The following is a 288,358-nucleotide window of genomic DNA, read 5'->3' on the forward strand; positions in this document are numbered from 1 at the left end:
GTAGGGACTTTTATAAAGAAAAAAAATCATATTTATATAGTTTCAAGCAAATTTTCATACGGAAAATTCACACAGACAAAAATATTTCTTAGAATTCTACTAAGTGAAAATAAGTAATTCGCTAAGTTTCTTTGATTGGACCGGTCCAATAATGGCTTCACCATAGTGATCCATTGATGGCAACTAGGTATATCAACAAAACGAAAGCGTGTATTTAAAAATATGTAAAATAAGGTAAAAAACTTCATCATCTCTGTAAGAGCAGATAAATTTGCTATCCTGATCTATTACAATCATCAAACATTAATAAATACTATGCTATTTACATAAGTTTGTTGATGGCTCGGTTTTTATATCACGGTCACCGCTGATACAGGTGTAAGCATTACTACGTGCCACACGTCGTAAGCGCACTGAGCTTTGGCGGATGGGCAACTGGTGCGGTACTGTTGCCTAGCATCGTATTGATCATAACACGTATAGTTTTTGAAAGAATTAGGTGGTCCAATGAAAGAGCCGGTCCAATGATAGCAACCTTCCTCTACAGTTACAAATAATTTATTGATTAAAGAAAAATCGTTTTCAATCTGTTTACACTATCAAACATTTTAGAGAATGCAGTGCAGTGCAGTGCAATGTGAATAAGATCTGTTACAATGTAATTAATAACAAAGTTTTTGCTTGCTATTGTAGGCATCGACCAAATATTGCGTCCAACAGTGATCAGCACATCGTAGTAAAATAAATGTTTAAGCTCATACGGGTCTGTTCGGGAATATGTACAAAATCTTGTTCACTAGAACTTGTCTCCCAACAACAACAGCAATAACAACAGCCTGTAAATTTCCCACTACTAGACTTCTGCCTCTGAGGAGAAGGTAAATTGCGGATTGGTGGATGCACATGTGGCAGAATTTCGCTGAAATTAGACACATCCAAGTTTCTCTACGATGTTTTCCCTCACCGCCAAGCAATAGATCAAAAAGCAAATTAAGCTCATAAAAGATCAGTGGTGCTTGCCTGGGATAGAACCCACAATTATCGGTTAAGGTGATTCGTTCTAACCGCTGGGCCATCTCGTTGTCTCCCAGTGCCATCGATATTGCAACATTTTTCGAATATTTGGTTGTGTAATACAGTACCTTTCAGCGATTCTTTTTTAAAGGTTATTTTATGTCATGCATGCTTTTTATCGTTCTTTTACAATGCTATACAGAAAGATCGGACGCACCTGGCAGCTTCCAGATGCGACAGCGGCTTTCTAACTGGTGATGGTTTTCAAAATAAATATTAATCATCGTTTTGATCATGATCATGATCAGGATTAGTCTGTAAAAATTGGATATTTGGTATCTGTAGGAACATCGATTGAAATAAAACTCGAAAAGAAACTCATGTTAATTTTAAAATGTATTTATTTTGAGCACTTCACGCTTACAATTATTTACAAAGAAATACTTATTCAAATAAAACGACATATTGGTAAGTCTTTAAGCATAAACAATAATATTAAAAATAGAAACCCATATAGTATGTGCTGTTTTAAAAAAGAACAAAATTTACAAACCTTTTAATTTTTTTTTCATATAAAACCTTTTTCACATTAAAAGTATTATATGTATAGTTTAAACATTCATCGTTATATATAACACCGAATTAAAAAAAAAATAAAGAAATAAATTAATATTTTTTTTACAAAAATCAAAAATATATATTCAACAAACGATTCTTTCGATGTTTTGCGTACGTATGTTCCAATTGTATATTTATTCAAAAGAGTCATATAAAAACCTTTTGTTAGTTCCGAAGTTGTAGTGCAGTGAAGCAACATCGATACACAATAGCGATCAGTTATATACACTAATCGGGCATAATTTCAAAATCAAAACAAAATGCAAGTACAAAAATATTTTTAACATAAAAAAAACCTAAGAAATAATGATCGTCCCATTTTTTTTGTCTGTTCATCGTAGTTAAATACCAAAATTCGTTTTTTAAAAAATTGAATTTCAATATTAATTTAATAAAATACAATACAAATTTAAGGATACAGACTTACCTACATTTTGATAGTTAAACGTGATAGCTTATAGTCTTTTGAAAATCAACGTGAAAGCAAATTTATTAAAAAAATATTAATAAATACGACCCGTTACAGTTCCTAATCCTATAAAAATAACTATAATTAAAACTCGATAATCACACGTAATTATTTAATAATTATATTACAAATACACTAATATCACCATTTAATATAAATACGTCACTACTACGTCAAATAAATAAACTAATAATCTTCGAAAATAGCGGACTTATTTTTTTAAATCTTTGACTAATAACAAATTATTATTATTAAAAAAAAACAATTCTGTCATAAAATATTTTAAATGTGACGTATGGATTCAATTTAAGAACTTTACACCGTTTCAGTAATCAAGATGGCGTAACTGAGTTGTGACGTCATTTACTGCTATCGATACAATAATGTCTTTCATTTATTTATATCTCAGAAAGTAACTACTAAAATGTTTTTTCTATGAAAATTAAAAAGTTGATTTATCCAAAGTATTGCGGTCCATGCTGGTAAGCATCCGCTCGTCTGTCAATGATGACCAGGTTGGCGGTCTTGGTAGGGTAACCGTGGTGGTAGACCCATTTCTTACCACGATCGCGACCTTCGGCCTTGAAGTGACTGTTAGCGTGCTTGTGGTGGGCGTCATGACCGCCAGAGGATTTGTGACCCTGGAATAATATTAATGTTTTTTATTACGCTATTATATTTATTATAAAATCTAAAATGTTTGTATGACAAATGTCATATAGCATGGAAGTGATTTTTTTATGTTAAATACTGTCTCTGTTTATTTTAGCCATAAGTAGCCATTCCTAATGGATTCCAAACAACTACTCAGGATATACTTCATTTCACATGTGTGTGTGCAAACACACATATGAAATAAACGTCATAAATCCAATTATCGGCGCCTACTAACGACTCTTTGTGCTGAGCTGTATATATAATAATAAAATTAAAAAAAAAGAAATATTTATATACATTATTAACTACTACAGCAATATTTAGTAAGATTCAGGTTTGTTAAGTGAGCCAGTGTAACAATACAAGGGACATCTTAGTTTCCAAAGTGGATGTCGTATTTTAGATGCAAGGAATGGTCAAAAATTTCTTACTGCTCCATATTTGTTGGACAGTTCAGCCCATTTGTCCGTCCTAATAATCTATGCTATAGAAGAATTACCTTGTGGAAATGCACATGTCCTCCTTTGTTGAAATGACCCGTTTCGCCCTTATCGTGTCCTTCGTGGGCAGCTTGCAGTTTAGCCTTCTTGAAGTGTCCTCCCTGAATAAAATGAAATCGAAATTGTACCCAAAAGTTGTTGGAAGAGAACGCTGCATTGGACCAAGAGCCGCGTGTTGCATCTCATGCAACTTTTGTTCATATAATTGACGAAAGATTCATATACTTTGCTGTTGTTTCGTTGGTCACCACCGCTAATAAATTTAAACACAGACACAAGATCTACCACCAAGCAAAAACTATAGCGAGAACTGTAATACGTTGAATATTTATCAATATTAAGTGGAAATTAATTTTAGAATATTAGATTCGTTACTAAAATTTATTAAGATGTAGGTAAGTTTATTGTCAAAATCTTTAAGGTTATTTATGACTAGATAATATATAGTAATAGTATAATACATTGCAAAAGGTGTTTGAACTGGTGTAGACATCGCTTGGCGCAATATTGATTATATCAGATTATTCAAACTAACTGCGCGTCTCGACTTGTTTTGTATAATTCTTATAATGTCCTAACTGATTTGAAGCATGCCGTCAAAAAAGTCAGCCTAGAATATTGAAAATTGGAATTCTTGGACCAGAAAATATTTTTGGAAACTTAACTTTAAATATTTAGTTTGTACGATTATTACGCATACGAATTCAGAACAGACAAAAAAGGCAAAGTATTGGACACAGTTTTTCATTTATCATTATTATTACAAATACATTACATTACAGTCGATTGACTCGTTGGTCCAGTGGTTACGTATAGGGCAACACATCTCGAGTTACAGGTTCAAGCCTCAGATTTTTCCGTTGAAAAAGTGGAAGTATATGTACTCTTGGTGCTTTGGAAAGTATGTGAATCTGTTGTTCTTGTACTTGATTTTTTTCCAGTTGTGACATATTTGCCATCCTACCAGATTATGAGAGTGCAAAAACTTGAATACAATAATATGTCCTACTACGTATTTCTTAGCTTTATCATCTCAATTAATCACCGTGACCAAACCAGTAACGGTAATATTAGTAATACCATTTCCATGAATATTCCTGCTTCTGTATCAACAACAACAGCCTCTCAATTCCCTACAGCTGGGTTAAGGCCTCCTCTCCCTTTCGAGGAGAAGGACTGGAGCATATGCCACCACGCTGCTCCAATGCGGGTTGGGATTCACATGTGGCAGAATTTAGCTAAAATTAGACACAGGCAGGTCTCTTCACGATGTTTTCATCGCCGCTGAGTTCGAGATGAATTATAAACAGAAATTAAGCACACGAAAATCCAACGGTGCTTGACTGGGTTTGAATCCGCAATCATCGTTTAAGATGTACGCGTTCTAACCACTGGGCTATCTCGGCTTCTGTATCATCAACAGCAGAATTTAATTACATCGGAAAGTCCATACAAGGTGAAATTATGAATATTCAATTCGAGTATAATATTACTATAAATTAAAATATTCAAAGGATGCAATGGAAAAGAAAGAAGTCGAGAAATTAATTAAACTTTAGTTGGAGATGAGATCGGAAAATAATTTATGACAGTTGGGAACTTGCAGTCATAAATATTTAGGTGTTTTATAAGAAAAAATATTACACTGTGTGCCAAGAAAAAGTATTTTATGAAAAATAGTGCGTTCAAAAGTTATTTAGATTCCTGGTATGTAGATAGATATTCAGTAACACTAAGGAGAGGCTACGAAAAGTAAATCTTAATCAGAAATTTTGAGCTATTGAGTTTTCCATCACTTTTGATTTAATCTGTGTCGTGATCGTCATCTAAGTAAGGCATCTTTAGGAAAACTGCATATTATGACGTAGAAAACTTAACTAAGACATAACGACGAAAACGCATACCGTATGGTATGTTAAGGTATCTTGCAAAAGATTAACCAAACCGCACTGAGGCAGTGTTGTAAGATACACAAGCCGTACCACTTATAAACTATATTGAAAACATAAATAAGATAAAATATTAGATATAATTAAGCAAAACTTAATTATAGACGCTTAGATTTGTTAATACAATTTATTTAGATATACCAAAAAAATTTAAATCAGCACTGTGGTTATAGGACATCATTTTCTCCTCAAGATTTATGGCCTTTTTCCAGCACTTTACTTGGCCCTTATCAAGGTTTTCGTAATATTACTTCATCGTATCCACAACCAGCAAAAGATACCTATGCAGTTTTCCAATCGAAGTATAAATATACTTCACGGTTACACATTCCAATATATGTACGATTTGCTTTCATAGACAAAAGTTTCTTGATTAATATAATATGATATTGTAAGGAGTGTCATCCCTACCACACCAGCCTACTTACTACAGGCTTATTCTAAGAGCCATTATCATCTCGCGCTGGACGGTCGTCATGCTGTCGGCACGTGAGATAATTAGTATTTTGCTAATTGTTATTATTGTCAGCTAGTTTAATAAAAGTTACTGTTAATCATAATATTATTATTTTGATGAAACATAAAATAAGATTGTTTTTTTTAATAAATTACCACTTCTGATTCTTATAACATATATATATTTATTTTCAAAAATCAACAATATGCATACTTCCACAGAAATTTATTTCAATTAAAAATGTCAACAATATTCAACATGCAAACTATTATGAAATATTTTAAATATTGGGAAACTCATATTAATAAATTAAAGTATGTTATAATTTTTGGAATGTATTCACTGAAATATGTATATTTATATTTGTTTGTAATAAAACGGTATTCATTTGCTTACCTACCGTACATTCATTTTAATTTTACTTATGAATTTCCGTTACCATACCAAAAATTCATCGAAATTCTGCCACATGTGCATTCCACCAACACGCATTGGAACAGCGTTGTGGAATATCTTCCAAACCCTCTCCTTAATGGAAGAGGAGGCCTTATCTCAGCAGTGGGAAATGTACAGGCTGTTACTTTAATTTACTTTTCTGATACCAATATTGTCATTCAAAACGTTGTTTTCCGTTACCAGGTTTAATGCAGAACGAAGTCTATGAAAAACAGATATTTTTGTCTTGCAGAGGCATATCACACAGAGTAACATCTATTTGATATATATATGGAAAGTGATATTTATATGATGCCTATTGAAAACAAAATGCTATGGTGCACCTATGAGGTCTCTGTGACCACCTACCGCACTGAACAAAAATAATTCGATCAGATTACATCATCACGCTATTTTAGTTTCTTAATTGATACTTAAACGCCCCGTACTGCAGGACTAGAAAAAATAAAGAAATGATTCCGCTACTAACGTGTTAATCCATAATGAATATCATTTAAAAGATCTCTCGACCAATGCGTCCATTTAATGGCATTTTTTGTATTCTTAGTCTTCTTATATTTGGAATGGAATATTAAATACCATTATATTTTATGATGTCGGCAATGGAAAGTCAACTGCGCAAGATGATTATTGTGCACAAGTAGGTGAGCAAGCACAGGTATAAATTATCTCTGCCATTGTCCGATGGGATAGGAAATCGCCACTACTGGAAAGAGTTCAGGGCCAGAGGTATTACGTGTTTTCTGAGGTACGGGACACACACAAATTACAAACTCCGAATTATTATTGAGAATTTTTTAAAACAAATTCCCACTAAATTTATATAGGCCTGACCAAGGAGTTTGAATCCATCCTCGGGTTTTTTGCTTTTGTACCTAGTTGCTAGACCAACGAGCTAGTCAGGTCAATTATTTTTAAATGGTGAACGTATTATCTTTAACGTCTTAGGTTTAGTCTTACGTTTTGTGTCATATTAACATTAACGCCTGTCATAATCATATAGATTATAGCGTCGTGTTCATATAACGTTCGCATCTTATGCCAACGTAATTGTGTTTGACGTCACAATTATTTCATATTTGGTGTTGGGTCTCTTTCATTCAAATTTACACAATTAATTCCTTTATTTTATATATTAATAGTGTAAAACGATCTTTGTTCCAGTGATTATGGGACTATACCTGCATATTATAAAGGATACGTTACGGTAGATGGGCAGACAATTAAAAATAAATCTTGATTGCAATTGAATTAATTGTTACGCTTTTACAAATAATTAATTTTTGAGAGAGGAAAAATGTTACTGGTCGGGTAGAAAGCAGTAACGCACTGTATATATAAAAAAAAAAAAAAAAAAACAAATAAAAAAAACGTGCGAACAGAGGTCGTCACTTTAAAATTTGTAGAATTAACATTAAGTTTCGCGGACGACCCACTTAACCTTCTTAGTGATTTAAAAGGCTGATGACTGGCTAGCTGACAATAATCTTTCTTCTTCGTTCTAAGATCTTAATCACTCATTTGTAACGCATATACTACTGATACAAAACTCTAAAATGATCTTATTACCACTGTTACCTATTTACTTAATGCCGGACTTTTGTACAATCTATTTTTAGTCTAAGGTATGTATTATACCATACAGCAGTACTTTGTATTGTTGTGTTTATTTTAAGGGTAAGTGAGCTGTGTTGTAACTTGTAAAACTGACAACCGAATAATTTTTTAGGTGTCAATTTTGATGATATCAAGTTTAATATCTCCTGCGCGATAGGATGGGTCCATTTACAAACAGGCGGATGTCTACCTGCCTCTTTTATCTCTCTGGAAAAGTTATGTTTATCCCCAGATTATGTGATGAGGCTGATGAGTCACTGGTGCTAATTGGACCGGAATACCTACTATAACAGGTGTTACCCAGTCTGTCTCATCGGGGGGTAGCACGGGATCACTTGTGCATGACGCCCCAACAAGTCTGTCTAAGTTAAATAATTTAAAACAAAACTACAGAGGTTTTACAACAAAATGCCAAATAAAATAAAAGACACAAATAACTGTGCTACATAAGCATTTTCATTCATAGATAACTAGCGCCCCGCTCTGGCTTCGCACGGGTGCAATGGTGGTCCTATATATACTACAGTTTTTTTTTTCTTTATTATATTGTCCTGTATATTTATTGTTGATTTACCTATTATATAAAAAAACTTCCTTTTATCAGTCTATCTATTAAATCGCATCAAAATTCGTTGCGTAATTTTAAAGATTGAAGCATACATAGGGATATATGGACACAGATAAAATATAATAATAGGGGATAAGAATTCAGATGATGATACTAAAATATTTTGGTAACGAAACGATCGACTCTAGACTATTACAAATGACAATATGAATGTAATCGTTGATTTAAAATAAAAGAACGAGAATCCCGCTGAGCGAATTTCGATTCTTTTCAGTTCTTAGGATTTTTTCGAACTGGTATAAATTCTTTCGATATCGAATACTGATTTCCTTGTACACGATAAATGTTATTAAAGTTATATAAAAAATAACATAAGAGTCCAAGTCATTCAAAAAGTCAAAGAGTATAAACTCATTCCTTTGTCAGAAAACAAAATAATATCTGTTTTAATATTTTTTTCATCGTGGTTGTATTACACAATGCTTTGTCTCCTTTTTTCGAATGTAAAATTACTGATGAAAGAAAAAGAAGTCGTTTTTTTAAATAGTTACTGCTACGTAACAACGGTAATTCAGGTCGTTAGATACAAAATTTAATATAAAAAAAAATTCAACTGAAAACAGTAAATAATCAAAATATTAATCAAATCTATACTGACATTATAGATTTGAAAGTAACTCTATCTGTCTGTCTGTCGCTCTTTAATTACTAAACCGTTGAACCAAATTTGATGAAATTTGGTTAAAGCAAATTTGAACTACAATGAAGGACATAGGCTACTTTTTTGCCTAACACATTCCAAGCCACCTCTAAAACGAGAGCGCAGTCTCAGGCGACAACTAGTGTTATGATAAAAGTTATTAGTTAGTACCTTCCTACCCGTACCTTGATAATACAATCAGGTTTATTAGGCTTGACTATTAGAGACTACGTTACGAGATGTGATGGTCCAGTGGTTAGAACGCTCGCATCTTAACCGATGGTTTCCGGTTCATAATATATGTGCTTAATTGTGTGTTTATAATATCATCTCGTGCTCGGCGGTGAAGAAAAACATCGTGAGGAAATCTGCATGTGCATTTCATCGAAATTCTGCCACATGTGCATTTTACCAACCTGCATTGGAACAGCGTGGTGGAATATGTTCCATACCCTTTCCTTATTTGGAGAGGAGCCCTTAGCCCAGCAGTGGGAAATTTACGGGCTGTTACTTTACATTAAGTTCTATATTTGAACTCTTATGATAAGTCGAGTAAAATTTATAAATGTATCCACAGACCATCGTTGGTGACGGATGAAACCAACTCCAAGCCATATTATCCATTGTATTTATCCAGTATTAAAATATTAATTTCTAACATGAAATATAACTAAATTAAAATATACAAAAATAATTATTATTTGTGAGGAACAAATACAAACATTGCACTTCGTTTCATCAACAGCATTGAGTCTTGACCGTATTTTTTCGTATTGATTGTTACTAAAGCAAATAAGATTTCGTCTTAAGCACTTCGACCTTGAATAAATTGGTAGTCGAATCGTGATGAGCGTTTCGCAATGCCAATTTAAAAATCAGCAGGATTAATTTCAAACAACACGAATTATATCTAGACCGGAAATTGTCACGACTTATTTCATGCGTTTAGCAACTATGATCAAAATAGAGAAATATAACAATAAATTTATTATTCTACTAATATTATAAATGCAAAATTTGTGAAGACGGATATGTGTATATTTATTACTGTTTCACGGAAAAACTACTGAATGAATTTGGATGAAATTTACACAGTAATACAGGTTGTATATCAGAATAGCACATCGGCTACAACTTATGACGTTATGTAATTCGGTCATAATGTAACGATGACACTCAGAGAGCGATTTGGCCCTTCACAGCAAGTAATTTAAATGAACATCTTCGAGCATATTACAGATTTAAAATGCAGGGACATAGCGGTTTGGTCCAATGACAAAAGAGCTGTGAACGTTGTAAGACATTCTGTAGTATATTTAGTATCAGCATGACATTCGTGCTAAGCTGGGGCGGGTCGCTAATAATCTATGTATAAATATATAAATATAAATAAGAGACAACGTCACATACATTACTCTGATCCCAATGTAAGTAGCTAAAGCACTTGTGTTATGAAAAATAAAGAAGTAGACAGAAGTAGCAGAAGTAACAACGGTATCACAAACACCCTGACCCAAGACAACGTAGAAAACTAATAATAATCTACATCGACTCGGCCGGGAATCGAACCCGCTACCTCGGAGTGGCGTACCCATGAAAACCGGTATACATACCACTCGACCACGGAGGTCGTATAAAAGTGTAATAACACTTACAGATTAATCATGAAATTGCAGAAACAATGATACCTACAAACTTGAAATTTGGTAGATTCTTTAGAGTGTAGACATCTGCTAGATTTTTACGAAACTCTACCCTAAGGGGGTAAATGGGGTTGGAAGCTTGTGAATAATAATAATAATTTCATCAACATGTTACCTGTCATCTTGACCGAATTTTTTAAATTAATTGATGCTAAAGTAAATAAGATTTCACCATAAAACATTCAACTTTGACAAGATTGACAAGAGCTGAGATGGCCCAGTGGTTAGAACGCGGCACAATTTTACCTAATAGTTGCATCCCGTTTCAACATTATTCAGAATATTCGACATTTATCTATACAGAGTAAAAAAAAATTGTCCAAAATGTATAATGTCCTAACCGATTTTGATAACGGCCTCTCTCAGAATTATCCACGGACAGATTACGCAAGAGTGTGCATACAGTGCAAACATAATTGCACTCTCATAATCCGATGAGACGGTACCAAACACAGCTGGTAGAGATAGGTGCAGGGCATATTTACATACTTTCCGAGGCTCAAGAGACATTTCACACATCCAGACCCTGAAACTATTTCTAACGAAATACAAAATAACTTTTTAACAGTTCGTTTGAACCAAAGACTTCCGGTTCTTCCTTAATGGTATAATATTAATACCATTAATATGGAATCATCTCGATGCTTTGCTGAATTCAACACAAAAATAATCATTAATTTCGCTTACTCTAGAATACATAAATAATATACAGTACGAGAATAACCGGACGAATGATTCTTTTTTTTTTTAATTTGGTGAAAATCTATAACCAAATTTTAGATAAAATAATTGAGGCAGTATAACGACAGCTCAAAGGACTTAACATCTTAGTTCTCAAATTTGGTGATGTATTCGTTATTTAAGTAATAGTAAAAAATACGGCACCAATATTTAAGGCCCAGATAACATCAGAAGATCCTTTTGTGTGTCCAATATCAATTAAAAAGTTCTTTAAATTGAAGAATGCTAGAGATTTCTTGGAACAAGTATTGTAAGAGGAAGTATTCTATGAGAACTCACCGACGAATGTTCTTTGTCCTTGTGGTAGCCTCCATCGTGTTCTTCTTCGTCCTCATCACCTTCTTCTTCAAAGAATTCTACCTTCTTCTCATACTCATCTTTTTTGTGAATATCATGGCTGCCTTTCGTGCTGTGCCCTTTTGAATGTTTGCCAGATTCTTCATACTTTAATTATAAAACAAAAATTAACATTTGTTAACAGTTTACCTATTCACCTCTCTTTTCTTTTCCATTTTGTAAAAGATCAAGTGTTTGCTGTTATTTTTCTAAAACGTCCAATGAATTATTTAAAACCTACAACAGTGTCACAATATCTATGTACATCACAAAACTTAGATACCTCTCTCTCTTCTACATTCACCACCTTGTATAAACGAAAAACAAATTAATGTTGAAAAACTTCATCAGAGGTACTATCCATTAATATTTCTAGTACATTTTTTTCCAAAGCCTTTTTGCACATAACTGTTTATCAAGCCCAATCATTAGTTCGAAGTAACCACTTAGGCCAAAAAGCTAGCTATACTATAATTAATAATCGTTGCATATAAAGGATATATTAAAAATGGCAATTTTTTTAAATATTATAGGATACGAAAGTCGTTTATTGGATTAAGGTGGTATTTTGTAACATATTGAAATTTCTATTTTTGAATATAATACCACAAACCCATATATATTATATTTCTAGTTTATCACTAGTTATTATAAATGCTATCAGAGATCTGGATTGGCTGATCAATGCTTTTAAACAAACAGAAAAATAATATCTTCAGCTCTAAGTAAAGGTAATTTCACATGTTTAAACGGCTCATAGTAAGACATTTGGTAGCGTAAGAGATACAATTTATTATACTTTGTATTATAATGATTGTACTTTTAGTATAGCAAGCTGCTTCATTCCCGTTTGAAAAGTAGTAGACGGAAATACTTCATCACAGTCTACCGTCAGTCCAAATGCTATTTCTTCTTAACTTTGTTTTTGGTAGATGTAGATATGAACAAATAATCTAGTATTATATAATAAATTAATATTTCTAAAGTCATACCTTGGCGTGCTTCTTGCCATGTTCCTCGTGGTGATGGGAGCCATAGTGATCATCTTCTTTGTGGTGATGTTTGTCGATACCGCCGTGGTCGTCATATTTGTCTAAGTGATCTTCCTTGTCGTGGTGACCTTTCTTGGTCTTGGTGTCTTTATGAACGCCCTGAAAATTCAAAAAAAAATAAAATATCATTACAAGTTTAAATTCAGATTTTGTTTTGTATATAATTTCGATAATACTTATCACGATTTTGGAACCGATTTTTTATCTCGATAGACGTAATCTTTTCTATATATTACAGGTATAAAATTTGTGTGTAGGTACTACTCACTCATTATATATTCTACCGCCATGCAGTAATATGTAGTTTTATTGTGTTCCGATTTCAAGTGTGAGCGGAGCAGTTCAACTACAGACACAAGGAACATTTTATCAAAGTTGGTGGCGCGTTAGTCATGTAGGGATTGTTCAATATTTCTTATATGCTATAAAAAAATCTATGGGCGTTTTGTAACTCTTTTGCCTGACCACTTTTTTATGCTATACTGATGGTAAGTGGTCACCACCACCCATACACAGTGGCTCTTTAAGAAACATAGACAATTTCTTACATCGGCTATTAGCTACCGATCTTGAGAACTAAGATGTTACGTCCCTTTTAACTGTAGTTAAACGGTTCACTCTCCTTTGAAATCGGAACACAACAATGCTAAGTACCATTGTTTGGCGGTAGAATAATATCTGATGAGTGGGTTGTACCTATACAGACGAGCACAAAGCTATATCAAAAATAAAATAAAAATAAGCCGATCCATTAACGGTACAGTTGATGACATAAATCATAAATTTTAAGGGTTAACAAGAACTAGTCATACGTATAATATCAAAGGTACAGTTAGCGGTTGAGGTGAGACCGATATTTGAATGAAATTCAGATCTCGCATCACGCATTGTTGGGCTGCCTTAATTAATTCCACGCTGTATTACAGTGGAATATAATTGACTTGTGAACTCAGCTGTCTCACTACTACTACATGTTTTTTTTTGGCAAAAACTATCTCACTCATTACTCGCTTTAACGTGATAATATTAATATTTAAATTTCGAGTAAGGAACTGGTTTGTTATCTATGTTCTGATTCAAAAAAAATCAAAAAATCAAAATAAACTTTATTCAAGTAGGCTTTTATAAGCACTTTTGAATCGTCATTTTACAATTAAGTGAAGCTACCACCGGTTCGGAAAGTAGATTCTACCGAGAAGAACCGGCAAGAAACTCAGTAGTTACTCTTTTTTAACATTTAAAAAATACAACGTCATGTTAATTAAATACAATTATTTCAATTAATGTATCCTGCTTGGAAGTCAACAGGTATTAACTCCACGCTTTTTTATCACACATGTAAACACAATCATTTACGCACACTTAAAACATGAAGACATTCGTGTCGCTAGCCGCACACTAATAATATTTTAAATTTTACGGCATTTATGCTTACAAATTTTCGTTCAACAAATTCAACTACTTAAGTGTTTTTTTAATAGTTTAGGAACAAACATGGGTCACCTGATGATAAGTAGTTACCGCCAGTTGAAGCGAAAATATAATGTTACGTAAAATAATAATAATTTCCTGTAGTGGGTCATATGTTCAGCTCGTCTGGACAGATACTCCAGCCACACAGTTATTCTACCGCTTTATATTGACGATATCAATGTGTTTTTGTTTGAAATGACGAAACCGGTGTATAAAGTGCAAGAAAGGAGCGATTTATTCAATTTAATCGTTTTTATTTAAATACATATTATTTTATTACTTCGTGAAAAGCTGTTTTCACTCGCGTTAATTAAATGCAATTAAACAAATATAAATATACTAACTACCGTATTCCTGCACGAAATGATTATTTCGAACACACTTTCTGAACGCATCCGTAAACGTCAAACATGGGCGCCCGTTGAACTGTCACGTCATTGAATTTCGTGGATTTAATATTGAAATATCTTGATTATACGAATTTTGCGAACATATCTTGCTGACTAAAATTAATTATTTTTTAACGAATACACGATATTATGAATATAGAATATTACTATAACTAAAAAGTGACGAGTAAATTATTAATTAAAATTAAAACTCATTTACTTGGTGGTTGGTTTGGCTTTGTGCAAGCCGTCTGTTTAGGTACCACTCACTCATCAGTTATTCTACCGCCAAATAACAGTAGTCAATATTGTTGTGTTCCGGTTTGAAGGGTGAGTGAGCCAGTGTAACTACAGGCGCAAGGGACATAACATATTAGTTCCCAAGGTTAGTGGCACATTGACGATGTAAGGATTAGTTAATATTTCTTACAGCGTCACTGTCTATGGGTGATGATGACTACTTACCTTCAGGTAGCCCATATGCTCGTCTACAAATCTATACCATAAAAAATATCTACGTTGGAAATTGAATTCGAAATCATATCGAAAATCGAGTGAGAACACTTAGTAACAAACCAACTTCGAGCAAGTTATAAAATTGATTTATACAAATTAAAATGAGTCCTGACTTGTGAGGGATCGATGATAGAGTTAAGTTAACCCACTTATCTTTGACTTAGAAATTCATCGCAGGAATTGAAAATAACTTTATTAAATTTAAATCTTTATTAATTTAGACTCGATAGTTATGATATAAATAAATATAATAGTATTATTTTAAAGTATAATCTGTAAGTGTGTCAATTGGACTGAGTCTTCCCTTGTGGGCTTGAAGTTTCCACCTCTCTGGTGCACTACGATTTGGTGGATTCATTTAAATAATCATTAAAATTATGCCATAATCATTATCGAAAATTTCTATGTCAACGTTTCAATATTCTTTTGTGTTCTTTATTTAATTGCAAAAACTATTTGGTATTAGGAGGTTTTAAATCTGGGTTGGTAAAAACTTAGACCCCTCATTCCTAGTGGGCACTTTGGACAAACAATTCATATAAAAAAAATCTGCATATTTTCAAAATAAAAATTATGAATTTTCCGATACACCTAGAATCTACAGAGCTGGTAATAAATCAGTAACTGAGTATTATTAAAGCATTATTTATTCCCAACTTTAAGAACAATGAAAGTTTCTTTGACTATTTTCAAAATCTTCAAAATAGTGATGTGTTAACGTCATAGGGGCCCCAAAATCTTGATGTGATAATGCCCATCACTTATTACACCGAAACGGTAAGTGGGTCAGTGTAATTACAACAACAACAACAATGTAAGTTTCCCACAGCTGGGTTAAGGTCTCTTTTGTCTTTGAGGAGGTTTGAAACATATTCCACCACGCCGTTCCAATGCGGGTTCGTGGGATACACATGAGGCAAAATTTCTATGAAATTCGACACATGCCGGTTTCCTTGAACACCGAGCACGAAATGAATGAACTCAAATTAAGCACATGAATATTCAGCAGTGCTTGGGCTTGAACCCGCAATCATCGGTTAAGATGCACGCGTTCTAACCTAACATATAATAGGTATTAGGTGTAAGTTTGTAAAGAATGGTTAATATTTATTACATAATATATGTGATGATTACATAACACCAGGTACTTCTAGTTCTAACTATATAATTAAAAAAACATATCTATTGTTTGATTAAACGAAACAATGAGCTTAATTACGCTTGATTGTCGATTGTTTTAAAAAATATTATAACATAAACAAATTTTTGCGAACAAAGAATAGCTTAGACTATTGTCGACACAATGCGTCTGTTGAAAAACATATCCAATGATGAATTAGATTTGTTGTTTTATAACTATAACAACGCATTAGTCATAACATATATTGAAAAAACAATGACACGAATTCTTAGTAAATCTGTCGATCGTAATTTAGTTTTTTTGTATCTGACAGTCACCAAAAAGTTTGTATCAAAATGAAAATAAACTTTATTCAAATAGGCTTTTACAAGCACTTTTGAATCGTCATTTAACTATTAAGTGAAGCTACCACCGGTTCGGAAAGCAGATTCTACCGAGAAGAACTGGAAAAAGAAACTCAATAGTTACTCTTTTTCAACATTTAAAAAATACAATCATATTAGTTGAATACAATTTTATATGTATGTAATGTGTCTTGCCTGGAAGTCAATACAACAACTAGGTGTTATATAGGAAATCCATTTCGATATTAAATTCCGCAGACATTTTTAACTTTGCCGTTTCATAAATTCAAATCATTTTTAAAAAATACTTTGGTAAAGATTATTCAATACAAGATTATACAGATGATAAAAAATCGTTGAGTTATTTTTTCTGAAGTTTGGTGGACGAGCATATGGGCCACCTGATGGTAAGTGGTCACCATCACCCATAGACAATGAAGCTTTAAGAAATATTAACTATTCCTAACATTGTCAATGAGCCACCAACGCTGATCCGTTTTTTTTTATACATAGAGTGATTTGAGAGCATGGTTTTTGTATGTTTTGTATATAGCATTGACAATATAGTAGAGAAACAAGAAAAAATCTGTGGTATATTTAGTATGAGCATTGCTCCCGTGCAAAGCCAGGTTGGGTAGCTAGTTACATATATAATAAGAGCCATTTGTTGTATAAAATTATGATACTATTATTAAGATGCTAGGTTCCACGTGTGAGAGGGTAAAGGGGTTTGTGTAAGGTGTTGCGTTTATGTATCGCTTACAACTAGTATGCAATGGAGCTGAGTACATGACAGCATGTAATGCACAAAAGGTTAATCTTATATATAAATACCGTAACTCCATTCTTTCCCAGTGATTATGGGATGATCGCTGCGCATAGAATTGGTTATGGTCTTATTTTGAAGAGCTCTTGCCATATATATGCCGCCAAATATAGAGGATTATTAATGCAGTTTTCTAAATTATTATGATTTAATATTAGAGAGCGGAAAAAATATATTTGCTGGCTAGAGAGCACTGAGACAGTATAAGAAAAAAAGTTAACAAAAATGTAATTGGTATTGACAAATTCATATAGAATCATGTAAAAATATTATTTTTATTATATTGGGAGTCTTACCCATGTCATGGTATAAACTGGTCTTTGACTAATGTGATATTGTACTTGGTATTGCGAAATTCTGGAGTGGTTATATTGCTTAATTTATCTGTTCCCTGATATGTGTTGTTTGCTCATCCAATACCCCCCGCATTATTCTGAACCTTATGTATACGTATTACGGTTTATTTTGGCTTTTCAAATCCCTCCTCAAATAATCCCGCAACGCACCTCAATGATATATTAATTACAAGCGACCGAGCTTCGCACGGGTACTTGATATCAAAATTTAAATCAAAATATCCTTTATTCAAGTAGGCTTTTACAAGCACTTTTGATTCGTCATTTTACAATTAAGTGAAGCTACCACCGGTTCGGAAAGTAGATTCTACCGAGAACAACCGGCAAGAAACTCAGTAGTTACTCTTTTTTAACATTTAAAAAATACAAAGTCATGTTAATTAAATACAATTATTTAAATTAATATGTCCTGCTTGGAAGTCAACAGGTATTAACTCCACGCATTTTTATCATCTATAAAATCTTGTATCGAATAATTTGCTTTTTCTACCAATGTATTTTTTACAAACGATTTAAATGTAATAAACGGCAAAGTTAAAAATGTTTGCGGAATTTTATTATAGAAACGGATGCCTTGCCCCAAGAAGGATTTATTGACTTTGCGACTTTATGTATCGTTATATTATAATCAAATTACTAAAAATCATTATAAATTGTAGCCTATGTGTTATTCTGATGTATAAACTATATTATTGTAAAATTTCATTCAAATCAGTTCAGTAGTTTTTTCGTAAAGTAACAAACATATATACATCCATCACAAACATCCGCATTTATATAATATTAGTAGGATTAAGTACTATTTTACGTCTCGACGTATTGTTATATCTTATGACTGTTATTTTGCATAAGAAAGTATCCTATGCACTTCTTTGGGATTCGACTTCCGGTCTGATTGTATTTTATTCTTTAAAGTCAAATCGCTGATGCGACTTTCTTGAAATCTGTCATGAAGCTAGCTTGAACACCAAGGAAATATACTACTTTTAAATAATCAAAATCAAAATATACTTTATTCGAGTAGGCTTTTACAAGCACTTTTGAATCGTCATTTAACAACTATATTAAGTGAAGCTAGCACCTTTTCAGAAAGTAGATTCTACCGAGAAAAACCGGCAAGAAACTCAGTAGTTACTCTTTTTCAACATTTAAAAATTCAGCCAGTTTAGTTTATTACAATTATATATATGCATGTAATATATTCTGCCTGGAAGTCTACAAGTATTAATTCCACGATTTTTTATCGGCTGCATAATCTTGTACTGATTAATATACCTTCTTTATCAATGTATTTTTACAAATGATTTAAGTTTATGAAACGGCAAAGTTAAAAATGTTCGTGAAATTTTAGTTTAGAAATGGATAAATACTCGAGCGAATCTGCGGTCTACACGTCATTAATTCATTAATAACAAGACGAATCATAGATGCAAAAAAATACTCTATTTTGAATTTTTCAACAACAACAACAACAGCCCGTAAATTTCCACTGCTGGGCTAAAAGTGTCCTCTCCCTTTGAGGAGAAGGTTTGGAACATATTCCACAACGCTGTTCCAATGCGGGTTGTTGAAATACACATGTGGCAGAACTTCTATGAAATTTGTCACACGAGATGAATTATGAACATAATTTAAGCACATATATATAGTGATGATTGCCTGGGTTTGAACCCGCAATCATCGGTTAAGATGCACTCGTTCTAACCACTGGGCCATCTCGACTCTTATTTGAGTATTTCATTGTTAATTAATAATGTGAAACGTGCAAGCGTTGCTATAAATAAACGGCTTTATAATTGCAGTGTCTGCTACGGAGTCAGTGGTGCCGTGGGGAATGGAGGCGCGGCGAACTTACACAGAGCAATAACCCGGTCACTTGCGTTGTTTACATGAATACTGAATCATATCACTTGAGTTTTATCAAAATTAATACAGTAATTATTACGTAATGCTTTCATAGAGACATTTGAAAAAGTTGATTATAAATTAAGTTAAAAACGACAGTTTCAATGGCTAAGGTCTTTTAAAAGTTTAGAGCTTATTCCATGCTGCTTTAATGCGTGTTGGTGGATACGCAATTGAATTTCAGTGAATTAAGACACGTGTATCCTCGCGATGGTTTCTTTCACCGCTGATTTAGGCCAATGTATTTTTCTATGGGACTGGCTGAACCTATGGATTTACCCGCATTTAATTCAAAAAAATTACTTATATAATTACCCATTTACTCCTTGAATTAAAAACTCTTCTATATTCCGGTACTCAAACTATCTCTATACCAAATTTAATAGAAATCGGTTCAGCGATTTTAGCTTTAAGAGGTAACATATAGAGTCACTTAGTGTCGTGTTTATAATATTATTATAGAGATAAAACTTTGCTATTTCGATAGGTGTACAAATGTATTTATATAACTGTTATATATTAGGCACAATTAATTTTATTAGATTGAACATGACCCGAACATAATCAACAATAACTAGTTATAAAAAACGACTTAGGCTTCACACAGCGGTCTGTTTGATTGTACGCTCAGAGTAAGAAAACCTTTGTCAGTTTTCAAATTCATTCCTCTATCAAGTCTTAAACTCTTACTACCTTTTGAATCTAAACATCGAATCATTGCGACGCAATATGTCACTCTCGATCGGTAAACCAGATTATCGCTCATACTGAGCACACGAAAATAAATCTTAAGTTGACGAAGCTTTTCTTACCCCGACTGTACGTTTTTTTTGTCAGCGATGCGTTAGTTTTACTAACGATCACATACGATCGAGTCGAGATGGTCCAGTGGTTAGAACGCGTGCATCTTAACCGATGATTACGGGTTCAAACCCAGGCAAGCACCGCTGATTCATGTGCTTAATTTGTCTTTATAATTCATCTCGTGCTCAGCGGTGAAGGAAAACATCGTGGGAATTTACAGGCTGTAGTTGTTGTTGTTACATACGATCTTTTTTAGGGATTTGTGTTCAATTAGAGATTATAGAAATCGCATTATTACGTAATAATAAATCTTATTTTATATTATTAATAAATTAATATTAATAACAGTCCGAGATTTCACGCCTCGTCTAACAATATTAATAACAATTTACTTGATTACGCGTCTCATCTTCCGATTCCGAACCCACCTACGAAACCGACGTGACGTCACACGGGCGCGTTATTCTTTTTAATAACATTTTAAAATGACCGTCTGACAGACAGCTTAAGCTGGTATGCTAACAGGATGAAATTTTGCACAAGGCTTTCTTTAGAAACGTGTAAGAACTTGACGAAAAATTTTTGGGGTCGATACGGCATGTATTTTTCTTCTATTTTCCTCTAGTTTTCATCGTCTAATTGCATATTAAAGGTTCGTATCTATTACTGAAAATTCTCTCTTCTAAGCAGTTTGGAAATTCCTTAGGTCTTATGTTAAAACATACGATAGGCTATTTGACTGGTTTTTAAAATTTATTTTATATTATTTAGTAGAGTTTAAGGAACCCAGTAAAAGTGGTTTTTTATTTTTAGTAAATATTTGCCGAAAAATTCCATATTTAAATAGCGCGTGAAAACGCTACTTTTACAATACGGCGCTGCAAAAGGATCGGTGACGTCACTTTTCTGTATTTTAATCTGTGGTACATATAGTAAGAAAGTAAGGTTAACAAGAAAGTGACTTCATTATAAGCCCGGCCAATCAGGAGCGTTTTGTGTCACGTGACAAACGTTTGAAAAAATGCATTTTTATTTATGGATTTTTGAATAAATTAAATATTATTTTCAACTTTCGTTGATAAATAACCATTTTAAAACTCATAATATTCACTGATTACAATAATTGACACTTTATTTTTTGCATTGTCAAATAGCCTATTGTAACTGACTTATATATACTAATTATAGTATGTTATGTAATATTCGTAAAGTTATAAGATTTTAAATTAACATGGTTATTTTTATTATTACAGTTATTAAAAACGGCATATTTACCATCATTTTTTTATTATTTGATGTAGCTCATAAATTCATAGATAATGTCGAAATATCAAGCTCCATCAAATAAAATAAAAAGCATGATAAATATTCCGTTTTATATAAGTGCAATAATTTATAAAGTTTTTTGAGAAACATTACCTAATATAATGAAATTGAGGGCGATACCTATATATAGGGGTTAAGATGCTGCCACGTGTATCCACAAATCACATTGAGTACCATTGTAACCTTCTCTCCAAAATTCGAGGAGATTTTGACAACAACATACTGTTATGCGGTAGTTCTTTTTTTAAATGTAGAAACAGAACTATTTTATTTACGTAAACAAAATAAAATATATTCATTCAATTTACGATTGATTGTCATGGAATATTTACCGTTCTATATTTAATTTTAACATTGAATGGTTCATTCATTCGAATCGTTCACATCATGTGTGCAATCAGATGAGCTATTCAGAACATATTTGTTTGTCGATAGTCTGGATATTAAACCTCGATGCATTTCTATTCATTCTTTTTGCAATGTTATTGCAATTGAAAATTGTAATAATATTTTTATTGAAACGTGCAATTATTATGAATATTACTTGGTATATTCTACCGCCAAACAGCGATACTAGTAATTATTATTTGTTGTATGGACCACATTTAAAGTATGAGGGAGTTAGTTGCAGTGCAAACCAAATGGTAGGGGTATGTCTACTGTCAAATAGCAACATTAATTATTTTTCCAGATTTAAATTTTCAGTAAGCCAGTGGAAAAGATACAAGAGGCATATATGATACCGTATAATAATATTAATAATAATAATTTTTGGTTGGACAAAATCCCGCAAAAACGGAATATAAAACCTCGTTCAAACGAGAGCATCGAAAAAGTTAAAAAAATAAATAATAATAATAAATATTATTGGTCAATTTCACATACATTCTGATCCCCATGTAAGTAGCTAAAGCTTGTGTTATGGAACAACAGACGTAACGACGGTACCACAAAAACCTAGATCCAAGACAACATAGAAAACTAATGAATTTTTTCTACATTGACTCGGCCGGATACGAACTCGGGAAACCCATTCATACTACCCATTAAAAATAGTGTACACACTTCTCGACCATGGAGGTCGTCGTCCATTTGTCAAAGATAGATAACCCATAGACAACGCAAGGGTTTAATAATCTTACAGGGGTAATACTATGGGCATTACCATACGTTGCCCCATTTTTAAGTGGAGTACCTAGTTTATATTAAGAAATGTAAACGAACCTCGTAGGCTTTCTTCCCGTGTTCTTCATGCTCTTCATCCTGCTCCGAGTAATGTTCCTTCCCGCCTCCTGATCAATAAATAATAATTATTAATAAATTGTATGTAGAGGAATCGAACTTTAAATTAAAATTTAATTAACTTTTATTTTACTTCATAATAAATAAGAGAAAAGTCGGAAATTGTTATGGTTTGTTTTTATGTTATAGATTGGCGGACGAGCATATGGGCCACCTGATGGTAAGTGGTCACCATCACCCATAGACAATGACACTGTAAGAAATATTAACTATTCCTTACATCGTCAATGTGCCACCAACCTTGAGAACTAAGATGTTATGTCCCTTGTGCCTGTAGTTACACTGGCTCACTCACCCTTCAAACCGGAACACAACAATACTGAGTACTGTTATTTGGCGGTAGAATAACTATTGAGTGGGTGGTACCTACCCAGACGGGCTTGCACAAAGCCCTACCACCAAGAAAATTTCCGACTATAACATAATAACATAACAATTACCTAATTAGGTACAGTTATAATTTGCGTTCCGGCAAAGAATATAGCTTACTTTAATTATTTCACCCCTCGAGGGGTTTAATTAGAATATGACTTTCTATATGACCTAGGAGGGGGTGACTGATACTTTTTAGTTTTCTTAGTACCTCTTCTAATGTATGTATGTATGTATGCAAAATTTAATGATGCTCGATGCATAACATATGTATATGATAATGTAAAAAGGCATTAAAGCATAACATGCAGCTCTAAAGCCTCTTCTCCCTTTTGTAGAGAAGATTTGGAAAATATTCCAGCACTCTACCCTAATGTGGGTTGGTGAATACAGATGTGTCCAAATTTCGTCGAAATTAGTGAAATGTACGTTTCCTTTCAATGTTTCACCTCCGAGCACGAGATGAATTATAAACACAAATTAATCATTTGAAAATTTAGTGGTGCTTGTCTGGGTTTGAACCCGCAATCATCAGTTAAGATAGACGCGTTCTAACCAATGGACCATCAAGCGTAACATTCAAAATTTATAATATTAGTTAGAATTAGTCATTATTTCATAACAGTGAAAAGTTAACCACTGGATACGAGTCACTAGTTTCCAAATTATAGGTAAATGAAAAAAAAACTTGCTTACGTTAATTCCATTTTATAATACCGACCAAAGAGGTTTTTTGTAGAAAAAATTCGAATGCGAATTTATAACACAGTGTAATTGACGGCTTGAGGAAAAAAAATAGAGTTGCGTCCGGTCACTAATGCAATTTAAAAGTAGGTTAGACACTATGTTATGTATACATTACGATTCGTGTCTTCGTTCTAAATAAAAAAAAAAAAAACGATCAGAAACATTGTGGTCGTTTGTTTCGTACCAATTTTTTTTTCTATTTCAATTATGCAGACAGAGGTATTAATATATACAGATTAAATATTTCTTATGTTGATTTTGTTATGTCAAAAAATTGACTCATCGCAGTTACCCGGACTTGCACTATTGTCCGGTTTTATTATTTGTATATTTAAAAAGAAATGTGTAAGAGAATCTCTATGATTGGCTTAAATTAGAAATAACGCAATAAGGTTTCTTGGTTAAGATTAATCATTAAAAACAACACCTCTAAACAAATTCCTCTATACAATGTAATAAAACTAGTTTTAACGGATTTAAATCGCGTATATTATTGTTCGTGGTCACGGCTAGACCACAGTCTACGCTGTAAAGTGCTAGAAACGTCGGGATGATAAAAATAATTAATATACGCGATTTAAATTCATTAAAACTGGGTTTATTTCAATGTGTAATAATCGCGAAAATCCTCTATACAAGTTTGTACGTATATTACGACGGACAAATTAATCTTATACATATAGATAACAAATCCATCAGGAAAATTAAACTAGGAAATATAACTCTGCATTAATGTCTGTTTTTATGACCGAGCGATAAGACATTGGTCGTTTAATTTATTCTATCAGATTAACTGAGATTCAAACTATAATGTACTCTGAATATTTATGAAGATACGCGCAATTCAAATTGCAACTGTATTAGTACTTAGTAGACGACCTCCGTGGTGGAGTAGTGACAACGGTTTTTATCTGTACGCCACTCCAGGGTCCCGGGTTCGATTCCCGGCCGAGTCGATGTAAAAAGTTTATTAGTTTTCTATGTCGGCAACGAAGTTTGGTAACGATGGTACCACAAACACCCAGACCCAAGTCTGGGTGTTTGTGATACCTTCGTTACTTCTGACTTTACGTAACACAAGTGCTTTAGCTACTTACATTGGGATCAGAGTAATGTACATGATGTTTCCAATATTTATTATTTATTATTATTTATTAGTTTTCTATGATGTCTTGGGTCTGGGTGTTTGTGGTACCGTCGTTACTTCTGATGTTTCCATAACACAAGTGCTTTAGCTACTTACATTGGGATCAGAGTAATGTATGTGATGTTGTCTCATTATTATTTATTTACTTAAATATGAGTTAGGTTGTATATGAGCAGGTGACTTATGCTTATTAGATTAGCAAGTGGTTTAATCTGCATTTAATTTGTTTAAAGAAACACTTTAATAACGTGTTAAATTTGTATAAAAAAATCCCAATACGTAATGTAACTTTTCGCGGTAGAATTTCGAAAAATATAGATAGAATATACATACGTACAAATATATTGGTTCTGTATTAATCATTTCCTGAGGAAACCTGCATGTGTCTAATTTCATCGAAATTCTGCCACATGTGTATTCCACCAACCTGCTTTGGACCAGTGTGGTGGAATAAACAGATAACATTTCCAAAACTTCTCCTTAAAGGGATAGAAGGCCTCCCCTTGGGAAATTTACATGCTGTTAGTGTAATGTGTTATTAGAGAGAAATTTTTCATAGATATTTATTAAGGAGACGCCACCTCTTTCTTGCGATGTGAATTGGTGCATAAAATTATTAAAGAATTTCATTCCATGTGCCCAGTTCTACTCACCATGGTTCATCACTCAGTATCAAAATGGGCTTTCTAAGTAAATGTACGAGAACGATCTGATGAAGGTGGTCCCAATAGGATGAAGTTGAAGGAAATGATGATTAGCTATTTATTAGATTTTGAAGACAAAATTGGTTAATACCTTCAAAGGATTTCCTTACCGTATATAGAAGTATAAAAAGTTTAAAACTGATTCAATTTGTAAAAATTAACATGTAAAGTTATGAATTGCCAGGCAGGATACATAACATACATACATATATTTAACTAATATGATTGTATTTTTTAACTGTTGAAAAAGAGTAACTACTGAAATTCTTGCCGATTCTTCTCGGTAGAATCTTTCCGAACCGATGGTAGCTTCACTTAATTGTTAAATGACGATTCAAAAGTGCTTCTAAAAGCCTACTTGAATGAAGTTTATTTTCAGGTTAAAGAACTTCCCATAAAGAACCTTACAGTTCACTTTACAGTGAGCAATACATATATCGGCAGTACATATCCACATTGACCCAAAAAAGATATGAAAAAACATTTTAATTTTGATTGTACAGCAACATCGCTTCGAGTTAATGCAAATTGTTTTCACTTTCTATTCTCATACTTTCGTCTTCGATTATTTACAGCGAAGACGAACCGTAACGCGGAATACCAAACTTACGTAAGGCCGTGAAACTAATTTAATTTCAAATTTCACTTATCTCTGGTTTAGTGAAACAATTAGCACGACACAACTTTGATGTAGCATCGGCATTTTTAAAACCGATCACATCCGAACTAAGTACGCCATCCCAAATTATCAATACTTATTTCTTATGTGAATATGATCTTTACACAAACGTAATAATTTGTAATATCATATGACCTAATATATTCGTCAATTTGACACGTCGATTTACATGCACTTGCTTCCTCGGTTTGAACTGACGCGAGATTTTATGGCGTCGAATGGTGCGATAGGGAGCTGTTTCTATTGGTTGCATAAATCGGCAGTAATCGGTTTTGAATTTGCCGATGCTACATCTAAGTTGTGCCGAAATACACCTTAATTATTTATGTAATTGAAACATGTTTTTTTTCATATTCAAAATTGTAAAAAATATTTAAATGAAAATAAACACAGAACACACACACAATGATTCTGAAACCACTTTTGAATCTTTTAAATTCAAATCAAAAACATTATTGACAGGATTAATGGTTCGATTGCCACCGTTCCACGCGGTCAAGATTTATACAGTAACTATTTTTAGTTCATATATGTATATATTTAAGCACTTAATTAATTATTTTGTTAATAAACATTTACTATAAAGCATACTTATTTATATTTGTAATTTATCATTTAACCTTGTTTTTTATTATTTATATGTTTAGATAGATTGTCAAAGAACGCCGTCGTCGTCGGAAGAAAGCAGTTTGTTATCACGCACACTACTAAAGTAGTATGACGTTTGGCGTGTATTAAGCGTAGCTGTCACGCACACCAATATAATATTTCATTTGTTTTAATTCTTTTATAGTGCAACACTGTGATATATAAATAGTCTAAGATTTCAATAATAGAATTGATAAAAAATATTTAGTACATCTACATACATATGAAAATTGTGAATATACACGAAGGATATAATTAACATAATAGTATCCAAGGTTGGTGGCGCTTAGGTCATATGTGGAATTATTAATATTTAACAGTACTAATGTCTATAGGCAGTTGTGATCTTTTAGCATTGAGTGACCTATTTGTCAGTTCAATATGACGTTAAAAATAAATTTGAATTTCGAATCTGATTTTATAAAAAGAAAAAATGATGTGCTTTATCTATGCGGTATAAAGCGTTGCCATTATTAATTTTAGTTTATTTATAATAAATATCGTGTTATTGTGTTTTAAATTTATATATTTAGCATACAGACTTACATAAAACCAAATTTTTGAAACTTTAAAACGGTCGCCTCTATTTTCCCATTAGATAACTATTATGTAAAGTTTAAATTAACACTGCGGTCGGCGTCAATCAATATGAGTTATACGGATGGACAATACAAGCCGGAGTGGCGTTCACGTACCGTGAAAACTTCCGTAATGAATACCAATAAAAAAAGGTTAACGAACTCTTGACAGATCTTTTTTTTTTCTCAATACTTTTGAAACATTCGCTTGGACAATATTTCGCATCTATTTCACAGATTAAAAATAAAAACTTTATTCAAATTGAATTTCATTCAATTCCATGAATTTTTCGAATGTAATTATTTTGTAAATACGACAAAAGATCAAAGATGAAATATATTACTTTATTATTATCGAAATCAAATTATACCTACGTATTTTGAAATTGAAATTTGCAAATTCTATAAATAATAAAATCAATAATTTTCCTCGTTGTAGCTTTGAATTATTATCGAAATGTATAATTAAAACAAGAGGTTAAAAATTTCCTAAGCACCAATTTATAGTAAACGCGATAAATCTCCTGACATATTTCTTACGCATTTGGTTTAGATATTTACTAAAAACCACCCATTTATTGAAACGATGTCGCCCTGACCGATCTCAAGGGTGGCCAGCCAAATATATATGACATATTATATGTACAAATATGTGGGCAAACAGAGGTCTAATAATCCCTTACTTTCATAAGACGATGGGACGGTAACTGCATCACTGAATAGACCTCCGTTACAGGTCCAAAGGGCACTTTTCGAGGCACATGATTGTAGCGTTGACTGGTTGATTCGTTTTAATTGACGTGTGTGCGTATTACATCTATGTGTGTGTGCTTATAAAGTGTGACGTCATTAAGAACCCACTAAGAGACTAGAGACTAACTTGAGATATTCAGAACACAAGTACGCACTATAAGATACACAGCGCGTGATCCTGTTCCATAGTAGGGTTAAGTCCTTTCCCTTTTAGGGAGTAGGTTAAAGGCTAGAGGTTTTCATCCTCTACTTACAGTTTCATAACTATGGAAGAAATAAATAGGAACCTTCACCGTCGAGCACGAAGTGGTAGGACTTTGAGCAATCCCGTTTGGGTAGGTACCACCCACTCATCAGTTATTCTACCGCCAAATAACAGTACTCAGTATTGTTGTGTTCCAGTTTGAAGAGTGAGTGAGCCAATGTAACTACAGGCAAGAGGGACATAACATCTTAGTTCCCAAGGTTGGTGGCACATTGACGATGTAAGGAATAGTTAATATTTCTTACATCGTCATTGTCTATAGGTGATGGTGACCACTTACCCTCAGGTGGCCCATGTGCTCGTCCGCCAACCTATACCATAAAAATAAAAAATAAATAACATAAAAACAAAATGCACAAAGTTTAGTGAAGACCTCGGAAACATTGGTTAAGATGCAGGGCTTCCAACCACTGTGCTGACACTTCCAACTTCTAAAATCTGGACCATTTTTTAATAAACAACTACAGAAAATACCAATATATTTTTACTATCCAACTTGGAAACTTCCAGAACCTTCTAGAAGTTTTGGATTCACTACAACGAGGTCGGCATAATTATGAAATTAACTAATCAAATAACGTTAATAAAATTAATTATTTCAATTTCCTCGTAGTTTCGAACTTGAGTAATAAATAAATAAGAAATCTTTCAGTAACATTCGCAATGTATTTGACGCTCCAGTTTATACGAAATTGATTTCTGAAGCATCAATAGAACTATGTTAAAAGTCTAGCCATACCTTGAGGTCGTGTGCAATCGATTCGACTCAGACCTCAATTACTAAGTAATAAATCGTCAATGCTTGCAGTAAAAAAGATGGTTAATTAAACTGACGACCTTACTTGGTAACGCAATAGATATGTTTTCTAAATCAGCACAAAGTGCACTCGGTGACAGGGATTTGCGCAAGCCGTTTGGGTACCCAAGATAACAACAACAGCCTGTAAATTCCCACTGCTGGGCTAAAGGCCTCCTCTCCCTCTGAGGAGAAGGTTTGGAACATATTCAACCACGCTGTTCCAATGCGGGTTGACGGAATACACATGTCGCAGAATTTCTATGAAATTTGTCACATGCAGGTTTCCCCACGATGTTTTCCTTCACCGCTGAGCACGAGATGAATTAGAAAGACAAATTAAGCACATGAATCAGCGGTGCCTGCCTGGGTTTGAACCCGCAATCATCGGTTAAAATGCACGCGTTCTAACCACTGGGCCATCTCGACTCAATGGGTATCTTGGTTCACTAATAATGTTTATTATTAAACTTTTTGATGAGAGTACAATTTGCTAATTCGATTTGATAGTTTTGCGTGTGTATGTCAACTATCAACTACACAGTCTACAAACACATCAGAACATCGTAGTGTTTTAAACATTTTGTCCTTTTATTCTCTTTTCCCAATTCTGTGACATTTAGAGGTTACTCTAAAATTTTTTCTTGTAATATTTTTTACTGATGATACATATATTTTTTGTATTGATTGGCCGGTTTAGTAGCTATACAAACGTAACTATAAGTTAATATAACTAAAAATTATGTTCTGGGTTCGAATGGGTTGGATGATTCTTTGGAAAAATTCACAGACGTAGCATTGAGTCTGAAAGTTGCTCCTGTGTTTGTTGTATTTTCTGTCATATCGAATTTTCCTTAGCATCTGATTATGAAAGGGAAGGAGATATGTTATATCTTGAAACAAATTTCAATCTCACCATAGTAAGCAATGAGGATAAATATTTTTGTGATGCTGAAACAAAACTGAAAAGTCTACTAAACAATTATCACTTCACACACAATTTTAGGACATAACATATTAATAATATAAGTAACTGCACTTAGCTGTTTTGGACAAGTTATTATTCGCGTAAAATTGATTGTTTTATGATGTAGGTAGGGAGATAGGCCGTCTGATAATGTGGTCACCGCCCAAAGCTAATAAGCCACAAACTTTAAGATGTTTTATCCCTTGTCTGTATATTTGTTAAGAAGCATCTGTCATCATTATTTGATTTCGAATGATTGCTCCGTTATCATTGTGAAATAATTGCGTTATGTTTTATTGTATTCAAATTAACAAGTCACTTAGGTCTTTGGTAATGCATTATCTAACTAGAAATGTTGGTATTACTATCGAAACCTGTAACCGCAGATTTTACTTTTTCGTTTTTTGAATAGTAATGATTTGACAATGCCTATAGTTCTGATATCAAGAACGTATTTTGATACTGTACTAAAGAAATTGTCACCTAAAAAAGGTAAATCCCCTCGTGCGAATTTTCCCTCCTTTTCCTTTTGTCTTTTTAATTTTGTATGGTTTTAATTAATATTATTTAATTATTATTTTCATTCGTGGTGAGATTTTTATCATTTATATATACGCTGTAAATTTATTTAATTATGACTGTGATCCGATAAATATACCAAAATTGGATTTTCTGTTTGTAATATTAAAAGAATCGTTTTTAACTAAATGCATATATATACATGTATGTATACTCATATTTCGGATTATGTGTCTATCTGTTCCGGCTAATGTCTGGAACGATTGGACCTATTTTGACGGGACTTATACCGATGTTATATAGTGTAACTTAAGCTACTTTTATTTTAGAGTTATACATAAAATTTCAGTTTAATTTAAGCGCAAACGAAGTCGAGGGCACAACTAGTTGAATATCGCGACTCAAGGTTTGATTAAATAAATACCTTATAAATTTATTTGAAATAAAAATAAATTCCATATTGAATTAAAAACTATCAAAAAAAAAACCTAAAATCATTAATGTAGAATAATCATTGTTCTTTTCCTGAATAAAATGCCATATAAAACATATGCAAAAGTTATAGAAGCAATTCGTACAATTCTCTTTGAATTAACTCTTATTAATAAACTTACTCTTAAATTTTAAAAGCTTAAAAGAAACGTAACACTGACAGCTAATATACGTTCCTTTAATGTGAAAGGACCTCGTTTCCAGTCAAGAATAATTTTTCGAGTAAGTTTGTTACGCACTTATGCGATGTTGTTTAGTCGTGAAAAAAAAAACCATAAAAAAAACTAAATGATGACTTTCAGATATAATTATGTAATACGTTAAAATAAATATGAAATAAATATTGAATAACGTTACATACATTACTCTGATCCCAATGTAAGTAGCTAATGCACTTGTGTTATGGAATATCAGAAGTAACGAAGGTACCAGAAACACCCGGACCCAAGACAATATAGAAAACTTTTTCTGCATCGAGTCGGCAAGCAAACGAACCCGGGACATGCACGGCGTATCCATGAAAACCGGTGTACACACTACTCGACCACGGAGGTCGTCGTTAAAGCAACTCATTCTACACATTAAGCCTTGAGGATGGATAGGTAACGTAGGCGGAGGCATCAGTTTTAGTAAAAACTCTTGCAAATTCCTATTACCTATAAATCTATACATATAATAAAATTGGAGTGTCTGTTTGTAATATTAAAATAGCCCTTATTTACATAATGCATATGTACGTTTACACGGTACATATACCAAAATAAGATTTTTTACAAGTTTTGTTTGTTTTTCTGTTCCGCATAATCTCTGGAACGGCTGGACCTATTTTGACGGGACAGTCACTGACAGGTAACTGATATAATAAGGAGTAACTATAGAATAGAAGATGAAGAGTACAATAATATATTTTTTTTTGTTAAATTCAAACGCGTACAAGGGCACAGCTAGTATAATTATACATAAAAGAATCAAGCAGGAATTCGGAACTAACATATTTAATTGATTTTATTATTACAAAATATACATATAAAACACCACGGCTGTGTAGATTTTTTTTTCGGTAAGAACTTTAATATTATATTTCGAAACCTTAATACACTTTACGCAAAGTGCTCGTCGTTGAAGGAAACCATCGAGAGGAAACCAGCATGTGTCTAATTTAAAGTGAGCAGTGTCTAATCCCAACCCGCATTTGAGCAGGTGGAAGCAGTAAGGTGGAATATGCTCCTAACCTTATCGAAGGGTGAGGAAGCCTTAGCCCAGCTATGGGACAGGCCGTTGCTATATATGTGTAAAGATAGCTTTTGAAAAATTAAGGACTCACTCACGTAGCAATAACCTGAGTAAAAAAATAAACAAAACACAAAACGTGTGTGTAAAAATAACCACATCGCCCATTCACATACACTGCGGTGGTTCGTTAATTGCTTACAACTTTACGTACTTTCAACACATCGGTATGAACGAGCGAATGATACGCGAATGAACAATAAATTCCATAAATTTTAAAATTAATATTTTGTACTATCATTATCCTCCTGCCCTTATCCCAATTTACTCGGTGGAGCATGTCTTCTTCTTCCATGCTATATCATGCTTTCCATGCATATCTGACGTCATCTCACAAGTAACATTCTTTCCAGCCATATCATCTTTCACACAATCCATCCATCGTTTCATTGGTCATCTCCTACCTTTATATCCAACCACGTTGACAAGACCCTCACAATATGTTCCTCATTCCTCCGCATAACATGCCCATACCATGATAGCCGGCTACCATATAATTTGCAATGAAAAATTATATTTCGAAATGAAAACTTTATGATTAATATAATTCTGTTCATTATCAGATCAGTCATTGAAAGAAAAAGAGTTCTTCAAATGCATTTCAAATAAAATGATAACTTAGTAATTTGAACTATAAAATGAATTTCCTTTTAAGGTCTTTATCGTGAAAAATTTTTTGAAATACGCACATTTAAACCTTTTGAAATACTGGTATGAATGCACAAGATAGCAGATTATTTTTTAATATCAAACATCACTTTTCATTTTAAATGCAAAATATACGTTAAAAAGGTGATATTGGTAAATTTTATAATAATTCATTTTTCATTAAGTGTATCTTCATTCATCAAGGACCTAGCTATTAAACTAAGGTGGACCTGTAACTTGTCCAATCAGCTTTCATACCGGACAAGTATACTAAGCTATTTTGAGGTAGATTAAATTTGTTGACTTCCAGGCAGGATTTATTACATACATATATAATTATATTTAACTAACATGACTTTGTATTTTTGAACATCGAACAAGAGTACTTGCTGGTTCTACTCGGTAGAATCTGCATTCCAAATCGGTAGTAGCTTCACTGAATATATTTAAATGACGATTCAAAAATGGTTTTAAAAGTCTACTTACATACAGTATTTTTTTTTATTTATGGAATAGGTTGGCGGACGAGTGTGTCGAGTGTGTGAGTGTGTAAGTGGTCACCATCACCCATAGATATTGACGCTCTAAGAAATATTAATTAGACCCTTACATCGTCAATGCGCCATCAACCTTGGGAACTAAGATGCTATGTCCCTTGTGCCAGTAGTTACACTGGCTCATTCGACCCTTCAAATCGGAACACAACAATACTGATGAGTGGGTGGTCAACCTACAAAGCCGGCTTGCACAAAGTACTACCACCAAGTAAAAGTATATTTCAACTTTGATCAGTGGTACTACCCAATATAAAATGTGTCCTAGTTTTGACTGTGATAGTATCTATCTCAGTGTATTGCATCTATATCACCATTTAATAAATATTTTATAACATGAGAGAATGGCACACGAGTTAGGCAAATAAAATGTCGAAGGAAATAAATAAATGTTAATTTACAATAAATCACTAATTGGACTGTAAAACGCGGTAATAAATAAATCCAGCAAATGATTTAATAGCCACTAATCCACTAAGTTACTAAGCTCTTTGGATCAGACAGATTATTCTCTTGGAGAGAGAATTCCCGTTTGGAAACTAAAAAATACAACTATTGTTTTTAGTATACAGTGATGTCCAAAATATTGTATATATTTTTTTATTTATATGAAATATCATTAGATATTGAGATCAATATATCATCCATTTGTCAATGACCGGGTTTTAGTACCAGACCCTTATTAAAGAAATTCGAGGTATACAACAGTCTATATACCGGTTCTATTCTATTATTAAGGGCATAAGGTTGAAAATTCTACGATTTTTGTCGTCTGACATGTAACCGGCGTTTTTTCTAAATGTAAGTGACGTCAAGAACCCAAATATTTCATAAGGTAAGTAGATCGTGAAAGGTTCATGCAAATTGAAAAAATAATCTTATCAGATGGATCCAAGTTAATAAAAAGTAGAACAATCTAGAATATTATATAAGAGCTATCAACATGACATTCATAGCTTCAGCAAAACATTTTAATTTACAATAATAACAAGTTTAAACTAACCTGTTTCACGGTGATAGTCTTCGTCTTTCTTTTTTTCTTTTTTCTCTGTTGCAGCGTGAGCGGCATCCTCGGCATCTGATGCTGAAGGAGCGGTATCCTCAGGTCCGGTTTCAGCAGATAGCGCAGTGTTTGATGCGGATGAAAATGCATCAGATGAAGGTGGACTGCTTTCTGTATATGGATGTGTTCTCGTCGCGATTTTACTGTTCAAATCACTTGCAACTTCGTCGCTTGAATCAGCTGTGGCGTCAGGGACAGGCGTAGTTGTCTTTATTTTAAATTTACGCTTGTTTTTTCTCATCTTGGGGAAAAATAGCGTTGGTTCACCCTCTTTTGATTCCGCGTCTACGGGAACTAGTGATATTCTGATATTATCATCATCTGCATTAGCTTGAGCTGAATATCTGGAAGAGAATCTTTCAGGTTTACGTATCTTCGATTTTTTCGGTTTCGCCGTCGTTATATAATCTTCGTCGTCTTTCACTGTGTACAAATTTGGATTTCTAAATACGGAAAATTTACTAGCTTCTTCTATATGTTTTGGTTTTTGTCTTTGTTTTATTGTGTATCGTGTCGTCGTTGTTGGAGTAGTAGGAGGAGTTGTTGTTGTGGTTGTAGTCGTTTTAACAATTATTTTGTATTTATCTTTAAACGATGGTTCTCGTTCTTCGAAGTCGTCGTAGTCTTTTGTAATCTTTTTCCAGTTTGAACCGGGGTGGGCATATTTATCATCACTATTCCTTTTTGTTCCAGTTCTTTCCAATTCTCTCTCTAACTCTTCTTCAAACATTTCTTCTTCTTTTATTTTTTCTGATATTGTACGCTGTTCTTCTGCATGCCTCTGTTTTAATTCATCAACACTATTAAGTATCTTCGCTTTCTTAGCATCGTTTTCACGTTGTTTTTCTAGTTTTTCGGCTTCAATTTTTTCCCGTTGGATTCTTTCGTTTTCCGTAGTGGTTTCATCATAATCGGCATTATCACTGTCCTCATTTTTCTTTGAAGTTTCTTTATTTTCTTTAGTTACCTCTTCATTTTCATTTTCGTTATCACTATCATTTTTATTTTTGTCTTCAGTTTCGACTTTATCATCATCTTCATCTTTATCATCGACATCTTCGTCATTTTTTTCTATATTTTTTTCTTGCACTGTGTCATCGTTTTTTGAGCGGGGATCTGGATCGATATCGTCATTTTCGTTTTTTAAATCTATAATAGCATCTTTATTATCATCAATTTCTCTTACATTGTCCTCGGAGTCCTTTTTGACTACATATTCTTCTTCGTTTTCACGTTTCGGTTTATCGTTGCGCCTTGAATGTTTTTTGCCCTGTTTTAACGCTTTCAGAACAGGACTTTCACTTGGTTTAGTAATTATATGTACAATTCCTTCTATGTCTGATAAATCAGTATTATTTTCTAATTTAACAGGGGCAACTTTTTGACCAGGCCTATGTTGATCAGACCACTCCTTTTTCTCGTAATAATCATCACTGTCACCACCACCCAGACCTTTGTCATAATAATCATCGGTTTCTGAATCGGAAACAGCTCTCATCCTAAAATTCATAGGGGGCGCTAATCTCTTCTTTGGCTTGGGCTTCGTAACGTCAACAAATTCTCCTAATTCATCACCGTGCTTGTTCTTAAACGGTACCCAATCGGGAAAAAAGTCCGTTTGACGTTTCGTCACATTCTGTTTAACTCCTATACTCAAAGAGTCGCAAGTCGCCACGATTAATATTAAAATCAAGATAAACGCTGACATTTTGATACGATAGAATGTTCATAACATCATAACTCGAATGATATTAGTAAACACTGCCGGACGGTAACGGTTGGAGGTGTCAACGGCGCGGTACGAACTGTTCCCATTGCTTAAACTACAACTATTTATACTGTTTGCAAAACAATTCGCTTCGGTCACTCGATAGAATAAAGTGGATCGGTCTATGTAATCGCTGAAATAAATATTGATAGACCAATTGTCCAGCTAACTGCTTTTGGATACAGCATAGAAAAGTAATTTAAACTATAGAATGAGTTCATTTATGGCTTCGGTGGTTAGATTAACATATAAAAATAAAATGAAAGTTCTTTAAAGATTCAAAGAGCTTACAATGTTTAGTTGAATTTATTTCTAGTTAATTTGATAAGAAAATTCAAACAACATATTATTATAGATTATGCATCATCCATTATATTAAATTTATTTTTTGATATTACTTTTTTAAATACATCTTTTAGGGATGAAAAGGGAGATGTAAGTTTAGATGGTAGTTCGTCACTTTCTAAAACAGAAACTTGAATTTTTTAGTAAAAGTTAAAACTTTCAATAGCTTGCCACGTGGGGGAAATTTTGGGATGAAAGTTTGCACTGAAGTTTTTCATTCATCTTATATTTTAATAAATATAAATTTCGGTACTTCATACATACGTATAATACAATTGAAGTGTCTGTTTGTAAAATTAAAATAACCGTTTTTTATTTAATGTTTATATACTACGCGGAACATGTAACAAAATAACATTTTTTCCATTTTTGTTTGTTTGTCTGTTTGTTTGTTCCGACTAATATCTGGAATGGCTGGAGCGATTTTGACTAGACTTTCAATGGCAGATAACTGATATAATAAGGAATATAGGCTACAATGATATTTTTTGTTAAGTTAAGTTAAGTTTTAAAATTGTCGTTCTATTTTAATTTATTTACACAATAACTTTAATAATTACTTAAAACTTCCTTATAACCTCTGTCTTTTAATGAAAATCGCATGAAAATCTGTACAGTAGTTTTGGTGTTTATCGAGAACATACAACCAGACAGACGCAGCCAGGAGACTATGTTTTATAATATAGTGATAAAAAAAATGTCTACGGACAACGCAAGTCAGGTATTATAAATAACTATTATTGTTACCTATTTCTATACTTCTATACCATTCTATTATATGGCTAGTACAAACATACTTCTAAGTCACTATTATAATTATATAGAAGTAAATATGTTAATTAATAATATATAGGTACTTGTCATATATTACCATTAGACAGGTTTGAACAATTTTGTTAAAATAAAGACTGAACGACAACTAAATTATCTATATTTATATTATTTTAATTTATAAATGTGAAAGTAATTCTGTTAGTCTGACACTCTTTGACGACAAAACTGCTCAACCAGGAAAGGAAAGGACATAGGCAACTTTTTTTCCTACACATGAAACCCAACACACTGAAAAGCGAGCGAATCCGCGGGAAACTATTAATTATTTATAATTATTATCGTCAATATCGCACATCTCAAGTGTTCTCTAGTGAGTTTCGAGTTTCTTGTTACAGAATAAACAGTTCTCTAAAATAACAGCTCGTTAATGACCCAAAAAGGTAAAGCCCTATTAAGATATTATAGAAAGGAGAAAGTATGGTGAGTTATCCCACATGCAGTTTTCCTAACAATATTTTCATCATCGTACACATTAAGATGTTTTATAAATACAGACTAATCTGAACATATTACTGCCTGTCCGAATTTGAACGAGTGATCTTCGTTTCTTCCAGCTGATTATTCCAAATATTTCTCGTACACTATGTAACAAATTTCTTCTTAACTTCCCCAAAAATACACTAAAGACATAATTTAGGAGTTAATGGCTAAGGTATGGATGAACAAATCGTACCACAAAGACCAGCATTGCATCTGCAGCTACCCGATTCGGTATATATACGAAGCAAAACCAAAATATGCTTTATTAAAGTAAGCTTTTACAAGCACTTTTTAATCGTCATTTAACTATCTTAAGCGGTGCTACTACTGGTTCGTAAAGTAGATTCTACCGAGAAGAACCGGCAAGAAACTTCGTAGTTATCACTGGCCTCAATGACTTAAGGTGACCCGATCGTCTTGCACGAACGTTAAATACAAGAATTTATTAAAAAATCTTTATACAAATAAAGGCAGTTGCGCAATACTATAACAAATTATAAATATAAACGTCGAAAGTTCCACTATAGCTAATCAAAATCCGTTCAGTCAACAACAGAACGATTTGTTGCTATTGATAATATAATTAGTTAAAAGAAAATTGTTATATCAAATAATTTTGGGAAATTAATATGGAATTAATTTATCAATATTCAGTTTCTTTCACAAGTGTTTTCATACTAAAGATTTTAGAACCGAGATGACGCATATGTATATCGTATAGTACGACACAAATTAGATGTAGCATCGGAAAATGCAATGAAATGAAAATAAAACCGATTACTGCCGATTTACACACCCAAAAGAAATAGCTCCCTATCGCGCCATTCGACGCTATTCGTCGCTATAGATTCACGCGCCAGAGAAAGCAAGTGCATGTAAATCGACGCGTCAAATTAACGAATATATTAGGTCATGTGATATTACAAGTTATTACGTTTGTGCAAAGATCATATTCGCATGAGAAATAAATATTGATAATTTGGCATAGCTTACTCAATTCGGATGTGATCGGTTTTACGAATTTTGCCGACATCTAAGTTGTTTCGTACTATATGTATCTTAACAGACTGCCAGTTCAAACCCAGGCAAGTATCACCTATTTTCGTGTGCTTAATTTGTGCTTATAATTAATCTCTTGTTCGGTTAAGAAAAACATCGTAAGGAAACCTGCATGTGTCTAATTTCACAAAAATCTTTGCACATGTGTATTCAATGTTCCGTATTGGAGCAGCGTGGTGGAATGAACTCTAAATCTTCTCCTCAAATGGATAGCAGCATCAATGAGAGAATTACAGGGGACTTACTAAAGAGTTCCCATAAGTTGTCGATTGATATATTACGATATGGAAAAGTGCTTTGATAGCTTAAAGAATTACAGTGTTTTTTTATGAGTAAGCATTATTTTAATCAGACGGATAGACAACTAGGTCAGCTGATGGTAAGTGATTACCACATTTCATTACACCAACCTTGAGAAGGTATTATGTTGTGCCTTTAGTTATACTGGCTTACGACAGTACAAATTATTGCTGTCTAACGGTATGTACGAAAAGTGTGTCTAAGTATAATTATTTATTGTTTAAATGTTATAAATCTCTTCTGAAATAAAAAAGATAAATAAAAAATGCATCTGCTTTGTTTTCAAACATTCAAGATTCAAGGCTAAACGATCTCAAATTATATTAAAATCGATCACTAAGCAATCATCCTTCTTACTAAAATAATTGAAAAAATAACGCCAAGTGAGAACTGAATCGGCGTTGAGAGTGTTCCGTACTATTAAATGTTCAGTAGTTGAAAGTTAAGGGGCGGGGGGCGGTAGGGGACTTGTTCCGTTCTGGTTTATTTTATTTTATTGTATTATTCAAAATAAAAATAAAGAAAACAAAATCAAAATAAACTTTGAAATAAAACTAGTTATAACGGATTTGAATCGCGTATATTAATTATTTTTGACATCCCGACGTTTCGAGCACTTTACAGCGTTCGTGGTCACGGGTAAGGTGGCATTTGTATATTTGAAGAACAAAGGAAATATTATTTACAACTACCTCAAACGATTTCTTAATATACGCGATTCAAATCCGTTATAACTAGTTTTATTTCAATGTGTAATAATCGCGAAAATTTAAGACAAGATTATAAGATAAACTTTATTCAAGTGGGCTTTTACAAGCACTTTTGAATCATCATTTAACAATTAAGTAAAGCTACCACCGGTTCGAAAAGTAGATTCTACCGAGAAGAACCGGTAAGAAACTCAGTAGTTACTCTTTTCAACATTTAAAAAATACAATCATATTAGTTTAATACAGTTATATATGTATGTAATGTATCCTGCCTGGAAGTCAGCAGGTATTAATTCCAAGCTTTTTTATCATCTACAAAATCATGTATTGAATAATATGCCTTTTTTTACCAATGTATTTTTAAAAACGATTTGAATTTACGAAACGGTAAAGTTAAAAATGTCTGCGGAATTTTATTATAGAAACGGATACCTTGCCCCAAGAAAGATTTATTGACATTGCGGAGTCGGAAATTTGGCGTTATAAGCTTATCCTTACTTCTAGTGTATATGCAATGATTATCACTGATTTTATCAAAGTGATCAATGTTAAATTAATTATAATACAAGAAATAAGAATGAAATTGTAACCCCAAATTTCCGTTTGCATACGGTACAGACAGCGTTTCTGGGTAATGGTATACGCATATATATTAAGATATCGAGAAATATAAACAATTTACCATTTACAAATTTGAAAAAGTTAATTACGTCTAGATTAATAAATTAGTCTTAGTAATTATTAAAGGAAGTTTTTTTAAATAAAAACGTTTTTTAACGCCTGGATCTAAGTTTGGGTTCCATCATAGGACACTAATTATTGTAAAAAACAACATTGTAAATCTGTTTATTTGAAAAAAGCAACTACGCGAGTTTCTTACCATTTCTTCTCTCTGGAGGTTGCTTCAAAAATGCTTCATTGTGAAGTTAACTTGAATAAAATTGATTTGAATTGATATAAAACCGATCTTTATTGGGTGGAAGACTGGAAGGTGGAAACTTTAAAGTCGTTAACTCCATCACTTGCAACCCTAACACAATAATTATTTTTTAAACGAGCTTATCTTTTGCTACTATGTACAAAGTTAAGTTATTTTTTCAAATATAATAAATGATTAATATTTTGTACGATCATAACTTTTGTTACGGAACCCTAAAATAAAGTTCAACGACCGATGAAACTATTTGGAAGTATTCTCGTTTCGCTCTATTTGAGCGATCCGTGAAACTAACTCTAAACATACTATTAACAACATTAATATTAAGGTTTTTTATTTTACAGGTAAGTAGGGCTTTGCAAATAGACCATCTGATGGTATATAATATTAAGTGGTCAATGCCCATAATAGCCATTCCTTACGTTGTCAATTCAATTATATGTTCTTCTATTTTATTATAACTTATTTTTATTAAAATTTTATTATTATTTTTTAATAAATAAACTATAATTTATTTTGTTTTACCGGCATTTTTAATAGTAATTATACATCGTAACGTTATTATGAATTGGAGCTGAGTTGGCCCAGTGGTTAGAACGCGTGCATCGTGCATCGACTCGACCGAGAATCAAACCCGGGACCTCGGAGTTGGGTATCCCTGAAAAACGGTGTACACACTCCTCGACCACGGAGGTCGTCGTGCAAATGTGAATTGTTTGTAAATTAGTTAAAATTTTCAATGGAAAGCTGTATTGGTTTTGCAGTGCGGTCATGTTTGGGCTAATAGTATTTAGGTAATTAATAAAGTCAAACTTTGCACGTTTACCTTAGTTTAATAACACTATATTTAATATCAAAGAAACGTCATAAACTGTTAAACTGTTGACTTGGTGTTAGGGCTCTGGGCAAGCCCGTTTGGGTAGGTACCACCCACTCATCAGTTATTCTACTGCCAAATAACAGTACTCAGTATTGTTGTGTCCCGGTTTGAAGGGTGAGTGAGCCAGTGTAACGACAGGCACAAGGGACATAACATCTTACTTCCCAAGGTTGGTGGCGTATTGACGATGTAAAATAGCAATAGTTAATATTGTATATGGGTGATGGTGACCTAAAAAAAAGAAAGTGGATTAGTTTCAATTTTCCTCTATATTTTATTTTTCAGTAGCCTTTGGACATGGTGGTATGACGTGGGTGGGCGAGTCATGGAAGACTGTGTCGGATGTTTTGCTATATATGTATATCAAGGGCAGTCCCTTCATCGTTCCTATAAGATTGAATGACGAATAAGGTAAGTTTATTTTTAAATATTATAAGGTAGGGCAATGAACCTGACGTTAACTGCTCATGGCCCTTAATCAAGTTGTAAGATGTTTTAATCATCCCTTAAATCACCAATATACCTTCGACCTTGGAAACTAAGATACTACCTTTCAAAACGGAATAATTAATACTAAGCATTGCTGCCTAGTATCATCATTATCATTACATAGTATAAAATAATGTCGCTTACCACTGTCTGACTCTATGTATGCTTAGATCTTTAAAATGACGCAACAGATTTTGATACGGTTTTTTTTATAGATAGAGTGATTCAAGAGGAAGGTTTTTGTACATAATACATAGACAGTATAATAAAACAACACTGATAATTTTTGATGTTTCTAATATGATGTCGTTCATAAACAAATTATGTAGAGTATTTAGTATCAGTATTATACCCGTGCGAAGCTAGGACAGGCCTGTATATGTTTCATATAAGTCTTCTCATATATAATGAGTGGGTGGTACCTTCCCAGGCTGGCACTTAGCTACATGATAGTAAAACAGATCAAATAAAATTTAAAGTTGCCATAAAAAAAAACAAAAAGAAAAAAAAAAGTTACTCTTTTTGTTCAATAATAATTAAATTTAATTGTGCTTGTAAAATCTATCGATTATTAAATAGATGAATAAAAAACAAATTAATCTAAATTGCCCTTGGACGGTGAGTCGAACATCTTTGGTTGAACGGTTGACAAATCACCGTTGATAATCGTGAGTCAATGTTTACTTTCTAATTAAATCAGTTACAGTATTCTGTTAAAATAAGGTAGCCGATTCGAACCCTGATAAAACAACTTAATTACCATGTATTTAACTACAGTCTATTCCAATGGAAGTGGGAAACAACAACAACAGCCTGTAAATTCCCACTGCTGGGCTAAAGGTCTCCTCTCCCTTTGAGGAGAAGGTTTGGATATGTTCCACCACGCTGTTCCAATGCGGGTTGGTGGAATACATATGAGGCAGAATTTCCATGAAATTTGTCACATGCAGGTTTCCTCACAATGTTTTCCTTCACCGCTGAGCACGAGATGAATTATAAAGACAAATTAAGCACATGAATCAACAGTGCTTGCCTGGGTTTGAACCCGCAATCATCGGTTAAGATGCACGCGTTCTAACCACTGAATCTCCATCTCGAATTAACATATATTTACTTATAATACAACACTATTACACTTAACACTTATTTCAACAATAAACTAATATAACAAAACGCCATTTCATCGCAAATCCGTTGTGTAATATCAAGCAATGATATCGCATCTGTTTGTTGTCAAATGTTTATTTCGCTTTTTTCCTGTTACGGTTGGAATAGATTATAGTAATCATAATTTAAATCAGTGTTTAATTTTATTAGGGATACTAATTACCTATATCACAATAAACATTTTATTAATCCGCATATTTTTCCGGCCAATATTTCTATGTATGTTTTTATTTTATAACATTTATGAGTGAGCAATGCTCCTGATGTTAAGTGGTCGACACCGCCCTCTATTATCCATAAAAGTGTTAAGAAATATTAACCATTCCTTACATCACTAATACGCCACCAACCTTGCGAACTAAGATGTTATTATCCTTGTGTCTGTAGTTACACTGGATCATTCACCCTTGAAACCAGAACACGACAACACTGAGTACTATTGTTTGGCGGTAGTAATATCTGATGAGTGAGTGGTACTTACCCAGGGGCTTGCACAAAGTCCTGCTATCATGTAAGTAATGTAACTCCAAGAATATATCATATTTCAACCAATTGAAAAAATATAATAAAAAAATCATAGTTAATTATACTCTGAAATAATTCATTATCAATCACGGCGTTTATAAGCAAAAGCCGAATAGAAATCAGTTATTAGCATAGCATATTTTTTTTATATTAAGTTCAACAGAATATGCAACATTTAATTGGGCTAAGATGGTCCAGTGGTTAGAGCGCGTACATCTTAACCTATGATTGTGGGTTCAAACCCAGGCAAGCACCACTATCACATATATAGTTGCTTAATTTGAGTTTATAATTCATCACCACAAAGGTAAATTATATAACAATCCACTTGACAAAATTGAATTTGCACACCTGCGGAAAGACTGTGACAAACTTATTAAAAAATGTTACTATGATTACATTTTACATATTGAAGAAGCTATTGGGCAACATCCGAAATATTTTTGGACACATCTGAAAAATATGCGACGTAAGGGTTCGAATTACCCCAATAAAATGACTTTGAATAATCATGAGACATGCAATAGGCAAGAAATATGCGACTTATTTGCTAATCATTTTTCATCGGTATTTAATAATAATAATTCAAACAATAACTTTGATTTACCGTCAGTGAACATATCCAAAACTTATATAGGCAACATTCAATTATCCAAAGGAGACATTGAGAAACGACTAAAAAGACTTGACATATCGAAGGCTGCTGGTCCAGACAATATTCCGCCTTTATTTATACGTAAGTGCGCAACCTCATTGTCTGTTCCGTTATCCTTAATATACAATAATTCCCTGAATTCAGGTATTTTCCCCGAAAAGTGGAAAGAGGCGTGTATAGTGCCAATTTACAAAAGTGAAAGTCGTCAGAATATTGTAAATTATAGACCTATCTCCATTTTATGTACTATGTCAAAGGTCTTTGAGAGTTTAGTGTATGAACTACTAGGAAGACGTATCAACGGGCAACAGCATGGCTTCTTGTCAGGTAGATCTACTGCCACAAACCTCTTTTCATATGTCACAGAATTAATTGGCAATGTCGATAATCGACTGCAAGTCGATGCTATATACACAGACTTCTCTAAGGCCTTTGACAAAGTAAACCACACATTACTTGTTAGCAAACTAAGGGAATTTGGACTAAATGAGACAATTTTAAAATGGTGCTCATCCTACCAGTAGATCCTCTACTGTGGTGATAGATGGATATTCTTCTCAGCCATACATTGCCAAGTCTGGTGTTCCACAGGGCTCAGTCTTAGGACCAGCTCTTTTCAACATCTTTATAAACGATATTGTTTCAATATTTCAGCACTCAAAAGTCTACCTATTCGCAGATGATCTTAAAATTATTAAAACAATTACAAACAATTTTGACGTCGCACTTTTACAGGAAGATCTGAACAGGTTGATACAATGGTGTAACCATAACCAGATGACACTGAATCCCAAGAAATGCTTTTCAATCAGATTTACAAGAAAACAAAATTACGTTCAGAGCCAATATTACATCGAGACAGAAAAACTGACGGTAGTTCGAGCGATGCGTGATTTAGGCGTCGTACTGGACAGCGAGTTAAGATTTACCAGCCACATTGATAATATTATTACCACAGCAACAAAGACGTTAGGTTTTGTATTGAGGAATTCAAAAGAGTTCAGGCAGCCCTCTACTAACATTAAACTTTACAGTAGTCTAGTGAGAAGTAAACTGGAATATTGCAGCCAAATTTGGAATCCTCACTACAAAATTCATAGTGATAGAATCGAAAGGATACAAAAACAACTATTGCGTCATCTTGCGTATCGCTCGAACTGCAATCTAACCGATAATTCTTATGAAGGAAGACTTGAACGATTCAACATTACTTCATTACAGTCGCGCAGAATAATGTCAGATCTATTATTCCTACACAAAATATTGAACAACAATATTGATTGTCCAGCTATATTGCAATTACTTAATTTCAATGTTCCCTTAAGATTACCCAGAAAACCGAGTGCCTTATTTCATGTACCGCTATACAAATCTAACTTAGGAAAATATTCTCCACCAGCTAGACTAGCACGCACATATAACGATCTCTCCTCGAAGATCTCTAACCTAGATATTACTTGTAATAATTTGGCTATTTTTAAATCAAATTAGTTGAGTTTCTTAAAAAACAATATAAATTATTGAAACTAAAATTATTAATTATTGTTATTGACTCAAAATTAACTTAAAAAATGTTTATTTAATTTATTTTGCATTTAATATGTTCATTTAAATGATTACAATTGATATTGTTATAAAACTGTTAAATAATTCAATTTCATATTTTTTATCAATTAAATAATTTAATTATATAATTGATCAAAGAAACAATTTTGTGATAATTACTAATGTTCAATATATTTAGTGCACGCTGTGATTACCTATAAAAAGAAATACAATTATCAAATGTGTTCAATTGTTAACTATATAAAATTTGTAATACTATTGTCATTTCTGTTGGTGATCCTATAAAATAAATAAATAAATAAATAAATCTCGAGCTCGGCGGTGAAGGAAAATATCGTGAGGAAACCTGCATGCTTCTAATTTCATCGAAATTCTGCCACAAGTGCCTTCCACCAACCCGCATTGGAACAGGGTGGTGGAATATGTTCCAAACCCTCTCCTTAATGGAAGAGAAGGCCTTATCCCAGCAGTGGGAAATTTACAGGCTGTTACTTTACTTTTTATTTAATATTTTGCATAGTAAAAATAAACATATATAACTATAAACTAAAGAAAAAAAATTGAAGTTTCATAACAGAAAACCGGAAGAGGCAGAAGAAACGTAGACTAATATCGTTTTATTATTCCTATAATTAACTATTTACTTATTATTTAAGAATCATTGCAACTAATTTGACAACCTCCGTGGTCGAGTAGTGTGTACACTGTACACCGATTTTCATGAGTACACTGCTCCGACTTACACTGGTCCCGGATTCGATTCCCGGCCGGGTCGATGTAGAAAAAGTCAATTAGTTTTCTATGTCGTCTTGGGTCTGGGTGTTTGTGGTACCGTCGTTACTTCTCATTTTCCATAACACAAGCTTTAGCTACTTACTTTGGGATCAGAGTAATGTATGTGATGTTGTCCAATATTTATTTATTATTTAGTCTCTACTTACGTACATCGTTTTCAGTTCCAAATGAAAAATGTTGAAATATATATTTTATAAAATCTTATTCCATAATATTTTCATGAATAACTCATTACTTTTCAGCTTATTTGTGTTATATTTTGTATTGTTGTAAGTTTTAGATTTCTTTCAGATAGTATGACTAAACAACTAACATATAACAAAGAAAATAAAATTAAAATCATTTCGAAATGTACGAGAATAAGAAATTAGTGTAATCATTAACATAATGCAGTTCGCTTGTCCGAGTTTGCATAACTCATCGTTAATACGTTTTTTTATAAATGACAACGACATCCCTTTTAAATCGTTTGCAAAACATTCCACTTCTCAGAAAGCTGTGTGATTGACGGATGTTTTTTTTTTTTTATTATTTTATTTAACGATTCTATTCTTATTGATGTAGTTTGCAATATAATTGTTTGGTTCCATTATATAAAGACAATAATAGTACAGTATTTAAGCCGAGATTTAGCTCGAGGTTTATGTAATAATCTGAAAACCCAATCAAGTAAACAAGGTGAGACAACCTGCCTGGTTCTACCTGTTTAATTTCATTGAAATTCTACCACATATGTATCCAGTCCAAGTCGCTTTGTTGTGGAGGGTGGTGGAATAAGTTTCGAGACTTATCCTCAAAGACATATTCTTAGCTCAGCAGAGGCTGTTGCTTTTAAATTAACTAGGTTCCGCTCGAAAACATCAATCCTCATAGAAATAAGATAGAGAGCTCTATTTCACAGCCATATCTGTCATGTATCAGAATCGTTTTCATAAAGGCGTCTACCGCGTTGCTGTGCTGATACCAACTTACCTTAGGGAGCCTCAGAACCACCTCTAGGATTTGGAGGTCCACATAGGCGAACCTACCGTCAGGGCGTTACAGTAGCATGCGAAAGCGCTCCCGTGGCACCCAACGAAGAGACGAAGAGGGTACCGCTTGTTCTTAGTGGGTTTTCGGTGTACCAAGGCGCACTCGTGGTCTTAGGCACTGATGAGACCCACATACCCCTGCCTTCACTTCCAAATGGGGAAAGGCGTAACGCGTTTTCCAACGAAAAAAAAGTTGTAAGAGCCTCAAGGAAGTAAAAAATCAGTTGTTTATTTGGGTGAAATAGTAAATATAGTTAATTAAATTACACTGGTAAGTAGCTCAGGGTAGTAGGCGTAATGCGAGTGACGTCCCCCGAAAAGAGGTAATGGGTACTCGTATTGATTTAGTGTGGCTCGCACACTCACATCATATGGGGGAAACGCAAAAGGCAAAACAAATCTGGAAAACGGCTTGTAATTGTACCATTCCCTATTGCTTAATCATTTACAACAATAACACTATATGCAGTGGTCTGTTGATTGCTGTAACAGTTCTGAATTTGCCGCGTCTCGGCAAACGTAGTGTAGGACGTCCTCGGACACGGTAGTGTGACGACTTACGCAAGACGGCTGGCAGGAGCTGGATGCGAGTAGCCCAAAAACGATCTCAGTGGCGTGCAATGGAAGAGGCCTATGTCCAGCAGTGGACGGAAATGGGCTGATGGATGGATGGATGGATGGATGAAAGTGTATCATTAATAGAAACTTTTGAGTTCACCTAAAGTTAATTCTGGGGGCAGACATCATATATTCTATACCCAAGCAATTAAACTATGTTTATTCCGGCTTAAAAGCTGAGTGAACCAAAGTAATTAGATCCAGAAATAACTTATTTCCTAAGGTCGGTGGTGCGTTGGATTTGCATTTGCAAAATTTCTTAGAGCGCCGAGCTGGCGTAAATCCTTAAAAAACCACGAAATATCAATATTAATGATCAATTAAACCAACAACACAGTTTATTACAGCATTCTTTCACAAAAGCTACATAGCGGAATAAAAAATAATAAATAAAATAATAATCTGATTACCGGCTCGGAGTCGCTATGGTTTCATCAATTGTAACAAATAATTATATTGCGTTTGATCTGGAATAATTACAAAATTGTCCATTTGACAGATTTAATACCGTGACAGAATGGATCACTGGCGGAGAGGTTAAGTCCGCAATACACGAACTGCTCGATTAAGAGATTACGATCAATTGATTTTAATAATGAGCCGAGATGGCATAGTGGTTAGAACGCGTGCATCTTAACCGATGATTACGGGTTCAAAGCGGCAAGCTCTGAATATTCATGTGCGTAATTTGTGTTTATAATTCATCTCGTGCTCGTGAAAGGAAACTTGCATGAATCTAATTTCATAAAAATTCTGCAACATGTATATTTCACCAACCCGCATTGGAACAGCGTGGTGGAATATGTTCCAAAAGTTCTCCTCAAAAGGGAGAGGAGGCCTCAGCCCAGCAGTGGGAACTTACAGGCTGTTGTTGTTGTTAATTTAAATAATTGCACCTAATTACTTTATAACAGATTGGTTATTGTGTGGTCCAATATTTCCTGCCGCAAACGCAACTCGATTTCAGCCAATCAAAAATCATTGCAGCAGCCCTAGGTTTTAAGCGTTACGTTCCTATGCTACCAAAAATTACCGAATATATGTGTTGTAGTGTTTTTTTACAGACGATAACGTAACTTGGTGACGACATTTTGGAAGGCCGTTTAGGTACGTAATACACATATCACAAATTCTACCGCTATACAGCAATATTCAGTATTGTTGTGTCCGGTTTGAAGGGTAAGTTACCCAAATTTTGACGCATTAGTGATGTAAGGAATGATTAATATATTTTAAAGTACTAAATTTGCTTGCTCTAAGAAAATAGTAGATCTTTAAATTCTTACAGCGCTAATGTCTTTGTGTGAACCTGTATTATTCATTTATAAATACACAGCTTACCATTAAATGTGAATTTCTTATCGTCACTGTCAAACTGTCAGATGAGGAAAAGTTTGAAACATTCAATTTGAATATTTGTAATTTCAAAAATAAAAATTAGATTATGCTTTTTTTTAAATATTATTCGTCTTGGTCAGATACATTTACATACATATACATGAGATAATTTTATCCAACACAATGTTTGTTCACTTCTTTTAAACTTCTCAGTTCTACATGCCCAGCCTTCACTCCCCTCGCCGTAATCGTCACTGAGAGTAAGGTTCTCTATACCACGGGAACCTCTCTAAATTATAGCCTCTCTAACTCTTGGTCCATATAAGTTGATGAATTAGTCCATAAATCAAAGTGGGAAGAGCTGCTTCATGTGGGGAAATTGCGAGATCAAAGAAAAGCTCACAAACTTAATTCAAGGTATGTTATAATTATAAAACCACGGCTAAATATTTAATTGTTATCGAGAAATTCATGTTGTCTTTTTCGGTCAAATTTTAGTGGGGAGATGAAAGAAAGGGATGGGTAAATATTGGAACTTCTCTGTTGACTTCCAGGCAGGATATATTAATTTAAATAATTGTATTTAACTAACTTGACTTTGTATTTTTTAAATGTTGAAAAAGAGTAACTTCTGATTTTAATGCCGGTTCTTCTCGGTAGAATCTACTTTCCGAACCGGTGGTAGCTTCACTTAATTGTAAAATGACGATTCAAAAGTGTTTGTAAAAGCCTACTTGAATGAAGTTTAAATTGATTTGATTTAAAACATTTATAAGGAAGGTTAAAATATATGTTTCATCGTATCTCATATACAACAACATGAAATTTACACTTTCACGATCATTTGAAATATTGTAAGATTCATAGCGATTTAACAAATTATATTCCGCCTAAATTTATTGATTTTTAATTTACTAAAACCACACTTTTTATAGAAAATATTACAAATAATTGTATATGTCGTGTCTTCAATATAAGCAATGAAATATTAGGATGTTATTTTTCAAATAGGGTTGCATATTTGGTATACTACACCACGTGACAGCATAATATTATGGATGGAATATATTTCACGGTGACACGCGATTCTGATTCGTGTGTCCTAAATATTTCATAATTATTATGATCAATGTCGTACGTTACTTTGTAGCTCGTAATGTAGAATAAGTGTGCATTTCCTTAGAGGTTTCGGGTTTACCCAAAATTCTCTATATCTTTTTATCTTTCTATTTTTTTTATCTTTTCAGATAAAAATAATATTTTGTTGTTATATTGATAATATTTGTTAATGCACACTGATAATTTTGCCTACCTCTGTGGTCGAGTAGTGTGTACACCAGTCTCCATGGGTACGCCACTCCGAGGTCCTGGGTTCGATTTCCGGGCAATCGATGTGGAAAAAGTTACAGTTTACTTCTAATGTTCCATAATACATGTGCGTTAGCTACTTACATTGAAATCAGGGTAAAGTATGTGATGTTGTCCAATATTTATTTATTTGTTTAATTTAACACACAGGGTGCGCCTTCACGTGTTAACAGTTCTATAAATGTTAGCTATAGGGTTGTCGGCACCTGACTGTATATTGTTCCCGTTTTACTGCATTCTGGTGTCCGTTGGAAATCAAATTCTATGCCAGCGTGCAACATTGAATACTAAGCGGAATCCCAATTTTAGTTCCCCGTGCACGAAATTAAATAACTACATTTAGTGTAACAAACACTTGCTATATACCCTGGCTTCGCATGGCTATAATAGGGGGCGATACAACTTTTATGATGAATATATCACCCATAGACAATGACGCTGTAAGAAATATTAACTATTCCTTACATTGTCAATGTGCCACCAACCATGGGAACTAAGATTTTATGTCCCTTGTGCCTGTAGTTACACTGGCTACGTTAGAGGAAAATTCTTGTTTTTTCCGACGAGTAAAGTTCTCGGATTTTCTTTACATGCAAACTCTGTGATAGTTTAAAAATCATACAGAAGACGGTAACCGACTATGTTTTATACTAGTAGATATGTATTATATTAGTACTTACGTATTTACAAATCACTATCCTTTTTGGTACAGAATTGTAGTTCCCCTGATTCACGAAATACTATGTTAATACTATGTTAAGTATTAATATGTTATTAAAAATATATATCGCACGATCGTCTGTTATATAGAGGTTTGGGTTTATGGCGCCTTTTTGTAGGTCCGACATACTATTTCTGAGTCAATTGTTTCCATTTTCTTACTAATTTTAAAGTAATTATTGTTGTTGTTATTATAAAGTCGATAATTATTTGTTTAAAAAATAATTTTCACTATTGTCGTTAAGAATATTATATACTTTTTTAAGTATATCCGTTTGTTTCTCTGCTGCCTATCAGTTACAGTTAATATATACATTTCAATATTCGACTTTCCTACATTTGAGTACAAAGGGGAATACCCCTCATGTATATTCAGAAAAATTAATGCTTATCAATCGAAGACCGATGTGTCTTTTGGGAAATACCTTTGCGTAACAATCGTATTTGTGTTTCGGTCGAATTGAACGAGGTCTCGTGGAAATATATTGAATATCTGTGGCGTGGACTTCGATGAGGACTTTAGACATGGAAGTAGATTATTTAAACGCCCGGACATTCGTAGAACTTTAAATAAATAATGTTGGAATAAACAAGCAACAACAAACAACAACAACTACGACAGCCTGTAAATTCCCACTGCTGGGATAAAGGCCTCCTCTCCCTTTGAGGGGAAGGGTTTTTTGGATCATATTCCACCACGCTGAATTTTGACGAAATTACATACCTGCTACATGTTGCAGGTTTCCTCACGATGTTTTCCTTCACCACCGAGCACGAGATGAATTATAAAATTAAGCATATATATATATGTGCTTATGCTGCCACCACTATATATATATATATATATATATATATATATATATATATATATATATATATATATATATATATAGTGGTATATATATATATATATATATATATATATATATATATATATATATACATCCTACAACCTTTTTGGCGTCATGCACGTGGTGCATCATTACGACGTCCCCAAGTTCCCCTTACTTTACTTAACATGTCTTAATGAATACTGCTTAATTTTTTGATTTCCAGGTCCTTGGGATACGTTGTTTTCCGATATAAAAAAATTCCACGATATTCGTCTTTCAGTCATGCCCAAACACTTTTGAACCCCTAACCATGATGATACATTTAAGGTATCCTAGATATATTGATCATAATTTACCTATGGCATCGATTATTTAGCGTCCTCAAAGGATGGACTGTATTTGGAAGTGCGACGTTGCCAGCTTTAGGTTTGTTGTCTCTTTCTTTTCCTATCGCTGTTCTGTTCAAACAGTTCAACGTTTATTTTGTTCCAATATTCGTAAGGCTTATACATATACGGATGTCCGATGTGTTATAATGTGTAAATACGAATCTTTTGCTTCCTACCCATGATTACGCCGACGACTGTTATCCAGATCTCACGGAGGATCAGCGAAAAACTTGAGCGATTTCAATTTTTTTATATTAGATTTATATTTGGTTTGCGCAAATATGATCGTGTCTCTCATTTTCACTCTTAGCACAAGTGGCTCTGCCCATAAAACTTCAGCGGAATAATTATGACTTCTCTATCATATTACTTTGTTGTTGCATTTGTTATCGCCTGTGTTTTATTTTTCCTGTATGTCATAAAAATCTACCTACCAAATTTCATATTTACGATAATAAAATGATAGTATTTATAATAAAATTAAATTACTGGGAACAGTGCTTTCATTTTATAGTTGGTAGACAGCCACATAGTACCACCTAAAATAGTACTGTATGCTTCAAGATCACTATCTATCGGCTATTGTACAAGGTTCAATTTTGGGTCCCTTTCTATTTCTGGTATATATAAATGATCCGTTTTATGGTATTTAAAGGTATTTGTGATATAGTGTTGTTTGCTGACGATACTTCACTGATTTTTAGGGTTGACAAAAAAAACTGACTATGACGATGCGAACGGTGCATTATCACAGATACACAATTGGTTTACAGTAAATAATTTAGTTTTGATGTAGCCGATACTAGGGTGTTCTCAGGAATAGAATTGGATTCCAAACTTCAGTGGAGTTGTCATTTATCATCCCTAACAAGAAGACTCAGCTCTGCAACATACGCGTTTAGAAAAGTTAGACAACTAACTGATGTTGATACCGCTCGTCTAGTATATTTTGGTTATTTTCACAGTATCTGTCATATGGCATATTACTTTGAGGTAACGCTGTAGGTATTGAATCTGTCTTTATTTTACAAAAGAGAGCAATCCGGTTTTTTTATAATCTTGGAGCTAGATACTCTCTTCGGGATGTTTTTAAAAAAGTAGGAATACTCACTGTTGCGTCTCAGTATATTTACAACGATATTATGTATATTCACAGTAACATTGATCACTTTGATAAAATCAGTGATCATCATTGTTTGTGCACTAAAAGTAAGGATAAGCTTATAACACCAAGTTTCCGACTCCGCAAAGTCAATAAATCCTTCTTGGGGCAAGGTATCCTATTCTATAATAAAATTCGGCAGAAATTTTTAACTTTGCCATTTCGTAAATTCAAATCGTTTGTAAAAAATACATTGGTAAAAAAGACATATTATTCGAAACAAGATTTAATAGATGATAAAAAAGCGTGGAGGTATCTGTTGACTTCCAAGCTGAATATATTAATTTAAATAATTGTATTTAATTAACATGACTTTGTATCTACTTTCCGAACCGGTGGTAGCTTCACTTAATTATTATTGTAAAATGACGATTCAAAAGTGCTTGTTAAAGTCTATTTGAATAAATTTTATTTTGATTTCTGTTTTTTTTTTTTTGATTGAGCGTCCGTATGCAGCTATTAGACGTCCGTATAAAGCTATTGGGCGTCCGTATACAGCTATTGGGCGTCCGTATACAGCTATTGGGCGTCCGTATACAGCTATTGGGCGTCCGTATACAGCTATTAGGCGTCCGTATACAGCTATTGGGCGTCCGTATACAGCTATTGGGCGTCCGTATATGGCTATTTGGTGCCTGTACAAAGTTACTAAGCTTTACGCCGGTTTGTTTAATAATTTTGGAGACAAAATTATCCTATGTTCTTTTCTACAAAGTCCCCATACTAAATTTCATCTAAATCGGTTCAGCAGCTTAAGCGTGTAAAGATAACAGACAGACAGATATACTTTATATTATTATTATAAATAATTAATATAAATATTAATTATTGTAATATATTTAAAAAAAACTTCCACGACGTCCTCGGGGATTCATATATTCATTATTAATATATTTTATAAACATTAAATGACTGATGTAAAACAAACAATAATCAAGCACCGAATAGGTATTATGTAACGCGTAAGTAATGAGCGAGAATCCGGTATACGGACGCCAAAAGCAGGTGGACGCCAGTTTAAATGCATTTTCGCCTTCAGTGGACGGCCAATTGTTTGCGGGATAAATATATATATATATTGGTGGAAAAAGAGAAAGAAAAAGCATATTATTCATATCATCATCATCAAAAAGCATATACAAGATTTTTATAGATGATAAAAAAGCGTGGAGTTAAATACCGGATATATTAATTTAAATAATTATATTTAACTAACATGACTTTGTATTTTTTAAATGTTAAAAAAAAGTAACTACTGAGTTTGTTGGTTCTTCTCGGTAGAATCTACTTTCCGAACCGTCACTTAATTGTAAAATGACGATTCAAAAGTGCGTGTGAAAGCCCACTTGAATAAAGGTTATTTTGATTTAATTTGGTTTGATTGGTGCTTGCCTGAATTTGAACCCCAAATCATCAGTTAAGATGCACGAGTTCTAACCACTGGGCCATCTCAGCTTTCATTGATTCACACAGCCGAACTATTGACAAAACACTGATTTTTTTATTAGTTTCACCCAATAATTGCAGGTGTTCTTAAAGAGCCTTTGTGTATTGACGGATATTACAAAACTAATGACTTTCTAATATGCACTTTGGTACTGAAATGATAGATCCAGACTATTTCAAATAACTAAATTTTTTATTACTATTGTATAAAATCTTTAATGACGGAAAAAGCTACATTTTCGCCTCTTTTTCGGAATAAAGATTTTTGATTTTGACTTTGGCTTTTTAAAATATACAGCTATTTGGACGTTTCGTCAATATACTCGTAACAGAAACGCTCTGATAATACAGAGTAAAAATGTATACCCCTATACTGAATATTTTTAGGTCCTCGTGAAAAATTTGTTCCAAGTTAAAGTAGTCGGTATAAATTAAAGTTCCACGGACATTCCACGATTCTAATTTTAAACATGATCTTTGAAGTGAAATTTAATCGAATCCATTGTATTTTAATCTAGAAAATAGCGGAAAGAAATAGCAAGAAACTCGCATAGTTGATCTTATAAATAACCAGATTCAGAATTACTGCTTAGTCAGTCCTATGTCGGAACCCGATTTCAAATCCAAAAAGTATTATTTTAATGTACAATAATATCTACTTGTTTTGTTTTTATAATTAGTTAAAATTATCTTTTTAAATTTAAATATTATTAATTTAATAGATATCGATTGTTGATAATGTAATAAAATATGAATGAAAATAAATAATACCTTTTAAATAAATCAAATTGATTCATTATAATTATCCAGTACTATACAAATTGTCCAATTCCAAATGATACTTGAACTATGACTTATATTTATTTACATTACACAAACATACTATAAAAATGTAATGAAGTTTATATAATGATCTCAATGTCTGCTTCAAGGAACTAATAATAATTATATTTAATTCTCCAATTACATTTAAAGCTTGCCTCAGAAGCGAGACTGATAATAACCGAAGCTTTTGATTTGCGACTTTAACATCGCTTGGCAGCGCTTAAGCGGCCAAAAAGCGATACAGTAAGTCAGTATTACTCCGTATCTTTGTATTCCAATTATTAAATACAATTAAGACAAACAATGAATAAGAAATTGAATAATATTTAATGAAAACTTTTTGATACTTCATAATTATAAATTTTAGGGCCCGTTTACAAATTTACGGATATAGAAGACCTCGGTCCACAGAAGAGGAAGACTCTTAATAAAATTCCAAAAAAAAAATAACAATTGTAGAAAAAATAATAATTATTCATTTTTTTTGCCATTTTTTTTTTACTTTTAACTACTAATAGGTAAATAACAAAAAAAAAAATGATTATGGGTTTAATGTCTTATATTAAAAAAATAAGCTATAGTCGTGGTATAGTTACTTATTCTTATTTTTAATAATTCAAATTTAAGCTACCAATCAAAATATTGCTTTGCTAAAACTTCATATAACAGCTATCTGCCAATAAAAAACCGACAAAATCGGTGCAGACGTTCCAGAGATTAGCCGAAACAAACAGACAGTACTTTGGTATGTGTACCGTGTTTTAATATTACAAACAGACACTCCATTTTTATTATATGCCAATATAGATGACGTATGAACCATGACAATATAAAAAACACCCTTTCGGAAGTCCTTGCGATGTGAAACAATGAATTCAATCCGGACCCCACGGGGATAACTTAATCCTCCCAATTTCTTAACACGTCAGATCTTAATTAACTTATTAGCCAAGTCCATAACCCGGGTAAATAGAATGAGCCTAATAGCTTAACCGGATTACTTGACCCATTTGAAGATTATACGGCCCGAATTGAGAAGAACAAAGTAAATTACTCGATTCACCTTTGTTTTTTGAATTAACAATCAAATAAATAGAGATTACTTGGTAGGGCCATCCGAAGTTGGTCAAGTATTAGGTACCAGTACATATCCTAACGCGAGACAGTAATTATACTGTTCATTCGTTGATTCTCTTTTTGACAGTTCATGAAAGTTCGAAATTAGTGACGTTTGTTTAATAATAATCAATTATTTTTTATGGTATAGGTTGGCGGACGAGCATATGGGCCACCTGGTGGTCACCATTACCCATAGAAAATGACTCTGTAAGAAACATTAACTATTCTTTACGTCTTCAATGTGCCACCAACCTTGGGAACTAAGATGTTGTGCCTGTAGTTACACGATTCAATACTGAGGACCGTTATTTGGCGGAAGGATAACGGATGAGTGGGTGGTACCTACCACGATGGGCTAGCACAAAGTCCTACCACTAAGAAGAACTTTTAATCGATTTAATGATCAACACACACACACACACACACACACACACATACACACACAGAAAAATGTTAATTCATACACGTAAGCTGCAAAGTAGAAAATAAGTGGTTATGTTCCTGGCCTTTTCCTGGCCTGGCAAATACTGACATAATTACTATTTTTATATTTTATAAGTCATGTAAACCTTCAGAATGCTTTCCACCAAAACCTCTGCGATTATGGGATTACCTTTTTCGTATCGTAGAGGCTGCGAGATCGTATTATTATTATAACACAATATGATAATATTATATTTGTCCTCTTACTCTTATCCCAATTTGATTTGGGATCGACGCAGCATGTCTTCTTCCATACTTCTCTATCTGACGTCATCTCACAAGTAACATTCTTTCCAGCCTTCTTTCCAGCCATCTTTCACACAATCCATCCAACGTTTTTTTGGTCGCCTTCCTCTATATCCATCCACGTTATTCAAGATCTTCACAACATCCCCCTCCTCCTCGTATCATGATAGCTGATCCAACTATAACGGTTTCACAGTTACCAATATATGATAGGAAATTTGAAATTGTAAAATAGAGCATAGTATTTCTGAAAGAAGCAATGCTTCATCAACATACATTTATGATACGTGTATATATCCGTATATGTATGTTTTACAAAGCCTGATATAAAAGTAGAATAACCAAGTAATGAATGATGTATGTATGTATGTATGTATGTAAAGTGTGTATAAATAAAGAATATCATTTGTATTCGGTACTAAGCACAATATTGCAATACTTGATGACATACGGACGGACAAGTTGTTTTAAAGTTACCTTGTTGTTTATAGTAGTACTACTACTAGTTTTAGGGTGTTGATCATCGTGTGATAGGCAAAAAGTAACCTATGTCCTTTCACGGAGTTCATTTTTGTTTCATACCAAATTTCATCAAATTTAGTTCAGTGGTTTCGTCGGGAAAGAGCGTTAGACAGACAGACAGATAGAGTTTCATATTTATAATATTAATATAGATTAAATTCCTTAGTGAAATACTGCGTTATTGTATGCAGTTTTCAAAATAAATAAATAACCAGAATATATGATTATTGGTTTCCGATAGGTGAGCCAGTGTAGAAGGCGCAAGAGATTTTTTGACGACCTAAGTGATCCAGTGGTGTGTACACCGGTTTTCATGGGTACGCCACTCCGAGGTCCCGGGTTCGATTCCCGGACGAGTCAATGTAGATTATCATTAGTTTTCTGTTGTCTTGGGTCTGGGTGTTTGTGTTTGTATTTCTGATTATCCATAACACAAGTGCTTTAGCTACTTACATTGGGATCAGAGTAATGTATGTGATGTTGTGTCTCATATATCATATTTTAGTTCTAGTTTGGTGGCGGTAGGGAATAGTTACTTATTCTTACAGCACCAGCCATTAAGTGTGTATCAAACGATACATTGGCCTGATTACAATAACAAATTAAACGTTGAAGACATTTTTAGTAACGTTCTAAGTTTTTTTTTTAAATACACATTTAAATAACACATGTTCTTTTGTAAAGTTACAGAAATTAAACGAATTAATACCTTCTTTTTAAGTTAATGTTTGGATAGGAAATTGGTCATATAAAAATATACTAAAAATTCAAATTAAGAACATTACACCTATTAACAATTGATGTATTTTAAACTGAATTTCACGTGTTCTGCCTGTTAGGGACTCAATAAATTGATTTAACGATTAAAACTTCAATTAATGTTCCATTATATTTCTTTACTTTCACTTCACTTCACTTACCTTCACGAAACGGTTATATGACTTTACGTGTCATGTCGAACTTTAAAATGCAAAAGGTGATTACATATCAAATATCACATATAACATAATTACATAAATCAAATATTACATAATTTTCAACTATGTATAAAAGTGTGTGTGCAAAGGTCTACAGACAAAATTTAAGTATTACCGAATGATAAACAATATTATTGACGTATTAAATTATTCCTGGATATTTAAGTCTGTTCCCGAAGGCTGTGAGTCCCGACAAAGCCAACTGGAGTGGTTCATTACTGTTTAACGTCGAACGAATCTATGTTCTCCTGAAACAAAAAGCCGTGTATTTCATTCAAACTCGTTCGCGAGTTGTTTCATTGAAAATACCTTTAAACGCGTTCTGTATTGTCTTTGACGCTTATTACCTTTTATTAACTAGTTATATTACGGTTGCTGGTATTAAATATTTGTTATAATACAGTCATACAGTTAAATCAGTACGGACGGTTATTGATCGATCTTAAGTTGCTTAGCATTGCTTAATCTACATTACATTATATTAGCACTAAAAAAAAGTTATTTAAAAGGAGTCGAGGTGGCCCAGTGGTTAGAACGCGTGCATCTTAACCGATGATTGTGGGTTCAAACCCAGGCAGGCACCGCTGATTCATGTGCTTAATTTGTCTTTATAATTCATCTCGTACTCAGCGGTGTAGGAAAACATAGTGAGGAAACCTGCATGTGACAAATTTCTTAGAAATTTTGCCACACATGTATTCCACCAACCCGTATTGGAACAGCGTGGTGGAATATGTTCCAAAACCTTCTCCTCAAACGGAGAGGAGCCTTTAGCCCAGCAAGTTTAACAGGCTGTTGTTGTTGTTATTTAAAAAAAAATATGAATAAATTTAATGTTAAAGTGTCCTATGTGATTAAAACGGTAATCGTTTTTTAATTTTTTAATTAGTTAATTTGTTAAGTATAGCAGTAGCTTATATAACAGTTGATTAAATGTTAGGACTGACTAAAGTTGGTTGTTTGTCATAACACTCTGAGTCAATCCGAGCCACCTCGGATGACTTAGAATGGATAACGGATACCGCGGTTTGTAAATAGATATATTAATAGAAGTAAGTTAGCTACAACCTTTAAACTTAGATCTAGACCACGAGGCAAGTTTCAGCATCTGATGAGGTAAAGTGACACTTTGAATTGTGAAGTATGTGGTATTAGAAGATGTTTCACACTTGTTTTCGGCATGTGTCTGTAACCACAGTTTTAGAGAAACACTAAAAAATGAACTTATTTAAAATTTGTTTAATATTGGTGCTTTTAATTATATTCTTAGTAAGCCCAGTATTTCAGCAATAAAAATAAATTATATGTTTGTATTTCTCTCAAACTGTGTCTTATTCTTATTTGATTGAATTTAGCGTGTAACGATGGGATCGACATATTATGGCCTATAAAAGCTACTTAAAAATACAAGAATAAAAATAAAAAAACAAAAAACTTTCTAAGTAAGATTAGAGTTAAGTTGGCGTAATCTTCCACATGATCTCTCTAAATTCGGTATGAGTCCAATAAACCCAAATTGATTAGTCACAATACATCAGTAAAATGATAAAAATCACCAAAATGTCATGTTAGTACCAGTTATCTTGTACACTAGCCTGCTCTGATTTCGAATAAATAAAATTAGTATAAAATTTCAACGACTCCGATTTCCTTCCTTGAATTTGTAATTTGCAGAAATCCTTTCTTAAGTAACGTTTGTTTTGCGAAAGGAGTGTATACTAAATGTAAAGAAAACGGACCTAAAATTTATAAAGGCTTCTCTCATGTTTATATTACTATATATTTATATATGGACAGACAACATGATTTCAACAAATTGGAATTTAAAAGCGTTAATAATAGTAACAGTCTGTAAATTTCCCACAGCTGAGCTAAGGCCCCATCTTCCTTTGAGGTTATAAAGTTCAAGTAACAAATTTATAGTTTGTAAAAAATAATTCTAATTGTACACTTATTGGAATAATTATTGCGTACTTGACTCCGAGATGGCCCAGTGGTTAGAGTGCGTACATTTCAACTGATGATTGCGGGTTCAAAATCTCAGGCATTAACCACTGAATTTTCATGTTCTGTTAATAGATGTAATGAAAGTATTTAAAACACTCAAAATTCAAATCAAATCAAATCAAAATAAACTTTATTCAATTAGGCTTTTTCGAGCACTTTTGAATCGTCATTTAACAATTAAGTAAAGCTTCCACCGGTTCGGAAAGTAGATTTTACCGAGGAGAACCGGAACAAGAAACTCAGTAGTTACTCTTTTTCAACATTTAAAAAATACAGTCATGTTAGTCACATACAATTATACATGTATGTAATATATCCTGCCTGGAAGTCAACGGGTATTAACTCCACGCTTTTTTATCATCTATAAAAACTTGTATCGAATAATATCTCTTATAAAGAAAATAACATGAATAGTCTTTAATAATGTAAACATGATGAATGAACTTAAAATGTATTGATTCCATGCATTTCCTTCAAATTGTATTAAATGTGTGTTCCAATTCTGTATATAGGAGCTGAGATGGCCCAGTAGTTAGAACGCGTGCATCTTAACCGATGATTGCAGGTTCAAACCCAGGCAAGCATCACTATATATATATATGTGCTTAATTTGTATTTATAATTCATCACGTGCTCGACGGTGAACAAACATCGTGAGAAAACCTGCATGTGTCTAATTTCATCGAAATTCTGGCACATACGCATTCCACCAACCCGCATTGGAACAGCGTGGTGGAATATGTTCCAAACCCTCTCCTTAATGGAAGAGGAAGCCTTATCTCAGCAGTGGGAAATTTGCAGGCTGTTACTATATTTTACTTTACTTTAATGGTCTATAATAATGTATACATGACGAATGAATCTTAAATATAATGATTCCATGCATTTCCTTCCCATTGTGTTAAATATGTGTTCCAATTCTGTACATAAAAGTTTAAAACTAGACATTCGTTCCCTTGTAGTGTAGTGCAGTTAAGTTATAAACCCAATTTGTCTACCTTTAGCCATTTTTGCTTTCCACGCACGCCCGGCGAATTTGTTTTAACGCTCACCGTATTTTCTCTGTCAATAGATTTTGTTTCTTATGTATATTTATTTAGAAAATTATTTTAGCTGTCTATTGCTTGATTTCGTTTGGTAAAGCTATTATTTATTATAAAAGAACGTGTATTTTGAACGAAACTGCTGTAATTTTTCTGGCTATTAGCATTAAAATAGGCTATTTGACTGGTTTTTAAAATCCATTTTATATTATTTAGTAAATGTTAGGGAACCCAGTAAAAGTTGACTTTTTTATTTCTAATACATATTTGCCGAAAAATATCATATTAAAAATTCCATATTTAAATAGCGTCACTTTCTTGTATTTTAATCTGTGGCACATATAGTAGAAAAGCAAGGTTAACAAGAAAGTGACTTCATCATAAGCCCGGCCAATCAGAAGCGTTTTGTGTCACGTGACAAATGTTTGGAAAATGCATTTTTATTGATCGGTTTTTGAATAAATTAAGTATTATTTTCAACTTTCGTTAGTAAATAACCATTTTTAAGGGGCCTAGAGGAGCTAATTGCCCTTGAGAATCACGCGCACACACTTACACTAACGACAAAAACGGCATGCCCCCCCGCGCACTACGCTTAGCGAGGCGGCGAGGTTACGCCTGAATATTCCAATAGATGGCGCCGAACCGCCGCGCGCCGCACCGAGCGTAAGTGAAGCGAAGTCAATTCTATCAATTCTATCAATCATAGATTTCATAAAAATAGACAGGACAACAAAATTATTTTAATTTCTTTGTGTCATTTAAAAAATTATGATAAAATTAAACTGAATTAATTAAACTTAAATTATTATTATTTTATGTACAAAAAATAGTTAATTTAAACTTTTTTTTCTTTAATTTTTACTGTATCAATTCAATTAGTTGTAATACTAAATATTAAATCGTACCTATTTTTAAATTTTGTAAGTTTGTTAAGCGATTTATTAAATAAAATTGGAACTGTTCGTAATTTGTACACTGACAAAAAGCGTAGAGTTTGTTCGTTTTACTAATATCGGTACACAAAACAAAAAATTAAGTTAAAAAAGTCAGCATCAAAAAGTTACTATAAAAATAATATCGTCAAGTCGGTTTAGTAGAATTATTGGTTAACTCGGTCAATCACAGTGGGCTTAGTCATAAATCTCATAAAAATAGTTTGGATATTAGAATTATTTGTATTGTTTTTGACTGATATTTGAAATAAAACTGATTCAATTAAATTCAAATATTTTTATTTATTTTTGGGTATATATATATATATATATATATATATATATATATATATATATATATATGTATGTTAACTAATTAAATACTCTTACATTTTCATATCTCATAAAAATAGTTTGGATATTAGAATTATTTGTATTGTTTTTGACTGATATTTGAAATAAAACTGATTCAATTAAATTCAAATATTTTTATTTATTTTTGGTTTAACAAAAAAACAAATAAATTTCGTTTCAATTTTTTATTAAAATATTTTTTTTAATTATTCGTTCGTCGTCGTTCGTTATTAAAATATCTTGGATACTTGCAATCAATATTTCACCCACTTTCACTGAAGCTACGAGCTAAAATTTTTCAATTGATACTATTTCCAATCTTTAAAAAATATTGAATTACGTATATGACACTTCTAAATATTTTAGTTCTTTGGTTCACAACAATTACATATTTCAAGATGGCCCAGTGGGTAGAACGCGCGCATCTTATTGCGGGTTCAAACCCAGGCAAGCACCACTAAATATTCATGTGATGTGCTAATTTGTATTTATTTATTTTTTTTTATTATTAAATTTCATCCATACATAACTATATTTCCTATTATAAACAAAATTGATAAAATTAAACTCTAACGTAATAGAAATTGCTTCCGTGTTATTTTTTTTCGATTTTCTTAATTCTGAAAAAATAAATGCATAGTTGTTAGGAATTAAATTTTAATAATTATAAAATATATATATATATATATTTTTAAATATAGTCCTTTAAAAATAATAAAATTTTTGTTCAGAGTGCGGGGATCGAACCCGCACATTCTTCTTGGACTTGCTTGCATTGACCAAATACTCCATGGTGACTATAAGAAATCTGTCGAAAAATCTGATTCTATGCGAACTAATTGCATTGTTTTTAATAAATGTTGTTGTATCGCAATTCCGATCCTCTGGGCAAAAAACGAACCAGCAGTCACCAGTGGAGGCAATGAGGCGAGGTGTTTAAAACGTAAATTTTGTAGGTGTCGAATGTAATTATGACAAATATCTATCAACCAATAAAAGTCAAAGTCAAAAGTGATAATAAGCTCCAACATAATAAGTGATAATACGCTCCAGAAGCATAAAAGGTCTAAGTCACGGCGTGCCATAAAATCAAAATCAAAATAAACTTTATTCAAGTGGGCTATTACAAGCACTTTTGAATTGTCATTTAACAATTAAGTAAAGCTACCATCGGTTCGGAAAGTAGATTCTACCGAAAAGAACCGGCAAGAAACACAGTAGTTACTCTTTTTCAACATTTAAAAAAATCAAACATATTAGTTAAATTACAGCTTTTGAGGCATTTTTGAGGAAAAAAAAAAATATTGAAATAAATTCGTTTTCCGTCTCGCATTTTTAAATTTGGACCGATTATTATTATTTTAATATTGGCAAATATCCAGTGTTTAATCGTTTTTATAAAACAAAAGAAAAAAATAGATTTTAATTGAAACTTATTTTTAAATAAATTTTTGAAGTTGCATTTTTGACAAATTTTGAAAAAAGCTAAAAAATGTGATAACTCAAAAATGGTTCACTTTTGGATTATGCATATGGGGGTTAAAATTATTGCAAATAGTTACCCCTATCACCTCCTAACGGATATACGTCGAGTTAATAGGTATTAATTCCAAGCTTTTGTATCATCTACAAAATCTTGTATCGAATAATATGCCTTTTTTACCAATGTACTTTTAATAAACGATTTGAATTTACGAAACGGCAAAGTTAAATATGTCTGCCATACCCAGCATGACATACTTATTACTTATGATATAAACATTATGTATTATATTAAATATAAATTATTTCTCTATGGTATAAGCAATAAGAACGCTTTTGCGTGCCATTTCTCAAATGTTTTGGGTTTCTCTTATGAACTCATGTGTTGTGCAATAAATAAATTATTTCGTGGTCATAATGTATTAATGTAAATTATCCCACATTATATAATACGTACTGATTACAAACTCTTACTTTATTAATGTGGCTATGGAAAATATTTCTTGTCGAAAGACAGTAGCGATCTTCTAACAACAGAGAAGTAATTCTAAGCAAAATTAACGTAAATCGATTTTCAAAATTCCTCTATACTAAAACAGTGTTCACAAGAAATCAGTTCCAAATTTTTGGCAATCAGAATAAAATTAAATTAATTTATTAATATTGGATAACATCACATGCATTACTCTAATCCCAATGTAGGGAGCTAAAGAACTTGTGTTATGAAAAATCAGAAGTAACGATGCACCACAAACACCCAAAACTAAGATAACATAGAAAACTAATGAACTTTTTATACGTCGACTCGGTCGGGAATTGGACCCGGGACCTCCGAGTATCGTACCCATTATAACCGGAGTATACGCTACTCGACCACGGAGCTCGTCATTATAATAGGCTATTTGAAAATGTGAAAAACAAATTGTGTATTATTGTAATCAGTGTATATTATGAGTTTAAGGGGACTACATGAGCTAAATGCAAGTTTTAAAATGCCAAAAAGTATATAATCCAATGCAATAAACCAAATGAAAAAAATATATGTTAATCTTCAGGATAGATGCTAGTTATTAATTGTGTTGAAAACATGATGTAATTAATTTGGTACGATAGAAAAAAATCGCAAAGTTACCTCTAAAAAAGTCTTTTTTTGTTTTTTAACTACACTTATATACCTTCAATAATTTTGGTCTTTTGTCAGATTATTCTACAAACAATATACTAAAAATTTATTATCTTAATTATTTAGTAAAATCAATAGATTTTTTTTAAATCAGATTTTCTTATTTTCGACCAAAATGCGTAAGCATGTGTGCGTGAGCGCCTCGTACAGACACTGCCGGCCGAGGCCTGTTGCTATACAGACGTGTCGCTCTTTTCACCGCATCGTTGCGAATAAAATCTCGTAGATTTTATTTTTGTGTAATTTTAATTGTAAATTAATTGTCGAATATTATTCTTTTATGTAAATAAATATATTAAGTTAAAATAGTCTAGTTGTAGTTAGCCATTTATTTTTTTGTTAAGTTATTTTTTATAAAGTTTAATTTTGTAAACATGGGAAATAAAGTACAATCTGTGAAGAAAACTAAAAAACGTTCATATAAATTAAAAAGCCGAACATATGAAAGATAATATGAAAATGTAAGAGTATTTAATTAGTAAACATATATATATATATATATATATATATATATATATATATATATATATATATATATATATATATTTAAATATAGTCCTTTAAAAATAATAAAATTTTTGTTCAGAGTGCGGGGATCGAACCCGCACATTCTTCTTGGACTTGCTTGCATTGACCAAATACTCCATGGTGACTATAAGAAATCTGTCGAAAAATCTGATTCTATGCGAACTAATTGCATTGTTTTTAATAAATGTTTCCAATATTCATTATTTATAATATATATATATATATATATATATATATATATATATATATATATATATATATATATATGTTTACTAATTAAATACTCTTACATTTTCATATTATCTTTCATATGTTCGGCTTTTTAATTTATATGAACGTTTTTTAGTTTTCTTCACAGATTGTACTTTATTTCCCATGTTTACAAAATTAAACTTTATAAAAAATAACTTAACAAAAAAATAAATGGCTAACTACAACTAGACTATTTTAACTTAATATATTTATTTACATAAAAGAATAATATTCGACAATTAATTTACAATTAAAATTACACAAAAATAAAATCTACGAGATTTTATTCGCAACGATGCGGTGAAAAGAGCGACACATCTGTATAGCAACAGGCCTCGGCCGGCAGTGTCTGTACGAGGCGCTCACGCACACATGCTTACGCATTTTGGTCGAAAATAAGAAAATCTGATTTAAAAAAAATCTATTGATTTTACTAAATAATTAAGATAATAAATTTTTAGTATATTGTTTGTAGAATAATCTGACAAAAGACCAAAATTATTGAAGGTATATAAGTGTAGTTAAAAAACAAAAAAAGACTTTTTTAGAGGTAACTTTGCGATTTTTTTCTATCGTACCAAATTAATTACATCATGTTTTCAACACAATTAATAACTAGCATCTATCCTGAAGATTAACATATATTTTTTTCATTTGGTTTATTGCATTGGATTATATACTTTTTGGCATTTTAAAACTTGCATTTAGCTCATGTAGTCCCCTTAAACTCATAATATACACTGATTACAATAATACACAATTTGTTTTTCACATTTTCAAATAGCCTATTATAATGACGAGCTCCGTGGTCGAGTAGCGTATACTCCGGTTATAATGGGTACGATACTCGGAGGTCCCGGGTCCAATTCCCGACCGAGTCGACGTATAAAAAGTTCATTAGTTTTCTATGTTATCTTAGTTTTGGGTGTTTGTGGTGCATCGTTACTTCTGATTTTTCATAACACAAGTTCTTTAGCTCCCTACATTGGGATTAGAGTAATGCATGTGATGTTATCCAATATTAATAAATTAATTTAATTTTATTCTGATTGCCAAAAATTTGGAACTGATTTCTTGTGAACACTGTTTTAGTATAGAGGAATTTTGAAAATCGATTTACGTTAATTTTGCTTAGAATTACTTCTCTGTTGTTAGAAGATCGCTACTGTCTTTCGACAAGAAATATTTTCCATAGCCACATTAATAAAGTAAGAGTTTGTAATCAGTACGTATTATATAATGTGGGATAATTTACATTAATACATTATGACCACGAAATAATTTATTTATTGCACAACACATGAGTTCATAAGAGAAACCCAAAACATTTGAGAAATGGCACGCAAAAGCGTTCTTATTGCTTATACCATAGAGAAATAATTTATATTTAATATAATACATAATGTTTATATCATAAGTAATAAGTATGTCATGCTGGGTATGGCAGACATATTTAACTTTGCCGTTTCGTAAATTCAAATCGTTTATTAAAAGTACATTGGTAAAAAAGGCATATTATTCGATACAAGATTTTGTAGATGATACAAAAGCTTGGAATTAATACCTATTAACTCGACGTATATCCGTTAGGAGGTGATAGGGGTAACTATTTGCAATAATTTTAACCCCCATATGCATAATCCAAAAGTGAACCATTTTTGAGTTATCACATTTTTTAGCTTTTTTCAAAATTTGTCAAAAATGCAACTTCAAAAATTTATTTAAAAATAAGTTTCAATTAAAATCTATTTTTTTCTTTTGTTTTATAAAAACGATTAAACACTGGATATTTGCCAATATTAAAATAATAATAATCGGTCCAAATTTAAAAATGCGAGACGGAAAACGAATTTATTTCAATATTTTTTTTTTCCTCAAAAATGCCTCAAAAGCTGTAATTTAACTAATATGTTTGATTTTTTTAAATGTTGAAAAAGAGTAACTACTGTGTTTCTTGCCGGTTCTTTTCGGTAGAATCTACTTTCCGAACCGATGGTAGCTTTACTTAATTGTTAAATGACAATTCAAAAGTGCTTGTAATAGCCCACTTGAATAAAGTTTATTTTGATTTTGATTTTATGGCACGCCGTGACTTAGACCTTTTATGCTTCTGGAGCGTATTATCACTTATTATGTTGGAGCTTATTATCACTTTTGACTTTGACTTTTATTGGTTGATAGATATTTGTCATAATTACATTCGACACCTACAAAATTTACGTTTTAAACACCTCGCCTCATTGCCTCCACTGGTGACTGCTGGTTCGTTTTTTGCCCAGAGGATCGGAATTGCGATACAACGGGGAAATGCTGCTAGCATTCTTGCCACCATTCCACGCTAACTAGTTTTAGTTCATCTATTCATATAATAAAATTGGAGGGTCTGTTTGTAACATTAAAATAGCCCTTATTTACTCAATGCATATGTATGTTTACATCGTACATATACCAAAATAACATTTTTTACAATTTTTGTCTGTCGTTTATTCTGGTTAATCTCAGGAACAGCTGGATCGATTACGACGGGACTTTCACTGGCTGATAACTGAAATAATAAGGAGTAACTTACAGTACAATAATATTTTGTATTTGTTAAATTGAAACGCGTACAAGGTCGCGGGCATAGCTAGTATTTGTATATATTTAAGCAGTTAAGGTTACATATTGTTATGAACAGCATTGGAACAGCGTGGTGGAAGAGCCCTCTCGTTAATGGAAAAGGAGGACTTAGGCCAGCAGTGGGAAATTTACAGGCTGTTACCTTGCCCTTGTATATGATTTTTTTTTTAAATGTTTATAATATAAATGATAACTCAGTTTTTTTTATACGATTTAAGCCCACATGCCTCGATAAAAATCTACCTGTCACAGGAATAAGTCATCTCAGCTTTGCCCGTTTTCTCGTTTTTCAGAAATAACATATAGACCTCATTATTATATTATATTTACAGATAAGAACCTCGTTACCTGTTAGATTGATTGCGTGCAATTAATGTCTCGCTGGGGGAAAGGTCCCGCTTACAAATGAGATGATCCGTGCTTATCTCGTGCCCGTTTAATTTTTGGTTTTCATTCATACCAAATTATACTTGTTATGGTAATTATTACAAGAATACTGGCTTGTTCTTGTATCTAAATATAAGCTCGGTTTTAAGCTCCATGTCAGATTAATAAAAAGGTATTGAGTTTTCCAATCGACTTATTATCAGTGAGGACCTGGAGTCTGGAATATTCTATTTTTATACTAAATTATGAGAAAGCCTCTGTATTTGGGCACACACTTGTCTACTTTATATGTCGTGCCTAATTAGACAAACTTTATGGTGGTAGGGCTTTGTGCAAGCCCGTCTGGGTAGGTACCACCCATCTAACTCATCAGTTATTCTAACGCCAAATAACAGTACTCAGTATTGTTGTGTTCCGGTCTGAAGGATGAGTGAGCCAGTGTAACTACAGGCACAAGGCACATAACATCTTAGTTCCCAAGGTTGGTGGCATATTGACGATGTAAGGAATAGTTAATATTTCTCGTCATTGTCTATGGGCGATGGTGACCGCTTACCATCAGGTGGCCCATACGCTTGTCCGCCAACCTATACCATAAAAAACCTTCCTTAAGATTAGCTGAATACCAAAAAGACTAATCGTATTCTAGACTGTTACTTATTGGGGGACCGAGCGCTATTGTACAAAATAATAATAAGTGTTAGATAAAATATGAGATAGGTAGCATGTGCAGTGTAGCACTAATTAATTAGGAGCGGTCCCCCAATGCGATGTTTTTTTTTTTTAATATTAATACACACTTATACATAAAGGGACTTTAGGATTAATTTTCTTTTATAATTTTTTACTTTTTAAAGGTAGCTTATGTTTTTTGTGGCGGGAGTTTCTGAAATTTTTAATTTCATTTTTTTATTATTTTACTTACTAATTAATATTTTTTGTTTCTTAATTATTTTTTTTTCTAATAATTTTATTTAATTATTAATGTTTTTTGTGATGTACAAGTCATAACCTTTCATTTGATACCCCACTTGAGCATATTTGCAAATATTCGGTTTTTCTTCCCCACTTTAACCCCCCATAACTTTTAAACGACTAAACCGATTTTCATCAAACATGTCTAAGAACACTCGCCCGTAAAATACAAAAAAAACTAAATTGAAATCGGTTCATTCGTTCCGGAGCTATGATGCCACAGACAGACAGACACACAGACAGACAGACAGACACGTCAAACTTATAACACCCCTCTTTTTGCGTCGGGGATTAAAAATCTACTATTACTTAATGTTATTTTTAATGAGGCTTTATTAAACGGTGACATTAAAGGGTTAGCAAAAGCAGAAGTAAAATAAAAAAAGATTAAAATAAAAGAAAAAAACTTCACTTCAAAGCAAGCGTCGAGGCGTTACGTACTTCAATTGTGTGTATAATTAATCTCTTGGAAATCATGTTGTGAAAATCTTGCGTTTGTCAGATTAAATTACATCGCATGTACTTTGTACACCTGACCACTAGAAGTGGAGCGTTGCGAATTACACTTCGAATTCTCTCTTCAACGTGAAGAGTGTAGTGCAAGAGTGCTTTGTGCAAGTCTGAATAGATACCACTCACTTATATACATATATATGAGGATTTATTATTTATCGTATATACTAGCGACGTGAGTATGACGTAGAACACATGACAGCGAAAATATACATATATAACGAAGAGTTAGGCAATTTATCATGATGATATTCGAAATATAATAATTCTAGTCGTTATATCGTTTACGTTCGTAATATCTGTCTTTTCGATGTGGCCGTTGCAAAATAAATCCGTTAAAAAAATCTTAATTAAATTTATAGACCACTAGAGTAGTTGTTGACCATTTACCATCAACTAGAAAGCTTATCTGTCTCCCTAACGATACTCAATATATGTATATATTACTTGGTTCTTGATTTGGCTGAAATATTTGTCCTATCAATTAATATATATATATATATATATATATATATATATATCTAAAATAGAATAAAATCGAACACTAAATAACAAAGCAAATTTAATTTTAAAGGTGTGTTAAAGAGTTACTAAGTCTTGCATTTAAATAAATTTACCAAATCAATTTTATCAAGTACCTAGAACATTTTAACGATATCAACATGAATTAATCTACCGGTAATTATAGATACTCTGTATTGCGTCCAGATTGAGTGACCCAGTGACAAAGACAGGGGAGACAACATCACATCATGGTAGTATGTTTGAATCGAGTTATGGCAATTATGGCATGTTTCAGTTGCAGTTAGCCAATCGCCCTTCAAATAAATTTAAGAGAAACTCTTACGAAGATATAAATAGAAACATATGAAATTTTCTGTATGAGTATTTCTTAAAGTTTTGAAATTACTGTGTCTACATCAATACAATTTATTGTTTTATTGAATTCCTGTTGGGGGGAAGTCTCGGCACGGTTCGAACTTTTTAAATAACGTTTTCAATAACAAGCGTTGTATCTCGTGAAATCTACTTTAGTTCGATAATATATAACCTATAGTTAAAGTGTTCTTATTGACACTTTATATAGAAGTTACTTGAATTGTATTATTGGAAGAAATCTGTAGATTAAATGAAATCAGAGAAATCCTTTGCGACATTTTAACATAGTGGTGGTACTTAGATTTGTGTCACAATATGATAATGGCTATATATGTATATATTTAGCAATCAAAAGTGACAACACACGTACTTTATCAAATACTGCACACCTCAGTAATAATATAAAGTAAAAAAAGTAACAGCCTGTAAATTTCCCACTGCTGGGATAAGGCCCTCTCTTCCATTAAGGAGAGGGTTTCGAACATATTCCACCACGCTATTCCAATGCGAATTCAAACACAGGCAAGCACTACTATATAAATAGTAGTGCTTGCCTGTTGCTTAATTTGTGTTTATAATTCATCTCGTGCTCGGCGGTGAAGAAAAACATCGTGAGGAAACCTGCATGTGACTAATTTCATCGAAATTCTGCCACATGCGCATTCCACCAACCCGCATTGGAACAGCGTGGTTCAAACCCTCTCCTTAATGAAAGAGGAGGCCTTATCCCAGCAGTGGGAAATTTAAAGGCTGTTACTTTACTTTTACATACTACAGCGCTTATAAGATTTTTTTTTTAAATGGCGCTGCATTTTTTTATCTCTGTTCATAATCTGCTTTTAATCAAATGGTTGCTATATTATTCTTCCAGGCGCTGATATTATGCAAAATATTATATCTTATATCATAAAGTTGAACTCCAAAAGTAATGAGCAGATTTTCGTACGGTTTTAGCTGATAGACAGAGGGATAAGGAAGGCTTAGGTACATCATTTATTAAGACAATTGTTAAATATGTCGATGCATGTATAAAAAACCTTATGTCTACCCGTTCGAAGCCGGGACGGGCCGCTAGTTAAGTATTGTTTTTTATGGTATAGGTTAGCGGAGGAGCATATGGGCCACCTGATGGTAAGTGGTCACCATCACCCATAGACAATGACGCTCTAAGAAATATTAACTATTCCTTACATCGTCAATGTGCCACCAATCTTGGCAACTAAGATGTTATGTCCCTTGTGCCTGTAGTTACTCTGCCTCACTCACCCTTTAAACCGGAACACAACAATACTGAGTACTGTTATTTGGCGGTAGAATAACTGATGAGTGGGTGGTACCTACCCAGACGGGCTTGCACAAAGCCCTACCACCAAGTATAATTTAAGTCATCTGTTTTGTTCAAACAAAGTTTTGTTTTCATTAGTTAATGACATAAGCCAATAAACAATCGCAAACAAACTGACGTTTTTCTATTTCGTATTGCTACCTATAACAATAAAATTTTATTTTTAAAACGGTACTAACTTTAAAAGCATTTATAACTGGAGAGTTATTATAAATCACTATTAATTCTAGTTACAGGACACCCCATGGTGGTTAGTGTCGCTATTAAACAAAGTGGAATCGAGTTTTTATAGTTATTATGACCATTAAAGGTAACGTCACAAGCTTGTCCCTACTAAGTGTTCTCGATCTAACCTCACGTCACTTACAACTCGAGCAAAAACAAGTTCTACACACATAGATAAGAATAAACGAAATAATAACTTGATATACTTATTACATAACATCATACAGCAAACAGCTTTTTTATCTGGCTGGATAAACGCGTTATGCGTTTCCCCTACGTAATATGGAGGGGTAACCTATAACTCAGGAATACCCGTTAAAAACCGGCGGAACCTCCGCGTTTTTGGTGAGCACAACCGAATCGCATTCGTATGCTACCGTGAACACACATGAAGAGATAAAAAAATTAACAGCTTCGATATTGACATGATATAATTGGTCGAGATCTTGAATATGACTTCAATGGATGTGTGAAAAAATTGCGGTTTGAAATGTCAAAATCAGAGCATTGTAAGTACAACTAAAGTGGATTAGTGTTTTATAATAAAAAAAAAAGATATATTAAACAAGAATTGTTTACTATATATAAAGTTAAAATTTAAGTATGTTTAGTTCACAATATAGCCGACCACATAGGTAATCGGAATATATAAGCAATATTTATTTACGCTTATTATTACGTCAATATTTATTGACGCGCAGGGGCAACACCCTGCCCCTGTGGGAATTGGACAAGGGTTGTCGCAGCAAAACTGGCGGGTGCGACGTAAGAAGCGAGCTCGATGTGTGAGAGAAGTAAAACTGAGGTGTGTGAGTTGGAATGTAGGAACGATGACTGGAAGAGGAAGAGAGCTAGCAGATGTTTTACCAAGGAAACGACGGATGGTTTGTGTGAAAGAGGATATGGTGAGAAAGAATGTTACTTGTGAGATGACGTCTGACAGAGAAGTATGGAAGGAGAAGACATGCTGTGCCGACCTCAAATAATATTGGGATAAGGGCAGGAGGATGATGATGATGATTTATTTACGCTTATTAATTCTTACGATATCTATACGTATCTACAATGTTCTAAAACGCTGATTAAGGTAATAAAATATAATAATTAATTATACTCATATTACATTATTTGACACTTAAAATAATTATGCTTTCTTTAGTACGATTGAGTGAAGTAGATGGAGCGGCGGCGACATGATTAGCGTCGATCACTGGTTGACAGCTGTCATTAGAAAAATAAAAAAATAAATAAAAAGGCAATAAACAATTTTAAAAGAGTGAAATATTATTTGAGGCTCGAGAGTCTTATCTATCTAATTAAGAATCTGTTAAATCTGATATCTAATTACGAAAATGGCTGAAATCGGCTCCAAATATAACAATAACTATAACTACGTTACATAATCGTAAATAGTCTTTTAAATAGTTTAATATTTTTCATTTCATTTTACTTAGGAGGATTCTAAAAATATTTTTGAATACGCAATTATTTTTATTACCTTTTAGTGCATATTTATTTGTTTGAAGTCGGTTTTTCTTTTTGTTAAAATTTTTATTTATAATAGAATTTTGTAATTTAATATTAAATTCAAACATATAGTAGGGGTAACACTTCTTGACAATTTGAATCGATACAACGCTGGCTCTGGATTTTACATCACTGATAAGCCACGTGTCATTGACGTCTAAAGAAAAATATTCTTTCGTACTGGCTGGACTAAAAAACTTATACTTATTTGGAGTTTAACTTTAAAGTAGAACTGAAACCCGCATTTTTGTCAACATGGTATTTGTATTTCCAAAAATCTCATTTAACTAGATCGTATTTAATTTTTAAACTATAGAAATAAAATACCACTCGACGACCTCCATGGTCGTGTACACCGGTTTTCATGGGTACGCCACTCCGAGGTCCCGGGTTCGATTCCCGGCCGAGTCAATGTAGATTATCATCAGTTTTCTATGTTGTCTTGGGTCTGGGTGTCTGTGGTACCGTCGTTACTTCTGATTTTCCATAGCACAAGTGCTTTAGCTACTTACATTGGGATCAGAGTAATGTATGTGATTTTATCTCTTATTTATATTTATTTATTAAAATTACTTGAAAGCAGAGACGAACAGTGATCACTGTTGGACTGCAACTCAAAAAATGTTAGGTAGTCAATTGAAATTAAAGTAACCGGTATTATTGTTTTTTTTATGTGATAGGTGGGAAACGAGCAGGAGGCTCACTTGATGGAAAGTAACTACCACTGCCCATGGACATCTGCAACACCAGGGGGCTTGCAGGTACGTTGCCGGCCTTTGAGAAGGGAGTACGCACTTTTCTTGAAGGTTCCCATATCGTATCGGTTCGGAAAAACCGCCGGCGAAAACTGGTTCCACAAAGTGGTTGTCAACCTTAGCTACTGTCTAATTTTTTTTTGTCAAAATAGGTGATATTTCGAAAGATACACACAGCTTTAAAAGATATCTCTTCCATTCAACCTTAAACTTAATTATAACGAATTAATTAAAGTTGTCACATTCTAGGCAAAAAAAGTAGCCTATGTCCTTTCCTGGAGTTTAAGTTTGCTTCATACCTAATTTCATCAACTCTCGTTTCAGAGGATTGGTTGGAAGAACTACAGAAAAACAGATATATAGAATTTATAATATTAATATAGATTTAATGTATAGATTATTTTTTACAGACGTGCTATCCTTACTATTTTTATGATTCACATATTTAATAAAATTGGTGTGTTATATTGACGCGCATTTTATTTGCCAGCCTTCATAACATTATAAATTTACATACTGATAAGAAACACACATCAAGAACATATGTTAATATGAAAAAAAAACAATACATATATATATATATATATATATATATATATAAGTAGTTACTACTGATTTCTATGTATGTACATAGAAATCAGTAGTAACTACTGAAAATGTCACAAAAATATTAAATTATAAAAAAGGCACGGGCGACTGTGGGATCGTGGATGTAGCTTAAAATAAAAAAATGTACATTATAAATTTATGAACTGCTACGTGTAAAAGTTTGTATTGAACTCTTGACTTAATCGTCGGATGAGTAGTAATTAGGCAACAAAAGCTGTGATATTATACCTTCCCCATCAGATCCAACTTTGATCCACTTATAGTGATTAATACGGGATCAATATTTTAATTAAATTAAACATTCCAGACAATTTAGTGAAACTTTTCGGACCCAGTTTGTATTAAATTATACTTTTAATTATATTAGATGGTGATATATTACAATGTATTAAATTAAAAACCCGTACGGCCCAGTTGATAGATTCTTAACTGGTTATTACTGGTTTTATAGTGAGTTTTCTTGTGTTTATTGTTTCTTTTATAATTTTAGATATATCGGGCTCATTGTTAATAAAACATTTTATGAAAATTGTGTTCGATCAAATTCTACCAATTTAAGGTTTTCATACCCAAACCCAGCTCTACTCGGTTCGTCACGGTAGCATGCATAAGCGATCCTGTGGCGTCCATCGAAAGACGGAGGGGGTACCGCTGGTTTTTTACTGGGTAAATCCGGCATACTTGGGCGCAAAGAAAGCTCTACTCGGCTACAGCTCGGTATACAGTGTGATCGAATATAATCTTATCATTATTTACCGAGGACGATTTTGCATAGCATTGGGCTATTCAATAAGCAAAATAATATTATTGATTGATTATTAAAAAACAAACATGATCGAATTACAGTCTCAGGCCTCAAAATCAAGGAAGGAAAAATTGCGTAGGATTGCCCAAGTGTGTACTTTCTGATCTAATCTGCAAATCTGATACGACCGGAAATAGCTCAAGCGCAGAGACAAGTTTTACAAGACTCGGAAGTCAACAATATGGGAGCAAATTTCAAGCTGCTACTAAAATTTTTGGATCGAAATAACATATATTTCATCATGTATTTTTCGAACCCGGGATTTGCCAAAAATTGATAGCAATATTGTAGTGTATGTAATTGATTAATAAAAATATATACGTTTGAAATAATAAAAAATATATAAGTACATATATTTAAGACATACCGTTTTCTTGGTGGTAGGGCTTTGTGCAAGGTCGTCTGAGTAGGTACCACCCACTCATCAGTTATTCTACCGCCAAACAACAGTAGGTACTTAGTATTGCTGTGTTCCGGTTTGAAGGGCGAGTGAGCCAGTGTAACTACTGGCACAAGGGACATAATATTTTAGTTCCCAAGATTTAAGGATATAGAAAAAAAAATTAAGATATAGTTAATATTTCTTACAGCGTCATTGTCTATAGGTAATGGTGATTACTTACCATCAGGTGGCCCATATGCTCGTCCGCCAACCTATACCATAAAAAAAAACATGTCTTTTGTTACGGTTTGTAAAAATATATGTTACCTAAAACATCGCTAGTAAATGATATGGCTATGTATGTAACTATGATGTACCATATCACCATATAGTTCCATTCAGCTCCCAATTTAAGTTCCAAAACCAAACACCGATGATCGAACTATTGTACCCTTTGTAGCTGACAAAGCGGCTAGCAAACTGGTAAACTATTAACCAATTGTAATCAATTTGAATTACATTACTGCATAATATATATGTACAACCCGCCACGGCTTCGCAAAGGAAAACTGATATTAAATATACTGCAGAATTTATTTATCTACGACATCACATTAGAAACATCTAAAATGATCAGTTTTTTTACTAATTTGTTCATGTATTATGTACAAAATCCTTCCTCTCAAATCACTCTCAATTAAAGACCTCATCATGAGTCGTTGAGTAGCTTTAAAGATCTAAACATAGACTTTTTTTTTTTTTTTTTTATTACGCTGGAAAAACACTTTGCGCGCTTCCCCCACGTGATGGAAAATGGGGGGGTGTGTGGGACTCCCCGGAGCCCTGAACGCCGAGTGCGCCCAAGCACACCGGGTTTACCCACTAAAAAACCAGCGGTACCCTCTCCGTCTTTCGGCGGACGCCACGGGATCGCTTACGCATGCTACCGTGACGCCCTGACGGTCGGCCCGCTTATACGGGCCTCCAACAGCTAGGGGGGATTCCCAGGGTACTGGGACCCCCCCTGGTCCCTACGGCGCCTATTGAGGCGGAGGGAGAAGATGCGCGTAGCGCCTTTTCCTTCTCCCCGGTCGTCTTCTGCGGAGCGAGTCAGCGGCGGCATTTTTTTCCCGCTCCCGCTCCGCTGCTTCCTTCTGCGACATGACACTTTCGCAGAAAGAGCGCATCTCTGACCAGCACACCTCGCTACCGAGCATGGCGTTGATAACGCTCGGTAGCGAGAGGTCTCCGCCCATAGTCGCCGCAAGGATGTGCCTCTGGGGCCCCCACGCAGCACACTCGTACAGGGTGTGGTACGCCGTGTCCACTGGCGCACCACACTATCTAAACATAGACTTTGTTTTATATTATGTATAAGATATTATATAAGAAGACGTTACATGTTTTAAAATGTTGTTGTAATGTAACTCCAAGATATGACAAAGGAAAATATTTTATCTGTTTTTAATAAGAGAAATGCTTTTAATAGGAGACCATATTTACGTCCTTTTATAAGTAAAGTAAAGTAACATCCTGTAAGTTTCTCCCTGCCGGGCTATCCCATCCCATTAAGGAGAGGGTTTGGAACATATTTCGAAATCATCTGTTAAGATGCACGAGTTCGAACCACTGGGCCATCTCAGCTTAGAGTCATTTTATATTTTAGGCATATTCTACATCAACAAAATATTGAACACGAAAACTGAAGATAAATAAAGCTCCATTAGTTAGTTATATTAAGAATCCAAACAATTTTAAAAACTTGTGATAACGAGGTCTGTTACAATTATTCTCAAACGGACTTGTCTGTAACGAGATTATTCCATTATTTTGGTATTACTAACTCAGAACTTTACCTTTGAAACGTTATTCGTTCGACTATCATTGAAATAATACAACATTTACTCAACAAATGATGACACTTTTAATTGAATTATAATATAAAATCAATAATATTTGTCAATGAAATAAAAAACACTAGCGATACGCCTCGGCTTCGCACGGGTGGAATACTTATTCGTATCTTGTATCACCCAGCGTTTACGATGTAAATTAGAAACATCTAATTTTATAAGTGTTTCTTTATTGTCCACGTATTATATACAAAAGAATCCTCTCGAATGCGTGATTCGTATACATATACACCTTCCTCTTGCATCAAAATATTTATTAAAAAACAACACAACAAAAACCGCTATGTAATATTAAAGATCTAAGCATACTATATAATGATGATGATTTCTGTTTCCGTAATATACATACGCCCCTTACCGACACAACTTTCTAATCTTTATTGAATTGTGTAGTGCATTGGGGCTATTGTGGTAAGGGGTAAGATTGTACCGATCGAATTTGGGGCCGATTCGACCTATATATCCAGTCAATAGAATTAGTTTCAGTAACTCCTATGGAAAAGCTATGAAGGTATTGATTATAAATCTACAACAGCATTCAAGGGAATAATAATGCATCTGTGTTTGCACACACACACAGAGAACGGTTATCTAGTCTGCACACACAATGAATTCCAGATTTAGGCTATTCCTGACATGATTTTCAAAGAGATTTATTACAATAGCTAGCTTATTGCAGCCGGTCTTGAGACCAATTACGAAACGAAATTAGTACCGCTTGTTTAGTGGATGCTTATGCCCTTTCGGCACCAGAGCGAGACTTAACTCCTTAATTTATACAGAGGAAACTGGTAAATACGTTTTACTAGAAATAAATATGAAATCTTAAATTTTATGGACTAGGAATCTTTGCTGGTATATGTTGGACATCTAACTAATATTTGAACATGGTGAAATAAAAAAAACGGTGTACCTTATATGAAGTATTTAATATAAAACCTTTTTTCCGATCTTTATGACACTTTAACTAAAATGAAAAATTTTAGTATGAAAGAGTCTATTACATTTTTATGTAACCGTTTCATTAGAGCCGAGAAGAGCGTGCCAGTCTCGAATTTTAATATAGTAAAAAATTGGTCTTAAATTTCCAATTGATAGAAAAATGGCTACTTTTATAAGGATCAGAATATTTCGTTCAGTTTCGTGACATATTGGGCCGTGTTGGATGTGTATGTAGTAGATTATATTCTTCATTATGTTTCATTCGTCGAGTGCAATATGTATGAAAAGTAAAGTAAAGTAACAGCCTGTAAATTACCCACTGCTGGGATAAGACCTCCTCTTCCATTAAGGAGAGGGTTTGCAACATATTCCACCACGCTGTTCCAATGCAGGTTGGTGGAATTCACATGTGGCAAATTTCGATGAAATAAGACACATGCAGGTTTCCTCACGATGTTTTCCTTCACCGCTGAGCACGAGATGAATTATAAACACAAATTAAGCACACATATATAGTTGGGCCATCTCGGCTATTTGTGAATAAAATGAATGTAAAAGGTAATAACTCAAATTAAAACTTTGAATCATTGGTTTAAATTCACGTATTAAATACTATCTCAATTAATTAATCTGTTTTTCAAGCGATTAGGTAGTTTTGGTAATTCTTATGCATAAATCAAATCAAATCGAAATCTATTTTATTTAAATAGGCTTTAATCAGTTTTGAATCGTCATTTAACAACTATATTAATTGAAGCTACCACCAGTTCGGAAAAACAACCTTACCGAGAAGAGTCGGCAAGCAACTCAGTAATTACTCTTCTTCAACATTTAGAAATACAGTTAAGTTAGTTAAATACAATTATATGAAGCCGAGCTGAAAATTTGGTTACAAAACTTTAAACTGATGCGGATTCAAAACCAGGTAAGCGCCACTGAATTTTCCTGTGCTTTGTATAAAATTCATCTCAAATCAAATGTGACCAATGGTGAAATAAACAAAAACTTCTTCTCACAAAGCGAAGAGCTTTAGCCCAGTAAGAATATATAGAGGCTTTCTTTTACCTTACTACAGGTTATTATATCTATATGTTATATTCTTTTCTACTTTTTCTAAGCTACTCAACAGATATTAATACGGTTTTCAATAATAGAACGAATTTATACATTTTTTTACAAATTAATTTATTAAAATTTATTTATTACACTAATTTCTCGATTAGAATAATATAATTATACTTATCTACAATGTATAGAATTAATGATTAAGATAAAAAATTTGCATTATTTGACACTTAAAATAATAATACTTTCTTTAGTACGGTTGAGTGAAGTAGATGGAGTAGCGTCGGTCACTGGTTGACAGCTGTCAATAGAAGAATAAAAAATATCTATTAAAAAATTAAAAAGGCAATAAAGTCTCAAGAGTCATATCTATATAATTACGAATATGATAACGCTGTCCTCATTTGCCCCCGCATTTATTATTTTAATAGAATTTTGTAATTTAATATTAAATTCAGACATATAGTAGGGGTAATACTTCTTGACAATTTGAATCGATACAACGCTGGCTCTCGATTTTACATCACTGATAAGCCACGTGTCATTGACGTCTAAAGAAAAATATTCTTTGGTACTGGCTGGACTAAAACCTTATACTTATTTGGAGTTTAACTTTAAAGTTATATTATAAACCCACGGTTTTGTCCACGTGGTATTTGTGCCTCCAAAATCTATGAACTATTTCGAAATTAATGTTCTAATTATTAACCTTACCTACTGTCTATTTTTTTATCAAAATATAGTTTGCGTAAATACATACTTAGCCTTAAAATGGGACCTTAAAATACTTGATCGGATTAAGAGTCTATTCTTATGTATTACTAGTAGTCGCCCGCGGCTCCGCTTGCATTTTTGGGTGTTATTTGTCACGTGTCAGACGAAAAAAGTAGCCTATGTCCTTTATTGGAGTTTAAGTGTGCCTCATACCTAATTTCATCTACTTTCGTTTCAGAGGTTTGGTTTGAAGAACTACAGATATACAGAATTTGTAATATTAATGTAGAAATAATATAGATTATTTTTTTACAGACGTGCTACACTTACCATACTATTTTTATGATTCACATATTTAATAAAATGAGTATGTTATATTGTCGCGCATTTTATTTGCCAGCCTTCATAACATTATAAATTTACATACTGATAAGAAAGACACATCAGGAACATATGTTAATATGAAAAAAAAGCAATATATATATTTATACATACATATATATATATAATATCTATCTATATATAAAGTATGTACATAGAAATCAGTACGAGCCTCCGGCATATCGGAAACGAAGGAGATCTTCGCTACTCTGCGATCTACAGTAGTTAATAAGCTGATAATGTTAGAATAGTAACTACTGTAAACCTCACAAAAATATTAAATTAAATTATAAAAAAGGCACGAGCAACTGTGAGACTGTGGATGTTGCTTAAAATAAAAACAAGTACATTATAAATTTATGAACTGCTACGTGTAAAAGTTTGTATTGAACTCTTCATTGACTTAATCGTCGGATGAGTAGTAATTAGGCAACAAAAGCTGTGATATTATACCTTCCCCATCAGATCCAACTTTGATCCACTTATAGTGATTAATACGGGATCAATATTTCAATTAAATTAAACATTCCAGACAATTTAGTGAAACTTTTCGGACCCAGTTTGTATTAAATTATACTTTTAATTATATTAGATGGTGATATATTACAATGTATTAAATTAAAAACCCGTACGGCCCAGTTGATAGATCCTTAACTGGTTATTACTGGTTTTATAGTGAGTTTTCTTGTGTTTATTGTTTCTTTTATAATTTCAGATATATCGGGCTCATTGTTAATAAAACATTTTATGAAAATTGTGTTCGATCAAATTCTACCAATTTAAGGTTTTCATACCCAAACCCAGCTCTACTCGGTTCGTCACGGTAGCATGCATAAGCGATCCTGTGGCGTCCATCGAAAGACGGAGGGGGTACCGCTGGTTTTTTACTGGGTAAACCCGGCGTACTTGGGCGCACTCGGCGTTAAGGGCTCCGGGGAGTGCCACACACACCCCCAATTTCCATCACGCGGGGAAGCGCGTAATGCATTTTTCCAGTGAGAAAAATAAAGAAAGCTCTACTCGGCTACAGCTCGGTATACAGTGTGATGGAATATAATCTTATCTTCATTTACCGAGGACGCTTTTGCACAGCATCGGGCTATTTAATAAGCAAAAAAAGTATTGATTGATTATTAAAAACATACATATGTCCTGACCGAATTACAGTCTCAGGCCTCAAAATCAAGGAATGAAAATTGCGTAGGATTGCCCAAGTGTGTACTTTCTGATCTAATCTGCAAATCTGATACGACCGGAAATAGCTCAAGCACAGAGACAAGTTTTACAAGACTCGGAAGTCAACAATATGCGAGCAAATTTCAAGCTGCTACTAAAATTTTTGGATCGAAATAACATATATTTCATCATGTATTTTTCGAACCCGGGATTTGCCAAAAATTGATAGCAATATTGTAGTGTATGTAATTGATTATTAAAAATATATACGTTTGAAATAATAAAAAATATATAAGTACATATATTTAAGACATACCGTTTTCTTGGTGGTAGGGCTTTGTGCAAGGTCGTCTGGGTAGGTACCACCCACTCATCAGTTATTCTACCGCCAAACAACAGTAGGTACTTAGTATTGCTGTGTTCCGGTTTGAAGGGCGAGTGAGCCAGTGTAACTACTGGCACAAGGGACATAATATCTTAGTTCCCAAGATTTAAGGATATAGAAAAAAAATTTAAGATATAGTTAATATTTCTTACAGCGTCATTGTCTATAGGTAATGGTGATTACTTACCATCAGGTGGCCCATATGCTCGTCCGCCAACCTATACCATAAAAAAACACATGTCTTTTGTTACGGTTTGTAAAAATATATGTTACCTAAAACATCGCTAGTAAAGCTATGTATGTAACTATGATGTACCATATCACCATATAGTTCCATTCAGCTCCCAATTTGAGTTCCAAAACCAAACACCGATGATCGATCTATTGTACCCTTTGTAGCTGAGGCGGGCTAGCAAGCTGGTTAACTATTTACCAATTGTAATCAATTTGAATTACATTATTGCATAATATATATGTACAAGCGACCCGCCCTGCTTCGCAAAGGTACACTGATATTAAATATACTGCAGAATTTATTTATTTACGACATCACATTAGAAACTTCTAAAATTATCAGTGTTTCTTTACTAATTTGTTCATGTACAAAATCCTTCCTCTCAAATCACTCTCAATTAAAAACCTCATCATGATTCGTTAAGTGGCTTTAAAGATCTAAGCATACATAGGCACAGACAATGGTAAGTGACTTTGTTTTATATTATGTATAAGATATTATATAAGAAGACGTTAGGTATATGTTTTAAAATGTTGTTGTAATATAACTCCAAGATATGACTAAGGAAAATATTTTATCTGCTTTTAATAAGAGACCATATTTACGTCCTTTAAGTAAAATAAAGTAACAGCCTGTAAATTACCCACAGCTGAGCTAAGGCCTCTTATCCCATTAAGGAGAGGGTTTGGAACATAGTCCACCACGCTATTCCAATGCCGGTTGGTGGAATGCACATGTTTTCCTTCACCGCCAAGCACGAGCGAATTATAAACACAAATTAAGCACATATATATAGTGGTGCTTGCCTGGATTTGAACCCGAAATCATCGGTTAAGATGCACGAGTTCTAACCACTGAGCCATTTCAGCTTAACGTCCTTTTATATTTTAGGCATATTTCACATTAACAAAATATTTAACACGAAAACTGAAGATAAATAAAGCTCCATTAGTTAGTTATATTAAGAATCCAAACAATTTTAAAAACTTGTGATAACGAGGTCTGTTACAATTATTCTCAAACGGACTTGTCTGTAACGAGATTATTCCATTATTTTGGTACTACTAACTCAGAACTTTACCTTTGAAACGTTATTCGTTCGACTATCATTGAAATAATACAACATTTACTCAACAAATGATGACACTTTTAATTGAATTATAATAAAAATCAATAATATTTGTCAATGAAATAAAAAACACTAGCGATACGCCTCGGCTTCGCACGGGTGGAATACTTATTCGTATCTTGTATCACCCAGCGTTTACGATGTAAATTAGAAACATCTAAATTTATATATGTTTCTTTATTATATTGTCCATGTATTATATACAAAAGAATTGTCTCGAATGCGTGATTCGTATACATATACACCTTTATCTTGCATCAATATATTTATTAAAAAAGAACACAACAAAATCCGCTATGTAATATTAAAGATCTAAGCATACTGTATAATGATGATGATTTCTGTTTCCGTAATATACATACGCCCCTTACCGACACAACTTTCTAATCTTTATTGAATTGTGTAGTGCATTGGGGCTATTGTGGTAAGGGGTAAGATTGTACCGATCGAATTTGGGGCCGATTCGACCTATATATCCAGTCAATAGAATTAGTTTCAGTAACTCCTATGGAAAAGCTATAAAGGTATTGATTATAAATCTACAACAGCACTTAAGGAAATAATAATGCATCTATGTTTGCACACACACACACACACACACACACACACACACACACACACACACACAATGAATTTCAGATTTAGACTATTCCTGACATGATTTTCAAAGATATTTATTACAATAGCTAGCTTATTGCAGCCGGTCTTGAGACCACTTACGAAACGGAATTAGTACCGCTTGTTTAGTGGATACTTACGCCCTTTCGGCACTAAAGCGACACTTTACTCCTTGATTTATACAGAGGAAACTGGTAAATACGTTTTACTACAAATAAATATGAAATCTTAAATTTTATGGACTAGGAATCTTCGCTGGTATATGTTGGACATCTAACTAATACTTGAACATGGTGAAATAAAAAAGGTGTACCTTATATGAAGTATTTAATATAAAACCTTTTTTTCCGATCTTTATGACACTGTAACTAAAATGAAAAATTTTAGTATGAAAGAGTCTATTCCATTTTTATATAACCGTTTCATTAGAACCGAGAAAAACGTGCCAGTCTCGAATTTTAATATAATAAAAAATTGGTCTTAAATTTCCGATTGATAGAAAAATGGCTACTTTTATAAGGATCAGAATATTTCGTTCAGTTTCATGACATATGGGGCGTGTTGGATGTGTATGTGGTAGATTTTATTTTTCATGATGTTAAAGTTAAGTAAAGTAACAGCCTGTAAATTATCCACTGCTGGGATAAGGCCTCCTCTTCCATTAAGGAGAGGGTTTGCAACATATTCCACCACGATGTTTCAATGTAGGTTGGTGGAATACACATGTGGCAGAATTTCGATGAAATAAGACACATGCAGGTTTCCTCACGATGTTTTCCTTCACCGCTGAGCACGAGATAAATTATAAACACAAATTAAGCACACATATATAGTTGGGCCATCTCGGCTATTTGTGAATAAAATGAATGTAAAAGGTAATAACTCAAATTAAAACTTTGAATCATTGGTTTAAATTCACGTATTAAATACTATCTCAATTAATTAATCTGTTTTTCAAGCGATTTGGTAGTTTTGGTAATTCTTATGCATAAATCAAATCAAATCGAAATCTATTTTATTTAAATAGGCTTTAATCAGTATTGAATAGTCATTTTACAACTATAAAAAGTGAAGCTACCACCAGTTCGGAAAAACAACCTTACCGAGAAGAGTCGGCAAGCAACTCAGTAATTACTCTTCTTCAACATTTAAAAATAGAGTTAAGTTAGTTAAATACAATTATATGAAGCCGAGCTGAAAATTTGGTTACAAAACTTTAAACTGATGCGGATTCAAAACCAGGTAAGCGCCACTGAATTTTCCTGTGCTTTGTATAAAATTCATCTCAAATCAAATGTGACCAATGGTGAAATAAACAAAAACTTCTTCTCACAAAGCGAAGAGCTTTAGCCCAGTAAGAATATATAGAGGCTTTCTTTTACCTTACTACAGGTTATTATATCTATATGTTATATTCTTTTCTACTTTTTCTAAGCCACTCAACAGATATTAATACGGTTTTCGATAATAGAACTAAAAATATTACAAAGTAATTTGAATAAGCTTTACAGAGATTTCTTACACAGATTCGAGTTTATCAAAATATCTAAAAATAATTTAAGTGATATAACTTGATACAAAAACGTTGCTTAAACGGGTAACCATTAAACATGGTCAGCAACGGTTTACCGAGAATACCGCGTGGGCGGGCCGCCCACGACTGATGAGTGCCGAGATCCTATTGGAGTGGCACTCCACCAGCAGTAATTTTGCAATAAAAAAATTAAAGAGTTGCAATTTTCTCCTGGCATTTTGTCTCTTATGGTCATCGTATCATAGTTAATCAAATACGACATGATCTTCTATATACATCTTCTATATACATATATACATATAAGTTAATAAATGCAAGTGTACATGGTATATATACCAAAATAAACCTTCCGTCTGTCTGGCTAGTCTCTAGAACGGTTGCACAGAGTTTAACGCGACTTCCACAAGCAAATATATGATGTAATAGATGTAACAGTCTGATGTTAGAAGTAATTTAGGTAACTTTTATTTTAGAAAGAATCTGCTAAGAAATGATCATTTAAACGATATACAATCGTAAAACATTTATTTGTTAATGGTTGCAAGGGTTGACGTTTGGTTAAGGGGTGCAAGTTAGTACTTAGTATGTTGAATACTACCTTAAAAGCCAGTAACTATAGTCATAAGAAACAACATGTAAAGCCTGTAAATTTACAACTAGGCTATGGAGGCTACGGCCTTTTGAGGAGAAGATTTGAACATATTCCACCACGCTGCTCTAATCGGGTTGATTGATTCACATGTGGCAGAATTTCGTTGCAATTACACACATGCAGGTTTTCTCACAATGTTATCCTTTACCACCGAGCATGGGATGAATTATAAACACAAATTAAGCACATGAAAAGACATTAGTGCTTTCTTGGGTTTGTATACACATCTTACTTCTGCTTAATTCTCAAGATTACTGGAAAATGTAACTTGTAAAAATTATTTGTAATTTCTTAAAGTGCGAATATGTATGTGGATCGCTTACAAAGGGCTCGTTTGCCAGCCTGCCTACCTATTTAAAATACTTAAAAACATACCAGCGAGTTGTATAACATCAATAGAGGAACGAAGTCTGTACGTGCGTTGGTATTTTGTTAGTCTGCAGCGTTTATTGCACTTTCAAACGAGAGAGGAATTCGTAGCATTTGTCGTTAGAGAATAAAAGCGAAAATCTGCCTTGAATTCCAATACGCTGTATAAAACGCTTACTTAATAATTATGTTGTGAAATATATATAGCAGGTGCTTAAACAAATTAAACCTTAATTTAATTTTTATTTATTTTGTTGCTAACAACCATGATTTCCAACAATTACAACAAAAAATACCCAAAAAATTATAGATTGATGACTTCCATGGTCGAGTGGTGTGTACGCCGGTTTTCATGGGTACGCCACTCCGAGGCCCCGGGTTCGATTCGTAGATTATCATTAGTTTCTATGTTGTCTTGGGTCTGGGTGTTTGTGGTACCGTCGTTAATTCTGATTTCCATAACACAAGTGCTTCAGCTACTTACATTGGGATCAGAGTAATGTATGTGATGTTGTCTCATATTTATTTATTATTTATTTAAAGAGGTGAGTCTTTAGAATTACATGTATCATCTACCCAATTAATAAATTATAAATTAACAATCACGGCTTTCTATTTTTTTGTCTTGTCATTTCTTTAACTTTCAATTTTTTTCATATTTCAAAAATGGAATTAAATTGCATAAAAACTTTTTAGAAATGTTTTAAAAAATAAAAATAAATTCATGATCTTCATCATCGTCCAATCGTAATCTACTGGACTTAAGTCTCTCCCAAAGTGCGCTGTGCTACAGTTTCTGTGTCTGCCGAGTCCAATCAGTTCCTGTGACGTTCTTCGGGTCATGGAACAATCTATGTAGACTGTGCTCTATGTGATAGCCGATTGCATTTCCTACTTAAGAATCTTTTTTTTTTATGAGATAGGTGGCAAACGAGCATGAGGCTCACTGGAAAGTGACTACCACCGCCCATGGACATCTGCAACACCAGGGGGCTTGCAGGTGCGTTGCCGGCCTTTAAGAAAGGAGTACGCTCTTTTCTTGAAGGTTCTCATGTCGTATCGGTTCGGAAAAACCGCCGGCGGAAGCTGCTTCCACAAAGTGGTTGTGCGAGGCAGAAAATGTCTAAGAAATCGCGCAGCTGTGGATTTTCGGACATCATATTCTAGTTTAATGGATTGACAATTGAAAACGAACAAGTCACGTAAAGCTGCGTAAAATAAAACACATTTATTTTAATATGTATTTACTTTTTTATCTATGATTTTCAAAGTATATAACAAATGGCGCTATGATTGGCAATCCTGATAAACGCATCGGCCCACCACCCCACATCGTGCTGTGTAGGCGTGCCTCCCACACAACGTAGTTTGTACGTAACGCTGCAAAGGTTAGACGGAGCCTTTGTTGTTTGTACTATTGTTGTATTTCATATAGTATTTTGTATACATTAATATATGACATAAAGCTGTCTTATCTATCTAAAAAAACATGATAAATATTGTATATTGTTGATAATCGTTTCTATTATTTGGTATAATACAACACAACTTAGATGTAGCATCGGCAAAATTCGTAAAACCGATCACATCCGAGTTAAGTACGCTATCCCAGATTATCAATATTTATTTCTTATGTGAATATGATCTCTACACAAACATAATAACCTGTAATATCATATGACCTAATGTATTCGTCAATTTGACACGTCGATTTACATGCACTTGCTTTCTCGGATTGAACTGACGCGAGAATCTATAGCGACGAATAGCGTCGAATAGCGTGATAGGAGCTGTTTCTATTGTTTGTGTAAATCGGCAGCAATCGGTTTTATTGAATTTGCTGATGCTACATCTAAGTTGTGTTGTACTATAATTCGGTGTAAAAAATACAATACTTATATACTGTTTACTTGGTGGTAGGGCTCTGTGCCAGCACGTTTTGGTACCACCGTCTCATCATTCTACCGCCAAAGAGTAATCCTTTGTATTGTTTTGTACCTATTAAAGAGTAAATTAACCAGTATAACTAGAGCCATGTCCCAACATAGGTTTTATATGAAATGGTCAAAAGTTCTTATGGCCTGAATGTCTAAGGACAGTGGTGAGCTCTTAATTGGCTCATTTATCTGTCCGCCTACCAACGTTATAAACAAAAATAACTTTATTTGATCTCTGATGACGTCATTCTCCATTACAAGCATTTCTTTGAATTTTTTCGTTCTTGTACAGTTAGAAAAAGAATTCAAATTTTAAAATGTTTTTAATAAAGTTTAGATTGTTAATTTCTAAGAATATTATGTACATACACACATGTGTTTTCCATCGATTAAAAAAAACAAAGTTTATCAATTAGATTTGTTTTTTTTTATGTCTGTTAACCGATTTTTCCATAATTTTTTTTTTTGAGATGCATTCATATTTGCTCCATCCCAGCAAAAAGTTTCAATTTGAAGTTGATTTATTTTATTAATATTATATTACAATATAGTAAACAATATTACACAAAACAAGAAGTATATAAAAACTTGTCACGTCCGTATATTCACTCTTACTTGGCACGGAGTTAATTACAATTAAAAAAAAAAACTTAAAACACTTTCATATTTACAAAATATTAAAATTAGAGTTTCGAAAATACTTTTAAATAAGGCTTATTACTCAAAAAAGATTATGTAATATGCGTACATTAAATATCATGCAAGATTAATTAAAAAAAGGTGTTTAAATTTAATTAAATCTTATAAAAATGCAATGAATGCGCTACTAAGAAAAAAAAAAGTAAAAGTAACAGCCCGTAATTACGCAGTGCTAGGCAAGGCCTCCTCTTCCATTAAGGAGAGGGTTTGGAACATATCCCACTACGCTGTTCGAATGCGGGTTGGTGGAATGCACATGTGGTAAAATTTCGATAAAATTAGACGTATGCAGATTTCCTCACGATGTTTTGCTTCACCGCCAAGCACGAGATGAATTATAAAAACAAATTAAGCACTTATATGAAGTGGTGATTGCCTGAGTTTGAAACCGAAATCATCGATTAAGATGCACGCGTTTTGATCACTGGGCATTCTCAGCTCATTAAGATGGCCCAGTAGTTAGAACGCGTCATGAAAAATCATTCAGTCATTAATGCTTGCCTTCATTTTGTCTTAATGTTTTTTTTTTAACATATGATTTGGTAAAGTTAAAAATATGCATAGAATTTTATTATAGAAACAAATAATTTGGACCCAACAAGGATAAATTTACTTTTTGCAATCGGAAAATTAGCGTAAATAGAGTTATATTTACTCCTTGTCTTTATACATTGACCATCACTGATTCTATCAAAATGATCAAGGTTACTATAAATATAAATAGCAGTATTGATAATTATAATGCAACTAAGTATCCCTACTGTGTATAACACCCTGAAAGAGTATTGTGCTCTATGATTATAAAAATACCGGACAAATATGTTTGGAAAATGAATACAGATTCAATCCGCTATCAAAATAACATGCCATAAGTCATAATAAAACGATAATAACTAACGTATGTATATTTAATAGAAATTTAATCTTGATTATTTCAATTAAGAGTTTTTGAAGGAATCACTTCTTCTAGGGGGATAAACTACTTCGTTACGTAACGCGTTACACGTCAGTCTGTCCCTTTCTCTCACGCATACAACAGCGAAAGGCAGCCTCTACCTCTCTCACTCTCTCACAGCGATAGATCCGGACAGACGTTTTTATGTTAGCACATCTCTCGGGCACCCACACGCACACGTATTTCTTTTGTTTTTTTTTTAATTGCGTTAGTTTACTCGAAAAGTCAACACAATAGTTTCAGTAAAGTCGAGATACTGGCTTAACGATTTTATGTAACGATTCTTAAATAAACGTTAAAGAGATTATTATCTAGTATTAAGCTTTAAACCTAAGTCTACATCACGCTCTTTATTAAACGTTAAGGAAAAAAACACTTTGGATTACTTACTTTTAGCTTGAAATATATTTTCTAGTATCGTATAAATCGTTTTGAAAACAACTTAGAATAAAATGAACATTGATATTGAGTTTAAGTTTTTTTTTTTATGGTATAGGTTGACGGACAAGCCATATGTGCCGCCTGATGGTAAGTGGTCACCATTACCCATAGACAATGACCCTGTAAGAAATATTAACTATTCATTAAATCGTCAATGCGCCACCAACCTTGGGAACTCAGATATTATGTCCCTTGTGCCTGTAGTTACACTGGCTCACTCACCCTTCAAACCGGAACACAACACTGAGTACTGTTGTTTGGCGGTAGAATAACTGATGAGTGGGTGGTACCTACCCAGACGGGCTTGCACAAAGCCCTACCACCAAGTGTTATATTTATATTATGAGATATACTTTTATAAACATCATATGTTTAGTAGCGGATAACTTTGTAAATCTCGGAGTCCTCGGTTCAAATCCTAAGCCTAATCAATAAACTGTTACCTGGTCTGTCAATAAAATCTTAGAAGCAGTTAAGTAAGCAGTGAGCAATCCTGTACCTTGGAGAGGACGTAAATCTTTTGATACATGTTCTCTCTCCGTTCTTATCGTATCAGGATTATAAGAGAGAGAGGGAAACAAGGAATAAGGATGTTAGTAACATTTTCATTGTTGATTACACACAAAAAGCACTTACAAAAAGCTCACCAATATAGGTACCACCTATTCATCAGACATTCCAAATAGTAATCAATATTGTGATTGCGCCAGTGTAACTACAAGTGATGACCACTCACCATTATTGGTCCGTTTGCATCCATCTATAATAACAACAAAAACAACAGCCTGTAAATTTCCCACTGCTGCGCTAAGGCCAACTCTCCGTTTGAGGAAAAGGTTTGGAACATATTCCACAACACTGTTTCAATGCGGGTTGGTGGAATACACGTGTGACTGAATTGCTATGAAATTAGACACATGCAGGTTTCCTCACGATGTACATCTGTATATGTAATCAATTTTGGAGAATTGATAGTTCTAATAAAGTGAGAATGTTTGTTTATCCATAAATTTAAGATCAAATATTATACATCTAAATTATACAGAAATAAAAAAAATTAAAATACAAATCATGACCGCGTGGAATGGTGGAAAGAACGCTGGCTGCGTTTCCTCGTTCATTACAATTCTAATTCCTTTTGTATTCATTTAATAAAACTTCAATTACACTGATATTTGTTTTTACTTCTGTAAATTATGCCAAGCAGATGTTGCGCGTGGCTGAAACACTTTTTTTCTTTTTTAGAAATTCTGTAGACTTTCGTATAATTATGTGCCATTCAATTTATGTTTAACTAGCGACCCGCCCTGGCTTCGTACGGGTACAATGCTGATACTAAATATACTACAGAATGTCTATAGAAAGTTTACCACTGTGGACCTTATTGAAGACCTCTGAGGTTCCTTCCACTTTAATCAATCTATCTATTGAAATAAACAGTAACAATTAAGTGAACCACCGGTTCAGAAAGTAGATTCTACGGAGAAGAACTGGCAAGAAACTCAGTAGTTACTCTTTTTCAACATTTAAAAAATACAAAGTCAAGTAAGTTAAATACAATTATTTAAATTAATACACCCTGCTTGGAAGTCAACATGTATTAACTTCACGCTTTTTTATTGTCTATAAAATCTTGTATTTTCGATTTTCGATTTGAATTATCGAAACGGCAAAGTTAAAAATGTCTTTTATATTACAAAATGAAACTATACAAATCATTATATTGGTGAAAAATACTTAATAATAAAAATAAGACACTACAGAACATAATCTTATGATAGAAAAATAAATGATCATTTTAAGAAAATTACTTGATATAATAATAATAATCCATAGTGTTAGTTCCAGGCTTAAAAAAAAAAGATATGGGCTCGTATTTTTCAGAAGTATATAACTGTATAATTTGTCGGTCATTGGTCGAAAGGTGAATGTGTCTGCGTGTATGTGTGTTTGTGTGTGCTTGGTGATTTCTACAATATTTACAAGTAAATTTATATACTGTCAAGACTTTGATCCTAGTTGATGAGAAAATGTTGTATGGGTCTTATAGCTGCCGTCTTCATGTCAGCTGGCGGTACAAAAGGCATTCTATTGTGCTAACATTTGTTGAGACAAGCTTAACTTAGGAAATAATATGACTTATCTTGCGACAAAACTAAAGTCCGCACGTTAAAATATACTAATATTGTAAAATTGAAGACTTTGTTTGGTTCTCTGAAGGTATTGATCTCGTTTGAATAAATATCAATGTCAAATGGGACATTCTTCGAGGTACCAATGGAAGCAGAGTATTAATGGAAATTAATGCAAAAACCTATTACTTTTAAGAGTATCCTTTGCATGTGCTGCGTAAATGGATAACGGTTCCCAAAAATCATGCATGATGGAATCTTTAATGTAGTCCAACCAAATCGAGCAGCCAGTCTGTAAACGCCTATGGTAAAAAACGATTTCGTACCAAAACAATGTAGATACGCGGTAGCGAGTCAAAGCCAAGTACTAGTGACAGTCCTACTGGCGAGCACCGGAACTTTTGAAGCCACTTTTGACCTCATAACTCAAAAACTATTTGACATAAACATCTCATCATAAATTTGGCTCATACATTGAGATAGGCGAGATACATATGTACTCCAAATTTGATACACACATCTTAAACGGTTATGTAGATATTAATGTCCAAAAATCTTCATTTTTATCACTGACTGACCTATAGATCAAAATTATTTCCCACTTTCAGGTGATTGAGAAAGCTCAAATTTGGCATATACGTAGGAAATTAGGCAAATACAAAAAAAAATCTGAAACTTTTTATTATGTGTTGCTTGCCTGGGTTTGAACCCGGAATCATCGTTTAAGATGCACGCGTTCTAACCACTGGGCCATCTCAGCTCCTGATACTACTGATCCCAATGTAAATAGCAAATAGTAAATACGGCACCACAAACACCCGATCTGCGTGTAAGGCAACACAAAAAACGATTGAACTTTTCCTACATACGCTCGGCCGGCGAGTAGTAACGATGAAAACCGGTGCACGTACTACTCGACCACGGAGGTCGTAATATTCACTACAATGTGATACTTTATTCAATGATCTGCCATCTTAACTAGACTGAGCTGACATCTAAGTAGTAAGATTACTGTATTTGAACTTTGTAACTAATTCAGTATACAATACATCACTCCTATTATTTACTATTTTACTGGTTAGTGATAGCACAGCGTATAGGCAAGGGCGCCGTAAGAATTAAACTATACATCGAAAAATTTGGACACTATGATGTTATAGCATTGTGTTCTTAGTAACTCTTGCTCATTCTGACTTCCAAGTGGAATAAAAAAATCTTACATATTGTCAAATCAAAAAAACACATAACATTAGCGACAATCCATTATTAACATGAAATAAAATAGCATTTTTATGACTTACTTGGTAAACGAACAGCTCACCTGATAGAAAGTGACTAACACTGCACTGACACAACATCGTCGGGTCTCCGATGCACTGCCGGCATTAAAGAAACGTGCAGGTTTTTTTGGTATTTTGGTTGTTTTTTGAGGTTTCCTAGGCGTATCCAGTTAGCAAGGTCTACAGAGTAGTTCTGTGAGGAAGAAATGCCTTACAAATCGTGTCATAGTGGAATTCCGGGTATTTAGATGGTGCGGATGAAACTTGGTTTTCTAATACGATATCCGACAAGAGTTGATCATTTCAATTTCATTTTATAAGATAGGTGGCAAACGAGCAGGTCACCTGATGGAAAGTGACTACCACCGCCCATGGACATCTGCAACACCAAGGGACTTGCAGGTGCGTTGCCGGCCTTTAAGAAAGGAGTACGCTCTTTTCTTGAAGGTTCCCATGTCGTATCGGTACGGAAAAACCGCCGGCGAAAGCTGGTTTCACAAAGTGGTTGTGCGAGGCAGAAAGTGTCTAAGAAATTGCGCTGTTGTGGATTAAAACAATTACTCGGAAAAATCCTCATGAAAAATGAGCTAGAATATGAAACATTATATATAAGAAGATTACTTATTATTTACTTCATTTAAATCGTTAATAAAAAAAATTGTGAATGCCTTCATAACAATTTTTACTTGGTTCAATATGAGCCAAGCGTGGAGTCATCTGTTGATTCGTAAACTAAAAAGGAATCTAATGTTGACTCAGAGACTTATTGATGGTCTGTTTCCCGATCCTTTTATCAATATCTGAGTTAGCGCAAAGGATTCCTCGAAGAAGTTCGCATTGTGGTTTCAATTATAAAGGATAATTTTATTACAGCTTCAAAACTATTCAGTTTAGTTGGTAGAAGATCTGAATATTAATCAAACCATACAAATATCATTAAACACATTTCACATTTGTCTTGTGAAGCACATTTTTTTAATTACATTACAACAACAACAACAACAGCCTGTACATTCCTGCTGCTGGACTAAAGGCCTCTTCTCCCTTTGAGGAGAGGCTTGGAACATATTCCACCACGCTGTTCCAATGTGGGTTGGTGGAATACACATGTGGCAGAATTTCTAAGACAAATTTGTCACATGCAGGTTTCCTCACGATGTTTTCCTTCACCGCTGAGCACGAGATGAATTATAAAGACAAATTAAGCACATGAATCAGCGGTGCTTGCCTAGGTTTGAACCCGCAATCATCGGTTAAGATGCACGCGTCCTAACCAGTGGGCCATCTCGACTCCTAATTACATTAACACCCTGTAAATTTCCCACTGCTGGGCTAAGGCCACCTCTCCCTTTGATTCTCAAATTAAGTATTTCGCAGTAAACCAAGAATCGTATCGTGAAATGTAATAATGATTTATTGTTATATGCTAATTTGATGCTTACTAACTTTAAGACTTATAATTATTATATTCAATATCGCTTGACGACAAAGAGCCTGTTTTACATTTCGAATTAACGGGTGAGTTGATGCTATGTGACCCGGTACTAGGGATGAGTGAGCCAGTTTAATTGAAAGCGCTACAAGCTAACTTACATAGTTGGGAGCTCATTAACGTTATATATACGAAATAAATACCGTTAACTTTCTCATTATAAACATGTATAATAAGAAATAATTTGATATATTTTTGTATATAGAAAAACAACAACAATAGCCTGTAAATTCCCACTGCTAGGGTAAGGCTTCTCGCTTTGAGGAGGGTAACATATTCCACCACGGTGTTCCAATGCGGGTTGGTGAAATACACATGTGGCAGAATTCCTATGAAGGTTTCCTGACGATGTTTTCCTTCACCACCGAGCACGAGATGAATTATAAGTACAAATTAATCACATGAATGTTCAGTGGTGCTTCCCTGGGTTCGAACCCGTAATCGTCGGATAAGATGCACGCGCTCTAACTAGTGGGCTATCTGGGCTTTGTATATGACTTTACATTTAATTCAATACTATGCTGTGACAATTCGACAGTTATTTTATGATCCAATTCGAATAACGAATACTTTGATTATTATTATTCTGATTATTTTTTCAATTTTTTTAAGTGAAACATAGTACAACATAGCTTTTCTTTCTACTCGGTATTTCAAAACAGAACGAAAATTTTAAATAACAGTATTGTAAATCTGTATATTTGGAAAGAGCAACTATGAGATCTTGCTCTTTCTTCTTGTGAAAGGCTGCTTCCGAAACAGTAATATTGCCATATTTACAATCAAACATTTTTTTTGTAAAGTTTACTGAATTAAAAAATATTTGTATTGATTAGAATTTCCTCGTCAAACCGGTGATTGTTTGTCATTAAAAATTACCTTCTAAAATTTTAATACAAATGTGGATAGTAGAATTTACTTAAATAAAGCATATTATCATTTAACACTGACACTGCACTGCCAGGTATATTTTTTGTAATTACACTGGCTCACTGACACTTCAAACGAAGCAATATAGAACAGTTTATATATTATAATCGCCCATTCTCTAAAACATTTAAAATAAACATCGACGGACGCTGATTAACTAAGTTTCAGTAATATACAAACAAATTATTATTAAATTCATCAAGAATGCAACTGACAGTCACAAATTTGTTACCACCGTGACAACCCAAGACGGATGGACGCCCTTTGCTTTGCTACGTCTGAAAGGTGACGTCACTTCCTTCATCACGTCACTCACTTCCATTCTAAAATAATATACTGATATAAATAAATTTTATTTTAATTTATTTATGTTAAGTTTACTGTATTTCAAGCATTATACACGAATATATTTTTATTTTCTTCCTTTTTTGAAGCTTTTTTTGGGGAAAGTTTGGTTCCAATAGATACCAACTGAAGGACTTTTTTTATCGAATTGTTATGTTACGACGCCCTCAATACTTTAATAATTATCTATATACGTTGAAAACATAAATTATAAATTAATTCTCTGTACTATAGATAAGTTATTAGGTATATTATCATAATTTATGAGTTGTTATGATATCCTCGTTATCGAAATATTAACGTCAATATATCTTCTGAAGGCTTGTTCGGACACTGGATTATTTAATTAATTTTAAGACTGTTTAATTTATAGATATACTATAATATAATTTATATATATATACTTAATTCAAGTACGATTGCAGGTTCACCCAGAAAAGCACTGCTGAAATTTCATGTGCTTGATTTTTGTGAAGGAAAACATCGTGAGGAAACATGCATGACTAATTTCAAATGTATACAGTATTTTTTAATTCATATTTGCATATATTTAATGACTTATCACTATATATGTAGTGTAAAACAAAGTCGCTTTCTCTGTCCCTATATCCCTATGTATGCTTAGATCTTTAAAACTACGCAACGGATTTTGATGCGTGTTTTTAATAGATAGAGTGATTGGAGAAGATGATTTTTGGTATATAATACTTTTCTTTTCTAAGTTTCTAATGTCATGTCGTAAATAAACAAATTCTGTAGTACAACTCGAGCGAAGCCGGGACGGTCGCTAGTCATTAATAATTAAAGAAATAAAAAGCATTACTTAATTCCATATTGAATATTTAACTTTATTTTTTTATGGGTATCGAAAAGTACTACAAAATAGCAAATCTGAAACTCACGACGAAAATTAACTTAACGACACTTAATAGGCTTATCATTCGTTTTGTACCATAGATACACAAATTGTTAACATGTAATTCATAATACTAGCAGTTACGTTTTAAATATACAGATACCTTTTACCTTTATGCATTGTAATCAGATGTCAATGTCTATACAATTGTGATGTGTTTGGAATAAATAAATTATTATTATAAAAAAAAAAAAAAATGTTGAAAAAGAGTGACTACTGAGTTTCTTGCCATTTCTTTTCGGTAGAATCTATTTTCCGAATCGGTGGTAGCCTCACTTAAAATAGTTGTTACATGACGATAGTTGTTAAAGCCTACTTGAACAAAGTATATTTTGATTTTGATTTTGTTGTTTTTTTTTCAAGTAAAAATTATTTAAAACATTAACTTTTATATTTTTCGTAAAAAAATACAAATAGTTACGTTTTTTCTTAAATAAAAAATACCTCAATTCATTTGATTCATGAATGAAAAGAACAATATTTATTACATGGTATTGTTCAGTATTAAACGTGGGTTCAAAGTTTCAGCTCAATTGATTGGATCCAACTCGCTTATAAAATTCCATTGAAAAATTTGACATATTCATACAACCAGACGAAGGATTATTTAAGTGAAAAACCAATAGTTATAAAGTCCGATCATGTGTAGTATAACAACGGAATTATTTAACTATTTTTTATAATCCTTTTTTGAATACACAATACTGATTTTTGTATATAATAAATTTTACGCTCAAATGAAAATTACGAATTGACTATTCGATATGTCTCAGTGGTTAGAACGCGTGCACCTTAACCGATGATTGCGGGCTCAAACCCAGGCAAACACCGCTGTTTCATGTGCTTAATTTGTCTTTATAATTCATCTCGTGCTCTGCGGTGAAGGAAAACATCGTGAGGAAACCTGCATGTTAAAAATTTCATAGAAATTCTGCCACATGTGTATTCCACCAACCCGCAATGGAACGGCGTGATGGAATATGTTCTAAACCTTCTCCTCAAATGGAGAGGAGGCCTTTAGCCCAGCAGTGGGAATTTACAGGCTGTTGTTGTTGTTGTATTGTTGTTGACTATTCGAATATATAATTTTGTGATTTTGAAAAGAAAAACATATTACTATTCTATATGCTATTTCAAAATTAATCACGTATTATACATACACACAAATAATACAGATATATGCAAAAATTGTTAATCTGATAGTTACCACGAACTATTGACAATGGCAAATGAAATTGAAATTCTTATATATACATACATATATATGTTATGTATACTAAAATAAAATAAAATGCTTAACTTTAGTTAATAATAGTCACTTCTTTAACCTTCGTTTAAGTACATTAAATAAAAGTATTAGACAAATATTCTAACACAATAAATATAGAGCTTTGGTGGTGGTTTTTAAATCTATATTTAAAAACACACTTCTTTTTTGTGTTCCTTAATCTTATTTCACCACGCTGCTTGAAGGCGGATTAGTGGAATACACACGAGGCAGATTTGCATCCGACACATGCAACCTCGAGATGTTTGTTTTCACCGTCGAACACGACATGAATTATAAACACATATTAAACACATGACATTACAGCTTCCCTGATCTTGAACCCGTATTAGGTTAAGATTAAAGTGCTCTAACCACTGAACCATTTCGATTCGACACATTAAGATGAATACTGTTTCAAATAAATAAAGTTTCAATTTCAAAAAGATTGAGACATAACACGCCATTACTGATTTTTATTGTAGAAATTATAAATATCTACAAACGTGTAAACACTACAGTTTCATGTATCTATTATAGTTTTCGTAGCAGTTGGAAAACATTTCGATCATTTTGTATGTATATTTTAATATTCTATATTTAAATTGAAATCGTTCTAAAAACCACACTGAGATTCTTTCAAGGTGTTTCTTTCAAAACCGATGTAGAATTTTAATCATCAATTACGCATTATAAAAATTGTTACTTGGTGGTAGGGCTTTGTGCAAGCCCGTCTGGGTAGGTACCACCCACTCATCAGTTATTCTACCGCCAAATAACAGTACTCAGTATTGTTGTGTTTCGGTTTTAAGGGTGAGTGTGCCAGTGTAACTACAGGCACAAGGGACATAACATCTTAGTTCCAGAGGTTGGTGGCACATTGACGATGTAAGGAATAGTTAATATTTCTTACAGCTTCATTGTCTATGGGTGATGATGACCACTTATCATCAGGTAGCCCATATGCTCCGTCAACCTATACCATAAAAATGTAAATCAAACTAAGACATTTAACGTTTTGAATTGGGCGTGTATCTTTTTAGCAAAATCTTTTAACAAAAAAAAAACAGGCGTTGACTCTATGATAAATGTAGTTTTTTTTTTTATTTAAGTCGATTAAAACGATTTTCACATTATAAATGTCCACGCAAAACAAAGTTGCGGGCAAAGTTCGTACCTCGATAAACTCGTACGTTCAACAAGTAAGGCGGATCAGCCCCCGCCTATGGGTGGCGCCTATAAAAGAGAATTCCGCTTCGAGTCCGCAGTTAGTGACGAACGGGAGGCTATGCTACACTGAAAGCTCAACGCATCGTGAACGACAACTTTGAGCAAGTAAGTATTTATTTTACCTTCAAAAACATTTTACTATTTCAATACTGGCACACAATTACGTCGAAACTTTAAGCTTTCCTGAAAAGCTTTAGTATTAAAATAACGAGTATTTAACAGTCTTTTTTATAAGTTTAAAAAAAAAATATTTTTAGTGAATACTACATTTTTTTATCGAAGACTTAAAAGTTAAAAAAATTATACTTCAAGTAATTGTAAGCATTGTTTTATTAACTCTATTAATAAGGCTTTGAGCCCTTTTAAAACAGAAACAGTTAATAAAGTTTATTGGCACCGTTATTAAAACGGTTTTAATTAACTAATGTACTTCGTTTCACTATCTGGAAAAATCTTCATTTTATTAATTTATAAGCCTATTGTAGCTTGCCTACAATTTTATCTTTTGAAAAAGTTTAATTCTTATTTTAAACTGCATTCTACGTCGTAATCCTCGTCTACACTGTAGCGTGTTCGTAGCAGTCCTTACGCAAAGCAAAATATATACATATAAAATTATATTTTTAATTACATTTTCTTAAAAATAATGATGTGTTAAATTATATTTTATTTTTCTTTGGAGATTCCGTGAAACAAAGTTATTCGTAGCAGGTACGTAGCAAGTTCTACGTGATGAAATTAAATTTAAAGATCCTTTAAATTTATTTATTTTACTTACGTCATATTGCATATGTTTTATTAAATATAGAAATTAAATAATTTATAAAAATAATCTATACCAAGAATATTTTAAAAGACATTTTACAAAAGTGATTATATAATAAAATATTTACGAGATAGAACCTAGAAAATTAAATTAAAATATAATTAATAAAAAAGACATTTATTTAACACGTTTTAGTATTAAAAATATAATATATACAATAAGTATATACAATATTATAAATGGAACACTCAAAAGAATTTAAAATAATGACAGTATACGTAATCATTTCTTACTCTTCGCTTTATAACTTTTTTTTGACGTCTATTTCAACCGGTATGCTTATATACATTAAAACAATCCAAACAAAAATAATAAATTAAACTCCTAAAATAAGCAGGAAGTGTTAAATTATTAAGTTTAAATTAATTAACTCGCGTTAAAGTCTATTATGATAAGATGGCTTGTGAGCTTTTTAACTAATTAAAAACAAACCTCATCAGTATTGAATGAGACGGAATTTATTTTCAAATAAAATCCCGTCAGTTTTTCTTTATATAATATTCAAGTTTGATTAAAAAGAAAAAAAAATAATCTAAAGAATCTCGATCAAAGAGTACTTATATCTGGAAACATATTATACGTCATATTCTAGATATCTGAGGTTCATATACCCTTACCATAAAAAAAAACTATTGCTTTTCGTTACATTGTTACTAAGTAACTATATGTAGTTGACCAATTATTTACTTATTCGATGTGTAAATTTTAAATCATCTTGTTCCATTTTTAAAATTTTGTAGTCTGTAATTTATTTTTAATCACAGCATTATAAAAATGTAATGGACTATTTGAATCGACGTAATTCAATACGAGAGTACATTAATACAATTTTTACACAGAAATAATTTGAAAATAGAACAATTATACAAGCTAATAAATCTTTATAGCTATAAATATTTATGTGAATGTGTGTGTGTGATTAGTAAATTTATGCGATGGTGTTTAATTATCCTTTTTTTAACTGTTTCGTCAAAGAGATTATGTCAAAATTTGTTATAAATAACGGTAAGTTTGTGTCAAACGGTGGAATTTGCAGCATAGTTTGGGCTTTACTTAGGTAAGTTTCACAGTCTAAAGGAACGCCTTTCGAGAAAATAGTATACATAAAAATATATTTCTTTTTGCAAAGCCTAACTGATAGAACTAAAAACCAATACACACAACTTATATCAGAAGATACGCGTTTCGAAAGAGGTTTTACTATTTTTTATTTTTTAATCAATGTTACAGTAAGTATTTCTTTACATTTTCAAACTATTAATAAGATAATTTTTTGTTCATATAAATATATAGTTTGCTTATTATATATGTAAAGAGAATACGCATATATATCTAAAAGACCATCTCGTCTGTCTTGTACAATAGTTTCGAAAACGTTGACATTTTTGGAGCTTAAAGTTTAGAAGCTCAGGGTAAGTTAGCTTTCACGTTCTTAAATAACTAAAAGTTCAAAATATCTCGTCTATGTCTGTCGCGGGTTTGAATTAGAAACCTTTTTACAGATACATTTTAAATACATTAAAATAAAATAGAGAAATTATGGTGTTACGTCATAAACGATACATTTAAATATGACCATAAAGGTTTAATTATAGGTCGACAGAACTTAAATGTAGCATTGGCAAATTCAATAAAACCGATTACTGCCGATTTATACAACCCTTAGAAATAGTTCCCCATCGCGCCATTCTCTCGCATCAGTTCAACCCGAGAAAGCAAGTGCATGTAAATCGACGTGTCAAATTGACGAATGTATTGGGTGGTATGATATTACAAATTATTACGTTTGTGTCAAGATCATATTCACATAAGAAATAAATATTGATAATTTAGGACAGCGTGCTTAATTTGAATGCTATCGGTTTTACGGATTTTGCCGATGCTACATCTAAGTTGTGTCGTACTATACTAAATTAATGTCATTAAATCACGCTACATTTCAAATTCATTTCATACATTTCAAATAATTAAAACCGTCGACAATAAATTGTTCAGAAACTTTAGAAATGTGCGTATCGCATTGTTTTCATATATGAGTTAATTTCAAACGAGAGATATAATAAATTTACATCGAAATGAAACTCGCGATAACAGACAACGAATTTAATCATACAAATTCTAGCCTTATACGTTGAATGTGATTTTATTAACGCTATAAATATGAAAGAGCTGATGTGGCCCAGTAGTTATAAAGCTTACATCTTAACCGATAATTGCGAGTCCAAACCCAGGCAAGGCACTGAATTTTCGTGTGCTAAATTTGTGCTTGAATTTTGAATTTATCTCGAGTTCATTGGTGAAAGAAAACAATGTAAGGAAACCTGCATGTGTCTAATTCCAACGCAGTTTTGTCACATGTAAATCCACCAATCTTCTCCTAAAATGGAGAGGAGGCTGTTACTATTATTTTTACTATTATAAATATGAAATAAAGTTTTGGTATAGAATATCATACTTATAAATATTTATTTTATTTTCAAGATAAGTAGTATATTACACATAAATAAAATTAACTGTGCATGAAACGGTAAAAGATTTATGAAATAAACAAAATCTTATAGTCACATAAATTAGCTAAACAAATAAATTAATTTTGAATTAAAAACAATTAAGCATTTTTTTTAAACTAAAATATACTGCAACTTTTGTGTATCAAAAATGTTATTCTTAGTTTTAAGATTGGGTGCAATAAAGAATAAATAAATAAATATTTAAAGTCAAAATCGAAAGCCAGATGTAAGTCGGAATATCTTCTGCTCTACTGTGAGATCGTGTAATAAAATTGTTATTTACGCGTGATATGAGTGTGAAGTCGTTTAAATTGCTAAAATATAAACAATTTTCCCCGCATAGTCTCACGCGTACATTAAACTATACTTTCTTTAGTCGTATTATGCTGTATAATGTCGTATCATACTTGTATGGATACACTCACTAATATTTATTATATCTTATTATCAAATAAACATTTCTATATTTGAAATTATAAAAAAAAAATAACAAAAAAAATGTCATATACTAGCCATCTGATACAAACCTCAAAAAGAGTGTACGTATACATACATACTATATATATTTACAGACTAACATAAACCTTATAACCTTGGAACAAACTCTTTAGCTTCATAATGTCCGGATATAACTATGTTCAAACCTATATATATCAAAGCTTCGGATAACCTAAATTTATTTTATTTCGAAAAACATATCGCCTATTTCGATCTTATCATTAAAAAAAATGATAGAAATAATCTAAGTTAAGTGGATCACATTTTATGGGTGATAACAAAATATAGCTCAGCTTCACAGCAAATTACATTTGAGATGTACCATCATCAAATCTATTATTAACTGTTTAACTGTAATCTTATGCAAAGTTAATACAGAACTAAGTATGATAATTTTATATTAATTTATTTTTATTAGGACAACCAACAGTAGATACAATATCACATACAAAATATAAATTACATTTAAAAAATTATCAAAGTAAAAGTTCTACTATTGAAAGTAGTTTCATCATTCATTTAAACTAAAATTATGTAATGATAATATAAACATACGATTAAAATATACGATTCAAGTTGAAAAATAACATTTTTTACTTTTGATTGAATAGAGATGATCGACTATCATGACATTATATATATCATGCAGCCTTTAGTATCCGGCGTTCTTTTGCTGTCCACTGCTGAACATAGGCCTCCCCCAGAGCGGGTCCCAGTACCCTGGGAATCGACCCTAGCTGTTGGAGGCCCGTATAGGCGGGCCAACCGTCGGGGCGTCACGGTAGCATGCGTAAGCGATCCGGTAGCGTCCGCCGAAAGACGGAGAGGGTACCGCTGTTTTTTTAGTGGGTAAACCCGGTGTGCTTGGGCGTACTCGGCGTTCAGGGCTCCGGGGAGTCCCACACACCCCCCACTTTCCATCACGTGGGGGAAGCGTGTAATGCGTTTTTCCAACGCGCACCACGCTGCTCGGTCCTTTGCCTCCCTCATCCAGTCTCCACCGGCGATCCTGCGAATGTCGTCGGACCAGCGGGTCGGAGGTCGTCCTACATTACGCTTACCGAGAAGCGGTCTCCACTCTAGGACTCGTCTGCTCCAGCGGCCATCGGTCCTACAACAGATATGGCCAGCCCACTGCCACTTCAGCTTGCTAATCCTCCTAGATATGTCTGTTAAGTTTAATTTACTATCGTTGAAAATAAATTAGCCTTTGCTTATTTATGCATCTAGACAATCAAAGCTTAGAATGCTTTGAAAAAAATGGAGGTCATATGTTGGTTACTAAGTAAACGCACACTAGTAAAGTAATCGTTTTGTGAGTGTCAAGAGTCACAGTCGTGCACACTAAGACAATGTAGAAGTCACATTTATTGTAGTCCGACAATTTAATTTAGTTTTGTAGTGCGTTCATCTAGATATATCAATCTAAGTGGCATTGATGTTATACAATATGCACAAAACAATGATAGAATTATAAATGAAAAAATATTAATTGTAATTTGTATAAAAATAATCCATCAAGTTTCATAATTATTCATGTCATTCAATATAATAAAATCGCTAGAGAGGGATCAGTCGAAATGTACAAATTCATAAAATACGACCTCCGGGGTCGAGTGGCGTGTACACCGGTTTTCATGCGTTCGAAGTCCCGGGTTCGATGTAGATTATCATTAGTTTTCTATGTTGTCTTGGGTCTGGGTGTTTGTGGTACCTTCGTTACTTCTGATTTCCCATAACACAATGTGTTGTATGTGATGTCGTCTGTAATTATTTTTTTATTGCTACCAATGCCTACTGGTAAAACATAATCACCCTCTCTTAACAAAAGAAATCTGTTGTAGCCTAAGTTACTCCATATCACATCAGCTATTTGCCAACGAAAACTCTGTCATCATCGGTCCAGCCGTTCAATAGATTATCCGGAACAAACCAACCAGACTAAATTGGTTATAAGCACAAAGTCCTACAACCAAGGAGACCGCTACTTACTATACTACTTTGTCCAAGTCAGTCATCTATATCTTAAAAAAATAATTTCAATTTTTATTGTGTAATAATATATGTCATCGAATAAAAACCATATTATGACGACCTCCGTGGTCGAGTAGTTCGAACACCGGTTTTCATGGGTACGCCACTTCGAGGTTCCGGGTTCGATTCCCGGACGAGTCGATGTAGATTATCATTAGTTTTCTATATTGTCTTGGGTCTGTCATTTGTGGTACCGTCGTTACTTCTGATTTTCCATAACACAAGTGCTTTGGCTACTTATTTTGAGATCAGGGTAATGTATGTGATATTGTACAATATTTATTTATTTTATATTTTCGATTCATCATAGATTAATCTAGTATTATTAATACAAAGTATTGAAATTTAGAATACAAATAAGACAAAATTATTTCAATATTCCTTATTTCTATACACAAATATTGAGTCTTGGTTCGTATGCATACTATTGATTTTTTTATACTAACTTATTAAATATTTGTAACAAGTATTCCCCTATTTAAAAACACGAACTATTCACTTAATTATTTTAATAGATTAAAGGTTAGCACGTGAGCAAACAAGAATGTAACCAACATTACAATCACTTAGATTATTAAGCCGATTAGTGGACAGGAAAACTTTTCATAACATACATTACTGGCCTGTAAAGCTAACCCCGATGCACGCCAGTAATATATCAGTAATGTATTAAAAAAAGACCATTATCATTTATATTCATGTATATTTTAGACATTTAGTAATAATGGTGCAATGTTATAGCCCTTAGCGATGTAAAAAGTTGCAAGATCATTTCTGTCTCCTCGAACCATAGTCATACCCACTCTTAATACAAATGCTAAGCTTAAACGGATATAACAACTACTAATCTACAGACATTTTTAACTTTGCCGTTAAAAATAGATTGGTAAAAAAGGCATATTATTCGATACAAGATTTTGTAGATGATAAAAAAGCGTGTAATTAATACCTGTTGACTTCCAGGCAGGATATATTAATTTAAATAATATTGTATTAACTAACATGACTTCGTATTTATTAAATGTTGAAAAAGAGTAACTACTGACTTTCTTGCCGGTTCTTCTCGGTAGAATCTACTTTCCGAACCGAAAGCTTCACTTAATTGTAAAATGACGATTCAAAAGTGCTTGAAAAAGCCCACTTATAAAATTTGTTATGATTTTTATTTGATTTAGATTTTGATAATACGGCAGCTATTCCAAGGCTAGTATAGTATATTAATTAACAGAAGAATTAATAACACTAAGTACTTAATTATACACAAACTAGTAGTCGCCCGTATCTTTGCTCGCGTTTTAGAGTGTTGGTTGTCATGTGCTAGGCAAAAAAGACCTGTGCCGTATATGCACATAGGTATTAAAGTAAACAGTAAAGTTACATATTCTATGACTAAAATATTTCACATCTGTGTATCTCATATTCTTTGGCATATATCGTGTATAAAAGTCGAAGCATTGCATATGTAAAACAGAGTGTCTATCAAGTGCGTCACAGTCCGTATAATTGTACCGTCTCGTTAATAAATCGTGAACCAGTTAGTGACTTTCATTATCCTCAACACAAACCCAGCAACAGACCTATGTCTTTTCTTGAAGTTTTCTTCATACGAAATTTCATCTAATTGGGTTAAGCGGTTTGGTTGTGAAAGAACGACAGACAGGCAGATAGAGTTACTTTCACATTTAAAATATTAATATATATATGAATTTAGAGTTGAGGTTATTGGCATATTGGTGATGTAAGGATTGGTTGGTTGAGCTGAGATGGCCCAGTGGTTAGAACGCGTGCATATTAACCGATGATTTCGGGTTCAAACCCAGGCAAGCACCACTATAAATATGTGCTTAGTTGGTGTTTATAATTCATCTCGTGCTCGGCGGTGAAGGAAAACATCGTGAGGAAACCGGCATGTGTCTAATTTCATCGAAATTCTGCCACATATGCAATCTACCATTGGAACAGCGTGGTGGAATATGTTCCAAACCCTCTCCTTAATGGGAGAGAAGGCCTAAGCCAGTGGGAAATTTACAGGCTGTTACTTTTTTTAAGGGTTGGTTAATATTTCATACAATGATACTACATTGTCTGTGATCGGTGGTGATCACATACCATCATGTGTCCCATATACTCGCCTACCTATATCATAAAAAAACGAGAAATAGTTGAAAATTACGTAAAACTAAATTCTCCTTCCGTATTTTCTGTTATTCAAGAAAAATAACTTTTCAGACATCACCTCGGTCTGCTCCGAGTAGTCTATCTTTTCGTCTGATTGATAACCGTAGAACGTTTAAAGTAGTGCAGATATTTTAAGTAAACATTGAGAAATATTTCTTTTAAGAGTTTCGACTAAGGAAGTAATTTATTAAGTACACTCGATCGTTTTAAGTCATACTATCGATCGAGTCGAGATGGCCCAGTGGTTAGAACGCGTGCATCTTAACCGATGATTGCGGGTTCAAACCCAGGCAAGCACCGCTGTTTCATGTGCTTAATTTGTCTTTATAATTCATCTCGTGCTCAACGGTGAAGGAAAACATCGTGAGGAAACCTGCATGTGACAAATTTCATAGAAATTATTATTCCACCAACCCGCATTGGAACAGCGTGGTGGAATGTTATCCATTTTTAGCCGAGTCGATGTAGCAAAGTTCATTAGATTTCAATATATGTGATGTTGTCTAATATTTATTAAATTCGTCTAAACTGATTTGGTTGTGCAACTTCTTCTTTTTTATGACTCATTAAATATCGACCTCCAAATAAGAAAACTCAGTTTGTTTTATTCCGGTTTGAAGGGTGGGTAAGCCAGTGTAAATACAGGCGTAAGGGATGTAACATATTCTCATTAAGGTGGTGTCACATTGATGTTTTAAGAAATAAATTAATATGACCATTCACTTACCAATTTGTTCGTCCACTGTTGAAAATAAACAATACTCGATTCAATAAATTAATGTTTTTTTTGTAGATTAAGAAAATCATTTTTTATTTTTGCTTTCTGTCCTTTTTACATCTATGCACTGTAAATTGTTATATGTCCGGCATAAGTATTGGCTAATCTGTCTTGAGATTCATAGTCAAAGTCAAAGTCAAAAACCTTTATTCAAAATAGAAGTGTTTACACTTTCTTATTGACTGTCGAAAATCTACCACCAGTTCGGAATATAATACCTCAGACCTGAGAAGAACCGGCGAAAGAAACTCAGCGGGTTTTTTTTTTAATGACAATTTATAATTTACAACAATAAACATATTCTTGTTATTTGAAACAGCCTGGAGACGATCATCTCATTCCCAAGGTGTGCAGTCAACTAGAAAGTCATTAGTGCTGTAATCTCTTTTGAATTTTATAATTTAATATTGTTGAACGTTTTCTGGGATCCTGTTGTAAAAACGTATACATTGCCCCAAAAAAGAGTTACTAACCCTGTGTAATCGGGTACTAGGCGCAACAAGTTTATTCTTGTTCCTAGTATTAATGGAATGTACGTCACAATTTTTGGGAAAATCATTTATATTTTTGCGTACATGCATACATGCATAACATTATCAAAAACAAATTGAGAAACTCAAACTCAAACTCAAACTCAAATTCCTTTATTCAATATAAAAGTATTACACTTACTTATTGATTGTCAAATAAACACTACCACCGGTTCGGAAAAAGGAACACCCTGACCTGAGAAGAACCGGCGAAAGAAACTCAGCGGGTCTATTTTTTCTGTTATTTTTTTTTTGTCAAATTTATAAGGTACATAGTAGTATATGATTAGAAATAGCCAGGAGGCTATCGTTTCATTCCCAAGGTGTGCTATCAAACATAAACTCGCTAATTGTATAGTAACCTTTTGCACACATGCGTTCCTTAACAATTTTTTTTAAATTTGGCAACAGAAGCATTTTGAACGCTTTCTGGGATCCTGTTGTAGAAGCGTATACATTGCCCCACAAAAGAGTTACTGACTCTATGCAGTCGAGTAACAGGAGTAACAAGATTGTGTTTGTTCCTTGTACCAATGTTATGAGAATCACATTTTCTCATAAAAACATTAAATTCCTTGGCTCCTAGGTTATAGATTGCGCGAATAGCCCTCTTCTGCAGCACAAATATAGTTTGGATAGCGGCTGCGTTACCCCAAAGCATAATACCGTAGGACATTATACTGTGAAAGTAACTAAAATATACTAGTCGAGCCGTATCAACATCAGTAAATAATCTAATTTTTTTGACCGCAAATGCCGCAGAACTCAGTCTACCCGTCAATCCTTTATCCTTTCCAAGTTTATATGGGGGAGCCACTGTAACTTGGCATCAAGAGTAAGGCCAAAAAATTCAGTTGTTTCGAGAAGTCAGAAGCGACAGTCATTATTTTAATTTCTTTAAATTTACATCTTAACGAATCTTTTGGGCCCAGGTTATAAATTGCACGAATAATCTGCAGTACAAAAATAGTATTAATGTCAGCTGCATTACCCCAGAGTAGGATACCACATGACATAATACTGTGGAAATAGCTAAAATACACAAGGTGAGCCGTATCCACATCAGTTAAAAATCTAATCTTTTTTACCGCATAGGCTGCAGAGCTGAGTCTATTTGCCAATTTACTTATATGGGGGCCCCATTGGAGCTTAGAGTCAATTGTCATACCAAGGAACTCTGTTGACTCTAATACATCTAATTCTTCCCAGTTTAAAAGTACATTCGTTTTGACACATCTTACATTGGGAGTAGTGACATAATATAACATAACGACATACATTCAAAAGACATTATCATCAATTGAAACATTTTAACTTTACGCAACCGTTTCTTTGCGTAAATTCCTTAGTATCTCAAACCTCCTTTTAAGTGAACCTTAAAATCGTAAATAAGGGATATTTTTGCATATCTCAGGATAATAAAATAACCTTAGAAGCAACGAAATACTTAAAGAATTTTCAAACGAAGATAGCGTAAATTTTAGAAATCGTTTACGTCGAATAATTTTACGGTTTCAAGTTTCGTATATTTTAAAGTTATCTTTATGAGTCTTATAGCTTTTGAATTTCGGAATACATTTTGTAGATATTTGTGAAGTATTCAACATGGTTTACATGTTATTTGTAATTCAAATTATAATGAACGGATACATTTTTTTTTATCTATAATATTTATTTATTCTTTAAACATCTCGTTGTACTATTTGCTTACTTATAAGATAGCAGATCTCGAAGCCCTTGATTCGAATCCCGGGTCTGTAAGTAAAATAAATTACTTAACTTTTTTTGACAAGGAATTCTGAATAAAGGTCTGGAGTAAAAAAGTTGGCTGTGTAACACTCCTGTACCAATGAATGCCAGTAATAGATCGTCCAGAATTTGATACCACTCAGGTCAAATGAGAATTAGATTAAGTAATTAGAGGTATCATAATTCATATAGTCATATAATCAGGAGTGACAATGAAACGGTCTAACGGTGGATGGAAGTGAGGGGGTATGTGAGACGCCCCGGTGCCCTGGACGCCGAGTGCGCCCTATACACCGGAATACCCGCTAAAAAACCAGCGATTTCTCTCCGTGTTGTCGTTGGGCACCACAGGACGGTACACTAACCTAACCTATAAAGTACTGCCTCTCTTATCTTTGATCCTCGAAATCTCCCTTACGAAACGATTATAGTGTTACATTGCTATTCAAAACTTATAGGGCATCTATGAATAAAGAATCGTTTGATATAAAAATACCAATAAATACGAAACCGCTACAGACGGCTTTGTACCAAATATTTTAATCCGCTTATGTTAAGCTGCGCGCGTGAGCGTGACGTGTACCTTTGAATCGTTAATTCCTTGCTCTCTGATTAAGCCTGGATTTGTAATCGGTAAAAATTGTTATATTATTGGATTATACGTGTTCCAACTGTTTTCACAGATAATAGATTTATTGAATCGTTTGACAAATTGATTGTTTGTTGCGTATCGATCGGCAACAAGGGAAATGGATGGTGATGGCCTCTTTCTGCCAAAGTTCTAATTAGACGCTCAAATCTCGCATAAGAACTTGTTTTTTTATGGTATAGGTTGGCGGACGAGCATATGGGCCACCTGATGGCAAGTGGTCACCATCACCCATAGACACTGACGCTGTCGTGTGAAGAAATATTAACTATTCCTTACATCGTCAATGTACCACCAACCTTGGGAACAAAGATCTTATGTCCCTTGTGCCTGTTACACTGGCTCACTCACCCTTCAAACCGGAACACAATAATACTGAGTACTGTTATTTGTTCTTTGTACACACTCACAAGGTTCTCTTTACAGCGTTCTCGGCTCCTTTGTCGCGCGCCAAAAACCGACAAAAATCGGAGAACAAAACCAGAATCATGCGAGAATCCTCGAAACGGTTCCATATTCATGTATCTCGTGAATTTCTCACGTTAGTGAGCGAGAGCGCCCATGTGTAGTGTCACAAAAACAACCCAAATCCGCTTTCCTGAAAAAGATTTTGCTACACGTACATTCTCCCACGCTATGAGCACTACCGTAAATCGGAGTGTTCCTTGTATCTAGGGTACCTCTCAAGCTTGCGTAAGCATTAAAAGTAAGCAAGGTTTTATAGTTTATTTTCTGGTTATATAAGTAGCCGGTGATTTATGATTAGCGAGTTAGAACTTATTTTATTATAACTTTTAAGTTATTGATATTAATGAAATACGAATTTAATTATATATGTAATTGTTTAAACAGAGTTTCGACATCGATCCTACTTATACACAGCCTTCGTGTGTAATGTCAAATATAATATATTTTCATTAAAGCCATAGATTTTGTTTTTTTTTATGGAATAGGTTGGCGGACGAGCATACGGGCGACCTGACGGTAAGTCGTCACAGTCACCAATAGCCAATAACGAAGTAAGAAATATTAACCAATCCTTAAATCGTCAATGCGCCACCAAACTTGGGAACTAATATGCTATAACCCTTGTGCCTGTAGTTACACTGGCTCACTCACCCTTCAAACAATACAATAATACATAACACAACAATACTGCGTACTGTTGTTTAGCGGCACAATATATGATGAGTGGGTGGTACCTACCCAGGCGGACTGTTTTAGAAACAAAGAGGTAAGACCTCTTTGGATACAAATCATCAAAGTTATATTTGAAGTAAAATTATAAATATATATTCTACGCGAGCAAAGCTGCAGGTAACAGCTAGTAGTGTATAAATAGCAACCATTATTACACTTTCGTTTTCATTGTATCACGTCTTAGTATACAAACTGCTTACAGCTTCTTCTACATTTAAATTTTGTCGTATTATATAGATATCATGAACGGACTTTACGAATCCGTAGGATAATGGGGGTTGGGTGTTGGTGTTTTATATATTTCGTATGGACAAAATCAAAATCAAAATACACTTTATTCAAGTAGACTTTTACAAGCACTTTTGAATCGTCATTAAAAAAAAAAATAATTATATGAAGTGATGCTATCACCGGTTCGGAAAGTAGGTTCTACCGAGAAAAACCGGCAAGAAACTCAGTAGTTACTCTTTTTCACCCTTTAAAGGACGCAGGTTTAATTAATTAATTATAAACACAAAATTGAGCTCATAAAAAATGTTATCTTCACGTTAGCTATAGAACTTAATCAGTTCTCTTTAACGTATCTTTTAATGTATGTATTAAATACTTTCTACATGTATTCTACGTGCCTTGGGAAGCACGTAAATCCGTAGGTCCGGCGCTGGAATGCTTTCCCGTCGTATCAGAATCGCCGTCCTATATTATGAGAGCATATGAGAGTTGCATGTGTGTAATAACACCGTGTATGTGTGTGCGAAATCACACATACATAAGTTCTGCATAGTTTGATAACTTTCTCTGAGATTAGCTGCCTGCCAAAATCAGTAAAACTACACGTGTCTGTATATATAAAACAGTATGATTTTTTTTCTTTTGAAAAATACGTGTTGAATCTAAATTTCAGTCAAGCCTTTGTGTGGCTTTTAAACACTAGTCAGCTTTGTTTGAAGAGTTTATAGAGATAAATAAGCTCGCGTTTCATTTCACTAGAACATGAGAATGAATATTCAAAAGTTTGACCAATTCTTGCTAAAATATATACAATTATACATGTATACAATTTAAGTTATAATATCTCCACAGTAGTTCTCTCCTCGCAATCAGTATATCAAATTATTTATCATTTTAATATGCAGAAAGAAACATTAAGAAAATATTACAAATAATATTATAATTAAGGAAATGTTTCAATGTTAATTTTTCTTTATATAAGTTTCGATAATTATAAATTACATCACACTTATAATAAAGTCAAAGAAATATGTTATGTTATGAAACCTGCATTTGCAATTTCAACTAATTCCTCTCGCATTGGAGCAGGTCCTGGAATATGCTCCAATCCTTCTCAAAAAGAGAGGTTACCAGCTGGAAACGTATATGCCTCACATGTTAGTTGTTGTTTGTTTTAAATAAACATGCTTAATAAATATATCGAAGATCTAGATAGATATATTAGACGACCTTCTTGGTCGAGTAATGTGTACACCGGTTTTCATTGGAGGTCCCAGTTTCAATTTTTGGCCGAGTCGATGTAGAAAAACTTCATTAGTTTTCTATGTTGTCTTGAATCTGGGTGTTTGTGGTGTCATCGTTACTTCTGATGTTTCCACAACACAAGTGCTTTAGCTACTTACATTGGGATCAGAGTAATGTATGTGACGTTGTCCAATAATTATTTATTATTTATCTGTAAAACCCGCGTCTGTGTTTTCACAACGAAATACTTCATACAAGTAAATACTTTTTCAATTAAAATTATATCTTAATAATATTAATGAAGTTTACACAATCTTGATACAATTCGCAATCAACATTTGCACCAATTACTTATCATTATATTTACATTATTGTAATCATTATTATTACATTATAAAACAAAGTCGTTTACGCTGTCTGTCTCTATATATGCTTAGATCTTTAAAATAACGCAACGGTTTTTGGTGTGGTTTTTATTAATAGATAGATAGATTCCATAAGAAGGTTTTTGTATATAATACATGGACAATATAGTAAAGAAAATTTGATCATTTTAGAAGTTTCTAATTTGATGTCGTAAATAAATAATTCTGTACAACAACAACAACAACAACAGCCTGTAAATTCCCACTGCTGGGCTAAAGGCCTCCTCTCCCTTTGAGGAGAAGGTTTGGAACATATTCCACCACGCTGTTCCAATGCGGGTTGGTGGAATACACATGTGGCAGAATTTCGATGAAATTAGACACGTGCAGGTTTCCTCACGATGTTTTCCTTCACCGCTGAGCACGAGATGAATTATAAAGACAAATTAAGCACATGAATCAGCGGTGCTTGCCTGGGTTTGAACCCGCAATCATCGGTTAAGATGCACGCGTTCTAACCACTAGGCCATCTCGACTCTCGAATTCTGTACATATTACTACAGAATTATTTAGTATCAGTGTTGTATCCGTGCGAAGGCAGGGCGGGTCACTAGTTAATAATAACTTTCAAACCTGGTCCAGATTGACGAAGACGAGGCTTGTAGAGACAGGTTTACTCGACAGTGGAATACGGGAGGTTGTGAATCATTAAAACGGTTTGTCATATTAAATCATGCCAAATCAACTCAAATCAAAATCTGTCTATTGAGCATTTAAAATAAATTTAATTCTCATATCAAAAAGACTGTTAAATAAATGAAAATTTTAACAAAAAGAAAAACCGACTTCAAACAAAATATATAATTGCATATTTAACATATGTTTTTAGAGTCATCTTAAGTAAAATGAAATGAATAATATTAGACTACTTAAAAGTCGATTAACGATTACATAACGTAGTTTTAGTTATTGCTATATTTGGAGCCGGTGTCAGCCAAGAAAACCCTACAGTATATCTAACAAAAAATTATATTGTTTTTTGATAGATATACTGTATAATGACAAACATAAGGTTTTTGATAAGGCGTATAACTCAATACAAGATTATATTTAAGATAAAAAGGCGTTAGCATGTATTGATTTATAAACAAGTTACATAAAAATATAATTGCGTTTTACTGGCATACTGTTTCTTCTTTCTCTCTTTAGAAATATTGGATGAGAATAACTGATTCTATTAACAGTTATTTTTAATAAAAACATGTTTCCTTTGGTGCTTTACATTTTACAATCTTTAATAAAGCTTATAATTCAAAAGTTCTTTTATGAATCTAGTTGAATATAGAGCATCAATTCTACAAAGAAAAATCGTAAAGAAACTCAGTAAAAAATGTCATCAGTTTTATAAATTAAAAAATACAATAATTTGATTTGATATTTCTATCTCTTTCTAATGTATTGTGGTTTATATAGTTATTTCATCTGTTTATATCAAATGTATCTACAGAATAATGAAATAGCAGAAGTAAAGATTTTAAAGCTCTGCTGTGCTAAAACAGTTCTTGATTAATACATCTGTATTCACATTTGTTTATAATCTAAAACCATCCTACCATTTAAAATAATATCTAAAATAACAAAAGAGGTTTTAGTTCGCTCTTGTTTTAAAAAAACCACTTCGTTTTTTTTCTTTAATGAAATTTAATTTATTTCAAAAAAGGAATCGGGATTCTACTGCGAAATGCTGCTAGCGTTCATGCTAGCATCCCACGCGGTCATGATTTATACAGTAACCATTCTTAATTAATATTACGACACAACTTAGATGATTAGATAGCATCGGCAAATTCAATAAAACCGATTACTACCAATAGAAATAGTTTTCTATCGCGCCATCCGACGCTATTAGTCGCTATAGATTCTCGCGTCAGTTTAACCCGAGAAAGCAAGTGCATGTGTGCGACGTGTCAAACTGACGAATATATCAGGTCATATGATATTACAAGTTATTACGTTTGTGTAAAGATCATATTCATATAAGCCTTAAATTTGGGGTAGCGTACTCAATTCGGCTGTGATCGGTTTTACGAATTTTGCCGATGCTTCATCTAAGTTGTGTCGTACTCATCTATTTTAATTAATGACGTAATATTAATAATTATAACTTATTCGAATACTGATATAGAAAAAATATTTTTAAATTAACGCTATCGACATGAGCGAGGTCTGTGAATGAATAACGTATGGTATTTTAATTATGATAAATTTTACATAAAATCACCTAATACGCGCGACCCGCGGTTTATTGCGACCGTAAGTAATTCTGTATCCATTATTTAGCGCGGTATTATCAGTATTATTACGAGCTTGTGCGCAGAATTCGGAATGTTGCGGTTATCCCACTTTGTTTTACAAACTAACAGTTAATACATGTAGACACGATCACATCCAAATAAAAAAAATATATTTATAAATTATCAAGGCAAAAGTTCTACTTACATGTCACCATGAATTAGCGTATTACATAATAATTAAAAATAAGAAATATAATACGTTTTTTAAACTATATCCATCCATACAACATAATTTTATATTTTACAAGTATAGTTTATTATTTTCGAAATATACTTTATTCGAGTAGGCTTTTACAAGCACTTTTAAATCATTCATTCAGTCATTCAACACTATTTTTTTTATATTAATCTAAAGCGGGTAGTAGATTCTACCAAGAAGAACCGGCAAGAAACACAGTAGTTACTCTTTTTCAACATTTAAGAGCGCAGACTGTAAGCGTGGGAATTTATTTTCGAACACACACATAGGTATTTTACAATAATACATTTGCATTTTTCGGTGTATCGTACGCATCCCCTGAAATACTTAGTTGCTTTTTGTCGATGCAACGAATAAATTATATTTTCATTGCGCATTCACAACGTAGGATTTATAAAAATAAATTTAAATACGAGCAATGTAATTAACTATGAGGTTGTCACTCGCAAAATCAATTTTAAATTGTTTGTTAGCAAAGGGTGCGGTCCGAGTGCAATAAGATGCCTAATATACCTAATGATTTTTAGATTTTCAACTGCTTTTGTTGCTTCTAAATAAATAATAAAGAATATTTTAGACACATTAAATAATCACTTACTAATATTTAATAAATAAAAATAACGGAAACATACATTAATTATATTGTTTTTTTTTTCATTTCACTAAAATCTATTAAATAAACACAAAAAATATTACAATTTGACAATTATTACGATAACAGCGATATGAAAAAAATATCTAAAACAATTTTTTTTATATAAATTACAATCAGAAGCAGAAAAAACTAATAATACATTTACAAAAAAAAATAAAACAAATTTTTTGGTGTTATGGGGGATAAAAAATCTTTGTCTTGGTTAAACAAGTCAATAACACAAGAAAATGTTTTTTTATGAAATAATTCAATTAAAATTATTTTATATTAGGTATATAAAAATAAAGGGGTTGGGCCGTTGACGGGATCTGCTCATAAAAAGTACTAAGCATCAATACACAGAGGAATGTATATCAACATTTTTGCTTAGCACTATGTACTAACTAATGTATTAATAAAGCAGTTAAATATTTAAGAATTAAGAAGACTAACGTCATCAACATCATGAGCAATGGTATGAGTTACCGTTCGTTTTAAATTTGGAATTTAGAAAAAAAAATTAGGCAACTGTGAGGCAGCAAATCCTCCACAAAACAGCAGTTCCAAAGCAGTAAAACTCTCCAGTTAAGTCAACCGAGAAATATAATAATACTTTGGAATATAATTTTAAAAATATATGACGATAGAGTGACTTTGATTAAATGATAGAGCCGTGTAGTTTTTTCTGTATGATCTGTTAGACGAGCATGTATGAGTTACTACTGTGATCACAGGTATTCCGTTAATGTCTACTGCGACGTCTAGTAACACTAAATCAAATTCCTATGCAGCTTCTTCCATTCCATGTATAACATTAATCGTACAGGTTTTTAGATTTACAGGGTATTGCAAGATAAGCAGAAACCTGTTTTAATCCAGCATAACCAGTACCTTTCGACATAAAACCAGACACAGCAGTCTCATTTATATTCAGGTTTCCACAATTTTCATCCTCACAATTTTGCATTTCTAATTCGACATTACAAATTTTGCACATTAATGTTTAAGATTTTACAGAGGTAAATTCAGAATGCAAATCCTTTTTTATTCTTTCAAAAGTTGAAGATGCTTGAAATCGTGTATCCAAATGCCGAATTAAGATTTGTGATTTTCTGTAATTGCTCGTAAAAGTGTACAAAGGGGCGCAACTTCATCTCAGTGCCCCAAGTCATCCACATCTGCATGTGGTGCACCCTGATCTACGAGGCGACCCTGGCGACCGATTGATGGTAGGATGAACATCTAAAACAGCGTAAATAAGTGATATAGACATAGTCACCTATGCGTGAACGCCCTGCGATTTCCAGCCCGAAAGCCAAGCTTGGCGAGTATAGCATTTACTCCAAAAGAAGGACCAAAATGTCCACGGCTCCACTATTCTACTATTCTTGATTACGGCGGTGGCCACAGTAACAGTAGGGCAGGCTCTGCCAAGAAACTCCGTGTTACGAACGGCCCCACAAACAAACTAACCCTACAACAACAACAGCCTGTAAATTCCCACTGCTGGGCTAAAGACCTCCTCTCCCTTTGTGGAGAAGGTTTGGGACATATTCCACCACGCTGTTCTTCGGTTTCCTCACGATGTTAACCTTCACCGCAGAGCACGAGATAAATTATAAAGACAAATTAAGCTCATGAATCAGCGGTGCTTGCTGGGTTTGAACCCGCAATCATCGATTAAGATGCACGCGTTCTAATCACTGGGCCATCTCGACTCAACTAAACTTAGGTTTAGGTTTATCGTATTAACAAACGATTAGGTTTGATGAACATCTGGTGCAACTGGAAGAGGAACTGAAATATATAAGATAATACCTTTGACATATCTGCGAAATTCGAAGAGAGGGAGAGGACAAAATCACTTAGATTCGGGTCCTCTTATGAACTTCAGGGAGGGAAACCAACAATCTCAAGGCGGGACCGGGTTTCTGGTGTATAAGGACCTCATTAATAACTTCAATACAAATGGGATATTTACCATATTTTTTATGTTTCTTAGATGCAGCTCCATATTTGGACATTATCTACGAATGTCTTGTGCATGAGTCTCATGATAAAAATAGCCATGTTAATTTTAAATCTCACTAATAACGTTGTCGAAATCTCCAGTGAGTTGACAGGGGTTGCGTACTTCTTCAAAGTTGTACAGGTTACGCACCCAACAAGACACCTTCAGATGATGAAGAGGAAAATATGTACCAAGGCATATCAGGCAAAGCCCCGATGCAATAACCAAAAATTAGATAGATTTCATCATAAAGGACAAGCGACTAGGAGATGTCCTTTGGTCACCGGGTTTAATACCGGAAGTGATCACCAACTCGTACGAGGCACTCTGGATATTCGTTTCAAGCTCGAACGTGCCTATTTGATGAAGTCTACGTTTAGACCTAACATGCTTCAAGCCGGAGATAGCAACCGATTCGCTGCCTTGGAAGCCACAAACGACGTTGACCAGAAACTTGCACAAGTGGTAGGAATTCTGCGAGATGAAGGCAAGTAATTCCTTCAGTAGAGGCTCTGCAGCTCATGCAGGAGCGACGAGGTAACCATCTACTTCATCAGATAGGGCTCAGACAAACTACAAAATCACGAGACTTGTGCAACATGATCTCCACAACTCGAATATCCATTCCAGCGAACGGGCGATCGAGCTACGCAATGCATCTTACAAATTTTTCGATATTTATGACCAAAAATAAAAATTAAAACAAAAATTGTTGCTGAGTTTTTGACTTTTTTGATCGACATTTTCATAACGATGACGACGATGATGACGATAACGACGAACGCGAAAATAATTAAGATCTCTTTGTAGAGCACAAAAAAAGGTACAAAAAAGGTTCTCGTAAAAATTTTCGAATCTCATCGGATTACCGAGTTATTGCCGGGAACAAATTTTACCATTTTTTCAAGATGGCGGCCTTAGCGCCCCAGAATTCATGGCCTTTCATTGTCATTTATCTGCCTTTTTTTTCGACGAAATGACTGCACTAATAAGCAATGATAAGTAAAACATTAACCGATTAGCAATCATACTTGTTCAGTTCATCTGATTCCTTGAAAAGTAAAAATTAACAATTGCGTCCCACGACACTCGGGCCCCACCCTTATGTTCGCTTGTCTATGTGTGCGTAGACGTTTCGCGTAATTATAATATTCGGCTCGAAATAAAATTGACGTGCTCTCACCTTGAGCTCTGGGGAGGGACTGAAGATTTATTGACAGCGATGTCGAATAAAAAATCAAAACCGTCAAATGATTTTCTCCATACTAAAATGTATGGACGACGAATGCAAAAAAGTAAGTAAGTAATATTTAAATAAAAAATACTAAAATATTGTGTAATATGATAAAAATTTAATGTGGTACACTTATTATTTGCGCTTTTGAGACCCTTTTTAAGCAAAAATACATGAATAAACTAGCAGCTAAATAGCTCAGTAAAGCTAAATAAAAAAGGTCGATTTCAGTGTTTGGAGTCATGTTGGCGATGAATATGCTAGGTTATTGATGTATATTTTAGATATATTAAGATGTAAAACTTGAGACATATCTATTAAGATACTGCATGTAATTTTTTATCCATATTCGATGCTCCAGTTTTCAGATATTTAAAAACTAGTAAGTGCTATTTTAGCGTTCCGTAAGGACGGCCCCCTTAAAAAAACAGTCATGTTTCAATTAATTACAATTATATGTGTATGTAATATATCCTGACTGAAAGTGAACAAGTAGGTATCAATCATCAAAATAAAAAATAAAATCAAAACATACTTTACTCAAGTAGGCTTTTACAAGTACTTTTGAATCGTCATTTTACAATTAAGTGCAGCTACTACCAGTTCGGAAAGTTGATTCTACTTAAAATATTAAGTTGTGTTAGTTAAATACAATTATTTAAATTCATATATCCTGCTTGGAAGTCAAAAGGTATTAACTCCACGCTTTTTAATCATCTATAAAATCTTGTATCGAATAATATCTTAAACATTGTTTTTTGTTACAAATGATTTAAATTTATCAAACGACAAAGTTAAAATTATCTGTCTATTAAATAGAGTATGCCGCTGCCTAAGAATATTGGACTTCTTAGGCGGACAAAAATTAGTGGAAAATAAAGTTTCGTTTCCTCACTTTACACCACAGATTTAGTTTTAGATATAGTCATATTTTTACGTTATTAATTCTAGCGGACGCATCAAAACTCACACAGATATATATTTTTTTAATTTTTGTTTATTTACAAATATTAAATATAAAAATGAACGAAAATAAATAGTCATCAACTATGAACTCATAAATAAAAAAAAGTGACTTTTCTTATGACACTCTTTTCGCACTGTTGCATATAACATTACTTAAGAATTTTTGCAGCTCATTAATGTCCCATATTATCTCGCCCATTACAGAATGTTGACTAATTTCCATCCGTATATATATATACATACATTACATATTTAAAACAGCCACAAATAAACCATGAAATCCTCGTGTAGGTTGTTTGAATCTTAATCCGCGATTATGATTTACCTTCGACATAATCGATTTACACGTAACTATTTATATATCGAGTGAAGTGACATAGTGATATCTCTCTCTCTGACATCAGTTATTTTCCTATCGATAGAAGAAGACAAAATAGTTGCAACAACATAATTTAATACTATGACAAATATATAACCTTATACAATTCTTATTAGTAAAATCAATCTTATATATTAATAACGTAAGCCGATTTTTGTATGTAAGCTACGTAAGGTGTGTAGAAAATTGTATATATTCTCATTTTGAAATAGTTCAAGCCGTAGATGTAAAAGAGGTTAAAGAGGATTCTCGATTGCCAAACTAAATTGTTACGATTTAACAAAGATTTAATTTGATACAGCGGAATGAAGGTACTGGCCGGATAGAGAAAGGCGATATGACTGAATTAAAAAAAAAAAAAACATTCGTAAAACGTGCAAAAAAAAAGGTACAGAACCAGTGATAGGTTTCAAAATTTGTAAAAATATATTGAATTGACGTGAATTTTCGCGTGCGAGCCCCTAGTATACAATTAAACTAGTAGTAGGTCTGCGTTACAATGTTGTCACTTTAAATTATGCTATTATCATTGTTACTGCTTTTTATATGTACCTGTATTTATATAAATAGACTAGATCACATACGTTACTCTGATCCCAATGTAAGTAGCTAAAACACTTGTGTTATGGAAAATCAGAAGTAACGACAGTACCACAAACACCTAGACCCAAAACGACTTAGAAAACTAATGAACTTTTTCTAGATCCACTTGGCCGGGTATCGAACCCGGGACCCCGGAGTTGCGTATCCGGTGTACACACTCTAGTGTACACCGGTTTTCATGGGTTTTTCATTTCATTTCAAATTAACAAATGAACTATTATCCGATATAACTCATGTAAATTAATCGTACGTAATAAAGCGTACTCGCTTATCAATCGTCAAGTTATTTCTTCGAATCGTACATAACCCTAACGACCTTGACAGCGTCTCCGGGGAAGACGGGTCATAAAATACACAAGGCGGGTATCGCTGGGGCGACTGTAAAACGACTACAAAATTGCTACAAAGCCTTCTTGAATAAAGTATATTTTGATTTGATCGGTTGAACAGTATACAAGTCTGAAAAGTACTACAAAAATAATCGGCTTGACCAACCCATGTTACTTAGATGTCCAGTATAGGTAACTTTATCTATAATAATGAAAGTATGTTGAGAAAATTAATTTTAAGAACCTGTGATTTTTCCCACGAAGTATAAATACTCGATAAAGTATAAATAGGGTAAAGTATAATCACAACATTAACATTTCGGTCGTGGGCTACTACTATTAAAACGAACCACCAATACCGGCTCAAAGGATCAATGAGCCAGTACAGGTACAAGGAACTTTAAAGGCTGGTGACACATTGGTGATGTAAGGAATGATTCGAACCCAGGCACCACTGAATGAATTTTCATGTGCATAATTTGTGCTTATAATTCATCTCGTGCGCGGCGTTGAAGGAAAACATCGTGTGAAACCCTGCATCTATGCTCCAAACCTTATCCTCCAAAAGTGATGAGGCCTTAGTCCGGCAGTGGGATATTTACAGGTTTTTAATGTACTAATGTACGTATGATTATTCGTTTAGATATATATGCGTTATATTATGTAACGTGAATCGAAAAATCAAATATATAAAGGACATCAGTCATTCTGTTTGCTCAATCCCAACAGCAAATAGAATGCCAAATATACGAAATCAGAATTACGATTTGTCAAACAAATAAACCAACGTGATTAAATGAAAATAATGCGATTGTTTTAAACTACAATTAAATGTGAGATCGAAAGAATATTCACAAAAAAAAAAAAAAAATTTAGTTTACTTGGTGGTAGGGCTTTGTGCAAGTCCGGTTCGGGTAGGTACCACCCACTCAACAGTTATTCTACCGCCAAATAACAGTACTCAGTATTGTTGTGTACCGGTTTGAAGGGTGAGTGAGCCAGTGTAACTATAGGCACAAGAGACATAAAATCTTAGTTCCCAAGGTTGGTGGCACATTGACGATTACCATTTATAGTTAATATTTCTTACAGCTTCATTGTCTATGGGTGATGGTGACCACTTACCGTCAGGTGGCCCATTTGCACGTCCGCCAACCTATACCATAAAAAAAAGTTAATATTTGTTGACTTTCTGACAGGATATAACTACTGGTAACTAAAGAGTTTCTTGCCAGTTCTTCTCGGTAAGTAATACATTCCGAACCGGTTGCTTCACTTAATATAGTTATTAAACGTCAATTCAAAAGAAAAAGCCTACTTGAATAACATTTACTTTGATTTTTAAAAATTTTGATTAATAATGAATCTGGACAATCGTCAATATATGTATGCTGAATTTGAGTTCATAATTCACATCCTGCTCCACGGCCGAAGACATATTAAGCCCAATATTTAAAATCGTGTGCTCTAACCTGAATCGTTTGTGTGATAAACCACGAGAAATAGACAATTACTTACTACTACGAGCCGAGATGGCCCAGTGGTTAGAACACGTGCATCTTATCCGATGATTTCGGGTTCAAACCCAGGCAAGCTCCACTATATATATGTATATGTGCTTAATTTGTATATAATTCATCTCGTGCTCGGTGGTGAAAGAAAACATCGCAAGGAAACCATGTGTCTAATTTCATTGAAATTCTGCAAAATGTGCATTCCACCAACCCGCATTGGAACAGCGTGGTGGAATATGTTCCAAGCCCTCACCTTAATGGGAGAGGAGGCCATTGGTCTAGCAGTGGGAAATTTACAGGCTGTTACTTTACTACTACAATTAGTGTATTACTGGACAAAATTGTTAATGATAAATTTGAAGTATATAACATTCAAAAACTTTTCTTTTACCATTTGTTGTGTGCACCACACAACAAATGGTATCTCTATAATGTCCTAAATTTGTTCAGAAAGCATATCAATCAATAATATAAGATTAAAGTGTCAATAGTGCAATGGTTTAACTGCTTAGCGATGTAAAAAGTCACAGGATCAATTCTGTTAAAAAAGAAAGCTATAACACACCATGTATACACCGATTTTCTGGATTCCCGGCCGAGTCGATGTAGAAAAGTTCATTAGTTTTCCATGTTGTTTTGGGTCTGGATGTTTGTGGTACCATCGTTACTTCTGATTTTCCATAACACAAGTTGTTTAGCTACTTATACTAGTATCAGAGTAACGTATGAGATGTTGTCCAATATTAATTTATTTATTTATTATATCAAACTTCAACAACTCAATTTAGTGCCGTTTATCTAAAAGAGCTATAGAAAAACAGACTCACTTTACCTTACCTTTGACTTTATAATATTAGTAAAGATTAAATGTATAACTTTATTCTATTATTATCCTTTACAGAACTTTCTTGATAACTATTTTTTATTCGGATCCCAAAAAGCAAATTTACACAACATTTTTTTCTTTGTCAACAACCCATTTTTTTTTAAAGGAGCATTATTTACGTTATGTAAACGAAAAGTTTTGAATGGTGTACACAAATAAATACATTTCAGGGTCCGAGATCTTAATTCAAGGAACAGATTTTTATCGAGAATTTACTTAATTTAAGTAATGAATGAATTTGATAAAACAAGTGAATGAATGAATGTTTAAGACCGGTCAATCTTATCTGATTAATTCTTGTCCACTATTATCCACTTTAGTTCTAAATATGAAAATTTCGACGAATTATAAACTTTCTTCTTGTCTTATAAATTCCACTTGCTGAATTAAATTCAAAAATATATATAATAATAAAACCTTCTCCAAGCAAATACTTTTTACAGGAATTTAATTGAACACTACAACTGACTGTGTACTGAAGATTCCATCGAAAGTAACCCGTATTAAATTTGGTAGTTACTTTTTGTTTCTAATAAAATAGGTATATGATTTAATTTAAATCCTATTTGGAATCTAGAAACACTAGAACTTTGTTATTATTCTTTTTTATGGTACACGTAGGCGGGCAAGTAGGTTACCTAGAGCCTAAGTGATCACCACTGCCCTTGGATATATTGGCAATGTAACCGTTCCGTAAATAAAATCAATGGCAGTGGCTGATTTACCAATAGACTAAGTAGCCTACACATTGTCCACACATTACATCCGTAATCCGTATACTCGTCACTACATAGCGGGTTGCAAAAATAATCACCTCACAGAAATATCACCTAGTTCATAACCAGTCAGAGGTAGAGAAAATTGAATAAATAGCCTACTAGCGGCAAATTTGTAAATCCGCTTAATCAATGGGATACCAATTTTGGGAAATTATATAAATAATAAATAAATATGAGACAACATCACATACTCTGATCCCAATGTAAGTAGTTAAAACACTTGTGTTATGGAAATCAGAAGTAACAACGGTACCACAAACACCCAGACCCAAGACAACATAGAAAACTAATGGTAATCTACATCGACTCGGCCGGGAATTGAACCCGGGATCTCGGAATGGCGTACCCACGAAAACCGGTATACACACCACTCGACCACGAAGGTCGTCAAATATGTTATGTTTTTGTATCAATATAAATGAAAAATCTTTAAAACTTATTATAGAATCAAATACTTTAACCCCGCATGTGAGTATATGGTTAGCAATGTCGGAAACTCTTAATTTAATCATGTATACTCACTAACCCGGAAACTATATACAGAAACGGAAAAATCAACAAACAGACTCGCGTTCATAATATTAGTAGGGATTCCGTACATAGGGATAGTCAATCAATCAATCAAAATATACTTTATTGAAGTAGGCTTTTACAAGTACATTTGAATCGTCATTTAACAACTATTTTAAGTGAAGCTACCACTGGTTCTGAAAGCAGATTATATTCAGAAGAACTGAAAAGAAACTCAGTAGTTACTCTTTTTCAACATTTAAAAATACAGTCATGTTAGTTGATTATAATGTATTTAATTTATTACACATAGATAAGTATTAAGAAAAGTTTGTTGGTAAAATGAAATACGAAAAACGTGAACGTAATTATATATAATCCACGTGTCAATCCGGGAAAGAACATCTCAATTTCCACGTGTATTATTATTTTAAACTAGTAGTCGCCCGCGGTTTCGCTTGTGTTTTAGGATGTTCCGTTTAAAGACATTTATTTCTCATAAAGAACACAAAAGTTCACTTATAATAAGAAATTACAATAATTTTGCCTGAGGGTACATTTAAAAGTCTGCCTTATGAATTATATACACTGAGATATATGATGCGGGTAGTTATATTACACAAACGTTTGGGTAGGATGTTGCTTGTCATATGTTAGACAAAAAAATACTATGTTCTTTCTTGGCTTTCAAGTTTGCTTCATACCAAATTTCATCAAATTTGGTTGAGCGGTTTGGTCGTGGAAGAGCGACCCACACACTGGCAGAGATACTTTCACATTTATTACAATATATAGCTTTATTTATTTATTAAATGTCAAAAAAGGCAAATTTAATACTACAGCTATTGTAAATATAAAATTAAACAAACAATTCTAGTAATATGAAATATGAATTCCCGAGAATATATGACGCATGCAAAAATTTTAACAAAATAAAAATAAAATTTTCCATCTCTCGAAACAAGCGATATGAAATGTTTCCCAGTTTGCAAGGAATCCGCTTGTCATTCTTAATGTAACATCGAGTACCGGTAATCCAGTTTGTATTTCACCTGAAATATAATTCGTGGATTAAAAATAAATATTATATTATTTATATTACGGTACATTTTATTTCAAAAGAACATTCCTCGTAACTTTTATTTGTTATTCGACTTATTTATATGCAATAAAAAAGTAATAATAATAAAGGTAAATAATTTTTTTTATATTATTATTGTATATAAATTATAAATACAGTACAGGCTGTTAAAAAGTATTTGTCGATAGAAAACCCCAATAGCTTTCCACGGCCTAAAAACAAATAACACATAAGTTTTGTATTAATAAAAAAGACTCGTTTATAGGATTTTGTACATGCAACCTAATATATTTCTTGAAGTTGATGGCCAAGTGGTTAGAACGCGTGCATCTTAATCGATGATTTCTTTTTGTGCTTATAATTCATCTCGTGCTCGGCGGTGAAGCAAAACATCGTGAAGAAACCTGCTTGTATCTAATTTCAACGAAATTCTGCCACATGTGCATTCCACCAACCCGAATTGGAACAGCATGGTGGAATATGTTCCAAACCCTCTTCTCAACTGGAGAGGAGGCCTTAGCCCAGCAGTAGGAAATTTACAGGCTGTTACTTTACTTTATCCATGCTCTACCGTCCACCTTCCGTACATCGTAGCTACGGGCATTACCACATATGATAAGTGCATACTTATGCATAATTTTAATAAAGTTGTCAGGTATCTATTTCAAAAACATCCAAATGATTTGTCTACGGTCACGATGACGTATAAGGTTCTTATAATAAAAATAAATCAACTTGGCAATTTCCTCGTTGAAGATTAAATGACGTGGCATTTTGGTGAAAAATATTATGTCATTTTGATGGTTTCTTTCAATGTAATTGATAATGTGTCTGGCTTCTGTTGTAATGAAGATACAGAAGGGGTAAAATGCAAGATATATAGAAATTGTTTAATGCACGCCTTCATTATTTAAAAAGTCTTAATCATCATGTTCCTTAATGTGCTTTATTTACTATATAAATTATTTAACTATTCAATGAAGTTTGAAACAAAAGATCTCATATTTATGAAAAACAATTTGATTCTTAAGTTAATTTTCAGGAGATCCAAAAGGTAATAAAATATTATTCAAAGTTGTTATGTGCGTAATTTATGTAATTCATATAATATTATAATCCGTAAGGCTACAATCTATCTCGCTATTATTTTTATATCTATAGTTCATAATCTAGCGAGATAATTAAATCTAAGTTTATTTACAATTTAGCGATGACATGACTAAGAAATATTATTGGGCTAACAATTCATCCTTGTGAAACTCCAAAATGGAACTTGTTATTTTTTCCAATAAAATATTCAGGATATGTTATAACTTAAACTTTATAACTTTTAAGGATAATATTAAAGTTACAGCTAATAAATGTCCCATCCCATGCTGGGAAAGGACTCCCTAGTCAGCAACTCGCCTTGAAATAATTTCATTTAACTTCAAGTTTTCATTTACCGTCATTGTGAGATAAAATGATAAGCTAAGCACGAGAAAAATAGCAAGCAAGCTTTCGATTTCGAATCCGCAACCGGTTCAGACATTCTAGCTACTAAGTCACCATGGTTCAATGCAAATAGTAATTAAATTTATCATCTGCTACATTAAACCATCGTTATACTTCTATAAGATTTAATGCATAAAATCCACATAGTTTTAATGCATAGAAGTTCTAGGCAATAATTTACCAAAATGTTTAAATGCGCGAGCATAGTTATTCAAATGTCTCTAAACCTTGCAACTAAGTTGGAACAGAAGCCTGATTTGACATCACGTAGCATTTTCCTTTAAACTTTGTATAAGTTTGTTCTATCTGTGTAACTTCGCCTTGTTCCTTATTCACACCGATTAAGTGCATCCAGTATTATTGTACCGTCGGGGTAAGAAAAGGTTTCGTCACCTTAAGATCTATTTTCGTGTGCTCAGTATGAACGATAATCTGCTTTGACGATCGAGAATGACGTATCGCGTCGCAGTGATTTGATGTTTAGATTCAAAAGGTACTAAGAGCTTAAGACTTGATAAAGAAATGAATTTGAAAACTGACAAAGGTTTTCATACTCTGAGTGTACTTGAGTTAACTAACGATACTTTCAAACGTTTCATCATATTTTCGAAAAAAAGACTCCCAGCTCAGTATAAAAAAGGCGGATGTACGTTTATTGTTTAGCATAGTGAAGACCCAGCTTCGATTAAACGGGAACATCAATCAATCGACAATATTTATATCTTCCATATTTTGTTATAACCATCCCTTATCTTTCGTTTATCAACTTTTAGATATTTTTTTTGGAATTTTGAAACCTTTTTAAGGTTTTGTTTTGATTTATATTCATCGTAAAATGACAACGTCAGCGTTATATACAGTTACAGTGCTGCTCACTACCCGGCCAGTAACTTATCCCGCTCTCTGGAATAAGCGTTTGTCTTCCATCTCATTTGATGGAAACTGTAGATGAAGACAAAGGTGGTACACACCCATCCATAAGAAACCTGTTCACTCTACTCACTCTACTCCAGAGTTCAACGTATCACGAAAAATAGACCCAGGCAGGTCGTTTCAAATCTTGGGGATTCTCACCGTTTTTGGAGCTGTCAAAAAGTTTTACTATGATTGACTTTGTACCCAATATCAACAATGTATGGATGCAACTTTTTTAAATTATTTGTGAAGGAATTCTTTTTAATTATCTGCACATCTACAGCTGGAGCTCATCAAATATGCTATCGTCCATAATTACTGGGATAAAAATCTACTTACGCTATTAATATAAAAGATTGCCAATTTCCGTGTCCAATTCAAAAATATACTTTTTTGAATTTAATTGTAAAAACGTCAAACCAAAAAGTATCTATTACATTTAAATAACTATATTATTAATGAATTACCAGAAGCTATACAGTTTAAATGATGATGATTATTTGCAAATACGATAATTAAAATAATTAGGCTTACAATAGTATATGTATTAATTAATTTTAACGATACGTCAATAAATAATAATTAAAGTGATAGAACTTTCGCTGTATTGACAAATAGATGCGTCATTTGACATTACTGGGAATTTGTATTCCCTTTTGATAGTGTATTCTCATTTGTCGCATCACTATAATGTTTGATAGCCCAGTGGTTAGAACGCGTGCATCTTAACCGATGATTGCCGGTTCAAACCTATGCAAGTATCGCTGAATATCATGTGCATCTCGTGCTCATCAGTGAAGGAAAACATCGTGAAACAATCGGAAACCTGCATGTGTCTAATTTCGAAATTCTGCCACATGTGTATTCCAACAACCCGCATTGGAACAGCGTGGTGGAATATGTTCCAAAACTCCTCAAGGGGAGAGAAGTCCTTAATCTTGCAGTGGGAAATTTACAGGCTGTTGTTGTTTTGATGTTATGTTACGTGCGCTCCACAACCCTTTTATTTTGTAATCCAAATCTTCCAGTTAAGATTAAATAATGAGAAGGATTACAAATTAACACGATGTAAAGATTAACTAACTCACGAAGGCGCGCACCTTCGCGTTAAATAGACAAAACAAATATGATCTAATTTGTTTTAATTGCTGTATTTACTTTAAGTCGTTTCACGCACACTATGACATAATCTAAACAAGGGCGCAACTCACTCACACTTGTGCACGTTATGTGAATGAATTAAATTAAATATATTTTTCCAAACTTTATTAAAATTGTTTTTAATAGTCATTATTTTGACTAGACTATCGTTTCATTAAATAACTTCCAGTGAAAAATTGGTCATATTTATCATGAATAGATCTATCTATCTATCCTGATCTGTACATATTTTTGATGTATATATATATATATATATATATATATATATATATATATATACTAGCGACCCGCCCCGTCTCCGCACGGGTACAATACTGGTTCTAAATATACTATAGAATTTTTTTATTTACGACATCATATAAGAAACATCTACAATTATGAATGTTTCTTTACTATATGATCATATATATGTATGACATACAAAAACCTACCTCTCGAATCACTCTATCCATTAAAAAAACGCATCAAAATCCGTTGCGTTATTTTTAAGTAATTTTGTTTTATACTATGTGATCTAATTATTACGCTAATATATTTTATTTGTATAAATTATAATACACGAACTTTACAAAGTAATATTGTGTGAATCGGAAACAGAAGTTCTTCCGGCGAGCGAGTTACGTCGAGTTTCGATATCCGTCTTTGTGTCTCTTACTGAGAATGTAAACACTATTCGCGACTAGGTCACTTGTGACGTCATATGCAGTAGTCATCATTATCACTGTATATTATAATACAAAGTCCGCAGACCGCATCTATCTGTCTATATGTTCGCGATAAACTCTAAAACTTTTGAACGGATTTACATGCAGTTTTCACTAACACATAGACAGATTCATGAGGAAGGTATAGGTATATAATTTAATGAGGTTTCTTTGTAAATAATTTGAAAATAGAACTACAATTGTTAAACATGTAGGAGAAAAGCAACAAAGAATTTATTAATGTTAAAAATATTTTAAAAAACTTAATTTTACCCGTGCGAAGCTACACGGGCCGCTAGTAAAACAATTTTATACCGTTGATAAAAATATGTGAATTCAATACAATTCTAGAAAGAAGACAGTTCACCGACACTTTGATATAAGGTTGTTTTGAAACTTCAAAATCAAGCAAGCTCGAGTGACTTTTCGTGTTCTTGTGTTTTTTATTAAACTTGATTTGTGAAGGAAAACGTCGTGACGAAGCCTTCGTGTGTTTGGTCAAACTACACGTACATCCGCATTTTACCATGGAAAGTAAATAATCCTAAACCAAAAGCCCTAAAGAGGGTCATTAACACGATACTTTATTATACTTATATATAACGCTGAAGACTTTTATTTCAACGCAATCTTTATGTTATCTCAAGATCTACAATTACATTTTGAGAAAATATTTTCGTGTTCCCCAAGGCTTACGGAACAGTTACAACGAACGCTCGTTAAATTACACGGAGCAGCAAGTTATATAAAACTTTACCTCTAAATATGCGCCAAATCTAGGAAAACATTTTTCTGCATCAACTGCATCGCTTACTGATGACGTCATATTTAGCTGTCAAATGACGTCATATTCAGCTGTCAAATGACTTAGACGCAAAATTTCGCGATAAATATTTAATAATTAATTCAATTTTTTTATGAACTAGTAGTCGTCCTCATCTTCGCTCACTTTTATGGTATTGTTTGTCATGCGTCAGGCAAAAAGAGTAGCTTATGTCCTTTAACTCGAAAGAGTTCAAATTTTCTTCATATCAAATAAATAAAGAGTGACAGACAGACGGACAAAGTTACTTTCACATTTATAATATTAATCTCGATTGTGTCTTAAATGGTATGTCAAATAGGTGGAATAACACATGGACCTGATGGTCTGAGTTCGCCACAGAAGATTTGGTAATAATATAAGAAATATAAGAAATATTAATTGTATTAACTAACATGACAGTATTTTTTTTAATGTTGAAACAGAGTAACTAGTGAGTTTCTTGCCGGTTCTTCTCGGTAGAATCTACTTTCCGAACCGGTGGTAGCTTCACTTAATTGTTTAATGATGATTCAAAAGTCCTTGTAAAAGCCCACTTGAATAAAGTTTTTTTTTTTAATTTTTGTTTTCAAATATAACCAATGCGACCTTGGGAACTAAGATATTATCTTCCTTATGTCAGTAGTTACACTGAATCACTAGCTTACTTACTTATTACAATACTAATCAACTGTTTATTGGTAGCAAAATATCAAGTGGAACACAGCAAGCTTGCCCGAGATCTACTACCATTTTTTTTCTTGCTGGTAAAACGCGTTACGCGCTTCCCCTTTTCGAAGTGGGGGGGGGACATATGGTACTACCCGATGGCATGGACGCCGAGTGCGCCCATGTACACCTGAATACCCACTAAAAACCAGCGGTACCCTCTCCGTCTTTTCGATGGGCGCCACGGGATCGCTTTCGCATGCTACCGTAACGCCCTGACGAAATCTACTACACAACTACTAAATGTCTATAAGATCAAAGTAAAAAAATGTATAAAATATAGGGTTACTCTTGTCAGATAATTATACATATATATGTATATTAACAGTAACATTGTTCACTTTGATAAAGTCAGTGATAATCATTGTATATACACTAGAAGTAAGGATAAGCTTATAACACCAAGTTTCCGACTCCGCAAAGTCAATAAATCTTTCTTGGGTGTCCGTTTCTATAATAAAATTCCGCAGACATTTTTAACTTTACCTTTTCGTAAATTCAAATCGTTTATAAAAATACATTGTCAAAGGCATCGATACAAAATTTTGTAGAGAATAAAAAAGCTTGGAATTAATACCTGTTGACTTCCAGCCAGGATACATTACATACATATGTACATATGTACAATTGTATTTAGCTAATATGATTGTATTTTTTAAATGTTGAAAAAGAGTAACTACTGAGTTTCTTGCCGGTTCTTCTCGGTAGAACCTACTTTCCGAATCGGTGGTAGCTTCACTTAATTGTTAAATGACGATTCAAAAGTGCTTGTAAAAGCCCACTTGAATAAAGTTTATTTTCATTTCGATTAAAAATCTATCGTAGATTTCGAACGAATATATATAAAAAAACAACAACACTGAGATAATTTATTTTAAATTAAAATGAATCATCATTATAAACACTATTATCGCGAATACAAAAGAAGGACAATACTGCCCATTGTGTAGAAAATAATGCTGTATTCATAGCAAAGTCTAAATTTTCTACGACGAGACTTAAAACGCTGGAATTGTCATAATTATAATGATTTTAATAGAAAAATACAATGCATTTTTCTCTCGAACATTATTCAAATAAATACAGTCATATTTATAAAAAGTCATATATATCTATATATCATATAACGGCCTGTAAAATTCCCCATGCTGGGCTAAGTCCTCCTCTTCCACGGTTGGTGGAATGCACATGTTCAGGCAGAATTTCGTTGAAATTAGACAGATGCAGGTTTTCTCACAATATTTTCCTTCACCGCCGAGCATGAGATGAATTATAAACACAAATTAAGCACATATATATAATAGTGCTTGCCTGGGCTTGAACCCGAAATCATCGGTTAAGATGCACGCGTTCTAACCACTCCATCTCAGCTCATATCTATAAAATTACTATCTATACATATTAACTCAATATTGTCGTACTTTAAGCAATACTTATTGACATCCATGATATATAATATACATATATATTTATATTAGATCAACATGACATTTGAAAAAGAGTAACTACCGATTTTCTTGCCGGTTCTTTTCTTCTAATCCGTGGTAGCTTCACTTGATATAGTTATTAAATGACGATTTAAATGTCCTTGTAAACTACTTGAATAAAGTATATTTTGATTTTATTTTTGAGCTAACCGAGTAGGTACTACATACACACTTTATATATGTTATAACTCTTAACAACAATTCTTATTTTTGTATTGCTATTTGGTAGACAAGGCACAAGGACTTTGCAAGATTGATGTCATAGTAAATAATGCTTAATATTTCTTCAAGTTAGAAAAATACATTGACAAGTATCAAACTTGGACAAAAGCAAAAATCATTCCAATATAATTGATTAGCCTTTATCGCTGTCATTATGATTGATACAATCATTATTCAGTATTTTTATTGACCGCAATCAAAGTTGAGGTCTTCATTCAATCTTCAACAATACAATATCTTCAAATGATTTAATATCAACCGTTTTCGTTTCGAGATTCTTAACAATAGCATTTAAATTGATTAATGAACTTGTTTCATACGTACATTGTTACATACATTTAATTTTTTTATAATAATAATTCATTTATTACTTTTAAATGAGTGAAATACTACTTTTAATTACTTATCGTATACTACCGTTTTGTTGGTTTAGTCGATTATTATTTTCTCTTACCACAATCACGAGCTAAGATGGCCCAGTGGTTAGAACGCGTGCATCTTAACCGATGATTGCGGGTTCAAGTCCAGGCAAGCACCGCTATATATATGGGCTTAATTTGTGTTTATAATTCATCTCGTGCTCGGCGGTGAAGGAAAACATCGTGAGGAAACCTGCATGTGTCTAATTTCATCGAAATTTTGCTATTTGTGCATTCGACCAACTCGCATTGGAACAGCGTGGTGGAATATGTTCCAAACCTTCTCCTTAATGGAAGAGGAGGCCTTATCCCAGCAGTGGGAAATTTACAGGCTGTTACTACCACAATCACGTGAAAACTATATAATCGGTCCAGAAGATGATTTTGGGCTATTGATGTATTTAATCCATCCTATTTTTCTTCAAGCTTATTTATTATAGTTATTTTGCTTTAATTAAAAATAAAAACGATCGTAATATATTCATCTTTATGAGTGATGTTTAAATATTTCAAGGAATTATGAAACCCACGAGACCAACATAATATGTGCCTCTTGACATACAAAATTCACAACTCAATCTGAAGTTGGTGTGACTGTGTAGTTGTTTCATGAAAAAAGCGCGTTAATTTTGCAATCACATCATACAATACATAACATAAATATTATATATATTTTTAAATAATGTACCGTGATAGAACAGTCGATAGAGCGCGTCTTATCCTAACTGATGAATAGGGTGAGTGGAGCTTCAGAATATTTTTTTTATGGTATAATTTGGCGGACGAGCATATGGGCCACCTGATGGTAAGTGGTCACCATCACCCATAGACAATGACGCTGTAAGAAATATTAACTATTCCTTACATCGTCAAAGTGCCATCAACCATAGGAACTAAGATTTTATGTACCTTATGCCTGTAGTTACACTGGCTCACTCATCCTTCAAACCGGAACACAACAATACTGAGTATTGGTATTTGGCGGTAGAATAACTGGTGAGAGGGTGGTACCTACACATATTTTTCAGCAACGGAAAAAATATTTGATGCATCCTGTAGTTGTGTCGCAATGGGATGGAATAGTATTGTTTTAATTTAATTTATTTTATTATTCAAATAGACTAATTTTTATCAGTTTAATAAAAATACTATCAACAATATTTAAACCAGCCTCAGTAACAATGCAGTGATCTAACCAGCTCAAGTGATAAATGTTCAATTTAATTTAAGTAACTTATTACGTTATTTTGATTTATATATTACTGTAATTTATTAATGTTTGAATATTATATAAAAAAGTTTTGGAATGTAATCCAAATATATATATATATATATATACTTTTTATATATATATATATATATAAAAAGTATGTAAGTCCGTAATAATTTTAACGAATGTTCTGATTGTATCTGATTGATCTGTTTGTCTGCTAATAAATAATCTTCGAACCAAAGGAACGGTAGATTTTTGACTATCAATAAGCAAGTGTAATTAATAAAGATTTTTGACTTTGGCTTTCTCAGCCGTCTCCTCATATTAGTCAAAGTAATCCAACATTAGGATATTTACGTAGTAGGTACAGTCAGGTTAGAAAGGGTTCTTCATCAATGTGAGCGATAATCTGCTTTACGAATCGAGAATGACATATTGCGTCGCGATGATTTGATATTTAGATTCAAAAGGTACTAACAGCTTAAGACTTGATAAAGGAATTTGAAAACTGACAAAGGTTTCCTTACTCTGACTGTAAAAATAGCCAATCACTTGAGCAAACATATTATGTAAATCGATTTTTCCCGGTTTGTTTTTCTAACGACTCATGGAATGTTAATCTACGCAAAAATACAATTCGTAAAATAAATTTGGAAAAAATATGAAATATCGATGTTTTTTTTAATTGAAACGCGATTCCTCTTCATCTATTAAAACTTAATCATTAAATCGATTGACAATTGGGAGAAGATATCGAAAATAAAAATAATGAAGCCGTACTCTTAAACTTTTATTGGTAAACTTTGGTCCGTATTCTTAGCAATTAACTTTTCTCTAGCAGGACTGGATATGTACCATCCTCTAAAACCATATCTACCGATAAAGAACAATGCGGTGTAATGTTAGTCGTGATATTATATGTATCCAGTTTGAAGGGTGAGTCAGCCAGTATAACAAGCAGAGAGCAGGGCCCAAGTTTTGTATTAGTTTTGTTAGGAATGGTTAGTATTTCTTACGGTGCCATTGTCTATAAGCTAGTCCGTTTACCAAAAGTTGGCTTATTTGCTCACCCAACTATGTATTTAATTGAAACGATTTTATTTTTATTTATTTTCCACGAATTAAATTATTATTGACTAATGACCCGTTTTGCACGGGTGCAATACTGATACTAAATATACTACAAAGTTTGTTTATTTACTACGTCACTTTTTTCTATTTATTTACAAATATTGTCCATGTATTATATCGAGAAACATTTCTCTCGAATCAATCTATTTATTTAAAACAAAAAAGAATTAAAATCCGTTGCGTAATTTTAAAAATCTAAGCATACATAGGGACAGACAGCGGTGAGCGACTTTGTTTTATACTATGCAATGATGTCACAACATAGCTTCCCGTGAATCATGATAGATTGTCGGCATATTGACCAATTCGTACGATAGACATATCGCTACAAAATTGTTAATACCGTTAGTTTATATCAAAGCTAGACAGATTGCAAACTGTCGATGGCAAGTCGAGACAAATTGCAAACTGTGACCAGATCAAATATACAATAAAATACATATAACATTTTAGTTTTGGTAACGTTTGTGGGTAAGGGATATACTTATGTTGCCAGCAATCTTGTTGTCTATCTATCATTCAATTTATAAGATTTCATTTGTTTGTAATTTACGCTTAACATAATATTAAAATTGAAATGAAATTTTGCATACATGTTGTCACAGAACAATAGGTATAGAAATTAAAGTTGACACCCTTCCCACGGAGTTCCGGGAACAGAAATCAATTTTATAGAAACTATTCTTACAAATATAATAAAAATAATAATGAGCATTTATTTCTGTAAACATTGATCAATATCTAGAAACACTTTAGTGAACAAGATACAACAATAATGATAGCAACTGAATCAAATTTCATCAGCACCGATTGTAATTTAATTAATTCAATAAATAAATTAAATTAAAAAAAATAATACTAATATTAAAAATGGGAATAACTCCGTCTGTTACCTCTTCATGTTTATGTTCTAAACTTATTTAGATGAACTTTGTTATGGAATAGTTTGTGTTGAAGGACAAAGGCTATTTTTTTAAATTCACCCCTTGAGGGGATAAAATAGGGTATAATGATTTGTGTGCTGGTTCAGGTCGTAATCAAATGAGATCAATTTAATATCGAATACTAATATTACCAATATTATACACTAGTTGTGCCGGCGACTTCGTACGAGTTTGAATTTAACAAAAAAATATTGAAGTAGCTTTAGTTACTCCTTATTATATCAACTATCTGCAAGTGAAAGTCTTGAGAATAGATCTAGCCGCTCCTGAGATTGGCCGGAACAAACAGACAGACAAAAATCGAAAAAAAATAATTTTGGTATATGTAGTAGTATAATAGTATACATTTAGTAAAAAGGGATTATTTTCATATTACAAAAAGACACTCCAATTTTATTATATTTATAGATCTTATAAATATTAAGAAGTAACATTTTAAAACTATTTAAGTAAAGATCTATACAATTCAACGCAATATTAATATACTATTGCGAAGCATATAATAATACGTGAATATATTCGGGGTATTCTTTATTATGAGCATTCTAAGTTTTACTGGGAACGTTTTGTATTCAATGAATTGAAGTAATTAGTTAATTTGTTGACATTGTAATGGCCGTTTGTGTGTGAGTTAATCGATTCCATTTTAATTGGAAATATTTGTAAACCTCGTCAGGCCTTTTTTATCAATCTTTTGCTATATGAAAGAATAATAGAACTGCCTCGAAACGTTCCACTGATGAACTAAGACATTCTCTCTTTGAAAAGGCACCTAAGAATACAAGTGGTAGAATTTCACCTAACACATGCATGTCATACATCTTTCAGATTAAAAAAAAAGTTGTCAAGCAGTCTGCTATTCGACTCAAATCATTATTATTTTATTACATACTATATAGATAAAACAAAGTTGCTTACCGCTGTCCCTATGTATTATATACAAAAACCTCTCGAATCACGATGTCTATTAAAAAAACCACATCAAAATACATTGCGTAGTTTTAAAGATTTGAGCATACATAGGAATATAGGGACAGAGTAAGCGACATTGTTTTATACTATGGAATGATAACTAAATTAAAATAGATAGATATCATAAAAGATAGAAAAAAAAGATCGAAATTCAAATTATAAAACGTTAACAGTTACCAATTCACGTTTTCTTCCAATTAACACATTAAATACGTTTTCAGAATTCAAGATGTTTAATTACGAATCTTGTTCATTTCACTCATTAATAATAATTCGATTCGTAATTAACAAATGTTGTCTAAAATTTAATATTCAATCTCTTCTGTTATTACAATTGAGAAATGAAATTAACTGATGGTAGGATTTAGGAGGTTTCACACTCAATCAATTGTTTTTAAACTATAAAACTATTTTTCTTAAAATGTACTACAAATTTTATATTAAAAAAAAGAAATGTGTGAAGGCTCGTAAATGGTCCTTAAGATTATGTTAAACTTTAAATTTATTTACAACTCAAAAGACAATTCAAAAGTGCTATTATGAGTGTAAGACCTGAGATGGCCCAGTGGTCAGAACGCATGCATCTTAACCGATTTCTGCGGGTTCAAACCCAGGCAAGCACCACTATATATATATGTGCTTAATTTGAGTTTATAATTCATCTCGAGCTCGGCGGTGAAGAAAAACATCGTGAAGAATCCCGCATGTGTCTAATTTCATAGAAATTCTGCCACATGTGCATTCCAACAACCCGCATTGGAACAGCGTGGTGGAATATGTTCCAAACCCTCTCCTTAATGGAAGAGGAGGCCTTAGCCCAGCAGTGAGAAAATTACAGGCTGTTGTTACATTACTATTTTTAGATAAAGTACAAACACCTGACTCATTTACTTCCGTTCAAAGGATATGTTACAAGCGGCTAACTCGATGGACATTGAGTGACGCTTGTTCAATCAACGGTCGGCACTAGACATCCAATTAAATGACGTCATTTAAATTCGAACGAAATTCAATACTTGATATCTACCATATACCACATAAAAAAAACGCGCTAGTCATACCATAAAATAGCATATTCAACCAGATGACTGCGACAGAAACACTGGCTCACTTATCCTTCCAGCTTGAAATCAACTCACTTATCCAGCTTGATCAAACATTACGAAGCATTGCTGTTATCGATAGAATATAAGATGATTAACACTCGCTAATAAAGTAAAACAAAAGCCTACCTACTATATATTAGTATTGAAAAAAGACCGAATAAATATACTATCGTATGAAAATAAGTAAGTAGGTCCAAAAATTTCCCTTGAAAAATCATTACACGAAAACGAATCTTTCCTCGGTTCTTAGGACCGAATAACCGCCAACGGGATCACGGCTATTAAGAGTTATAACCACGTCAGGATAACCGCCTTTATTGATATTTATAGACCCTCGCTACGATACGGTTAACTAACTAAATTATATTCTCACTTAGATTTCTACCTACTTTGTATTTCATTACGTTATTCATTTGTAATATATTAAATTACTTTTTTTACACAAATTAAAAAAGAACAGTTGATTGTCTGTTTTTTAATGAATTTGCTGGATAAAAGGACGACAAAAGATAGAAAATCGACAAGTTCAATAAATAACTTAATATTTAATAAAAATGATTAAAATATCTCAATGTAATTGGCGATAAGGTTTGTACAAGCTCATCTGGATATATACCACCAACTCATCAGAAATTCTACCGCAGAAAAGCAGTATTCAGGACTGATGTGTTCTCGTTTGCTGGGTTAATGAGCCAATGTAACAACTAGTTCCCAAATTTGGTGGCATAGTGAAATGGTTAATATTTCTTACAGCGTCCCGTTTCTTACAAGTCCAAGAAAGGACATAGGCTACTTTTTTACCTGTCAAATGACAACCAATATCCTAAAACGCGAACGAAGTCGACTGACTACTAGATTAAAATATACCTCACAAAGTAAAATATTTTAAACAAGCCAACGCACGTATATTAAACAAGCCACTTTGGAGCTCAGATACGAGAGCTTTAAACGAAGGCGTTGTACTAAACCTGATTAAGCACCACTGTATTTGATATATCTAATTTGAGCGCTCAATTCAACTCGAGCTCAGCTCTTAAGGAAAACATAAATGAATCAATGAAATGTTGCCATACCAAAATCAGGTCAGCTTGGATTAAGCAAGCCATTTCCCCAAAAAAGAGGAAACTTGGGTATGTTTCCTCTAGAATTGTGACATTTAGATGGTATAAGTTAACCAGAGATTTCCGTTAATACGACCAAATCACAGTCCGTTGTACGTTTAATTATTTATATATAGAACGTTACACAATACATTTAACTAACAATAAATTCGGAATAGGCTTTAGTTTCAATTTTGAAACAGGATATTCGCTATCGTACAACGCAATACCGTTTTGGGTTAAATACATATTTATCCTTGTTTCTATGGTGACTGTTTAGTGGGTAATATATATGGATACAGGATACAAAGTCTTTGAATCGAGGATGAGACCAATAAGATGTTATTAGGACTTTGAATTTGGAAGAATTATCATTGGCAGCTATGCTTATGTCCCAATTTTGGAATTGCACCCTCGTTTACAATATTACGCTGCCGTGGTATAATGCCTTTAACTAACATGATCGATTTTCACTTTTGATGGCATATTAATTAGAAAAAGATTCTCTATCGGCATATATACCCGTTTTTTTGGTATCTTGAATAGTTTTGGAAATAATTTAATGGCCTCATTTGATAATAGTACATACACATATAGTAGTAAGTTACACAGATTTACATTTATGTCGCGCTTTTTGCACATAACTCGTAATTGAATATAGGTGGATAACGGTATTATTGGTATACCACGGTAGTGCCTAAGTCATTGGTCCAGTTGTGTGGACTTAATTTTCCAATAAGCCAAGTTTTGTATAAAATTATCACAATGCCCTATTTTGAGGAATTACTCATATGCATATTTACCCCAAAAATTAAGGATAAACTTATGCCAGGAGTGGAAAACCAATAGAACACGTTCGAACTTGCGACTTTTTTAAACCACTATATGACTCTTAAACAATTTCACTATTGATGGTCAAGTTACTCTGATAGTAAGAGAATTAAGAGACAACTGTTACACACACACTTATGCACTATTAAACATCCCGTGTTTATCGCTAGTTGATGAAATCAATCTTTATGGTAAAAACTCGATAATCAAGATATTGTAACAACATAGTACTTAAATTTTTCCATAAGATATATATTTTTCGTTTATCAATAAAACCACTTTCTTTAATCGACTTCAAAAAACTAAGAAGGTTAACAATTCGGTTCTATTTATTATAATTTTTTTGAGAACAGAAAACTTCATAATTTATCACATAACTACATATTTTTTTGTTTCGAAAATTTTTGTTCGTATTTAATAAATTTTTGTTACCGATTCAATTTGGAGAAAAAATACGAGATTATTTTTTTTTATAAACATTATCTTATTTTTGGAATCAGAATATTGTTTAAAAAAAGAACTTTGTTTATTAAATTTTTACTATTGGCCCCGTTAATAAATTACCAATACCTCGAAGCCTTCTTCATCGAAAAAGGTTTGGATTAGGAGAGAAACATGCTCTTACTTCTCAATAGCCGACCTCAATAATAGTCTATAAATATCAATTATAATCAAGTTGTTAGCTTATCAATTATTAATAGGCCAAAAAAACTATAAAATATTAAGTACATAATCGTTAATTATACGATCACATTTAAATAGTCGTAACTTTCGACGCCGACATACCAATAAAAAAAAAACATAAAAATCAGAACGTCATCATAACTACTATACTATACTTTATTTAATTTACTTTTATCGAGTAAATTTATTTAGTGATAGACTTTGTGCAAGTCTATTTTTTTTTTATTTATTTATTAACACCAACAAGATATACATTAACAAAAGCGAATAGAACATAATAAAACAACTAATATTAAAATCTAAATGTTATCTTAATTATAGGTGTTACACACATTTCAAAGCAAAATAGACACAACATGCAGGTAAAATTACAAATTGAAAGAAACAAAATTAGGAAAGAAAATCATCAACATAAACATTAAAATAATAAATAATAACATATCCTAACAAATTAGATAAAATTGAGTATATTTATAAATTTGTACTTTAATATCATTAATAAATATTAAAATAAATAATTACAATGTCCAATTAAATAAAATATAAAACAAATCAATTGAAGAATAATTGAGTAACAAGGTTTTCCGATATTAGGCAATAACAAATTAATTAGTTAATGCATCACAACCATCATAATTATTAGATTACTCTAAATTAAAGAAAAAAAAAGTAAAGTAACAGCCTGTAAATTTCCCACTGCTAGGATAAGGCCTCCTCCCTAAGGATAGGGTTTGAAAAATATTCTACCACGCTGTTTTCAAATACCGTTTCGATAATCATAAAGTTGAAAATGTCTTAATTCGTAAGCCTAAGCATACTTTGGAAATAACTCGATTCTAAAGTCCGCTATTTTCATCGTGGGTTTAAAAAAAATGATCAAAGAATCTTCAAGTTGAATGCAAAAGATCTCTCGACGATCTCCCACTCGATCGAGTGATTGTAATAACACATTTCGTCTCTGAACTTCGAGTGCAAAAGTGCGTTATAAGATTTCATTTTTAGCGGAATTGCTGAATTGTGCTAAAAATAAAATCAAAAAATTTTGTTCAATGATGATGAATTAAGCTGCAAGAATAAAACTTAATGGTCCAGTGGTACAGAACAATTGATTTTTAAACGAAGATTCCGGCTTCAGTCAGATATAGTTAGGTCTTTAGTGACGTTTATATTTTCAATTTAAGTTGAAAGTTTTCCTTCACCATTACGCACGACGGACAAAACGTCTTAAACTGGTTACTTCCTCAAACTGGCAACAATCTACCTAATGGCAGTAATATAAAATTAATAATATAATAACAACCCTGAGAACTAAGATTCCATTAAGTGGTACTAACATAGACTGAAAGCTGAGATGTCCCAGTGGTTAGAACGCGTGCATCTTAACCGATGATTGCAGGTTAAAACCCAGGCAAGCGCCACCATATATATGTGCTTAATTTGTGTTTATAATTCATCTCGTGCTCGTGAAGGAAAACATCGTGAGGAATGCATGTGTCTAATTTGATCGAAATTCTGCCACATGTGCATTCCACCAACCCGCATTGGAACAGCGCGGTGGAATATGTTCCAAACCCTCTCCTTAATGTAAGAGGAGGCCTTATACCAACAGTGGGAAATTAACAGGCTGTTACTTTACTTTCAAATAGGTTTTTTTTATATAGAAAAACATGTAGGAATCAATCTGGTTTTATTTCCGTTACGTCAATGTATTCTAAGAGGCATCAGGAAGCATGTGACTATTCTTCTAAGCCGGAGATTGATACAGACATTCAGTGTAATAATAGTTATATGTGCATAGAATACTAAATATGTCCGGTATATAAACAAAACTAAAAAGAAATACAAATCTATATTAATATTGCAAATGCAGTAACTCTATCTGTCTGTGTGTTGTGCTGGCCAAATCACTGAACCGAATTTCATGTAATTTGATGTAAGGCAAACTTGAACCAAGAAAAGATAAAAACTTTTTTATACACAACACTTGATCAAATCAAATCAATTTTATTAAAGTAAACCTTTTTGAATCGTCGTTAATTAAACACTACCACCGTTTTGGAAAGCAGCTTCCAATGAGAATAAACGGCAAGAAACTCGCATATACAGTTCTTTTATAATAAACATATTTACAATGTTATTCTTTACAATTATTAGTGTCCTGTGATGAAACCCGCCAAGCTATTCCATAAAAAAATCAATAACAATAAAAAAAAGCAATCCAAAGCCCCAAAACCCATCAGTTCTCATCATCATCATCTCATTCTTCGTGTGTCAAAACAAATAAATAACGTTAAGTAATCCGAGATCATGCTTCACAAGATATTTGTGAATATTATTGTCTAAATAATATTCGTTTGTCTTTTAACGAACCAAGATCAAAGCGTGTTGTTTTTTACTTCTGAAATAATTATTAAACCCTTCATGGTAACAGCCTTTATGCACTTGACAAGCTCTTTTTTTTTAATAACAGATTAAAATATTATAAATAGATTGTATATTTAATCTGTTAAAGGGAAAAAAGATAACAAATCTGCAAAAAGCTTAGTAGAATTTATATATCCTTTTCATATCTATTCTTCTGTAGGATTTTGTCGTTGTTAGAATTGTTTAGATTTTCTTTACATAATACTGGAAAGTAGGAAAGTAAAAGTAGTTACACAGATTATAGATATAAAATAAGTAAAATAAAAGTTTACCCAAAAGAAATTGACTTCATATATTTTTTGAAAATAAAAAAAAAACCTCAAATCGGTTAACATAAATGATAGAAATTATTTAACAATTAAAAAAAATTACAAATTGACAACCTCCTTTTTTCATTTTTCATTTATACCTTATTAACTTAAAAGCGTGTAACGGCTGGCTACCGTTATAAGAAACGCAGTTTATACTGGCCGTCAAATGTAAACCGACCCTAAGTGTTGGGTTTACATTTTATATTAAAATTGGTGTGAAAATAAAAATAACAATATTCTATTTAAATAAAGTTACGAAAAGAATATTTACTCAAATTTTTACTTTGACTTAAGCCCTTTAAAAATACTAAATTAACTTATATATACAAATATCAATATCAATATCTAAGCGTCAGGATAAATTTTGGTGATTTCTCTCTATTTTTGGATGAGTTGCTATATGTTTTATAATGGTCAGTAGATGAATATCAAGTTTATTAGTTCAAAATCGGATTAGGCAGGATACCTAACGCTTTAGATTTAAAATGGACATGACATAATATTATGTCATTCATTGTTTTCAGAATTCTTGGGAGGGAATGTTTGTGCGACGGAATCCATGTTTGGTTAGGACCGCGAATACTCGGTTAGTTTAGGACGCTAGTGTTTTTTATTTCATAAAGATGAAGATGTTTATTATTCATTTATTTAACTATAAGTGCCAATAAAAAATACCGACTGGAAGACCTAGGCAAAGTTACATAGCGATTACATTTCGATTTTGTTCTTAGAAAAGATCATTTATGTAAATTATACTTATTTTATATTGAAGTATTGGGTCGAATAATACAGAAGAAAGTTAATATAAACGAAGGAGCCTACATGGCCCAGTGGCTAGAGCGCGTACATCTTAACCGATTAATATATTTTCATGTACTTAATTTGTGCTTATAATTAATCTCAAGTTCGGCGGTGAAGGAAAACATCGTGACGAAACCTACATGTGCCTAATTTCAACAAAATTCTGCTACGCATGTATCCACCAACATGTATTGGAACAGCGTGGTGTAATATGCTCCTAACCTTCTCCTCAAAAGGTGAATAGGCCTGTAGTGGGAAATTTGCTGCTGTTAATATTATTATTTTATAAACGAAGGAGTTCTTATTTCTTTCATCACTATACCTATGATCATGTAATCTGAGATTCAGAAAGGAACAGCCTACCTGGCACGTGCCGCCCTTTTCACACGATAGTAAGACCGCTAGTGTTGCGCATACATACGCAAAAAGTAGCGTTTTCCTTCCTTTTAATTCAAGCTTGCTATACTAAATGTTATCAAGGTTCATAGTTTAGCAGATTGGTAGAGGTACTTTTGCATTTATAATCTTAGACTATAATAACTTGTTATTTTATAAACTAAATTAACGATTCATAAGAAAAATGTACAATATACATACGAGTATAGAAATGAGTTATGTATTTCTGAGCCATTGTGGTTTTTAATCTAGTGAATAGTAAAAAGTAAGGGTTATGTAAAAAAAATCATTCAAAACTTACCTCATATTATTTGCACTAACAATTCCCAAAACGTCACGATGAATTTAAGTTTAATTAAATCAAGTCTAAAATGAGGGTAACTTCATCAAAATGGCTTAATTTTAACAAATTGGCTGAAAGTTTAAAATTAAATGTTCAATTTTTGTTTGACGTGGTTGAAATAAGTTGGACCCTTGGGTCCAGACCTTTACTGGGGGTAAGCTTTCCCTGGTCATTTTAAAATATTAAATTATTTACTCACTAATTCTAGATTCCCTTGGGTTACCGATGACCCCATTATGACCAATCATAGTCAAGATAGTGGAGATGACACAATGGTCAGAATACTTATCTTTTACTTGGTGATAGGACCTTGTTCGAGACCTGCAGCTAGGTCTTCCTACTCATAAGATAGTACAGTACAGGTTACAAGGGTGAACGAGCCAGTGCAACTACGTTCACTAAAGACATAACATCTTGGCCTCCAATGTTGGTGGTGCATTGGCTATATTGGGACCAGTTAATATTTCTAATATTGCCAATGTCAATGAATTTTGTTTAAATTATATATGCAGGTTTCCTCACGATGTTGTCCTTCACCGCTGGACATGGTGACTGAGATGATTTATAAAGACAAAATAAGCACATAAAAATTAATTTGTATTAACATTGGTTAAGATGTACGCATTCAGCAAAAAAATTAAAAAAAAAAAAAAAAACAAGGCCCGCTGAGTTTCTTTCGCCTGTTCTTCTCAGGTGAGTATTATTTTTCAAACCGGTGGTAGTGTTTCAATTGACCATCAATAAGAAAGTGTAATGCTTCTATATTGAATAAAGTAATTTGAGTTTTGAGTTTTCTAGTCACTGGGTCAACTCACCTCTTAAGAGTATATTTTTACTTAATAGTTTTAACAGTATAGTCGACAAATATTTCTAAAAAAATAAACAATTTATCCGTTCTATTTCATTCAGCGTGTGCATGTAAAATCCGGTATCTGAATTTTGAGTCAGTTTCACATTAAGTGCTTTTGACAGTACAATCAAGTACACTAAACTGTATTCGTTATGGAACAGAGATTAAATGAAAGCTTGTTTCAAAAAATTCGAAAGCATAAGACCTTTTTACTTCGAGGATTTAAAAAAAATTAAAAAGGTTTTATATATAAACTTTTTCTAACAATTAATAAATCTTCTGTAGGTACAAATATATTCTGCTGACGTTCTTAATATAACTGTAATATAATTAATTAAAATTTATACTTATATACACTCGTTTTCGCATGCAAGTTTTTTCTATTAAAATGCGGTCGGTTTATGTATAAAAAGTCAATAGTATATATATATAGTATACATTAATTTTATTAACATAAGAATTAACAACATTAAATGCTTAAATATATATATATATATAAATATGAACTAAAACTAGTTACTGTATAAATCTTGACCGCGTGGAATGGTGGCAAGAATGCTAGCAGCATTTCCCCGTTGAATTACAATTCCGATCCTCTGGGCAAAAAACGAACCAGCCCTCCTGTCACCATATATATATATATAGTATGTCATTCCTTGGAATTTATGCTTAGTTGATAAAAAACAAATCAAATCAAATTTCAATTAAGTGAAGCTACCACCGGTTCGGGGAGTATATATCGGGGAGAGTTCGGCAAGAAACTCAGTAGTTACTCTATATCAACATATAAAAAAATACATTCATGTTAGTTAATACAATTATTTAAATTAATATTAATACACATATATCAGTAGTTATTCTCACATTTCAAATATTAGTATAGATTATTTATTTATTTATTACTATATATAGGTAGGTGTATGTATATATTATATGTACAAGTTGTGCAACATATTTGTTACAACTATTGAACCTTATAAAATTTTGTCAACCTCCATGGTCGAGCAGTATATACACGAGTATTCATGGGTACGCCACTAAGCTATCAGGTACGATTCCCGGCCTGCATCGGAGAATAACCTTAGCCCAGCAGTGGGAAATTTACAGGTTGTTGTTGTAACAACTACAAACCTATAAACGAAAATAATGTCAATCCTGTAATTATATCTCTTATTGAGTGACATTGAAAATAGTATTGGTAAGATTAGGTTCGACGATGCAAATATAATACCATGCTTATTTGTGAAAGCCATTCTACTATAAACCTGCTAATAGATCCAATATTGAGTCCACTCCATTCTTTATCCCAATCAGTCTTTTGTTAAAACGTCTCGGGACAGCGCAGACAGCAGCCAATACATCTTTTTCATATTCTATATTTATCTATTTCAATTTTCTAGTCAATTGATTGATCGGCTTTTTCCAAGGTGCTCCAAGCCTACCAGAAAAAACTAATAATCATTCAGCTAAAGTACATTTCCTTCCATGTTTGATGGGAAAATATATACTGAATAAATTTTTGGTACATTATAATCCTCTTTAAATTGTAATGATAGCCATAAAATACAGGCCTCCCCATTCCAGTAAGTTAATAATGTTTAGTTTAAAATTCCTTATTATAATTTATGATTACTTATTAATATTAATTTAATAATAATAATTACAAATGCCTGATAACTTTTCACTTTTATATTTATTAATTTATTTCATTAATTTATCCCGAAAAAAACTGTAGGGTTCGGAGTTGGTGGCCGAGAATGTCATGTTCTTGTACTCTCGTGATATTTTTTTTACAAAATAAGTAGGCGAACAGACTAATGGGCTGGTGGTAAGTGGTCACCACATTTAGATTTCCAATGTGCCACTGGCAATTTAATGGCATCAAAAGTATAACACCTCGCCTCATTGCCTCCACTGGTGACAGGAGGGCTGGTTAATTCTTTGCCCAGAGGATCGGAATTGCGATTCAACGGGAACATGCTGCTAGCATTCCTGCCACTATTCCACGCGGTCAAGATTTATACAGTAACTATTTTTAGTTCATATTTGTATATATTTAAGCATTTAATGTTATTTATTCTTATGAATAAAGTTATTTATCTAATATGGGGAACTAATATGTTATGCTTGTTCCTGTAGTTGCTCTGGTTCATTCTATTTTCAAAACACAGCAATAATGTATTGCTAGGTAGAACATATGATGAGTAAATAGTACCTACCAAGTATTGCAAGTCCCACCACAAAGTACTAATTAATATATCATACAATCTTCAAGTATATTCAACAAATGTCTGATATTTAGAAAGAAAATCCAACGTCTGCGCTCGCCTCGAGTGCACTACGAATCGACTTTATTGAACTTTATTGTTCATTCACAAAGAGTTTTATTGGCTGTCTAACTTCAATATACCAAACTTTTTAGAACCGTTGCTTTGTCATTTCATTATGAAATAACAAGAACAAAATCTGGTCAATATCTCAGTGGTTACACAGACCTTGAAACTTACCAAATGATTCTGAGTTCAAACCCTTTCAATGCAGCACTGGATTCATGTTTTCTATATTATTTATAATTCATCACAAAATCACTTGTGTTTTTATTTTACATATTCAACTACTAGGCTCAAATCTGAGTAACTTATGAGGATCAGCGTGGTGGTATCTTTAAACTCTAAATCTATTTAAGAAGACGGGGTATTCGTGGGACATTTGGAGTCCTCACACAATAAAAGTTATTCAAGTAGGCACAAGCACTTTTGAATCGTCATTAACAACTATCTTAAGTGAAACTACCACCGGTTCGAAAAGTAGATTCTACCGAGAAGAACCCCCTAGAAACTCAGTAGTTACTCTTTTTTCTTTTTCAACATTTCAACGCATGCCTAACATTGTTCAATTAAAAAAATGCAATAAAAAACACAAAGAAGAGAGTTAAAATTAAACGAATTATTTCGTTGGATAGAACTTTCACATCACATTACAAAGTTGGTAACTTATTAATGCAAACGTAATTGCGTTTTTATTCTCTTATAACGTTAGTTTATGTGAAATTACAAAACAGATGCTTGTTAATTGTAGTTTTCAACTAAATTACAATTAAATTAAGTTGACCTAGTAGACATGTTATGCTTCACAGCCTGCCTCGTTGGTTCAGAGTCTTGATTTAAGCCATCGCTCACTGAGGACAGCTATGCATGGAAGGCGCCGAAGATGCTATATATAGACACGATCCTGCAGCCTCTCCAATCCGTGCTGAGGATGACCATCGCAATGGTCGTCCGTCCGATGGTGATTGTGGGTAGGAATCCCTCATAACTCGTTTCCCCCCCTAAGCTTCCACACTGAAGGTTCCCGCAAAAAAGTGACTTGATATAAGGTCACATATCCCAAGGTTTTGGGTTCAAACCACAGGCTCTACACATAAAAAGATATTGGGTTTCGTCGAAAATTTATTCAAACGTCTTTCGCCCAATAGTGTGATAGTTACATCAGTTAACTGTTGTTATCAATTACTAATGATGAACTGGCTTCTCAGCGTTGCAATACATAGTACGAGTATGTCACTAAGTAAATATATAATTCATAGCCCAATAGTTCTCAGGAATAATGTACCTTTCCATAATTAGTTTAGAATATTACCTCTACATACAAACAAACAAACTTTTCCTCTTAATGAAATTTATTAATTGTTCAGGTATCTCATTAGAGCGAATCTTTTAAATTGTTTACGAGTAATTGTCAAAACAACGAACAAACATAAGACTTGCCTACGAAAGTAATCAACTTCTAAATTGTTAATTGACAGATTCAATTAAAAGACGTAAGGATCTTTTAGACTGGAGTCCGTAAGCCAATCATTAATTGATAGGCTTACTAACTTAACGTTTAATCAAAAAACAAAACTTTTAACAGAAAATAAAGAAATAAAACAAAACACTACTTCAAAACAAATTGATAGGTATTAAAATTAAAAAAAAAAAAAACGCATTCTTGTACAACTTAATAATCAATTTACTTTTAATACTCATCAATATGTTTACCTACTATACGTCTAACTCAACACATACCGATTAATAACAATTTTTGTCCGTTTGTCTTTCTGTCTATTTGTTCCGGCTAATTTCTGGAACGGTTGGACTTATTTTGACAGGACTTTCACAGCAGACTTTCAAGCAGAAAGATTATGTAATAAGAAGTAATTTAGGCTACAACAATATTTTATTTCGTAAAATCAAATGCGTCGCTGGTACGGGGTAGTATGCGATAGGATATAGGATAGACTACAAGTATATTAAAAATCGAAAACACTGTAATTTAGGGCAAAAAATGCGGTTTTAAAATATCAATTTCAATTTTCGCGCGAAAACGGATCTGTATTTCGTTTGACGTCACTGCTGTCTGTGTCGGACGATACTCTGCAAGTAAGCTTTGTTGCCTTATGTTTTGTGCCAATTTGTTCATCTACTTCAATAAAGTTTTCAAATAAATGATTTTTGACTGGACCTTCTGACAAAAAGCTGAGATAAAACTGGTTTCAAGCTTAAAAGAGGAATCTGGAGTCTCTTTTGACAGACCAAGTTTCCATTTTATTTCGAAAAACGCAATTAATTTTCGTTTCAATGTTCAATTTTTTACAACTATATCCTCAAATAAGAAGTCATAACAGGAGTGACGTCACTAAAGGCTATATTAGTGTTTTGAAATACGTTCAGTTTCACGTTCCTTTAATTCGTAATTATTTTTGAAAAACAAAATTATATCAAATATAAACCTTGCACCTTCTTTTATGTTTTTTTAAATATTTTAATAGTAAATTTTTCATAAATATTATATTTGCATGTTCTCTATTGAACAAAAATACTACCTGTGAACTTCGCATCACCGTATGGATCAATAATTATGTCCGTTGGTTTAATAATAAAAAATAAGTAAATTAACAATCTTTTTTCATCGTCCAAACTTAACATCTCAGGGGTAGGTCGAAGATGTGAGATAAATTTGCATTTTAATGGAACAGTTTGACGCGATCTGGAGGCTTTGACAGCGACTGACAGCCTCTTAAACAAACACGAGACTCCTTTACTGATATCGTAAGCAGTGATTGACATCGCAGGCATTAAAACCAGTCGCCAGTATAGATTTTTATACAAAGACTGCGATTTGGAAATGAAAGAGTTTTTGTTCAACTGATAAATTGATCTCTTACATATGCTATTTTTGAACTAATTTTGATCTTTGCGTTAAGTTCATCACCACATTTAGGGATATAGGGATTTTTGTTATTATATATTTAGTTTTGTTTTAGTTTAAATTTCGTTATTAAAATTTATTTAATATTATTATTATTTGAGAAAATCAAATCTTCATCTTCATCAAATCTTTATTAGACAGAGCATCAGACATATGATATACTGAATATAATTATAAGACATACAAAGATGAAGTCCTAAAATATATACAAATATGAATTTAAACTAGTTACTGGATAAATCTTGACCGCGTGCAATGGTGGATCCAACGCAATTCCGATCCTCTGGGCAAAAAACAAACCAGCCATCCTGTCACCAGTGGAACATGTAATTATAATCATACAACAACAGCCTGTAAATTTCCCACTGCTGGCCCAAGGCCTCATCTCTTTGAGGAGACACGCAGTTAAAATACTGGTTGTTGGAATACACTAAAGCAGAATTTCAATGAAATTAGACACATGCAAGTTTCCTCACGATGTTTTCCTTCAACGCCGAACTAGGTACGTGTGTACCTTAACACATGATAGCGGGTTCAAGCCCAGGAATTTCCAAGCGCTTTATTTGTGTTTATAATCTCCTTGGCGTCGTCGAAAACTTTTCGTAATTGTGAACATCGTATCGACCATAGTTAAGCAACATGATATAATTACCTCCAAAACTTTTTAAAGGGGAGGAGTTCTTAGTCCAACTGTGTACCATTAACAGATTTTTTAATGCATTCATAATTTATATAATAATTAAAGAAGGTTTTAATGGTTGAACAAAGGGTAATATTTAAAAATAGAACACACCAAATAAATGAATTCGTCCGAACAACAAAATCAGCAGGACGGAATACTTTAATGATCACAAAGTATTGACATCTTTTGTATATAAAAACAGTACTAACAGTAGTACTACAGCTGAAAATAAATATTATATATATTTTTTAAGTAGGAATGTTTGTTGTTTTAAAAATCAGAAATAGATATTATTGTTAAAAGCATAAGAAAAAAATGCTTAACAACAAACAACGACATTAGCCTATAAATTTCCTTCTGCTGGGCTAAGGCCTCCCCTCCCTTTGAGGAGAAGGTTTGGAACATATTCCACCACGCTGTTCCAATGCGGGTTGGTGGAATACAAATGTGGCAGAATTTCTATGAAATTTGTCACATGAGGTTTCCTCACAATTTTTTCCTTCACTGCCGAGCACGATATGAATTATAAACACAAATTAAGCTCATGAATATTCAGCGGTGCTTGAGTGGGTTCAACCCGCAATCATCGGTTAAGATGCACGCGTTCTAACGACTGGGCCATCTCGGCTCTTACTATACTAATATTATAAATGCGAAAATAATTTGTCTGTCTGTTGTTAGGTATGTAACGCTTTCATAGTCAAACAGATGAACCGATTTAGAAATTGGTATTAAGTAAACTTGAATGAAAAGAAAAGACATAGCATAGCATGCATTGAACACGTTCAATGCTGAACGAGGTCTAACACACTTCGTATGCCTCCTTTGCGGTGCGACTAAGAAAATCGGATCTCTGCCGTGCGGAGACTGTAACATCTATTTAATATGTCGTAAGAAAGTGATAAATATATTATGCCTATTGAAAACAATGTTATGGTGTATCTACATAATACGGGGTCTCTTTGACCATGTACCGTTCTGAAGAAATAAAATGCGATCACATGACAGCCTCACAGTCACATCGAGTTTTAGATACTTAAATGTTACGAGGTCTTAAACGCCCCTTACCTTTACGCAGCCAACGTGTTAAAACCACGTAAGTAATTATTATCAGATTAGTAAGCTGAAGTTGCTATTGTTACTAACAAGTGGACTGTAATTGTAAGCAATATTGATTGATATTAGAACCAAAGTCATCGACATAGCCCATCGGATTAGTAAACTGAAGTGGCAGTGGGCTGGTCGTATTTGTCGTAGAACCGACAACCGTTGGGGAAAACGCGTTCTAGAGTGGAGACCGCGTCTCGGCAAACGTAGTGTAGGTCGTCCTCGGGCACGGTGGAGTGACGGTATACGCAAGGCGGCAGGCAGGAGCTGGATGCGAGTAGCCGGAGAAAGACCACAGTGGCGTGCACTTGGAGAGGCCTATGTCCAGCAGTGGACGGGAACGGGCTGATGATGATGATGATGTGTTAAAACACGAATAAAGGCAGCAAAGCCGTAGGCGACAACTAGTATTACGTAATAAAAGAAAATTAAATCCGGTTGCCGATAAAACGGCGCAACTTTTTAAAAGTCATCATTTATTTTTAATTAATATCTAAAGGTGTAGGCACGTATCCTTGCGTCGAACAAGTAATTGTGAACGTGCCTTATCTGAGCCCGATGAAAAAGATCGCTAACTATTTCGTAAACGCAATATTATTTGAAGTGTCCGTCCGTACGATGTAATTATAAATTAAACTTTGACTTTTTAAGACTTTATTTTAAACATGGACGCTATTGTTTTGTTGCAGTAATTAATATAAAATTTATTGAAACGTTTTGTTATTCAGAAGTGACAAAATTAAAATAATTAGCAAATATAATTAAAGTAAAAAGTAAAGTAACAGCCTGTAAATTTCCCACTAATGGGTTAAGGCCTCCTCTTCCATGAAGGAGAGGGTTTGGAACATACTCCACCACGCTATTCCAATGCGGGTTAGTGGAATGCAAACGTGGAAAAATTTCGATGAAATTAGACTTAGATTTTTTTTTGTGTACGTAGTAATAGATTGTCAATTAACAATTTTATAAGGCGCAATCAAAGATTATTGATTGCGTACCTTTATTTTTAAAATAAATATTCATTTTTTGAAATCAATACAACTGAGAAGGCACGTCGTCTAAACAATATATAATTTAATATTCTAATGAATAATATTTTTAGAAACAGAAGTAGGAAGTAGGCTAACCTCTAAAACAATTATCTTTAATTTTCAATAACAATCAAACAAAAAAAAATATTAGTATACAACATAAATAACCATCAATAATCACATTACACCGTAATTATTATATTCGCGATCTCAATGTGTCAACTATGAATCTCCCGCCCCTTTTTTTTAAGGGAAGTTGTGTGACTTGACGCAGATGTTGCTTGTTTATTCCAACAGTATATATTATCTTGTTGTATTACTCTTTTGTTTCATTAATATTTTAAATACAATTTATATTTCTCTTTTATTTCATAACAATTTTTTTTTTGTTTCAAAAGACGCCATTGTTATTTACATAGGTCGTTGAACTTTCTCGAGCGGGCGTTACATGTTTTAAAACAGATTATCCCTTCATATAACTCGATCATCAATAACAATAACTAATATTCCTTATTGGACGCATCAATCACAAAGATGACAGCCTCAAATTAAAAAAAAGTCTTTTGCCTCTGATATTAACGTTGCTTAAATTTACTTTTGCCATTTATTGTTCCAAATTTAAATATACTATGTGTATTAAAATCATCGGTGTTTTATTTAATCTGTATCACGCAAATGCTTTTCGATATGAAAGAACTTCCAGGCAGGATAAATTACATACATATATAAACTAACATGACTGTATATTTAAATGATGGAAAAGAGTAGCTACTGATTTTCTTGGCGGTTCTTTTCGGTAGAACTTACTTTCCGAACTGGTGGTAGCTTCACTTAATTGTAAAATGACGATTCATAAGTGCTTGTAAAGGCCTACTTGAATAAAATATATTTTGATTTTATAACATTCAGCATGGTCCAAAAGATATTTTTATATTTTCACATATATATTTTTTCTATTCTGATATTATGCTCTTCCAAGAAGACGGCGAGCTTGAAGCCCAGCGAATATCTGCTGATGTTTATTAAAAATAAAAATCACCAAAATGTAAAATGTAAAAAAAGCACGGGTAGCTGTGAGCCCGTGGAAGTTTGATATTAAAATATAAAAAAAAATATATATTATAAATATAATAAGAATGCGGTGGTAACTCTGTCCGTCGGTATGTATTCTCTGTAACGTAAAAACAAAGCGAATTTTATGCAACTTTTCCAAGCAAACTTCAACTCCAAAAATGGACAGATATTTCTTATGCTTACTTCCTAACCATTAATCCCTAAATGAGGAGTAGCCGCGGACAACTATAAATAATGTAATTCAACGTATAACGGAACCACTGCTTGCCACCTTCTAGTATAATAATAGTAACTCTATGTATGTATATTAAGCCGTTAGTGAGAAACCATTCGTGTACAATGCGTACATGTATTTTCAAACAGTTTCAACTCAACAGCTAAGAATTAATCTGTTCAATCTGATAAAAAAAAAACAGAAAGTCATGATCCAGACTTATTTAATTTATTATTCTATGACACAAATAAAGTATGTCTCATTTACTCAATACACATTCATAAAATGAATCATGGGATGCACCTGTACAAATTTTACAAGTTGAGTGCTCCTTCCAATATGAAAGATTAGACATAGGACTTTTTTATAGTATAGGTCGACGGACGAGCATATAGACCTGATGGTAAGTGGGCACCATAACCCAATAGACAATGAAGCTGTAAGAAATGTTAACTATTCCTTACATCGTCAATGTGCCACCAACCTTGAGAACTAAGATGTTATGTCCCTTGTGCCTGTAGTTACATTGACTCACTCACCCTTTATACAAAACATATTTAAACAATACGACATAATACAAAAAACAGTTAATACAAAAAGTTGCAACGTCGAATATTAAGCTCATTTGTATTCCTAGAGAATGTATATTATATATAGCTATGCAACAGTAGTGATATGTTCTATGTTTGATTTAAATGGAGATATAGTAAATAGGTTACATGCGGTCAAACGTAGCTTAAGAGGAGCATTAGTTTGCAACATTGTGCAGAACGATATAAACTATTATTAAATCTATATTATAAATGTGAAAGTAACTCTGTGTGTCTGTCTCTCTTTCACGACCAAACCGCCGATGAGAATTTGATGAAAATTGTTATGAAGCAATCTTGAACTCCGAAAAAAGACATAGGCTACTTTTTCAACCGACTTCAAAAAAAGGAGGAGGTTCTCAATTCGACCCGTATGTTTTCTCTCTACATATGTTTGTTACGCGATAACTCCGCCAATTATGAACCGATTTGAACAAATCTATTTTCGGCGTATAGGTATTAATACCTCAACGGTGGTCTCATTTAAATTTAATAATAAAAACAAGGGTGGAAAATTGAGGATGAACTTTTTTTTATACGCAAAAAGTATCTCCGCCAATTATAAACCAATTTGAACGATTATTTTTTTTGTGTTCAAGCATTTGAAGTAGGTTTTTTTTTAAAAAAAGTTAATTATTTGCCTGTCATATATCAATATCAAGATTATCCAAACCAAACACCCTTAAAAGCGAGCGAAGCTGCGGGCGACTACTAGTGTATTGTGTGTACTAGTAATCATAATCGCCCATTCACGATAACATATAAAATAAACATCGACACTGATTAACTAAGTTTTATTTATATACCAACAAATATTATAAAATTCATCAAGAATGCAACTGACAGTCACAAATTTGTTACCACCGTGACATCCCAAGATGGATATCCCTTACTACGTCTGAATGGTGACGTCACTGCTCTGATGTCACTAAATTTTCGTCCTACAATAATATATTCTATACATTTTAAGGGTTAAAACTCTTTCAATGCGTTTATAATGTTCCTAATTCAAAGTTTGTATTTAAACTACTCTTGTTAACTGAAGACTTAAAAGTGCTTGACAAAAATATACCAATACTATGTTGTGATATATTATATATATGTGTATTATCGATTACTTAACCCTTATAGTAAGATGAGCGAAAGTTGACTTGTTACACCAAGTTTCTGACGCCACAAAATCATTCGATCCTTCCGGAGAAATATTCGTATCTGTAATTAAATTCCGCAAATATTTTTAAATTTGCCTCCAACATTCTACACAGACGAGGAACAAGCGTGATTGTTAAATTTATTGATTTTCAGGCAGAATGGATTATTATATAAATTTAATTATATATAATTGATATAAATTTGAATTTCAAATGTTAGACAATGGTAGTTATTAAGTTTCTATTCTTTTCTTTTCGGTAGAATATATACTATATATATAGGAAAACATCACATACATTACTCTGATCCCAATGCTACTTGCATATACTTGTAAATACTAAATGCTAAAGCACTTGTGTTATGGAAAATCAGAAGTAACGACGATACCACAAACACCCAGACCCAAGACAGAAAACTAATGTACTTTGAAATTCTGATGGTAACTTCAGTTCTTTAAAATTAAGTATTTTTTATTTGGTCCATTCAGGATTCAAACCCGAGACCTTGGTGTCAGAAAACTTCTTACACACACTTCTACTACACTAGATTAAAAATATCATATTCTCATTTTGTCATCAATATTTTCATTTTGTCAATTTGTCATTAATATTATTAACAACGAAATAATCTAACGTCTGTCTATCTTTCCTCGAAAATAATGAGGCATTGTTACCGCGCAATCGTATTACTCGTCCATCGTATTTAATGACTTGTCATTTTTATTAATACAATATTTCATAGATGTCAACTATTTGTCATCGAAATAATATCTATTCAACTATATTTTTAATCGGTGTGATGGCCCAGTGGTTAAAACGCGTTCATCTTAACCGATGATTGTGAGTTCAAACCCAGGCCAGCATCACTGAATTTTCATGTGCTTCATTTGTGTTTATAATTCATCTCGTTCTCGGCCGTGAAGGAAAACATCGTGAGAAAACCTGCATGTGTCAAATTTCATAGAAATTCTTCCACATGTGTATTCCACCCACCCGTATAGGAACTGGTGGTGGAATGCGTTCCAAACCTTCTCCTCAAAGGAAGAGGCTTTTAGCCCAGCAGTGGGTAATTTACAGACTGTTGTTATTGTCTTTTCTTGGATTTCAAGATTGCTTCATACCAAATTTCATCAAATTCAGTTCAGCGGTTTGGTAGTGGAAGAGCGTCAGATAGACAGAGTTACTTTCACATTTATAAAATTAGTATAAACTAAAATTTTTGACAAAATTGTAAAATAAGATACGTTGCGAAGTTGTCTATTACGTGGTACGTGACATTTAAATGGCGGTTTGCGAGCCACTTCGTGTAGTTTTCACGTCACCCTGAGCGCGAACATCATAAAATATAACTCTCATATATTTTTATACCACGCGCGAAGAGTAATTTGAAAAAAGAACGATATAGGCAATGATTTTTTAGTAAGCAGATATGTTATTAACGCGCAAAAAGTGAAGACTAGAAAACGTCCTAATTGGGACGTTCGCCTTTAATCGTTTTACGTAGTAAAACGTTATAATACATTATAATTACGTAGTAACACGTTTTGCGTAATTTAAACGTCTTGTTATCCCTTTTACTTATTGTTTTTATCAAGCTATCCTTTTTACTTTTATCGAAATGTAAAAATAAATTAAAATAAACGGTCCCCGGCGCGGCACACTTTTTTCTGTTGTGTAGTATGGATATAACATATCTGTTTATTAGAATATCATTGGATATCTATTGCAATATCTACAACGCGAATATACAGCTAGTTGGTTATGTATAGTACGACACAACTTAGATGTAGCATCGGCAAAATTCGTAAAACCGATCAAATCCGAATTAAGTACGCTCTTCCAAATTATCAGTATTTATTTCTTATGCGAATATGATCTTTACGCAAACGAAATAGCTTATAATATCATATGACCTAATATATTCGTCAATCTGACACGTCGATTTACATGCACTTGCTTTCTCGGGTTGAACTGACGCGGGAATCTATAGCGACTAATGGCGCGATAGGGGGCTATTTCTATTGGTCGTGTAAATCGGCAGTAATCGGTTTTATTTTCATTTCATTACATTTTCCGATGCTACATCTAATTTGTGCCGTACTATACAAAATGTGTAGATTTCCTCATAAGGACAACGAAATCTATATTAATATCACAAATGTGAAAGTAACTCTGTCTGCCTGTCGCTCTTTTACGACCAAACCGCTGTACCGAATATGATAAAATTTAGTATGAATCAAATTTGAACTCCGACAAAGGCTACTTTTGCCTGACACATGACAACCAACAACTTTAAACGAGCGAAACCGCAAGCTTCTTCTTGTCTATTATAAACACAAATTAAGTATCCATAACAATCAGCTGTTATCTGTTAATAAAAATGATAATAACTCTTAATAACAATATACTTACTAGCTTTTTGATACTGTATAAAGGACTACATTTATTTATTCAAATATACTATTCAAAGGAAAATAATTGTTGCATAGTTGAACGAACACTTCGTCGAGTATAAAGAGCTCTATCACAAGGGGATAGAGTCTTATTAACAGGTCAGTAATTCTCGTCTTAAACCAAGTAATTCATTAACAAGCTACTTACTATATGAACAATTTGACTTAACCCTACTTAATTATAAATAGAAATTTGGCTAGAAAGTTCAAGACTTGTTGATAAACGTAGGTTAAGACTCTATTATCCCGCATTAAATCTTGGTACTTGTGAATAATTCAAAAGGTCTTAACAGTTAGATAAATCTTATGTATTTATTCCCTATCGTTTCTCATTGTCTTATATATGGAACTAAGGTTTTTAAAACTTGTGGTAGGTACTTACAATTATAAAATTATTTATTAAGTACAAAATGAGTTACTACTGAGTTTCCTTCTAGAATCTAATTCTGCATTAAAATGTTCATATGTAATAATAATAATGTGTTTATTAGTTTACAGTATGTACATATACGTATATAAAAGAGTCCCCGTATTCTTTAACTAATTGATTTAAACTGTACTGGTCATATATTGAGGAAGATGATAGCAGTCCCCTTTTATCAGATCCGGCTTGGAGGCAAACTTTTCTGCAACGTAAGCATTATTAAAATGCGAAATTCTCTATCATAATATTTATTTTAAATTAAATTAACTCAAAGATCAAGGCAGTTTACCTTTCGATGTGTAAGCATCATCTAACTTTACCCTTAATTGTAAGGGTTGTATTATTTCTTGGACATAGTTATAGTTATTATTTTAAAACCGACTATGTCTATTTGATGCCGGCTTATTTAATAAACTTTCATGTATCAACTGTTTAATCTTTCAACTCATTAATGGTGTTCGGAAAGCATATAAAAGTAAAGTAAAGTAACAGCCTGTAAATTTCCCACTGCTGGGCTAATGGCCTCCTATCCCATTAAGGAGAGGGCTTGGAAAATATTCCACCACGCTGTTCCAATGCGGGTTGATGGAATGCACATGTGGCAGAATTTCAATGAAATTAGTATGTGACTAATGGTAGTGGCAGGTTTCCTCACGATGTTTTCCTTCACCGCCGAGCACGAAATGAATTATAAACACAAATTAAGCACATACATATATAGTGGGGCCTGCCTGGGTTTGTACCCGAAATCATCGGTTAAGATGCACGCGTTCTAACCACTGGGCCATCTTGGGTCAGCATATAATAGGGTTGAAAAAAATACCCCTTCAACCGACATGCAAAGAAGAGTTTATCTTTTATTGGAGTCGGTTTTTTTATTTTTGCTATCGTGACACTCCATCAATTATAAAAATGATTTTAAAAATTTGATTTTAAGTTTGAAAAATATAAACATCGTTAATATTTTAACTAAAATGATCTAGATACTCGTACATTATAAATTATTTAATTAATTAGTTCTGTAGCTTAGCTAACGTAATAATTTTCTTATGACACTTTTATGCAGGAGTTTTTTCCTAGCTTAACACGTTCATATCTTAACATTGAGTATGACTAAGGATCCCATGAGATGCGAGATAAGGCAGGATCTCAATAAATCTTGATACTAACGCTTCATAAAAAACGATTACATTAAACAGTGAATATTTTTATGACGAGACAAGAAGTACATATAATGTATACAAACGACGTGAATATGAAAATCTAATTATACTCCGTTGTATTATTAATAAATAACATAAAGCTGTAATAAGCTTCGACATTTTTTTTTCTTATTGTACAGGTTGACGGACGGTAACCATTACCCATAGACAATGACGCTGTATTATATTAACTATTCCTCTTGTGCCTGTAGTTACACTGGCTCACTTACCCTTCAAACCGGAACACAACAATACTAAGTACTATTGTTTCGCGGTAGAATAACTTATGAGTGGGTGGTACCTACCCAGACGGGCTTACACAAAGCCCTACCACCAAGTAAAACCACCATATAAACTTAATGCATATAATGTTATCTATAATTAAATATAGCACGTACGTATTGATCAAATGTTATACGTGCATATAGTAATAATTCGTAAGTCTTGAAATCTTCACTAATGTAATGTATTACGTAAAATAAATAATCGGATATCCGAAATAAAAATTTATCCGAACCAAATCTATTCATAACCAAATAAGAATAATTGATTATCATAATTCTATGTTTCTATAATGTTATACTTTTTTTTGTTTTTTATCATTTGCCTTGTAATTTATTTTACAGTTCCTGCATTATATTAATTCTTACCCAAAACAATCGGATAATCCGACATGAAATTATTTCGGATTATCCGTAGCCGTATCTGAAACACTTAAAACATTGTTCATATATCCGATAATCAATAAATGACAAATCAATAAGATCCCTATTTCCGAACATTTCGTTTTTTGTTTATAATTTGACAGTTACAAATAAACAATCGCAATATTTAAAAATGGAACGTTGAAATAAGCAATCGAAGACCTTCAAAATACTTTGACAGTGTCAATCTTCAACACATTTCCATTACAGCACGGACGTGGATTATTAAACTTCTTTAGAATTAATGTTGAATAGCCATGTCGAGTGTGTTGAAAGTTTTTTGATATAAAACCTCAGAATAATAGCTGTCTTATGTCGTTTTTATTACCGAAGCTACGTGTGCGCCGAATTCCTTGTATTCGTTAGGCGAATAGAACGTGATGTGGTCCCAATAAATGAAACAAGAGACATTTGACTTTGAACATACAGAAATTCAATTTTTCTTGATGTTTCATAGACAATAACAATTTTATTCGTATTTCATACAGTACTGCAGTAGTACGGTAACACTTTGTTAATTCCCTACTGCTTTGCTAAGGCCTCCTCTCCCTTTGAGGAGAAGGTTTGAAGCCTATATCACCACACTGCTCCAATGCGAGTAGGTGGATATATGTACATATGGCCGAAGTTTATTGAAATCACATGCAGATTTACTCAGGATGTTTTCCTTCATCCCGAACACGAGATGAATTATAAACACAAATTAAGTACATCAAAATTCAGCGGTACTCGCCTGAGTTTGAACCCGTAATCATCGATTAAGATGCAAGCGTTCATCAACTGAGTCATCTCAGCTCGTTGGTATGTCATAACTTGGATTTTAGGAATGTTATATAATATTGGAACCAGATTAAGAAACAATGATTTTAAGAAGAAATTAATTTCATTTTATATCACGTTTTATGATTTTTCAAAGTGTTCTATAATCGTTTAACGTAACAGCTTATAAGCAGTAAACCTAGTCGACAAGATATACATCCATCCATCACTTAACTAATACCTCATAAAATAGGCTATTTGACTGGTTTTTAAAATCCATTTTATATTACTTAGTAGAAGTTAAGGAACCCAGTAAAAGTTGATTTTTTTATTTCTAGTACATATTTGCCGAAAAATATCATATTAAAAATTCCATATTTAAATAGCCCGCAAAAACGCTACTTGGACATTATGACGCTGCAATGGAGTCGGTGACGGTCACTTTCTTGTATTTTAATCTGTGGTACATATAGTAGAAAAGCAAGGTTAACAAGAAGAAAGTTCATCATAAGCCCGACCAAGCTGGAGCGCATTGTGTCACGTGACAAACGTTTGAAAAAATGCATTTTTATTGATTGAATTTTGAATAAATTGAGTATTATTTTCAACTTTCGTTAATAAGTAACCATTTTCAAACTCATAATATACACTGATTACAATTATTCACAATTTATTTATCGCATTGTCAAATAGCTTATTATTTTTTAACTAGCTACACGCCCCGGCTACACGTGACTACAAAAATTATCTACATACAAAATTTAGATCCAAGTTGTAAAATTGAAATCCAATGCTTATCTTAAGTGTGAAGGCATGTTTTATACTTATAATTCTTGCTTTAATCACTCTATATATAGAATAAAACAAACATCATTAAAATCCGTTGCGTAGTTTAATAGATCTTAACCTACAGATGATGAGAAATAATTTTATTTTATTATATGCTATTTATAGAGATATTTGTCCCATAAGCCGGAATAGTTAAATTTATTTCATTTTAGGCAATTATGGAAAATTGGAATATAAAAGATATACATCTACGCTATTTATATATACGATCGTTTATATAAACGATCTAAATAACGAAAACAAAATCATTAAACTTCAATTTATATTAAAAATTTAAGTACCTACCAATGCGTAAATCTTTATTATTTCATAATGTAAGTTTTTACTGCACCACCATATTGCCGTTTTCCATACACATTATCGTTCTAACCCAAAGGATGTCTAGAAGAAATGGCTTATAAGCCATAAGACCGCCTTTTGCTTGGCCAATTTTGATTTAAAGAAAATATATTTTGTATCTTTATGTATATTTGGTGTGAAATAAAGAGTTAAATAAATAAATAAATCTATATCAATATTAGTCTGTCGCTCTTTCTCGACCAAATCGCTGAGCCGAGTTTCATGAAATTTGATACGAAGCAAACAAGAACTCCAAGACAGGCCACTTTTTTGCCTAACACATGATAACCAATACCCTAAAACGTGAACGAAGCCGCGGGCGACGACTAGTATTCTATGTGCGAAGAATAAAATCCAAAAATCGTCATAATCTGTCCACTTTATTTAACTTTCTGTCTGTTTGTGACCAATTCGAACGATCGATTGTAGTGTTGAACTCAAAGCCTAGGTATAGTACGACACAACTCAGATGTAGCATCGGCAAAATTCGTAAAACTGATCACATCCGAATTGAGTACGCTATCCCAAATTATCAATTTTTATTTCTCATGCGAATATGATCTTTGCACAAATGTGCAATAACTTGTAATATCATATGATCTAATATATTCGTCAATTTGACACCACGATTTACATGCACTTGCTTTCTCTGACGCGAGAATCTATAGCGACGAAACGCGTCGAATGACGCTATAGGGAGCTATTTCTATTGGTTGTGTAAATCGGCAGTAAACGGTTTTATTTTCATTCCATTGAATTTTCCGATGCTACATCTAATTTGTGTCGTACTATAATTGATTTACGACGACACCAAGTTCTCAAACTTTTGAGTTGAAAATTTTAATCGAAATAATGCAATTGCGTCAATCTCGATTAAAACGAAACGCTGAGAATATTTTGTTCTGTCAAACCTATTTACCGCTGAGCTACTTAAAAATTTCGGTGTTTAAAAGTCGCGAGATTTTTGGAGTTCGAAATTTCTAGTTTATTTTTTTTGCACCGATCAAATTTAATTAAATCACCGTTTTCAATGTTTTTACCGATGATAGCTATGAGTCGTCCAATCAAACAAGACTTTACCGTTTTTGGAACCAATTTATATCGTTATTTAGCACAATATATGTTACAGCAACAACAACAGCCTGTAAATTTCCCACTGCTGGGCTAAGTACCCCACTCCTTTTGAAGAGAAGGTTTGAAACATATTCCACTACTCTATTCCAATGCGGAATCCACATGTGGCAGAATTTCTATGAAGTTAAACACATGCAGGTTTCACGATGTTTTCCTTCACCGCCAAGCACAAGAAGAATTATAAACACAAATTAAGCACATGCATATTCAGTGGTGCTTGCCTGGGTTTGAACCCGTAATCATTGATTAAGGGGCACGCGTCGTAACCACTGGGCCACATCGGCTCACAAAAAACACAATAAAATTGTATTACATTTTAATAACATTTCCAATTATAGAATTCTTGATGAATTTTATAATTGAAAATGTTATTGATGCTCACTATGACTCGTTTTCATTTTCTTATAAATAAACTAGCTGTGCTCGCGACTTCATGCGCATTTAAAATCAAAATCAAAATGAACTTTCAATCAAGAACTTTTATTCAAGTAGGCTTTTACAAGCTCTTTTGAATCGTCAATAAACAATTAAGTGAAGCTACCACCGGTTCGGAAAGTAGATTCTACCGAGAAGAACCGGCAAGAAACTCAGTAGTTACTCTTTTTCAATTAAAAAATACAAAGTCATGTTAGTTAATACAATTATTTAAATTAATATATCCTGTGTGGAAGTCAACAGGTATTAATTCCACGCTTTTTTATCAACTACAAAATCTAGTATCGAGTAATACGCCTTTTTTACCGATGTATTTTTTATAAATGATTTGAATTTACGAAGAGGCAAAGTTAAAAATGTCTGCGGAATTTTATTATAAAATCAAATACCTTGCCCCAAGAAAGATTTATTGTTATTTAAACAAGATAGTTATTGCTGTACTTACTTATTAATTTTATACTAGTCATCTTTTGTGATATTAAGTGGTAACTGTAGTCAAATAGTGTGCAGTGAAATTTCAGCGTGACTTTCGAAGCGGCAATCGTAGGACACATCGAGCGTTGTCTTAATGGGAATAGAATATCTTTAACCTAGACTTCATTTATTTAATATAATGAAATAAAAATAGCCTTAGGTACTCCTTATTATATCAGCTATCTACCAATGAAAGTCCCGTCAAAATTGTTCCAGTCGTATCAAACAGACAGACACGCAGACAAAAATTGAAATATATTATTTTAGTATACATACCGTGTATACATAGCATTTAGTAAAAAGCAGTAATTTTAACATTACAAACAAGTATAGATAAAATAAACATTAATTATGATTTCCTGACATCTTTCGACATCACGGTGAATAACACCAACCAAATACGCAGAACATTTTGCACTGTTGAAGTGTGCGTGCAAACACAAATGCACTCTGTCACACATAATCGCCTCATAATGACTAAAGGCATTACATGCTTTCAAGATTGTACAAACTTCTAACTCCCGGACTTACGACTAGTACTGATATTTCTTCGATGACAAACCCAATAACGTTTTACTAGCCCAATCTGTTTTGAAACCAGAACCTGGGGATATGTATAGTACGACACAACTTAGATGAAGCATCGGCAAATGCAATAAAACCGACTACTGCCGATTTACACAACCAATAGAAGTAGCTCCCTATCGCGCCATTCGACATTATTCGTCGCTATAGATTCCAGCATCAGTTCAACTCGAGAAAGCAAGTGCATGTAAATTGACGTGTCAAATTGACGAATATATTAGATCATATGATATTAAAAGTTATTACGTTTTTGTAAAGATCAAATTCACATAAGAAATAAATACTGATAAATTGGGATAGCGTACTTAATTCGAATGTGATCGGTTTTATGAATTTTGCCGATGCCGGTGTACCTAGAAACTAGACAACTAGCTATATAGGTAAAAGGTTTAAATCACGCTCAATACGGTTTGATAAGCTGATAATCTATATTGGCAGTTTAGCTGTTATCAATAACATCAAGAGTACGTGCAACGGCTTTTAGATATGTTTGTTTTAACAGATATCGTAAAAATCGGAATTTTATTACAAATAATATAAATTCAGTATAGTTTTTTTTTTTTTCGCCACTCTGATTTATAAAAGGAACCGTAATAATTTGGAATGTACGAATTTATTTCTGTTACACAACTATCCCATCCCGACTTTGCACGGGTGAAAATAAGCTTTTTTTAATATTTGATCCTTTTATTTTATATACCTATTCAAACAAAAACCTTATATAACGAAAAAAATTATGAACCTTAAACCCTCCTCGTGAATATCTCTGTCTATTATTGAAAACCGCATCAAAAACCGTCCAGTAGTTTTGGAGTTTAACGCGAACATACAGACAGATAGACGCGGCCTTTTATAATATAAATCATAGACGTCGTCATGGTCTTGTAATTGCCTAATGATACTTGACAGATCTCTCTATAGCGTTAACAAAATCAATTCTTATCGTCTGTATCTTCAAGTCTCATAAAGTTTGAAGATAAATTGTTAAAACTATTAAAAAAAATTAAAACATTTAAAACTACAAACTCTATAACATTACCTATTCAAGCGTTGAAGTAACAATCCCCCTTCCGATATCAATAATCCAACGATTATAACTATCTGATTTAATTACACTTTTGTTGCAAAACTAAAAGGTAACAAGAGGAATCGATATATGGTATGGTATAGGTTGGCGGACGAGCATATGGGCCACCTGACAGTAAGTGGACACCATCACCCATAGACAATGACGCTGTAAGAAATATTAACTATTCCTTACATCGTCAATGCGCCACCAACCTTGGGAACTAAGATGTTATGTCCCTAGTGCCTGTAGTTCCACTGGCTAACTCACCCTTCAAACCGGAACACAGCAATACTGAGTACTGTTATTTGGCGGTCGAATAACTGATGAGTGGGTGGTACCTACCCAGACGGACTTGCACAAAGCCCTATCACCAAGTAGTCAAATATTCAAGTGGGCTCATAAAAGCAATTGTGAATTGCCATGTTACAGTATTGAAATAAATGCAAAGCTAACACCGGTTCGGAAAGTAGATTCTAACGAGAACTTGCAAGAATATCAGTAGACATTTCCACCATTTTAATTTCGATTAAATTTATACATCCCGCCTACTAACAAAAACGTCCACACTTTTTATCATTAATTTAGTCTTGTATTGAATAGTATAACTTATAACTTTTGAATAGTTAATTAGTAGCCTAGATGCTATTAGCAATAGACTAAGTTATTCATTATCGCCTTTGTACAAGCAATGGCGGATTTACCAATTTGCCACTAGTAGGCTATTCAGTTTTTGCCGCCCTTTCTGACTTTTGGAATTCGATATGTTAGTTTAATTCACGATCAAATTGATTATATTCATTCTGAAAATGCAACTTTATTGGCTTTTACCGTTATTAGTATGATGACAAACTAGGTGATATGATATGATACAACAACAACAGCCTGTAAATTCCCACTGCTGGGCTAAAGGCCTCCTCTCCTCTCCTCCTCTAATTGAGGAGAAGGTTTGGAACATATTCCACCACGCTGTTCCAATGCGGGTTGGTGAAATACACATGTGGCAGAATTTCTATGAAATTTGTCACATGCAGGTTTCCTCATGATGTTTTCGTTCACCGCTGAGCACGAGATGAATTATAAAGACAAATTAAGCACATGAATCAGTGGTGTTTGCCTGGGTTTGAACCGGCAATCATCGGTTAAGATGCACGCGTTCTAACCATTGGGCCATCTCGACTCTTGATACGATTTTTTTTAATTTCTGTAAGATAATAACAAATTTCGGCTTAATTTGCCGCCCCTCTAAATCTGCGGCCCTAGGCTCCAGCCTACTTAGCCTATTAGTAAATCCACACTGTGTACAAGATCTGTTTATAATAGCCCAGAACGTTTCTTTTTGATGTGATCTTACCCGTGCCTGTTTTAAAGTGATTTATTTGATTGCACTCGTTAAATAAAGTACATTTAAATTTTATACAAATGAATATAGTCTATAAGAAGCAGCGTCTAAATAGCCCTTTTAGAGATAATATCATTTTAGACCTGTTTCACGAAGATAATAATTATGATGTTTCTTAAGAGCTCTATAGAGCTACGAAGAGCTTATTTATTGAAAGACTTTGTGGATATTTAGAACGCTTAATTTTATATTTATTAATTAGAATTTATAACACTATTCATTGTTATATATAATCATTTATTACTTAACAATTAAAACAAATTCTATGAACGGAATATATAGGTATTATTATTGAAGCTGCTGATTAAACATCGACGCTTAATAAAAGGTTAGTCTGTTATTAAATAACTAATTAAACTATCCCACAAAATTAACATTAGTGAAATATAAAAGTACATTCATAGCGAAAAAACCTGCGTCAGTTTTCAAATTCAATCCTTTATCAAGTCGTATACTCTTAGTACCTTTTGAAACTAAAACACTAAACAGACAACTGCATATAAAATTAAACTTAAAATTAAAAATTTGCTCTAAAAGTCGTGACTTATAATGACATTGCGACGCAATATGTCGTTCTCAATCGGTAAAGCAGATTATCGCCCATACTGAGCACGCGAAAATAGATCTTAAGGTGACGAACCTTTTCTTACCTTGTCTGTACATTAGCATACGTAACATATACAATATAAAAGTAACAATCAGCAAAATTATTGTTGTTCCTCAGCAGAGAATTAGTTTTTTCACACAAACAACACACCAAAACAAAGTATTGCTAATGGGCGGTATAATATATAAAGTAGGAACTTTGATGGGTAGTAATTAAATACCAGATTTTAAATTAACATTATTTTTTAAGTTTATTTATTTTTTTACTACATGTATTTAAAACGGGATTTTTACGATGATTTTTATTATTACTCGTACTACTGAAACTCGTGAAGAAGGCATTCGTAGATAACGTCGAAATATCAAGCTCCAAATAAATGATAAACATCCCGTTTTGAATGCAAGTAATAATTAGACATAACGAAGAAGCGTGTTGAGACCGTTTTTAAAAAAAAATTACGTCAGCATTGGTGATGTCACGAGTGTCAGGGCTTCGATCTTTAACCATCCTCGGTGGTAATGAAATGAAACTCAGGAAATAATCTCTTATTTATTCCAATATGAGGCGGTCCGATCGCTCCGACGGCTCGACCAAGCCTGTCAATAAAGACGGGCGCTTGGCCTTTTATAATAAAAATAGTGGGTAAACTAATCACCCAACATAACACCTGTTTACAAATACTAAAATATTTCAGACTAATTTAATATTTCACAATTCACTAAAAATTATTAATTTAACAATCAAACAGTTTCAAATGATTAAAATAATCATTTCTGGACACGTGTTTTTCTTAAATTCGCGGTTTCGCGCCGACATATTATATAATTTATTAATTACATTACAAAACGGTAATATCAACAGCACATGACAGAAGTCACAAGATCGCGTTCTTAAATAAATGAAAATAAAAATATCGCAACATTCCCGGTTATTGGAATTGAAGATCGTATTACTCGATACCTTGGCTTTAAAACTGTCGTGTCATAAAAATATAGTACTTATTTCATGTCTACAATTTAAACTAAAAGCTTGAAGGTAAAAATATATTCGTCGTTCTTTCCATTGACAAGAAATTTAAACGTGTTCTAAATTTAAACGTGTTCTATATTTAAACTTTTCAGACTGGCTGCAGTTTTTTTTAAACTGGACCAATTTTGAAGTTTGGCTTAAGAATTATTTGTACAACCTTGTACTGACAGATACAGTCACTAATAATGTCCTAATTAGAAACATATATACTAATAATATGTCTGTTGTTTCTTCAAACATTAATCGCTGAACCGATTTAGATGAAATTTGATATAAGTTTAAGTCTTGGATAAGGACACGGGCTACGTTTTTACTAAACCTCTCAAGGTCGGTCTTATCAGTCAGTACAGTCTTACTGTCCTTTTTATATTCTTGATTAATTGTAGAGATTTATTTTTTATCGAACAATGATTAATTATAATATCGCGTCAATTCGTTCTGTTGTCACTCCATCTACGGAAAGAATCCGCTGTTCGGAATAATTAATTTAAAAAAAACGTAAAGTAAAGTAACAGCCTGTATATTTCCCACTGCTGAGATAAGGCCTCCTCTTCCATTAAGGAGAGGGTTTGGAACATATTCCACCACGCTGTCAATGCGGGTTGGTGGAATACACATTTGGCAGAATTTCGATGAAATTAGACACATGCAGGTTTCCTCACGATGTTTTCCTTGACTTCCGAGCACGAGATGAATTATAAAAACATTTAAGCACATATATATAGTGGCGCTTGCCTGGGTTTGAAACCGAAATCATCTGTTAAGATGCACGCGTTTTAACCACTGGGCCATCTCAGCTCAACCAACCAAAAAAAAAAACGAACTAGCCCTTTTATTATGAGATTTATGAGCTGTTATTCTTTTATGAAGTAATTCAGGAGTGACATCGACTATCTATTTGTGGAATACATTGTGAGTTCTGTAAATCAGACGAACCTTAAAATTGTACCCTATATCAATTAGGAATAAGGTGCTTATTACTTTTTCCGCGAAAACTTTGAGTTATTTTTAGTTTACTTAATATATCGTGAAAGCAAAACTTTTAATTGCCCCTTAACAGTTTTGAATCTATCGTTGTCACTTATGAGACGTTTACGAAAATACATCAAGACACACTTTTACTTGATATGCGTAAATAAATACCACCCACGCATTGTATGACCAAAAAATATATATACTTTATTTAAATAAGCTTATACTTACAAGCAATTGGTGGTAGGGCTTTGAGCAAGCCCGTCTATGTAGGTACCACGTGGGTGGTACTGAATAAGATAGATATATACCACCAAAAACCAATACTCAGAATCAGCATTTTGCCTATTTCGGTTTGAAGGATGAGTGAGCATCTTTTTACAGTATCTAGTCTGTGCGGTACCGTCAAACTTTAACGACAAATTATATAAAAATAAAGTTGATTCTTGATCGCAAATTACCAAATTATTACAATTTAAAGAATTAATTTTAGAGTAAAAACTTACTGGCAGAGTAGAGAGAATGCTGTGGCTGTTTGTAAAAAAAACAAATGTATAACGTGTGAACAGACTTTATCAGTTTACAATGAAATTAAATCAAATGAAAACAAAATCTTTCATAGGTTTCAATATTTGTAAAAAAATATTGAAAAAATGTTCACGTGCGATCTATAAATAATCAATTACTATTGACTAATATTAACAAAATCAAAATAAACTTTATTCAAGTAGGCTTTAGGTTGTAGGTTCGGAAAGAAGATTCTACCGAGAAGAACCGGCAAGAAACGCAGTAGTTACTCTTTTTCAACATTTAAAAAATACAAACACAAATTAGTTAAATACAAATATTTAAATTAATATATCCTGCTTGGTCAACAGGTATTAACTTCACGCTTTTTTATCATCTAGACATAAAGATGTCTGCGGAATTTTACTATAGAAAGTGATACCTTGCCCCAAGAAGGATTTATTGATTTGCCTATAAATACCAATACTAAAGGATAATACAACTAACATCTCCTACAATACCTTCTAGTCGGTATAAATAAGTCCTAAATGTACTTCTTTTGTGGCTAAATAAACCGACGACCACGTAGTCTTATCTCGGAGTACATCTAAAAGAACTAAAGGAATTTCTTTACGTGTCTCCCATCCTTTACAAAACCATACGATTGAATTTTAAATGAACACAACATTCCTTTTCAATGCTACTTCTTACATGTGTCGTATAAAATGCAAGGGAAAATAGCCTTTATCTGACCCATTTAAAACTTCTTTACAATGAGAAGCAATATCTTAGGCTAACTAAAAATAACTCACATTTGCCTTTCACTTGAAAGATATTTTTAAAACGAACGACAATATTCACAACTAACTTATAACGAATTTTATGGATATAAACTTTTTATTCGTTTGACGCAGATAGCTCAGTGGTAAGATGGTGAATCCTTAATAAAGATCGCCGGTTCATAACCAAATAGACTGGTTTTTCTCCTTATTTGTGATTATTATTAATATTGTGATCATTCAGTAAACCATATCTCTGCATCGTAATGGAAACAGCTCCAAAGATCTTAACGATCAAACGAGGCCTAAGCCTAACAGTGGAGTCAATAATAGCGGTAATAATACATTTTATATTATTAATATAATTATCGAGCAAAAAAAAATTTTTAAGCCTCTAATTTTTTGATTTTCTACTTTAAGTTTTATTTCTCTTAAGAATTTAATATTAATTTGAGTTCAATATTCAATCAAACTATCTAATCAAGAATGTGGGACATATTGTGAGGAAGGCCTTGAGCATGGATGTGGATGGATATAGAGGTAGAGAACGACCAAGAAAACGATGGATGGATTGTGTGAAAGACGATATGGTTAGAAAGAATGTTACTTGTGAGATGACGTCGGACCCCAAATAAAATTGGGATAAGGTCACGGGCAAGGATGATGATTCAATCAAACTGGTTGAAGGGTATTGGAAAATATCAAACAGAAGATATTTTAATTCATTACATAATATCGTCGAAACATCTGTTTGTTTTATCCTCTAAATATTTTAATTATCGAGTAAAAATATTCGATTAAAATTGAATGCATTTTATTGATTAAATATGGTTGTTTTAATTAATCAGTTATGCCATTAGTTAGCCAGTGTAACTATAGACACAAGGAAGATGATGGAAGCTTCCGATGTTGGTGGCACATTGGCCAGATGAGAAGAGATTCATATTGTTTTGCTTAAATATTGTCTTTAATTGACGACCTCTGAGTATGTACACCAGCTTTTATGGAACGCCACACCGAGGTCCTGCGTTTGATTCCCGGCCAACGCGATGTACAAAAAGTTCATTTGTTTTCTATGTTGTCTTGAGTCGGGGTCTTTGTGGTACCGTCGTTACTTCTGATTTTCCATAACACAAGTGCTATAGGTATTTGGGATGAGAGTAATGTATGTGATGTCCAATATTTAATTATTATTTATATAATAAGTTCCCTGAAATAATACAGAACCATATCACGTGAATGATATTTAATTTATATTGAATTTGTCATATGTGGTTGAAACCAAACTTGGGTCTTGGTTCCCATGTTCGTTCCAAATATTTATTTACATTTGACGCATTGTGCCGGGAGTTGTATAGACCATTCAAACTGAAACGCAACAATACGAAACATAACAAGGCTGTAGAATATACAATGAGCCTAGATGGCCCAGTGGTTAGAACGAGTACATCTTAACCGATAATTGCGGGTTCAAACCCAGGCAAGCACCACTGAATTTCATGTGCTCAAATTGTGTTTATAATTCATCTCGTGCTCGGCGGTCAAAAAACATCGTGAGGAAGCCTGCGTATGTCTAATTTCATAGAAATTCTGCCGTAGTGTATTCCACCATTTTGGAACAGCGTGGTGGAATATTTTCCAAACCTTCTCCTCAAAGGGACTCTTTGGCCCTTGTTGAATATGCAACGAGTTGGCGATACTAACCAAACGCTCGATGCCCAAGTGAATATTCATCTTGATCGAATAATTTTCTTCTCAGTTCTGTCAAACTTAAATCTTCAATTAAATAAGTTTGCCAATTATCATATAGTCCTGTGACGTCTCGCACCAAGCCCATTGTCTCGAATACCGTCATAACTAAGTTTACGAGTTATTATCCAATACATTCTCGAAACTGTAAATTTACATTCAAATCATACATTACACGCTGAAGCTTGAATTTACCTTCAGAAACAAACGAGGCAAATGCGATTGGAAAGCTAATGCTTCATTGGTGTTAATTTTTGGAAATGATCTTCAAAATATTCAACTGGCTAGTCGCACAAGTGTGGCCGCAATGAAATAGATGAATTTGTATCAAAATTGTATCCCCTTCAACAAAAAATAGATGCTGGTACTTACGTTAATAAAACCCGGGGATAATTTTATACTTTGTACATAGTTTATTTTATGCAAAATGGTTTTTCATAAATTGGATCGATTATAGCTGATTCCATTATTCAAATAAATGAAATCAATAAAAGCGATTCAGTAATGTATAAGTTTGTGTTATTTTTATTGAATCTGCATAAAAAGGCTATTTAAAAAATGTTTTATAAGTATTGCAGTTATGTTTAGATTACCTTCTATTCCAATATTAACTTACATGACGTCATTATTATAACTTAATCGAACCCCCAGCGCTCAACATGACAAGAATACATAAATTAATTAAATAATTTTATGAGCCTAGCAATAATCCTTTACTTAATATATCATGCCCTTAATATTGTTAATATATAGAAAGCCTTATGGTATCCGATTAGACGCCCCGTAGGGAGCTACACTTATTATAACCGATTATTAAATACCATTAGTAACATAATGTTATTAAATTTTGTATTTCGAGATGTTTTCCGAGCTGTGATATCACATTGATTATAATATCTTCAATATCCTAGCACATTACCTGCAAAAACATCTTTTAATATTTTTTCTTTCCTCCGGTATGAAACGTTTAAGACCTCGTATGAAAACTAGTTTAATACTGGTACGGGGTGTATTAGACCCCGTAACGTTTAAGAAACTTAGACTCGATTTGATGCGACCGAATTTTATTTCTTCAGTGCGGTACGTGTTTAAAGAGACCCCGTATTAATGTAGGTAGACTACAGCTTTCGGTTTTCAAAAGGCTTCATATAAAAAGATTTATCACTTTCCTAGAATACATATATCAAATAGATGTTACGGCCTCCGCAAAACAGATAAATCTATGTATTTATACATTACATTAGAAGCTTCTAAAATTATCAGTGTTTCATTAATATATTGTTCATGTATTACATATTAAAACTTTCCATTCGAATCACTCTATCTATTAAAAAGCAATTAAAATCCGTTGCGTAATTTGAAAGACCTAAGAACACATAGGGACAAACAGCGGTAAGCGATTTTGTTTTACACTATTTTATGAATAGTATGAAACAAAAATATCATATCAATTAAATACTAAGTTCTGAGCCTCTCAGTCTTTGCAGACCGCTAACATTCCCCTCGACTAATGCCTCAGTTACATAATATAATTGATATAACAAATAACTTTTCCATTGAAAATCAAAATCAGGTAACTCTATTTTTCCGTTTGTTATCCATGTTGACTAAATCAAAGGAATATATTTAATGAATATTGACATCGTTTATAATTTGATTCCTATAGTATGTATATGTATAAGCATTTAAATTAGAACATTTATTGGAAAACAGAAACGAATGACGTCACCAATTACTACTTATTATAAATTTATATTAATCAAATTATTTTATATCTTTATCAACATTAGCAATAAAAACATTAAATGCTTAGATATATAGAAATATGAAACTAAAACTAGTTACTGTATAAATCGTGACCGCATGGAATGGAGGCAAGAATGCTTGCATCATTTCCCCATTGAATCGCAATTCCGATCCTCTGGGCAAAAAACGAACCAGCCCTCCTGTCACCAGTGGAGGCAATGAGGCGAGGTGTTATACTTTTGATGAAGCTTTTTGCACCACTGCTCCGAGGGCCTAGCGTTTCGACAGAAATGGGACAAAAAAGTTTTTATTTTATTTATTTTTTTATCCAAATATTTATTCTTGCTTTTTTTCCTCAGAATGTTGTACTCATCTCTCGTCATCCTCCTCGTCATCGGCACCATAGCTTGCAGTCCAGAGGTCACCCAGAACGATCAGACAGTTCACCAAGATCAGGACACCAACCTCCAAGATCATGTCGCTCCATTGGAGAAGAGATCTCCTCATTACGACTTTGGTTTGGGAAAACGAGCCTACAGCTATGTCTCCGAGTATAAGAGGCTACCAGTCTATAACTTTGGATTAGGAAAAAGGTACAGTTTAAAAATCCATTCATATTTACAACCATGACTTAAATTCAAAATGATTATGATGATATACCTTAGGCTGATAACAGTCAGGAATAAAATCAATTTGCCAAAAATTTTAAAAGATAATTAAGATTAAATTAATAAATAAATCATATTACTCATTAAACTTTTTAGAAAGAAACGCCTAGAGTTGGACTCGAATTCCATCACAGGACATTAATTACTGTAAAGAACAGCAATGTAAATCTGTTTATATGAAAAAAGCAACTATGCGATTTTCTTGCCGTTTCTTCTCGCTAGAAGCTGATTTCCGAAACGGTGGTAGTCTTTAATTATTGACGATTCAAAAACGCTTAATATTGAAGCCATTCAAGACCAAGCACTCTATTTATTCAATAACTCGTTATCCAATAACACTTGCTTGACCTGGAAGTAAATGCTTTACGTGCTTTTCGACATTGAAAGCTACCAAGGAGGCATTCCAATTCAACACATCTTGATAGTAGAATTAAATTTTCAGTAAAATAGAATCAACCAAAAAATTAAGATAAAGAATGCCTTTATGATATTCTTGACTGTTTCACAGGTCTCGTCCCTACTCCTTCGGTCTGGGTAAGCGATCAGTTAACGAAGAACAGACTGACGATGAGTTCCCCAATGATCTGGACCAGGAAACCTTGGCTGAAGTTATCGACCAATACGAAGACGCTCCAGGTGATTTTACTGATTGACTTTTTGAATTTCGATTTTTTTTCAAAAATCTATTCTTATTAAAAGATTATTTTTTGTTTATTTTACGCATTTAATTTGATTTAGTCATGAATTCGGCAACTTTTATATTGAAATTAAAAAAATATACGAAAAGAACTGCAATTTAATATGTACAACGCAACATTCATGGAATCAAAGCGTTCTTTATCATTTGCAAAATTGCCTAATTTATTTACAACGTATTTTAATGATCAAACTTGAGGAAACCTTCAATTTAGCGTCTTAAAACTTACCTTAACTCTTACTTAAATAAAATTTCATCCCCAGGATACGAAATCAAACGAGCTCGACCATATAGCTTCGGTCTCGGCAAACGCTTCTCCGAAGACGAGAGCTCAGAGGAGAAACGCGCTCGCATGTACGATTTCGGCCTCGGAAAACGACCCAACCTCTACAACTTCGGTCTCGGCAAACGCGCCAGGAGCTACAACTTCGGCCTCGGTAAACGTTTGAGCAGCAAATTCAATTTCGGCCTCGGAAAGAGAGAGAGAGACATGCACAGATTCAGTTTCGGACTCGGTAAACGTTCCGCGGAAATTCCATTCGACGACAACTACTACGACGCTTAGATTAATTGTGGATATGTCGTGAAAACTTGTGTGGAATTGAACAGACGTAGCGTTACTGTATACTTTTATTTAATCGAATAGAATGATTATTATATTATGTTGTTATGAAATGAAAAGTTGATAAATAAAGTTATCGTTCAAATTTATGGAATCTTCGAATAATTCCACGTGAGTTTTCATAATAGCGATAAATTAATTGTATTATTACGAATACCGACTGTGTGTTTGAGATAGTTAATAGCATTTATCAATTATAATTACGATATGTATTCGTTTAGTTTAGATAGTATTTATTTTTAAGTTTTTATTTTGTAAATTTTCTTGTTATAGTCCTGTAGCTAATTGATTAAACATTGTAAGTTATGCTTATTAATATGGAGTCATAGATCTACGAAATTTGGATATAACTTTTATCGATTAAAATTTATTCGAACCTATTCGATTGTGCCAATCATTAGCTTTCATTTCGTTCTTTCTTTAACTATATCCGTCCTATCCTCTATTCGTCTCTCTTATTTATATGAAATATCCCAAATATTTTTTAATCAATTAAAACTTTCCGTCAATTATAATGAATGCCAAATGTTTCGTAGCTCTATGTTAGTTAACTTTTAAACCTAAGTGAGTTTCTTGAAGACTTATCGACCTATTGTTTTGAATATAATCATTAAATATACAAATTAAAAGAAATTATACAAATCATAGAAGATTGCATCATTCTTTGTTTTTGATTTAATTCTTTCAACTGACCTGACCTACAATCATAGAACTTTTTTTTATGATCCTTATGGAAAGTGGTCACCATCACCCATAGACAATGACGTTGTAAGAAATATTAACTATTCCTTACATCGTTAATGTCCCACCAACCTTGGCAAATAAGATGTTATGTCCCTTGTGCCTGTTACACTAGCTCACTCACCCTTCAAATCAGAACACAATAATACTGAGTAATGTTATTTGGCGGTAGAATAACTGATAAGTGGGTGGTACCTACCCAGACTGGCTGGCACAAAGGCCTACCATCAAGAATATTCTAATCTAATCACCACATAGTATAAAACAAAGTCGCTTTCTCTGACCCTATATCCCTGTGTAAGCTTAGATCTTTAAAACTACGCAACAGATTTTGATGCGTTTTTTTTAATAGAACGAGTGATTCGAGAGGAAGGTTTTTGTTTATAATACATGGACAGTATAGTAAAGAAACACTGATCATTTTGGTTTGTAATGTGATATTGTGAATAAACAAATTCTGTAGTACATTTAGTATATCGACCCGTGCGAAGGGGCGGGGCGCTAGTAGGAAATAATTGATAAGTATATTATAAAGGATAATATACTTATCAACTAGCACTGTTGTTTCTTTTAAAAGCAAAAAAGTACATTTACATTGCTATAGATAAAAAAGCAAATTAAATAACAAAAGCAAATAATATAATGTGACCTTATTAGAACACAGAGCAAAAAGTTTATACAATTACAGTGCTAATAATGAACATTTTCGATATCGGAAAGGAATACTAAGAGCATTATCCCGTTCAATATCTATTTATTTTAAAAATGAACCAAATACTTTTTAGCACGAAGATAAATAATTAATTATATATTCAAATCAAAATCAAAATAAACTTTATTCAAGTAGGCTTTTACAAGCACTTTTGAATCGTCATTTAATAATTAAGTGAAGCTACCACCGGTTCGGAAAGTCGATTCTACCGAGAAGAAGCGGCAAGAAAGTAGTTACTCTTTTTCAACATTTAAAAAATACAGTAATATATATCTGACGACTGCCGTCGAGTGTTGGGTACACCGGGTTTTCATGGGTACGCCACTCCGAGGTCCCGGGTTCGATTCCCGGCCGAGTCGATCTAAGATTATCTTTAGTTTTCTATATTGTCTTTAGTCTGGGTGTTTGCGGTGCCGTCGTTACTTCTGATGTCCCATAACACAATTACTTTAGCTACTTACATTGGGATCAGATTTTATAAATCCAAACTCGATCGATATAAATACATTTATTTAACATTATAGTTTCAATCGGCATAATTCCAAGTTGTATAACCAATTACCCTTAATTTTTAAGATAACCCTGTAATAATAACGCCCAACCTCCAATCTTGTTTTACTTTCTCCAACCCCCGCTCAAAATCCACCGCCTTTTGTTTTTCTCGTGGCAGGCAGTACCAGCTCGCCACACCACGCCACGAGAGGAAGTGACGGGAGTCCCACAATACGGTGTCGATAACCGAATCAATAATCATACTAATATATGTTATTTCAATTAAAAAACGTATTTAAAAATCATAGCAGTAATTGATATTATTATTTCAATTAAAAATATACAAGTATACTAGCTGTGCCCGCGAACTTGTACGCGTTTTCATTCAACAAAAAAAATGTAGCCTAAGTTACTCCCTATTATACCAGTTATTTGCCAAAGAAAGTCCCGTCAAAATCGGTCCAGCCATTCTAGAGATTATCCGGAACAAACATACAGACAGACAAAAATTGTAAGAAATCTTCTTTTGGTATATGTACCGTGTGTACATATGCGTTGAATAAAAAAGGGCTATTTTAATATTACAAACATACCCTCAAATTTTATGATATGTATAAATTTAAAAAGTCATGACATAATTAACAAGAAGTTTTAATAAGTTTAATTAAAGTTAATTAATCCGATATACATTTGTTAAGGATTCTTGCACTAAGTATTGTTGTATTCCTCGTTAGGCACAAGGCTATTTAAGCTTGTGCTGAGCTTAAACGGCTACAGATCGAGATGTACAGCATTCAAATCCCGGATCTTAGATAAGTAATACTGCGGCACGTTAAGCCGTTTTTGCGCCCGATCTCTCCGGTCCGGTCTATCGGATTATGGAAGTGCTTTGAAGTCTGAAGGCATTATTATGTTATGCTTTAATATTTTAGTTGTTTTGTTTATTACCTATCATTTTACCAATTAACAACGACGCAAAACCATGAATTTAAGAAAAACACGTATCTAGAAATGATTATTTTAATAGTTTAAAGCTGTCTGATTATTAAATTAATAATTTAAATTAGTCTGAAGTATTTTAGTGTCCATAAAAAAGTTTTATATTGAGTTTATAGTAATAGCCCCTCCATTTTTTATATAAAAGGCCGAGCGCTGGTATTGAGAGGCTTGTTCGAGACTTCGGATCTGCTCAGATTGGAATAAATCAGAGAAGTATATTCCCTGAGGTTAATTTCATACCTCCGAGGAGAGACAGAGATCGAAACTGACATTCGTGACGTCAGCAATGCTGACGATATGTTTTTTTTAAAACAAGCTCGGACAAGCTATTCCTCCATATAGCTGATAAGAGAGGGGAGAGCGAGAAGACGGTTTAAGCAAAGTGAAGTCGAATTTGTAAAGTAAATGTTGCATTGGGGTAAATTTCTGAGAATGTTGTGGAATATTTATCTCAGCGATCGCATACGTGTGGCCGTAGTTTAATAAATAATTTGTGTAGCAGCGTCCGCTTTTTCGAAGGTTTATAAGAATTTAAAAATCAATGTTTGTTCTTGAATATATGTATATTATAAAACAAAGTAACCCGGTTGCGTCCGTTTGTTTATATGTTCGCGATACTCTCCAAAACTACTGAACAGATTATCATGCGACTTTCACTCGTAGAGAGAGGGATTTATAAGAAAAGTTTAGGTACATCATTTATTAAGGTGTTTGTATAAAAACATTGAAATAAAACGACAATTGTAAAACATGTTGGATAAGAGCAACAAAAATATACACATAAAACATCCACCCGTGCGAAGTCGTAACGGGAGGCTAGTGAACTAAACCTCCGTGTATAATTTCATACTGCACACTGCTTCGTCATGACCTACCCACCAACACATCAAAATCGGCGATCAAGTCGATTTAAATCGAACGATCGAAATTTCTTTTCACGTCAAACATTATCACGTTTTTTTTAAAAAAACATCCTCTAAATTTCGCACTTCTGCTCAAATACGTGGGGAGATTTTCATCCAATAATACATGGGACTACTCCCTCCTAGGAATTTGAGGCCCATATAGGCAGGCCGACGGCAGGCGAGCATGCGAAAGCGATGGTCTCCGTTGTGGGTTAACCGGTGTACTGGTCATCCTGGATACGACGAGTCCCACATACTCCTCGGAATGTAGTCGCCTTCCATCAATTAGGTACATTTCATGCATAATGCATTTTCCCAAAGAAAAATAAAATAGGCCACTTACGAAGATTTGCCTTTAAATTACGAACAAAAATTAGTGACGTGTAAGCCTGAACCAGGGTTTGAACCCGTTGTCATAGGTTACCAGTAACCTGTGAGCAGTTATTGTCTTTGATGATCACACCTTGGATGTTTAGCTTTCAAATATCAAAGTAATACCTAAAATATACTAAGATCATTACGTGTTGAGATTAATCGAACCCTTTGGGTAACCCGATCGACTTCACCCTCATTAAATATGTGCAATGTTTGACAAGCTGCTTAGACTCGTCGTTAGTTCACTTTCTTAAACGGTGTAGACATAATATACTAGTTGTTGTCCGAGGTGTCTCTCGCGTTTATAGAAGTGATTTATTATTGTGCAGATAAATGCAGCGCGTTTTGCACGTACAGAACACGTAAATAAATATAAATATTTTAGTCTCAATATTGTTACGTACTCTCAATATAATAGGAGACAGGGTGGATTTGTTGCATTGTAGTCTGAGTGAGCTCACAATAATTGCTGCTTGGGATATATCCTATACAACATAGATAGACATATTTTAAATATATTATTGTTTAACGTGATGTAATATCGAATTAGGACAACGTCCTGAAATTTTGCAAAAATATGCTTTACACTTCCTATTGTATTCTATTTTGCTTATGTCAATAAAATCTGATAAAAGTCAGTTCGGGGACAAAAATTCCGCAATAATTAAATAGGGGTAATTTGCAAATTTATTACTATTACGGCCAATTGTTAAACGACTACAAAAATGTTTGAAGATAAACCAAACTAACTACTACATAGCCATAGTATATATCTATACATAATACAGCCACATATTCTAATATCCTGGTCGAGCTGATAAAAGAGAATTTTTCAACCAAAAACACTTTCTACCAATGCAAATTTGTGCATAAACTTGACCCAAACAGTCTCACCGAACCTATCTATCTATCTATCCTGACCCACTCTATTCACAAACTGGGAAACTTCCCAAAATACCCTCTATCTCGTAAAACCATACGATATTTAAGATAGTATCTACATTATGGTACGTACCGTAACAACTAAGTTTTTCACGTGTATGCTTTCATAGTATGAATATTTTTTCTACGCCATTTATTTTCTATTGCGACGGGACGCGACGGACACGGTAGGGGTTATTATCATTTAAAGTACTGTCTATACAGATAAAATAAAATGATATCATATAAAAAGGAAAGACGCTTCTAATAAAGAATTTCTTAACGTTTGATTATCATATTCATAAGCGGGAAGAATGTTTAAGACAGAAAATTAGGTATGATGAAATTTCTATGACAGATCTACTATTAACGTCCCACTACTGGGCAAACAAATAATTTCCCTTTTAAGGAGATTTCGATCTTAATCCATCCTGAAACAATGAAGGTTGACGTATACGCAGCAGATTCTCTTTCCTTACGATTTTTCACTTCACAGCTGAGCACGATATGAATTGTAAACATAATTTAATCACATGAACTCAATGGTGCTTGTGCCGAGTTTGAATTGAATATCATCGATTCACCTCTAACCCTGGGCTATCACGACCCGTTACTAGTAGACATTGATGGTATCTGGTACCAACATATCATATAATCATGCTGTTCTCTAATGTATAAGATGAGACATTCGATATATTGAGCACGATTTATCAAATATATATGACGCCCTTAAAGTTATAATTTTCGAACAGCTGGTGGGCATTTTGAACGTCACCATTATTGTAGACAAGAATAAGAAATACACATACATACATATTTTACATATAATAAACCATTATAGACCATTTATGAATCATAAATACATATATTTTAGATAATATCAAGAGCTGAGTTGGCCCAGTGGTTAGAACGCGTGCATCTTAACCGATGATTGCGGGTTCAAACCCAGGCAAGCACCACTATATATATGTGCTTAATTTGTGTTTATGTTATTTGCATGTGTCTAATTCCATTGAAATTCTGCCACATATGCATTCCACCAACCCGGATTGGAACAGCGTGGCAGAATATGTTCTAAACCCTCTCCTTAATGGAAAAGGAGGCCTTATCCCAGCAGTGGGAAATTTACAGGCTGTTACTTTTTAGTAGTAGTAGTATATATATACACAGGTATTTATTTTGTTTGTTTTAAAGGTGAATAACCTTTTCACATCGTCATTTCCACGAACACCGAAATGACAAGTAATAATAAATATGAAAGCAACAACATATAAATACATTATAGGTTGCAGCGCAATATCAAGAGAATAGTTACTCGAGCAATTCTGGGTAGTATATTAAAAGTTTTCCATTAGAACCCACTGTATGATCGCACGCGTCACCCCGGGGAATGACACGTCACAAAGAGGCACTATTTATCACCGCTCTGTAGCGTGAAACCTTTGAGATTCCAACACGAGTGCTCTTACATTTGTTTACTATGATTTTAATATATTCTCCTTTTTTAGTATATTATATCAGAAAACTGACGTTATTAATGAATATTTATATGTTTTCTATTACGCGAACATTTGTGCGTATTTCTTCCATAACAATAAATCATAATAATATACGATTCTTTTAAATAATGTTATATTACAATATCACAACTATAACAACCTGTAAATTTCCCACTGTTGGACTAAGACCTCCTCTCCCTTTCGAGGATAAGGTTTGGAATATATTCCACCACGCTGTTCCAATGCGGGTTGGTGAAGAAATTAAGAAGAAAAAGATATTGCATGCATTTGTCAATTCTGCACATGTGCGGCAGAATTTCGATGAAATTAGGCACATGCAGGTTTCCTCACGAGGTTTTCCTTCACCGCTGTGCACGAGGTGAATTAAAACACAAATTAAGGAGATGAATATTCAGCGGTATTTGACAATATCACGCCTATTTTTAAATACAAAGAACAATTGATTTTTAAAACAAGAAAATGTAGATTACATCTTGAAAAACTGACATATATTTTCATATAGAATCTATAAGTATTTATTATTTGTTTTATACAAGCTACCTCTCCTGAGTTTACACAGGTACAATAAGTATCTTCATATACAACTTTAAAATAAAATGAAAGCAATCTTCTAATAGTAGTAGTAGTAGTTGTAGTATATATTAGTTGAATACTTAAATAAATATTGAATCGATTCGCTAATTACATAATTGTTTTTAGAAATTAGATTTACTTTTAAAAATTCAACAAATAAATACGTTTCTCATTTCTTCTTCAACGATGTTAACATAATCAAGAAACGAGAAATATATAAGATGGAAACAAATGTGTATATTTTGAAGTCAATAAATCCTTTCAGTACTTTAAAAAAACGCCTGGATTTAGGTTCAGGTTCCATTACAGGACAATAATTGCTGTAAAGAACAGCATTTTAAATGTGTTTATTTCAAAAGAGTAACTATGCGAGTTCCTTGCCGTTTCTTCTCGCTAGAGTGGTAGTATTTAATTACCGACGAACAATGATATTCTAATAAACAGATATGTTATATCCATACTAAACAACAGAAAAAAGTGTGCCGCGCCGGGGACCGTTTATTTTACATTTCGTTACAAGTAAAAAGGATAGCTTAATAAAAACAATAAGTAAAAGGGATAACTAGATGTTTTAATTACGCAAAACGTATTACTACATAATCATGTTGTATTATAACGTATTACTGGCATAATTATGATGAAAACGACTAAAGGCAAACGTCCCAATTAGGACGTTTTCTAGTCTTCACTTTTTGCGCGTTAATGACATATCTGTTTACTATATAGAAAATCATTGCCGACGAATCAAAAACGCTTCATTTCGAAGTATACTTGAATAAAAATTGATTTGATTTGATTTTATTTGATCTCTTGGTTGTAGGGCTTTGTATTAGTCTGTCTGGATAGCTACCACCACTCATCATATATGTACTTAGTATTATTGTGTTCCGGTTGGAGGGGTGGGCTAGTGTAACTGCAGGCATAAGGGACATCACATCGTAACTCCTAAGGTTGTTAGGGCATTGGAGTAATAAGGAAACACTTCGTCTCATTGCCTCCACTGGTGACAGGATGGTTCGTTTTTTGCCCAGAGGATCGGAATTGCGATTCAACGGGGAAATGCTGCTAGCATTCTTGCCACCATTCCACGCGTTCAAGATTTATACAGTAACTAGCTTTAGTTCATATTTGTATATATTTATGCATTTAATGTTGTTAATTCTTATGTTAATAAACTTAAATTTATTTATAGCAAGGAATGGTTATTATTTATTTAGTTTTGAAGTAAAAGATTTAGACATACGAGTATGTCACGATAGTCGCCCTCAATTAAATCGAAAAATAAAGAATTTTATTTGTGATCCATTCGAATCATATAGTTAATTTATCTTATAGGTTTTATTAATCATTATTTATAATATAATAATTAAAATTATATTTCTTAAATTTAAGTATTATCCTTATGTTAATTTATATTTTACTGTAAGTAGTAGAACATTTGCCATGATAATTTTTAAATGTAATATATTTTTTTTATTTTGGATGTGATATTGTATGTAACGTATGTTTTCCAAATTTAAATAAAATAAAACTTCTTACAGAGCCTAACTAAGATTGTGACTCTTTACCATAAGGTGTCAAATATAATCATTATATCAACATCACACTAAGAAAGGCGACTTTATTAAGGTACCGGTGTGTTTCTAACTTAACTTTTTTTTTTATATTTGCTAGCACTCTTAGAAACAAAAGCGGTTTCCCCACAATGAAGGCGTGTTGTTCTTTTCTTGGGTTTTCATAAAAATTATGTTGACTAAAATAATTAAAATTCATTCCACGTAGAAAAAAAGGAACAAAAAAAACATCTATTTTAATATTCAAACTAAAGTTATAGCGCAAAGAGTGTATTACAGTTTAATAAATACATATACAATAATATTAGGTATTATAAAGAGACTGGCAACCCGCCCCGGCTTCGCACAGTGAAATGTTGATACGAAATATTATATTGTAAGAGCAAAAACATTATTTGCTTACGACATCACTTCAGAAACCTCTAAAATTATCGGTGTTTCTATACTATATTATAAATGTATTATACACACGAATATTCCATTTAATCAATCTATTTATTAAAAAAGTCACTTCAAAATCCGTTGCGTAATTTCAAAAGCATAAATAGACGACTTTGTTTTATACTTGGTGGTAGGGCTTTGTGCAAGCCCGTCTGGGTAGGTACCACCCACTCATCAGTTATTCTACCGCCAAATACCAGTACTCAGTATTGTTGTGTTTCAGTTTGAAGGGTGAGTGAGCCAGTGTGATTACAGGCACAAGGGATATAACATTTTAGTTACCAGGGTTGGCACATTGACGATGTAAGGAATAGTTAATATTTCTTACAGCTTCATTGTCTATAGGTGATAGTGACTACTTACTATCAGGTGGCCCATATGCTCGTCCGCCAATCTATACCAAAGAAGAAAAGAAAAAATACTATGTAATGATATGATCTTGGTTATCATTAACAGACGAAGGTATACATATCTCATACTGGATCTCAGAATACAACCCACGTAGCAAACACTTACAATCTTTGCTCGTAATAAAAAAATATTTACTACAAATTTTAATATCAGATACAATCCTGTTTACAACAATATCTTTGTTTTATTATGAAACTTAAAAAAAATAGTAGACGTCTGTAATCCGGAATACCCTGTTTTTTCTCGTTAAAGATTATACTAGAAAATATAAACATCGGCTAAGCCTTCGTTAGCCGATTAGAATATTCGCGTTGCGTTCCTTTTTAAAATCCTTTTAATAGTTTTATACTTTACGATATATTGAAGCGTTTAACAGACTGCTAGTATGGATCTACCGTTTTGGAATAAAAAAAAGTAACAGCCTGTAAATTTCCCACTGCTGGGCTAATGGCCTCCTCTCCCATTAAGGAGAGGGCTTGGAACATATTCCACCACGCTGTTCAAATGCGGGTTGGTGGAATGCACGTGTCCGTTTTGGAATATTAATACTAATCCGTACTAATATTATAAATGCGATAGTACTCTGACTGTCTATCTGTCTCGCTTTCACACCAAAAATACTGTACCGTTAAATGAAATTTGGTACACAAATAGTCTTGAGCCTGAGAAAGGACATAGGCTACTTTTTAAACGGAAAAAGTGTTGCAAACAAAGAGGTCTTACATCAATGTCATATTTTAAGTTAATTTGTAAATATATCGATATTTTCTACACGAGCAAGGTCGCGGTTAAGAGCCAATATTATATATACTAAAGTAACCTTTGTAAAGTTGAAGTTAATTTTAAATGTATATCAATCACTAATACCTAGAAACGATGGATGGATTGTGTGAAAGACGATATGGCTGGAAAGAATATTACTTGTGACATTACGTCAGGGAAGTATGGAAGATGCTGCGCCGACCCCAAGTAAATTGGGATAAGGACCGGATGATGATTACCCAAAAAAAACAACAAAAACTGAATGCTAGTGTATGCCTAAACATTAATATTGTTGCATTAAATATAAATAAATAAATATTGTACAACATCACAAACATTACTCTGATCCCAATGTAAGCAGCTGAAACACTTGTGTTATCAAAAAACAGAAGTAACGAACACCACAATAAGTATCATAAGCAGCCAGACCCAAGACAACATGCAAACAACCGGTGTTCACACTAATCGACCACCGAGGTCGTCAAATTTGCTAAGCTATGTAAAGTCGCATTATATACAAAACTATAGTAATTTCACAAATGAAGGATTTTAATAGTGTTCTAGGATGTTGTATCATAAAATTCTCACATAAAACTTTTAAAGACATGCAGTCGGGTATAGAACGACACAACTTACATGTAGCATCGCCAACCGGTATACAACCAATAGAAATAGCTCCCTATCGCGCCATTCGACGCTATTCATCTATAGATTCTCGCGTCAGTTCAACCCGAGAAAGCAAATCGACGAGTCAAATTGACGAATATATTAGGTCATATGATATTACAAGTTATTACGTTTGGGTAAATATCATATTCACATAAGAAATAAATATTGATAATTTGGGATAACGTACTTAATTCGGATGTGATCGGTTTTACGAATTTTGCCGATGCTACATCTAAGTTGTGTCGTGCTATAATAAAGGTACCCAGTTTATATTTGTTTCTAGTATTATTATAAACGGTGTCAACTTCCAGATATTTACTAAATGTTAGTCCCAATAAACATTATTTTATGTATACTAATATTTTAATTACAATATTAGTAAAAAAAATATTCTGCTTCGCAATATATTAAACATAATGTACAAATATATTATATAAAAGATGATATAGGAAAGGAAAAGGAAAGTAACAGCCTGTATATTTCCCACCGCTGGGCTAAAGCCTCTTTTTCCATTAAGGAGAGGGTTTGGAACATATTCCACCACGCTGTTCCAATGCGAGTTGGTGGAATGCACGTATGGCAGAATTTCGATGAAATTACACACATGCAGGTTTCCTCACGATGTTTTCCTTCACCTCCGAGCACAAGATGAATTATAATCCCAAATTCAGCACATATGGTTAGTGGTGCTTGTCTGGGTTTGAACCCGCAATCATCGGTTAAGATGCATCCGTTCTAACCACTGGACCATCTCAGCTTAAAGATGATATATAAAGATGATATACTATTAATAAAATAAATAAAAATAACTCCTGCTTTCCACTTGCATACGGCGCAGTGAAATTTTTTAAGGCAATGGTTGATATGAAAAGATACAGGAAAAATAAACAATTAAGTAAGACTAAATTAATCAATAAATTTTATTATAATAATTATTTGATTGAAAAAAAGTCTGAAATTCATCACAAGGCTATCGAATCTGTTTGGAAAAAATAAATGTACGAATTTCTTGAAGTTTCATTTTGCTTTAGTATAATTTAAATATTGATTCAAAAATACTTTGTTTGTAATGCATGATACAAATAATTTGCAACAATATTTCCTTACATAAAATCCAAATATATTTTATCACTACATAGTATAAAACAAAGTCGCTTTCTCTGTCTCTATGTCCCTTTGTATGCTTAAATCTTTAAAACCAGCACAACGGATTTTGATGTGGTTTTTTTTAAACGATAGAGTGATTCAAGAGGTTTATATGCATAATACATGCACAATGTAGTAGAGAATAGCTGACAAAATGTGAACATTGCAAAACACTCTGCAGTATATTTAGTATCAGCATTACAACCGAAGCAGGGGCGGGTCGCTAGTCATAGTATGCCCTTAAAAGCCTACTTGAATAAAGTATATTTAGATTTAGATTTTGTTCTTTGGACAAAGTCCAAGTTTGCAATGCCTGTTGCATCTAATGCTATTGCACATTCCTTAATAGGCTATTTGACAATGCGGAAAATAAATTGTGAATTTGTAATCAGTGTATATTATGAGTTTAAAAATGATTATTTACTAACGAAAGTTGAAAATAATACTTAATTTATTCAAAAATCCTTAAATAAAAATGCATTTTTTCAAACGGTTGTCACGTGACACAAAACGCTACTGATTGGCCGGGCTTATGTTGAAGTCACTTTCTTGTAAACTTTGCTTTTCTACTATACGTACTAAAGATTAAAATACAGGGAAGTGACGTCACCGACCCCATTGCAGCGCCATATTGTCCAAGTAGCGTTTTTGCGGGCTATTTAAATATGGAATTTTTAATATGATATTTTTCGACAAATATGTACTAGAAATAAAAATCACAAATTTTACTGGGTTCCTTAACTTCTACTAAATAATATTAAATGTATTGTAAAAACCAGTCACATTGCCTATTATCATTTAATAAATTATCAATAACAAATATTCTGTGACGACCTCCGTGGTCGAGCAGTGTGTACACCGGTTTTCATGGGTACGCCACTCCGAGGTCCTGGGTTCGATTCCCTTCCGAGTCGATGTAGAAAATTCATTACTTTTCTATGTTGTTTTGGGTCTGTATTTGTGGTACCGTCGTTACTTCTGATTTTCCATAACACAAATGCTTTAGCTACTTACATTGGGATCGGAGTAATGTATGTGATGTTGTCCCATGTCTTCAAAACATTTTCTACATTATTAATATCTAATATCAAACATAAATACGAATGTAATGAGACTCACCGCATAGCAATACTTATAAATATATATTTCATGTTACACGTGCTACCGACACTCATTATTTTGACGTCCATTGTGACACCGCATACAAATTGGTATCAAACGATAATAGGGATCGGGATTTTAAATCATTTTCGCCGTTGAAATAAATTCCTATATTCTAATTCATTGAACATACATACATTAACAGCCTGTAAATTTCCCACTGCTGAGTAAAGCCTCCTCTTTCTTTGAGGAGGTTTGGAACATATTGGTTTGGTGGAATACACATGTGGCTGAAATTCGATGAAATTTCTTCACGATGTTTCCATTAACCGCTGAGCACGAGATGAATTATAATTCATATGTTTATAAACACAAATTAAACATAATTATTCAGTGATGCTTGCCTTGGTTTGAATCCGCAATCACCGGTTAAGATGCACGCGTTCTAACCACTGGGTCATCTCGGCGAATCAAAGAACCTGATTTCTGATTTTGAATAGCTGGAAACCTAAAATAAATGGATAGATTTAAAAAACAACTTCATATTGAACTAATAATAATTAGCTTTAACGATTCAAAAATACTTGCTAAAGTATACTCGAAATAAGTATATATTGATTTTGATTTATAGACATTCCGCTTATTAATTACTGATAGAATTGAACCTTCGTTGACTACACATTTATGAAAGAATTACAAGCATAGTAATATGGATCACTAATTATTTTAAACGAGTAAGCAAAACAAGCTATTTCGCCAACGATATTTCAAAAATAACACAATTTATTAACTCGGCCACCGCGCTGTCAGGTGCAGATTTTGAGATTTGCTTTCTGGCACTAAACCAAATGTTAATATGAGTTATTTTGACCGAAAAGTATAATGTAAGAGATTTTTTTGCTATACTGCCTATCCCATATACGGCGGTTCAGGATCATTTATAGGACAATATCTAAATCTTGATGTGTGCAATTAAAGTCGTTTTAATGTATTTCAGTCATTATATACATTCAAAAATGAAATGAAAAATCTCTTTGATATGCTTTAGAGGATACCTAGAAAAGCTTATACAACATATTCGAATATATCATTTTTATTTTATTTGCCTTTTTTTCTGATGATATGAACTAATATTCCAATTTCAAATACTTCATTCAAAAATTGCATGGTTCGGAAAAGAACTTATATATGAGAAGACCAAATGATTCTTACTCATTCTTTCTTTTAGGTCTTTAGGACTCATGAATTCTACCGCTACATGGTATTACAATTTGGCGGTAGAATTTGATAGTAGCTTAGTATTGTATTAAAAAAGTAGTATTTTTCAAGCACTTTTTAATTGTAATATCACAGGCTTATATTACACTTAAAACCACTATAAAAAGTAATTTTAACCTTTGTCATTCAATAAATAAATCTCTATTCCGTTCTAGGATGAAAGGAGGATAAACTAGCAAACTCACTTTCAAATTCGTGATCTTAAGCACATAAATGTCCCATATCTGGACTACAGGAGACGTTTTTTATAAAGTATTTGATACGATGATCGGCGCTGTCCCGAAAATTCTGACAACACACGTGGCCTTTGTAAATCTTTTTCCTTGACGTTATATATGAAATAAAACATATACAATATATCTTAATTTCTGTGAAAACGAATATATTTATAAACTGAAATAAACAGTTTTTTATTTACTTAACTGGATTATTTTGCAACGTAAACGTTGACGTAAGCTTAAATTTTTTTGTATGTAACTAGCGACTCGCCTCGGCTTCACACGGGTACTTTATATGTATCGTTACATTATGACCAAATTACATAAAATCATTAAAAATTGTACTCCATGTGTTATTCTGATGTATAACCTATATTACTGTAAAATTTCATCCAAATCCGTCCAGTAGTTTAGTCATGAAAGACTAATAAACATACATCTATCCTCACAAACTTTCGTATTTATAATATTAGTAGGATAAAATCTGACTCGCGGTAGCCGGTAACGTTACTCGTCTTATAGCAATGAGTACGCTCTTTACTTACGCTACTAAGGAGGCCAAGTCGTATCGGAAAAACACCGGGGAAAGCTGATAGCCAGACTGGATGTGCAAGGCAGAAAATCCGTTAAAAATCGCGCTGTTAATTTACGGACATCGAGATATCGAGGATGTAATATCGAATGGATTTGATGAAATTCTACGGCCGGGATTAATCCATACAATACCTCGACAAATTCCCTTTGAAACACAAATGTATTCGTGTAGCCTGAATTAGTAACTGTTAATACTATAACTTTACATGGCTTAATTGGTAGTTGAATAACTGAGATGGTCCAGTTGTTAGAACTCATGTATCTTAACCGATGATTGCGGGTTCAAACCGAGGCAAGCACCACTGAATATTCATGTTGTTTATAATTCATCTCGTACCTCGTGAATTAAAACATCGTGAGGAAAACTGCATGTGTCTAATTTCATAGAAATTATGCCACACGTGTATTCCACCAACCCGCATTGAAAGAGCGTGGTTGAATATATTCCAAATTTTCTCCTCAAAGGGAGAGGAGGCCTTAGCCCAGCAGTGGGAAATTTACAGGCCGTGTATTGAGTAAAAGCGCTTATAAATATGTAACACAGTCCTCACTGTGTTTCTGTAACATTGAGAATGTCTGTAATCGTTACGATGACATTACTGTAGGTGTAAAACTTTATGTCTTGAAAAATTTAATAGTACGCGCTCGGATAACATCTTAACACCACAAGTGCCAGTTACGTTGTATCGTGATCCTAGTAACGCATAAAATGTATCAACACGAGCTGTTAATATAAAAATAAATAATAATCAATCATAAAAATCATCTGACCTTGAGCTGTTTTGTTTTTTAAATAATCATGACAGTAAAAAAAAAGTCCCTTCCGCTGTCTGTCCCTATGTATGCTTAGATCTTTATAATTACGCAACGGATTTTAGTGCGGTTTTTTTTAAATAGAGTGATTCTAAAGGATGATTTTTGTATGTTATTACATTGACAGTATAGTAAAGAAACACTGATAATTTTGGAAGTTTCTAATGTGATGTCGTAAATAAACATATGCTGTAGTTTATTCAGTGCATGTATTCAGTAAGAAAAGTAGCCTATTTCCTATCTTGGTGTTCAAATTTGATTCATGCCAAATTTCATTAAATTCGATCCAAGTGTTGTGAAAGAGCGGACGCTTATAATTAATATGAATATAGGTCAGTATTTCACCTGTGCAAGCCGGGGCGGATCGGTAGTGAATATTAAAAAAAAATTTAATTCATCCAAAGATATGAGTTAAACAAAAGGTCAATTAAACTGCAAGAGTAGTAGTAGTAGTGGTAGGTAGTATTTAAATATTGACGATTCAAAAACACTTCATTGAGAAGTTTACTTACATAAAATTGTACTTTTCTTACATACTCTGTAATTAAAATTATGGAGAATAATAATTTGACTTGGTGGTAGGGCTTTGTGCAAGCCCGTCTGGATAGGTACCACACATCAGATATTCTACCGCCAAACAACAGTACTTGGTATTGTTGTGTTCCAGTTTGAAGGGTGAGTGAGCCAGTGTAACTACAGGCACAAGAAACATAATATGGTCGTTCCCAAAGTTGGTGTCGCTTTGGCGATGAAAGCAATGGTTAATGTTTCTTACAGCGCCATTGTCTATGGGCGGTGATAACCATTTACCATCAGGTGGCCCATATGCTCGTCCGCCAACTAATAACATAAAAATTTCTTGCCGGTTCTTCTCCATAGAATCCTCTTTCCGAATCGGTGGTAACGTTACATTTACAAAAATATTTTTAAGAGTCTGCTTGAATAAAGTATATTTTGTATTTTTTTTTTTTAATTATTTTTAAAAATATGGCGACGCAGTAAACGAAGAAGTTTTTACACTGGCAACATAACAAGTTTAAAGCGCAGTTAAAAAACAGTTTTAAAACGCTGTTTTTTAAATTAAAACAGAAAAACGCAAACTCCGACGCAAGATAATCAATTTACCGACGGCGCCCGGCGTTGCTTAATGTATTTAGAATCTGTTACGTTTTTAGGAAAAACGAGTCTGAGGTCCGTCGTGTTTTTATAGCCTGATCTATTTAACGTTGAAGCTATCTTGATGTTTCGATTTTTTATTAATCGTTTTTATGATTTTTTTTTTATGACATAGTTGGCAAACGAGCAGGAGGCTCACCTGATGGAAAGTGACTACCCCCGCCCATGGACATCTGCAACACCAGGGGGCTTGCAGGTGCGTTGCCGGCCTTTAAGAAAGGAGTACGCTCTTTTCTTGAAGGTTCCCATATCGTATCATACCGCCGGCGAAAGCTGGTTCCACAAAGTGGTTGTGCGAGGCAGAAAATGTCTAAGAAATCGAAATTTGTAAGAGAGATACGATTAGGTATTGAGTTTTGGATAGTTTTATTATCATCATCGTAAGTAATCATTACACGGTGTAAAAACAAAGTCGCTTACCGCTGTCTATCCCGATGTATGGTTAGATCTTTAAATTACGCGTCGGATTTGTTGTTATATATATATATATAACAACAACAGCCTGTAAATTCCCTCTGATGGGCTATAGACCTCCTCTCCCTTTGAGGATGCGGGTTGCCCAATGCGGGTTGGTGGAATACACATGTGGCAGAATTTCTATGAAATTTGTCACATGCAGGTTTCCTCACGATGTGAGCACGAGATGAATTATAAAGACAAATTAAGCACATGAACCAGCGGTGCTTGCCTGGGTTTGAACCCGCAATTATCGGTTAATATGCACTCGTTCTAACCACCGGGCCATCTCGAGACAGACATACTATATTTTTTTTAAATTCCGATTCGTTATATTTCTTCTTAGGAAGTTTATTCTATAATTCGCCAAACAGTCGTAAGTTAATTCTTAATTAAAATTCACGTCGTAGAAAATTAATGAGCTACTTAATTGTTTTAATTGGCATGAGTAGAACTTTAAACATTTTTTTTTCCTTAATCATTTGTACAGGAAAAACATCTGAAAAAAATACAATAGAAAATATTTCATAACTCTTGTCAAATAAGCATGCTCTAGATATCGTTTATTTTAGTTAATAAATCTAATTACATTTATGTCGCTTGTAATTAAAACATCTGACAAAAATATGGGGCATAGTTTGCCTCCACCGGAGATGGAGCTGGTTTTATTTTCGGAAAATCGGAATTGTGTTTTACTAGGGAAATTATATTGCATCAATATTCCAAGTGGTCATAAAATCAAAATCAAAATAAACTTTATTCAAGTGGGCTTTTACAAACACTTTTGAATCGTCATTTAACAATTAAGTGAAGCTACCACCGGTTCGGAAAGTAGATTCTACCGAGAAGGACCGGCAAGAAACTCAGTAGTTACTCTTTTTCAACATTTAAAAAAATACAGTCAAGTTAGTTAATATAATTATTTAAATTAATGTATCCTGCCTGGAAGTCAATAGGTTTAATTCCACGCTTTTTTATCATCTACAAAATCTTGTATCGAATAATACGCCTTTTTCACCAATGTATTTTTTACAAACGATTTGAATTTACGAGACGGCAAAGTTAAAAATGTCTGTGGAATTTTATTATAGAAATGGATACCTTGCCCCAAGAAAGATTTATTGACTTTGCGGAGTCGGAAACTTGGCGTTATAAGCTTATCCTTACTTCTAGTGCATATACAATGATTATCACTGATTTTATCAAAGTTATCAATGTTACTGTGAATATAGATGATATTGTTGTAAATATATTGCGACGCAACAGTGAGTATTCCTACTTTGTTAAAAACATCCCGAAGAGAGTCTCTAGCTCCAAGATTATAAATAAACCGAATTGCTCTCTTTTGTAAAATAAAGACAGATTCAATGTCTGCAGCGTTACCCCAAAGTAATATGCCATATGACATAATACTGTGAAAATAACCAAAATAAACTAAACGAGCGGTATCAATATCAGTTAGTTGTCTAACTTTTCTAACCGCGTATGCTGCGGAGCTGAGTCTCCCTGTTAGGGACGACAAATGGGGACTCCACTGAAGTCTGGCTCACTCGCCCTTCAACCCGGAACGCAACAATACTGAATACTGTTATTTGGCGGTAGAATAACTGATAAGTGGGTGGTACTTACCAGACGGGCTTGCCCTACCCCTACCACCATTGATTGGAACATTTAATTTCATTAATTCTTATGTTAATAAAAAGTTCAAAAACTAACGAATCAATTATGTAACAAGATTGACATGCAAAACACCACTTATTGCTTAAATAAAATCTTGACGCCAACAAAGAAAGTTTACAAGACATTTTTAAATTACTTTCGAGAACCAAAATAAATAACAAACGTCGTTAAAACATTGCTTATAATTAATGATGATGAAGAAATTAATTTATGTTTTTGTTTTTACGACTTCACTTGATTACTCGCCGAATAAAAATAAGTTTGAAGTTTGCGTAGAAAATTACTTAAGCCATACAAAGTTTCAAAAAAATAGCAACGATTACATCAATTATAAAAGTTAAGTATTAATTAAGTTGAAGGAAATAATTACAAAGAAAAGTCGATGAAATTGTAAAATATATATTTCTTTTTTTTTAGTAAATTGTCTTGAACTGCGTTTGAATAAAACTGTTTGAAGATCCGGCTTAAATGTTGTTTTATGCAAATCTCCGACTAGAAGAAAAAATATATGTTTAGATTAATCACATTAAAAAAACATTAGTTTTGAAAATTAGGTTAATATATATTTTTTTTTAAATAATGAAAATAGTCTTATCGTATTGTATTGTCCACAAGTGTCAGAATTACTGCGACAGAAGTAGGTTACCTCACGTAGTTTTCCATCGTCAATGAAAATTAGTGGTGCCGGGATTTGAACCCACAACCTTCATTTAAAATCTACGCGTTTTAGACACTAAACCATCTCGGCTATTTTAAGTTACAATACATTAGTCATTTCTGATCGATTTACTTATTAAAACACTTTGGGCCAAGGCCTCCTCTCCCTTTGAGTGAGGAGAAGGTTTGGAACATATTCCACCAAGCTGTTCCAATGCGGGTGGGTGGAATACACATGTGGCAGAATTTCGTTCAAATTAGACACATGCAGGTTACCTCATGATGTTTCCTTCGACGTCGAGCACGAGATGAATTATAAACACAAATTAAGCACATGAATATTCAGAGATGCTTGCCTGGGTTTGAACCCGCAATCATCGGTTAAGATTCACGCGTTCTGGCCATAGAACGCCAACGCCGAATCTGGGCCATCTCGGCTCGAAATACTAGTAATTTAGATAAATAAATATCTAAACTGATATTTAAATATGATTCGAATGGAAATCCCCTTACTTTTGAATACAAGGTCCCGGTTCCTTGAGCTGTTCCTCGCTGAGGTAGTCGCACTTGGTCTCCGGGAAGCCGAAGAGTTCAGCCAGCTTGTTGATCTCCTTATACGTAGGCCGAGCTCGAAGAACCTGACAACCAGAAAAACCTTAACTCATCATAGACGATCTATGAAAAAAACGTTGAAACAATAATGGCCAAGATTTCAAAAGACACTGATGTTTTTATTTTAAGTTTCAATGTATGAGCATTTTTTAAACATAGATGCCTTCGATGTTCCTTAACTCTGACAATACGATAGAATTACATCCTAAAATGACTAGAGAGAGTTGAAGGGCAGGATGTACCTCGTCACATTAAGATCTATTTTCGTGTGCTCAGTATGAGCGACAAACTGCTTTACCAATGGAGAATGAGATATTGCGTCGCAATGATTTGATGCTTAGATTCAAAAGGTACTATGAGCTTAAAACTTGATAAACGAATTAATTTGAAAACCTACGAAGGTTTCCTTACTCTGGCTGTACATGCTTTCCGGAGCACGGAAGCTCCAGACCGGTGCAGAATTTATTATTAAGAAAACCATAATATTTTATTGGTACCTAGTCAAGTAAATAAAGTTGTATCTACTAGTCTTGTGAACAAGACATTCGTATATAATAGTTTGCCTCTGTGGTCGAGTGGTGTGTACACCGGTTTTTATGGGTATGCCACTCCGAGGTCCTGGGTTCGATTAATGGCCGAGTCAATGTAGATTATCATTAGTTTTCTATGTTGTCTTGGGTCTGGGTGTTTGTGGTACCGTCGTTGCTTCTGATTTTACATAACACGAGTGCTTTAGCTACTTACATTGGGATCAGAGCAATGTGTGTGATGTTGTCTCATATTTATTTTTTTATTTATTTAAATAATGTCGAAATATCCAGCTCCACCAAATAAAAATAAAAGACATGGTAAATATCCCGTATTTAGTAACTGTAATTCAAAAGTAGAAAGTATTTTTATGTTGTATAGTAACAGTATAAAGGTATATTTAAATGCACGTTACCTCTGTAGCTACCCCATAGCGATCGTCGACAGGCGGCATGTTCCAAAACACCAAACCGACTATCAATTCGTCACGAAGATAGAACAGCATACCTCGTTTATATCTGTTCTTATATTCATCTGACCTGCATAATATTTGCTCAAGATATATATTTACATTCATAAATAGTGAATAATCTTATCTTATTTGATCTAAATATACGTATGAACATATTTTATAGCTGAAGTTCACAGGATTTTCAGAAAGTATCAACATGAAAAAATTCTCACTATTGGACCAATATGAGCTCCCTTTGGTTTGGTTGGTTGGATGGTTTTATTTTATTACACAATGCTGCACTAATTCGGTTTGAAGGATAACCATATGAAAAAAATTGATTTGACGCTGTAAAAATCGTTAAAGATTTTTTATGATAAAGGTAGGTGGATAGGCAAATTAGCCACCTGATGGTAAGTGGTCGCCATCAAAATCGCTTATATATAATGTTGCTTTAAGAAATATTACCTATCGCCAATGGAACACTTCCTCGGGCAACCAACCTCGAGAGCTGAGATGTTATATGGCTATAGTCAGTCACGTTGACTACACTGGCTAACTCACCCTTCAAAACAAACACCAACAATACTAACAATTGTATTGATGCTTGATCAACTTATGAGTAGGTTGTACCTACCCTACGCACAAAGCTCTACCATCAGGTCATAGTGGTACTATAATTCAGGTGTTTGCCAAGATTCCTGCATCCCTAGGTCATCTCTCGAACAACATTAGATTTCTATAACTATCCACAATAACGCAATTTTTACGACATTTTCCACCTCGCACGACCACTCTGTGGAACCAGTTTTCGCCGGCGGTTGTTCCGAATCCGACTTGGGAACCTTAAGAAAAGAGCGTACTCCTGCCTTAAAGCATGCAATTGTTGCAGATATCCATGGGATAAGTTGAGCTTCCTGCTCGTTCGTTTGCTCCCTATAGTATAAAATAACTAACTGTTTGTAGCAAGGTCTGTCTCCATCCCCGGCAGCTGATGCTTGCAATTGAGTATTTTCATTACACGGCTTGAATATGCCCACAGTGGACATGCATGCGCCAACTTCACCTACCGCCTATTAAATATATAGATAACCATTACATTTGTACAAAAAATATTTAACTAATTATAACTAATTTTGATACATTGACAACCTAATTTATTTAATGTTAACAGTCCAAGATTTGTTCAGATTTTTAGTATATTATTTTCGTAATCCATACAAATACTATAAATACGAAAATAATTCTGTGTGTCTGTTTCGCTTTCACGCCAAAATAACTGGACCGATTTGAATGAAATTTGGTACACAAATGGTGTAGAGCCTGAGAAAGGGCATAGGCTACTTTTTAACTGGAAAAAAAGTTATAAACAAAGAGGTCTTACATCAATATAATATTTTAAGTTAATTCGTAAATATATTCATATTTTCTAAGCGAGCAAATCCACAGGTAACAGCTAGTGTTAATTATTTATCCTTCCATTATATTAGAAATGTTATCGGTCTACTAATCACTAGAGGCAAATCTGCCTCAAGATTAATTCGGCACTTAGTTCCCAAGAAGATTATCACATATAACAGAACATAAGATAACTTGTGATGTTGCATCGCCAATGAATAAACAACCTTCCATGTGTCTATAGTTACACTGGCTCACTTACCTTCAAACCGAAACACAATAATACTAAGTATTTTTAATTGGCGGTAGAATATTTGATGACTGGGTCAAACTTCTATAACCCACTAAATAATAAATTCATTCAATAAATAACGCAACGAATAACACTGAAAATATGCACAATTATAAAATATATGGTATATATACAACTAGTAGTCGACCGCAGTTTCGTTCACGTAATTCGGCAAAAAAGTAACATATGTCCTTACTTGGACTTCAAGTTTGCTTCGTACCAAATTTCATCAAATTCGCTTCATTGGTTTGGTCGTACAAAGAGCGACGGGCAGACAGAGTTACATTCACATTTATAACATTAAGTATAGAAGTAGATTTTAAGTAGATTTTAACCATTGAAATATTTATGTGGATCATTAAAATATGAGTTTCAGATTGTTATGATGACTGGTAATAACATGCAGGTTCATTAAAATAACAATTTTAAATAATGTGACAAAACAACGGCACTTAGAGAAAATAATAACAATAAGAAAAATGGTACCAATTGTATCGTCTTACCTCCACTTCGAGAGATTCACCGAGGTGTAACTTAAAGTGTGGTTCCATGTTACACGGCACCCAGTAGCCGGTCATGTTGGCACCGGCCACGTAACCCTGCTCCTCAGCGTTGCCGAAATGGGACAAGCGGAGCCTGGTGTCTTTCCATTGGGAGTAGAAACTCGCCGCGTCACCTGCCTAAAATATGTCAATCGGTTCATTAATCCAATTTCCAAATCGTATGGAAAAGAGTCGAGATAGCCCAGTGGTTAGAACGCGTGCATCTTAACCGATGATTGCGGGTTCAAACCCAGGCACGCACCGCTGATTCATGTGCTTAATTTGTGATTGTAATTCATCTCGTACTCGGCGGTGAAGGAAAACATCGTGAGGAATCCTGCATGTGACAAATTTCATAGAAATTCTGCCACATGTGTATTCCACCAACCCGCATTGGAACAGCGTGGTGGAATATGTTCCAAACCTTCTCCTCAAAGGGAGAGGAGGCCTTTAGCCCAGCAGTGGGAATTTACAGGCTGTTGTTGTTGTTGTATGGGAAGAGTCTTCGCGTGGAAGCCCCTTATAACAAATTATACCCCATTTTGCATCAGTTCAAGAGAACATTTGCATTATAACCGATAATTGCGATTATAACACACGTGTTTGCACGACTGAAGTTTCATGTGCTTAATTGTTGTTTATAATTCATCTCGTGCTCAACAGTGAAGGAAAACATCATTAGAAAACCTGAATATGTTTTATTCAATGAAATTGTACCACATGTCAATCCATTAACCATCATTGAAGCAGAGTAATGGAATGTGCTCCTAAACTTCTCCACAAAGGGAGATATGACTATGGCTTTAGCAAAGCAGTGGAAAATTACAGGCTGTTAATGTTGTTGTATACTTTCCGTACCACATATAAGTGTGTCCTCGCTTCCAACTCGGTGTTGACGAGAAAACCTCCATTAACCGGGTCCAGTTCTAAGAAAGATGGTTCCGCTAACTCTACGCGCGGTTCCGTGCCAATCGCTACAAAAACCTATTAAAAGAGAAAAAGATCCAAAAATTAAATAGTCTTCTTTATAAAATGATCCTCCAATATCACAAAACATTTAATCATGTGAGCCAGTGAGCCAGTCTAACAGGGAGATGTCATCTTAGTTCCCAAGGTTGGTGGCGCATTGGGGATGAAAGGAATCGTTATTGTTTCTTACACGGTACCGGTTGTGGTCACTTACCATCAGGTTGCCCATATGTTCGTCAACCAATAGCATAAAAAAACTTACTTACATAGTCTGTAACTATAGAATTTCCATTTGATAAAGTTAATTCCAGACGTCCGTCGGGACTTTCGAAGGCATCATATACTTGGGCTGAATAAAACAAGTAAAAAGTATATCATTAATTCCAAAAACGCGCACAAAATTTGTTAAAGAAAGTAAATTAAATGTATCGCTCAGTATTAGCTTTCTAGCCACTGGGAAATCTCGGCTTTTCGTATAATTACTTATTATAAAACAGTGGAAGAAGTTAAACTACGATATGATATAGTACGACACAATTTAGTTGTAGCATCGGCAAAATTCGTAAAATCGATCACATCCGAATTAAATACGCTATCCCAAATTATCAATATTTATTTCTTACGTGAATATGATCTTAACACAAACGTAATAACTTGCAATATCATATGACCTAATGTATTCGTCAATTTGACACGTCGATTTACATGCACTTGCTTTCTCGGATTGAACTGACGCGAGAATCTATAGCGACAAATGGCGTCGAATTGAGCGATAGATTTTGTACAAATCGACAGTAATCGGTTTTATTGAATTTGCCGATGATACATCTAAGTTGTGTCGTACTACAGTTATATGATAATCGATTACTTTTCGGTATAACAGACACCCCTTCGCACTTAATCTTCTCGGCCGCCCATTCGCCCAGATACTCCGGTAACACTCCAGACATGATACCCTTGTCTTTGAAGATATGCACTATCTTCAGCGGTTCTTTTTCATCGTGGCGTTCCACCACTGTATCTATTATTTTATTTATTTAGGGATCAAACACAAAATAATATAATTAGTATTATATTAGACTAACTAGTAAAATTAACAGTATTAAAAAAATCCGAAAGCGCGGCTAACGCCTGCTATCGTGTTGAGGCAAACACATTTCAAGTTGTGGAATAAACTCATATCTAATTCAAATAGAAGCAAATTTTAAACTGTTGTTTTTCATTACAATATTAATTTCTCAAATAAGCTTATGAACCCAAAACATCAAATAGGCCGTATGTTAAAACATAAAATGAAATCGAGGACAAAATATTTTTTAAAATATTTCTTTCAACCAAACAATAAATGTTTTACAAAATACAATCGTGAAAATGGGTCTTTAAACAAACAATAAATACTGGAACATAACTGAAAACTTCATTTTTCAAGTCAAATATTCCATTCACGACACCAAAATAATTTTTAAATATTATTATTATTTCATATAAAATTAATACAGAATTCTTACTCATCCTCCCCAAGTACCAAGCTAATTCACATCCTAGGAAACCACCTCCGATTATAACCACATGGTTCGAAGCCTTCACCTTCCGATACGCGATCTCCAGATCTCGGATTGTACGAAGCGTGCACACTCTTTCCCGAATTTGTTTCGACGCTGACTTGAATATAGATAGGTTATTTGCCTTTGCACCTGACAATACAAAAGTATACAAAACTGTGTAAATTATTAAAACTTTCACAAAAAATTCACTGAGACAATATGCCGGCCACAAGAGGACAAAATCAAATAAACAGCATTTTACATAGATTTATTGCGATTCAATTGGTTTCAGGTATATGTCGTTTCTAACGTCGATGAATATGTCTTCGAAACTTTGAAAGTAAAATCAAAGTAGATATAAATTGTTAAGTGGAATAGTGTTGTATTAAAAGAACTATCAGTAATATAAAATATACATGTAATCAGTGGCGAATTTACATATTTGCCGCTAGTAGGCTATTAAATTTTTGCCGCCCCTACTTTTTTTGCAACATTTATGTTTTGAGTTCTATCGTCCTCATTACATCAGTTTTTTCCCGTTATTAATATGATTATAAAGTAGGTGATATTTCTGTCAGTTACTAGATTATTTTTCCAACCCGCTATGTAGTGACGAGTATACGGATTACAGACGTAATGTGTATTCATATAGTTATGTTTTGATTAATTTCTGTAACTTAATAATAAATTTGGGCCAATTTTGCCGCCCCTCTTGATGTGCCACCCTAGGCTCCAGCCTATTTAGGCTATTGGTAAATCCGCCACTCTAAGGTTTGTCCATACGCATTCCTTCCTCGATTTCAATGAACTATTGTCCCAAATAGTTTTAATAATCCGCTAAACAAAGTACACCACATTATAAAAAGTATACTTCACTTAAATGTCCTTTTATTGTCGTCCTCTAAAATATAGGATTTGGATTTTACACAACAATACTTTAGTGTTTTAGTTAAACAAGCTTCAGATTAGTATTCGAAACATGCCGATTTCCTTACGAAATTGAGCACGAGATATATTACAAACATCAATTAAAGTTCTAAAAGGTCATTGTTTTTTTTTCCAGACACTCTTTGATGAATTCGACGAGTCTTCGTTAAGATTAATGCATTCAATCCACTATGTGCACTCTGATCTTACTTGATTTATTTTTCATCCAAAAAAGTTTTTTATCAAATACTAACAGGCCCGATCACGCGTTTCTGCGAAAGTGAAACCGCGAAACCCGGCGTACTTGGGTGCACTCGGCGTTTAGGGCTCCGGGGAGTGAAAATCACCAAGTGGGGAAAGTGCGTAATGCGTTTTCCAGCGAGAAAAAAAGGCCCGTTTACGACGCTAAGGCTATGATATATGCTGAATTATAATAGATGATAATGTTTCGTCAAAGACTTCACCAAAAAAACGTTGAATGTTATGGTACAAATTTAATGTAAAATTATTGTGGTATTTACGTGATGCGCGTCCAAAAACCACAATACATTATTTACTTATCTTATATTATATTAATAGCGGAGGCCGATTTCTGTTCCAGTGATAATGGGACGATAGTTTCACATAGAAAATGGGTTATGATCACATTTTGAAGAGCTCTAGCCATACATGAGCAAAAAAATAAATGGGATTCTTGACGTCAATTTACTAAATCATTGCGATTTACCAAAAAAATAACTTAAGAACTTGCTTAACTTAAATGGAAAGTTTCGCGGGAGATCTATTGGTTTGTAGAAATACTACAAGATTTCTACCAGAAGCGACTCTAGCCCTTGTGGCGCCTGTTTGCAACCAGTATCCTGGCTGTACTCTGTTACTAACCAGGCGCTAGAAGACATCTCTCGTAATATATAGGCTGTTCCCCACACATTGTCTTCACCCAGACGACGTGATCATCAGCGTCAACTCTCAGCACACACCAACCTCTCGCTATTGACACGGCTGGACCTTTTTTCTTACGATAAAACTTTACGGGATCCATGAAGGATGCACAATCCGCGTAATACATCCTGAAACAAAATCTCCAATATAAAATACTCATTGAAATGAGAACGTTCATATAGATTTTTAAATAAATTTGATGCTTGACCCTAATTCAGGCATAGGGAATATATATATTTCTATTTTCCCACTCTCTTAACCTAGCTAATTTCGTTCACGTTGTATTATTTATACGAATAAATAATCCTTGATAAATACACATGTAGCATATACAACTTAAGCCATGAAAGAGTTAACTTTTAATGTCTAAAACCAAGCTTCTTTTGTAAAGCAAATTGTTAGAAATTTTGGAAAAATGAAGCATCAAATTATTCTATAATTAGTGTCCCTATTTTTGGTTCATTTATTACATATGACCATTTTTAAACACTCATCAATTCAAAGTGTTGAAGTATGTCTGGTACTTATTTTTGCTTTCTGCAACTTAAGTATCGTCAACTTATTATTTTATTTCACTCTTATCCTCGGGGAGTACGTTAAGCTGTCACTCTTGACTCGTCAACAAAAGAGAGAATTATTCTAACGTATAAAAAAAACCTCTTAAGTGTATTTCGTTCTCAATGTATCCCTTGGGTAGTATTACACGAGCATTAACTGTCAAAATAGCTACTGCTACGTCTATAAAAGTCCTAAACTTACGTATGTCGCCTCCCGTCTTCGATATAATTGAGAGTTTTTATGTCAGGTGGTTCAGGATTCCACCACATGTGCTTAGACATTGGGGGCTGCATGTACGGTAGACAGTCTTCTTTAGTTATGAAGAAAACCTACACAAACATATTAATAAAAAAAATATATATGTCTACATACCTTAACTAATCAATTTAAGTTTTTCCTAGACAATTAGTTGAGAATATAAAACTAATCTCACGAAAGCTTTAGTCTTTAAATAGCACACAGTACAGAGCTCTGATATAATAACTGTTCCAATAGCCTAATAGAGACAAAATCCATTGAATTAAAACAATGCACTAACGAGCTGACACAAAAACAAAAACTAGACAAAGATAGAATAAATTACAACAATTTTATTATATTAATATGAGCGACTAAATTAGGATATGCATGCTTTAATAAAGATCACAAATGTTCACAGAGGCACATCTTTGTTTTAAATATAGTTAGATAAATACAAAAACAAACAACAGTACTTGGTATAGTTGTTATTTGGTTTGTGGCTGTTATACTGGCTTACTCACCTTGAGTGAGCCAGTATAACAGCCACAAGGGAGATAACATTTTAGTTCCCAAGGTTGGTGGCGCATTGTCGATGAAAATAATGTTTAATGTTTCTTACAACGCCATTGTTTTTGGGCGGTGACCACTTACCATCAGGTAGCCATATGGGCTCGTCCGCCAACCAGTAGCATAAAAAAAATCTCGTCATTATACTATGGATGATGAATGTTAGCAAAATGAGTCTTTTCTGCGTGATACCGACTTCGAAGTTTCTATTAATCACCTTGGCAGTCTTATCGTGTTCCATGATCGCACGGTAAGCAGCCCAGCCAGCAGCCCCGGCGCCTACTATCAGATACTGCACACAGGCTGGTAAATCCTTGCAGTGGAAAGGTGCCTTAATTTTTCTTCGAGGGCGCCCTTAAAATACCAACAAAGATCTGTTTTTTTTACTCTTTTTTAATATAGAATAAATATCTTCAATTGTTTAAGCATCATACTTACACTTAGAAGTATGGTCACCAAGTTTAATTCTCATTTCTTGCCATAAATACAACTTGTAAATCTGTTGGATTTTAATTATTACATTACATTTAAAAGATGAAAAATAAAATACTTTTAAAAAGTTCGATAAATTTTCTTTTTGACTTCAACTTACCAACCCCATAATACCAAAGAATGACGCAAGCGACCAGACATAGATCCAAGGGAATGGCTTAGGTGGTGGTGGTGGACATTCCGGTGGTTCCGGAGGTGACCTCGCCGAGCAAGGACCCTTCGTGCGAGCACAGTCAATCATGGGCTGCAAGATTTGGTAAATGATATGGATAATTTCAATAAAGAGCTTTGAACCTCTGAAATTAGCTAGATTGAAGACTTGAAAAAGATTTGTAATTGAATTCAGAAAAAGTATTCATCTCAAGATCTTATCAAGGTTTACCCATTCTACCAAAACATGACCTATTGTAAAGAATTTATTACGTTCCTTAATTCACCAATCATAGACATCTCATCACTTCCTAACTTTTCCTTGACTACCTAATAGGCTTCTTAAATATCCAAAAAAGCCGAAGCAAATAAAAAATAAATGTCTATATGTACACAATCACATCCTACCATTAATAGCATTATCTAGTAATAACCGTCGTGTAAAGCAAATATCGAGGTTGACTCACTAAATTGTCAATTTAAGTCATGCTTATACTTATATATTTAATTTAAAGAAACACCCTTTCGGATTTATGCGTACACCGGTGTTCGATATGATACACGATGACATCGCAAGTCAATGATCTTGTCTATTTTGAAAAAAATTAATAAAAATAAACAACAAGGTTCGGAACATAGAACATACATCTACCACGCTATTACAAAGTCGGTTGGTGAAATACACATGTGGCAGAATTTCGATGAAATTAGACACATGCGTAGGTCAGGTTCAGTCAGGTCAGGCATTGTGAGCCTGACCTGACTGAACCTGAGTTTTTCTTCACCGCCGAGCACGAGATGGATTATAAACACAAATTAAGCACATATACAGTGGTTATTTCCTGGGTTTGAAGCTGCAATCATCGGTGAAGATGTATGCGGTGAAAACGAAAAGAAGCGGTTTAAAAACAAATGAATAATAGAAATAAAATACCAACGAATCTGTCGGACAGGTAGAGAAGATTTGTAAACGTTTAGATTAATTTAGAACTAATCATAAACTAGGAATTAAGGAAACATTTTACGGAAAATATTTATTGTTTATAATGCACCATCTTATCAAGGACTAAATTTATATTACAATAATTTTATCAAAATCAGAGCCCGTTTAAGTTAACTGCTCATTAGTTTTTTCAAGATTAGACACTTCATCTATTTCTCTACTTTCTTCCTTTTCCGCTTGTGCAAGTAGTGTAATTCTATCGAGCGGTTTCCAGGGTTCATGAAAAGCGTATTTATATTTCTGTTTCCCGTGATAACCAAGTTTGGGCAAAGGTTCTTGCGCTTCATTCGAAATTTTGGTCAATTTTGTTCCCGGATTTTCCTTCCAGTAATCGGGATGGATGATTGGCGAATTATGGAACAAATCTTGTATCCCTTGGTAAGTGTTGTTACTAAAATTGATTTCTGCACTATTGAAGAGTTCTCTTGAATCTTCGCTCTGTATTCCCTGCCAAAGAATTATATGTATACACGACTTTCATTTATATTGACTTTTAAGTGCGTTTGACGAAATCTCACAAAACAATACATTTCCGGCCCCTTTTTATATAGAATCTATTTTACTATGACTTTAATCTTACCAAAACATGACGTATTGTAAAGAATTTATTGCGTTCCTAATTCACCAATCATAGACATCTTATCACTTCCCGACTTTTCCTTGCCTCTACCGAATAGGCTTCTTAAATATCCAAAAAAGCCTTCGTTAGCAGGTTCCTCTTGTTTTTCAGGCTGCTCCTCCGTACTCTGTGGAGCGCGGTGCTGTTGGTGTGGATCAGTCCCTGAGTGGCTATAGCCAGCGTGTGGATGATGATGTTCGCGTCCTCCTCCGGATTGGCTGGTAGTCAACACGACACCCGTCCACTGATGAAGAAAGCACAAGCTGGATTTCATTAGATACTTAACGGGCTCTGATTTCGTCTAACGCACTTAACGCACGCTTTAAAAGTAAAGGATGCCACAAAATAAACAAGTTAAATAATTTTGTTAATATAACCAACGACAAATTGATACAATACCTTCGCATTACTGGGCGGCAATGGAGGCACCACCACATCTGGAACTTTGATCCTGTAAGGGTCGTAGTTTGGTGGTTGTGGGTCTTTGGGGCACTCATTTCGCCACGCCGGTGGTGGTGGATCACTCTTAGGCCATTGTTCGACCTGTTTACCCTGGGTTTGAGCTACATCTTTACAGCAACTCCCTTTATCTTTGTTATAATTCCTTGTTTGTCCTGAAATATTGTTAAAATTACATACTTTCTACTCAAAAATTGACAATATCTTTGACAAGAAAATAAATAAATCTTTAATTTACAAAAGTAAACCATTTTATATATGTTAATTGTTTACTTCGGTTTTTGTTTAAATTGTATTAATAGATATTATTTTATTCAACTGTTTGTGTAATGCTTCGTATTATATTCTATAAATGGAAGAGATGATGTGTACTCTGTGGCTCTATTATATATTGGTAATTTCAGTGGAATATATATTTTGTTAGAGACTCAATATTTAAAACGGTAAAATTGAAAAATACGTCAAAATTAAGTATTTTAATAGTCTTAAGAGCCATACCTAAGTAAGTTGCGACATCAAGGCTATTGTTGCTGACCACAGCATTGAAACGGCGAATGTGATTACAGCATCTAAACGGACAACTCAACATTTTGTTTAATTTTCTTTATACAATATACTATAATTTAATGTTTGTTCTATTTGAAAAAAAATGATTCACATAATTTTTTGATAATGACAGAAATTTGTAAATCCTATGTTTTTTCGACGGTAATTAAAAAATCGAATCCTCGAAGGAAACTGTCAGATGTTATTGAGAATGACATATTTTTCTTTTGCGAGAAAGAAGTTTGTAAAATGGATTTATAAATATTTAATTGAATTAAAATTATTTAATCTTAAATTACACAAACATAATTGAAAAGGAGTTAAGTACTAAGTATGAGATTCAAATGTACCAAGCAAAAGAGTACAACTTAGTAAATACACGAAAAATTAAGACTTTTGAGAGACCAGCGACCCGCCCCGACTTTGCACGGGTGCAATATTTATAGTACATATACTACAGAATTTGTTTATTTACACCATCACATTAGAAACTTCTAAAATTATCAGTATTTCTTTACTATATTACCCATATACGCATTATACACAAAAAACTTCCTCTCGAATCATTCTGTGTTTAAAAAAAAACGCAAGCATACATAGGGAAAGTAACGACTTTGTTTTATACTATGTAATGATAATGATGCTCCTCGTTCTACGCTACGTTTAAGGAGTTTTCAAGAGTAACATTTATTATCAAATTAGATTATTTATCGTATCATACATGGATAAAATTCTTACCCATGTCAAGATCCAATATTTAAGAAAACTGTACCAAAACATTAAATTAACGCTGGGTATATCAAATGTAAAGTCTTAGTCTAAAAGACTACTTGAAACTGCAAAGCGTTATTATTATACAATAATATTTTATTCTTTAACCTCCCCAGAAACGTTGCAAACTCAAACTCCTTCATTCAATAAAGAAGCATTACACTTACATATTGATGGTCAAATTATAAACTACCGTCGTTCGGAAAAGAAAACACCCTGACCTGAGAAGAGCCGGCGAAAGAAACTCAACGGGTATTTTATTTGTCAAACTAGTTATATAAATATGAATTAAAATACCCAAGAGGCGATCGTTTCATTTCCAAGGTATGCTATCAATCATAAACTCACTAATTGTATAGTCACTGATGTAAATATTCAGTGGTAAACTTTAAGAAAAGTTACAATATATATTTATTTAAAGGTAATATATTTATTGAAAATCTGTAATTTTAACTAACATACTACACTTCCAGTAAACTTTGTTTACGGTTGTAACAAACACACACAATTTTGTATTCAAAAATCAAAGTACGGACAGAAAAACATTTAAATACTACAAAAAAAAATATAGATGAATTGATAACCTCCTTTTTGAAGTCAGTTGTAAACATTGGTTCTGGATACCGATCAATAACACACTACAAACACAAACATAAGACCATTTGTAAAGGGAAATAATTAAAACAATCGAATAACGAAAATATTGAATCAACTTTATTTTGTACAAAATAGTTACAAATCGATTCGTTCAAAAACACACAAATTATTATACATTCATACAATATTCTATAATACGCGATATATAACATACTAGACATAATTTTCACTTACAAATAATATATTATAACTCATCGGGTATGACTTTAAGGAATCGATACGACAGTCGATTCCCGAATATCGATGAATCGATTTCTTCTTGACATTATATAAAAATAATCAACTCAAAGATAGTGTAGACAATTTCATCCTACAAATGCAGATTTTGAACACAAAATTAATTAGACCGTATTGTCATCAACCCATTTTGGTATTGAAAATTTTGATAATATTTCAGAGACAACCGTCTTTATGAAAATGTCTTTAAAACAATATTCATAACACTATAGTTATATACATATCAAATGTAACAGGGTTACTATCATAATAAATGCCTTCTAAATTAAAAAAAAAAAAAAAGATCTACATTTTTTATATTTTGTCATAAGTAGGACAACGGAATGGCCTACCTAAAGGTTATTGGTAACCTTTCATCACCAGTTTGCCACCAACTCACTTGTGCCTGCGGTTACACTGGCTCACTTATCCCTTGAATTGGAATATGATGACGCCGAGATGGCCCAGTGGTTAGAACGCGTGCATCTTAACCGATGATTGCGAGTTCAAATCCAGGCAAGCACCACTGAGTATTCATGTGCTTAATTTGTCTTTATTCATCTCGTGCTCAGCGGTGACTAATTTCATAGAAATTCTGCCACATGTATATTCCTGCAACCTGCATTGGAACAGCCTGATGTATTATGCTCCAAACCTTTTCCTTAAAGGGAGAGGAGGCCTTAGCCCAGCAGTGGGAAATTTACGGGCACCAAGTACAGTTCTATGGATTATTTACATTTTCGCACAACATAGTTCAATAATTATAAGCACAATTCACGGATAGTACCAGGGTTACATTGGTTAGATATCTTTTGTACTAGACTTGTTGTATTAAGAAGCTGATGATGGATCATGAATCAGGGAATATGGAGTGCGTCTGTGTTTGTACCACACTTATGCACTATACCATACCCTGCGTGATCTTTGGTCTCCTTTGAGAATAGCTGTCGTGGTCGAAATAGTTCAGGGCGACATCAGCACCATCATTTCGAGTGATCATCTCTTAAGGTTTATGAATTAGCTACTTATCCCTTTTAAGACAATGAAAATAAATTAAAAACTAAAAGTATCAAGACTATTCATCGACTTATTTTCCCGGACTAATGAGAAAACAATCTATAATTATTCTGATATAAAAATCCGTACAACGTAATCGGGTCGGGTAGTATGTTAAACAAAAACAAGCAATGGAAAAATTGCCCTAACCTTTACGAAAGTCTAATTTTTAGTTGTTTTCGTAAAGTTCAATATACCTACTTGAATTATTAATCAACAGCGTACCGTCAGCACAAAAATATTATTTAAACATAAAGTTCTTCTTTAATATATTTATAAGCAAATACAATATATTTGTTAATTTAAGAATCGAATGCATTTGAAGTTATTTTATGAATTCGTAACCATGAAAACCATATGGAACGCAACAAACAGATATATGTTCGAGATATACTGTAAACTAAAGTTATCATATAGGGACTTTTCCATTTACAGTAGTGATAAACAATTTCAACATAAATTCACTACGGCGAATTTCGCAAAGGGGGAATTTGACCGCCATTTTGTACTTAAAAAGACTATATGGTTAGAGCAAGAAAAATTCTAAATTATATATAAAAAAAAGAAAAGTAACAGCCAGCCATGCTTTAGGCCTAAGGCCTGTTCTCCCTTTTAAGGAGAAATCTTGGAACTTATTGATAATTTCCACATACAGACTATACTATAAAAATTACCAACTAATCCTTTAAAATAATTTAGCATAACAGATTTACAGTTCAATATATATTATATAGTTTCTTAAATACACAAAGTATATAAAAAAGAATTCTAATTGTACATTATTTATCTTATGTATAATAAAATGATAAATATTAAATGCTAAAATTCGTATTATGCTTAACATTATACTAATAAATGGGGTGTCACCAAACACATTGTTTAAAAGTACAGTCAGAATAAGAAAACCTTTGTCAGTTTTCAAATTCATTTCTTTACCAAGTCTTAAGCTCTAAGTACCTTTTGAATCTAGACATCGAATCATTGCGACGCAATATGTCATTCGCGATCAGTAAAGCAGATTATCGCTTACACTGAGCACACGAAAATAGATCTTAAGGTGACGTACCTTTTCTTATCCTGACTGTACATTATAATATTCAAAGGAACAATTAAATAAATAAATAATGATTTATTTATCTGCAACGCTATAGATATATTCGCAATAGACAAATCTTGTGTTTGTTCTATTCATGGATATAGCATTCGCTTCGCTTGTTAAAACGAGTGTATTTGATCATAAATGCTCTATAATCCAACGCAATACAAAAGTTGTCTATGCAAAAATAATTATAAATAAAAATAATAATAACGTAGTTTTTTAATACTTCGAGACACAAACATTAAAATAGTTGTTTGAAAACATTTCTATTGGAAGATATTAGAAAATATTTACATTTTATACAATCCATACCGAATACATATCCCAGAGTATGTCTGGATACAAAGCTGCATTCATATTATTACTTAAGAGCTGCGGTATGAAGGATTACTGGTAGTCATAGGATACATACCCACACTCAACCCGGGTTAACAATATCTGATCCCTGATTGTAACCCCTGTTTTCCACGCTCATACATTACAGATAATATATTTGGGCAATAGTAAGATACCGGAAATATAATCTTTTTTTTTTTAAATAATTGAATAGTAGTCAATGATGCACAGTCTGCTGATAAGAAACTTTAACACCAGTAAAGTGTACATACAAATCACAACATTACAAGCGAAAGAAATACATTACAAATTGTTTCTTTTTAATCTGTGCGAATCGAAAAAAGTATTTAATGTATTTTTACAATTATTAACTACAAGGCAAGATTGATCGTTTCAATAATAATTTTCGCTTCTATATATCAGAGCAGAAATCCATTCAAACATAAAAAACTTTAGAAACAAAAAAAAAACCATTAATTTACATTATGTAAGATGTTAAAATGACGTCACATTAATGTCAAAAAATAATTAATAACATACCGGTATTATCTTGGTCATACTTCATATATGTCACAAACACTTTAAGGAGCTGGTAGCTCAACTGGTAACGCTACCGTCTTTAAAATCCCACAACACATTCAAATACAAGAACATCTGAGTGTCCACATAGCGAGAGAATCCTTTAAATCAGCCTGGTTATTCAAGTCCAAAGAGCCAGTTGATGCCTTGAGAGAGGAAGAGAACCAGTGGTTGCCAGGCGATCACCCATCTGATCCAATCCAGCAGTTGTCCATAGAGTATATGTGGTCTGTCCCATCTGACATTACGTTCAGGAATCGTTTAATTATTGTTCATAAAAACTACATAATCACAAGTACATTTTTTAACCATTATTTTATAAATTAACTAGCTTTTGCCCGCGACTTCGTTCGCGTGGACCTCAGGTTCGTCCCGTCTAGTCTAGTAATCGCTTAAAATCGCTTCGTAAATAAGCCATTATTTCTCGTACAAAAGAAAGGAAAGAAGAAGTAAAGGATAAAAAATGGTTATTGTGGATTATTCCTAAGAGATAAACATATACCATCACGGACTTTTTTGTAGACCTTTTTAAGTTGTACAATACTGTAGTACATTGTTTTGGTCTATCTTGTAGGATTCAGTCAGCGTTTGCAATGTAAGCGCAAAAAAATGTGTTTTTTTTACGACCTCACATTAGAAACCTCAAAAATTGTAGCCTATGTGTTATTCTGATGTATAAGCTATATTGTGGTAAAGTTTCATTCAAATCCATTCAGTAGTTTTTACGTGAAAGAGTAACAAACATCCATACATACAAACTTTCGCCTTTATAATAGTAGTAGGATATAACTACTATACTCCAGCCAAATTCGATGTGGAATGTTTAATAACAAAGCGTTGCTTAGCAACCAACGTCAGGCAGATACTCAAAACATTTTTAGAAATATGTACAACAATTATTTTTGATGTTAATAAAAATTAAATTTGATGATTAATAATAAAATATTAAAGGCAAAGGACTAAGCGCATTCTTGGTTATAATTATAACACTTATGATCATCTGGAATAATGTAGATCTCAAAAATAATACCTCCAATTTTAAAATTATATCAGAAATTACCTCGTAGTTACATAACTCGCTTTATTAACTTTATCTATCGCCTCCCCAACGACAGGACTCATTAAGATTAATTTGAAACAGTGATTTTAGTGCTATATTTATGCTAGCCAAAACAAGATATCTTTTTTTTAATCTATGTGTAATGAAACGTTGTGTGTAATGTTAACATTCTCAACCTGTTGTGGTTATACTACCATTATAATACGACTAAAAATATTCTCCACAAATTAGGAAGATCCTGTATCGCCATTATATACCTTCCTAAATCTTAAAAAAACATCCAAATGTTACAAACCTGCGATTTCTTTACGTCAGTATTAAAATATAGGGTTGTTAGTTTTGTAGTAGTATTATAGTGGTAATTAAAATTTTTTAAACTTTTATTTTAAGCTAATTTTCATATAAATTATGTATTGACCGGCTAAATAAAATTTTTGAATTCTATATTAAATTAAATTTTTTGTGTTTAAACAGGAAATTGTGTTATAATGAATATAGTTGTAATTATAATAATAATTATTTTTTATTAAGAGTGTATCAACCCTAATTATGATGACACATGGTTTGTTTACTAAAATTCCAGATCGAATGTGGCTGGAGTATAGTTTTCTGATAAATTTGAAACTGGATATTTCCAAATATATTGATTTAAATTACATTAATAATGATGAAATAATTAGTACTATTGTTTTAAGAAAACCTACAATATATCTGTTTTAATTGTTCTCACTTTTGTCGTTTAATTCTTGTGAGCAACGACTAGTGACTCGCCTTAATCTTAATAATAAATTGACGATTATTTATAATGCCGATAATAACCTGTTATTGTCGGCATTTTTGTTATATTATCCGGGTAGGCATATATTATCATATATAGCCATATGTCTCCACTCCACCTGATGGTAAGTGGAAGTGGAGTCCAAACGCGAAGACGACCATTACAGTCAGCAAGAATGAGCTACACTAGTCACCTTCGCCATGCCGACCCGCAAGATAACTCTTTACTCGTTTGAAGGCAGGCAGGTTATTAAGAGACGGGGATAATTATATAAACAAGAATTAGGAAATACAGTGCAACCTTAATATACCATACCTCAATATATTTAACAAATTTTTCGTAATCCCCTTGAATTGTCCATTAAGAGTCAATGAAAAATATACCTTTACATTACGAACACAACATAACCCCTTTATAACGAATTTTCAACTATCAAGAAAACATATAAATAACTCTAATTAACAAATATTGTCAATTCAAAACCTTTGTATAGTTCCTTTTAAGATATGAACCTACTATGACGGATTTTACTGAATTTAATTTTAATTATTAATGTAAATAAATGTTTTGTTACCTACTTGAATGTTTTTTAATAGAAAATACATATATGTTCGCTATAACAAGATGAATAAGTAATCATAATCATCCTCCTGCCCTTATCCCAATTTTATTTGGGGTTAGCACAGCATGTCTTCTCCTTCCATACTTATCTATCAGACGTCATCTCACAAGTAACATTCCTTCTAACCATATCGTCTTTCATACAGTCCATCCATCGTTTCCTTGGTCGTCCTCTACCTATATATCCATCCACATCCATGCTCAAAGCCTTCCTCACAATATGTTCCATAATACGTAATGTTGAGGTACATAAAACTATTTTTTTACCTCTATAACGAAATTTTGACCAACCAACCTTAAAATAACAAACCTCAGTTCAACGAATTACTTGATATAATAAATGTTTAGTGCACTTTGTAAATTTTTATGTAAATATGTTGAGCGTAATAAAATTAAGTTGTAAATATTTTTGTGATCGTTCTTATTTGTTGTCTTAATAATATTGTAATATGTTTATCTAATTATTTATATATTATTGTATTGTTTTAGGTTATGGGTTAATAGAGTCTACTACTATTGTGCCCTTAAAATTATTTTAAGCCTGCAATCTCGACCGCACCGTTCAATCTCCATCGTGTCTTCTTGGCACAAATAAAAGCCATATATTAAAAAAAAAAAATTACTTGTTAACTTACAATAATATATCGAGGTTGCACTGTTATTTGATAATCTTATTTATGTCACTTGTCATGTTATATCTAGTTATTATTACAAAGGATACGGGTTAGTAAACATCCTCTTGAGATCCACTTTCTCCTTGCAGTACGGACAGGTCTGCTTCTTGCCAACGATGCACCAGCCCCGGATACAGAACTCATGGAAAACGTGACTACAGGTCAGTTTATATGTATTCTCTGCAATTAAGATCACATGTTAATAAGTTATTCGATGACCTCTGTGGTCGAGTTGTGTGTCCACCGGTTTTCAAGGGTACGGTTCTGAGTTCAATTCCAGGCCAAGTCAATGCAGAAAAAGTTTATTATTTTTCCATGTTGTCTTGGGTCTGGCTGTTTGTGGTACTGTCGTTACTTATGATTTTCCATAACCCAAATATTTTAGCTACTTACTTTACTATATTGCCTATGCATTATATACAAAAACCTTCCTCTAAAACCACCCTATGTATTAAAACAACCACATCAAAATCCCTTGTTTAATTTTAAAGAGCTAAGCATACATAAGGACTGATTACTCTCCGAACCGGTGGTAGCTTCACTTAATTGTAAATTGACGATTCAAAAGTGCTTGTAAAAGCCCACTTGAATAAAGATTATTTTGATTTTGATTTTTTTGAGACAGCGGTAAGCGACTTTATTTTATACTATGTAAAGATACATACCTAATACACCTTCCTCATTAACATCAACCAATAACTTATTGCCGCAGACAGCACACACATTGCTCTCCAAGTGTCGAGTTGGCATCCCTTCCTTTGTGTAATACTGAAACAGGAAGAATCAAATCATAATAAACTTTATTCAAGTGGGCTTTTACAAGCACTTTTTAATCGTCAATTAACAATTAAGTGAAGCTACCACCGGTTCGGAAAGTAGATTCTACCGAGAAGAACCGGCAACAAACTCAGTAGCTACTCTTTTTCAACATTTAAAAAATACAGTCATGTTAGTTAATATAATTATTTAAATTAATATATCATGCGTGGAAGTCAACAGCTATTAATTCCACGCTTTTTTATCATCTACAAAATCTTGTATCGAGTAATACGCCTTTTTTTCCAATGTATTTTTTATAAACGATTTGAATTTACGAAAGGGCAAAGTTAAATTATATTATATAAATATTATTATAAAATGATAACAACCAATTAAATCAAGTAGTTAGCACATTTTTAGTTTTACTTCTTTACATAGTATAAAACAAAGTTGCTTTCTCTGTCCCTGTATCCCTTTGAATGCTTTAATCTTTAAAACAAAGCAACGGATTTTGATGCAGTTTTTTTCTTTAATAGATACGGTGATTCGAGAGGGAGGTTTTTTTGTAAATGATAAATGGATAATGTAAAGTAACACTGATAATTTTAGAAGTTTGTAATGTGAATTTTTAAATAAAAAAATGGGCTATTTTACTGGTTTTTAAAATCCATTTTATATTATTTAGTAGAGGTTAAGGAACCCAGTAAAAGTTGTTTTTTTTTCATTTCTAGTACATATTTGCCGAAAAATATCAAATTAATTAAATAAAAAATTTCATATTTAAATAACGCGCGAAAACGCTACTTGAATAAATCAAGTATTATTTTCAAGTTTCGTTAGGAAATTAACATTTTGAAACTCATAATATACACTGATTACAATAATTCACAATTTATTATTCGCATTGTCTAATAGCCTATTCTGTAGTATATTATTGAGTCGAGATGGCCCAGTGGTTAGAACGCGTGCATCTTAACCGATGATTGCGGGTTCAAACCCAGGCAAGCACCGCTGATTCATGTGCTTAATTTGTCTTTATAATTCATCTCGTGCTCAGCGGTGAAGGAAAACATCGTGAGGAAACCTGCATATGACAAATTTCATAGAAATTCTGCCACATGTCTATTCCACCAACCCGCATTGGAACAATGTGGTGGAATAAGTTCCAAACCTTCTCCTCAAAGGGAGAGGAAGCCTTTAGCCCCGCAGTGGGAATTTACAGGCTGTTGTTGTTGTTGTAGTATATTTAGTATCAGTATTGCATAGTAGTATAATAAAATAATCTTTACCCCTATAGAAGCGGCCATTTTGTCAGTACAGTATTCAGCAACATCCCGGCCCAGCACACCAAAGTACAGTCCGTAGAACAGTGACATGAGCCCGACATCCATCCACACTTGAGGCTTGTGATTGAATATGGAATTGATGTTCATGAAGGTCATCATCATGACTATGTAGCCGAACACACCGAAGAAACAGCTCACTTTATATATTAGGTAGAACCACTTGTACACCAATCTGAAAAAAGTAATTAATATATGAGTTTCATATCGATAAATTCTACAAGTTAAAGATCACCAATTAGTTTAGTTTAGCTTATTACAAAATTTCATTAAGTACTTCTCAGCATTAGAGGCCATTCATTTATTACGTTAGACGATCTAGGGGGGAGAGGGGTCGACCATGTCTTTTGTTTTCTTACCCCCCTGAGAAGGAGTTTCGATATTTCTTACTAAAATAAAAAAAATACGCAAAGTTAAAATATTATAAGAAACTGCGTACCTTTAGAACCTATTACAAACAGTTGTTTGTAATAAGTTCTAAAAGTTTCAAAAAGTTGTTACTTTACATTTATTCATTTATTCTTTTTCAGTTCTTACGTAATAAATATTTTACAGGGGTTCCTATTCTTATTTTTTCTTATCATAGGGGGGGAGAGGGTCAAAAAGTAGTGAAAATAGTCTGACTTAATAAATGAATGGCCCCTTGCATCTTTAATTTATTTTCTTTAAGGCGGAATATTCTAGACCTTGAAGCTACAATGATGATTTTTATTTTTGTTATTCTGATTTAGAGATGGTAACACTCTTGCATCGTGGTTGGCTGGTTAAGAAAGCTGACTGACCTCGGCTGACCATAGAGTGATTGGACACATTTTTTTTTTTTTTTTTACTTTATTCAAGTAGGCTTTTATAAGCACTTTTGAATCGTCATTTTACAATTAAGTGAAGCTACCACCGGTTCGGAATGTAGATTCTACCGAGAAGAACCGGCAAGAAATTCAGTAGTTACTCTTTTTTAACATTTAAAAAATACAAAGTCATGTTAATTAAATACAATTATTTAAATTAATGTATCCTGCTTGGAAGTCAACAGGTATTAACTCCACGCTTTTTTATCATCTATAAAATCTTGTATCGAATAATATGCTTTTTCTACCAAAGTATTTTTACAAACGATTTAAATTAACTAAACGGCAAAGTTAAAAATGTCTGCGGAATTTTATTATAGAAACGGATACCTTGCCCCAAGAAGGATTTATTGACTTAGCGGAGTCGGAAACTTGGCGTTATAAGCTTATTCTTACTCCTAGTGCACATACAATGATTATCACTGATTTTATCAAAGTGATGATTGTGAGGTAACAGGAGGAATAAAAAGAAATCGGAAGAGCGGTCTCAGAATCCGGGTTTACCGGGATTATCTTAAAAATTAAGGGTGATTGATTGTACAACTGGGAATGTGCATGGTGAACCTATTATGTTAAAATAAAAGTATTTATTTTAGATCAAAGAGCTGAGATGGCCCAGTGGTTAGAACGCGTGCATCTTAACCGATGATCGCGAGTTCAAACCCTGGCAAGCACCACTATACATATGTGCTTAATTTGTGTTTATAATTCATCTCGTACTCAGCGGTGAAGGAAAACATCGTGAGGAAACCTGCATGTGACAAATTTCATAAAAATTCTGCCACATGTGTATTCCACCAACCCGCATTGGAACAGCGTGGTGGAATATGTTCCAAACCTTCTCCTTAAACGGAGAGGAGATCTTTAGCCCAGTAGTGGGAATTTACAGGCTGTTGTTGATTTGTTGATTGAAAAGTATTTATATCCAAACGAACTGAGTTTTGATTTATAAAACTACTATCCTCCACCACTTTCATAAAAAAATCATATCATAAACCTCGGCGTAGTGACAGACATGGGCTTCTGGGATGACTTCCAAATGACAATGGCCGTCAGCAGCGTGAACACCGTCCACACAACGATGAACCTCGTCCAGTGGTTGCTGATGCTCATCAGCAGAGGTATCGACCACATCGATATCATCGTAAACAGCTGGAATAAAAACAAACTGTAATAAGCACAGAGTCGAGATGGCCCAGTGGTTAGAACGCGAGCATCTTAACCGATGATTGCGGGTTCAAACCCAGGCAAGCACCGCTGATTCATGTGCTTAATTTGTCTTTATAATTCATCTCGTTCTCAGCGGTTAAGGAAAACATCGTGAGGAAACCTGCGTGTGACAAATTTCATAGAAATTCTGCCACATGTGTATTCCACCAACCCGCATTGGGACAGTGTGGCGGAATATGTTCCAAACCTTCTCCTCAAAGGGAGAGGAGGCCTTTAGCCCAGCAGAGGGAATTTACAGGCTGTTGTTGTAATAAGCACAATGGCAGAATAATCCATTTACATATTGGTGTGTTTCGTGAAAACAAATAACAGCACTAATAATGCTCCAGTAAGTTACAGAGCCCTGGCCTATCATCCTCCTCACTCTTAAAATAAATTTAGACCCAATCACCCATGACGGCATTAAATAAAAACAAACTTAAGAAATGTTATCCAATTTTTTTGCTGTCTCTACTCTTAATTGGCTTAAATTCGGCGTGGAGGGGCGCGCCTTAGTGAGATTGATGAATGTCGAGTGAATAGATCTATCTAACACATAAGACTGTAATAACATAAATATTTTTTTTTCTTTTAGGCATATCTGAAAGCAACATTCCACCTAGGCTTCCTCTCCGTTCAAGTATCATTTGGAGTTTATTCCAATTAATTGTCCAGTATCTTAGAGATAAACATTTGTAAATAGTTTTAAAAATGCAATTCTGTCCTGAGCCATTTACTCCATCAACATTGACAAGATAATACATAAAAAGATTGAATACATAAGCTAAGAGACACGTTGAGCCTTTAGTTAAAATCCATGTATTCTATGGAATTATATTATAAGGAATTCTGACATAATGCATTACTAATATTAATATTATATATATGAAATTCTACGCATTTATATTATTATTAAAACAAACGAAAAATCGGTTTCGGCCGAGTTTCGGCCAAGGATCAAGTTTCGGCGGCAGTTTCGGTTTCAGCTAAAATGGGCCGTAACTTTTGGCGAAACCGAAACTGATATCGGGAGGATCGGAGTCGTGCACGCTCGCCTAACTTCGTTTCTCGCGGCAAAGCTTTGGCGGCCGCTGGCGACTCTTTCCGGTAATTGTCGCGCACCGTTCATTACATTTCGTTGTATAGGTAAACTTATTTCAAGATTTGTTTTCCATTCTGATGATCTATTGATGTATTTTTGATATATTCGTTTATTATTACAGTTTTTTTTTTTTTTGTTTAGACTAAAATGTCGCAAAGAGAAAATCTCCAATTCCGAAGTACTTCGACAAAAGTATCAGCATATAAGCAAATCAAAGTATTAATTCATAAGATTTTAAAATACCAATACTTAGTATTTAATAACTATAAAAATAGTATTCATATTTCAATATTATATTAAATTACAACCAACTTAATATACCGTGTTTCTATTTCCTGTCCTAATAAATACAGAATAATGGATAAAATGCACCAAATTTTAGTATTTAAAGGAATTTTATATTTGACTACCTGAGTTTCGGTTTTGGTTTCGGCCGAAACTAAAGCCACGGCCGGAATTCTGGCCGGAAAACCATTTTTGTTAAAAACCACATTTGTTCGTACTCTAATTGTTGTTACATACAAGACTACTAAAGTAAACTTATATTGATAGAAAATAGAATATTGCTTATTAATATTATTAAGGAATTAAAATGAATAGATACCATTTTTATTCTATGTTACTTTAGTAGGAAAGATATATAAGAGTAGAGAAGTATTGACAATTATTAAGTACTAGTCGTTGCATATGGCTTCGCTCGAGGTTAAGGGGTTGATTGTCAGGTGTTTGGCATTACAAAGAACTTCAGCTTACTATGTATCAAATTTGGTGGAATGGTTTGATATTGAAGAAGCAAGAGAGAGACAGACGACAGTTTCTTTCGCATTTATAATATTAGAATAGATATAATAACTCACTGCATACGATCTGTAATGTAAATTCTTCCATTCCGATACTACTAAGTGAGCCACGACAAGCGTCACAATAAGGATGATCACCATTGTCATATGCATAGAGTCGTGACCCTTGTGCATCTCATGCAGCTTCTGATGATCATATCTGTAAGCAAACATTTTACACACATCAATAGATAGACAGTGTTTCTCAAGTAAATAAGTATGTAGTGTTATGATACTGTGTAAGAATAAGGATGACAATTGTTATAATTATTGTCATAGTTTTAGTAGTTTTCTTATACATTATGTATTTGCAATTATTTACAAATTTGCAATTAATCAAGAGAATCACTAAACATCTGCTTAATGATATTTATGAGTATGTATAGTATGACACAACTTAGTATCAATAAATTCAATAGATGCGATTACTGACAATTTATACAACCAATAGCTCCCTACTGTGTCATTTGACACTATTCGTCACTATAGAATTTTCATGTGAATTCAACCTGAGAAAGAAAGTGCATGGAAATTGACTTGTCAAATTGACGAATATATTAGGTCATACGATATTATAAGTTATTACATTTGGGTAAAGATCATATTCACATAAGGAATAAATATTGATAATTTGAGATAGCATACTTAACTCGGATGTGATTGGTTTTATGAATTTCGCTGATGCTACGTCTAAGTTGTGTCGTACTATACATATGTATAAAATAAATTTTTAAATTATCTTGATCAATCATTTGATTACACATGTCTTTGATCTTTTACTTAATGTTATTTTAAACACTTAAAAGATAAATTATTATACTAAGAATTAATGTAGGTAATCAAATTTTATTAAAATATCTAAGATTAACAATATTAACTATATAGCCCTAATTGCTATTACAATCATACTTTTAATCATTTCTGAATCATAATTGTCAACAAATTTTATGATAATATTATATATCCATAAAGTATGTATGAATGTTTGTCAATAAGCCTCAAATTTTAAATAAAATCACAAATGTAAAAGAAATGTAGCAACAAAAAATTATTTTACAAAGCTAAATAATCAAAATATATTGTAAAAATAAATAAAATCTGTCGTTTACGTGGCCAATATGTTTATTGGTATAACAATAAACTAATACATTTTTTATCAATAAATTTAAAAATTATAGGCAATCAGAAAATAATTGTATTTTTATTATTATGCCATATTCAATTTATATGTAAATAGATCGCAAACGTACCTTAATTTTTCCTCCGATGTCATTTCTTCGTACGACTGAAAAAAATAAAAAAATATATGTATAACACGAGTACCTTATAAATACATAAAATTTCATAAGTTCGAATAATTATATATACTATATATAGGACAAAATGCTTGGAGTTTTGTTATAATATTTATTTACTATCTAATTAGTTTTGAAATAAAAGAAAAACTAATTAATACCTTGTTACCGTCGACCGGTCGATGAAGATCCATTTTTGCTTATATTATAAAATCCAGCAATGTAACCCAATAAACACTTACAAATAGCTTAGACTATCGCTTAATATTTACATAATTTAATTGAAATATTACAATAAACTATAAGCGTTATCAAATACCGCAATGAGTTAAATTAAAGATTTCGAAGTGCCGTTGCCATGTTCTGTCAAAGCCGTGAACAGAGTATACAAATTATAAATACATACGTACGTCATACATTTCAATTGTTGACATAATTGTCATAATGCGAAATGCAAATAGTTTTTTAACATAACTTATTCAACATAAATATCTAATTTCAAACATTATTTTAACATGGAAAAGACAAATAACTTATTAAGTATTTTTTTTACTTTAAGTAGAAAAAACAATTTCTATCAACTATTTCAAAACAAAACGAAAGTATTTTAAATTTTTCTTTAGCCCGCGGACATCAATTTACTCAAATGTATGAAGAACGATTATTATAATAGCCACAGTAGACTATAATTTATAGTCATTATTATTAAAGTTTACTGCTATGATTTATCTTTTAATTTTAATTCTTATTTTGATTTAATGAATTGGAATAACGATCAGTTACTTATCCAGAAGTCATTCGAACACTTTAAAAAGTACGTGGTAGATCTGCCTACCCTCTATTCCTTTTAAGATATGACATTGGTTTAAAACTGTTAATTTTTAAAATTATAATTACCCCCAAGATAAAATTTTTGTGGGTAACATTGCATTTCATACATTTTTATAGTTTATACTAAGTGGTGTCAAAACTTGACTATTTCCAGTTTTCACAAACTAATTACGGGTATATTATACTATAGTATTTTGTGATTTTAGTAATTTGGTCCTAATCACGAATAAGTTTAGTCGTAATATTACATAATTGGATTTTGTTTTATTTTATTACAAACAATGCCGCGTAAACCGTGTTACTGGACGCGTAAATTAGAGTTGGAACTAGTTGATTTTGTTCGTCAAAAAGAATTTATTTGGAAACCGATTGGAAATACGAATCATCTTATTCAGCAGAAGTACAAGGCGTACGCTGAATTCGCAGCGAGACTGGGACGCGGCTTTACAGGTAATAAATATATTTTAACGTATTTATCTCATAATGATTCCATGATTCGAGTTCGCGAGTCGAGATCGAGTTGATGGCCCAGTGGTTAGAACGCGTGCATCTTAACTGATGATTGCGGGTTCAAACCCAGGCGAGCACCGCTAATTCATGTGTTTAATTTGTCTTTATAATTCGTCTCGTGCTCAGCGGTGAAGGAAAACATCGTGAGGAAACCTGCATGTGACAGATTTCATAGAAATTCTGTTACATGTGTATTCCACCAACCCGCATTGGAACAGCATGTTGGAATATGTTCCAAACCTTCTCCTCAAAGGGAGAGGCCTTTAGCGCAGCAGTGGGAATTTACAGGCTGTTGTTGTTTGTTTATTTGATTCCATGATAAATAACAAAAACATTTACATAGTGGTAGGGCTTTGTGCAAGCTGAGCCCGTTTAGACGTGTACTCATCAGATAATCGTCCTCCAAACAATAATAAAGGAAAAGATTGCCTTTATAACTTCTGGCACAAGGCACATAAAATCTTAGTTCAAAGGGTGTTTGGTGATATTATGGTTAATATTTCTTGCGGCACCAATATCTATTGGCTCTGGTGAGCACTTACTACTAGGTGGTCCATTTATCTGTTAACTTATGAGGGTGAAACTAGATATAGATATAGTCTGAAAGAAAAGTTAATGTTATTTGTAACTTTAAACTTCTCATATACCCCAATTTACACTAATATTTATTGTACTATTGTACATTTTCTCCTTCAAATGATTCAACAGAAAAACATGGGTTTCTTGGTAATTTTACATTTCTATTTAACTTATTATTATTACTGTAGTACCAATTAAAAGTACTTTTTAGTGAGGCTTTAATTTGGACTATTTGAACTTTTTGAAAAAAAATATTAAATGTTTGAAAATTGGACAGTAGGTATACCTTAATAATTATAACTTACCTTGTATTAAAATCTCAACCTTTTTTTTTACATAACAGTGATAAAACCCTTTTTTGTATGGATGAAAATGTTTGTAGAAAGTTGTTAATTACTAATTATTTTAATGACCTAAACAACATATCAAAAAATCATTATGTTGCTAATTACTTGACCTCTTCACGGGCTTTATTGACTTGTCTAATACACTTTACAACAAAATATTTCTATTGCTTTTAAAGAAATATTTTTAAAAATAAAAATTTTTTCTAAGCTCGTTCTGTCAGAGACCGATGGGTGAATATTCGAAGCACATTTAACCACAACTTAAGGCGAGTTGATAAATCAAGAGAAACAGCTCAGTCAGCTTCAGAGGTGTATGTGCCTTGCTGGCCTTTGTGGAAACCTCTGCAGTTCCTCCGAGAAGCCAATTTGAAAGATGTTGTTAATTATGTAAGTTTGTATTTTGTTAATGAACAAAATTACTAATATTTTTCTCATTTACATTTATATATGATCCTTTATTTATATACACCTTTTTTTCTGAGAATTTCTCAATAGCAGTTTGAAAGATGGTAGTGTTGACATCCATATTTCATTTAGTATGGAATTCATTTGTCTGTTTTTTTAAACTTTACCAGCTTTCGGATTTCTGACAAATCGGGAACATAGGAAAATAAAAAAGAGAGCTTGTATCACTATAATATCTAAAAACTCAACATAAGTATTTGTGGGTAATTATACCCTATAAGTAGGCTCTTTATGTTGCTTGAAACTGGGGTTTATAATCCAAACATAAGTTTTTCAAAGTCTAATAACTTTGACATGTATACTTTTATATGTAAAACATTAACATACAACATACCTCTTAAACCCTGGTGACAAAAAGTTAATAATAATTTAATTCTTATTTGATTTTTTTTAGGATTACACCCTGAATGAAGACTTTAATGATCTTACATCAAATATAGAAGTTAAAGAAGAAGCACCGATGGAATATGAAGTGGATCTTGTTGGTATCAGACAGCGTGGTCAAAGAACTGACAGGCCTCGAAAGAAAATAAAAAATAAAGCTGATAAAAGTAATAACTGTATACAGATCCTGGATGATCTCGTCAAAGCTTTGAATCCTTTGTTAGAGAAAAAAACAGAAGACAGTCGGTACTGGCACTTCGGAAAACATGTTACTGAGCAACTTAATGCAATGAGAAAGATCGACGCTGAATGTGCGAGTCGTGATATTATGTTACTATTAGAAAGCGGGTCTGAAGGCTGAAATGCTATGACAGAAGATTTTGGAGTCAAAGAAAGGTTAACTGAGTACTAAATTTGGATGCTAGTATAAATCGCCAGTGACGAACTGCGAGATCAGAGGCATATTGGTTTTTACTTACTAAGTAACGGAGTTCAAATAAAGGGGTTTGAATCATTAGACTTACTTGTTGATTTGTGAAAACTATCTAAATAATTAATTATGTCAAATTCAACTTCAGGATGCTCTGCTGCTTGTTTGAGTTTGCCTTTTCCATCGATACACGGAGACTTATTAATTCTACACTTTGGCAGTGGCGGCCTTACCCATTGCGAGGCTCCGGGCGATAGGTCTTTGCGAGGCCCTTTGTCCTACGAAAAAGTACCTATCTATGTGATGCGAAAGTTGGTCTGGTTGTTTGATACGAGGGGTGATCAAAAAGTAATGATAATTGATAATAAACAATGTGAATAATGTTATTAAAAAAATATATTTCAACATAGTCTCCTAATAAGTCAATACACTTGGTCCAACTTTTTTCTGAACCAAGAATTCCTTTCAAAAAAAAAATCTTTACTCTGACTCTCCAAAAATTCTTCAACTGCAGCCATTACTTCGCTGATGTTTTCAAATTTCTTGCCTCGCAGGTGTTCTTTCGGCTTTTCTTTTTCTTTCGGCCAAATCTGGAGAATAGGGTTGGTGTTCGAGTATTTCGAACCCTGATTCTTGGATGGCAGTCATCGAAACTGCGGCTTTGCGAGACGGAGCGTTATCTTGATGGAACAACACACCTGCTCGCAGTTTGCTACGTCTTTTTTGTTTGATGCCCTCCCGCAATCTTCTTATTTGGTTTGCATAATAAGAGCCCGTAATAGTGGCCCCCTTTTCCAAGTACTCCACCATTATAATTCCTTCAGCGTCCCTAAAAACAGACGCCATAACCTTCCCCACTGAACACGACACTTTGAATTGCTTCGGCGTCGGTGATGAGGCTTGCTTCCACTGTTGCTTGGTTTCAGGATCAAAGTGGTGGATCCAGGTCTCGTCCATAGTCACAAAACGTAACAAAAAATGTCTTTATCGCATTGAAACTTCTCGAGATTCGCCCTAGAAATGTCGACTCGTTTGTTTTTCTGCTCGTCGGTTAACATTCTCGGCACCCAGCGCGCAGACACCTTGTTCATATGCAATTTATTCTCTCATATGAAAGCCCTGTGATCTCAGCTACATGCCTGATGGTCACTCTTCGATCTGCCAATACGATATCGTCGACTTTTTTGACGTTGTCTTCAGTGAGGGGCGTGGATGGCCGTTCTTCGCGATGTTCATCTTCTGTGGATGTTCTACCCAACTTAAATTCTTTGGCCCAGCGCGCAACTGTGGAATATGGAGGAGCAGATTCCCTTAATGTTTCCACCAAGTCCCAGTGTATATCTTTGGTAGACATTTTCTTCAAACAAAGGTACTTTATGACAGCTCTTATCTCGTTTTTCTCCATATTGATAAATTATTGTCGACCGTCGCTATTCAAATGATTATATCTCCAAGGAATGATGACCATATGATGATATTTATTATCATGATATTTATATGATTTTTCATCCTGAGCTAGTGGGTATATAAAGAAACTAAACATTTTTTTTTGATTTTTATGAAGTCTAGAAATACCCTCTTATCATTACTTTTGGATCACCCCTCGTAGGTATTCGTTTTGTTTGATAAGAAATGCTAAAGTTGTAAAAATAAATAAATGTTGAGTTTTAAAATATTTTACTTACAATGAGAGATTTACAAAATTAACAAACACAAAGATGTTAGCCACTGATAAATATTAAAATTGATGTTTGCGGCTTTTACTAAGACTAAAATCTTTAATTAGAGCACAATAATCTAACGAATGAGCTACATCATTTTCGATTGACAGAATAGCAAGGGCTGAAAGTCGCTCTTATGTCATCGAATTTCCTAAATATGTTTTAATAATTTTGAGCCTCAAAAAACTCCTTTCAGCAGACGCAACCGTAACAGGTGTAGGGGCTATGATTCTCAGAACTATTTCGATAGTGTGGTAAACATTATTTACATTATTATTTATTTTCTATTATGTATTTCAGCACCGAGATAATGTCATCGTTTCTTTCATACAGAAAATTAAGAATAAAATCAAAAGTCTTAAATAAATAAAAATATAGTAAAACATTTTTGTTTAAATGCTCGACGCGAGGCGAGGCCCTTTCAAACGCGAGGCCCCGGGCGATTGCCCTATTCGCCACCCCCTAAGGCCGCCACTGCACTTTGGTATATTATTCTCTCTACATAGCTCATCGCGCGACTTACCAAAATGACAATCCGATACAAATTTTAATTGTTCAAATACGAAGTAGTGCCTGATACGTTTGGACATTTTGTACAATTTTATTCCCTTGTTTATAGGTCAAAACCTGAGATACTGCGAAATATATGTAAACAGACATGTCAAAACGTGTTAAGACCTGAACAATTTGTCTCACGTATACCTAATTGAGTTACAGAGTCTAAATTATTGAGGTACCTAAACGTCGAAAAAATCTTAGAATTGTGCGAAGCGTGTTTGTCTAACAACAACAGAGCTACATAACACATTCAGAAGGCAGAACTTGATTTTAAAAATCGTCAGGGAATAGATAAAAGTTTGTAGCTGGGTTTGTGTATACTGTAGAGGATAATGAAAGTCACTAACTGGTTCACGATTTATTAACGAGACGGTACAATTATACGGACTGTGACGCACTTGATAGACACTCTGTTTTACATATGCAATGCTTCGACTTTTATACATGATATATGCCAAAGAATATGACATACACAGATGTGAAATATTTTAGTCATAGAATATGTAACTTTACTAAATGTTTACTTTAATACATATGTGCATATACGGCACAAGTCTTCTTCCATCTCTCTCTCACGGGCTATATGCAGCTAATGAGTAGCTGCATATAGCCCGTTACGAATAAAATGATCATCAAAACGCTTGCGTGGGAATATGAACATTGAGCCAATGGAATTTCCTATTGCATTACGGGCTCACGCCATGGTGCCCAAAGTGCCTCTTTCTGCCGAGGTCATGGCACTAACCTGTATTACACTTCGTCTTCTAAGGACCCTTATAACTCCTCCACATTTACTACTATTCGTTACTGTTCCATCACAACCGATGGCTAAAATGGTTTCTTCAAATATCATGAGAGTCGTCTTATAGCAAACTCTACCCCTTTTGCGGTTCCTTGACTTGGAACCAAGCGCGGATCCAGCCCTCAAAAAAGTTGTGGTCACAGCTACTAGAAAATCGCCTAAGTACGAGTCGGATCATGAACATGCACATTAACAATCATGCAAATCGTTTATGAACTTTTGAATTAGATTATTTCCTCTGGGCATCAGGAGTTTGGCCTTAGAAATGGAAATAAACTTAGGAGTATATTTTAGGTTTAGGTTAGGTTTCTCAGATGCTTCTGTAAAGTAATCACACCGGATCTTCTAACGATATATGGTCTAATCCAGGGCAATTTCCTTCAGAAATGTTCGTCGTAATAATAATTGGCCACTATTTTCTTTATATATTATTTGACTATTTATGCCTATGTTCAAAATTGAGAAAAATAATCGCATTGGCCATCTACGAGTCATTCTGCCTACGGAATATACTTCTTTCATGTGATCCACGACGTCGACTCCTCCTTTAGTCCCGTTGTAATAAGTAATGATTTCCGGTTTTTGAGCAGCGCCGGTAGTTTCATCGATCTTGTCATCATTGTGTAAAGTTGACAAAAGTAGGACTATTTTTTTTTGCTTTTTATTAGGTACGTAGGATATTAGTACCTTCTTCTCACCAAATCCGAACATTGTACTTGGCTTCTCTCTATCTTTGGTGTACAGAAAGCATGGTGGGATTTATTTTTTGTTTTTTCGCACAGTGCCTACTATAGTTGTTCGGTGGTTAACAATCAGCTCGTCAGCAAGAGGAATTGACGTAAAGTAATTATCCATTGTTATATTTCGGCCAGTATTCCAAATGTTTGTGGATAATCTTTTCACCAAAGCGCTTGGACTGTTATCAACGTTGAATGATCCCTCTGGTTGTTTACCGGCATATACTTCCAAGTTGCTGGTATAAAACGATTTTGAATCCACGAGAGCATATATTTTTATGCCGTATTTTGCGGGTTTATTGGCCATGTACACGCGGAACTTGCAACGTCCTCTAAATGACTCTAACATCTCATCAATTGTGTCATTTTCTCCAATCTGGTAATGTTTCTGACAATTGGAGACAAAAGTTTCAAAAACAAATCCTCATCGCTGCCATATTATCATGTTGAGCACGTTCTACCCGAGTTTCCACGTTATCGAAACGAACATTTCTTAACAGAAAAAAAGAATCTAGTCTTTGACATGGTTGCTCTGAATATATCAGGCGCAGTCCCGTCATCAATCCACATTTCGTGTATATCCAGGTGATGCATTTTTTTCATCCCAGCCATAAGTAAAAGCCCGACTAAAGCTTTTATCTCAGTCAAGTCGGTTTCTTTGGTATCTCGCTCCCTAAAAAAACTTCTCCTTACGTATACGTATGTGCATATTTGTGAATAACACGATTTCTTCCAGCATTTGTTGAGTAACAAATAAATCGAAACATTCAAATGGAGTTTGAGAATTTTTAGCCACTTCACCTTTTACTCCGGGGTGATTTATGACAATATTTTCTTGCCTAGTTTGTATATTAGGTCTTGAAGGAGGATGTACTAACCACTTCGTTCCATCTTTCCCTTCATACATAGGAAATCTTGTAGGCCGTTGCTGTGAGCTTATATCAGTTGTAGAACCAACAAAGGTTCTTCGTCTGTCAATCAGCTAAGCCAGAGGTTCATTGCTTGATTATGGTGAACGAGATCTAATGGGCGATCGTGAGTGATGGCGAGATAGTCCTTGGGATGCCACGGTGATAGAAGAACGACCGCAGCTTCTTTGTGTTACGTTGTATACGCCTCGAAGGTCTCTGGGACGTGCTAACTGGGGATAGGTTTCGAATTACTTGCGTTACAGTAGAACTAAGTGTGTTAGATTGCGTATTTTGTATTACTGCGGCTCCAGCACTACGACCCCGTTCGTAACCACAGCCACGACCACGCCGTAATGACTCCCGAGTAGGCACAGGGGATACGCGACAGGTTGATGGCTCATCCTTGTCAGATTCTGCCGCTGACTGCTCCGTGTCAGTACAATGATCACTATGTTCACTTTCCCGGTCACTTTCAGAAAAATTTTCATCTTCCTCGACGTCATTCTTCAACCACGCAAGTATTTGTTCGTCTTGTTTGTTTGTCATTTCACACGAGGCTTATCTAAAAAAAGAAAACTAAACTAAACTATGCATAATAAAACAAAAACACAAGGCCGAATAATCAATTAAAACAAAGTAAAATTAATATCGTTCCATATTTACGTTAAAATAATACTATACGCAATGAAAACAAATAATATTTATATAATGGTAAAAATTAAGACCAACAAATTTTACTTACGTGAATAGTCGCGCGGTGAGCAATTTGCCCAAACGCGACACAGCTCCAGTAACCTTTGTCTCCTACGGTCATAATCATAGATTTAATTCTTATTTAAAAAAAAAACAAGGCGAGGGACGGGGAGGCAGCTACACGGACGCTTGACCTTGACAATTGCATAGTGTACAAAATAAAACGAAAATTGTGACGCGGACGGCAAAATGCTCATAGCGCGAGCACTCTAGGGTTAAATTACAAATTCAAGCTTACGTTTCTTTTTTGCGAAAACGTTGATAATGTCATCGATATCCAGGCTCACATCTTTGTGTATATTTAGGAGAGCTAGCCCGATTAATCGTTCCTGTGCCATTGAGCCACGCAACCAAGATTTTATTCTGCGAAGAGTAGAAAAAGATCTCTCTGCGGTAGCGACGCTGACCGGAAGAGTTGCCAGTATTTGTATGAAGATTTTTATGTTAGGGTACAAATTTTGGTCGCATGCTTCAATGAAAATAGCTATCGGTCTGGTATGGCCGAATTGTTCTTATATTCTCTTTTCCATTTGGTCATCCAGAGTCGGTATTCATTTTTGACAGTTGACTCACTATCGTTAATGAATAGGCGGTACATCTGGACCACTTTTTTCACTTTTACTATCTCGATATCGATATTCCAGTCCCTGATACTCACATTAGGGTTTGGTAGAAAAACTCCCAAATAAGTCGAGTACCTCTGGAAACAATCTCTCCTCCAAATCATTAATGGAATCTAATAGAGGTATGGTAAACCGCATAGCTATTGCCCACCTAAGGACTTCAAACACATTGACATCAAAAAATAAAAAAAGTATTTTGTCATTCAATCGTTTATTACTTTTTTCTTATAACCTAACAAACTCTCCAACAGAGTATTAACAGTTTTTATTTAAAACTAACATAACTTAGAAAATAATACAGTAAAAAGGGTGAATTGGGACAACATCGACTTTTAGGTAAAATTTTAACCATTTTATTAAAAAGTGGGATGCCACACACTTATAGAATTTTTTCCACCAAGTCAATCGATTATTTTTTTACAGTTACAACTCTAAAACAGGGTTTTGGAGAATATCGATAACCTGATAGCCATCCGGATGCGAAGTCAGCAGAAGGTCCAACAGGGAAGGTGTATGATCCTCCACATCCGGTATTCGCGTTGGCGAGTTGACCAGTTGTGTCAGATCATATGCTAGAGCGAAGTCCAGAACAGATCTACCGATGGTGGCATGATCGGTGGTGCGTGAGCCGAGCCATTCTGCGTGGTGAGCATTAAAGTCACCCAGAATAATGATCTCTGCGGATGGAATCTGCTGCAGCACGGAATCTGTAGCCATTTGGACGTGCTCAACCAGTCGGTCGGTTTCGGCATTACCGCTATGGGACCTATAAAGACACGCATAGATTCGCGGATGGTCATCGCAGTCTACACGCAGCCAGATAATCGATAGGTCCCGTCCTTCAAGGCTGCCGAGGCGTCGAGAACAGATATCATCTCTGACGTAAACGCATACCCCAGCTCGTGGTATAAAGGAATGTTCCAATTTGTACCCAGGGTACGAGAGAAAAGTCGTATCGGCAGGAGAAAATATCTGGGTCTCGGTTAGAAAGAGCAAGGCGGGCTTCGCCGTTTCCAGATGGTAGTGAACGGCGTTGAGGTTGGAGTTGAGTCCCCTTATGTTGCAGAAGTCCACAGCGAGGGTGGTAGGGGTTGCCTTATGATGCCTGCTCCGCTTGCCCCGAACAGTGGCGAGCGCAAAATTGCCCCCCCCAGAATTCGGAGGGCAGACTGGGCATCCCTGCTCAGGTGGTGTATGTCCTGAGCATGGATGCCCAGAGAGGGATTCTCCACCGCTGTTGCTGATGGTACCCTCCTGGGGTAATTTTACCAAATTCTGCACAACCATCAAGTTTTGGGGGGAGGGTGATTGGGCCTCCGGAACTCTCACTTATCGGACGAAACGCGGTAGCATAACTACCACTTTACGCCGATTTTAAGTGAGAAATGCGTATAACACTTTGTGATAGCCTGGTACTGTCTAAACTTAATTATGCTGATGCTGTTATAGGACCTAGACTGCAAGCTCGCTCAGATAGTTAAGGTCAGTTAAGGTTACATTTATAAATAGTAGAAATGTTTTATTAACACTAGGAAGATATTTAGTCACAAAAAAAATGTGCGAAGAGTGTTGCTGTTGCTTATTTTTGACTAAAGAATCCAAGTTCGCGGAAAATGATGAAAGTTTTATTCTGAGGTCTGGTTCCACTTCAAGTCGGTTTCTGTATTTATTTTTAAGGTAAACCAGTGTTGAAAAGCCAGCTTCATAAGTTGTGACAAAAGGCATTAAAAAGTTATTGCTTGATAAGCTAATTTTGTGTATTCTTGACGATAAGATAACCAACGGTCTTGTGTCAAATATATCCTTGTGTGCTGTGTCAGTTGACAGTTCAATCAACGAGTCGACATCTGAATCTGGCAAATTAGTTTCGGAATCTAACTTGAATGTAAATGGGTTTCTTATCCAAGCTTTGTTGCTGTCGATTGGAGGAAAATATTCTTGAAGATTTATCTCCAGCCCTAATGAATGTTCCTTAATTTGAGTTAATATGTCTTGTGGCAGTACAGTCATGTTGCACTCTTTTTGTATTTCACTTAAATTACTAAATGCTTTGAAGTTCCCTATTTCCACGCGTTGTGTCCAGACATTAATCTTTTTTCTTGTGGCTTCCACTTTGTCAGGTACATTAAATATTGTTACATTGTTATAACAATTAGATTAGATTATTTAAAAATTCAAAAATCAGATATGTAAGCCACTTTTGCCAACCAGTTAACATCATGAAATCTCTCCTTGATATCAAATATCACATCTCTAGTTGGGGGGTGTTGCTTTAAAAAAACTTTTACTTCTTCTTTTTATTCAATAAGCCTTTTTAAGACATAACCTCTTGACAGCCATTGCACATCACAGTGTAAAATAAGATGTTCGTGATCACTTCCCATTTCGTTGCACAAAACAGAAAATAATCTTGAGTTCTCTCTGCCTAGCGCTCTAAAGGCCACCAACATTTCATCAATAGTGCAGTTTTCTCCCGGCGAATACTTTGATAAACATTGCTCTGTAAATTCTTTGAAGTTTACGAATTGTTTTCAAATTATTATCAAGATTTTACCTCTCTGCGCGTGTATTCCGATCACCGAAACGTAGACAACTTTGTATAAAGTACCCGCCGGACGTACGGCAGACTAAGTAGAGGGGGGACGTAACTCCAGCTATCCAACCTCTTTTTTTAAAAAATTAAGTTTACATCCACGGGCTCATAATTGCACATGCCTTTTTTACAATTTGATTTCTTATGTTACAATTTAATCTGTACTTTTTAAGGGGTACACAAATTTACAGTAGTCACTAATCTTATATTTCATCTTATTAACTACTGTAGATCGAAGAGCAGCCAAGATCTCCTCCGCCTTCGAATTCTCGTTGCCGGAGGCTCTCGCCCGTACTGACATTATATATCTCTAAATTCAATTGTTTTTTTTTTCTTTCTTTTTGGATCCTTCATCGTCCCGCATCAAAGTGAGCACAGCGTCAGCGACGGTTTTATTTCACTGGTGTATAGCCATTATTAAGCCGTGCTCCATGATGGTCTTACTGGATGTCCCGACCGCTCGACCGATGAAGTGCCGATTGTGTCGTCGTAACTGCCGTATAGTAGGCAGAGGTTTTGGCGTGGCGTGGTATATAAGATTATCGCGTATGTCTCTAGCGGCTTTCAGTGTTATAGTGGCTGCTACTTCAGTATCCTCGTCGAACTTCTTGATGATGTGATGCTTGATCCAGGATAGTCGCGACAGTTTTCAGTCCACAAGGGGTTAGTCGTTTTCGGGACGTTGAGATGGACTAAGCCATCTCCAGTAGTAATTATCAAAAAATAATTTTAGTTAAATTAAAAGTTCGTAGAGTCGAGATGGCCCAGTGGTTAGAACGCGTGCATCTTAACTGATGATGTGGGTTCAAACCCAGGCAAGCACCGCTGATTCATGTGCTTAATTTGTCTTTACAATTCATCTCGTGCTCAGCGGTGAAGGAAAACATCGTGAGGAAACCTGCATGTGACAAAATTTCATAGACATTGTGCCACATGTATATTCCACCAACCCGCACTGGAACAGCGTGGTGGAATATGTTTCAAACCTTCTCCTCAAAGGGAGAAGAGGCCTTTAGCCCAGCAGTGGGAATTTACAGGCTGCTGTTGTAAAAGTTCGTGCTAGGCGAACTACTTTATTACTACTTGCACCCAAGTCAGGCTCATTAGCATATTTGAGATATGCTAATAAGCCTGACTGGCAGAATTATTTTCCATTCCAGAGTACATCTCGAAGTCGTATGCCATGCCTCTATCGTCGCATAGCCTGAGAAGCTTATATTCCTATTTGTGCGTTTGTTGGGAAGATATTGTTGTAGTAAATTTGCAGCATATTTATACGATCTTGTTTAGTTTTCGAATAAACTATAATATCGTCTGAATAAACTAAAAAAATGTTTCGCGAGATTTCCATTTTTAAATCGTTATTCATCATACGTTTACATGTTGCGGGTGCATTTTTTAAACCAAAGGCATACGAAGAAATTCATAATGCCCACTAGGCGTACTAAAGGATGTTTTTTCTATTGCATCTTTATTCATTAAAATTTGATGATAACCCGATGTGAGATCTAACGTTGAAAAATAATTATTTCCTTGTAGGTCAGCATTATGCGAAGCAATGAAATTTTTTAAAATTCCCCACACATTTTGTATGGGGTTTAGTTCAGTTCAGTTCAAGTTCAGGATGATAAAGTGGCAGTCGAAGAAATTTTAGGTCATATGGCTGAAGTACAGGGTTTTCCATTAAGGGCGCTTAATCTTTGAAATGCAAAAAAAAATACATGTAGGAGAGATATTTGCGAATTTTTTTTTTTATTTGGAAGGTCTATCGACCCCATTATGTATGGAATATGACATCATTCAAATGACCGCCACGGCTTCGGTTGGTGGCGCGCTCACGAAAGGTCCAATTTTCGATGATTCTGGCGCATAAATCGGGCTGTATTTGATCGATGGCGCGTATGTTGACTTTGAGGGCATCGGTGGTTTGCGGCTTGTTGGCATAGACCTGCGACTTAAGAAAACCCTACAAGAAAAAGTCCAGCGGGGTCAAACCGCACGATCACGGTGGCCAGTTCACGTCGCATCCGCGCGAGATGACCATGTCCAGAAATTGCTCGTGCAGAACTTCCATCGTAGCGTGTGCTGTGTGGCACGTAGCGCCGTCCTGTTGAAACCACATGTTGTCCAGATCCATATTCTCGATTTCACGCCAAAAGAAGTTGGTTATCATCCACCGGTTTGATGGTGATCGCCTCGTTCTACTCATACTACGTGAACTCGAACGATGACGGTGACGACTACCGGAACGCTGCGGTGGTCTGCTCCTGCACCTCTTCTCTAATTGCTCGATCTTAGCCGTCAATTTGCTTATCTCTGCTAAAATCGGGTTACCGCTACTAAGAGTGGCTGCATCTGCGGTGGAGGCTACCTCCTCAACCTGTGGCGTTTGCGTTGTCTCAACGATCTTATCAACGATGGTTGCGAGATGCTCGAGGTCTCTGGCTTCCGTAACTGCCAGTACTGCGCGAACAGCCTGAGGCAGATGGCTCTGCCATAGGATGCGTAATGTATCGTCCGGTATCCGGTATGCGCGTGCCAAATTTCGCATTCGTCGCAGCAGCTGAGAGGGCCGTTGGTCACCAAGATCTCACTTATCAACTTTTGAATCTGACTATTTTCTGATTCTTCATATATGGCTAAAAATCTTTGCTTTAAAGCGTCGTACTTGTTAGTATCCGGCGGATTTCAAAGTAAATCTGTTACCTGCTGAATAGGTTCCTTCTCGAGCTTCGAGACGATGACGTTGAATTTGGCTTCATCGTTTCTGTTCTGTTGTGTGTTTCACAGTTTCTGTGGCAAAAGAATCGATTCAGCGCGAACATACCACACGCGAGGTTGATCTGACCAGAACTCAGGAATGCGAGAACTTAAAGATATCGCCGCCATTCCGTAATCCTCCATCTTGACGTGCGGGACGCGGTGTGAGTTGGCGTTGTTGGTGGATTCATTTTATATCACGTCAGAGTTGTTTAGTCCCTAATTTATTTCTTTATGAAGTGGAGGTTAAGCGGAAGACAAAATAATAGTCATTGTTTGTTTCGGTATTTTACTTGGCGTGTTCACATTATGACTTATTAATACTAACTGAATACAGACTATACAATGAATACTTCATACACATTTCGTATTGCATTGTCGAGGGGACAAAAAAAAACTTTGTTGGTTAAGCAATTTTTATTGAAAAAAAAAATATAAAATAATTTTATATAAATTATTCTAATTTAAAAAAATAATCATCAGGGGTGAGGTCGTTGACGGTATCTGGTCATGAACGATATGATTACGTATCAATACATAATGTATGTATGTATATCAACAATTTAAAGCTAATATTAATGAGTTGGCATATTTTAATTAAGAACAGATAAAGCAAGCAGGATAGCTCAAACCCACGAATGAAATGCATCAATAAAAGCCGTGCAACCAAAATAGCGGCAGCAGCAGAAGCAGCGGTAGCAGCACTGGACATGCAGCAATTCCTCCGACGAAGCAGATGCTCGAACTCAGCAACAATCCTCAGCTAAGTCCGCCCAGCAACACCGTAGTACTTCAGAATATACTTTATTGAAAAGTATATATGTATATAAATACATATAAAAAAAAACACTCCCTGTGAACAAAACAACTTATTACCTATCTTGCATAAGCACTAAGAAGGTCCTAAGAATGCCCTAGACACAGGTACAAACAAGAATAAGCTATTAAAATTCAATAATAACTTATTAGATTAAAGTCATTCAATTGGACATTTAAAGTGTCAAAAATGAGGTAATTATTGCTTAATTTGCAATAACACAAAACGGAAAAGCAAGAACTATATTTATTTAACGAAATAGTGCCTCTAAGTGATTTAAATCACTATAGGATTCGACTTAGGTCATTCAATACATGGACAAGGTCTATGTTCAGTTTTTGAGTAAAATATGAAGAAATTAATAGAAATAATTACTGAGCCATGTAGGATATTGATATTGATTAACAAAGGTAATTAATGCATGAACTCACCTCAGGAGTGATTAAATAATATAATTAAAATATTAAATAATACGTGTATAATCTGAAACGAATGCAAAACCAATATACGAAATGTAGAAACAATATATTAAATTTCAACATTCCAGAATATTCGCTGAATATACTCACAAGTAAAAAATAATATATCGTTTTAAAATACACAAGTGTCGGTATGCGACCGGCGCCTGCACAACGATAGAATGACGACGCAGAAAACGCAGTGTTGCCGTTCCACGAAATTGACAGATAATAAAGACAACGACGGTTACGGTTCAAAAATCGAAGTTTTGTTTTAAAACCGATAAATGTTTATAAAAATAAATACTATAATTTATTAGAAATAAAATATTGAAAAATTAAAATTTTTAGGGTTACAGCATACACTTTTATAGGCACATTTTGTCAAGTAGTGTTTGTTGCATATATGATACACTACACACACTACTACAATTATTGTGTCCCTACACTCACCATTGACGGTGACGGCCTCATTATCGTTTTCGAAGAAATACGGACCAATCACGCCTCCGGCCCAAAATCCGCACCAAACAGTCACTTTCTGCGGTAGAATTGCCACTTGGTGAACTTCGTGTGGATTGGTCTCGTCCCAAATACGGCAATTTTGCTTGTTGACATAGCTATTCATCCAAAAATGCGCCTCGTCGCTGAAGATGATTTTTTTGCCAAAATCGGCATCAACTTCCAACTGCTCTAATGCCCAGTCAGCAAACACACGGCACTGTCTATGGCCATTAACCTTGAGCTCTTGGGTCAGCTGGATCTTGTACGGGTGCAGGCTCAAGTCACAACGCAAAATTCGCCAAGTTGTCGTCTGCGAAAGGCCGAGTTTCTGTGCGCGACGCGGAATTGACTGCCGCGGGTTTTCGAGGACACTGTCGCGCACAGCGGCGATATTCTCGGCAGATCTCGCGTTACGTTGACGCACGGGAACCGGCTGATTGTTAACTGACCCGGTTGACTCGAATTTGTCCACCAATAGACGGATAGTCGATTCGGCAGGACGATCATCGCGTCCGTAAAACGGGCGAAGTGCGCGGAACGTTGCTCAAACTGAAGACCCATTTTCATAAAACAATTTTATGATTTGCTCGTGCTGCTCGACACTGTAACCTGCCATGGTGGTTTGGGAGGACGGAATGAATATATGCATTTGATAGCTGTCACTCAAACAACATGGCCGCAATCAGCTGCCGAAGTTCAAGCGTCCCTATTGGAAAACCCCATATGTTGTCAATTTTATAACAGATATAGTTTTCTTTTTTTCTTTTTTAATCAAATCATACAGTTCAATTTTTTTCATATATTGATTAAAAGCTATATATATTTTTCTGTTAGCCATCGCTGCATTTATATTTTTTTGGAATTTTAATTTGAAACCCTGTCATTTTGAACGTTATGGTATGAAGCATTATCAAGCACAATCACAGAATTAGGTGGAAGATTTGGTACTAGACGCTCCTTTAGCCACTTTTCATAGTTTTCTACGTTCATGTTAGAGTGGTAATCAATCACCAGCAACACTATTCGCATTGTAAGTCAGTAGTGCGTTAGGTATAAAACCTTGTTCTGAACCAGCATAATAATAATAAAGCTTTATTTATTCCATGCATAATAATAAGCTATAATAATTATTATAACATTCGATTGTAATTTAATATCCTAACTAGATTTGTTTACAAATAATAATTTGATTTTCATAGATTGATATAATGATGAATTAATTAATTTATATAAGTCAATGATTAATTAATGCATGGACCCCGTTCGGGTAAAAGCCTCCTGAACCAGCATACACAATGATAATTCTGTGTCCATACGACAGGTTTCTCTTAAATCATCCTTTGTTTTGCAAATGATTAGTTAAGATGTAGCTCTCATCTTTATATGATACACCTATTTTCTTGACGGTATCTGAGTAAGTTTTTCAGATAAGTAAATCGTAGTTCTTGAATGTCGTGCCGTTCTATAATAACACGTCGATTATCCACAGTTTTTTGCCATTTATATCCCAACTTTAACAAAGCTGTACGCAGAGTCGATATACTTCCACCATAATTAAGTTTCTCTTGGAACGATCTTTTCAGCTTTAACAAGGTAAGTCACTCGTGATGTTTTGAATGGTAATTTTGAATAGTGGAACGTATAACATCAACGTTGAAGTTGTCTGATTCTAATTTGTTTAATCGTCTTTTACGGCCTTTATGCGGAGATTTATATTTAGAGTCAGATTCTTTTCCTTCAGCCAACATATTAGTTATTGTTCTCTCTGATACTTATACTGCCACTGCTGTTCTTTTCCCTACGCTACATAAATATTCATTTAATTTCGATATTAATGTTAGACGCATTGCATTCATGCATGATGATTGCAAACTGGATCACTTACTATAGTAAAATTTTTAATTCGAGTCAGTAAAATGACATTGCCAGTGTTGCAGGTTTTTAATCTCAAATAAATAGTGATGTGATAGAATCTCGACTATAATTTTGGGAATTTCGACTAAAGCACTATTACTAATTCCAGTCAGTAAAATAACAAGTGCAACTGTCACTGATACTGTTCGGAAATCAATAGACATAGACATTTAGTCATGCTTTATTTTATTAAGTATCAAAGCGTTTTTTTTATTATAAATATTTAATACATATTGTATTAAATAATACGATTTTAGAAATATGGACCTTACCAGCGTATTAAAATTTCTCACTACAACATTATTACTTAGTAAATTACAAAGCTGGGAAAAAATGTATAAAAAGGTCCAGAGGAATTAACACTAAAGCCGAACGTCCACCGCCGGCTAAACTAAATAAAAACTAAACTCAGTGAACTAAGCTAAGCTAAACTAGAACTACGGTGTCCGTCCACCAATAAATAAGCTAAAACTACGTTAGTGATGGCCAGTTTGTGCTAGAACGTCGAGTTAACCGGACGTGATATGGAAGACGACACGAGTAATGACGAAACTTTAGAGGAGGACTATCGTCATAGGAGAAGAAGATTGATTATTGCTTATTTTATGAAGAAAAAACGGAAACATAGATACTGGATAAGTCAACACATTCAGTCCTGGAAAACAAGCAGCGAATTTAACACTTTGTTTAATGAACTAGACGACGAAAATTTTAAGATGTACTATCGTGTATCGAGACAACAGTTTGATGAGTTACTTACAATGATTGCCAAGGATATTGCTAAGATTGATACTAATTTTCGAAAAGCTATATCGCCAGAAGAAAGATTGGCTATTTGTTTGAGGTAAGTGTATCAACATTAAAATTAAACAGATTCAGTTACTTTGGTATATTTATTGAAAATTAGGTTGTATAAAGATATCAATTGAAAGTAGTATCGGTGAACGAAGTGCCTTCGTTGTTTTGAGTATCTTGGAAGTATGGATTATCTTGAGAGACTGGAGTGTCTTGGGAGCGTGGAGTAGATTGAGCAGAAGATGTTGAATATCCATATGAGAACTGACTTCCGTATAAGTAATTGTCATACTTATCTTCGGCTTCAGATATTATGGTAAAGATTTTCCTTTTAATGTCCCTTTGCAACCACTCTGGAAACTTTATGGCTGTTTCGCTCATACTGTCAAAAAACAGTTTTAAAGGATGACTTCTTGATTCCCTTTCAGCTTTCTCTTTCTCTTTTATCTCATGGCGACGCTTTTCATAATCTGCATCAATGTCTCTCAGTAAAACAGCTAAAGATTCATCGTTCTTTCTCTTTCTTTGCCTTTGTTCAGACGATGAGCTGTGAGATGTAGATGGTATAGATTCAGTGTTAGAAACATGATCAGTATTTTCCTGTGTCTCAGTATGTGAAATTGTAATATCCTGGCTTTCACTTGCATTACCAGCTTCCATTGTCCTGTTTGTTTTATTATTCTGGATTTCATTTACGTTACCACTTCTTGGGCGGTTTTTCATATAAGGCAATAAAAATTCAAGTAGACTGGCATATTTCCAAGTGTTTGTTGGTGATGCAGCTTGGCCACTTGTTGAGCTTTTAATTCTTTTTATTGATTCTCGATGCCCATCACGTAATTTCTTCCATTCGTTTTTTGCCGTTTTAACTGAAACAGTAATAAAAAAGGTTAATGCATTCATTAAAAAGTGTTGCCTTTTGCAGGTTTTTGGCAACAGGGGACACCTACAAAACAATTGGATACAATTATAGAGTGGGTGACAGATCAGTTTCTAGGATTGTAGAAAACGTCTGCCAAGCAGTTTGGAATCATTTACAACCAATTTACATGTGTTTGCCGACTGAAAGAGAATGGAAAGAAATTGCTGAAAATTTTATGCTGAAATGGCAATTCCCCAACTGTATTGGAGCAGTCGACGGCAAGCATAGGGGAAGTCCGGGCAAAGTGAACACCTTAATGTTTGAAGTGTTGTAGAAACAGAAATAGTTGACATAGAAATAAAATTATTTGTTTATAGAAATCAGTATTTATTAAAGTTTTCAATATAATCAACAGAAATACGTAACATTAATACTTTAGTCAAAATTATTAATAATATGAAATTAGGAGATCTATCCGCTTTGCCCAACCCACCGGGTAAAGTGGATAAGATGATAGGGCAAAGTGAACACAAGTAATTTTTCTACAATAAAACTAATCAGTACAGTTGTCACAAATAAATAAGCCTATTCCTTCATAAGCCTTACATTTTTCATGACTCCATTGGCTACAGGAGCTACATTGGATCCAATCATCTATTGGTTGTCCGTTTATTTCTGTATAATCTTCTCCACAAAAATAACAAGTATATTTTATATTAGTATCTTCTTTCTGAGCTTTCTTAACTTTATAATTTTTGGTATTTTTCTTTGTTATATTTTTGGTTTTTGGTTTTTTATCTAAATCTTTGTTTAAATTTTTTAATACAGTTGTATTCATTTTTGTAAACTTAACTTTTTGTTCCTCTTTCACTGGAGTGCTCGTAAGAACTTCTGACTTTTGTATCTTTCGCTTGCGGGTACTCATTGGCACACATGGTGTTGGAAGGGGTTTAATCTCTTTGGGGCTGAAATAAATTGCAGAAGCAGATGGTTCTGGACCTTTTTCCATGCAGGAATCATTTTCTTCATCCATCATGCTTTGAAGTGGGTCTAGCTCATTGAGATCTACAATTGACGTTGTGGTAGAATCAATAAATTCAGGCAAAGATATGATCTCTGTAGGCAAGGCACAGTCCCGTTTCAAAACCACATCTTCATCTTTAGTAGAATCATCTTTTTCAGGTCCAATTTTTTCAGGCGTTGAAGGAACCAAAGTTGCTTTGTCTAATTCTGGCATAGACACTTTAGAACTGTTTGAAGTCTTTTTTTCTTTTCTAAACTTTCTAAGACTTAGTGTTGAGGATCTTTCTGCATCAACAGCCATTTCGAACGCTACCAAGTTTGATGTGGAAGGACCTCTTGATGATCCTTGAATGTTTGATTCCAAACTTACTTCCTGACGAGCTGGCGGTTCACTGTTTGGACCTGAAGATTTATCAACTTCAGTTGATGTTTCATCATCCACCTCATGTAAAGTCACAGATTGGTTGGTTTCAACCGCCTCGTGTTGAGCTCTTTTTCTAGATGTCGAAGGGAGTTCGGAATTATCTTGATTAGCTAACGTTTGAAGACCATCATCTTGATTAGCGACATTACGATCACAGAGGCTTGTTGAAGACGGTGCGTAGTCTTCTTCTCCGAACACATCTTTATTTATTGGCCATAAACCGGGTGTTTGAAAACCTTTGACAGCATTGTTGGCAGTAGCACATTTCAGATATGCAGGAGTGAACAATCTCGCCACGTCATATTGGTTGACAATCCTTCCTGGATGCGCCTTTTGGAATCGATTTATTTCTTGTTCAAAGAATATTTTTAGGGGGCCATATACGGCAACATCCAAAGGTTGTAACTTGTTTGATGTGTGAGGGGGTAGGGACAAGAGAATTACATGGTTTTGACTTGCATACTCCAGGGCAGGATAAAATTTGTGGCTTTCATGATTATCCAATATTAGTAAAACCTTACTCTCTGCAGTGGGTCGTACATGGTAAGTAAAAAACCTGATCCATTCCAAAAATATTTCTCCATTAATCCACCCAGATGGAGAGCAAGTTCCTTGTGTTTCTGGAGGAGAACCATCCAACAGGCGATCTTGCATCCTTTTGCGTGCAAATATCATGAATGGTGGTATAAATGATCCAGATGCATTGCAGCAACACACAATTGTTGTGGTTTGTCCTCGTTCCGTGCTAGCAATGACCCCTACCTGCTTCTTACCCTTAGTAGAAAGAACCATAGGTGGCTTATTTGTTGACGTTTGTATCCCGGTTTCATCGACATTGTATATCCTGCTACCATCGATCTTGTGTTTTTCTACCTGTTCCGACAGCAGCTCGTAGAACCGTTCGACTTGAGGACGATTAAAGCCTTTAACCCTGGCAACTGAAGTCGCTTCTGGAACTCTGAGGCAAATGGATGGATTTCTACCCAAAAAACCAGCTAACCAGTCATCTCCTGCTTTCTCATTTTTGTCCCAACTTGGTGGACGTGCAAGATTATTTTTCTTTGCGTAAACATAGACTAATTTTTTGAAATCTTCACGAGTCAATCCATAAAAAACACTGTCCATCTCTCTTAAATATTCTTGAAGATCGGCTTCTTGTGCGTCAGTAAATACTTTGCGAAATCGGCCAAGCTGAGCAGATGAACTACCACTTTTCACATGCCGATAAAGTGTAGCATAAGGTAAGCCATATTTTGTAGCTGTCGAAATTAGACGCGGCCGCTCGTTAGTTCGATTGGTACAGGACTGAGGGGTACCGGGTGGGTGTCCCTGCGCATGGCGGACAGAATCGCGGCCGAAGTTTGCTAGTAGTGGGGAGTATTCGCTTTGCCTGGCCTGTTCGCTATGCCCGGACTTCCCCTATATCCATAAAATGCCCACCTCATTCAGGTTCTCAGTATTTTAATTATAAACATTTCCATTCTGTAGTATTACTCGCAGTTGTTGATGCAAACAAGAAGTTTATTATTATAGATATTGGTTCCATGGGCAGATTTAGTGATGGTGGTATTTTTTCTGATAGTGCATTTGGACGAAGGCTACAAAATAACGAATTAAATTTGCCTAGTGACCAACCTTTACTACAAGGTGGTACTGCAATACCTTACGTATTTATAGGTGACCAGGCATATCCTTTACAAAAACATTTTATGAGACCATACCCACAAAGCGCATGTCGTAACAGTAGAGAAAAAAGGAACTTTAATTATCGTCTCAGCAGAGCGCGAAATGTGGTAGAAAATGCCTTTGGTATTTTGTCAATGCGATTTCGGATATTTCGTCGGCCATTAGAGTGTAAAGTAGAATCAGTTGATTTAATAACAAAAGCTGCTTGCGTGCTACACAATTATCTTTCAACTAATCAAACAATAATAGCTTTTGATGAAGCAAGTGCTGAGGACGGATCAGTTTTACGATCAGTGGGACAACTACATGACAATGTACGAGCAACAAGAGAAGCATTTCATGTAAGAGAATCCTTTTGTAATCATTTTAACAATAACAATATAAATTAAACTTACTGTCTGATATGTTCGGGTTTTTCATTTCATCCACTATCCTCTTCCATAAACCGTCTTTTTTAGTTGTGTCCCGGTAGTCTTTATCCTCTGGATTATACAACACAGGATACTGCTTGACATATTCAATAAACACCTCCATGCTGCTAAATACGTGTTTTACCAACCGCGCACGAACGCTCACTGTACAAACACGTTCGAACAACACTATCGACAGGTGTCAGAGGGGTAAGGCAAGGGGGTGAGAGGCGTTTAGTTTAGCTCAGTTAGTTACGGATCGGCCGCCCAACTAAGTTAGTTCCACTTAGCTGGGGCATTTCACGTAGCTTAGCTGGCATAGTTTGCGGTGGACGCACATGTATGAAAAACTTGATCAACTATGTGAGCTAAGCTGAACTAACTTAGTTTAGTTGGCGGTGGACGATCGGCTTAAAAGGTCAAGAAAAAACAAGTAATTTTATACGTTTTTATTCATTACGGTTGTTATTGATTCCGACTCCGATTCTGAATCAGTATACTCAGAATCGGAATCAGTTACATTTATAACAAATGAATTCACATATTCGTCTATGATGTGGTCGAGTTGACACATTTTGTCTTCGACTTTTATGGCATGGTTGATGTACTGTCTCCAATTTTCAGGTGTCACTTCCTTCAGGCCTTCTTCAAATAATTATTTCACGTCATTTATTTTAAAAGTTTTATTGTTCCTGGCGACGTACCCCTTTGCTTGAGCCCATATTAACTTTATCGGGTTGAGCTCACAGTGATAAGGGGGCAGTCTCAGGATTGTGACACCGCATTCAGCGGCCAACTCTTCCACAGCATAGCGTTCGTAATTCGATTTTTGTAATTTGACTATTTCTATTAATTGAGCCTTTATCATTGAAGGTTGATATTTAATTTGTTTTTGATCCAACCATTGAATAATATCAGCCTTCCGCCAGTTTGAAGTCGGAATACGCTTAACCTTTCTTGAATGATACGGTGCGTTATCTATTACCAGCACCGCATTAGGCTTTAAAATTGGCAAAATGCTTTTAAGCCATTCCTCAAAACACTCCGAGTTCATTTCGTCATGGTAGTCTATACTATTTTTTTTTGGATTCAAAAATTAATAAACCGCCTTCTACAAAACCTTCATCACTGCCTATATGTGAAATTATTAGGCGTCGACCTTTGCCGGTTGGGCCCTTTAGGCCTGTAGTCAAGCCTTTGGAAAACGCTTGTTTGGAAGATTCTATTGTTGTATCCACCCAAACTTTACCAGTTGTATGACCTGTTAATATACAAAATACTTATAAATAATGTACTGACACAAATTATTTTTGAAACTGAAAAACTATTCACTAAATACAGTTGTAAATAAAAATATTCAATTACCTTCATTGATCTAGGTCTCGTCTTGATAATAAATTATTTTTCCTTGTCTCCGATATTCTTTGATTGTCGTCAAGTACCTTGTACGCCACAGAATTAAGTCTTGGCGGTCAGTCAAGCAGCTGCGTCTTTTGCGACTGCCCAATGGCAATGGGCATTATTGTATGGGTTGCGTCCCAACCCTTGTAACATGTTACGCCTAGTTTAAACATGTTCACTTAAGTTTTATTTTTATAAATAATTCAAGTTTTTATTATAATTGTGTGCAGGCCAAAAATTCTGAGGTGTAAATGAAAAAAGAATTTTTGTATTGAATAATGCTTTAATCATATTTTTTTACATTTTGGGCGACGTACTCATATATTTTTTACGTTCATAATAATTGTGGAATCAGTAATCGTTATTTTAGACAGTTATTAATAAACACACGGTTGAAAATAGTACAATTATTGCTGAATAATTCTCTTATATAACTTAAAGAATCCACTTTATACACTGGTAATTGTGCTACAACAATCAGATTCTTTATCGTATCACAGTATTTATATTTATTTATGTTAATATACAGTATCTATCTTTTAATAATGGACATTATCTACAACAATGTTGTCCAAATAGGTCGCCGGTAACAATATGCTTGGCTGGTGTCTTGCCCAGCCAAGGTACCAAATCATTATGTGAGCGCAAGTACCTACTGTTCTCTTCCCAGTCAAACAAGAGCAATAATAATGGGCAATTGAATCTCTCGCTGTTTCTGCTCTATTGTTGATCAAAATACAAATACAAATAATAACACAAATGAGTAACCAAATATGGAATAGGTACCCATATATGGAATATAATCATAAGTCAACATAACAATAACAAAAATAGACGTTAATATCTTTGAGATCAATTAAATGAATATAGCATATTGTGATCAATGAAAGTTACATATTACTTGCAAAAGTCACAGATCCAAGTATCAAACTCTGGACCAGCACAATCATAATGTGCCCAGAGCCCACACACACATTTAATCAAGCTTTCTCCACTTTTATCTACGGAAAAAGGTCTTGAACAGAACATACATTCTGCATCAGCAGAGTCAGGAGGTACTTGGTCCATCAAATCATCATGTTCACTATCTTCATCAAACAGGATAACGTCTACTTCCTCAGAGTCTTCTTCTTCACTATCATCCTTATTTTTCTTCGTTTGTTTGTTTCTCTTCGCAGCTTTCTTCTTATTCTTTGTCTTGACTATACTCCAGCCAAATTCGATGTGGAATGTTTAATAACAAAACTTTTACAAACAAATTATTTTTACATTACAATAGACTTCTATTAATCAAAGTACAAAAACTTAACTTTTTCTTCTAACTATAATCTATTAAACCTTTTCTTGACGACTAAAATCAAATGGCACATAATATTAGAATCAGTCTTCTTAATTTATAAAACTACAATATAACTAGTTTTAAATATGAACAATTAAGTAAAAACAAACAATAATAAATCAAATCTTAATCACTTCGTTTCCACAGTCTTGACAGTAAAAATCTGCATGTTCCATACATATAAAATTTTTCTTATTAAATTTTTTACAAATGTACCTAGTTTTCCTATCTTTATGTCTAGGACAAAGTGAACATCTTTACATTGAATTAGAACTTTTTGCCAGCAGTTCTTGTATGTTTTCAAGGGGTTTTTGAAAATACTTTTCAATTCTTTGGCGCAGTCCCTAGGAAGTCTTTGGTTCTGCCTTTTCTTGTTTCTAGGTGGGATCTTAAAGACAAACCTCATTCCCGAATGATTTTACCTCTCAAGTTAGTTTTATTTTTCTCAATGCTATTGTTGAACATGTGTATAATCATACTATTTATACCAGAATGATTGAGTAAAGCGAAAAATATCGTCAGAGGCCAACGCTTAGAATTACGTGAAACATCGTAAATTATCGATAATTTATCGACAACATCAACGCCACTTTTAGTCTGATCGTAGAATGTAATAATAGGTGGTTTTTGCTGACTTCCTGTTTCAACATCGATTTCTTTATCATGATGCAAAGACGACATCATATACACTATTTTACGTGGCTTTGGTACATAGGATAAGATTGTAATATCTTTTTGGAATCCAAATTTGGTAGTATTTAATTCACGATTTGTTTTGAATACAGGTGGTATACAAGTTTTATTAGCACGTAAGGTTCCGACTACAGTTAGTTTATGATCTTTCAGTAAATGATTAGTGCTCTCGTAACTTGTGAAAAAATTATCCATAGTAACATTTCGTGAAGTTTGTGAAACCCATTGTACCAGTCGATCAACTACGTCGTAGGGTTTATTACTAATAGCATAAGGACCCTCAGGTTGCTTGCCGCAATATATTTCCATATTTAGGGTGTAAAATATGTCTTATTGTCCACCAAAGCATAAATTTTGAGACCGTATTTTGCTGGTTTGGATGATATATATTGGTGGAAACCGCAACGTCGCAACGTCGAAAAGCTACTAGTTCTTCATCCAAAGTAAGGTTTTCATCTTGAGATTTTTTTACAAATTGTTCAAATATACTTCTGATCGGAGCTAATCGATCTATCATTATTCTCTCATCTCACTTCGTGTAGCAGCGCTATCAAATCTCAAAATTTTCAGTAAGAAAACAAATCTGTTTCTACATAATGTGTCTCGAAATACATCCATTCCAGGGGGCTTAGACAAAGTAAAATTTAAAAAACGATATGTAGCGAAGTTAGAAAAGAACAAAATGTATGGGATTGACATAAGCCGCGCTAAGTCACGTGGTCAATCGACATCGCTATCGCAAATTGGTAGACAATGTTAAAATTCATTACGAAACCATAGATTAACGAACTGTTATCGAACGTTATCCACGTCGTTACCATACAAATGCGTAGACAAGCAGCACTTTTTTTGTTCGCCTTCGTTGCGATCGCGGTTGTCAAAAAAGTTATCGAAGCGAATACAAAGATGCTGTAGATATCGAAACAACATGGCCGATTTCATTCGACAGCTATTATTTTATCTCGTAAAAAAAATGCATTCATTACGTTTATTGTGGGCTGCACACAATGAAAATACATGGCAGAGGCGCCAAAGGCGATCAACGTTAAGAAGAGATTTGAAAACAATTGAGGAAATGCCAGAGTTGTTGTTCATACAACATTTCAGGCTAAACAAAGCCACATACCGTAAATTATGTGACGATCTAAGGTATCGTGCTAGATTAAAAGGATCCGCTGAAATTTCCCTGGAAATAAAGGTAAACAATTTATATGTATCTTAATATATAAAAATCCAGTGTTACAATGTATGTTCCCAGTGAACTCCTCACCAGCTCAACCGATATTGATGAAATTTGGCATTTTTGTGTAATTTGGTCCAACTTAAGAGATAGGATAGTTTTCATTTCGATTAATGGCCTCAATGATTTATAAATAACAATAAACTGATTATAAAAGTTGATTGTTGTTATTAATTGTAAGTTACGAAAATTTCAAGCAGATGGCGCCTCACATAGGATTTTTTACAGAAATCTGTCAGACCGTTTATCATTAACTTATCATAGATGGCGCTATCGTTGAATTTTAGATTTCATTTTCCACTACACGTGGTGCTGGCCATTTTTTGATCGATACTCTCTGTGACATCGCTTTTTCTGGATCATTTTTCATTTTATTTTCATTTGTTGTATATTATTTTGGATATCTATATAGCTACTAATTTACAGTTACATAATGCAGTGAAATATAAGAACAACAAAATAATAGTACAAGGAATTTATTCACATAAAATTTTCAGTAAAATGCCACCAAAAAAATCTAACCTCAACAATGCCCGTCTTGAAAGAGCTCACGAATCAGTCGAACAAAGAGCAGAAAGAAATGAAGCTCAAAGAATTCGCATAGCTGATATTCGTGCGCATGGATCAAAAGAACAGCGTGATAATCGTCTCCAAGAATATTTATCGAGAACAAGAGCTGCACGTGGACAACACATAGATTCAATTAGAGAACGAGACCGAGAAAGGCAGCGAACCAGTCGTGCATTAACACGTGAATCATTTGTTCGTCTTGGGTTTAATTATGCACCAGACATTAATTACTCAGCTGATCCCAAAGTTACTATCGGTGCGATGAACAAAATATGCAAACATTGTCAGCCGTTAAAATTTCGGAATGAATCACCTGGCATGTGTTGTGCCTCAGGGAAAGTTGTATTATTACCACTCCCTACTCCGCCTGAACCTTTGAAATCTCTTCTTTCTGGCATTTCAAATGATTCAAAATTATTTTTGCGTAAGACACGAAAGTTTAATTCTTGCTTTCAAATGACATCATTTGGAGCATCAAAAATTTGCGATCTCTCAACTGATGGTCGTAATTTTGAAACAACATTTAAAATACAAGGACAAGTGTACCATAAAATAGGGTCATTGATGCCAATGCCAAATGAAGATCCAAAATTTCTCCAAATCTATTTTATGGGCACTTGTGAAGAACGTGTGACAACGCGATGCCAGTCTAATTTTATTGAACAAGCAGAAGAAAGATCAATTGTAGTATCGTTAGAAATTTTTTTGGAGAATGAATCATCTGATTCAATTGGTTAAAAGAGTATCACCACAATTAAAAGGTGACAATTATCAAATCGTCATTAAAGCTGACAAAGTACCATCGGGAGGACACGCTGGCAGGTTCAATGCGCCAACTGTAGATGAAGTTGCGATTATTATGGTCGGTGATCCAGTTGACAACAGATCTATAAAAATTACCCGCCGAGATAATACTGTGAGTAGAATTTCAGATATACACCGTTCGTACGACGCACTCCAGTACCCATTGATATTCTGGCAAGGACAAGACTAATATCACATCAATATCAAACAGCGTGATCCAATTAATGGTAATGAATTAAATAAAAAAGTTAGTTCAATGAATTACTACGCGCATCGATTAATGATTAGACATAATCAGGACAACTATATTCTTCGATATCGTCAGTTGTATCATCAATACGTCGTGGATATGTTTGCTAAAATTGAAAGTGAACGCTTGCGATTCATTCGGTTTAACCAAGTTAAATTACGATCAGAGGATTACATCCACTTACGAGATGCTGTTGTTGGAAACATCGATGGAAACTTAAACACCAATGAAATCGGCAGTGCGTTTATATTACCTTCAAGCTACATCGGTAGTCCACGGAACATGCAAGAATACATTCAGGACGCGATGACTTACGTACGTCATTGCGGGCGTCTCGATTTATTTATAACATTTACGTGCAATCCAAATTGGGAGGAAATACAAACTTTATTATTACCAGGTCAACAATCGATACATCGTCACGACATTTGCTTCGACACAGAGTTCTTCATTATCACCCTGACATGGCTAGCATAATCACCAATGCATGTTGTGTGCTACACAATATTGCAGTAGCTGCTAGGATACCACCTCCCAGTGATATGCCAGTCAATGGTCTTGAAGGTAATGAAGACCATTCTATGCAACAAAGCACCACCGACAATGGAAATGAGTTAATTCGAGGCAGGGCTATACGCAATGTTTTGGTTAGAAGAATGTAGCTATTTTATATATATATTATAACATTTTGAATAAAACTATATTATTGATTAGTATATTTTAATTAACAATCAACCTTATAAATTTTTTAGACGTAAATCATCCAATAAAACTAATAAATTGCTGGGCATAATCTAATACGAAAGATTGATTTATTGATTACACATTAACTAAGTAACATAAATTGTGTCAATGTGTGACACTTACTAATTTTAACTCTTAAAAAAAAAACAAGGAACAGTCTTAACAGTTGAAAAACATAGTATAACAGTCTTATCGCAGTCTTAAAATTAACGAGTAAAAATTAGTAATTAGTATAGTTCTTGCAAATCACGAAGTCGAGCGGAATTTACTTGTGGTAAATACGTGTCCGTATACGTGTCTAAGTGTGCGTGAAAACGAAAGCGGGTATGGTTAGCATAAAAATAATACCAATATTTTTATATGTTCAATTGATTTTAAAATAAAACATAAAACTTTTTAACTAAAATTTTTATTATTTAAAATACTAAGTAAGGGAATCTATTAAAATAAAATTATGTTTTTCTACATTTGGGTTTAAGTTTGACGGTAATTTAAGCGAAACTTAAGACTTAAGGATACGTAATTGAACTCAAGATATGACAAAATTATGAAAATAAGGTTAGGCTGGAACTATTTAATAATAAACTTCCATCTATTTTTACGAATGTGAAAAATGTGTCGCATTAATCTTCTACGGAACTGTCGCTATTAGTTTCAAAGTCAGTCGTGCTGCTATCACTTGATTCACCCACATTAATTATAAATTCAAAGTCATAATCAAAATATTTCATATACTCCTTTTCAATTTTTTCGACATGCTTGCATGTATTAAACCAGATGTTGTTATCGATACTGTTTAAACCTTCAGCTATTAAATTTTGTACTTCTGTCATATTTTGACCAATATTTTTCGAGGCAATCTTATTCTTCAAAATACCCCAGATGTTTTCAATGGCATTTAACTCGGGGTGATATGGTGGCAGTCGAAGAATTTCGAAACCTTTGCTTTTTATTATCTCGTCAATTCTATATGAAATAAAACGCTGCTTATTTCTGATTATTAAATCATACAATTCTACGTTGCGGGACCGTTCATTGAAAGGAATACCGTGTTCCGTCAGCCACTTTTGCATGTCGCTCTTGCGCGAATTTGACGTAGGTATACTACTACTTCGAGTATTATGATAGGATGCGTTGTCTATCACTATAACAGATTTATCTGATAAATTTGGCAGCAGCTTTTCATTCAGCCATTTGTTATAATTATTGAAATTCATATTAGAGTGATAATCTCCAGTTGTGGATGATGCTTTGTATATTAACGAAACATCTTTAATAAATCCACTACTACTACCTGCATGCACTATAATAAAACGAGCACCGGTACTCAACTTTTTTTTAAATGACTTGTCTTTTGTCTTATTATCTAGCATTTTTAAATTCCACGTGTTTTGACGTACATGCGAGGTTAGCACATAGGTTTCGTCTGTATATATAATGGGACGGCCTTGTTCACGGTATTCATGAATTTTTTTCAAAAAATTAAATCTCCACAATTGTATCTCATGCCTTTCTTGTAAAGATTTACGATTGTTTTCAGTCTTGGTCCATTTGTAGCCCATTTTTATAAGCAACGAACGTAATGTGTTCAAACATCCGTCAAAACCAATTTTTTCTCTTAATGCAGACTGAAGTTTTGCCGAAGTTGGAAGTTCATTGTGTTCTATATGAAAATTTTGAATTGTAGTTCGAATAATTTCTTGATTCATATTATCTAAATTAAATTTACTGTCTCTTTTACGTCGCTTTTTCATGGGTGAAGTAAACTTGGTTGATGACGAAGGCAACTCCTTCTCTTCTTTTAAAATCCTAGTTACTGTGCGTTCACTGACGCCTGTTGCTTGGGCAGTTCTTTCTAATATGTTTGCTAATGGACTTAGGTCACATCCATCACTGTTATTTGCTTTCATAAAACTATATTCATCTTTAAGAAAGTGAAAGACTTTAGCAATGATTGCTCGACCCTAAAAACAATAAAATATACAATTGAATAAGTATCAAAAGTCAAAACTAAACAATAACTTAAATTAAAAAAATAACCATTTTTATTTAATGTCAAAACTAGAAAAAAAACAATTTACCTCGCTATGGATAACTTTGCGCTTTGACATGCTGACAGTACTTCACGGCAATTAGCGTCCGGGAACAATAAACACAACTAACCTGAGCGATGGCGCGCTCGCAACTGACCGCGTCGTCAGACACGCACACTATTGCAATATGCATGTACACGTTTAACCACAAATAAAAACTACTCGCCTTCCTGATTTGCAAGAACTGTAACAATTCAATAATTTAACAGTCTTTGTACCTATAGGTACTCAAATAAAACAATGTATTCTAAAACAATCTATACCTATGTAAAAACATTTACTTAACATTTAGTTGGTGGTAGGGCTTTGTGCAAACTTGTCTGGGTAGGTACCACCCACTCATCAGTTATTCTACCACCAAATAACAGTACTCAGTATTGTTGTATGCCGGTCTGAAGGGTGAGTGAGCCAGTATAGCTACAGGCACAAAGGACATAACATCTTAGTTACCAAGTTTTGTGGCACATTGATGATGTAAGGAATAGTTAATATTTCTTACAGCGTCATTGTCTATGGGTGATGGTGACCACTTACCATCAGGCCCATATGCTCGTCTGCCAACTTACAACATAAAAAAACAAGGTTTGAATACTATCGCAATAGGAACAGCACCATCGCTCAACACTGAAATTGAATATTTATTCAATGTTTAGCGGTTCTGTGTTGTCCCTGCTGCGATAGTAGTCGAGCCAGGCTTGTGCTATATTTACGAGAGCCCGTAAAACATCGTTTCGCTCATGATCAACGTCGAAAGCCCTCATATCGCGCTCGTGCTGTAACTCTAGAGCTCTTAAGTCGCGCTCGTGTTGAAGTCTTGTGCGAGTTTCCTCCGCCTCCAGTCGTCGTGTTTCGATGGCCACAAACTCGGTCGCCGCTCTGTCAAAAGGGGTCGGTGCCTGCCTCCGGCGGCGGGCGCGCCGACGCGGGCGACCGGACGAGCCCGCAGACTGCGGCGTGTCTGGCATACGGGGGGCAGCTGTCCGCCGCCGCCGAGGGGTAGCGGGCGCTCCCAGCACTACCGGCTCGACTGGTGATGGTGAGGCCGGTGGAGGTGGTGGGGCCGGTGGAGAAGACGGAGCCGGTGGGGCTGGTGGAGCCGGTGGCTGTGAAGTGGAAGGTTCTAGAACAAAAAATGAGAGTTGTTTTGAAAAAAATCCAGTTCTATTTTAGAGAACTGGAGGCATGAATTTAATTAAAATTACAGAATTCAATGTACCTACATAATTACAATAAAATTAATCCACTAAAGAAGAAATACCATCTACAGTTTCGAAGTACTCCCTATCATCTATAGCGACGACTTCTTGTGCAGAAGATTGTGATCTCTGAAAAATATATCATTTTTTGCTATTATACCTAGGTTGATTAAAAAAGTATTACGTAGGTACAACTGCTAAAAAAACATAAAGCATAATGTAAGCATAGGATTATCTATGTTATGTTCGATTCATGGCCAAGGTTAGAGGCATTTTATATATAATGATCAATAATCAAGTGCATATATCAATAATCAATAGCATTGTAAATGCAAAAAAAAATTAAATATAAAAAAATTAAAAAAATAACTATTTTTTATACATATTATATATATATATATATTTTATAAAAAAACGTTTAATGCCAAAATGGTATAAAAACGCGAGAATGGTCAGCTTTGAGGAGCCCCAAGATACTTACATAAAATCCAAGTTCTTCTATAGAAGCTTGTCCTTCCACCGCTAGAATCCCCATTATTGCCAACAGCCTCTCCTCCATTGGTGACAAAGTTTGCCGGCTTGCTGACCCTCCTCCAGTCCCTCCTGCGTGTCGCCTTATAGCTAATCCCTTTTTTTGTCTTGGACTTCCAATCTGCCCACACCTGTATTGAATATAGATCAGTCATAAGTATATATTTGATAAGCACTGGGAAGATTTGAAATATTATTTGAACTTTTTGTTTATTTCGTTCAAGGCCACAACATCTATAGCAGTCTGAAAATATTAAGCTGTACGACGATAATTTCAATAGAAAGGGATAAAAATCAATGGTTGTGTCCTTGAACGTGTTAATAATGCAATTTTTGCTACTGAAATTTGAAAAAAGCCTTAAAATAAATGGACCTGTACTACTGAGTTAAGGAGTTGCTAGTTAGGCTTGAGTTCCATTGGAGCTAGTTGTGTAATGGATACTTCATTATCCATTTTCTGATTTGAACTAGTTTAATAAGAGCTAAATATAGAAAGTATAGCTAATCACTGTTTCATACAATAAGTCATTCCAAGAATATTCATGGTTCTTACTTTTTTCGACTTATCTGTCGTCTTGTTCACTCCACCGCCTACAGCATTCAACTATGTTGAATGCTGTAGGCGGTGGAGCGGTGGAGTGGCGCGATGACTATAAACTATGGAAACGACCAAGGAAACGATGGATGGATTGTGTGAAAGACGATATGGTTAAAAATAAGGTTACTTGTGAGATGACGTCTGACGTTACAGCGATGTGTGGAAGACATGCTGCGCCAACTCCAAATAAAATTGGGATAAGGGCAGGATGATGATGATAATACAATACATAAAACAAATTAAGACTTAAAATTCAAAATAACGTAATATAATTCCAAATGAATTTTGATACAATATTATTATTTCTGGCGTTCATTTTTAAAGCTATCAAAGGTCATCGTACAAAGACGTTAATAATTCAAAGAGCGATGTCAACATACCGACAGGATCTGAATAAAAATTCGCCATTATTATTAAATTCCTTTCATGGACGCGTTGTTAGGCCAAAAGTCCTACCGTGTGCATAATTCTTTAATAAGCCTTTTGAAATAACCCTGCAAGTTTCATATTTACCGCGGAATTTATTAAGTTAGTATAGTGCGACACAACTTAGATGTAGCATCGGCAATATTCGTAAAACCGATCACATCCAAATTAAATACGCCATCACAAATTATCAATATTTATCCCTTGTGTGAATATGATCTTTATCAGTTCTAGCCACAATCGGTCGGACTTAATCCGACCCATGGCTCCTCCAAGAGGCCTAGACAGGTCACCATGACTGTAAAATAAACAAACTTAGATTAATTAATAATGTTCCATTGTTACAGTCGCGTCATTGTTTATATTAGATATAAAACTTGCCGGTACGGATTGGCCGCGGGGATCGGCAGACTAGTATTTCAACAATAAAAGTCTCTGTGTTCATTTTTCGCCGCGACTAGAACAAAACTAGTTTGATCACGGCACCAATACGCCGCGACTACCGCCGACTGATAAATGTTAATTAATTAATATAACCTGCATTTACTTACGTTTCCATATACTCAAGCAGAGTTGACAATTGCTCAGGACTTGCCCGAACTCTTGAATCCATTTTTTTATTTTAATTTGAACTTGCGCCATCCACAAAAATCAATCATTTTTGAATGCCATTAAATTTTGGAGACTACTTTATATACATAATAATACTTAATTTACTTACCACTATCAAATTAACGCAGCACCACTTCTTTTCAATTCAATTCAATTCGTAGTTTAATGGTTTTTTAAATTTGTACACACAACTTTCAATTCAACTGACACTTTATGACACTTACAGTGACAGCTAAAATAACAGTAGTATTCGATACCATAGCCAATATTTGTTTTTTTTAGCGAATAACGATTTCGCCACAACGATCGCGACAGTTGTAGTACATTGGCTAGGAAATTGCTATCGTTATCTCAGAGACAATAGCGAATTTCGGTATCTTTTCGCTACGAAGCGATGTTACTTTGTCTAAGCCCCCAGTACCGCCTGTGGCCCATAAGTCGATTGTATTTTGACGACTAGATCGCGCTTAGCCAGATAGAAAAAGCAAACCAAACAGTGGCTTCATTTCTGTCAGTGTTGTTTCAGATTTTTTAGGGTCGTTAGTAGATTGCAAACGAATTTTCGCATTGGTGTAATTCACGATATCAGCAATCATATCATCAGTAATAAATAAAGAAAAACACTGAATAGGTGACTTTTTGTCTCTCGCAACTGATTTTACGCTAGGTAGATGATAAATAATATTTTCAGCTCTGGTGCGAACTGTAAGCCTGTATGGATTTTTTTTCCATCTTTACCTTTATAATATTCGGTATGACTAGCTTGTTGCAACGTCGAGAGTGGTAAGTTATCACTGTCTGAATCCGAAGACGGTATGTCAGCATCCACTTCACTATCTGTATTGCTTTGAGCACTGATATGATCTGCATCACCATCCGATTCTTGTTCTGACTCAATGTCATCATCTTCTTCTCCTGTTAGTGCTCGTAATATATCTACATACACATACACCCAGACATATTTTAGTTAAACTATTACCTGAAAACAATATTTCATCACGTTAAACACCGAAATAAACATATAAATGATTAAAAAACAAAAGTAGTTACGCTTACCTTTTGGGTGACGCGCCATTCAAGGTGGAGTGTGTGATACCCAAGCGCACTTTATGTACGTGGGTCATTCTTTTTTTTAACCTACATGATGTTAAAATTTTTACTCAAATTTCCAAAAAAAATTTAACGCTTTCAACTCAGAACCCTAATATGTTTTGTGACAGCTGAATATCTACTTTATCTGAAAAAGTTGTTGGCCGCGAAGTTTACAAATTTTTATAAGATTTTCAAGGTCTTAAAGATGGATTGGGCTGATAATTGTACACCTCCGTCACAATATCTTTTATTTATTTTTTACCAAATAGTTTAACTCAGATAAGTTGCAAATTATTGTTTACAATAATAATCCAATGGGCCTTTAAGAAAATTTACAAAGCAATAGTTCTGTATATAATAATAATTATATATTTTTAATCGTATACCACACTCTGTCACAATTGCAGCTAGTTTGAAGTATATTTTCACTATAATTCAATTTAAACCACTTCTAGCACAGAAATAATAATGTCGTCGACCATATTATAGTTAACTATTTTAATATATTTTTTCCGAAATTGTACTATTCATAACAAAATATAAAAATGGCTTTAAACATTTTAAAACCAGGAGACATTATCGTGACAGAGTGGTAGAGTTTGTGTCAGAGTTGTTATTCTATAAAATATGAGGTTGTGTTTTGGAATAAAACCAGTTTAAATTGTACTTATTTAGAATCATTTATTACTTCTTTAAAATAATTAAATATTCAACAGTCTTCAGCTTTCTTAAAACCGATATACTTACATACTAATAAAATCACATTGCAGAACCTTTGGAATTAGAGATCCGTATTAAAGTATAGTTAAATTATAAGACTTCTAAATTGTCTTAACTAAATAAAAATAAAAAAGTCTAACTTGACTGAAAAATTAAAATAAAATAATAATCATCAACAACAAATTACTTTCTCCACAAGTCACACTAATCCTAATTAGTCTTACTTTTCGAACACTGGCAAAGGCTCGTCAATTTCAAAGAAGTGTCTTTTTCCTTTTTTAACTACCTTCGGATTTGGTAGAATTTTAATCAAATCCTCATACGGAACGTCAGATAAGTCATTCTCCACTAATTTAAACAATCTTCCAGAATCATCGACTGTTTTCAGGAACATCACTAGAACATCGCCTTCTTCATCAGCGTTACTTTTTGCTACTCCAGCGTATGGGTATTGAACATCCCTTTCACTTTTTACTTTCACGAGTACATGTACACCGTCTTCTATATTCCTTGGATGTATGTCCTCAAGGTGAAGTGTTTCATAAGAAGTACTCGAAACAGCAGTTGGGTTGGAGGAATCTTTGTTTTTATATGTGGCCAATGGCTGATCTTCATCAGATGATTCATCCGGGCTATACACAATATCATAAAATCTTTTTCGAGGCATCCCAATTTTGTTCGTAATATCAGTGAGCGACAAATCTTCCATTTCATTAATTGCAACGTAAATGAAACAACTGGTCTAAAATATTGTCAATGTTGGATTCTGTTTCAGGCAGAGCTAAATAAGTTTTAGGAACGTGACATGAACAGAATTGTTCACAAAAACAACTCAGAACCCTAAAGTTTAAGATTCCACGAGTTTCTGAGAACAGTTGGTGGATTAGCATGGTTCCTTTCAGGGGTAAAATATTGCTTGGAATATTCGATGCTACGTTGTCTATGTCTTTGTCTGCCACCAAAAACAATTTAATTTTGCTGATATCTTGAAGGGAGGAAAATAATTCTAACGCATCTCCGATATCTTTGCCTCTTGCTACAATAGCATCAGCTTGGCGTTTCAAGGTTCCCCCAATACCATCAGCAGCTCCCTTTCCATGTCCTGATTCAAAAAAATTCCAAGATATTTTACGAAAGTTGTATTGTTCAAAAAACCGGTACGCCATCAGGTAAAAGTTAATCTTCTGCTTATACTGGGTAGCTGGTCCATCAGAAAAAAAATGTACAGTCGTTACAGTTGGATGATTTGTTTGAAATTCAGAAAGAATTGGATGAAGGTGAGCCCAGTATGAAGTTACATGTTTTGTTTGTGCTTCAGCAGAAAAATGGCACATCACAGCTGTATGCAGGGTCACTTGTTTACGAGAACCACCAAAGTGATATGACTGGACTTCGGAGTGGTACTTGCAGGCATAGTTCTCACTAAAATCTATGTGCAAGGCTACTTCAGTCTCTGTTAAACCATCGATGCACTGTCGATAAGCTTTATACTGATGTTTTATATTGTAGATATGAGTTTTGAAAGTTTGGAGGATGTTCTCAAATTTTTGAATCACATCTTAGAGTGGAAGCTTTTCAGTAACTGGTAAATTTTTTGTGATCTTCACTTTTTTCCCCAATTTTTCTACAACTTCACTTTTTCTTGCCCATTGTCGTAAGTCTACAAGCTTTTAGATTAGTTTTATCATATTTTATAGACCGCTTCTTGCACTCAGAACAAACTCCTTTCATACATGATTCCGAATTAACAGAACAGGTCAGTACAGGTCGCGCGGTGAGTTTAGATCGCTCGACAAAACTGGAGGGGGCAGTCTGGCGCATGTACAGTCGTGCACAAAATTTTTAAGGGCAATAAATATAATTTATACTTGTTTGTACTATTAGGACCTAGAATGTAAATATTTTAAGATGATATGATTTTATTTACTTTCGCACCTTTTAAAATAAATAAATATTGCCTAACAAATGATTACTCATAAGTAGGGTTTTAAAAAAAAGAATGAAAACATGTTTTTTAATGATATATTTAATGAAATAGAAAATAAATTTAATCATCTGACAGTCGTGATATTCCTTCCATTAAATCATCGTGCACCATCGAATAAGAAGGTACAGAATGAAAGCACGATGATGAGGGCACGTTATCTTCGCCAGACATTTCGGCGTTATCGCTTTCTTGGGATTCTTCGCTGTCCGAGCTGTCTTCATCATCAGAGACACGAATGACTAACTCATCTGTCATGAGATCAATAATATGATCACTTTTTCCATATTCTTCTTCTATAGATTTAACCTTATTATATAATAACCCCCACTCTCGTGCTCCCATAAGATCCCCTTTTTCTTTCACCAACTCCATAGCTCTGTTAACATTCCATTTTACGTTTTTACTGCCTACATACTGTTTTATTGTAGACCAGGCCATCTCAATGGGGTTGAGATCTGGGTGGTACGGAGGCAATCTTAGAATGTTGTGATTATATTCGGCCAAAATTTTGTCTATAGAAAAAGTTTTGTATTGTTCTTTGTGTGTTTTTATTAATTGATATAACCGCGGCTTCAACATATTGTTATCATGTGGTATGCCTTTTTCGGACAACCAGGCTTGCATATCGACTTTCTTTGAATTGGATGTGGGCGTGAGGTCATACTGCTTATTATGGTATGAAGCATTATCTACCACGACAACAGATTTAGGTGGTAAGTTAGGTATAAGCTGTGTTCTAAACCACTTTTCATAGTTCTCGTAATTCATGTTGTCGTGGTAGTCGCCCGATTTGCTTCCAGCTTTAAATGTCAGCAGTGCGTTTGGGATAAAGCCCGCCTCATGCCCAGCGTGTACGATAACCACACATTGCCCTTTGGAAATAGGCGTTTTAAGGCCTTTCGTTGAGCTGACCGTCCAAACTTTGGGATTGGAGTGTGAGGAATCTACGTATGATTCGTCGGTGTATACTATAGGACGTCCTTCTTCGCGGTATTTTTTAATTTTTTCCAAGTACTCTATGCGCTTCAGTCGAATGTTTGTTGTTTCAATCAAAACTTTTCTGTTGTTTTCAGTTTTTTTCCACCTAAATCCCAACTCTTTTATAATTTGGCGAAGACTAGTTTTTGATCCCTGAAAATTTATATATTCCTGTAATTTATGTCTGAGTTTTTCAATAGTGGGAAGCTCTTTATTGGTTAAATGGAAATTATGGATGCATCTTTTTATGACGCCTGTTATCTATTCCGGTTACTATTTTCGTGCGCTGTCTCTTTTTTCCAGGTGTTCTAAAAAACGTAAGAAATTCTGAACTACTTGCTTGTGTGGCAAGCCTCCTTACTGTTATAACAGATGTGTTCGTAGCAAGTGCCGTTCTTTTAAATTGTTCATAATTTCTTGTAATTTATTTTGATTTGTCTTGCTAGCTTCGGCCACTTCTGCCTGGATTCGCTCTAATGTATTGAATACTTCAATAAACACGGATTTATCAGCGTCATTTGTTCTTCTATTTGCAATCAAGTGTAAATTTTGTATAGGTGTTACTAAGTTTTCCCGTAATGAAATCATGGCTTCTGCTATTCTATTTTTTACTTGCTTTAAATTTCCAACGATCTCATCTGTTTCCTTAATAATAAAACAATTCACGTCGTAAACCATTTTTCTGGCTTGCCGCGTTAAAACTTTTTTCTTGGGCATTTTTGTTCACTACAAATGTGCTTTCCTATGTACTTCACAACTACCTAACTATTAATATAACTTACTCTGTATAACAAATTTATTTACAAAATATGTATAAGTATACAAAATTTACAAAAACTATACAACTATAAAAAAACTATACAAAATGACAAAAAAATTACACAAACATGAATATATCTAATTGCGCTATTTATAAAAAATAATACAAATAAAATCACCGAATAAAATTTAACAGTTTTGTTCGCAACAGTACAGAACGACGAAACGAAACGAATAAACGCATGGTGCGAAGAATGAAGAGCGACTGATCAACCAATAAGCGTGTCGGCGCGGTGGCCGGCGAGCGCGCACCCGTCTTCCCTTTCCGCTCCTCACCCCTTCGACACCTAAAAATGACTTCTGCGCATACCCTTTCTTTTTTTGCCGAGCGATCTAAACTCACCTGTACTAGTGTTTCCAGGACTGCATTCGTATCTTTTTGCATAATCACTTTATTCCTATGTAAAACATTGACAACATAGGTCATATTTGCATGTAACTTGCATAAACAAGTGTCCCTTCCATCGACAGTAGGTGGTTTTACGTAAAAAGGTCTATGTTTTGTAAAGTAGCTGTAGTAACATTTAACGCCGCTATTTTCTCTTAAAAAAGCTTTGTACAGGTTTCTCATGGAATAAAAATCTTTTTTGCATTTTGGTTTTTCTGTGCGTCACAGTCTCTTTCTTCCCAGCTGTAGCCCTCGTTACATCATCACGCAAAAGTACTGATGAATTTTCTGTACAAGATCAGTTTTTTGTAACAGAACGCTCTTATACTTTAAAGGTCTGCCTACACCGAAGGTGTCTCTTACTAATTGAGTCTGCATTCTAGATTCTTTTGTAATGCGTGTTTGAAGTAAAGATTGGATAAGGCGTTTTTCTTTATGACTTTTAACAGTTTGGTATCGTTCTTTAATGGCATTGGAAAGGCCACTATATTTGTTTTCATTCTTACTATTGTTTTCATCTTTGCTATTGCTATCTTTTTTGGACTTTCTGTGCAATCTTTTCTTGTATTTTCGAACGTTCTTCTCTAATTCTTCTATTTTATCATGTAATGTAGTATTCTCTCTGTATAACTTTGTTCTATCTCTTTTCACTCTCTTCCCCCCCCTTGAGCTAGCTAGATATTTCTGAATTAGTTGGTGTTGCAGAATACGGACGCATTTGTGGATCTACTGGTATTGGCGACGGAGCCGGCGTGTTCAACAGTAGGTTTTCAAGCATCTGTTTTTTCTCCTTTCTTTTTTTATTTCCTTGTTGCCATTTTCTCTTCATTATACGATGTTCTCTCACGGTCATATCAGCCACAAGCTTTTTACGATTATGATATCTCTCGAGATTTCCGTTTCACGTCAGCTACCTTTTCTGGATCATTTTATCGTTTCTCACGGCAACGCCGTTGTTTTCTGCTGTTGTTAATACCTTCTTTTTCGATAAGACCGCCTTATTGTGCATCTACTTTTATTTTGTATATATTTCATTTTTATTGTTAAATTACTGTATATATATATATATATATATATATATATATATATATATATATATATATATATATATATATATATATATATATATGAAATATATACAAAATAAAAGTAGATGCACAATAAGGCGGTCTTATCGCTAGGTAGCGATTTCTACCAGACAACCTTATGGGCTTAGAAACACAGTCATGATTTCAGAGAAGGGTGGTGTCACGTGTTATAATGTTTAATGTATATTAAATAATAATTACCATATAATATACATACACATATTCATACAAAAATATATTAATATATACTTACATACATACGTACATACATACGTACATACATACATACATACATACATACATACATACATACATACATACATACATACATACATACATACATACATAGATACATACATACATTCAAAATGCTATATCAAATATCAAAAGTATTGTCACCATAAGACAATGCCAGGAAATGGTCTTTCACAAGCTTTTTAAAAATTGACAGACTTTTTGCTTGTTTAATAGACAGAGGCAATGCATTCCATAATTCTACAGCTTGTACAGTGAAAGATTTTTTACAAAATTTTTTGTACAGTGAGATGGAATTCTAAGTGTTAAATTATGTTGTGATCTTAGGAACTTACTGGAAGTCCCCAGATAATGAAATCTTTCTTGTAGGTAGGTAGGTAAATTCGGCATAAATAACACACAGTACAGAAGCGAAAGAGTATGTAAATTCCGGCGAAGGCGAATAGGTAACCACTTGAGTTGATGACGAAATTCTGTTACATGATCATATTTGCGTAAACCAAATATAAACCGTATGGCGACGTTTTGAAGTCTCTCAAGTTTATTAAGTTGGTCTTCAGTTAGGTTGAGATAACATGCATCAGCATAATCAAGAATGGGGAGAAGTAGGGATTGAGCCAACATAATTTTGGTAGGAATGGGAAGAAAGTACCGCAGTCATCGCAACAGGCTCGTAGCTGCAAAAGTTTTACTACTAACCTCTTGCAGTTGGCAAGACCACGATAGCGTTCTATCCAAATACACTCCCAGATTTATAACACTATGACTGTAGGGTATTCTGACTCCGTCAAATGTAATGGCTGGTAAGTTAACCCAGTCAACTCTCGAGACCAAGTTTGGCGAGCCAATGACAATAGTCTGGCATTTATTTGGATTGAATTTTATACCGTAAGAATTGCTCCAGTTCAAAATTCTAGACAAGTCATCATTAATACGAGCAATGGCAGACGGTAAATCTTCGAGAGTTGACTGTGTATAGATTTGTACATCGTTTGCATACATGTGATAGAGAGAAGATATATTGTGAGTGATAGTATTAATGAAGATAGAAAAGAGTAATGGTGACAACACGCCTCCTTGTGGAACCCCTGCACAGACATTACGCCAAGTTGATAAGGTATCATCAACCTTAATCCGATGCCGGCGTCCATGCAGGTAATTGCGAAACCTATCAATTACTGATGGAGATATGTTAATAGAACGTAGCAGCTCCAGTAATATATCGAAGTTAACGTTATTAAAGGCGTTACTAAAATCTAGTAAGGTCAATACTGTAAGTTGCTTACTGTCCATACCCAAACGAATGTCATCGGTAATTTTTATTAGTGCAGTAGTCGTACTATGACCACTGCGAAATCCAGACTGGAAAGGATCAAGGAGATATATATATATATATATATATATATATATATATGGTATATATATACTGGAAAGGATCAAAGAGATATATATATATTAATACAAGATTTTCTTGAGCCAGGTCCCAATTACCAATATTAATCCAAGGTTTCATATTTTCCGCTACAGCCGTGCCATTATATTTCCTAGAACTTATTTCACTTCCTCTCAGATCCATTACCTCATATCTGTCATGTCATGCAAAGGTTTGCGCGCAAGATTTTATAATGTTTAACCATGCATTTATGTTGTCTTCTAACGGGTCAAAGTCCGGTATTATATTGTTTGCTCACAGTCCCGGTATCTTTACGAGATACCTTGTTGCGTTTCCTTGCTAAAACACCATCACCACGGTGGTGTTTTAGCACTCGAAGAACTTTATGTAGAACGATTTCGACTGCGTTTAGACCGTTTTCTTCCCATGGCATAAGTTGCAACACACTTCTGATGTAAAATAAAACTGCCGCACTCATTGAATAACACCAATATAATTATAATTACACCACTTTTTAGCTACCACAATGTTACACCTTGTTTTTTGCAAAAACTACACAGTACTTCCCCTAAGTGACATAATAACATTATTTTTTCGCGGGCGCCCATCCACGGATAAAAACGCCACGCAGTGTTGCCAACGTATATTTATTAAATATAAATTGTTACTATTATTATTTATATATTATATATTTTATATGGAAGGTATAAATTATTACAACACTTATATTAACAATAAAACTAAATTTGCTTTAAGAAATATGTTTATTAAATCTTTATATTTTGAAACATTAGTCACTATCGGAACTACTGGTAGAAGTTGATGCTATCATCAGTAACATTTATTATAAATTGGTCGGCAACTGTGTCACTTAATGGTCAAGTTGTGCCATTTTTAATTCCTTTTTGATGACATGCCCGATATATTTTTGCCATGTCGCAGGTGTAATCAAATCCATTGCCTCTCTAAGCAATATATTTACATCTGACATTTTAAAACTTTTGTTTTTCCCTGCGACATAGCTTTTTACTTCCCCCATATCATTTCAATCGGATTTAATTCACAGTGATATGGGGACAACCTTAGTATTTCAATATTATTATTTTTTGCATGTGTCTATTGCATATGCCATATATTTATTTTTTTCTTTTTTTTCTATATCAATTAAATTTCTTTTTAACATATTTGTTTCAAAGGGGATTCCTTTTTCATTGAGCCATTTTTGGATATCTGTTTTCAACCATACCATTGTTGGAACTCTTTCAAGTCGCCTTGAGTGGTATGGTGCATTGTCCATCACAACAATTGAGTTGGGCTCAATTTTATTTAATATTTTCATAAACCAATCTTCAGAAATTTTTGAATTCATCTCTTAATGACAAACACCTTCCCATTTCTTACTTTCAAAAATTAATTCTCCACCATTTAAAAATCCATCGTCACTTCTGTAAAAAAAATATAAACATTTCGTTCATCCAGAACTACATCGGCACAATTGCAAAAATCTCTAAATTGACTTTTTTCATTCCAAACGGTCTCATTTCGTACATACGTTCTAGAATTATTATTATTAATAATTCTGACAATATTACACTAGAATGTGCAACTCCGACTGATCCTGGAAGACAGCCTCTCATTAACTGATCACTCATATTTTTTCTAGGAAAAATAATGAAAGGTGGCACAAAATGACCAGTAGCATTCATGCAAACAACTATTGTCATCAGAGATCCTCTTTCTGCTGGAAGTCAGTGCAGCTATCTGGCGTTTACCTTTGTGGGCTTTGATTTAGATTTATGGTATCTTACTTTGTACTATTGTGAGGCCTGAGTCATCCACGTCATAAATACGATTGGTGGATAGTTATTTTTAGTTTAAAGATCGTCAAGGAGGTTGAAAAAGGCTTTCACTTTTTCTTGTCAAATCCAAATGAAGGGCACAGGGGAAAAACATGCAATGTCACAGAGACAATAAACTGACAAAATGATAAATTAAACTTTTGATCCTTGAAAAAAGGTACAATAAAGTTTCAAATATAAGAAAAATATATTTATTTATAAAGAAAATATATTTTTGTTGGTGTGTAGTAAAAAAAACCTTTTCATTCTTATGTTTATTTAGTTAGCACAGGAAAACGGATCAAAGTCAGAAAATACAGGCAAATAATATGCAATGTCCATGATATATTTATTGTTTAAGTATCATTATATTTTATCTGTGAAAAGTATTGCTTAGCTTTTGGTCCACAAAACTTTGATAGGGCCTGGATATCCATAAATTTTGCCTTTGAAACTGGAAGGCTCTCATTATAAGATCGATCTGGCAGTACAAACTCTGAGTCACAAACACTTTGAGAGTTATTAAGGGAATTCGATTTTTTTTAGGTGTCATTAGAATGGATGATGTCCAAGAGGAATTGTAGTGCTCTCTGTGAAAAACCAATCTTGGATGATCCTTTCCAACCCTTATTTCTCTAATGGGTCGAGATAAAATAAATAATAAAGGTTGTCCATTTTCTGACCAGTGGTTGATCAACTTCAATCACATGAAAGGGGCATGGCTTCTGTCTAGCTTCACGAATCACTTTAATCCACTCATCAGGCGTTTCACAAGGTGATTTCTGGTTTATGCAACCCATATTTCTGTCACATTCCAAATATGAGTGACCGCGAATGGGAAATATGATTTTAATCATGTCTAAGCGTTTTGCACTGTGTACAACATAATGTATGAAACGAAACACAGTATAATTCTTATTCTGGCCACCGCAGGAATCACAGAATATCACTAGTTCTCGAGTATTTTTATTAAGCATATTAAATATATAGTGATGGAGAAATGAACAGACTTCATCAGATCCTTTTTTTGCTGTAGTTTTTGGGTAGCAGAAGAAATATGATTTTGATGTAGAGTTCATGGATGTTAAACAGATTTAAGGTTAGTTGTCTTTTATAGTAAACATCATTTGTGGTAATGTTCGGCATACTTAAATTTTTTTGAAAGTCCATTGCAATAGCTTCCTTTTGAGAAGATGACTGACATTGAACCCTAGTTTCTCTTTTTCGTTTATAGAAAACATTAGCCTTCAATTTATTTAACTTATTCTCAGTTTCTAACTTTTTTATTTCTTTTTCAATGTTATCCTTTTCGAGCTCGGAAGCATTCTTCAGATTTACTTTGAGAGCTTTTGTCTTAGCCAGAAACTCATCACAACTACTGCAGGTATCACTTCTTGGATATCCAAATCCTATATTAAAATGATTTACGAATATAGATCGATATGTTTCGTAGGATAGTTGATTTTTGTATTCGAACATATTATACATTTTCTTGACATTCAACTCCTCTGGCAGATAAATTTTTGAACTGTCATGTAAGCTGTAATGACTTTTTCTTCCACGAAATGACCTTATATGATCCATGACCTTAGATTTAAGCATTGGACTCAGTTTCTTAGAACGGTGGCTATGTTTTCCTCTCATGTCAATTGGGGCTTTACCTGTTGTGAGTAACGATTTTTTTATTGTACATATTCTTTGTCTTGTTACTCCATGTATTGCAATAAATGCTGTGGCACACACTGGCACATCAAGCTGCTGGGTTTCGTCTACAACTCTCACTCTGTAGGCGTAATTTGCTGTATGTAACTTAGCTTCAGATTCTTCTTTTCTAGGTCTTCTTCTTTGAATTTCCAAAACTCTTATTAGACCACATAAATAAAGGTTTTGTTCATCCCTAGATGGCAATAGGTTGAAATCCTTTAAAATTGTAGCCCTTTGTTCCTCATTCACAGCTTCAAAGCACTTGTATCTTTTGCAATTACAACTTGGACCAGTTTCATGACTTTGAAGTCTGATCTTCTTATTAACATCCGACAATCGACCGTAAAGTTTATGTTTTTTTGTAGGTTGCTTTAGATTAACCTCGTTTTCTTCTTCTGACGACATTTTCAATAAAAGTATATAAAATTATATTAAACACACGCCACAACACAACAGGACGAACAAAATAACCTCAAAAACAAGACGTCATTAAAAAAACGTCAAACTGACAACCATGGACAATGCTTATTTTTCTCCTGTACGACCCAAGTCGTAACAAGCAAAGCGCGTTATTGCACTGTATCAATATTTTATTATGAATATTACTCCGTGACTCTGCATGTTATTGCAAAGTGTGTTTTGGCGTTTCGTTCTAACAAATTTATACTATACAATGCTATTGCCAGTTCAAAAAATATAAAAATGTGACATAGTATGTTTTTCCCCTGTACCCTTCAAATGCTCTGGCAAATGATGTACCAGTTGGTCTTCTTATCGAAAATTTATCTTTATGACGATTCACTGAAGAGATTCTGCAAATTATTTCGCTTTGCTAGCATGAACGCCATACGGCGATGATCAGTTCTTGTTAAACCGTGAAACTTGCTCCCCATTATTAGTATGTATTCTACTAGCTGACGTTCAAGTTCGGAGCTCAAGATAGTTTTTCATCCTAATATAGTAGCTGCTGCCACTTCGGGAGGCTGTTCATCTTTTTGGCAGAGACGAAATAAAGTTGTCCTAGGCGCTTGAAAATGCTGTGCCGCTTTCCAATACCCCATTTTCTTTTCCCGGACGAATTTTATAGCTTGTGCCATTTTTCTTCATCCCAGGTTTTTCGTTTGGTTGATTGTGAACCGGACATTCTAAAAACAAACATTACATAAATATTTTTAAATAAATAATAGCAAGTATCTATCATATGAAATATTAAGACCTAATTGTGGAATATTCCATAATTAGTCACTGACGACTGTCCATATTTGGATTTTTATACTAGTTCATACTCTTCTAAATATTTTTTCAAGTCAGAATAATTTAATAACAAAAGATCACAAAATGGTGAAATAAACATAACATATACATATATATCAAATAGTATAACACTTATGTATACAAACATCACAGCTGGTAATACTCATTTATTACTTACCTTTAAAATTTCCTGCACGACAACAAAACAAAACACGCCTGCCACTCGTGAAGCGTTTGCGCAACTGACTCGATAGTGTGAGTGCGATCGTTAGTAGACCGAATGAAACAGAAGATGGTCAAATGTTGCGTTTAATACTTATAGCCTTAGAGAAATGAAGGTTTTCCATATTAGGATACTATATGATATTTGGTGACTATCCTCTAAATTAAAATTTCATTTTATGGCAAAATTAATTTCCGTTCTTTTAAATCTATTTTTGCATCTATTTGTTCTATCATATCTGTACCATGTGTAGATGTTTTTTGTTCATTATTTGTGTACTAGTCGTGCTGTGCATGTGAGAGGGGGGCGGTAATTGCTATTGTTTTGTGTTTTTATTTATTTGTTCGCTGGATAGTTTTCCAAGGTTTTTATTGGTTAAATAATTAAGTATTCCTGGTTTAAGAACTCCTTCTGATGAATTTGTATTCTAAGTTTACAGAGGAGAGCCAAGAGCAAACATAGAAGATTCTGAAGTAATTAAAGGGATTAAAACACTAAAAATGGAGAAAAGCCCAGGCCCCGACGGAATCGCTAATGAAATCATAACAATTAGATGTGAATATCTAGCAAAACTACTAACTCTACTGTTTAATCAGATACTAAACAGCTCAAGCACACCTCGTCAATGGTCAGAGTCAAACATTATATTGCTTTGCAAAAAAGGAGACCCTAACAACATAAATAATTACAGACCTATAAGCCACATACACTTGCTAGAAATGCTGATAGAAAAATACCAAGAATTCAAAAGACCACTCTATTTTGCATTTATCGACTACAAAAAGACATTTGACTCTCTGTCCCATTCATCAATATGGGACACTCTACTCTCACAAGAAGTACTACTAGACTACATAAAGGTAATAAAAAATATTTACGATAACAGTACTGGTAGAGTGAAGCTAGAGACTATAGGACCACCCATACAAATAAGTAGAGGCGTAAGGCAGGGAGACCCACTCTCGCCTACTATCTTCATAGCGGTGCTACAAGCCATCATCGGTAAACTAAATTGGGAAAAGGTAGGCAAAAATATAAAAGGACGTTACCTGAGTCATTTGAATTTGCCTTTGATTGATTTGAATTTGATTTGCCGACGACATAGTCCTACTCTCAGAAAATGCAAACCAACTACAAGTAATGTAAAACGCTTTATACGAAGAAAGTCGTAAAGTGGCCTTGGAAATAAACCTTACAAAAACTATTAGTAAGAAGATACTTTTGTCTTGATACTTGTGCTGCCCTCTATTGGTATGGTTAGTTACTAGTACGCAGACGTTGAATTTGAGATTGCTAACGTCTGGCTATCTCGAGCTATGACAATTTTCAGTATATCCTCTAGATGGCGTTATTACCTCGATCGATATTGATGTGTCATTCTAATGTTATTGCAAAATCATTAATATTGTTGGTTAGAATTTATTTTTCACTTTATTGTTGAATAATTTCACTGTTCGATTATGTACTGTCTTTCGTAGGTTTTAGGGATCTGCTTTTTTGCGCATAAAAGTCACTAGCAGAATAGTAATACCGTTATTTCACTGCACTGTTTTGCTTGTATTTTGATGATTGTTCACTAGTTTTGGTGCTTTGTCCACAGTATATGTTACAAGCCCTTTATTTATGTTTACACTGCACTTAGTTTTTACGCAGAATTTCACCTGTTTATATATTTAATTCTCAAATTAGCTCGGAGCCGATACTTTGCGTGGCTAAGTAGCGCCCTCTCTTTTTTATTTTTTTATTTATTTATATAACGTAGCCTTGTCTCACTCCTCGATACAATGGTATGGGATTTGTTTGCTGATTCTGTACTCGGACGGACATGGTGGCAGCTTCGTAGAGACATCTCATCACTTGGATGTATGACGCTGCAGGGACTCCAGAACAGCCCAGATTTCAACCGAGTCAAAGGCCTTCTCATAGTCCACGAATGCAATCTTCGCGCAAGACGGTTCGTCATCACTCTTGAAAACCGCTTATAGACGTGGCTCAGTAGGGACATGGGACGATAGTTCTTCAGCAGGTTTTTGTCCCCCTTTTTGAAGAACAGGACGACCACACTCCTACTCCACGCCTCCGGAGTTCTCCCTTCGAAGAGGCAGAGTTAAAAATCGTCTGAAGTTCCCTAAGTACCGGATTACCTCCCGCTTTTAATAACTCTGTGGTAATGCCGTCCTCTCCAGAGGCTTTTCCATTTTTAAGCTGTCCAAGAGCAGTCTTGATTTCGCAAATACTGACTTCACGCAGGTCTTCGGAGAAATGGCGTGTTAATGTTGCTCTAGGATCCTCATTTTCGGGATTAGGTCGAGATGTATGCGTATAACCGGTCGTAGAAGTCCTCTACTTCCGAAAGTACTGCCGGCTTGGAAGAAACGACTTCTCCCCTTGCTGTGGTCAACTTTGCCGGGTGGAGCCACCCGATTGTACGAACAAATTCCAAGAGATTGTACGAACACCTTAGACCCCCGATTCTGCTTAATAGCTCTTTCAATTGCAAGAGTATTGGAGCACCGGTATCGTGTCGTAAGCGCCTGCTGATCTCTTGCTTTAATTGCCGTTTCTTGACGAAGTGACAGGTGGGTTTTCACGTCGTTTCTTCATGAGCCCTAAAGTCTCTTCTGAAAGATTGGACTTCCTGCCCTTACGCTGCATGCCAGAATATCTCGTGCCTTCTTCCCTGAGAATTCGAACTACATTTTCGAGGTTCTGGTTTACGTCAGATGTGGTTTTCACAGCAGCGAATCGGTTCTCCGGGATTGACTGGAATGTTTCAGATCCCGCAATGGTTTGGAGCAGCTTTGGTCGGAGCGTGGACTTCATCAGACGGACGCGCTCGGCCTTAAAATTGATATTCAGAGAGCCCCGGAGAAGTCGGTGATCACTACCGGTATTGAACCTGTTAATCACTGAGACGTCTCTGAATATATGCCTCTTGTTCGTCATTATGAAGTCGATCTCATTTTTGGTCATAGTGTAAGGGCTTTGCCACGTCAACTTCCTTTGCGGCTTGAAGAAGGAGTTCATCAAGAAGAGCCCCTTCCGTTCAAGGAAGTTGACAAGCATTTGCCCTCTATGATTCCTGCTTCAAAATCCATGGAGTCCAACTACCGATTCGCTGCAATTCTGTACTCCCACTTTAGCGTTAAAGTCCCCCATTACAACGTTGTAGTTGGTTTTTGTTGTGAAGTGGAGGGCCCTCGATATGTCATCGAATAATTCTTCCACTTCATCGTCCGAGTGTGTCGAGGTCAGTGCGTACTGTTATACGTGATTTCTTTATTGGTTTTTAAAAAAAAAACACTATTCATGAAACTAAATTTAATTTAGAAACATAATTTATTATTCAATGAAATAGAAAATTATTACAATGAAATAGAATTAATTAAGGATTTAGAAATAGATTTAGTGGTTGCGGTTTAGAAAACTTCTGCACTAGGGGGGTAATGTGGGGGGGGAGGGGGGGGACTATTCCCCCTATCCCCCTGTACCATTCCCATCATGCGAATTTGCTCCGTTCTTGAGATATTGGCAAAAACTAATCTCATAATTCTAACCTTAAAATTTTATCAACAATTTAGAAACTCAGTGGCCTTAATTGGCCAGATTCTTAAAAAACACTCTAGGGGTAAGACCGACAAGACTACATAGAGTCGGAGTAAAAATAGTCAGCTTTGAGTTAAGTTTCAATTAAAAGTTTAATATACAAGTGTAACCTTTCTATTTCTATTTTATTATATATTCCAGG

At 33.8% G+C, this 288,358-nt stretch overlaps 8 protein-coding genes and 2 long non-coding RNA genes across 10 annotated transcripts; 2 read left to right on the forward strand and 8 right to left on the reverse strand.

The window, feature by feature from the left end:
- Positions 1 to 2,312: 2,312 nt before the first annotated feature.
- LOC124538081 (uncharacterized protein DDB_G0283697-like) lies at positions 2,313 to 37,232 on the reverse strand. The gene is made up of 6 exons (XM_047115085.1): positions 35,382 to 37,232; positions 23,142 to 23,209; positions 12,778 to 12,936; positions 11,729 to 11,893; positions 3,258 to 3,359; positions 2,313 to 2,742 (listed from the first exon to the last, which is right to left on the reverse strand). The coding sequence occupies exons 1-6, from the start codon at positions 37,147 to 37,149 to the stop codon at positions 2,557 to 2,559; spliced, it is 2,448 nt and encodes an 815-aa protein (XP_046971041.1). The 5' UTR covers positions 37,150 to 37,232; the 3' UTR covers positions 2,313 to 2,556.
- A 67,377-nt stretch (positions 37,233 to 104,609) lies between these two features.
- On the forward strand, positions 104,610 to 186,612 carry LOC124538047 (allatostatin-A). The gene is made up of 4 exons (XM_047115057.1): positions 104,610 to 104,675; positions 184,555 to 184,788; positions 185,372 to 185,499; positions 185,824 to 186,612. The coding sequence occupies exons 2-4, from the start codon at positions 184,556 to 184,558 to the stop codon at positions 186,123 to 186,125; spliced, it is 663 nt and encodes a 220-aa protein (XP_046971013.1). The 5' UTR covers positions 104,610 to 104,675; position 184,555; the 3' UTR covers positions 186,126 to 186,612.
- Positions 186,613 to 206,124: 19,512 nt separating this feature from the next.
- LOC124537945 (apoptosis-inducing factor 1, mitochondrial-like) lies at positions 206,125 to 219,386 on the reverse strand. Its single transcript, XM_047114920.1, has 16 exons — positions 219,188 to 219,386; positions 218,630 to 218,844; positions 216,559 to 216,702; positions 216,405 to 216,465; positions 216,184 to 216,320; positions 215,361 to 215,488; positions 214,542 to 214,729; positions 212,697 to 212,882; positions 212,057 to 212,209; positions 211,455 to 211,537; positions 211,078 to 211,203; positions 210,181 to 210,357; positions 208,945 to 209,060; positions 207,952 to 208,075; positions 206,910 to 207,034; positions 206,125 to 206,231 (listed from the first exon to the last, which is right to left on the reverse strand). The coding sequence occupies exons 1-16, from the start codon at positions 219,276 to 219,278 to the stop codon at positions 206,216 to 206,218; spliced, it is 2,070 nt and encodes a 689-aa protein (XP_046970876.1). The 5' UTR covers positions 219,279 to 219,386; the 3' UTR covers positions 206,125 to 206,215.
- A 4,446-nt stretch (positions 219,387 to 223,832) lies between these two features.
- Positions 223,833 to 234,853, reverse strand: LOC124537949 (RING finger protein 121). The gene is made up of 8 exons (XM_047114939.1): positions 234,639 to 234,853; positions 234,433 to 234,467; positions 233,201 to 233,342; positions 231,030 to 231,184; positions 229,131 to 229,359; positions 227,748 to 227,850; positions 227,130 to 227,262; positions 223,833 to 224,187 (listed from the first exon to the last, which is right to left on the reverse strand). The coding sequence occupies exons 1-8, from the start codon at positions 234,669 to 234,671 to the stop codon at positions 224,067 to 224,069; spliced, it is 951 nt and encodes a 316-aa protein (XP_046970895.1). The 5' UTR covers positions 234,672 to 234,853; the 3' UTR covers positions 223,833 to 224,066.
- Positions 234,854 to 235,422: 569 nt separating this feature from the next.
- Positions 235,423 to 238,178, forward strand: LOC124537993. Its single transcript, XM_047114995.1, has 3 exons — positions 235,423 to 235,758; positions 236,953 to 237,131; positions 237,604 to 238,178. Exons 1-3 carry the CDS (start codon positions 235,590 to 235,592, stop codon positions 237,952 to 237,954), a joined length of 699 nt encoding a protein of 232 aa, XP_046970951.1. The 5' UTR covers positions 235,423 to 235,589; the 3' UTR covers positions 237,955 to 238,178.
- Positions 238,179 to 254,052: 15,874 nt separating this feature from the next.
- LOC124537909 lies at positions 254,053 to 258,749 on the reverse strand. The gene is made up of 2 exons (XM_047114870.1): positions 258,360 to 258,749; positions 254,053 to 254,838 (listed from the first exon to the last, which is right to left on the reverse strand). Exons 1-2 carry the CDS (start codon positions 258,496 to 258,498, stop codon positions 254,096 to 254,098), a joined length of 882 nt encoding a protein of 293 aa, XP_046970826.1. The 5' UTR covers positions 258,499 to 258,749; the 3' UTR covers positions 254,053 to 254,095.
- A 59-nt stretch (positions 258,750 to 258,808) lies between these two features.
- On the reverse strand, positions 258,809 to 259,876 carry LOC124537910. The gene is made up of 2 exons (XR_006966942.1): positions 259,740 to 259,876; positions 258,809 to 259,635 (listed from the first exon to the last, which is right to left on the reverse strand). It is a non-coding gene; the product is annotated as an uncharacterized LOC124537910 (long non-coding RNA).
- Positions 259,877 to 266,004: 6,128 nt separating this feature from the next.
- Positions 266,005 to 267,700, reverse strand: LOC124538028. The gene has a single exon (XM_047115028.1). The coding sequence runs from the start codon at positions 267,323 to 267,325 to the stop codon at positions 266,039 to 266,041; it is 1,287 nt and encodes a 428-aa protein (XP_046970984.1). The 5' UTR covers positions 267,326 to 267,700; the 3' UTR covers positions 266,005 to 266,038.
- An 875-nt stretch (positions 267,701 to 268,575) lies between these two features.
- Positions 268,576 to 269,245, reverse strand: LOC124537791. Its single transcript, XR_006966939.1, has 3 exons — positions 269,186 to 269,245; positions 268,767 to 268,833; positions 268,576 to 268,628 (listed from the first exon to the last, which is right to left on the reverse strand). It is a non-coding gene; the product is annotated as an uncharacterized LOC124537791 (long non-coding RNA).
- Positions 269,246 to 274,730: 5,485 nt separating this feature from the next.
- LOC124538094 lies at positions 274,731 to 283,538 on the reverse strand. The gene is made up of 2 exons (XM_047115099.1): positions 283,173 to 283,538; positions 274,731 to 275,801 (listed from the first exon to the last, which is right to left on the reverse strand). The coding sequence occupies exons 1-2, from the start codon at positions 283,536 to 283,538 to the stop codon at positions 274,731 to 274,733; spliced, it is 1,437 nt and encodes a 478-aa protein (XP_046971055.1).
- Positions 283,539 to 288,358: the final 4,820 nt, after the last annotated feature.

The sequence above is a fragment of the Vanessa cardui genome, chromosome 19 (assembly GCF_905220365.1).
Source record: "Vanessa cardui chromosome 19, ilVanCard2.1, whole genome shotgun sequence".
NCBI classification, from domain to species: Eukaryota; Metazoa; Arthropoda; class Insecta; order Lepidoptera; family Nymphalidae; genus Vanessa; species Vanessa cardui.

Bases quoted from the DNA above. Each gene is read 5' to 3' on its own strand.
- LOC124538081 (XM_047115085.1), bottom strand. From the start codon at position 37,149: ATGTCAGCGTTTATCTTGATTTTAATATTAATCGTGGCGACTTGCGAC. The intron at 12,937-23,141 runs GTTCGTTTACAT...TTGAATTTTCAG, and splicing joins ACGGGAAGAAAGCCTACGAG to GGCGTTCATAAAGACACCAA. The intron at 2,743-3,257 runs GTAATTCTTCTA...ATATTATTCCAG, and splicing joins GACATGTGCATTTCCACAAG to GGTCACAAATCCTCTGGCGG.
- LOC124538047 (XM_047115057.1), top strand. From the start codon at position 184,556: ATGTTGTACTCATCTCTCGTCATCCTCCTCGTCATCGGCACCATAGCT. The intron at 184,789-185,371 runs GTACAGTTTAAA...ACTGTTTCACAG, and splicing joins AACTTTGGATTAGGAAAAAG to GTCTCGTCCCTACTCCTTCG. The intron at 185,500-185,823 runs GTGATTTTACTG...TTTCATCCCCAG, and splicing joins CCAATACGAAGACGCTCCAG to GATACGAAATCAAACGAGCT.
- LOC124537945 (XM_047114920.1), bottom strand. From the start codon at position 219,278: ATGTTGAGTTGTCCGTTTAGATGCTGTAATCACATTCGCCGTTTCAAT. The intron at 215,489-216,183 runs GTGATTAATAGA...ATGTTTGTGTAG, and splicing joins AACACGATAAGACTGCCAAG to GTTTTCTTCATAACTAAAGA. The intron at 211,204-211,454 runs GTAAGTAAGTTT...CTCTTTTAATAG, and splicing joins ATTCTATAGTTACAGACTAT to GTTTTTGTAGCGATTGGCAC.
- LOC124537949 (XM_047114939.1), bottom strand. From the start codon at position 234,671: ATGGATCTTCATCGACCGGTCGACGGTAACAAG. The intron at 227,851-229,130 runs GTAAAGATTATT...TTCCTGTTTCAG, and splicing joins AAATGGCCGCTTCTATAGGG to TATTACACAAAGGAAGGGAT. The intron at 224,188-227,129 runs GTATCCTTTGTA...ACGTAATGTCAG, and splicing joins AAGAGGATGTTTACTAACCC to ATGGGACAGACCACATATAC.
- LOC124537993 (XM_047114995.1), top strand. From the start codon at position 235,590: ATGCCGCGTAAACCGTGTTACTGGACGCGTAAATTAGAGTTGGAACTA. The intron at 235,759-236,952 runs GTAATAAATATA...ATTTTTTCTAAG, and splicing joins ACTGGGACGCGGCTTTACAG to CTCGTTCTGTCAGAGACCGA. The intron at 237,132-237,603 runs GTAAGTTTGTAT...GATTTTTTTTAG, and splicing joins TGAAAGATGTTGTTAATTAT to GATTACACCCTGAATGAAGA.
- LOC124537909 (XM_047114870.1), bottom strand. From the start codon at position 258,498: ATGGAGGTGTTTATTGAATATGTCAAGCAGTATCCTGTGTTGTATAAT. The intron at 254,839-258,359 runs GTAAGTTTAATT...TTACTGTTTCAG, and splicing joins AAACCCGAACATATCAGACA to TTAAAACGGCAAAAAACGAA.
- LOC124538028 (XM_047115028.1), bottom strand. From the start codon at position 267,325: ATGAAAGCAAATAACAGTGATGGATGTGACCTAAGTCCATTAGCAAAC.
- LOC124538094 (XM_047115099.1), bottom strand. From the start codon at position 283,538: ATGTCGTCAGAAGAAGAAAACGAGGTTAATCTAAAGCAACCTACAAAA. The intron at 275,802-283,172 runs GTGTGTGCCACA...ATAAATTTTCAG, and splicing joins CCCAGCAGCTTGATGTGCCA to GGATCAAAAACTAGTCTTCG.